Below are 288,358 nucleotides of genomic sequence, written 5' to 3'. Positions count from 1 at the left end.
ATTTTCTCTCTCCCTCTCTATTTTAGCCTGTTATGTGTGGGGAAAAAGTGGGAATATAGTGCAACAATAACGGTTTAATGTCGGCATATTAATTGCAGAGGAAACTTAATTTATTACCAAACTTTCAGTATTATATATGTAATTATCATTCATTCTAATGTGTAGGCTGATGTTTCTGGATTTTTGTTAAAATTTTATATTTAAGCAGCCGGTACTAGTCTGGCATTTCTAGTTTCTAGTGCATCAACAAAGTTGCTTTTTAATCCTTCAGGCGCTGAATAAAAGGGAAGATCAATATCAATTTATGCTTTTTGTTGGTGTACAGCATTTTGCAATCATCCCTAAATCATTTATTGCGCTGTAGAGAATAATGGGGTTTATACTTTCAAATATGTATAATTTAAGCGCTTAATTAAGAAAAAAGCGGGGGTGGCTTAAAGACAATGTAAAAAGGAAATATATTGTGGCGTGGGCGGGGCGGCGGCTGACGACCAGCATGCCTTGCGGGGATGTCGGTGTGTGTTCACCATGTTGGGGAAAGGTGTTTGGGTTGGTGGCTTCGGCCCTGTTTGTGTGAGGGGTGTGTGACGTGTGAAATGTGCTCCAGTTCAAGCTCGTGCTGAATTGGATGTAGGCTTCTGAGTGAAGGTGCTGCTCATGCCTTACATGCTGTGTGCTTAATAAAGTACTCCCAGCCATTGCATTGGGCAGCAAATAAGCTCACTCGTCTCTCCAGCATTCTTCCCGGCGTAAAAACGCTACATTGGTGTCAGAAGTGGGATGGAGAATAACGGGTTCGAGCGCACAAAGGAGGACCTTCTAAAAATCCAAGCGGGCCGCCGAGTAGCGGCGCGACTACTCGCGCAGAAGAAGCGCTTTCCTGGCGGAGCTAGCGCGAGCACACCACGTCAACCAACGCGGAGCGGGAAGCAGAAAATCCCGGCGCTGGATCTCGGGGCGGAGGCTGGCGCTGCGCAAGAGCCGGAGCAAGATACAGCTCCGTGCGCTGTTAGCCGGCAAAGCGAACTGCCGCTGCGCGAGGCCGAGCGCGCTGAGCCCATATCGGCGGCACATCGCGGCGGAAGAGCCGAGCGACCGCCCGCAGCTCAGTGGCGCTCGGTTCGTGAACCTAGCCGGGGACAGGGCTACCCGTCGCGGCTAGGCAACGAGCAGCTCTCCGACGTTTCGCGGCGAGGCGACGGCGCGGGTGACCGTAAGGAGGCGCTGCGCGAGGTCGAGCGCGCTGAGCCCATAATGGCGGCACATCACGGCGAAAGAGCCGAGCGACCGCCCGCAGCTCAGTGGCGCTTGGTAGGTGAACCTAGCCGGGGACTGGGCTACCCGTCGCGGCTAGGCCTCGACACCGCTTCCGAGATTCCGCGACGCCGCCGAGGCCAGGGACCGCCGGACTACTGCTGCAACGTTCTTAGGCCTGAGGGACAGCCGGACTACCGCTTTAACGTTCTCAGGCCTAAGGGACAGCGTACACCAGCAGCCGCTAACCTAGCGCCAGGTGGACGGTTGGGGAGCCCCGCGGGGTTTTACATCGACTGTGTGCCGGACGGCGTCTTACTGCGGGCGCTCGTGGACACCGGCTCCACTGTTTCCCACGGGTTGTGGAACTGTGAACCGCTCATCGCCAGGCAGAAGGGGCGAATGGGCGTGGACACTCACGGCCAGCTCGGCTCTCCGATGTCATCTACCGGGTGCGGTTGGCAGGGCGGGCACGAGTTTTGCCCCACCGGGACCGTCTTGCGCCTCCACAGCCGCACGCCGGGGAACCATCGAACTCTGGAGGCCGGACCGCCTCAGGACTACATTCGCGTTCACCCCTCACCTGCCAAAGGACGCCGGCGTTCCCACCGCCAGCGCCGACCGCCTCCACGCCTCCGAAACGGAGTTCGTCATGGTGACCAGGGACGGTCACAGCTCGGGTGGGGGCAGTGTGGCGTGGGCGGGGCGGCGGCTGACGACCAGCATGCCTTGCGGGGATGTCGGTGTGTGTTCACCATGTTGGGGAAAGGTGTTTGGGTTGGTGGCTTCGGCCCTGTTTGTGTGAGGGGTGTGTGACGTGTGAAATGTGCTCCAGTTCAAGCTAGTGCTGAATTGGATGTAGGCTCCTGAGTGAAGGTGCTGCTCATGCCTTACATGCTGTGTGCTTAATAAAGTACTCCCAGCCATTGCATTGGGCAGCAAATAAGCTCACTCGTCTCTCCAGCATTCTTCCCGGCGTAAAAACGCTACAATATGTATATGTGGGTATCTTATTTGTGTGTTTATTTATGCAGCTATTGAAGCAGGAGATGCGAATATGCGAATATAAACCTAACTTTACCATGGTCACAAACCGGTCAGTAGTGTACGAAGTGGGCATAATAACGTCAATGGATTATTCATTATTTGATTATTTAGGGACAGTTTGTTACATGGACCATAAAAAAGGAGGCAATTTAGCATTATCAGCCTAATCAACCAAAAAGCCAGCCTAAAAGAAAATATGATGAAACCTATTTTGCACTTGGATTCATGGTGGGAATGGTGGGGACAGAGGAGAGACCCATGTGTTTTGTGTCTTAAACCGCTGGCAGCAGACGGCATGAGACTCAACAAATTAGGATGACACTTAGAGACAACAGTCGCATTAATTAGCCACTTCTTTGAAAGAAACCTGGCAGAATACAGAAAGCAGGAGAATCACATGGTAATATCTGAATCAGTGGACAGCAAAGCACAAATGGCTTCATTTAAAGTTGCATACAGAATTGGCCAGTGCAAATAAACTACACACGATTGCTGAGCAGTTAATTCCCAAGACCCACCTCTTTTTTTAAAAAAAGCATAAAACATTTTAAAGTAACTTTTAATAATAACTAGGAATAGCAATGTATTACTATTAGCAGAGACTGCGAGCCAGGCCTACCGTCTACCACTGTCACCCTCGGCTTGCTCACCAGGGACTATCTGACCATTTTGATCATACTCATTCACATTCCATACAAACTTAAATAATTATTTTGATTGTGTAAAGCTGCTTGGCGACAATGACAATTGTTAAAAGTGCTATACAAATAAAATTGAATTGAATTAAATTACTCATCCAATTTACTCTAAGTGTCTGACCTCACAAATGCGCTTCTAGAAGATTAAACACACTTCTAAACCTTGTAGAAAGCCTTTCCAATAGAGTTGAAGCTGTTATAGCTGCAAAGGGAGGGCCAACATCATGTTAAATCCTGTGGATTATGAATTGAATGTAACGTCAAGTTCATATGAATTTGAAGGCAATACAAGCAAATACATGTTGGCAATACAGTTTGTATATTATATATAATACAGTACAAACTATATTGCCAACATGTACTTTTCCCCATGTACTTTGTACACTAAGTATCACTTACTGCTATGTTTTACGACCTGTCGTATAGTCGTCTGCTTTTCTTGGCTCACCTCTGAATGAACCAGTATGTTCATGTTTTACTTCTATATTATTTCACTAAGATTAACATTATGTTGATTAATATATATATATATATATATATATATATATATATATATATATATATAAATATATATACTGAACAAAAATATAAATGCAACACTTTTGTTTTTGCTCCCATTTTTTATGAGATGAACTCAAAGATCTGAAACGTTTTCTACATACACAAAATAACCATATCTTTCAAATATTGTTCACAAATCTGTCAAAATCTGTGATAGTGAGCACTTCTCCTTTGCCGAGATAATCCATCCCACCTCACAGGTGTGCCATATCAAGATGCTGATTAGACAGCATGATTATTGCACAGGTGTGCCTTAGACTGGCCACCTGTAAAAGGCCACTTTGAAAGGTTCAGTTGTATCACACAGCACAATGCCACAGATGTCGCAAGTTTTGAGGGAGCGTGCAATTGGCATGCTGACAGCAGGACTGTCCACCAGAGCTGTTGCTCGTGAATTGAATGTTCATTTCTCTACCATAAGCCGTCTCCAAAGGTGTTTCAGAGGATTTGGCAGTACATCCAACCAGCCTCACAACCGCAGACCACGTGTAACTACACCAGCCCAGGACCTCCACATCCAGCAGGTTCACCTCCAAGATCGTCTGAGACCAGCCACTCGGACAGCTGCTGAAACAATTGGTTTGCATAACCAAAGAATTTCTGCACAAACTGTCAAAAACAGTCTCAGGGAAGCTCATCTGCATGCTCGTTGTCCTCATTGGGGTCTCGACTTGACTCCAGTTCTTCATCGTAACGGATTTTGACAGATTTGTGAACAATATTTGAGAGATATGGTTATTTTGTTTATGTAGAAAACGTTTCAGATCTTTGAGTTCATCTCATTAAAAATGGGAGCAAAAACAAAAGTGTTGCGTTTATATTTTTATTCAGTACCTGGCATATTCTTTACCAGGTATGCTCGGGTATATATATATATATATATATATAAAACCATCACAGTCTATAATACTGTATATACCAACTCCCTTGTGTGTTTTATGAAACAATTCATTTGAAGGTGCCAGAAACTCATATGCGAGTCCCCAAGGAGAGATTACGACAGATGACGAAGCTTATGAGGATATCGCAGAGACCTTTTTCCACCAGAGGGGGGATTTTGAAGACTCAGATATAGTTTATGATGTTGTTTGTGGTAGTAAACAAGGACATGACATGGACTATGACTATGAAAACGAGGAAACGTATGCAAACTGTGTAGAGTAGTGCAGCGAACTTAACAAATATCAAGGGCCCAGAACAGATAACATGGATAGTTGGATAGTAGTAAAATTGGATAGTTTTTTCTCTTTTTTTTTTTTTTTAAATATCATCATTGTTAATTAGATTGCACAGATCTCCGAAAATTTTGTTCTTTACTCATTAGTCTTTTCAGCTGTAACTATAGTAAAAGTTTATACACACACACACACACACACACACACACACACCCCGACCCTTAATACTGGATAAAGCGGTATAGAAGATGAGTGAGAGAGAGAGAAATAAACACAAACTTATCATACTACTGATTGTAGTATAATAATTACAATAGATTTGAGAATGAAAATGCATCAAGATGAAAAATAATCAGACAATGTTTTATGTGAAATGGTGACAAGTAATTTTATATATATATATATATATATATATATATATATATATATATATATATATATATTTTTTTTTTTTTTTTTCATGGAAACATTTTAACTGTATGTTTTTATGCATTTCTTGTAGATTAGATAGTTTTTAAATTTATTTTTTTAATTATCATTATTTAGTTTTTATTGGAAAATATTATTTGCAGTGCTTTCTTTGATTGTTAGATGTTTATTTGAAATGTTGTTAATTAAGTCTTTTTAATCTATTAACTTATATAAGCTCCTATCTTACTGAAATATTTAATACATTTTAGGAATCACACTGGGAATAAATTGATTTTTGTTAAAAAAAAAAAAAATAAGTAACATAAATACTCATATGAAACATTTTTTTGCTTTTAAATTGTAATGTGTATTATGTATTATTACCAATAAAAATAAAAAATAAAATGTATGTTAATTTTTTTTCTTTTTTTTATCATTTGCACCTTTTGTGGGTGCTTCCATAGTGAATCAGACGAGGGAAGAAAGGAAGGAAGGAAAATGAGTTGTGTGTATATTGTTAAATTATAAGAAGGTATAAATTATGCAATAATCAAGGTTTATCAAATGTGCATTAAATACATTATACAATACAATATACAATACAACTTGCCAAAAATGTATGCAAATGTTCTGGATGGAAACAAATGTCATGATCCTATGACAAACCCTAGCACATTAATACTTTTTTGATTAGTCTCACTAAGAAGTGGTTATCTTATGGCCACACAGCTGTTTACTCGCAATCCTGTAAGTTCTGTAAGTTTGGAATAATGCGTTGAAGAGTTTTTAAATACATTTTAGTTACTCCAAATTAGCTTAGTTGTTTTCTTGCTTAATGCAGAATATATAGCCCCAACTTCCGAACATATGAGTGACGAATTTTCAGAGATGAACAGACTGCGGTTTGTGGGAGATTTTTCATTTTCCACTTGTTAATGGTACCTTAATTAAAAATATTGAACAAACGCTGTATCTCTAGTCCAAAAAAACAAAGAATGACTCAGGACTCTGTGCAGGTCTGGATAAATTAAGCAGGATTTATTGCTGCAGTAAAACACAAGTGAGCCACACTTGTAATGCTTAGGTCGTAAATCCAAGCATCATCAAGAGCAGACTGAAAAGCAATACAATGCATACACGTTTTATACCGTTTGGTTGAAGGGGGATCTCAACAGTCTCCTCCCTGGGTTTTTCCCTTTTTTCTTACTTCCGGGGACCAACTTTGATCCCTGTTCCAGTTACTTGGTTACTATTTTTTCTCACTTCCTTTGACCAAATTTGGTCTGCCTGGTCTTTTTATTTTTTCTTACTTCCGACTGTCAAGGTCGCCCATTATGTCTATCTTACTCCGGAAAATTTTCCAAATTATAATCTAACTCTTTTGCCATCCAGTTATTACATTATTGTCCCTGTCATAAATTTCCCATTATAATTCATTTTCCCTTAAAATTACTTTCAATTATCTTTACTCTTCTTTTGCTTAGTGTATAAAAAAAATAAAATATTTGGGTGGCTCTTAATTTTACTATACAGTCCTGTTTTTTCCTGGTTTATTCTACAGTACTTAAGAGACAGACCATGGGTAAGCATCTCTTTGTTTGGCATTTTGTAGATGCATGTACTAGTTTATTTTTGTGTCTACTCTTATTAAACTTAGTATTCGTAAAACTGATCGTGTTTCTTTTGGTTATTTGTCTATATTTTGACTTAGACATGTGTGCACGACTGCAGGTGCACGTGTTGCACATGTATCCAACACTTTGTTCAATTTAATTCAGTTTTATTTGTATAGCGCTTTGAACAGTTGTCGTTGTCGCAAAGCAGCTTTACACAATCAAAAGAATTATTTATGTTTGTATGGAATGTGTATGAGTCAAAATGGTCAGTCCCTGGTGAACAAGCTGAGGATGACAGTGGCAAGGAAAAACTCCCTGAGATGGTAGAAGGAAGAAACCTTGAGAGGAACCAGACTCAACAGGGAACCCGTCCTCATTTGGGTGAAACAAGGAGCAGGAATTGATCTACATTCATACTGTGTGTTATGTGGCAAACAGTTTAGCATAACAGTTGATGTTAATATGGAGTCCAGTTAGTTATTGAAAACTCAGGTAGACTTGTAGGAAGTTCTTACCTTAAAACTTTCAATCCTTTACCAGGTATGCTCATGGCAAGTCTGGCACCTGGTGCCTTATCTTATCTATTTATTATACACATGACAGCTAATTAAAAATTACAATTCATGTCTAGGTCACTCTAGGGTTTTTCTCCCATGTTCATTGGGTACACACTGTACACTGAGTATCACTTACTGCTATGTTTTACGACCTGTCGTATAGTCGTCTGCTTTTCTTGGCTCACCTCTGAGTGAACCCATTATGTTTTATGATCTGTCATACTTTGTCTGCTTTTCTCACCGCACCCCTGAATGAACCCAGTATGTTTTATGACATGTCATACTCTCTACCTACTTCTATATTATTTCACTAAGATTAACAGTATGTTGATTAATATTATCATATTGTTACATTACTGAATACACAAGTATATTTTACTAAAATATGCTTACAGGTTCAACAAATATTTGTAGATGCAAATAAATGACAGTAATCAAAAGTAGCTCACATCTATTGTACAAATAATAGACACTGCTGTGCACCAGATACCAATACAGTGAAACCTTGGATTGTGAGTACCTTGGTTTGTGAGTGTTTTGCTCACTCACTCAATTTTTTAAATAAACTTAATAAATATATACAATTGTTATGTCCTAGATCCAGGGTTGAGGAGTAACATAAATAATAAATCCTTACACCAAAACTTTTTTTGCTCTTTTGTTCTCCTTTTTTCAAAAATGGGAAGCTTTTAAACTTCAGGGTTGGGCCAAGGCCAAAATAATAAACAAAAGTATCGACCCTAATTCCACCCAAAAAAACGTAATATTCTTAAAGAAAAGCCAAACAAAAAAACACAGGGACTAAACTATCTTCCTGACTATTTAGAAAAACATGAACAAAGGGATCTTATAAAGTAAATGGCACCCAACCCCTACAGCTTCCCTAGCATACAGATACATAGAAACAAAAGGGTGTATTTACACTATTTACAATATATACAAGAGCGGGCGAAAACCTCCAGCCACGCTAAAAAAAAGAAAAGTCAAAAGAGAACTATCAACGTACAGACAATAGTTACCACCCGGCGCGACACAACAATTTATCATTTACACCATAACCAAATTTACATCTTTTATATGTAGTTCCTCACCACCAGATGCTGTGTGAACTGATACTCAGTGAACTACAACCTGAACTTACCAAGCTTTCCACACATCACTGCATGCAACAAAAAGTGTAAACTGTTATGGCAGTTAATGGGAAGCTAGCAGAATAACACAATCGAGCAGGACATCAAGCTAGAAAAATGTCCAGTGTTATCTCCTCTGCCTTTGTGTCACCCCAATCCTTAATAATTATGCTTAGGTTGCTTGTTTTAAATGCAACCACGGGGGGGCGCAATCCAGTGTCTTCTTGTGCCAGTCCCAAGTCTGGATAAATGCAGAGGGTTGTGTCAGGAAGGGCATCCGACGTAAAACATTTGCCAAATCAATGATGCGAATCAAGAATATAATTCCCATACCGGATCGGTCGTGGCCTTGGTTAACAACGACCGCCACTGGTGCTGTTGACCTACAGGGTGCTGGTGGAAATTGGGCTACTGTTGGTCGAAGAAGAAGAGGAGGAAGGCGTGTTCGTAAGCAGAGAGAGAAGAGGAAAGGCAAGAGTTTAGGAGTGATAGTAGGGACTTTGAATGTTGGGACCATGACAGGGAAGGGAAGAGAGTTAGTTGATATGATGCAGAGAAGAAAGGTGGATATCCTGTGTGTCCAGGAGACCAGGTGGAAAGGTAGCAAGGCTAGAAGCATAGGATCAGGTTTCAAATTGTTTTACCATGGTGTGGATAGGAAAAGAAATGGAGTAGGAGTTATCCTAAAAGAGAAGTTTGTAAGGAATGTTCTAGAGGTGAAGAGAGTATCAGATAGGGTGATGAGTCTGAAGCTGGAAATTGAAGGGATAATGTTCAATGTTGTTAGTGGTTATGCCCCACAGGTAGGATGTGAGTTAAAAGAGAAGGAGAAATTCTGGAGTGAGTTAGATGAAGTAATGCAGAGCATCCCCAGAGGTGAGAGAGTGGTGATTGGTGCAGACTTCAATGGACATGTTGGGGAAGGGAACAGAGGTGATGAAAATGTGATGGGAAGGTTTGGTCTTCAGGACAGGAATGTAGAAGGACAGATGGTGGTGGACTTTGCAAAGAGGATGGAAATGGCAGTAGTAAATACTTTCTTCCAGAAGAGGCAGGAACATAGGGTGACATATAAAAGTGGAGGCAGAAGCACTCAGGTCGACTACATCTTGTGTCGACGTTGTAACCTGAAAGAGATTAGTGACTGCAAAGTGTTGGTAGGGGAGAGTGTAGCCAGACAACACAGAATGGTGGTGTGTAAAATAACCCTGGTGGTGAGGAAGGCGAAGAGGACAAAGGCAGAGCAGAGGACAAAGTGGTGGAAGCTGAGAAAGGAAGAATGTTGTGAAGTCTTTAGGAAGGAGTTGAGACAGGCTATAGGTGGTCAGGAGGTGCTTTCAGTTGACTGGACAACTACAGCCAATGTGATCAGGGAGACAGGTAGGAGGGTACTTGGTGTATCATCAGGTAAGGGGAAAGTGGACAAGGAGACTTGGTGGTGGAATGAGGAAGTCCAGGAGTGTATACAGGGAAAGAGGCTAGCTAAGAAGAAGTGGGACACTGAGAGGACTGAAGAGAGTAGACAGGAGTACAGGGAGATGCAGAGTAAGGTGAAGGTAGAGGTGGCAAAGGTCAAACAAAGAGCATATGAGGACTTGTATGCTAGGCTAGACAGTAAGGAGGGAGAGGGGGATCTGTACAGGTTGGCAAGGCAGAGAGATAGAGATGGGAAGGATGTGCAGCAGGTTAGAGTGATTAAAGATAGAGATGGAAATGTACTGACAGATGCCAGGAGGGTGATGGGAAGATGGAAGGAGTACTTTAAGGAGTTGATGAATGAGGAAAACAAAAGAGAACAAAGAGTAGAAGAGGTGACTGTTGTGGAACAGGAAGTAGCAAATATTGGTAGAAGTGAGGTGAGAAGGGCGTTGAAGAGGATGAAGAGTGGAAAGGCTGTTGGTCCTGATGACATACCTGTGGAGGTATGGAAGTGCTTAGGAGAGGTGGCAGTAGAGTTTTTGACAAGTTTGTTTAACAAGATCTTGGAGAGTGAGAGGATTCCAGAGGGATGGAGGAGAAGTGTATTGGTGCCAATTTTTAAGAACAAGGGAGATGTGCAAAGCTGTGGCAATTATAGAGGTATAAAGCTAATGAGCCAGACAATGAAGCTGTGGGAAAGAGTAGTGGAAGCTAGGTTAAGGGCAGAGGTGAGCATTTGTGAGCAGCAATATGGTTTTATGCCTAGAAAGAGTACATCAGATGCAGTATTTGCTTTGAGGGTGCTGGCGGAGAAGTACAGAGAAGGTAACAGGGAGTTGCATTGTGTCTTTTTAGATTTAGAGAAAGTGTATGACAGGGTGCCAAGAGAGGAGCTGTGGTATTGTATGAGGAAGTCTGGAGTGGCAGAGAAGTATGTTAGAGTGGTGCAGGACATGTATGAGAGCTGTAAGACAGTGGTAAGATGTGCTGTAGGTGTGACAGAAGAGTTCAAGGTGGAGGTGGGTCTGCATCAAGGATCGGCTCTAAGCCCCTTTTTGTTTGCTCTGGTGATGGACAGGTTGACAGATGAGGTAAGACAGGAGTCCCCATGGACTATGATGTTTGCAGATGACATTGTGCTTTGTAGCGAGAGCAGGGAACAGGTGGAGGAAAATTTGGAGAGGTGGAGGTATGCTCTGGAAAGCAGAGGAATGAAGGTTAGCCGCAGCAAGACGGAATACATGTGTGTAAATGAGAGGGACCCAGGAGGATCGGTGAGGCTACAGGGAGCAGAGGTAAAGAAGGTGCAGGATTTTAAGTACTTGGGGTCAACGGTCCAGAGCAACGGAGAGTGTGGAAAGGAGGTAAAAAGGCGGGTACAGGCAGGTTGAAATTGGTGGAGAAAAGTGTCAGGTGTGTTGTGCGATAAAAGAGTATCAGCGAGAATGAAAGGAAAGGTGTACAGGACAGTGGTGAGACCAGCGATGCTCTACGGCTTAGAGACAGTGGCGCTAAAGAAAAGACAGGAGGCAGAGTTGGAGGTAGCAGAGCTGAAGATGTTGAGGTTCTCTTTGGGAGTGACAAGGATGGATAGGATTAAGAATGAGTTTATCAGAGGGACAACCCACATTAGATGCTTTGGAGATAAAGTCAGGAGGCCAGATTGAGGTGGTTTGGACATGTTCAGAGGAGAGATTGTGAATATATCGGTAGAAGGATGCTGAGGTTGTAACTGCCAGGCAGGAGGTCTAGAGGAAGACCAAAGAGGAGATTTATGGATACAGTGAGAGAGGACATGAAGTTAGTTGGTGTGAGAGAAGAGGATGCAGAGGATAGGGTTAGATGGAGGCAGATGATTCGCTGTGGCGACCCCTGAAAGGGAACAGCCGAAAGACAAAGAAGAAGGTTGCTTGTTTTACATAGCAGATGAAAAACATTGCTGGATTTGACCCTGGACTTCTGCAAACTAGTAGCTAAAAGGGGATAAAAATGACTGGACTTTTTTTAGGGTCTTTATAAGGAAGTGTTTATGGAGCTGGCCTGACAAGATGATTGAGTGTTTCTTGTCTTGATATCAACAACCTCCTGGAGCATCTCCTCTGTAACCACAAGGGCATCATGATTAAAGCAAACCTGCTGAGCCTATTAAGATGTCCTGTATATTCTACCAAATACCTATGTCTTTTTCTCACCCAACCTTCAAGATTCAAGCACCAGTCCAGTTTTTAATGTGGCACATTTTGCAGAAAGCCCTCTTGTGGTTGTTACTGAGAAGACGCATGCCACTCATTGTAATCATCTACAAGTCTTTTGTAAGCGTTGGCATTTACAGTGGGTATGGAAAATATTTAGACCCCCTTAAATGATTTACTCTTTGTTATATTGCAGCCATTTCCTAAAATCATTTACGTTCATTTTTCCCTCATTAATGTACACACAGCATCCCATATTGAAAGAAAAACACAGAATTGTTGACATTTTTGCTGATTTATTAAAAAAGAAAAACTGAAATATCACATGGTCCTAAGTATTTAGACTCTTTGCTCAGTAGTTGAAGCACCCTTTTGATCTGATTCAGCCATAAGTCTTTTTGGGAAAAATGCAACAAGTTCTTCACACCTGGATTTGGGGATCGTCTGCCATTCCTCCCTGCATTTCCTCTCCAGTTCTGTCAGGTTGGATGGTAAACGTTGGTGGACAGCCATTTTTAGGTCTCTACAGAGATGCTCAATTGGTTTAATTTGTTTAAGTCAGGGCTCTGGCTGGGCCATTCAAGAACAGTCACAGAGTTGTTGTAATGCCACTCCTTCGTTATTTTACCTGTGTGCTTAGGGTCATTGTCTTGTTGGAAGGTAAACCTTTGGCCCAATCGTCCTGAGGTCCTGAGCACTCTGGAGAAGGTTTTTTTGTCCAGGATACCCATGTAATTGGCCACATTCATCTTTCCCTCAATTGCAACCAGTCATCCTGTCCCTGCAACTGAAAAACACCTCCACAGCATGATGCTGCCACCACCCTGCTTCATGTTAGGACTGTATTGGACAGGTGATGAGCAGTGCCTGGTTTTCTCCACACAGGCTCTTAGAATTAAGGCCAAAAAGTTCTATCTTGGTCTCATCAGACCAGAGTCCTTCAGGTGTTTTTTATTGTGTCTTGCACTGAGCAGAGGCTTCTGTCGGGCCACTCTGCCATTAAACCCTGACTGGTTGAGGCCTGCAGTAAGGGGTTGACTTTCTACAACTTTCTCCCATATCTGACTGTATGTCTGGAGCTTAGCCACACTGGTTCTTCTTTACCTCTCTTACCAAGGCTCTTCGCCCCTGATAGCTCAGTTTGGCCGGACGGCCAGCTCTAGGAAGGGTTCTGGTCGTCCCAAATGTGTTCTATTTAGGGATTATGGAGGCCACTGTGCTCTTAGGAACCTTTAGTGCAGCAGAATTTTTTTTTGTAACCTAGGCCAGATCTGCGCATTGCCACAATTCTGTTTCTCTTTAGGCAGTTCCTTTGTCTTCATGATTCTCATTTGCTCTGACATGTATTGTGAGCTGTAAGGTCTTATATATAGCTGCTGTGGTGGAAAAATCACATTTTAATCGTGTATTAATTCTGATCTTTGCAGTAAATGTGCCACATAGACTATAGAAGCTTTAAACCTGTCTGAAACATAGAAACACAAGGCAGAGAACAGAACAGAAACAACCTGATTGTAGTTGTCCCTCAATAAATGATAAGGTATGGAAATCTTGTCTGGGCCAGATAAAGAGTCATGAATTTGAATGTAGGAACTTTATGTACAGGGCTTTGATTATGTTAACAAAGATGTTTGTGATAACAGAGATGTATAAAATGGGACAGCAGAGAGAAAGAGATCACCTTTCTCCATGCTGGAGCTGTTTGCTGTATGAGAATGGTCCTTCTGCAGAAGTTTAAAATAAAACCTTTGTTACTTTGCTCTAACCCAGTGTATGAATTACTTGTCTTTATATTGTTTTAGGAATTCCCATCACACTGCATTGTAATATTTTCATGAATGGAACTATAGCCAAAATTTTGTATTGATGGTCTGTTTATTGAAAATGTAACATTTTATTCTGATCAAAAGAACGAAATTAACTAAATGACTAAAAAAAAAGTTTATTAATTTTGCTGAAAGATATTCAAATAACTGAGTCACTAAAATGATTCAAACTTCCCATCACTACTGTGCACATGTTCAGCCATTACAGACTGGGATTTCTTTTTGTTCAAACTGTCATTAAAAAAAATAATAGTGTGAAGAGGTTCAATGCAGTCAAGACAGTGCTTGTGGTACTGTATCTGAAATGGTGGATGCCCATATCCAGCTCAATGGCGAAGATTGCGGACACAGTGACACTCAAGATGGACACCGCTGATGTCTTGACGGACAAGAACTTCGTGGCTGAGTTTTCAAGTTTCAAGTTGATTTTTGAGGTTCACAAGTAAGACCTTCCTAGTATTTTGTTGAAATACATTTTAAGGAAACATTTAATTTTACTGAGGTGAACGTCTCGGGTTACTTTGCTGTAACCCTGTTCCCTGAAAAGGCGGGAACAAGATGCTGCGTGAAAACGCTATGGGAACATCTTGTCATGTTGCCGGTTGTAAAGCATGTGTGTATCAAACACGCCATCTGATAAGATGCACCTGCAGGTTATAAATAGGAGTGAGCCGGAAACATTCCTCAGATTGATTTGTCTGAACGGACATCCGGTCACGTAGGCAGTGCGGCATTGGGACGCAGCATCTTGTTTCCGCCTTTTTAGGGAACAGGGTTACAGCAAAGTAACCCGAGACGTTCCCTTTCAAAGGCTACACTCAATGCTGCGTTAAAACGCTATGGGAACAAGAGTACCAACGCCGCCACACTGCAAGTGTCTGGACCCCCAAGGTTGTGTAGCATGTGCCCACAAGGCCGAAAAGGTCTCAGAACCATGCCTGGGCAGCTAACTCGGAAACCCATGAGCCCAAAGTAGCATGAACATCCAGACTATAAACGTAACAAATGTGTGCGGAGAGGACCAACCCTCCATGTCACACACTTGCTGCAGGGGAATACCTCTTGCCAGTGCAATAGATGAGGCGATCCCCCTAGCTGAATGAGCTCTGATTCCTAGAGGCGAAATGAGGCCGCGCGCCTCATAGAAGAGGGCAATAGCATCTCTCACCCAGTGTAGTGGCGGCCGCCCCCCGCGGCCCCAAAATATGTAGAGGACTGACTTATGCCACTGGCTGATGCGGTGGATGTAAATATAAAGAGCACGTACTGGACACAGTAAGTGAAGTCTCTCCTGCCCCGAAGCTATAAAGGCGGAGGACAGAAGGCTTCAAAAATAATAGGGTCCATGTTGAGAATGGAACTTTCAGAAGATAGTTCAGTAAGTATGAAGTTATGTACGTCCTGAGAGTACAAGGGCACAAGTCCGAGGACAACTTTTCCTGCAGAAACTCCAGCACTGAAACAATTCGGCAGTGGACTGGGTCTATCTGCTTCGTCATGCACCAACTTTCAAATACATTCCTTTTAAGGGCATAAACTTTGCTAGGGGAGGGAGCCCTAGCACTTAGAATAGTCTTAATTATGCTGGCTGGAAGATCAGCTTGACTTAATTGGTCCCATTCAGGGACCGAACGTGAAGGTTCCAAAGCTCAGGCCGGAGATGAAATATCGTCCCCTGCGCCTGAGCGCCATGACTCCCGGGAGCAGAGCTATCAGGAAAAATTCAATTCAATTCAATTTTATTTATATAGCGCTTTTAACAATGGTCATTGTCCCAAAGCAGCTTCACAAAAAAAAATTAAAGATTTTTTTTTTTTTTTTTAAGAAAAGAAAAGAAAAGAAAATATTTGGAAGTGTGTATGTGTGAGAAAAATGTGTCTAGATAATAATTAAATGAATGAATGATGAATGAAATGTCTCTGATGAGCAAGCCAAGGGTGACGGCGTCAGTGGCAAGGAAAAACTCCCTGAGATGGCAATAGGAAGAAACCTTGAGAGGAACCAGACTCAACAGGGAACCCATACTTATCTGGGTGATAACAGATAGAAATAACATCAAGTGTGTTGTGCAGGTGAAAGTTCAATATATCAGAAGTTGTGTAGATTCAGTTCAGCAGTAGGTGCAGAGGGCAGATGGGGTCAGATCACTGGAAGCACAGGAGCAGGATGTGTAGCTCCAGCCATCATAAAGCAGAATCTAGCTGGAGCAGGTCCTTCTCAAGATGCCTTAGAAACCTCGCAGGGTTGGCCTTTGTCTACTGAAGCTGGCACAATCTCCAGATGTCTCAGGATGGGTAGAAAAATACAGAAAAGATGGAGAGAATTAGCGTAGTTGCCATTCAGGATAGGTGTACTGGAGTATGAGGTTATGGGATGAGTTACGCGTATGCCAGATTAAAGTGATGCGTCTTGAGCCTACTTTTGAATTGGGAAACCGTGTCTGCTCCCCGAACAGTGTCTGGAAGGCTATTCCAAAGCTTTGGAGCCAAATATGAAAATGCCCTGCCCCCTTTTGTAGATTTTAAAATTCTGGGAATTACCAGAAGTCCGGAGTTTTGTGATCTTAAGGGACGTGGTGGATTATAGCGTATCAAAAGACTGGTTAGGTATGAGGGAGCTAAACCATTTAAAGCCTTGTATGTAAGTAGTACTATTTTGTAATTAATTCTAAATTGAACAGGTAGCCAGTGCAGGGATGATAATATAGGTGTTATATGATCATATTTTCTGGATCTAGTGAGAACCCTGGCGGCTGCATTTTGGACTAACTGTAGCTTGTTTATTAAGGATGCAGGACAACCACCTAGTAATGCATTACAATAGTCCAGTCTGGAGGTCATGAATGCATGAACTAGTTTTTCTGCATCAGATACGGATAGGATACTCCTAAGTTTGGCAATATTTCTAAGATGGAAAAAGGCTGTTTTTGTGATATTGGAAATATGATTTTCAAAAGACAAGTTACTGTCTAATATCACGCCCAGGTCTTTTACTGTTGAGCTAGTAGTAACAGTACATCCTTCTAAACGCAGGCTGAATTTTGAAAGCTGTTGTGTGCTGGTTTTTGGGCATAAAGGCGTAACCTGGGCCACATACGGGCCAAGGTGTCCAGACCCAGGGGAGCTGGAAGAGTCAGAGAGTAGCAAAGGGGACATTTGCTGATCTTATGAGGCAAAGAGGTTCACCTCTGCTACATGAAATCTTTCCAGATTGACTAACTACTTCGGGGTGGGGTTTCCATTCCCCGTGTGTCAGAGATTGACTGGACATACAACTGGTCCCACATTCATATGCCCTGGGATGTAAATCGCCCTGAGGGAGAGGAACCTGGTGCGCTAGCCAACTAGCAGCGCGAGCACAGTCCACCCTGGCGATTAATATATGAGACTGTCATAGTGTTGTCCACCCGCACTAGGACATGGTAGCCTCTCAACTGCTGGAGAAAGTGCTTTGGGGCCAGACATAGAGTCCTCGTTTCGAGGCAATTGATTTGCCGCGCAAGAAGTCGGCCTTTTCATCTCCCTTTGGCTGGACGGTCATCTAAGACCGCACCCCAGCCCATGAAGGAAGTGTCTGTCGTTAGCATCTGTGATGACAGGACGAACTTAAAGTGGGACCCAGAGTCAGAAACCTTTCTATGGGGTCTGAACCACATAGAAAGGGGACGAAGCACCTGGCGCGTAACCCTTATTGGGGATTGGCCCTAGAGTGAAATCCCTTGTCTTAGCCACAACTGAAATGGTCTCATGTGCAGAAGGCCCAAAGGTGTCACCGTGGATACAGCTGCCATGAGAGCTAAGATCTCTGAAAGTGATGTTCACTTCCTGGTCTAGCTTGATTTCCTTAAGGGTGTTGAGGATGGATTCGACTTTTGTGTTTCAATCCTAGAAGAAAAGATGAGCTAGGCCAACATGCTAATGTCAAAGCGCTAGCTACTGAGACTGGACCAGCCAGTCGTGGGAGAGTTAGACCAAATGGAAGGACCCGATACTGGTAAGCTTCACCCCCGAAAGCGAACCTCAGGAACCTCCTGTGTTGTGGCAATATTTCTATATGAAAGTAAGCGTCCTTCAATCGATTTGTCACAAATCAATTACTTGTTAGGATCTGAGAGCAATTACTTTGACAGTCAACATTTTAAATCTGTACACCCCGCGAAATTTAAAAATTGGACACAGCCCCCCGTTCCTCTTGGAACCAAGGAATACCAACTGTAGTAGCATGACTCATTGTCTGGTAGGGGAACATATTCCATGGCCCCATTCCCCAGCAACTTCTGCAGCAGATGCGCACTTTCACGGTTTCATGGAAGTGGAGACCACGCTGTTGAAACGCGGAGGGCGATGTGGAAATTGAATCCTGTAGCCTTTATCTACAGTCCTTAACACCCAGGGAGATATGCCTGGCAGTAGCTTCCACGGGGGGGATCTGTTAGTGGTTCGGCATCCTGGAATATAGCAGGATATGACCAAAGGACTAACTCCTCATTGGAAACCGGTGTTGTCCAAAACACCAAAGGCGGCGGAAACTAAACACCGATCCCCTGGGGGTGCCCGGGAGGGCATGCTCTAATGGAAAAGAATGTTACATGCCCCTCCCCGGGTCACCCCCACGGTCCTGGGTGCATAAGCCTTCAGGACTTCTTTGAAAAGAAGGCGGCGCGGCGATCTGATCTTTCAGAGGAGGCCTGTGAAGGGTGGCGAGCTGTACCCTAGTCCGGAATTAACAGGGTCGCCAAATAGGCCGGAGGGTGAGACAGGGGCATCAAGGAGGAACGTTCGATCCTTATACTTGATGCCTGTCAGGTTTAGCCATAGGTGTCTCTCAGCGGACACCAATGAGGCCATAGAACGGCCGATAGCACGGGCTGTTTGTTTAGTCGCGCGTAGGGACAAATCAGTAGCCCAGCGTAATTCTGTGAATGCTTCCTGATTCACAGTGCCGCTCATGCTCAAATCATTGAGCAGATCAGCCTGGTACGCCTGCAAAACCGCCATGGTGTGCAAGGAAGCACCAGCGTGACCTGCTGCTTGGAACGCCTTCCCTACCAGGGTAGAAGAAGTTCTACACAGCTTGGAGGGTTGGCTTCTTTAATGAGGATGATGTTCCAGGAGAGAGATAGATCGAATAGAACGAAGTCGATGGTACAAAAACACGGGCTGAGAAAGGTTTATTACAAGAATGAGAATTCGTTATGAAGGTCATCAAAAAAGGGGAAAGAGCGGCGTTGTGGCGCCCTCTCCTGGCCACCCGACAGAAATCTGTCGTCTAATTTTGATTGTTTTGGGTGAGCTTGCTCCTGTGGCCAATCAATGTTTAGTCATTCGACTGCATGTGTTATAACATCAAGCAACTCCTTATACTCTCTATCATCTTTAGAGGAGCGTTCTGAGGTAGCTACTTCCATTTCTACAGAAGCAGGAGAACGAATCTCTTCCGTACACCCACGAGAAGCACCAAAGTGCGCTCGTGAAGTGGAAGGAGAGACTTTGTGATCGGGAGAGAGGGCGAGAGAAAGGAGGGGCTCTGTCTCTCGTGCCTCGGCCAGATCAACTTGTGATCCCCAAGAGTGCAGCGCGGCTCGTGGTTCCTTAAAGAACACAAGGCGCGTGCGAAGCACCTTCATCGGAAGATTATCACAGTGCTCACACTCTCCTTTAAGTCCTTCGAAAGCGTGGCTCTCACCCAAACATTCAAAGCAGAGAATATGTGAATCGCGCTCCGAAAGAAAATTTTTAGAAGGAGGGGGACATCTTGCTATAAACTCCGCCATTATTTCTGGTGAGTTTTATGCTTTTATCTGCTTTTAAATGTATTTTAAATGTATTTTATGCTGACACGCACACGAGCACAATGTCAGTGAAGACAAGAATCTGAGGAATGTTTCCGGCTCACTCCTATTTATAACCTGCAGGTGCATCTCATCAGATGACGTCATCTGACCGAGGTTATATAAGCCAAAATTTGGTGTGTTTGATACACACATGCTTCACAACCGGCAACATGACAAGATGTTCCCATGGCGTTTTCACGCAGCATTCAGTTTAGCCTTTAAAAGGGAACCTTACTGTTTTCTACATTAAAACTAGCGGATGATACCATGGAAAAAAAGACTATTAGAACGTTTTCCAACCAGAAGCCTTGGGTGGATAAAACCATCCGCGACGCTCAGAGATCTTGCACTGCTGCCTATAACGCGGGACTCGCGTCGGGGGACATGGAACCATACAAGGCTGCGTCATACAGCGTCCGGAAGGCGGTAGAAGAGGCGAAGCAGCGCTACGGGAGAAAGCTAGAGTCACAACTCCAACAGAGTGACTCTAGGAGCCTGTGGCAGGGATTAAGGACAATAACAGATTATAAAGCACCAACATCCGGTATGATGAACGCAGACGTGTCTCTGGCAGACGAGCTGAACACTTTCTATGCTCGCTTTGAGGCTGCAGCTAAAGACGCTAGCGATGCTAATGCTAGCGGTGCTAGCGGCTGCAGACAGGAAGTCACTGCCAGCACCGTTAAGCGCGTTCATCATCACCGAGCACAACGTGAGGAGAGCCTTCAAGAGAGTGAACACCAGGAAAGCAGCAGGACCAGACGGCATCTCAGGCCGTATCCTCAGAGCCTGCGCAGACCAGCTAGCACCCGTGTTCACTGAGATATTCACATCTCTTTATCTCAGTCAGTGATCCCACATGCTTCAAAAAGTCCATCATTGTTCCTGTCCCAAAGAAACCTCATCCTGCTTCCCTCAATGACTATCGCCCTGTAGCCCTCACCTCAGTAGTGATGAAGTGCTTTGAACGCCTGGTCAGAGACTTCATCATTTCTTCACTACCCGACACACTGGACCCACTACAGTTCGCTTATCGTCCAAACCGTTCCACGGACGATGCAATCTCTCATCTCCTCCATACATCTCTCACTCACCTGGACACTCGGAGGGGGAATTATGTGAAAATGCTCTTCATCGACTACAGCTCTGCGTTTAATACCATAATTCCCTCCACACTTACCACCAAGCTGGAGCACCTGGGACTCAGCTCATCAATGTGTCAGTGGATCTCCAATTTTCTGACTGACAGACCACAGGCAGGAAGGATGGGCGGACATGTCTCAGCCTCCCTCACTCTCAGCACTGGAGCCCCCCAGGGTTGTGTTCTGAGCCCCCTCCTGTACTCTCTGTACACCTATGACTTCGTGGCCCCCATCATCAACAGGAGCCCAGGGGAGAGAGTGGACAGCTTCCGATACCTTGGTGTTCACATCACGCAGGACCTGTCATGGTCCTGTCACATCAACACCGTGGTGAAAAAGGCCCGGCAGCGTCTCTACTACCTCAGATGCTTGAGAGACTTTAGACTGCCCTCCAAGGTGCTCAGGAATTTCTACTTTTGCACCATAGAGAGCATCCTGACGGGAAACATCACCATGCAGGACAGACGAGCTCTACAGAGGGTGGTGCGATCAGTTGAGCGCATCATCCGCACCGAGCTCCCTGACCTGCCCTCAATCTACACCAAGCAGTGCTGGACCAAGGCCAGGAAGATCGTGTAGGACCTCAGCCACCCCAACAACGGACTGTTTACTCTGTTGCGGTCTTGGAAGCGTTTCCGCTCCCTGAAGGCCAACACAGAGAGACTGAGGAGGAGCTTCTTCCCGCAGGCGATAAGGTCTCTCAACCACACCACTATGCAGAACTAACACAATCTTTTCACAATTGATCAATCAATCAATCTTTTTACATCCATGGACACTATGGACAATTCCACGCACACCTACCTTCATATCTACACTACATGTTTACGTTTACATCCTGGACCGTTGCACAAAGACACTTTAATAACTTTGCACATCTACCTTCACATCTACACTACATGTTTACGTTTACATCATGGACCAGTGCACAAAGACACTATAATAACCTTTGCACAAAGACACTTTGTTCTATGCATATTTGCACACCATCTTTCTTACAAAATATCAAAATTTCTCAATTTCTTAAATGCTCTTGTACAGTACTGTATATTTCAATTTGTACAGTATATTTCTATTTTTATGTACAGCATATTTCTATTTTTATTTTTGGTTCTATTTTTCCTAGTTTAATTTAATTTTTCTATTTAATTTTTCTATCGTATTTCTTTCATTCATTTATTTCTTATTATAAGCTTTAATTCTCTTTTAGGGTCACTGGCAGTCGTTTAAGCATTTCACTACATTTTGTACTGTGTATGACTGTGTATGTGACAAATAAAATTTGAATTTGAACAATTTTTAACTTTGCTGGATGAGTTATTCTTTATATTTTTTGATTAATTACTCTAAAAAAAGGTTAAGCAGCATGTATTTACCTTTTCAAGGTAACCATACAAACAGATCCAACTTTGTAATCAGAGAGAGGATAATGATCTGTCAATTCACCCAGCTCTATAAACAAAACATCCCTTGGATGTTGTTCCAATTTAAAGGATCAATAGTGTTCATTGTACCAGGAGCATAACTTTTTAGCCATAAAAGCAACTCAATCTTTCCCAAAAAAATCTGCACAATTTCTGCAACATCAGGCAGTGCACTAATTGTTCCATGCACAATGATCATGCCCTTTGTGTATTTTATGCCATCATAGGTAGCTAATTAGTTTATTTGTAAATAGTCTGCCTAAGTTTAGTGTTTTGTATTGCATCTATTTGTTTAGTTTAATGGTTGTTGTGGTTTCCCTGTGTCTGCGTCATGCCGGTTACCATTATTCTTGTACCTGTTTTAGTTTAGCTCGTTTAGCTCTTGTTTAGCTTAGTCCTTGATTTGCTTCGCCCTTGTTTAGTTCAGCTGTCGTTTTGCTTAACTCCTGTTCTGTTTGGTTCCTGTTCCATTAGTCTGTTGTGTTACTGCTATTGTCCTTTTGTCTTTTTTCTTTATTTAAAGACTCAGTTATTCACCTCTGCTAATATGCCTCATCTAGTGCCTAAGTACAGCAACTGACACCTTCGAATCTCATTGTCGAGAACAAAACAGGTGGCCCAAAAAGATAAATGATTGCTGGATAATGCTCCAGAAAGTGGTACTTTGGCAAAAGCTTTCTTTCTGGGAAAAAGCAATTGGAACCCATTGCTGTGCTCAGAAATTTTGCTATCCAAGTATGCACAAGACATAAAAGAAGCTCAACAATGTATTTTAAGAGAAGAATGAGCTCCCAAGCAGGTTCATCCTGAGGTATAAGTTTTCCAAAGATTATTGGTATTAGCCGCAGATAACACAAATTCTCATATGCGTCTCCCCCATTATATTTTTTTTCTCACAAAAGTGAGTGGAAGCACATGAGGGCGATTGGTCTTATCTAATTTTTTCATAGCCAAAGGCCTTCACATCATCACTTTTACATAACAGAGCGAGATTAATAGTGGACAATGATGAACTAGAGCCTGATGGTAAGTTACCTAACATACTGTACAATAAACTGAACAGATTTACTAACTTATTGTAGCGTTCTTCACTGCTACGAAGGAACTTGGAGAGACGAGTGAGCTTCCTTACTGCCCAATTCAAATGTCTGGGAGTATTTTATTCAGCTCAGCACGGCATGAAAGTGTGTGTGTCTCTCACACACACACAACCTGGCCGAAGCCACTAACCCAAACACCTTTCCCCAACAGGGTGAACACGTAACAACCCCTCCCGCAAAGCATGATGGTTGCTAATGGAAACCCCACCCACGCCCCACATTATTTTATTACATGATGGCTTGGTTGAATTCTGTTCGCTTAAAATTATGTTTTTAAAAAAGCAAAACACTAAAACATAAAATTAACTAACAAAGTAAATTAATTACATTCTGTGTATACCTACATCACTTTTTCCTGACAGTATTTATCTGAATAGGGCTAGAATTAAAATGAAATATTTACACAGTACCTGACAGAATCAGCATATTCACAAGGTGTTTTACATTCCATTCCCCCGCTAATTTCAAAGGTGAGCTGCTACAGTACGGATAGTTTAGCGTTTTACTCAACAATATTAAGTTGACCAAACAAGCACTTAAGTAAAACCGACAGTACTACATTGTTTGTATAAATAATTGAGTACTTTTGTAACTTTCTCCAAATAAAGTCATCTGGCAAATGCTACTAATGTATATATAATATGCAACCCACTCAGAAACTTCATCACAGATGTAGTGTATACATACTGTACATCTATTTTTGTATGTAAATCATTTGCATTACTGCCCCACAGCTTTAGGGTTTCCAGGTATATCCTGAGCCTTGGTTAGTGTCTGGGCATAGTTTCTGTGCATGTTCTGTTGACATGCAGATGGAGCAACTTGTTCTGCTAAATAAGCTCAAAATAACTGCTTACTAAACTTGGAAACTTTGTTAGTTTGTCGCCTCTTTGTATAATGTCTTGATGCCATGGTAGATGAATGGAAGAGGAACCAAGAGGAATTGTTTTTTTTTTTTTTTTAACACTTACACACTTTTTGGGCTTTAAGTGTGGTTCCTCAAACTTAATGTATACAGCAGAACTTGGCTATGTACTTGACATTAATTTTTTATTTTTTTTTTGCTGAACAGAGAGCGTGAAAGTACTTTTCTCTGCCCAGTAATATAACTGATCTTATATCATTAAACTGGATATATTTCTATACTCGCGTACTCACAAATGTTGCTTTAATCATCAATAATTTTAAACAATACAGTCTAGACAACTGTTTGTGATAGAATATAAATTATATTAACTTCACATTTGACTGATCACAGAAACAGGAACTGCCCCCACCAACAAAAGATTTATTTATTTATTTTTTATAAAACTCTGCCTCCTTAAATGTATAGAAAAAGACCATCGCCCTCATGATTTGACAAGTTTCATTCTGAGTAGACAGCAGGAGTGGACTCAGTGAGTGACACCAAACTAAACCCCGCTTTAAGAACCAGGATGCTGAGCCTTCGTCTCTATTTAATGTTAGGTAAATTTAACATTTTTATCAACACATTTTTTTTAAACTTAATATTAAGACCAGAGTTGAAAAAACAATAATCAAATCAAAAATATTCTTTGCTAGCTAATTGCTAATATTGTTTGTTTTTGTGTTTTAATTAAATATGCATTTATTAACACAATATAGAAAACCAAAAGGAAGACATTTACAGTGCCTGCTTATTTACATAAAATATAACATAATTCCTATATTATAATTAGCTCTGAGGAGCCATATATAAGGAAGCAAATAGAGGGGAAAATTATATATATATATATATATATATATATATATATATACAGTGAGGTCAATAAGTATTTGATCACCCTGTGATTTTGCAAGTTATCTTACTTAGAAATCATGGAGGGTCTACAATTTTTAGCATAGGTGCATTTCCACTGTGAGAGACAGAATCTAAAAAGAAAAATCCGGAAAACACATTGTATGATTTTTTTAACCATTTATTTGTGAATTATTGTGTCAAATAAGTATTTGATCACTTGCTTATCAGCCAGATTTCTGACCCTTAAAGACCAGTTATTTTGCTTTTAAATAGTCCATATGCTTCTTACAGAGCCACTCCTTGGTTTTCCTGGCTGTGTGCTTTGGGTCATCGTCATGTTGGAAGACCGAGCCACAAGCCATCTTAATGCTCTGACTGAGGAAAGGAGGTTTTTACAAAATATGTCACAATACATGGCCCCAGTCATCCTCTCCTTAACACAGTGCAGTCGTCCTGTCCCCTATGCATCCACCCCCATAATGCTTTTAGCCCCATGCATCACTGTAGGTATGGTATTATTGGGATGATACTCATCATTCTACTTCGTCCAAACATTGTGAATGGAGTTAAGACCAAAAAGTTCTACTTTGGTCCCATCTGACCACAGGACTTTCTCCCATGACTCCTCTGGATCATCCAGATGGTCCCTGGCAAACTTCAGACGGGCCTGGACATTGACTGACTTAAGCAGGGGAACCTTTCGTGCGATGCAAGATTTTAAACTATGACGTCTTAGTGTATTACTGTAGCCTTGGAAACGATGGTCCCAGCTCTCTTCATGGCATTGACCAGCTCCTCCCGTGTAGTTCTGGGCTGATTTTTTTACCATTCCTAGCATCATTGATACCCCGGCATAGTGTGCGGCATGTATTTACTTAGACTTTGGCTGATTGTGGGGTGCACAGGTGTCTTTATGACGGCTAACTACCTCAAACAGGTGCTACTAATTTAGATTCATAAGCAGAGTGTAGCTGGACTATTTAAAAGCAAAATAACAGGTCTCTGAGAGTCAGAAATCTGGCTGATAAGCAAGTCATCAAATACTTATTTGACACAGTAATTCACAAATAATTTGTTTAAAAAAAAATCATGCAATGTGATTTCCGGATGTCTCTCACAGGTGAAATGCACCTATGCTGAAAATTTTAGCTCCCTCCATGATTTCTAAGTAAGAGAACTTGCAAAATCACAGGGTAATCCTCACACTATATATATATATATATATATATATATATATATATATATATATATATAGTGTGAGGGGCTGGACCCTTTGTGCATAGCTGGCATTACACACGGAGTGACTCGCGAAGATCAAAGGGCGGCATTCTGGTCTCGTCTTTAAAGTCTCTAGGGCTCACAAAGTTGCCCTGCTCACTAATAAACCATTGTGCGACTCTTTCTGTTGTTTCCGGTCCCCGGACTAATCTCCACGCTTCGCTTTTATATTGCGGAGAAAGCCCACGTCCATTAATGTTAATTATCGCCAGCTGGCCCTCACAGACGCACGCTGTGACAATTTCAAAAAGAACTGTGTAACCTGTTGTGGTTAGACATTAATTTGTTAGAATCAGGCATCTTAATTTTCTGGTCTTTCAGGGGAATGTCCTTTCACTGACAAGTACTGTTACAACAATTATATAGCTTTATTTTTATTTTTAGTGTCAGTCTTTAAAACAGGTTATACTTGTCAAATTTTATGCCTGCCATCAGCCCGCTATTGTGTTTCATTTGGCCCATACAAACCTAAAAAAATAATATTGCACTGGTCTGTAGGACTAACTTTTTCACACTGTCCACTCGTGTGGACACTTCCTGTGTTCGGTCCTCACTCCTCTTCAGTGATCTATGACATTATAAAGTGAAGTTACTGTGCTGATTCTTTTCCAGTAACAGTATGTTTGTAATTGTCTCTATTTAAATACCAGATTATACCTATTTTTTTTCAGGGAAGGACTGTGACAACATACAATACACAGTTAAGAGACTACTAACTCCTGTTACAATGCATAATTTTAAGCATAATTTACATTGATTGTATGGACACTGCAGCAGGATGCCATTGTGATTAGCACTGTGGCCCGCACCACCAGAGTCAAGGGTTCAAGTATTGTCTTTGTTCTGTGTGCATGGAGTACTGTAGGTATGTTTCCCTCTTGCCTCCGGGTAGTCCGGTTTTCTCCCACAAAAACATGTGGAACAGGCCAATTGGAATTTCCCATAGTGCGTGCATGCATGCTTATGCGATCGCTTATGTGCCCTGTCCCCTGAAATCTGCTCAAGGCCTCCAGAGGATAAATGGTATAGAGAATGAGTGAGAGAAATTGAAGGGATTGTGTTTCTATTGTTCTTTTTTAGATGGACTGCCAATTGGGTTGGATTAGCAGAACGAAAGCAGAACGAAAATGTTTAAAAAGGAGTAGGAAGAAGTATAAAATACATTTCCCTTTTGACTACTTGACAATTTTATTTAATCTACAGTATACCGCACATAGTATATATATATACACACACACACACACACACAATATATATATATATATAAGAATCTCACAAAAGTGAGTACACCCCTCATGAAAATGTTCCAACTGTGGAACAGTTGCTCAGTGTCAATATTTTGTGTGGCCCCCATTATTTTCCAGCACTGCTGTAACTCTCTCGGGCATGGAGTTCACTAGAGCTTCACAGGTTGCCACGGAAATCCTCTTCCACTCCTCCTTGATCACGTCACGAAGCTGGTGGATGTTAGACACCTTGCGCTTCTCCACCTTCCGTTTGAGGATGCCCCACAGATGCTCAATACGGTTTAGGTCTGGAGACATGCTTGGCCAGTCCAGCACCTTTACCCTCAGTTTCTTTAGCAAGGCAGTGGTTGTCCTGGAAGTGTGTTTGGGGTCATTATAATATTGGAATACTGCTCTATGACCCAGTTTTCGAAGGCAGGGGATCATGCTCTTCTTCAGTATGGCACAGTACATGTTGGCATTCATGGTTCCCTCAATGAACTGTAGTTCCCCAGTTCCGGCAGCACTCATGCAGCCCCAAACCATGACACTCCCACCACCATGCTTGACTGTAGGCAAGACACATCTGTCTTTGTACTCCTCACCTGGTCGCCGCCGCACACGCTTGACACAATCTGAACCAAATAAGTTTATCTTGGTCTCATCAGACCACAGGATGCGATTCCAGTATTCCATGTCCTTAGTCTGCTTGTCTTTAGCAAACTGTTTGCGGGCTTTTTTTCTGCACCATCTTTAGAAGAGGCTTTCTTCTGGGACGACAGCCATGCAGACCAATTTGATGCAGTGTGCGGCATATGGTTTGAGCAGTGACAGGCTGGCTCCCCATCTCTTCAATCTCTGCAGCAATGCTGGCAGCACTCACATGTCTATTTTCAAAACCCAACCTCTGGACATGACGCTAAGACGGTGCACTCAACTTCTTTGGTCTACTATGGCCTGTTCTGAGTGGAACCTGTCCTTTTAAACCGCTGTATGGTCTTAGCCACCGTGTTGCAGCTCAGTTTCAGGGTGTTAGCAATCTTCTTATAGCCTAGGCCATCTTTGTGTAGAGCAATAATTCTTTCTTCCAGATCCTCAGAGAATTCTTTGCCATGAGGTGCTATGTTAAACATTTAGTGACCAGTATGAGAGTGTGAGAGCGATAACACCATATTTAACACACCTGCTCCCCAAGGACACCTGAGACCTTGTAACACTAATGAGTGACATGACAACGGGAAGGGAAAAGACCTAATTGGGCACAATTTGGGCATTTTCATTTAGGTGTGTACTTACTTTTGTTGCCAGTAGTTCAGACGTTAATGGCTATGTGTTGAGTTATTTTGAGGGGACATCAACTTTACACCATTATACAAGCTGTACACTGATTACTTTACATCCCATTAGAGTTTCATATATTTAGCGTTGTCCCTTGAAAAGATATAATAAAATATTTACAAAAATGTGAGGGGTGTACTCACTTTTGTGAGATACTGTGTGTGTATATATATACACACACATGTGTGTGTACACATTTACTGTATACCCACAAATACACATATATACACATACCCATATACACACAAGTATACATACATATACCCATATTCTACACTCACAAAAAAATACTGTACAGTACACTTATCCATACAAATACATATGCTGTATATATGCATACATACCCACCCATAGTATATTTACACATACACATGTACCATACACATACTCATACAGTACTGTGCAAAACTCTTAGACACCATATTATATGCTGTAAAAAAATAACATGAATAACATTACATAAATAAATAAATAACATTACATAGGAATATATCCATGGCTACATAATTATGCAGACATGATAAACATATATAACAAAATTGGTACAGCATATAATATGATGCCTAAGACTTTTGCACAGTACTGTATAGACACACTTACATATACATACTGTCCTTACACACATACATACATACACATACATCCATACCCATCCATAAACACATATATTTATACCCATACAACAAATATGTATACAAATGTAAATATTGTTCATTATACTGTACATATAGCTCCCACATACCCTTATTGATACAGTTACACTCCACCTTTGCTATTTATTTAAACTTGTTTTCATCATATAATATACACAAAACACTCCTGTACAGTAAGATTAACCTAACCTCTCCTCATTTCAATACTTTGTAAGGATCACTTCTTTATATTTTCTTGTAAACTGTTTTATATTTAATATTTGTTTTAAAATTCCAACCTAATCTGTTCCACAGGCTCACTCCACAGACAGATATACAAAAGCTTTTAACTATTGTATGCATGCTATGCACCTTTCATTTTAACTTGCCTCTTAAATTATAACTTTCTTTTTACTCTAAAAAACATTTTCTGTCTGTTTCAGGTAACAGATTATTCCTAGCTTTGTATATAGCTAATGCAGTTCTGAATCCCACAAGGTTGAAGAATGAGTGAGTTAATGTGGTCATGAAATCCTAACTTATAAACAATTCTCATGGCTCTTTTTTAGAGTATAAACAAAGGTTGAAGTGAGCTTTCGTATGTGTTCCCTCAGTTCTCAACACAGTAATTTAAGTAAGACAAATCAGTGAGCAATACAGTGTGTTGAGTGACTTCAAAAAGTGATTTACTTTGACCAGAATAAAAATACTTTTATTCTGGGCATGAGATTTCCAGCAGATTCTGTCATCTATTATCACACCCAAGAACTTTGTTTCATAGACTCGGTTTATATCGACACCCTCTATTTGTACATGTATTTAACTATGATTTCTGCATTTTTCAAAAACCATACATTTTGCCTTATCTAGATTTAAGTTTACTTGGTTTTGTCTAACCATTTTTTTTTTATTATTTCTAAAATGATTAAGTCCAAAAGCTCCTGTAGATATTTACGAGTAGCCCAAATGTTTGTGTCGTCAGCAAATAACACAAATTTCACTGTATCAGATACTTTGCATAAATCATTTATGTATAAAATAAATAATTTTGGCTCCAATACTGACCCCTCGGGGACGCCACACAGAATTTCCAAACAAATAGATTGGTGCTCTCCCATCTTCACAAACTGTTGCCTGTTAGTTAAATAATCTCTAACCCAGTCCAATACAACCCATCCCATATATTTCTTGTTTATTTATTATTATTTCATGATTTATTGTGTCAAAAGTTTGTTTTAGGTGCATAAATATCCCTACTTTTTTTTAATCACTGTTCTTAAAAGCATGAAAAGATCAAGTCTAGGCTATCAAACCTAGACACAGCTAATTTTAAAGAAACACTATAGTTTCAGATTGTGACTGTGCTGCTAGAAGGTCTCGGGTTACTTTGCTGTAACCCTGTTCCCTGAAAAGGGGGAAACAAGATACTGCGTAAAAACGCTATGGGAACATCTTTTTGGCATGTGGTGACGTCATCTGATGAAGCGCATCTGCAGGTTATAAATAGGAGTGAACCGGAACATTCCTCAGATCAATTTTGTCTGAAAAGGACGTCCAGTCACGTAGGCAGTGCGGAATTGGAGCGCAGCATCTCGTTTCAGCCTTTTTAGGGAACAGGGTTACAGCAAAGCAACCCGAGACATCCCCTTTCAAAGGCTACAATCGATGCTGCATGAAAACGCTATGGGTATGAGAATACCAACGCCGCCGCACTGCAAGTGTCTGGACCCCAAGGTTGTGAAGCGTGTGCGTACAAAGGCCGAGAAGGTCTCATAACAATCTCTGGGAGGCTGAGTCGAGGACGTGTGAGCCCGGAGTAGCATGAACATCCAGACTATAGAATCTCACAAATGTGTGCGGAAAGGACCAACCTGCCGCATGACACATTTGCTGCAGGGGGAACCCTCTTGCCAGCGCAATAGATAAGGCGATCCCCCTGGTTGGATGAGCCCTGATTCCTCGAGGGAAAGTGAGACCACGCGCCTCGTAGGCTAGGGCAATAGCATCTTTCCCTGATGTGATGAAAAAGGCTGCTCTGACGTATGCCACTAGCTAGTGCGGTGGACGTAAATCTGAAGAGTGCGTACTGAAGATAGTAGGTGAAACCTATTCTGCTCTGGAGCTGTAAAAGGCGAAGGACAAAAGGCTTTGAGGAAACTGGGTGCATGGTCAAGAATGAAAATAGTTTTGGGTGAGGATGCTGAATAGCTCTGACTAGCCCAGGGGCAAAGTCTAGGCAGGAAGGGAAGCCTGCAGATCTCCAAAAGTGATTATGAGAAAAACTATCTTAATGGTCAGAAGCCAGACAGGCGCTGACTCTAGTGGTTAGGGAGGGGTGTCAGCCAGTCCCCATCCGTCAGAACATGACAAGCCAAAATAGCGGCTACGTACATTCCGAGGGTACTAGGGCATAAGCCCGAGTAACTTCTTGCCGAACTCCAGCCAAAATGGGCCAAAATGTACATCGCCCTGAGGGACAGGGACTCGCCCTGTGCCCAAAGCAGAACTAGTGCGCTAGCTCATTCAAGCGGCGCGAGCACAGTTTGCCCCGGCGATTATGTACGAGACTACCCTAGTGTCATCGACTTGCACTTTGGCATGGTAGCCTCTCAACTGCTGGAGGAGGTGTTTTAGGGCCAAAATAAAGCCATCAGTTCGGGGCAATTGATGTGCCACGCGAGAAGATGGCCTCTCCAGCTCCCTTGGGCTGGACGGCCATCTAAGAACGCACTCCAGCCCGTGAGGGAAGCGTCTGTCCGTAGCATTTGCGACGACAAAAGGACGGCCGTATAGTGAGACAGTGAGAAAGTCAGAAACTGGGGTCTGAACCACGTAGAAAGGGTATGAAGCCACCTGGCGCTTAACCCATATTTGCCTCCGGGGATTGGCCCTTGAGTAATCCCCTGGCTTTTAGCTATAATGTACATTGCCCTGCAGGACAGAAACTTGTCCTGTGCCCCCAAGGGGAACCTGGTGCGCTAGCTATTCAAGCGGCGCAACACAATCTGCCCTGGCGATTATGTACGAGACTACTGTAGTGTTGTCCACCCGCACTAGGACATGGTAGCCTCAACTGCTGGAGGAGGTGTTTCAGGGCAAAATAAATCCATCATTCGGGGCAATTGATGTGCCACGCAAGAAGATGGCCTTTCCACCTCCCTTTGGGCTGGACGGTCATTCAAGACCGCAACCTAGCCCGTGAGGGAAAACGTCTGTCGTTAGTGTGGAAAAAAAAAACGTTAAAAAGATGCATGTAGAGTGGGACCCAAAGTTAAGAACCGGGATCTGAACCACATAGAAAGGGTACGAAACCCTTGGCGCGTAACCCTTATTTGCCTCTGGGGATTGCCCCTGAGTACAACTCCCTTACTTTTAGCCACAACTGAAACAATCTCATGTGCAGAGGCCCAAAGGTTTTACCGTGGACAAGTCTCAATCCAGGAACAGAGATGAGCTAGGACGACATCCCGATGTCGAAGCGCTAGCTCCTGAGACTGAGCCAGCATAGCTAGTCGTCTAATGTACGGGTTAGCTAGACCAAATGGAAGGACCTGATACTGGAAAGCGTACATCAGGAACTTCCTGTGTTGTGGCAATTTTTCCGTGTAAAATATATGCGTCCTTCAGATCGATTGTCACAACCAATCCCTTGGTTGGATTAAGAGGAATCACTTTGACAGTCAACATTTTGAACCTGTCTTATTTTGAAAAGCGGTTCAGCCCGCGAAAATACAAAATCGGACGCAGCCCCCCCCCGGTTCCTTTTGGGAGTCAGCAGATGCGCCCTTTCTGGTTTGACAGAAGTGGAGACCACGCCGTTGAAACGCGAAAGGTGCTGTGAGAACTGGATCCTGTAGCTCTCACTTCAGCTCGAGGCTGATTGCAAAGCGTGTCGCGCCGCACCCGAGTCTTACGAGGGGGTGTCCGGCTCATAACGCTCTATTCCTGCGCTTAGCGACTCGCAAGAGTCAGACCCAGTCGGGGCTGGGTGGCCGACAGTCCCGACCCTTGAGCATGGTGGGGAAGGACTTTCCCGAAGGCTTGTTCATATGAGTTCGCCTCCCGAACCTAGTGGCGACGTTACCAGCATTGCCAAACAGGCCAGAGGGCGAGATGGGGCATCAAGGAGGAATGCACTATCCTTATCCATGATTCTCTCGTGAGATTTAGCCACAGGTAACTCTGCGGAACACCATCGCAGCCATAAACAGCCGATAGCATGGACCGTCTGCTTTGTTGCACGAAGAGACAGGTCTGTGGCTCAGCGTAATTCCAGGAACGACGTTGTAGAGCCTCGCCAGTGCTTAAGTCTTCGAGCAGGTCAGCCTGGTAAGCCTGCAAAACCGCCATGGTGTGCAGTAGAGCACCAGCCTGATCAGCTGCCTGAAGCTCTTCCCCACCAGGGAAGATGTCAGTCTACACGGCTTGGTGGGGAGTGTATGCTTCTTTTAAGGGAGGATGATGTCCCAGGAGAAATAGCCCAAGCATCTCTTCTAACTGGGACATCATCATATAACCCCGCCTTTGCATCAACAACATTCGAATAATTCGAAGATGATGGCGCAAAAACACAGGATGAATAAGGCTATTCCATGAAAGACTTAACTCGTCATGAAGGTTGCCAAGAAAGAAGGGAGAGAGAGAGAGTGCTGTTTATCCGAGGCTCCTCCCCCCGCCACCCGACAGCAATCTGTCGTCTTTTTTTTTTTTTTCGAGCGCTTGGGGAAATCCTGCTTCCGCGGCCAAATACGAAACGCAATCGCTCGATCGCATAGGTTACTTAATACCTGCAGAAGTGAGAGTAAGTCTTTCCTATCCATTCACAAGAAGTGCCTGATCCGGCAAGAGAAAGGGGGATTCCCGTCTCGTGCACGTCTGCCAGATTGCACTGTTTAACCCAGGAATGCACCGAAACAACGGTGTGAAAATCGCGCTCCGAAAGAGCGGAAGCATGGATCTCCTAACGAACTTTACCATATCGGTGAGTCAATACTTTTAAATTCGCTTGCACGCATCACATGCAAACACAATATTCGGTCCTTTGAAGACAAAAAGATCTGAGGAATGTTCTGGTTCACTCCTATTTATAACCTGCAGGTGCGTTTCATTAGATGACGTCACCTGACCGAGGTTATATATGCCAAAATTTGGCGTGTTTGACACACACATGCTTCACAACCGGCAACACAAAAAGAGATGTTCCCATAGCGTTTTCATGCAGCATCGAGTGTAGCCTTTGAAAGGGAACAATATGGTATATTTTTAATATAAGATTGGTACAAAACAAAACCAGTTTGAGCTTTTAAGTCGTTCGTTTAATGAAGTCCCATCTCTATTTTCTCTCCATAGTCAGTGTTCTTGGAACATCTCTGTTTGCAGGTAAGTGATTTTTCCATTTGAATAAATTTTATTCACTCTACCAAATCCAGGGCTCAAACACTGCCCAGACCTCAATAGCACTTCTTTTTACTTAAACCTAATGAGCACTTAAACCCCTGAGGTGCCACAAACTACAGCTATTAAAGGTATATTAGGAAGAATTAGGCACAATTGGTCAATATTAACAATAAAGTAGGTACGATTATCAACATTTGAATAAACTTCCATGTACCAAAAGCACCACTCCTATCATTTTAAAGCATTTGACTGGTGTAATCATTAGCAATTGTTGTTATCACAGCACTTTCAAGGACACTTGGACAATGGTTGAAAGCCAATGAACAATACCATTAGCATGAGATTTTTTATTTTTTAATAATGGTTCTGCATGTACAGTAGGGCAAAAAGAGAGATCTAGTCCCTTGACACATATATTGTATGCAGTTTTGTGATGTACCACTTCAGGGTATTTTACTGTATCTTGCATTATATTAATGAGTATGAAAACTGTTGTCCAAAATGTTACAAACATCACTGCTGTAGAATTGTGCTATGTCTCCAGATTAGTTTTGCACTTTATAATTAAAATTTCTGTTTAATCTTTGGTTGATTACTGTGTCGGCAACATCGGCAATCTTGCCACTCGACCTAAATGCGGCCTTTTAAGAGGCTGCCACACAACATCCCTATGAGATAGTTGTAAAACCATGAAATCAGAGCTTGCATCAAAGGCATGTTTGTTAAGAATGGACACCTTATTCGCATACTTCAGTGCTCCCAGTCTGACTAGAGGGCCACCTCTTTTTATCAGACAGTTCTTAAACATGTGTCCTGAAGCCCACAGTAAAAGCAAGCCTTCTCTAGGCAGCACCACCGTTCCTCCTTGGAGATGTGAGTCCTGTCCAATTACTTTGTTTCAGAGAAAGGGACACGTTTGTTAGCTTTGGAAGGGGGTGATCTCCTAGCAGGAGGCGATCTCCTTGATGGTCGTCTCGAACAGGGTGTAAATTGATTCAACCTACGAGATCCATAGTTGGTGGGCAGCTCTTGAGAAACAAACTTATCTCTAGCCATCTCTGACAAACCCTCCTGGAAGACGTCCACTAGAGATCTGTTGTTTTAACCACTTGAGGTGTCTAGAGTCCGAAACTCAATGGCATATTCATAGGCCGAGTGTGACCCTTAGCGAAGGCTTACTAATCTGGTATCTGCTACATCACTTCCTGAAGATGATGCTCAGATGAACTTTTTTCTTCACCAGTGTCCAACAGTTTTCTACTGCGTTAGGTCTGGAGATGACTCTGGACATGGCTACAGAAGATGAATACTATTGTCACATAGTCAGTTTTTTATTAAATTTCAGTTATTTAGCAAATTTCTTTAACCAGATATAAAAAAAAACTGTAATACATCTGTAATTTTAGCCACTTCTGTAATATGATGCATTTTAAGATGCTTTTGTGCTTAGTTTATAAGGAGAGAGGAGAAATAGGATCAATAAAGAAGTTAAGTGATACAAACTGAAAACACCAAGGCAATGATGTGTTAAAAATAGTAAGAATTTGCATACAATATGATATTAATTATGAAATGCAAACCATATTAATTATTAATTATGTCAGGTTACAAATCCTGTCATCTTCTTTAAGAAAGTTTTAGGAAAGACAGAGATGGATTAATGTTAGTTAAGCTGTTTTAATATTGCAACATTGTAATGAGATTCATTATTATAAGTAATATAAACATGGATTGTGTGTGTTTATTTCTTTTCTAGATGGCGCTAATCTACAACTCGTTGGTGGCAGTAACTTCTGCTCTGGTAGAGTGGAAGTCTATTATAATAACCAGTGGGGAACAGTGTGTGATGATGACTGGGACATGAAGGATGCGCATGTGGTGTGTAGACAGCTTGGATGTGGTAATGCTGGCAGTGCTCATAAAAATGCTACCTTTGGTCAGGGAAGTGGCCCAATATGGCTAGATGATGTTCAGTGTTCTGGAAATGAAACCACCATCACACAATGCTTACATAGAGGGTTTGGAAAACACAACTGTGTCCATGGTGAAGATGCTGGTGTTACTTGCTCAGGTACAGAAATGCCATTTACCATGTCATTGTTATAAATGTGATTATATTTACATTGCATTGCACAGTGAAACCTCGAATTGCTAATATTGCAGTTTGCGAGTGTTCCGCAAGACGAGCAAACTTACGAGTTTCAGGAATTAATTATGTTTGTAATCCAAGGTTCCATTGTATCTTTTATTATAAAAAAAAAAAAAAAAATATATATATATATATATATATATATATATATATATATATATATATATATATAAAATATATCTTAAATAACCAATCCCAAAACCAAAATTATAAGGGACTGCCCCTAGGGGGCACTGTGGAAGTGGTTGTTTGTAGTTTTGTTAGAAGACCCAGTTTCCCAGAAGGCACCTCGGTCAGGTAATGACGAAGCTTCACCTGAGCCGAGGTGGCTCATTAGAGATCTTATAAAAAGCTGTTAGCTCTGGGAAACTAGGTCGAGCATTAATATTGTCTAGTGGGCTTTTGTTTTGTTTATTTATGTTAAACTGGTTCTGTAGTCTTATTTTTTTGAGTTGAATGTATTTAAGTACATTGTTGGGTTTACCTGTGTTTGTGCGTATTGGGAAGTGTGATTAGTGTCTTATTGTTTTCAGTTACTCCTGTTTCTTTCTCCGTTAAGAGAAACGTTAGTTAAAGGCTGTCGTTAGTTGAAAGCTCTAAGCCTGTGTGCCTTCTACGAGTGTGTGTGTTGTTAATAGAAGCGTGTGTGTTGAGTGCGTGTGTGTCGCTCAAAGGTGAGTATGTGTGTATCGCTCATAGGAGCGTGTGTTGTGAGTACAACATAGAGCTTGTGTAACAATGTCCTGTATGTGTTAATGTCGATGGGCATTAGAGCCTGTGTGTGTTCAAGCCTGTGTTAGGACCTAGAGTTACCCTGGTGTGAGTTCGGTTTCTGGAGCTACCCCTGTGTGTGTTATGTTTCCAAAGCCAGTGTTTTGTTTGTTTCGTTTCTGTCTGATTAGTTTATGTTGAATAAAAGACTCTTTATTTTGACAACCCTCTGCGTATATGCCTGCCCTTTTTAGGTCCACGCCGATAACATCAGCCCGATACACCCGCACTCGTGACAAAAATAATACAACACGTTTTTTTTTCCGTGGATGCAAGTGGCATGACCAGGGAATTTTTTTACTTCCTCTGAATAGCTTTCACTGTTATTTTTTTCTTTTATTTTTCCCCCTATTTAAGAAAGCACATTGTGCAACCCGATGATGAAGCATGCTTAATCGGCTGCACAAGGCTTAAAGCAGTGTAGCTTTTAGACATTTCGCTTTAACAGAGCGGAAAGTGAAAAATGAGGTACTCATGAGGAACTCCACATAAGCATTATTTTACTTAAAAAAAGTTATCATCCTAAATAAATAAACAATATTAGAAAACATACGCACTCACATTGTATTTAAACAAGCTAAACTTTAAAATATTAATTTGTGGTGTTGTCTTAACTTTTGGCCACCACTGTAATATAATGTATTTCTTTGTACAAAGGAGAGAGAGAAGAAATAGAATAAATAAAGAAGCTAAGTAATACAAACTCAAAACAAAGGCTGTGGTGTGGGAAATACTAAAATTGCATGTGATATAAAATTTATTTTATAATGCAAATAATGTTGTATATTGATTATGTACAAATCCTGGTATTATGGATGATAGAAATGGATTCATACTTGTTGAATGTTTTAAATTTTTCAGCATTGTAATGAGATTACTGAGAAATCATTAATATTAACATGTATCATTTTTTTTCCCCCTTAGATGCTGCTATACAGTTAAGTGGTGGAACTCACTCCTGCTCTGGTAGAGTGGAATTCTATTATAAAAACCAGTGGGGAACAGTGTGTGATGATGTCTGGGACATAAATGATACGCAGGTGGTGTGTAGACAGCTTGGATGTGGTAATGCTGTCAGCGCTCATCAAGAAGCCCACTTTGGTCAGGGAAGTGGCCCAATATGGATGGATGATATTCAGTGTGGTGGAAGTGAACGGACCATCACACAGTGCTCTCATAATGAATTCGGAAAACACAACTGCAATCATGGTGAAGATGCTGGTGTAACTTGCTCTGGTACAGACATCTCCTGACCTTGTAATGAATGTGATTACACTGCATTGCATATTATGATTTACTTTTATTACAGTGGAACCTTGGACTGCACACACACACATTTTTTTATCTGAAAACTTCTTTAACAAGAAACATCTCTAATGATATTTAAGAGTGCACACACTGACAGAATCACTGCTATAAAAGACAAAAGTAGTAAACAGTACACGCGCGTTGACTGTATGAGTGGCGCACGTGCACTGAAACCGAGCATGGGAGACGATTAACCACAATTCTGCAGCACGAGAGAGAGAGAAGAACCATTGGCTCAGTTGTGATCATGTGACACTCTGCGTCAAAACAAGAAGAGCATGCATGCCACATGATATTACGAGATGATACTTGGTACTCGTAAATCAAGACTCAAGCTCGAGAGGAACCAGAAATTTTATAATGACACCATGTGTGTTAGGCTGCTGGAAGTTCAGTATAACAGAAGTTGTCCAAGTTATCATGAAGTCCAGTTTAGCACAGGGATGAGTCAGCAGGTGCAGAGGACGGAGGGGAGGTCTGGATAACTGGGAGCAGCATGTGTAGATCCAAACCATCATGAAGCAGAATCCAGCCGGAGCTGGTCCTTCTCTGGATGCCTCAAGATCGACGCAGGATGGCCCCTGCCTAATGGAGCTGGCACAATCTCCAGATGCCTCGAGATGGGTAGGGAAAGAAAGAACAGGTGGAAAAGAATTACCGTAGCACTAAATAGGAGTGTGCATTTAGATATACTGGAGTGCGAGGTTTTGGAATTAATTATGCGTATGCCAGGTTGAAAAGATGTGTCTTGAGTCTACTTTTAAACTAGTAGACTGTGTCTGAGCTCCGAACATTGTCTGAAAGGCTATTCCAAAGGTTACCAAGGGTTACTCGCAATTCAAGATTCCACTGTACTCTATGAACTACATAAAATGTATTAATTTTTTTTTTTTGAAACCTTTAATATTAGAAGTTTAGAACATCATTAAATTGAATTGGACTGAGATGTTTAACTTACTACATAGTGCTTATTTTGTATTGAAAGGTCATTACACCAATATATCTTGTTTAAATATTGATTGCATTGGCCATTACCCCCTTTGTGGCAGTAAAAAATAGATAATTCCAAACAATACACAGCTCAGCCCATTTGACAGAAAACACAGTGAATGGGGTTCCAACCAGTCACATGACATGGACGCACACAAACACTGTGTGTACACTGTGTATTTTGCAATTTTCCTGATGTTTATTGGCTGTAAGGATTTCTTGAATTTTGGTAGACCCCCTTTTGTCTACTCAGTGCTCCGCCTGTATTCTGCTGTCCCGCCTGAGCTCAGGGAGTCCCTCAATGAAGCACACAAGTCAATGTTCAGTGAGACGTTCAAAGTTTATTGTGGGAGACAGAAGTATATATATGCACACACACAAAGAACCAAAGAAAAGGTGGATGCAGGAGTGTTTACATCCAGTCTGGAATGCTTTTAAAAGATAAGGTAAAGAAGAATATAAATTTAGGAGTAGCTCTGCATTTACGAGCGTTTCACAGTTTTACGACCTTTAACATAAACTACTATAGAATGTGTTTATTGAAAGTGCAGCTTGTGTCGTGGTAAAGAAAGACACTCTGTTCTCACGCACACAGAATATCATGAAACACACTAAAAATTAAATATTTCCTACATCGTCTATGTTCATAAATATTGTGAACTGTGTTACTTAGTTATTTAAGATTATTATTCTGTAGAAAGTGACATTTGTATGATTGTGTGGAGCTCACAGAAACTGTTTTTCTGCTTTCTGCTATGTTGTAACTAAATGCCACACCCCTAAAATCCCTGTGCAGCTGATTAACCCAGCTTTAGAAAGTGCTGCTGTTTAACCATACAGTAGTTCATTAAAAGGTTAACACATATGCCTTCTTTAAATATTATTTATGCTGTTCAGGGAAAATAAAATTATAGTTTGTCTGCACAAGTAAAAACTTCCAAGTTACACTACTTGTGTCTAATGAACCAAAATGAAAAGTGAGCGCTTATTTTTGTTTTTAATATTTTTAATTTGTTTCCAAATTTGGAAATCAGAAAACTAGCTAAAATTTCTTTCTTTATTCATTTTTAAACAACTATTGAAAAAATCTGGTTTTCTTATTTTGTCATAACTCTGGTAAGAGACAGGACATACTACACTTCTCAGCATGCTCTTTCCATGTCACCTGAGTACGTATTACACAAGACACTTGTCCGACCCTCCACATATGCTCATTGAGCCAGCTTCCAAGAAAGGGGTGGGCTATGCCCAAGTTCTGTATTGATTACAGGGAACTGAAAAAGGTCACAAGAAAATATAAGTATCTCTCTTGTTCCTTTTGCCCTGTTACAGTTAAGAGAGGCCACAATCTCCACCAAATTAAACCTACCCAGTGCATACGACCTAGTCAGAATCAAAGATACAGATGAGTGGAAAATGGGATTTAGCAATGCCTCAGGTCACTATGAATATTGTGCCATGCCTTATAGATTGTCCAACGGCCCAGCAGTTTACCAAACCCTAATCAATTGTCATGCACACTCGGAACCAGGAAGTATAAAAGGAGTAAACAAACCATAGCATCTTGCTCAGTCATTGAGTTTGGGCTATGTCTCGTCGGAATCGTTAGTCGAATCGTGAGTACTCACTTTATTGGTCTTGCTTTCTGATTGAGTGTGCATTTATAGGACGCGGGTTAGATTGTGTCTTTTCCTTGCTCCCCATTTGTAAGAGTCCTTAGATTAAATAGCGTGTTTATCCTGCCTACTCGTGTTCTTCCACATTTGGGTTTACCATTCACGCTACAAAGGGCTAACCGCTAAAGCTAAGTCTTCTGGTCACCTCAGGTTAGTTCTTGACATCAATGATGTCCTCAGAGACATGGGAAGATGTATCATTATGTACATTGACGACATTTTGATTTATTCCTCTCATAATCACTCTCACATCAACCTTGTAACACAAGTTCAGAAACTACAAGAGAACCAACTGTCAAAGGTGAAAGGGTGAATTCCACATAAAGAAAGTTTCCTTTCTGGGATACATCATAGATTAGTGGAGGACTGGGCAACCTCCAAATCGATCAAAGAACTACATCACCTTCTTGGATTTAAAAATTTGTATCAAAGATGCCTTAGAACTATCAGCTTTGTTGTTGCTCTTCTGACAAGCCTTCTATAAGGCAAAAATAAAAGACTAAGCATGCTCCAGCAGCTGATATGGCATTTCAAAGCCTAAAGATATTATTCATCATAGTACCGATTCTAAAGCATCCAACCCCCTTGAAACCCTTTAAAACCCTTTAAGTCAAGCAGGCCTCTCACAAAGATTCTGTAAAAAACTGAAAATGTAATTTCAGCAGAAAGCAATTATGACATATGAAATAAAAAACTTTTAGCAATTAAAGTTATATCAAAAGTATGGAGACACTGCCTAGAAAGGGCTGACACCCAACCACTGTTTAGAAAGATCACAAAAAACATGAAATCTCCAGAAGAATGAATGCACGTTAAGTGCCGTGGTCACTATTTTACACACAATTTAATTTCACCTTGTCCTACAGACAAGGATAAAAAAAAAATAGAAAAGCTGATGCGCTCTCTTGCATTTATAAAGCCCCAATTCCTGAAAAGGAATCAAAGCACACCATCCTTAACCGAAGAATTGTGCGCATAAAAAGGTGAGACATCAAAAAAGATATTGATAATCTTCCCCTTCACAAATTTTAATAGAATGCCTGAGGAACAAGCAATTTCTATCCAGCTTTAGTTAGTAGAAGTGTTTGGCCTTTTTCATGCCCCTCTTCAGATTAGCCCTGGAAGTGCTGTAGGCCAGTGCATCGCCTGATCTGAAGGCAGTGTTGCGTGCCTTCAGTAGGAGACGCACCTCCTTGTTCATCCATGGCTTCTGATTTGAGTATATAGTAATCTGCTTCTGGGTTCTGACACTGTCTGTGGTAGTGTTGATGTCATTCAGAACAGAGGAAGTGTAGCTGTTTATTCATGTTGTGCTGTAATGTTCGTGTGAGAGCCACAGGTGGCCTGAGTAGCAAACATTCTTCAGTCCGTGTGTAGAAACCTGTCCTGGAGTGTAAGGTCTACCCCGCTGGCCACACTTTGATGCTCTTCACTGACGGCTGCACACGGTTGATAAGGGGTGAGTATTTAGGGGTGAGGAACAAAGAAAGGTGGTCTGATTGTCCCAAGTGGGGGAGGGGGTCCACATTATAGGCTTCAGCCATGTTTGTGTATACATGGTCTAAAGTTTTGTTTTCTCTGGTGTGAGAGAAAATGTTCTGGTTAAATTTAGGGAGTACTGTCTTTAAGTTGGCATGATTAAAGTCCCCCGCAATAATAAAAGCAGCCTCCGGGTGAACAAAAGTATTTAACAAAAGTACTTAAAAAAAGTATTCAGATATTTTGTCATCCATGAAAAAATACTTAGTGACTGTGGTCCCCAATTTATGTCAGACGTTTGGGAAGACTTCAACCTAACGTCCGGACATCACCCACAAGTCAATAAATGAATAGAATGGTGTTTCTTTTTTGTTTGTGTGTTTGTTTTATATTGTTGTTTCTACTTGATTTAAAAAAGAGAAAAATAACAACAACCAGTTGTTAACAACAATAAATGAATAGAATGGGCTGATTCCTAAGAAGCTACTGTACAGAAAACCAAAGAAGTTGATTCTTTCTATGGACCAAATATGCACAGAACTCACTAATACAATCCAGCACCGAAGTGTGTCTTGATCACAGTTATCGATTACCTCTATTTCCATGGAATGCAAGCACATCCAATTCACCAGCAGTAGATGTATGCCAAAAGCTATATCACAAATTCATTGGCCCCTTCGAAGTTTTAAGAAGAATAGACAACGCAACATCCAAGCTGGCACTACCACCTCTAGCCACCTAGGAAAGACCATCAGGGAAGGACAACTAGACAAAACAGCAACAATTGAAAGACCAGCAGAACCACTGAAAATCGAAGAACAACCATCTTATAAAATTAAAGCAATCCTACAGTCTAGACAACATCAAGGTATAATCCAATACCTTACTGAGTGGGAAGAATTTAGGCAAATGTAGATATCCTGGGTGTTAGCAAACTTCATAGATGAGGGAGGCAGGGGGGATCTGTCACAACTCTGGTAAGGCACAGAATGAACTATACTTTCCAGCAAGCTCTTTCCAAGTCACCTGAGTGATAATTACACAAGACACCTGTCTCCAATCTTCCTGGATGTATAGTTTAAAGGATGTTCAGAAACTACAAGTCTTTGTGAAGTACAGAATATGCTTTCGTAAGTTCACCCCTTAATTATATCAAGCCTTTGACTCTGGAATTTAAGTCTTTGAATTTGGATTGCATGTGTATGAACTTTATTTTGACTTCTTGACTAACCTGTATACTGCTCGCCTGACCATAGCTTGTGACCTGACTTTACATTATTACTCATGTTTGATTCACCATATTTGATTGAATACTTTTTTTTACCTGCACTTGCTTCCTTCCATTCATGTGCACCGAACACATTTTTTTAAAATATTTGGTTTTATATAATACTTATTTTGCAGTCCCCAAAAGCATTTCAGTTGTCCTATTCCATAAAGAATCTTTATTGTTTATATTATATTTTTTCTTTTTTATTAGCAAGCATATAAAAACAGTCAATAGTAACCAGGTCTTTCTTTTTACATAATAAATCAGGCCATTATGCGATCAGGCTTATTAATGGTCGCAGTAACTGTTGTGGTCGAGTAGAGATCCAGCACAAAGCCCAGTGGGGAACAGTGTGTGATCATTCATGGGACTTAAAGGATGCAGAGGTGGTGTGTAGACAGCTTGGATGTGGTAAAGCAGTCAGCGCTCCTCATAATGCCCGCTTCGGTCAGGGAAGTGAACCAACCTGGCTGGATGATGTTCAGTGTACAGGAACTGAGAGCTACATAGATCAGTGCTCACACAGAGGATTTGGAGTAGAGGACTGTCCACATCATGAAGATGCTGGAGTCGTGTGCTCAGGTAAGTTATTATTTCATAATATATCATTTTTCACGTGTAAAATTTTTTTATATAACTATAAATGTATAAATGTATAAAATCCTTGGGAGAAAAACATTTAAACTAAATTATATCAAATTACTAGCTGTTTATTTCATGAACATAAATGTCTTTCTGTGCATAAACAAAAAAAAATAAAAATAATTTTCTAAAATTGTATGATTTTATCAATTCAGCTCATATTTTACCCCAAAGAGTTACAATTAATTTAGGTAGTCCCTGACTTACGAACATCCGAGTTACGAATTACCACAGTTAAAAAACCTTCATAGATATGAACAAATCGCGGAAATTGTGTGTGTATTGTATTGTACAAAAAATAGACACTGCGCTGCACCGGATACCTATATTTACAATTATATATATTAATTTAATTTGTAAGTGAATGTATAAAATATATAAAGTCTGGTATATTGTGTTTGCACGTGTGGAGGTGTGGGAGAAATGAACCTTACCGGTTCCAATGAATCAGTCCAGGAGAACTATGTACAGAGTTCACAATCCAATGAACATTGGAAAACAGCTTTAAGACAAACTGGAATAATCTGAGTTTCCATTATTTCTTATTAGGAAAATTTGCTCTAAGATAAAATGGCATCTGTAATTTGCCTTGCAATTAAGAGGTGGAGAAACAACACTGTATAAGATTAATTTTTTAGGCCTGGTTAAAAATTTGGCGATTTGGACATGGTGGCAGTGCGGGGACAGAGATATAGTCAATTGGATTGGTATACTTTACATTGTATATTCGCGTCATGGATGAATAAGACCCACTGTGTTGGACTTAAGAACAAATAAGACTTATAAATGTGCTCCCAGAACAGAATTGTATAAAATAAATTTCATGGCTGAATGCAACAGATTACACAAAGAAGACTTTTAAAAATGTTCTTGATTGTAACAAAATGCTGGTTAAAGTAAATGCATAAAAATATTAAATATATATAGTTTTATTATAAGATTTGCAGAGTCCTACAATGACTTGGATCTCATCAAACTCTGTGGTCTCACCTGGAGAAGTCCTTCAGTTCAGATGTACCACACCCAGCCCAACATGCATCTCTGTAGACTTCAGTTTGTATAAAACTGGGACATTAATAAAGAAGCAAACTGCAGAGACTACAACAACATTTACTCTGACTGTAGATGAATCACATCAGGGCCAGTACACCTGTGACTACACATACAGGGAAAGTAACTCCATATCATCCAGGAGCAGCTCCATTACCATCACTGTGGGTAAGAGCAGAGAAAATGTTAACCTGACCAGTGTTTTTAGACAATATTTGCACCTTTGTTTGTAGTGTATTTCTGTCATTTATTTTTGGTAAGATTTATACTGGCTGGATTTTATATTGACGTTCCTGACAAACTCTGTGTTTTGTTTTCTAGTGAACCTGCAGCAGCCCAGCATTTTCTTACATGTTGCTGATGGACCAAAAGTAACAAGGGGCTACAGCTTCTCCATCATCTGCTCCACTGAACCTCAGCATCCAGGAGGCTTCTTCCACTTGGTGCTCAGTAGATCCAACATCACCAGGACTCAGTCAGCTGTTAATCATTCAGCTCTATTCTTCTTTCCTGAGGCAGATTTTGTTCATCAGGGAAACTACAGCTGTACTTATGAAGTTAACGTGTCTTCACGCTCCTTTACCTCCCCTCCCACTGAACCGCTGTTCATTACGGTGAAAGGTATAGTAAAATACATTTCTTTTGCTTTTTGTGTGTGGGTTATGCAGTTGAAAGTTTAAAAAGGTTAATGATGATGATTTCTCTTTCAGCATCTCTGACTCCTTACATTGCTGTTGGAGCGACAGCAGGACTGCTTCTCATCTTAGTACCAGTCATCATATGCTTGGTGAAAACACAGAAAAGGAAAAATTGTCAAGAGGATAAGATCTATGATATACGTTGTTGAAAAATAATTCAAATAAATGCATTGTTGTTGTTGTTTTTTTTTTTTAAAGCATTCCTGTGAAGATTGAACTAATATAATAATTTTGTTTTATACCACAGCACTGTTGCATTCTTACAGCTAATTTATTTTCTTTAACAGTGTTCTGACAGCAATGCAGCTAAAAATGTCATTTTTTTTAAAAACAACCTTAACAGAGACTCTTTCCTATATATTTTTAAAATGTGCTTCCTGGTGATGTGGTGAAGTCTCTAGTGTCAATACTTTCAAAAGTCAGAAGTACAGCTATCACTTTTTCAACACTGAAAAGTCTTTAGTTTAGGTTTGAAGTTTAATGAAGTTTAGGTTTTCTTCGCTTAACTTTAAGACAGAGATGGTGATGGAATGACTATTTCTAGTTGCTGTACAATTAAACAATATCACACTTGATGTCATTGAGGCTGTTGTGCTGAATATTACCGATGTGGCTGTAATTAGATAGCTTTGTAGCTCACATTAGGCATGAACAGTTTATTTAAAGTTACCAGCCTCAAAAATCACCAAATAACAGCACCTTGGATGAGAGCTTTGTGCACAATGTGTGTGCAACGTCCATGACTAATGTGAAGTGCCGTTCTTCTAGATAATAACAGAGCTCCTCTACTGCCCACTAAAAAGCAAGAGACCCCGTTCAATTGTGGCATCGGTTGTCTCTCCCTGTGTAAGCTCCCTACCTTCGCCCTTAAACTTCTGAGAAAGAACTGTGTCCAATGCGTCAGTTTGGACAGGGAAGGGACAGACGAAATCGGGAATTGCAATGATTATGCTCTTAATTCAAGGTTTTACTATATATATAGTACTACTTCAGATATGCGAAGAAGCGGGGCTATCCTTGCTTATGATCCCGGGCTTGCACCCCGCGCTATAAAATCCTCGGGGTTTGTTGGGTTACAGTGGATTTTACTACACGGTGCAAATGCAACGCGCGCGCAATAACGCGGAAGTGCGGCATGCAAGCAGCGCAAATGGAACGCGCCCCAGGGACTTCAAATGTAGCGAGAGATGGGAGGGGCCGGTGTGGCCATCCGCGGAGAGCAGAGTCAGCGCGAATGGACGGAGGCAGGAGCTGCTGGAGCTGCTGTCCTCGTGGGCCCACGTGGCTGCCCACCGCTCACCAGGCCGTGCCCGCATGCCAATTAATCCTGCACGTGCACATTTCTTCCTTTCCATCCTCACTCCTTTAACCCTTTTCTTCCCATTTTTTCCCGTAAGACCTTGCCGCGAGTCCGTGCTTCATGGTGCCGCCCGTGCACCTAGAGTCAAACCCGTTACATGGCCCAAAAGTAGTCAACAATATATATTAAACGTTTTATTCTTGTTTTAATGTTATTTGGAAGTAAACGAAATAGTAATAGCTAAAATAGTAAAATTAATAGTTAAAATATTAACAAGGGGAGAGTCATGCATTATAAGATTTGTATTAAAAACTTATAACTAAAAAGGTGCAGCTGGCACGCCTAAAAATAGACAAAGGTTAATTTTTTTAATAGTCAAAATAAAAATTCTTCTTTTTAATTTCCTACATTATAATTTCCTACATTTCCTACAGTCTAATCAGCGCTCAACCGCACCAAAACGTTTTCCAGAGCGCGGAGGAATGTTGTCGTACTAAATAATATTTATGCAGTAAGGGCCTCTTATTCCTATTAATCCTGGGTTGTCGCACCCTCCCCAGGTGTGAATCAGCTGTTCTCACCTATACATTCAGAGAAACTGAAATGGACCTCTCCACACTTTAAAAACCTCTTAAATCTGAGGCTCTTCTGTTCAGGGAGCCTACGGAGTGAGCGAGTAGCCAAAGGGACGAAGTCACCTATTCGTGCCAGCTGGCAATAATTAACCTTAATAAGATTGCGGGCTTATAGAGTTACTGCATTATGTTTCAAGACATTCTTAATTGAGATTTTTTTTTTTGAGATAATTACATGTCCACAAATACTTTGACATACACTTATCAACAGAAACTCTCTGTGTTATCATGAATTGCATTTTATCTGAATGTTACATATGAGACGCGCGCACAAACACATACTGTATACACATAAAAACATAGTATAATCAGTAAATTTGTGAATTACACTCAAAGTAATTATGAAGTCTGATTTAATTGGTACCATTAAACATGTTTTTTCTATTTATTCTATGTTTTGCTGGCGAAATACATTTAGGCAGAGACGTCTGCTTGGTCTTGTTAATTAGTTTTAAACCTCAATTCTGCCAATTCCCCCATCCCGCTGTCTCGTTGTATATACTGCACACACACACACACACACACACATTATAGTTCATTCATGTCTTCTGATGATGGCGACACATTTTAACATTTTAAATAACACATGTTGGCATATTCACGAATCAGGCCATTCGCATAGTTAACACTATCAGATTATAAGGTAGCCTACTATCAGGTAATTAAATTCATTTAAGACCATTTAAACCGAGGCATTGCCGCGTCTTTTATTAATTTGTCCCTGTTAAGACATTACAAAAACTATATAAGAAACTTACTATAAATTTCAAACCACGAATTTGGGCATCTCATTTTATCCTTATGAAAATAATATAAAGCACATACATTGTATATGAGACGCGCGCGGACACACACACACACACACACACACCTTAAAATCTAAAAATAAAAATAACCAGAGCTCCGCCGTCTACGCGAGAACGGATGGGATCCTGGAACCTAAACTAAAGATGTTCTCAGGGCTAACTGTATGCCCTTACCAAGGATTTATAGGAAGAGAGAGTTTGTGCTCTGTGCGCTTTAACCCGAGAGCGCGCTAACTGTTTATGCGCGTCACCGCGTCGATACTGTACATACATATCCACAAATACTTTAACAACATACACTTATCATGAATTGCATTTAATATGAATGTTACATATGAGACACGCGCACAAACACATACTTATATAATATATTTACATACAAACACATACTGTATACACATAAAAACAAAATATAATCAGTAAATTTGTGAATTACACTTAAAGTAATTATGAATAATAATCCGGACATTTGCATAGTTAACACTATCAGATAGCCTACTATCAGGAAATTTAATTAATTTCAATACTATTTAAACCGAGGCATTGCGATGTCTTTCATTATTTTGTCCCTGTTAAGACATCACAAAAACTATATAAAAAACTTTTAAAGCATGAATTTGGGCATCTCATTTTATCATTATGAAAATAACACGAAGCACATATGAACACGTTCATTATGAAATATCTGTTTTAAAACAAAATAAAATTCATGTTTGCTTCAGCATTCATAAAGTCCTTCCATGCGCCATCTGGCGGATGTTTAGTGAAGCACCAAACATTTATTTTAAATTCCCGAATGTTGCCTTCAGCAAGTCGCGGCACGCCGCGCGCTACATTGCGCATCTCGCGGGAAATAACGCACAGTCTTAATGGCGACATCTGGAGTTATACATCTCAACAAAACCAGACGAAATACCCAAGTTGTCTAGATTACGGTGTCCAAGATATAAAGATTGGATGACCTAAAATTCTCTTTTACTAAATTCAGATAAGACAGAGATATTACTTATTGGCCCAAAAAAACAGTACACAACAGCTCTCACAATTCAGCCTGCATTTAGAAGGATTTACTATTACTACCAGCTCGACAGTGAAAGACCTGGGCGTAATATTACAGTAAGTTATTCTTTGAAAATCATATTTCCCATATTACAAAAACAGCCTTTTTCACCTTAGAAATATTGCCAAACTTAGGAACATTCTATCCATATCTGATGTAGAAAAGTTGCACGCTGGACCTCCAGACTTGAATATTGTAATGCATTACTAGGTGGTTGTCATGCATCCTCAATAAACAATCTACAGTTAGTCCAAAATGCAGCTGCCAGGGTTCTCAGTAGATCAATATGATCATATGGCCCCAATATTATCATCCCTGCACTGGCCATCTGTTCAGTTTAAAATTAATTAAAAACTAGCATTACTTACATACAAAACTCTAAATGGATTAGCTCCCACATATCTAGACAGTCTTCAGACAATATACAATCCTCCACGTTTCTTTAAGAAAAACTACCAGAATTTTTTTTTTTAATCTACAAAATCTACAAAAGGGGGCATTCTCATATTTAGCTCCTAAGCTTTGGAATAGCCTTCCAGACAGTGTTCGGGGCTCAGACACAGTCTAGCAGTTTAAATGTTCAATTCAGGGCATCCATCCGTGAGAGAGAAAGGAGAAGAGAGAGCAGAAGAGAAGGAGAGATGGCAGTTACAGTCAAACAATGTATAAATCGAATGCATATTTAGTGCAGAGAGCAAGCAGGGACTCTTGCAGGACTAACTATAACAGCATGACTAAAAGGGAGAGTCAGAAGGAAACACAGACATGAGGGATCCCTGAGATGTAAAGTGACCAATCACTTCATCGTCAACAAACCTGAGTGATCAATGAGAGTGGGGAAGACAGCATCTAAACATACCAGTTCACCGTAATACTCTACGTCCATGAGTCCCCCAGATCTGCTCCTGTACCTTAGGCTAATCTATTTACAAAAATGCTTGGCTAAATAAATAGGTTTTTAGCCTAGACTTAAACACTGTGTCTGAGTCCTGAACATTTATTGGAAGACTTCCATAACTTTGGGGCTTTGTAGTTTTCATAATACATGATACCGACAAGCAGCCTGCATTCTTTGATCGAAGTAGGCGTGGCGGATCGTAAGGCACTAGCAGTTCACTCAGATACTGAAGCACAAGACCATTTAATGCTTTATATGTCAAAAGTAGTATTTTAAAATCGATGCGAAATTTCACAGGTAGCCAATGCAGTGTGGATAAGATAGGAGTGATGTATGTTCTGGTTCTAGTGAGGACTCTCGTTGCTGCATTTTGGACTAACTGAAGCTTGTTTATACACCTAGTTGAACAACCAGACAGTAAGGCGTTACAATAGTCCAATCTAGAGGTGATAAAAGCATAAACTAGTTTTTCTGCATCGTTTAGTGACAATATATTCCTTATCTTGGCAACATTTCTAAGGTGAAAGAATGCTATTCTGGTAATATTATCTACATGTGCTTCAAATGAAAGGCTGGGATCTAGGGCTGCAACAACTAATTGATAAAATCGATAATTATCGATAACGAAATTCGTTGTCAACGAATGCTGTTATCGATTAGTTGGGCTGCTCACGTCACTGAGGAGCGCGACCACAAGATGCACAAATACACACAGATACACAGCCGCTCACTTACAGAAGCGTCTGCAGGAATAAGCGCGCGCCCAGAGTCCTCCAAGGTTTGATAGCAATTTACATTAAACGCCTCTAAGAAGACGGTAACCTGCACGCTATGCAAGACCGAGCTTTCACAGCATTTCATGCACGAACACTTAAACAGAAAACGTGATGGTATTACGGATGGCGAAACGTCAGCAGGGTCACTAAATACTGTACCTCTCCATCGTGTAAAAGTTGTATAGTATTAAGTGCTTATGTTTACACTGTTTGCTAACTTCGGGACAGTCGCGCTAGATCTGTTCATGTGCTACTCGCTAGCATCACATTGCGCAATCACCTCATAAGCAATAGTGATTAGTTAAATGGCGCTACTTTAGATTAGCTTAAATTACACGGTGCGAATAACAGGAGAATATTACATTTAGTGATTGTTGTGGTTTTCAGCGAATGCAAATAACAGTATATTTGTGACTATTAGCTTTTTGCATTTCTACAGTTTTTTTTATAGTCCACTACAAAGTTAACTTGCAATTTACTGTGGTTTTACTTATGCATACATCATTTTATTATACAAAATTACATTATTTTAGCTGTTTATATCTTAACAACTGAATATATCAGGGTATTTTTTTAAACTATATATATATATATATATATATATATATATATATATATATATACTACATTTCATTTAAGGTTTAAAATGTCAAAATTTTCAAAAATTATTAAACTCTATATGTGGCTTTTGCATTTTTAAAAGTTTAATTTTAGACATTAATAATACCCTGATTTAGGTTTTTTTATATAGTTATAAGCAAAATATCAAATTAAAGAAGCGGTTAGGTTTCATCCGATTAATCGATTAATCGAAAAACATAATCGCCCAACTAATCGATTATCAAAATAATCGTTAGTTGCAGCCCTACTGGGATCTATAATCACACCGAGGTCTTTCACTGTTGCACTTGTTGGAACAGAAAGGCTATTTAAAGTTACAGTGTGAAACTGTAAAAAGTGTGAAAAGTAGACTCAAGTCATGTCTCTGTCATACTCATAATTTATTTCACGCTAAATAAATAAATAAAATTTAATTTAATTGACATTTCCCAAACTGTTGCTACAAAGTTAGGAAACATAGCATTGTCCAATATGTCTTGGTATACCAAATAAGATATACCAAATAGGATATGAAGGACATAGGATTGAAGCCTGTTTGAAACACCTCATTTAAAAAATTAACAGGTTTGGCCAAATACTTTTGTCCATATAGTGTACGATTTAAAGGGGCATATTACAATAAGCAGGTTAATGGTTTGACTGTAGCTTGTAAGCCTCTAAAATATACTAAAAGTATAATTAGTTTATGTATATGAAGTACACTAGCAATGCTCTGATTTATTTTGCTCTGGTCACTAATATAAATTGGGCACTTTTTACGAAAATATGCCCGCACAGAGAGCTGTTCAAGACCAGCTGAGCCCTGCTTGTCATTTGCTTCTTCAGGGTTTGGGCACACGGGGCACACACTGATAGTAGTCGCTTCTACATGTGCCAAAACAGTGAATCTAATTAATAGGCCCTACTGTAGATTTTAACACTAGAGAAAGCACTAGAGAAAAATGAATAAAAGCTATACTCTGAACAAACTAAAAACAAAGACAAAAAATGTTTTTTTTGTCCTCTAATTATTTTCTTGTCGCACTTCCCTCTGTCACAGACCTGACTGAGAGGCTCATTATGCAGGACTTTGTGGTGTGAATTACAGCATTATTCATCATCATTCACGCCTCCATGCATATGGTGTTTCTAAACAAAAAGGGTCTTTGAAAATGTAAATAAAGATATTGTTTTCAGTGAATGAGTGAGCAGGATGATTGTCGCATCATTTTGAAGCAAAAACTCAAGGCTACAAAATCCACAAATGTCTTGTACGCAAACGTGTATGAATGTGGTTTGTGGCTTTATTTTTCAAGTCAAGTCAAGTAGGCTTTTATTGTCATTCTGACCATATATAGTTCAGTACACAGTGAAACGAAACAACATTCCTCCAGGACCAAGGTGCTACATACATGCAACAACATGTTTTCTCATGTCTTTCTCATCACTGCATGGGCATGAATTAACGGGCTGTTACGCTGCCACGAGCAACAACAACAAAAGCGGAAAAGCTTACTGAGAGAGATACGGACGCGATGTGTTTACTGATGTGTTTACATGACTTCTTAATCTTCGACAAACATCGTTATAAACCATCTAACGTTACAAAGGTAAGCATAATATAGTTTTTCGACTACGTAAACAGTTTGCAACTAGACAATCACCTTAATGCATTGTTTATTATAAACGGGCAATTAGGGATTATATAGAGACGGATGTACACAGAGAAAAAGCCATAACTATGTTCTATGAGAGTATAAGTTAACTTACACTCCGCATTCATCGTGATTATTAGAAAAGGCGATCTGCAAAGAGTCATAGAAAAAGAAATTACTCACTGAGGCTGGCGAAGATGAAGCAGGAACACGAAGCGTTAGTACAGATCCATTTTTCAGGAGCTGCTTTCTAGTAAAACCTGCTTTATATTGACCCGCGTTTATAAAGCAGTCTGGTGAAAAATGATTAGTGCAAACATGAACGCATTTAGGTAGATCGAGAGGGACGTTAGCTTTAAAAACTAAATTCAGCCACTACGTCCTCAGCGGCTCAGAAGTCGGTAGTGAATGACGACTGCTGTGTTCGCTATTACAGTACACCCAACAACTGTACACAACACTCGCTTAGGCGACATTTTGCTCCAGCAGTGAAAAACAATGGCCGACAGCTTCTTCTCACTCGGGGCGGGTCTTTGCTTAAACACCAGTGTCAATCAACTAGTGTAGGAGCGGCCTCTTGTGGTGTGGCATCACAGTGACAGGCATTTGCAATTGGCCTGATTTCAGAAGGGGCATGTTATCGTAATAAATGAAAAGAAAACCACTGGGTGGCTCTTTATCATCGTAGAGTGGTTGTGTACGCACTCTCCTAACACACAGTTCAGTCCAAATAGCTTAAAAAAGTGCATGTAGGCCTGTATGACCCCTTTAAGTTAACCTAAAACTATTTTTATACAAAAAGAGACAACAATAGACAACAAAGTGCACGTGCAAATGTGCAAACAAAGATGAGTAAATGAGTGTGTAGTGTAAGATGTCATAATGTTGTCAGGTGTGTGTACTTGCTGAAAGTGCTTTTTTGACTGGTTGTGGAATGTGGGTTTTGGCAGGCAGCTACTCTCCGCAGTGCTGCAGACCATACAGACCTACTTTCACCCATGCTGCGACTGACAGTTAGTGTAATTAATGATTGTAGAACACCTGGAATGCCAAGGGACACATATTGTTAGAGCAAATGTCTCACCTTTATTATGCTATTTTGCCTTATGTTATCACTCATGGAATGTCTCCCACCCAAACAGATTACTCAATACAAACTAACTGTTGTATAATTAAATATTGTAAAGTAAGTAAAATTATGTCAGTGATGTACAAGTAATTATAAGTAACAAAAAACATCTAATTGTAAACATCAATTAGATGTAATGTTTTTGTTTTGTTTTAATTGAACAATGCAGAATCCATTGATATTTCTTATTGTAGATTTAAAAGTATCCTTTTAAAATGTAATTTAATTTTTTTGCATGTTTTCTCTGTGCTTGGTGATTTTCTTCCGGGTACTCCGTTTTTTTTCCACAGTCCAAAGACCCGCAGATTAGGCTAATTGGCATTTCCAAATTGCCCATAGTTTGTGTGAGTAAGTTCACATGTGTGTGCCCTGCGTTAGACTGGCACTTTGTCCAGGGATAGGCTCTAGGCCCCCTGTAACCCTGGATAATATAGATGGTGAGTAAGTAAGAGTTTATGGTAAAAAGATTTTTTTTAATCCTTTGCACCATTTTGGGTCTTCTTTAGAGAGAAGCAGTTAAGATGCACGAGTTGCCTGTACATCCTCTCCTTAATACAGTGCCGTTATCCTGTCACCTGTGCAGAAAAACACCTCAGAGAGCATGATGCTTCCAGCCCCATGCTTCACTGTAGGTATGGTATTATACCTATATATTATACCTTATATTATATATGGGATGATACTCATCGTTCTTCTTCCTCCAAACACGGCGAATGGAGTTAAGACCAAAAAGTTCTACTTTGGTCTCATCTGACCACAGGACGTTCTCCCATGACTCCTCTGGATCATCCAGATGATCCCTGGAAAACTTCACATGGGCCTGGACATGGGCTGACTTAAGCAGGGGAACCTTCCGTGCGATATAAGATTTTAAACCATGATGTCTTAGTACTGATAATACCCTTGGAAACGATGGTCCCAGCTCTCTTCATGGCATTGACCAGCTCCTCCCGTGTAGTCCTGGGCTGATTCTTTACCATTCTTAGCATTATTGATACCCCATGTATCTACTTAGACTTTGGCTGATTGTGAGGTGCACAGGTGTTTTTTTAATGACAGCTAACGATCTCAAATAGGTGCTACTCAGTGGTGGCTGCTCTAAGACTACAAGGGAAGCTCCGCTTCCTCTACTATGTCAGAAAATAAATGCTCATATATGCACTGTCGTATTTATATTGGTTTTATAAGTGCGCTAAAACGCGTTCAACTTCATGACCAGCTCGATTAGAATCAGGTATTTATTGTAGATTGTTTGACGCAATTTTCTTGTTTCAACAGTGTAAAGTTAGTTTATTCATATAATTGAGGTAGCTCGTGGAAGGGGAAACTAGCCAGCTAGCAAGCTGTGCATAATGGCAAACGCAGACAGTGCTAATATTGTTGACCTGCTTTTGGCAAAACTATTTAGTAGTCATCCTTACAAGGAGAGAGAAATATGAGCTAACCTGTTTCAAAAGCTAGCAGCCGCCACTGGTGCTGCTAATTTAGAATCATGAGCAGAGTGTAGCTGGACTATTTAAAAGCAAAATAACAGTTCTTTGAGGGTCAGAAATCTGGCTGCTAAACAAGTGATCAAATACTTATTTGACACAGTAATTCACAAATAAATTGTTTTAAAAAATCGGATTTTTCTTTTTAGATTCTGTCTCTCACAGAACTTGCAAAATCACAGGGTGATCAAATACTTATTGACCTCACTGTATGTATATACAGAAGAGCCATCTATATATATGCAAAAATGCAACTTTTGAACTCCTCCTGGAACAGAGACCAGTTAAAGTGGATCAGGTCTAAGTGGAGTAACCACATTGTTTTGGATTATTCATTTCAGGGTGGGGATTCCTAATAAAATTCTTTCCCCAGTGTCTCTCCTCTAGATCATAGTTTTCTTAGTTGATCAGGTACTGGAGCTTACACCCTCTGTACCATGAGTCTAGGATGGACAGCATTTGGGCTTTAAAGTGAAAGTGTAAGCGTTGTTGATTGACCACTGGTGCTGACTTGATAGTTTTAAATTGGGAAAAGTTGCATGATGATGCCTAGCTTGCTTGTTTCACATCCTGCTTAGTACTAAGCAGAGAGGTAATCTGAGGCCAAAGTATTCAAAAAGCAGCTCCTCACAGTCACATAGTGGAGGAAAAACATAGCTGGATTTGACCCTGGACTGTTGCACACTAGCAGCTAAAAGGGATGAAAAAAGCATGCACTTTTGTTCAGGCCTTGAAAACTGTGGAACTAGCCTGCCATGATGATCAAGTGTCCCTTGACTCAATATCAGGAACATCTCCTCTGTAACCACCAAGCCCACAGCTTGGGTTCAGCTAGCTCCATGATTGAAGTAAACGATTCTGAACCTATAAAGAATTCCTGTATATTCCAACACTTTTTTCTTTATCTCTCCCATAATGACCTCCACGATTCTAGCACCAGTACAGTTTTTGAAATGGCATATACAGCTGAAAGCTCTCTTGTGGTTGTTACTGAGAAGACTCCGCTGTAATCATTTACAAGCTAGAGCCTTGCCATGTATTTTGGAATTCATGACACAGTAGAAAAGGGTTGGCTTCCTAAGATAGGTGATCTTAACATTAATTGGCAGAGAGGGTTAGTTTTTGTTCAATAGAGAATCTTTTTTGATGTACCACAAGATTCAGTGATGGGTCATCTTCTGTCCTCACTCTATACCAACTGTTTTGGTAAGGTTGTATATTCAAATTTATTTTTTAATTCTCTTCTTCTTTGTCTTTCGGCTGTTCCCTTTCAGGGGTCGCCACAGCGAATCATTTGCCTCCATCTAACCCTATCCTCTGCATCCTCTTCTCTCACCCCAACTAACTTTATGTTCTCTCTCACTGCATCCATAAATCTCCTCTTTGGTCTTCCTCTAGACCTCCTGCCTGGCAGTTCCAACCTCAGCATCCTTCTACCGATATATTCACCATCTCTCCTCTGAACATGTCCAAACCACCTCAATCTGGCCTCTCTGACTTTATCTCCAAAACATCTAACGTGGGTTGTCCCTCTGATAAACTCATTCTTGATCCTATCCATCCTTGTCACTCCCAAAGAGAACCTCAACATCTTCAGCTCTGCTACCTCCAACTCTGCCTCCTGTCTTTTCTTCAGCGCCACTGTCTCTAGGCCGTAGAGCATTGCTGGTCTCACCACTGTCCTGTACACCTTTCCTTTCATTCTCGCTGATACTCTTTTATCGCACAACACACCTGACACTTTTCTCCACCCATTCCAACCTGCCTGTACCCGCCTCTTCCCCTCCTTTGAACACTCTCCATTGCTCTGGAGCGTTGACCCTAAGTACTTAAAATCCTGCACCTTCTTTACCTCTGCTCCCTGTAGCCTCACCGATCCTCCTGGGTCCCTCTCATTTATACACATGTATTCTGTCTTGCTGCGGCTAACCTTCATTCCTCTGCTTTCCAGAGCATACCTCCACCTCTCCAAATTTTCCTCCACCTGTTCCCTGCTCTCGCTACAGAGCACAATGTCATCTGCAAACATCATAGTCCATGGGGACTCCTGTCTTACCTCATCTGTCATCCTGTCCATCACCAGAGCAAACAAAAAGGGGCTTAGAGCCGATCCTTGATGCAGACCCACCTCCACCTTGAACTCTTCTGTCACACCTACAGCACATCTTACCACTGTCTTACAGCTCTCATACATGTCCTGCACCACTCTAACATACTTCTCTGCCACTCCAGACTTCCTCATACAATACCACAGCTCCTCTCTTGGAACCCTGTCATATGCTTTCTCTAAATCTAAAAAGACACAATGCAACTCCCTGTTACCTTCTCTGTACTTCTCCGCCAGCATCCTCAAAGCAAATACTGCATCTGATGTACTCTTTCTAGGCATAAAACCATATTGCTGCTCACAAATGCTCACCTCTGCCCTTAACCTAGCTTCCACTACTCTTTCCCACAGCTTCATTGTCTGGCTCATTAGCTTTATACCTCTATAATTGCCACAGCTTTGCACATCTCCCTTGTTCTTAAAAATTGGCACCAATACACTTCTCCTCCATTCCTCTGGAATCCTCTCACTCTCCAAGATCTTGTTAAACAAACTTGTCAGAAACTCTACTGCCACCTCTCCTAAGCACTTCCATACCTCCACAGGTATGTCATCTGGACCAACAGCCTTTCCACTCTTCATCCTTTTTAACGCCCTTCTCACCTCACTTTTACTAATATTTGCTACTTCCTGTTCCACAACAGTCACCTCTTCTACTCTTTGTTCTCTTTCGTTTTCCTCATTCATCAACTCCTTAAAGTACTCCTTCCATCTTCCCATCACCCTCCTGGCATCTGTCAGTACATTTCCATCTCTATCTTTAATCACTCTAACCTGCTGCACATCCTTCCCATCTCTATCTCTCTGCCTTGCCAACCTGTACAGATCCACCTCTCCCTCCTTACTGTCTAGCCTAGCATACAAGTCCTCATATGCTCTTTGTTTGGCCTTTGCCACCTCTACCTTCACCTTACTTTGCATCTCCCTGTACTCCTGTCTACTCTCTTCAGTCCTCTCAATGTCCCACTTCTTCTTAGCTAGCCTCTTTCCCTGTATACACTCCTGGACTTCCTCATTCCACCACCAAGTCTCCTTGTCCACTTTCCCCTTACCTGATGATACACCAAGTACCCTCCTACCTGTCTCCCTGATCACATTGGCTGTAGTTGTCCAGTCAACTGAAAGCCCCTCCTGACCACCCATAGCCTGTCTCAACTCCTCCCTGAAGACTACACAACATTCTTCCTTTCTCAGCTTCCACCACTTTGTCCTCTGCTCTGCCTTTGTCCTCTTCGCCTTCCTCACCACCAGGGTTATTTTACACACCACCATTCTGTGTTGTCTGGCTACACTCTCCCCTACCAACACTTTGCAGTCACTGATCTCTTTCAGGTTACAACGCCGTCGACACAAGATGTAGTCGACCTGAGTGCTTCTGCCTCCACTCTTATATGTCACCCTATGTTCCTGCCTCTTCTGGAAGAAAGTATTTACTACTGCCATTTCCATCCTCTTTGCAAAGTCCACCACCATCTGTCCTTCTACATTCCTGTCCTGAAGACCAAACCTGCCCATCACATTTTCATCACCTCTGTTCCCTTCCCCAACATGTCCATTGAAGTCTGCACCAATTCAATTCAATTCAATTTTATTTGTATAGCGCTTTTAGCAATTTTCATTGCCGCAAAGCAGCTTTACATAGTCAAAAGAATTATTTAGGTTTGTATGAAATGTGAATTTGTATGAATCAAAATGGTCAGTTTGTCCCTGGTGAGCAAGCCGAGGGCGACAGTGGCAAGGAAAAACTCCCTGAGATGGTAAGAGGAAGAAACCTTGAGAGGAACCAGACTCAACAGGGAACCCATCCTCATTTGGGTGAAACAAAAAGCAGTAAATGATCTGCATTTATACAGTGTGTAGGGTGGGAGGCAGTTCAGCTATAATAGCTGATGTTAATTGATGTTAATATGGAGTCCAGGTAGTTATTGAAGACCCAGGTAGACTTGTAAGAAGTTCCAGTCATGAACTATCGAACTGTCAAGTCCCCAGAGAAACAGTTGCCAACACCAGTCAAGGCCAGAACCATTTTCTAGGTAGAGAGAATCATTCCCAGACACCAGACGCATCCCAGAGAGACACACGGGGCATCCATGTGACGAGATCTTCAGCCAGAAGTGGGGCACCAGGATGGGTCAGACAGGTCCGGAGGGCAGAGGGAGTCTGGATCACTGGCAGCTAAGGAACGACATTTGTAGCTCGACAGAGAGAGAGAGAAAGAGTGAAAGGGGGGGACAGGAGGAGAGAGGAAAAAGAAAGAGGGGGGGAAAGAGAAGAAGAGGAGAGATGGCAGTTAGGTATGGTCACAGTCACACAATGTATAATGTGAATGTATATTAACTGTAGCGTGCAAGCAGAGACTCCGGCAGGACTAACTATGACAGCATAACTAAAAGAGAGAGCCAGAAGGAAACACAAACATGAGGGCTTCCTGACATGTAAAGCAAACAATCACCTCACCGTCAGCAAACCTGAGTGATCAATGAGAGTGAGGAAGACAGCATCCAAACATACCAGTTCACCATAATACTCTACGTCCATGAGTCCCCCAGATCTGCTCCTTTACCTATGGCAAATCTATTTATAAAAATGCTCGGCTAAATAAATAGGTTTTTAGCCTGGACTTAAACACTGAGACTGTGTCTGAGTCCCGAACACTATTTGGAAGACTATTCCATAACTTTGGGGCTTTGTAAGAAAAAGCTCTGCCCCCAGCTGTATTTTTCATAATACGCGGTACTGACAAGCAGCCTGCATCCTTTGATCGAAGTAGGCGTGGCGGATCGTAAGACACTAGCAGTTCGCTCAGGTACTGCGGCGCGAGACCATTTAATGCTTTATATGTCAAGAGTAGTATTTTAAAATCAATGCGAAATTTCACAGGGAGCCAATGGAGTGAAGATAAGATAGGGGTGATGTGCTCATATCTTCTGGTTCTGGTGAGGACTCTCGCTGCTGCATTCTGGACTAGCTGAAGCTTATTTATGCATCTAGCTGAACAACCAGACAGTAAGGCATTACAATAGTCCAACCTAGAGGTGATAAAAGCATGAACTAGTTTTTCTGCGTCGTTTAGCGACAATAAATTTCTTATTCTGGCAATATTTCTGAGGTGAAAGAATGCTATCCTGGTAATATTATCTACATGTGCTTCAAATGAAAGGCTGGAATCAATAATCACACCAAGGTCTTTCACTGTTGCATTTGATGGAACAGAAAGGCCATCTAAAGTTACGGTATGATCTAAAATTTTACTCCTAGCTGTATGCGGTCCTATGACTAGAACTTCTGTCTTATCCGGATTTAGCAGAAGGAAGTTAGTTAGCATCCAATTTCTTATGTCCTGCACACATTGCTCAATTTTAGTAAGCTGTTTTTTCTCATCAGGTTTTGCTGAGACATATAACTGTGTATCATCAGCATAACAATGAAAACTAATACCATGCTTACGGATTATGTTGCCCAGAGGAAGCATGTAAAGGGAAAAAAGCAGTGGACCTAAAACTGAACCCTGCGGAACGCCAAACTCCACTAGAGAACATGCAGAATAATCACCATTTAAGTCTACATACTGATAACGATGGGTCAGATAGGATCTGAGCCAGGAGAGGGCTGTACCCTTAATTCCCACTACATTTTCTAATCTGTGAAGAAGAATAGCGTGATCAACAGTGTCAAAAGCTGGACTGAGGTCAAGTAATACAAGCATAGTTACACAATCCTGATCAGAGGCCAATAGAATGTCATTTACTACTTTAACGAGCGCCGTCTCTGTACTGTGATGAGGCCTAAATCCTGACTGATACAGTTCATGTATGCCATTCCTATGTATATATGAGCATAGCTGCTCCGCTACTATCTTTTCCAGGATCTTAGAGATAAAGGGGAGGTTTGATATTGGTCTGTAACTGGACAGCTGACAGGGGTCGAGGTCAGGTTTCTTAATTATTGGTTTGATAACTGCTAATTTAAAAGATTTTGGAACATATCCAATGCTGAGTGAAGAATTAATTATTCTCAACAGGGGTTCTATTATTGCTGGTACTATCTGTTTAAGAAAATGTGTCGGTACAGGATCTAATATACAGGTTGATGAATTTGAAGAAGAGATGAGTGAAATTAGTTCATTCTCTTCAAGGGGAGTAAAGTATTCTAGGTTCTGGTCTGACATGGCTAGATTAACATCTGCATCAATTACATTGTTCGGTTTCAAAACCTCAATTTTATGCCTAATATTTACAATTTTATTATTAAAAAAGTTCATGAAGTCCTCACTATTGCATGATGTTGTTGTGGAGATTTCTGCAGTGGTCTTATTTCTGGTTAATTTGGCTACAGCATTAAATAAGAATCTAGGATTATTTTTATTTTCTTCTATAAGAGTGGAGAGATATGTTGATCTAGCTACACTAAGAGCTTTTCTATAGTTCAGGATGCTCTCCTTCCATGCTATTTGAAATACTAGTAATTTAGTTTGACGCCATTTACGTTCTAATTTCCGAGCGGTCTGTTTTAAAGTGCGCGTGTGATCGTTATACCAGGGAGCAAGTTTTTTATCTCTAATAATTTTTCTTTTGACTGGAGCTACATTATCTAGGGTATAGCGAAATGTCGACTCTAAATATTCAGTCGCCTGATCGAGTTCTGTGGGGTCAGACGGTGATCTAATCGAAGTTGGGAACTCTGGGAGATTACTGATAAAACTCTGTTTGGTAGTTGATGTGAATGTACGTTTCATACGGTAGCGCGGCGCTGTGTGTACATTATTATTGTGACACACTTGCAATGAGACAAGATAGTGATCTGAGATAACTTCAGATAGTGGTATTGTGAATAAATTTCTTATACTTAATCCAAATAATATTATTAAATCTAAAGTGTGACCTGCTTTATGAGTGGGTCCTACTACACACTGATTTACTCCTACCGAGTCCAGTATAGACATAAATGCAGTTCTCAGAGGGTCTTCTGGGTTTTCAAAATGAATATTAAAATCTCCAGCAATTAACACTTTGTCTACAGAAATGACTAGGTTTGAGAGGAAATCTGCAAATTCACTAAGAAATTCCGAGTACGGCCCTGGAGGTCTGTAAATGACAATTAGCGGGATCGACTGAGCTGACTTAATATAGTTAAATACACTTATGTTACTATAAAGAATTTCAAATGAATTCAATTTGTGTCCGTGTTTTTGTACAATAGTCAAATTATCATTGTGAATAACTGCGACGCCTCCTCCTCTACCAGTTAACCGAGGCTGGTGTATGTAGCCGTATCCAATCACCACTCTTTCACCTCTGGGGATGCTCTGCATCACTTCATCTAACTCACTCCAGAATTTCTCCTTCTCTTTTAACTCACATCCTACCTGTGGGGCATAACCACTAACAACATTGAACATTATCCCTTCAATTTCCAGCTTCAGACTCATCACCCTATCTGATACTCTCTTCACCTCTAGAACATTCCTTACAAACTCCTCTTTTAGAATAACTCCTACTCCATTTCTTTTCCTATCCACACCATGGTAAAACAATTTGAACCCTGATCCTAAGCTTCTAGCCTTGCTACCTTTCCACCTGGTCTCCTGGACACACAGTATATCCACCTTCCTTCTCTGCATCATATCAACTAACTCTCTTCCCCTGTCCTGTCATGGTCCCAACATTCAAAGTCCCTACTATCACTCCTAAACTCTTGCCTTTCCTCTTCTCTCTCTGCTTTCGAACACGCCTTTCTCCTCTCCTTCTTCGACCAACAGTAGCCCAATTTCCACCAGCACCCTGTAGGTCAACAACACCAGTGGCGGTCGTTGTTAACCCGGGCCACGACCGATCCGGTATGGGATTTATATTCGTGATTCGCATCATTGATTTGGCAAATGTTTTACGTCGGATGCCCTTCCTGACACAACCCTCTGCATTTATCCAGACTTGGGACTGGCACAAGAAGACACTGGATTGCGCCTCCCCGTGGTTGCATTTTTTTTTGTTATTGCAATTTTAATTATTGCAATGCTAATTACACCCACCGTATCACATTCTTTTACCCACAGACACTTGTGCTTCTACAGTAATCTTGAAATTTCTTGTAATGTAATGTCACATAATGGTAAAGTAATCTTGTATGTCTGGCACAGTTGAATCCTAAGTATTGGTTAGTGTCTGACCAGATTTACTGCACTCTAAAAAACGCTGGGTTGTTTTTTCTACCCAAGCGCTGGGTTGCCTCTGTTGGGTCATTTTTCTGGGTTGTTTACAGAGAGTTGGGTAGTTTTTGTGTAACCCAGCTGCTGGGTTGAAGTTTGCTTGGCCCCTCCCCCAAAGTTCACCGGTGGATTCAGCGGCTGTCAGTCAGAGCTTCGTGTCTCTCTTCAGCTTCCACACCGCTGATGACGGTTCATTTAAGGGAAAATGACGTTAAATACAAGGTCTGTATACACATGTTCACTCACCTAAGTCACATATGACTGAAAAATTATTACTATATATAACATTTATTACAGTTACCGTGTTAAGGTTACACTTAAACTTTCAGGCTGGTCTGAGGTAAGATAATTTAGCTGACAATAGCTGCTATAGTTAGCCAAAGAACCCCACCTGTGTGTGAAAGAAACGGATAAGATGTCTGAGCTTTTTAGCTTTCTCTGTAGAATGTTTGCAAGGTGACGAAACTGTAACTGTAGTATTAGCATGACGCTAGCATTTAGTTAACATTAGAATTTTATTAATCTCACTGTTTGAGACAATAAAATGCTGAGGTGTTACAAAACGCTGACCCTCTCACAAATATACACACCTGCTAACCCTCCCGTTTTTCACTAGCTAGTAATTTACTCCGCGGTCAAAAGTCACCCGCGTTTCTCCCGAGTTATAACAATATTTTACACCTTTACCCCTTTGGCAAGTAGTATGAAAATATGACTGCTGCATGTAAGCTAACCAGGTAGCCCTCTTAAACCAAAGTTGCTTGTGACTCAGGCTAAATTAACTATTAGTCAGCTGTACAGATAACTACTAGATGGAAGTATTTATATTTGGGTGATTGTAATGTGCCAGTATGACCACAGATATGACAATGCATTTCCTTTGTAATTAGCTTAAAATCAACACAGACCACAAGATCAACTAGTCTGACTAAAGTATATATATAATTTTAGTTTTGGTAGTAGCTGTCTCCATGTTTTTGTTTCATGTTACCTCTACCCTAGCTTTGTCATTTTTTTTATTTAGTATAAATCCTATTACACATTAAATTGATAGTCTTATTCAGTTTAATCTTTGTTATTCAACCAATTTTTAACTTTTTTTCATTTCTTTCTAAGGTTGGCACCAACATGGTGGAATACCTCCAGCAGGCTGAAGTTTCAAGGCCGTACCCCTACTGTACATCCTGACGTTGGGAGATAATGACCAGCGCTGCTCTCAGGCATTCGTCATTCTGGTGGGAGGCTCTGGAGCAATGTACACTACTTGGGGCGGTTGATGTGTGCTTCAAGGCATTTTATATTTTTGACATTAACTATTTAAAGTAGTGTGCACCTGTATAGGACTTTTTGTAATGTTGCTATGAAATAGCAAGGCCTACTTGAAAAGTCATAGACAGTGTTTGTATGTTAAAACGGAACCAGGGCTGGATAGTTTTGTTCTGCAGAAAAGATATCTAATGTCACTGAGAGATCCTGCTCTGTAGAAGCTGCCTCAGCCTATTTGTGTTATTACTCCATTCTGCCCTTGTGAGTAATAGTATAGTAATGATGTCGCTGTTGATTATCTGTTCTTGTGCTTTTGAAAAATGAACGTTTTTTCTATGAACATTTAATAGGATGTTGTTTATTGCATATATGTATGGTTTGCAAAACTTTTAAGTTTTTTTTTGTAATAAACCAGTATATCAAAGTAATTTAACTGTTCAATAGACATGGGTAGTTTTTTTTTTTTTTTTTTACAGATTCACTGTAAAACATGAAAATAATAATAACCTATTTGTGAGGTAGAATTAACTCAACATTCCAGTTAAAATGAACCAACATCTGGGTAGAACATTTAACCAATTTATGTGGTAGAATTAACCCAGCATTATAGTTAAATATGACCCAGCATTTGGGTTGAATATTTAACCCATTTTGCTGGGTTAAAAAAATAACCCATTTTGCTGGGTTAAATTAACCCAGCATTTAGTTAGTCCAATAGTTACCCAGCAGCTGGGTTAAAAACAACCCAGATTGGGTTGTTTTTAACCCAGCATTTTTTAGGGTGTGTAAATGTTTTTTTTTGACTGATAAAAAAAATGCAGATGGAGCAACTCGTTATGCTAAATCAGCACATAATAACTGCTCACTAACCCTTTTTAATTGTCATTTGTTTGTGTATAATGTCTAAAGTTCATAATAGATGGTTCCTCAAACTTAACTTTTAAAGCCTATTGTGTCAGGCATATATGATGAATTTTTTGCAAAATTTCCTCTTTAAAAAGTGCAGTAAATTTCATTTATTTTTCATGAGGTTTAATGAGTTTGTTCAAACATGACATTTGAACAAAAAAATTTTTTTTTTAACAATTTGAGTGGTTCATTGAACTTGTACTTATACACTCATGGTGTTCCTAGTCAAAAATGACCGGTCATTAAAAATGAATAGGTAAGACTACAGTTAATGTATCAAACAGAGTTCAAGCACATTTCTACATTCCTGTCCCATGCCTCAACATGCAGGTGTCTTTAAGCAAACACACACACACAAACACTTCTTATGCCTCTTTTTAGCTTCCACTGCAACCCACACAGGAACCTATCCACAACATAATTTTTACCAGACCTGTTGCAAAACAAAACTCCAATATTGCTTCATACACCTTTCTTTTAGCTCTGGTATATAAAGCTTTTTTGAGGCCTTACTCGCTGTTCATTCTTTGGCAGCATGAAGGCCAAGAGATATACTTCACATGAGATATGGAATTACATTTGACAATGACAGTGATCAGGCAAAGAGAAACCAGGTTGTTAGTAAAAAGTGAGAGATGACATCAAATCTGTTTTTCATCATTTCCTCGCATACTCCATTGTAACCATTGTCATGAACATGACAAACCTGAAGGGGACGAATCTGGAACGAATCTGCATCCAGCTTATAGAATGCGGACACCAGTTGGGCAATTTTTCACACTACAATCTCTTTGGAGACCTTCCATTTCCAGTCATGTGTGCTATGCTTTGATGACCACCACATAAAAGCAGCCCGAAGTCAACGATACAAACTTGGAAGTTTGGTAGAAGTGGGTGAAGTGCCTGCCACTCATTAATAAACCAGGTCATGACATCACTGTTGATGAGCATCTTGTCAGTTTTAGGGGACGGTGCCCATTTAAGTAGCATATGCCAAACAAAGCATTTACAGTAAGTATGATATAAAGACATTGGCAGTGTGTGATGCAAAGACTTGTTATGCCTGGAACATGCAAGGGTACGCAGAAAACTGGCTGATGGTGTCCTGGGAAAAAATCAGGTGAAGTGGGGGTCTCAGAAATGGCAGCAGGGCTACTGTAAAATTGTAAATATGTTTATACAGTGTGTGCATCAAGCATTATATATGTAATATAGTTAAGTTTTCCCTGTGGATGTTTGGGCTCTTGTCTTTTTTACTAAATAAATGACCTGTTTTGACTAGGAACACAAATGTTGTTATTTTGTGGCTAAGTTTAAAAACATTAGCTTGTTTCAAAAAGTGACTTTTGTAAACATTTCAGTGAAGTACTCTGTGATAAATAGTACAATAGGTTTTATCTTAATAGTATTTGTTTTAGTCAAAATAATATCTATGTAATGTAATGTTTGCCCTCTAAAAAATCGAGGTGGTATGAGTTGGATTGTTTACTTAAAAGCTGAAGTTGATAAATGAATGTTAAATGAGAGTTCAATAATGACATGAAAGAGCAGATTTTTAGGCACATTATATTTGTCAATAACCTTGAAAAATATTGCTTAAATTATTACAAAATTTACTAAATATAATCTGGACAAGTGCTTTACATTTTGACCTTTCACAGAAGCAGGAACTGGCCACAAAAAAAATTAACTCCACCTCTTTAATTGTATAGAAAAAGATGATCATCCTCATGATCTCATGAGTTTTATTCTGAGTAGACAGCAGGAGTGGAAACAGTAAGTGACAGCAAACTGAACAGCAATTTAAGGACCAGGATGCTGAGAATTCATCTCAGTTTAATGCTTGGTAAATTCTAAATTTTTATTAATACATTTTTCCTTAACTTAACATTAAGAACAGAGTTTAAAAAACAATAATCACAGGTCATCTTTGCTGGCTAGTTGCAAATGCTTTTATTTGTTTCAGTTAAATATGCATAATTTAACACACTAGCAAAAAACAAAAGAAAGTTCTACTTATTTTTTATGTAAATATTTAAATTGTAATATTTATTTTACTGTGTTGACATTTATGTTTAGTGTTTATTTACATAAAATGTATTTAATTCCAATATGATAATCATCTACAATTTTGGAAATTCTTAAAGTAATCTAAGAAGCCAAATACAGAATATATCTGTTAACACATAGGAAAAAGTGGTTTACTTTTTTTTTATGATTCCACCCTAGACTGTTATATATAATTGTTATATGCCCTTACTGTATGTCTACTACTGTATTTTTATTTGTTCACAAATATCTACATTTGAACATTGACCGATTATATTTGAATACTAAACTCACAATAACTTAGGTTTGTGACATAATTATCTTAAGATGTGTAAGCCAAAGAAAAAATTTGTACTTTTTGTTTTAAGATTTTCCACCGACAAGTACAGCTACCACAATTTAGATAATCCTTTATTCTTCATATTAGTGTCAGTGACAGTGTCTTATTAGTGTCAATCTTTACCAAAGGTCATTTGGCCCACACAAACTTAAAAAAAAATGTTGCAGTTGCCTGTATTACTTAATTTTTCACACTGTCCACTCAGCCACTTCTTGTGTTCTGTCCTCACTCCTGTTCAGTGAACTATGACCTTATAAAGAGGAGTTACTGTTACCACCCTAATGCTAATTCTTTTCCAATAACAATATGTGCCTAATTGTCTTTTTTATAAAAAGTATATTAAAGAAACACATCTCTCTGTATATATTATGGCATAATATAGATTTGTAAAACTTTATTAGCCCTGTTTTCTGTGGTATATCAGCCATACAAGTTTATGTGAATGAGCGGTTACTATAGAAAGAATGACATACTGTATTAAAACTAATGTATTAACATCTTACCAATATCTTCTTACCAATTAAAAATCCAGAATTCATGAACTCTGTGGTCAGGGATGGACTGGGGACAACATGTGACTCACACTATACATACTATTAATTCTTGTTACAATGTATGATTTAACATAAATGGTATGGACAATGCAGCAGGATGCCATTGTGGTTAGCACTGTAGCCCTGTGCCTCCAGGGCAAGGGTTCAAGTCTTATCTTGGGTCTGTGTTCTTAGTAATTTTTTATGTTCTCCTCATGCTTGGGGGGTTTCCTCCGGGTTTCTCCCACAGTTCAAAGCCATTCAGAGTAAGCTAATTAGCATTTCCAAATTGCCTGTAGTGCGTACGTTTGTGCATGTGCTGGTGTTCGCTTTTGTGCCCTGTCCACTTAGTGACCCGAGCCTCCTTGGATAGGCTTTAGGCCTTCCGTGACCCTGTTCAGGATAAATGCTATAGAGAATAAGTTAAATAATGAGGGAACATATGGATAATAAAACATCTGATTGTGCTGCTATTGTTCTTTTTAGGCAACTTTCCAACTGGTGGCAATAGGCTATATAAAGCATGAAAACATCATGTATAGGCTATCAAACCTGTGCACAGACTATGTTTTATATAAACTACATAGTAAAAAGTAAGACCGTAATATTGATGGCTACAGTTATTGTCATTACTTGCATTTAAATAGCAAATTTTTCAACAGATTCATTATAAACATGTTTTAACAGCATTTTGTAGACAGAAGCACAAAGCTGTTGTTTCAGTTGCGACTGTGTTTCTAGCACAATATATTATATAATATAACTGTGCCTTAAGTCACTGGTTTAATTAAGTTCTTCCTCTTTCTTTTCTCTCCTTAGTCAGCGTTCTTGGAGCCCCTCTGTTGGCTGGTAAGTGAATTTTCCATTTGAATAGATTTAATTTACTCTCTTGATCAGGTGCATCAAGCTAAAATTTGGTCCAGGCTACAAAAGCACTTTTTTTGAAACCTCAGATGTCTCATAACCTTCAGTTATTAAGGTATATTAGGAAAGATTAATCACAATTCGTCAATATTAACAGTAAAGTAGGTTGGTTCAACAACTTTTGAATTAAGTCCATGTACAGAATGCACCACCCTAGAATTTTAAAGCATTTGATTGGAGTTATCATTTAATTACTGTTATCATGACACTTTCAAGGACACTTGACCATTTAACTGTTAAAATAGAGTGTAAAATGGGGCTTAGTCCCTTGACATGGTCTGAAGTTTTGTGATGAACCACTCCATGGAACGTTAAAATTTTACATTTGCTGCAAGCTATTTAAGGAACATCTTTCGCTGATGTAGCTCGTTTGATCTGTGTTGATGAGATGAGTCATAACAGATTGAATTTTGAAAGCTAAAATGTAGTTTATGGTTTTAGTACCAGTGGTCATTAGTAAAATAGGATAGAAATTGGAACCAAATTACATCTTGTTCTCACTTATGGAACAATGAAATGATTTTTTTATTTTATTTACAATACAAAAAATATGATTGCTTTACATATTCAGTACTTAGTCAGGGCTCCTTTAGCACAGATTACTGCATCAATGTGGCATGGCATGGAGGTAATCAGCCTGTGAAACTGCTGAGATATTATTAACGACCAGGTTGTTTTGATAGCAGCCTTACAACCCATGTGTATTGTTGGGTCAGGTGGTGTTTATCCTTCTTTTGACTGTAGCCCAAAGATTTTTCTATAGGGTTTAGATTAGGTGTTGGGTGGGCAATCAAGGACATTAATATTATGGTGGGCAAACAGGTAAGTGGACCAACATAAGCAGATGACACTTCAATCAAGTTGAATTCTGTAACTCTCCACACTTTCTCCAGACTCTGATCCAGACCTTGATTTCCAAATGCAGAAATGAAGAACTTATTTTCATCTAAAAAGGGACTTTGGACCACTGACCAATGGTCCAATTATTTTTCTCCCAGGATTATGGATAATTTTTTTATCCAAGGTTTTAAGATTCTTCTCCTTGATTTAGGAGTGGCTATTTACTGACTCCAGCCTCTTTATCTCATGCTAAAATGTTTTTACGCCTTGTTTACCTGTGGTAAATTAAAAATGATGTTTTGAAAAGGCACACATGGCGCCATAGCAGGCCTCACAGCTGAAAAAGTCTATTGTATCAGACCAAAAGCCATAAATCCAAGAACTGCCTGCAGAGCTTAGAAACAGGATATTGCAAGGCACAGATCTGGAGAAGACTACAAAAGAAATTCTGCTGCACTGAAAGTTCTAAAGAGAACAGTCAGCCATCCACAGTTCTCAGATGGAAGAAATTTGGCACAACCAAGACTCTTCCAACAGCTGGTTGTTTAGCCAAACTGACCAATCAGGGAAGAAGGGCCAGCTCTCCACCGATCTGGGTTTTATGTCAGAATGGCTAGATGCAAGCCTCTTCTCTTTTTTGCACCGGTGTTGAGGGAAAGCTGAAGGGATTAAAGTACAAAGATATCCTTAATGAAACCTGTTCCACAGCACTCAGGACATCAGATTGGGCTAAAGGTTCACCTTGTAACATGACAAAGATACTGAGCACAAAGCTAAAACAACATTATGGGCTCTGAGAAGAGTTCCTCTCTCATGTGGTCACACTCTGCTGGATTCATTTTGCTGGCTGGATTATTCTGGCACGTGGCGGAGCAGAAGGAGAGGATTCTAAGTGCAGATGAGTGGCTGCAGAGTTAGATGAGAGCAATGTCAAAAGGGGATCAAAAGCCAAGGCGTCAATCAGTGAGGTGTCTGAGCCAAATCGCGAAATAAGAGTTGTGGTCAAAAGGGCAAGCATACAGTACGTTTGGTAACTGGGAGATCAAAGAGCGAGGCAATAGATCCAAAAATGTGAAACAAAAAACATAATCAAAAAGTGAAGCTTGAGATCAAAATCAAAAAATGAAGGAGCGAAGGCAAAGGGCTAGGGAAAAGTGACAGCATGGGAAAAATAAGTCAGCCAGGTCTTAAATCATGACAAACAGAGGTGAATGAACAACAAAGTCAATAAACAAAAACATTTTTTAAACACAAAACAATCATTAGAATATTTCCATATAAAAAAGACATAACAGGCCCCCTATGCAAATTCCCAAAAATACAAATAAAAAAAGGAAAAAAAAAACTCAGACAAACAGACAAACGTGTTCTCCATGCAATCCAGCTCACAGCAAATCACATTGCAGACCTACAAAGAAGAGAATTAAAGTGACCAAGCCACCACACCATGGCCATCCACCAGTGAGGTCAATCCCGCAGCGATCATGGGGTCAGAAGAAATCTACAACAAACAAAAAAATAACATTATTATCAGTAGGTAATGCAAATAAATAAAGGTCAGCACCCTGAAATGAATATGATTTGACTCAGTTCCCTTTGTTGATGTACCATTATTGGCCAGGAAAAAACTGAGGCCATATCCAAACGAAGAAATACAAAGTTTAACAAATTTTTAAGAAATACTAATTAAAAACAAAATAAATGCAAAATAAACAACAAATAAATGGTTATCATGCATTCTTCTACCGTCCGTTATTTAGGTTTGTGACACTCAGGCAACGTTTCAGCCATAAAACTTTCATCTCGGGCCAGGGGTAGCTCAGTGGTTAAGGCATTGGATTATGGTTCGGAAGATCCCAGGTTCAAACCCCACAACCACCAAGTTGCCACTGTTGAGCCCTTAACCCTCAACTGCTCAGATGTATAATGAGATAAAAATGTAAGTCGCTCTGGATAAGAGCGTCTGGTAAATGTAAATCATACAGTATGTTCAACACTCAAGAATACACCATCAATATTTGACAAGTGGGTGCATTTAAGCAACCCGGAAATCTGCTGATATATTGCTGCAACCTCCATTCATAAACCTACAACAAAAAAACTAAAGGGAGAAGGTGGAAGAACAAATCCGATTTCTTTTATAACACTGAGGCTGATGGGATTTGTAGTTCCCTAAATCGCATCTTATTACGAACTCATGCTAAGGCTGATGGAATTGAAAGTTCCCCAAAATTCATTAGATTACACTCTGAAAACAGATACTGTATATTTTTACTTTTTAAGGAGAGAGAAGTTTTAAAATATGAACAAATCAGCCATGGTGTAGGGAAATTGCATACAATATAAGATTAATTACATAATGCAAATAATGTTTATTAATAATTGTGTAAAATTTGGAGATTGTCTTTAAGAACAAATTAAGAATGACAGAAATGGATTCACATTAAATTTAAACTTGTTTTAATATTGCTACATTGTAATGACCTTCATTATCATTTATTAATAATAACATACATGTTTGTCTTAGATGGCTCTAACATACGACTCGTTGGTGGCAGTAACTCCTGCTCTGGTAGAGTGGAAGTCTATTATAATAACCAGTGGGGAACAGTGTGTGATGATGACTGGGACATGAATGATGCACAGGTGGTGTGTAGAGAGCTTGGATGTCGTAATGCTGTCAGCGCTAATCAAAGTGCTGCATTTGGTCGGGGAAGTGGCCCAATATGGATGGATAATGTTCGCTGTTCCGGAAGTGAAAGCAACATCACACAGTGCACTCATAATGGATTTGGAAAACACAACTGTGGGCATGGTGAAGATGCTGGTGTAATTTGCTCAGGTACTGAAAACTTTTATATCATGATATTGTAATCAATGTGATTATGTTTATATAGAATATGATGATTACCTTTTATTCAGTGGTCGAATTGTAAAAACATTTTAAGGGGGATGGTGTGGTCAAGTGTACTGATGTGTGTCTGTGGGGGAGGCAGGGTGTTCTTCTGTTTTAAGAACAGTTTTATTAACTAAATCTAAGCTTAATTAAATTAACTTGGAGCCATCAAAACAAAACACATGCATTTAAATATACAATTGTCAAAACTATCATTTGATCCTTTTCATGGCTTTTATCTGGGGAGGATTATAAGAGCAGAATAAAAATCTACATAAACATTAGTAATTAAATAATTTGATAGTTCTGTAGTTCTCTCTCTCTCTCTCTCTGTCTCTCTTACACACACACACACACACACACACACACACACACACACACACAAATCATCAAATTACTATGGCAGTTAAAAGTTTATTTTTGACCCTCTTGTACCCAGGCATGTAGGTGAAGCCACAAAGTCTAATGAAAAAACAAAACCTCTTCTTTGAAATTGAGAATGAAATAAAAGATGCATTAATTACCCAATTTGTGTAAATAATGCATATTTTATAATAATTAAAGCTGTCACTCATTTAGAAAACTCCTGTATTAAACTTAATCCTTCATTTTAATTGTGTCTCCGCTGAAAGGATTTGTCATCATTATTATTATTATTATGCATCATATGATTATGAATCATACCTTCAGTTCTCTTCTTTTTGAAACATCTCAAAAACTGTGCTTGAACTCTTCTCTTGGCCATTGCGAAAATGCAAACAGTGCGAAAAATGATACAATCTTGCGTGAGCTTGTGAGCAGCACATTACAATATTGAATTCTGATTGGCTAATCATCATTATTTATAGTTCATAGATGGTTTAATATTGATGTTTTTATTGATGTTTTATACATATATTTTAATATTAAATTTTCATGACAAATTTTACATAATACGCAGCATTATTAATCTAAATGGGGTGGTAAGGGTGGTTTTACAGAGGGGATGGTTTTTGTAATTTTTTTCAACAGGGGGGATGCCATCCCCCTCAAATGTTATACATTTCTTTTATAACACTGAGGCTGATGGGATTTGTAGTTCCCTAAATCGCATCTTATTACGAACTAATGCTAAGGCTGATAGAATTGAAAGTTCCGCAAAATTCATTTCATTACACTGTGAAAACAGATACTGTATATTATTACTTTTTAAGGAGTGAGAAGAAATGGAAGTTTAAAAAAAAGTTATTTTATACAAAGTTTGAACAAATGGGCCATGGTGTAGGGAAATTGCATACAATATGAGATTAATTACATAATGCAAATAATGTTTATTAATAATTGTGTAAAATCTGAGCTTGTCTTTAAGAACGAATTAAGAATGACAGAAATGGATTCATATTAAATTTAAACTTGTTTTAATATTGCCTCATTGTAATGACTTTCATTATCATTTATTAATAATAACATGCATTTTGCTGTTTGTCTTAGATGGCGCTAACATACGACTCGTTGGTGGCAGTAACTCCTGCTCTGGTAGAGTGGAAGTCTATTATAATAACCAGTGGGGAACAGTGTGTGATGATTACTGGGACATGAATGATGCACAGGTGGTGTGTAGACAGCTTGGATGTCGTAATGCTGTCAGCGCTAATCAAAGTGCTGCATTTGGTCGGGGAAGTGGCTCAATATGGATGGATGATGTTCGCTGTTCTGGAAGTGAAAGTACCCTCACACAGTGCACTCATAGGGGATTTGAAAAACACAACTGTGGGCATGGTGAAGATGCTGGTGTAATTTGCTCAGGTACTGAAAACTTTTAAATCATGATATTGTAATGAATGTTATTATGTTTATATTAAATATGATGATTACCTTTTATTCCTGAGTTTTCAATAACTACCTGGACTCCATATTAACATCAATTAACATCAACTGTTATGCTGAACTGCCTGCCAACTAACACACAGTATGAATGCAGATCAATTCCTGCTCTGTTTCACCCAAATAAGGATGGGTTCCCTGTTGAGTCTGGTTCCTCTCAAGGTTTCTTCCTATTACCATCTCAGGGAGTTTTTCCTTGCCACTGTCGCCCTCGGCTTGCTCACCAGGGACGATCTGTCCGTTTTGATTCATACACATTCACATTCTATACAAACTTAAATAATTATTTTGATTGTGTAAAGCTGCTTTGGGACAATGCCAATTGTTAAAAGCGCTATACAAATAAAATTGAATTGAATTGAATTCAGTGGTCAAATTGTAAAAACATTTTAAGGGGGATGGTGTGGTCAAGTGTGAATGTGGTCTGTAGGGGAGGCAGGGTTTTTCTGTTTTAAGAACAGTTTTATTAACAAAATATAAGCTTAATTAAATCAACTTGGAGCCATCAAAACAAAACACATGCATTTAAATATACAATTGTCAAAACTATCATTTGATCCTTTTCATGGCTTTTATCTGGGGAGGATTATAAGAGTAGAATAAAAATCTACATAAACATTAGTAATTAAAGTATTTGATAGTTCTGTAGTTCTCTCTCTCTCTCTCCCTCTCTCTCTTACACACACACACACACACACACACACACAAACACACACACAAATCATCAAATTACTATGGCAGTTAAAAGTTTATTTTTGACCCTTTTGCACCCAGGCATGTAGATGAAGCCACAAAGTTTAATGAAAAAACAAAAACTCTTCTCTAAATTGAGAATAAAATAAAAGATGCATTATTTACCCAATTTGTGTAAATAATGCATCTTTTATAATCATTAAAGCTGTCAGTCATTTAGAAGACTCCTATATTAAACTGAATCCTTCGTTTTCATCACGTCTCTGCTGAAAGGATTTGACCTTTTATTGATGTTTTATATATATCTTTTAATATTTAATTTTCATGACAAATTTTACATAATTCGCAGCATTATTAATGTACAGGGGATGGTAGGGGTGCTTTTACTACTTAAAAAAAAGAAAAACAGTTTGTCCTCTGATGTTCCACAGGTTTCCATTTTGGGCTCTGTTCTATTTTCTTCGTACATGCTGCCATCAGTGTCAATTATTTTAAACCAAAATGTTTCATTTTATCTGTATGCAGATCATGTACAAATCTATCTGCCAGTTGTGCAACTTGTGCTGAATGTTTTGGCTTGTATGCTGTTTAATACTTGTAAATATACTGGTATTACCTCCACTGGCTTCCAAAACCGTATACAGTTTAAAATTTTAATGTTCGTTTTTAGTGCAATTAATGGCCTGGCACTTTTTACTCACAAAAGAATTTTATGTTCTGCAGATCAAAACCTATTAGTGGTCCCTCTGTCGAGGTGCAAACAATGGGGTGATTTATGTGTTTTGTTATGAATCTTTAATTGCTACACTATGGACATTTTATTTATATTTATGTGCGTGCTGTGCAGCACTTAAGTTTAACTTGGGTTGCTGTGAGGTGTTATGTGAATTAATGTTGATGCAAATCAATTTTATTGATATAGTGCTTTTAACAATTGTCATTGTTGCAAAGCAACTTTACACAATCAAAGGAACTTATGGAACTTTGTATAAAATGCAAATGTGTATAAACCAAAATGATGAGATCAAAATGATTGACTGATTATGAAGGGTCTGAATAACTGCTGTGCTCAAGTTGAGATCCAGCACAAAGCTCAGTGGTTAACAGTGTGTGGTAATGATGAAGATGGCCTAAATGAAGCAGGGATGGTGTTTAGACAGGTTGGATGTGGTAAAGCAGTCAGCAGTCAGGTTGCTTTCCTGGTCAGGGAAGTGAACCAACCTGGCAAAACAGTGGACATCATAAAGACACTGGAGTCTGCACTCAAGAAAGGGTCGTACTGTTTGCAGTAGCAAAATCTTGTTTAAAATATATATTTTTTTATTATTATTAACTATATTGTTGAGAGCAAATAGGATTTAAATATAAACATTGTTATAAGTCATTAATTTATTTAGTTGAAATAGTTACCATGTATTACCAATAATGTAGATATGTGTATGAATTGCATAAGTGAGTAGACTACAGCATTAATACTGTTAGTCAGCAATGGCTGAATAGGAGGGCTAAAACTACTAACTATCAGCTTTTTACTGTTAAAACAGTCTGGTAGTCTATTTTTAGCTTTATCTCCAGTGTTAGTCTACTTTACAACCGATGAGCAAATCTGCAAAAAAAATGTCTACCCTTAAAAAAAAAAATAATCTTTTTCCATAATGAAGTTCATGACCAGATCAGGCTGGTGAATGGTGCAAGTAACTGCTGTGGTCGAGTGGAGATCAAGCACAATGCCCAGTGGGGAACAGTGTGTGATGATGACTGGGACTTAAAGGATGCAGAGGTGGTGTGTCGACAGCTTGGATGTGGTAAAGCAGTCAGCGCTCCTCATAGTGCCCGCTTTGGTCAGGGAAGTGAACCAACCTGGCTGGATGATGTTCGGTGTAATGGGACTGAGAGCTACATAGATCAGTGCTCACACAGAGGATTTGGAGTAGAGAACTGTGGACATGGTGAAGATGCTGGAGTTGTTTGCCTAAGTAAGTTGTTATTATTCATTGTAGCAAAACTTACTTGAACATATTTACAAAATTAATAAATATATGTCTTTATTATAAGATTTGCAGAGTCCCACACTGACTCGGATCTCCCCAAACTCTGTGGTCTCACCTGGAGAAGTCCTTCAGTTCAGATGTTCCACACGCAGCACAACATGCATCTCTGTGGACTTCAGTTTATATAAAACTGGGACATTAATAAAGAAGCAAACTGCAGTAACTACAACAACATTTAATCTGACTGTAGATGAATCACATCAGGGCCAGTACACCTGTGACTACACATACAGGGAAAGTAACTCTATATCATCCAGAAGCAGCTCCATTACCATCACTGTGGGTAAGAGCAGAGAGGATGTTAATCTGAACAATGCCATAAGTCATTTATTTATTAAGGTCTGATCAAATAGTTGTCATTTATGACCCATACTATAGATATATGTATTATATAAATAGCATAATAAAGTATACTAAAGCAGTAATAATGTTATTCAGTGATGGCTGAAAAGGTGGGCTAAAACTGCTACCTATAGGTAACTCAGTGTTTTAGTGATAAAAATTGATTAAAACTATACAAGTACACAATGAATAAGAAGAATATTCATAAAGTGGAGAGTAATACCGTTATTGTCTTGGCAATGCACATCTATCTATAAACAAATAAAGAAAAATAAAGAAAATAGTTTTGTGCACCCTGTACTTTCCTTATGCTAATTAGGCCCAACCTCCCTTCGATGACTTTGAGATGTTGTGACCTGAGACGTCATTTAAATTTTCTTTAAAATAACGATCATGGCGGACACAAACCAACTTTGTGCCAAAACAAACCAAATTACAGAATCCGCCAAGAAAAATGTTCAATTGTTCGTGTTTCCGATATCTTGTTTTTGACGTCTTGTCATGTGAGCATTGTGTTTGCATACTCTTTAATATTCATTAGTAACTGCCCAAGATGCATATGTAAACAGGATGAGCATTGTCTGTGTTCAATTATTTCAATGTTTATACAATACACTGAATTTTTATAGTGACTTTATTTTATTTTATAACTTAATTTTAACATACATTTTTATATACGTAACATAAATTTTAAGAATTATGATTGGTCTTTGTCAATCTTTAAAATTGTCTGCAGCCTATTTTCAACCTTTAGTTTTACTTCTAGTGTTACTTTACTTCACAACTCATAAGCAAAACTGCTAAATAAAAGTCTAAGCTTAGATTTTTTTTTTCATATAATAAATCAAGTTCATGACCAGATCAGGCTGGTGAATGGTACGAGTAACTGCTGTGGTCGAGTGGAGATCCAGCACAACGCCCAGTGGGGAACAGTGTGTGATGATTACTGGGACTTAAAGGATGCACAGGTGGTGTGTAGACAGCTTGGATGTGGTAAAGCAGTCAGCGCTCCTCATAATGCCCGCTTTGGACAGGGAAGTGAACCAACCTGGCTGGATGATGTTCGGTGTAATGGGACTGAGAGCTACCTATATCAGTGCTCACACAGAGGATTTGGAGTAGAGAACTGTGGACATGGTGAAGATGCTGGAGTTGTGTGCTTAAGTAAGTTGTTATTATTTGTTGTAGCAAAGCAGTTTAAAGTAAAAACATATATAAAATGATAAAATATAATTCTTTCCTTTAAGATTTTCAGAGTCCCACATTGACTCGGATCTCCTCAAACTCTGTGGTCACACCTGGAGAAGTCCTTCAGTTCAGATGTTCCACACCCAGCCCAACATGCATCTCTGTAGATTTCAGTTTGTATAATACTGGGAAATTAATAAAGAAGCAAACTGCAGAGACTACAACAACATTTACTCTGACTGTGGATAAATCACATCAGGGCCAGTACACCTGTGACTACTCATACAGGGAAAGTAACTCCACATCATCGAGGAGCAGCTCCATTACCATTACTGTGGGTAAGAGCAAAGAGAATTTTTTAGGGGGTGGGGCGAACTTGCTGGCCCATCAGGCACAAGTATACGATAGTTCTTAAACCAGTTCTTAGTACTTTTTGCAATGTTGGCAGGTGCCATGTTCCCTTTCAAAGGCTACACTCGATGCTGCGTGAAAACGCTATGGGAACATCTTTTCATGTTGCCAGTTGTACAGCATGTGTGTATCAAACACGCCAAATTTTGGCTTATATAACCTTGGTCAGATGACGTCATCTGATGGGACGCACCTGCAGGTTATAAATAGGAGTAAACTGGAAACATTCCTCAGATCTTTTTGTCCTTAGAACTGCATTGTGCCGCGTGTGTGTACAAGCAAGTTAAAAGCAAAGAAAAGTGTTAACCCACCGATAAAATGGCAGAGTTTAAGACGAGATGTGTCCCTCCCTTGCGAAAATTTTTTTTTGGAGAGCGATCTCCACACTTTTTGGTTTGGGTGTTTGGGCGAAAAGCACGCTCTCCTTAGACTTCAAGGAGACTGCGAACACTGTGATTTTCTTCCCATAAAAGTGCTTCGCGCTTGCCTCTCGTTCTTTAGAGAACCACGAGCCGCGCTGCATTCCTGGGGTTCACAAGCCGATCTGGCCGAAGTGCGCGAGACGGATTCTCCCCTTCTTTCTCTCGCCCTCTCATCCGAGCGGGAAGTGTCTCCTTCCACTTCACAGGCGCGCTCCGGTGCTTCTTGTGAGTGTGTAGAAGAGACTCGTTTTCTTGCTTCTGTGGAAATGGAAGTAGCTACCTCAGAACGCTCCTCTAAGGAGGATAGAGAGTATAAGGAGTTGCTTGAAGTGATAACGCGTGCAGTCGAGCGGCTGCACATTGATTGGCCGTAGGAGCAAGCCTTCCCCAAACATTCTAAATTAGATTACAGATTTCTGTCGGGTGGCTAGGAGATGGAGCCACAACTCTGCTCTCTCCTCTATTTTGACGACCTCCACAACGAATTAACTTGTTCTTGGAGCAAGCCTTACTCATCCAGTATTTTTGTACCATCGACTTTGTTTTATGCGAATATCGTTGATGCGAAAGCACGGGGTTATATCATGATGACCCAGATAGAAGAGACGCTCGTGGGCTATCTCTCTCCTGGGACATCATCCTCACTAAAGAAGCCAACACTTCCCTCCAAGCCGTGTAGACTTTCTTCTACCCTGGTAGGAAAGGCTTTTCAACCAGCAGGCAGGCAGCGCTTCATTGCACACCATGGCGGTCCTGCAGGCGTACCAGGCTGATCTGCTAAAAGATTTGAGCACGAGCGGCACCGTGAATGAGAATCACAGAATTACGCCGGGCTACTGACTTGTCTCTTCGCGTGACCAAGCAGACGGCCCGTGCTATCGGCCGTTCTATGGCTTCCCTGGTGTCCGCAGAGTGGCACCTGTGGTTAAACTTGACAGGCATCAAGGATAAGGATCGAACATTTCTCCATGATGCCCTGTCTCACCTTCCGACCTGTTCGGCGACGCTGTTAATTCCGTCGCCACCAGGTTTCGGGAAGCCAGGCTATATGAACAGGCCTTCGGGAAATTTCTCCCACGCCGTGCTCAAGAGTCAGGACTGTTGGCCACCCAGTCTCGACCAGATCTGATTCTCGCCAGGTGGGAGGCGCAGAAGGAAAGCGTCAGCAGTAAGGACTGGGGTACGGCTTGCCGCCCTTCACAAGCCGCCTCAAAGAGATCGCAGAAGTCCTGAAGCTTTTGCGCCCAGGACCGTGGGGGTGCCCCCCCCCCCCCCCCCGGGGAGGGGCGTGTAACATTCTTTTTAATAAGAAGGTGCCATCCCTGGCACCCCAAGGGGTTCGGTGTTCAGTTTCCGCCGCCATTGGTGTTTCAGACAACACCGGTCTCCAACAGCACGTTAGTCCTTCGGTTATATCCTGCTGTATTTCAGGATGCCGAACTGCTAACACCCTACCGTACAGCTGAAGTGCTAAAACTGGCAGCGTGAAAGCTACAGTACTGCCAGGCATATCTCCCTGGGTATTAAAGACTGTAGAAAAAGGCTACAGGATTCAGTTTGCACATCCCCCTTTGCGTTTCAACGGCGTGGTCTCCACTTTCATGATACAGGAAAGGGCGCATCTGCTGACTCGCGAACTGCAGGCGTTGCTGGAGAAAGGGGCCATAGAACATGTTCCCCTTCCAGACATAGAGTCAGGCTACTACAGTCATTATTTCTTGGTTTCCAAGAAAAACGGGGGGCTGCATCCAATCCTAGATCTTCGCGGGCTGAACCGCTATCGCAAGAAGTACAGATTCAAAATGTTGACTGTCAAAATCATTGTCTCACAAATCCAACCAGGGGATTGGTTTGTGACAATAGATCTGAAGGACGCATATTTTCACATAGAAATTTTGCCACAACACAGGAAGTTTCTGAGGTTCGCTTTCGAGGGCAAAGAGGCCATCTTCTTGCATGGCACATCAATTGCCTCGAAATGATGGCTCTATTTTTAGCCCTACAGCACTTCCTCCAGCAGTTGAAAGGCTACCATGTTCTAGTGCGGGTGGACAACACATCGGTAGTCTCGTACATAAATCGCCAGGGCGGACTGCGCTCGCACCGCTTGAACAAGCTAGCGCACCAGGTTCTGCTTTGGGCACAGGACAAGTTCCTGTCCCTCAGGGAATGGGATCAGATCTGGGAAAGATTCTTTACAGCAGAGGTGGACCTCTTTGCCTCCCAAGAGACAGCACAATGTCCCCTCTACTACTCTCTGACTCTTCCAGCTCCCCTGGGTCTGGACGCGATGGCCCATACGTGGGCCCAAATTACACCTTTATGCGTTTCCTCCGATAGCTCTGCTCCCGGGAGTCCTGGCGAGGGCCCTTGACGGCTTACCATGGGTAATTCCAGTGAGGAGGGATCTTCTGTCTCAGGCGCAGGGGACAATATTTCATCCCCGGCTCAAGCTTTGGAACCTTCACGTTTGGCCCCTGAACGGGACTAACCAAGTCAAGCTGGTCTTCCAGCCAGCGTAAGTAAGACTATTCTAAGTGCTAGGGCTCCCTCCACTAAAAGAGCTTATGCCCTCAAATGGAATTTATTTGAAAGTTGGTGCATGACGAAGCATGTAGACCCAGTCCACTGCCAAATTGTTTCAGTGCTGGAGTTTCTGCTGGAAACATTGTCCTCGGGCTTGTGCCCTAGTACTCTCAGGACGGACGTAGCCGCTATTTCAGCCTGCCATGTTCTGATTGATGGGGTTACTGTGGGAAAGCACCCTTTAGTTGCCTGTTTTATTCATGGAGCTAAACGGTTGAGGCCACCCACTAAAGCCACTGTCCCTTCGTGGGATTTATCTATCGTGCACAAAGGTCTAATTGACACCCCTTTCAAATCACTAGAGTCAGTGCCTGTCAGGTTCCTGACCCTTAAGATGGTTTTTCTATGGCCATTACCTCTCTAAAGAGAAATTGGAGATCTGCATGCCTTGTCAGTCTCCCCATCCTGCCGAGACTTTGCCCCTGGGCTAGTCAAGGCCATTTTGCATCCTCACCCGAACTATCTTCCGAAAGTTACATTCTCAACCATGCACCCTGTTGTTCTTGAAGCATTCTGTCCTCCGCCTTTTACAGCTCCGGAGCAGGAGAGACTTCACTTACTGTGTCCAGTACATGCTCTTCAGATTTACGTCCACCGCACCAGCCAGTGGCGTAAGTCAGAGCAGCTTTTTATATACTATGGGGGCCACAACCGGGGGGCGGCCGCCACTACACAGACCTTGTCACACTGGGTGAGAGATGCTATTGCCCTCTCCTATGAGGCGCGTGGGCTCACTTCGCCTCTAGGAATTAGGGCTCATTCAACCAGGGGGATCGCCTCATCTATTGCGCTGGCAAGAGGTATTCCCCTGCAGCAAGTGTGTGACGCGGCAGGTTGGTCCTCTCCGCACACATTTGTTAGATTTTATAGTCTGGATGTTCATGCTACTCCGGGCTCACGGGTCCTCGAGTCAGCCTCCCAGAGATAGTTCTGAGACCTCCTCGGCCTTGTGCGCACACGCTACACAACCTTGGGGTCCAGACACTTGCAGTGTGGCGGCATTCTCGTTCCTATAGTGTTTTCACGCAGCATCGAGTGTAGCCTTTGAAAGGAAATGTCTCAGGTTACTTTGCTATAACCCTGTTCCCTAAAAAGGCGGGAACGAGATGCTGCGCTCCAATGCCGCACTGCCTGCGTGACCGGACGTCCCTTCAGACAAAATCGATCTGAGGAATGTTTCCGGTTTACTCCTATTTATAACCTGCAGGTGCGTCTCATCATATGACGTCACCTGACCGAGGTTATATAGGACAAAATTTGTTGTGTTTGATACACACATGCTTTACACCCGGCAACACAAAAAGATGTTCCCATAGCGTTTTCACGCAGCATCTCGTTCCCGCCATTTCAGGAAACAGGGTTACAGCATATGGAACTCCAAAGTGTTCAAAATTAAATAAATAAATAGGACATGATGAAATAAATAACTCTACAGTATGAATAAATAAGACACATACATGTAATATGAGAATGATATTGTGAAATAATGGAACATATTTTGAAAAAAAGCTTATTATTGTGAAATATATTGCACTCTGCAAATTATTTTTCCCAATAACAGAGATTATTGCAGAGGCATTTTATCTAATTCATGCTGCTGTTTTTATTTCAAAACGTCATTTTTTCAAAGTCAGTTTTTATTTCAAAATCCCGTTTTTCACGATGGCCTATTTATTTCATAATGCGACTTTTCAGCAGAATGAGTCGTTCTGTCAATCAAGAGCGATAGGGCGGAGCCAGCTGTGTGATTGGTTGGTCCTTTATTCATAAGTAATAGTGCATGAAGTATCGAGTTAGGTCTAATGGTGCAATACGTATTCTATGCAGTAGGTGGCAGTACAGTGTCTACTGGTAAATTATCCCTCTCCATCTGATCTGCTAAAATGAGCTTTTTTAAAAATGCTTTTTAAGTATCTTATTTAAAGTATCACTGAACATACACTACTGTTCAAAAGTTTGGGGTCACTTTCTAACTCCATGATGGTTCCTGATTTTTATTTATTTCTACATTGTAAAGGAATGCTAAAGTTGTCCAAAAAATGCATTAATCTCCTTTGAACAGTTAATGGTGAGATGTGTCTGCTACTTATGCTCTGTATAGACTTCATAATGCCTCTAATCTGAGGTGCTGGTTGTTAATTGGTCATTTTTCAGGCTGATAACTCTAAATGAACTTCTCGTCTGCGGCAGAGGTAGGTTTTGGTCTCGCCCTCCTGGGACGGCCTTCATGAGAGCCAGTTTCATTATGGTGCTTGACGGATTTTGCAAATGCACTCGACAATACTGTTCTTGCAAGAACTATTACAGAAAGGCTGACCTCTGTGTCTTAAAATAACAACTAACTGTTGTTTTTGTTGTTGTTACATAATTACCTAATTCCATATGTTTTATTTTATAGTTTTGAAATCCCCAGTATTGTTGTAGAATGTAGAAAATGAATCACTAAACAAAAACAAAGAAATTTGACCCCAAACTTTTGAACGGTAGTGTATATTGGGTCATATTTGTAAAACAAAGGAAAGAACATTAAGACAAACAACATATAAAACTATAAAGACAATATTTTAGCAGGTCAGGGAGGATCATCTTGATGCAGTCAGTGTAAGATACACCACTCAGTGTATCAGCAAGCAAGTATACACCAATCAGTGTAAGCTGCAAGTGCAGCAGGTCAGTGATGATGAACCAGTGCCTGCTGATGAGGACCAACACCTCTCCCCTTCTCTACCAGAGTGAAAATGATGCCAATCAAACTGAACAGGTAAGCTGGAATAAAATCAGTAGCAGCATCAGCTCAGGCTAGTAATTATTATTGTAGTCAATATTATTTTAAATAATAGCCTTATTTTGAATTAATATTGTCTACAACATTAATTAAAATGAGTCAGTTTACTAGCCCGAGCTAATGCTGCCACTGATTTTATTTTATTTTGTCTGTTCAGTTGATTTTTACTTGGCTCGGGTACAGAAGGGGAGAGGTGTTCACATGCACACAAACTGTGCCGCTTTGGGCCGGATAGCCGGAGAAAAAAGAGCTCAGAGCCAACAATAGCGTTCAGCACAAAACCTTTATCAGCCTTTTTCAGCGTTGATATTTGTATCAAAATTATGATACAAAACATACAGTAAAAGTAAAGAAAAGGGTAAAACAATAGAGCGTTTCGGGGGGGGGGGTGGTGTCAGCACGGCTGAGCTCCTGCTCTGTTCTCTCCTCCTCACACGCACACACACCTCCTCATGCGCAGCAACTCATAAAGGGCAACATACTGTACATACATAATGTGATATACAACATAGTGGTGGCCGTTACAAAACACTCGCACTTTATCGGCGGCGCCCGTACGATTAACGCACTCATCTATCTGCGTAAAAAAGAGATGCAATATTATAGTTTCCGTCATTTTTAAAATAAATTTACGTACTGACTGGGCCGGCCACATTGACCAGCGGCCCACTGGGAGAACGCCTGGTGCTCCAGACGGCCAGTCCGTCACTGCCTAGCACGTTATTGCTAACTGTAGCAGCGGTCCGCGGACAGGTATCCAGGGAAACTAATCGATGTTAAAGGATCAGCCAATAGGCATGCAGGTCCCACCCACTGGCGCTGACTGACAGAACGACTCATTCTGCTGAAAAGTCGCATTATGAAATAAATAGGCCATCGTGAAAAACGAGATTTTGAAATAAAAACTGACTTTGAAAAAATTATATTTTGAAATAAAAACAGCATGAATTAGATAAAATGCCTCTGCAATAATCTCTGTTATTGGGAAAAATAATTTGCAAAGTGCAATATATTTCACAATAATAAGCTTTTTTTCAAAATATGTTCCATTATTTCACAATATCATTCTCATATTACATGTATGTGTCTTATTTATTCATAGAGTTATTTATTTCATCATGTCCTATTTATTTATTTAATTTTGAACACTTTGGAGTTCCATAACAGCAAAGTAACCCGAGACGTCTGCTAGAAAATGAAATTAGCACCTTTATAAAGCTGGTCAGCAGAGGGAAGCATGACATGCACTAAAACCTCCTGATAGACAGCTGCGCTGACCTTGGACCTGATAAAACATATTGGACCAACACAAATAATTAACATGGCTCCACAAAGGACCACTGACTGTTGCAAACTTTACACTGGACCTCAAGCAACTTGAATTCTGTGCCTCTTCTCTGTTCTTCCAGACTCTGGAACCTTGATTTCTAAAGAAAATGCACATTTACTTTCATCTGAAAAAAGGCCTTTGCCCCACTGTGCAACAGTCTCGAACCGAAGACAAAGTCAGAGTGACTTACATGGGCTAAAGGCAAAAAGTCCTTTTTATCCTTAGCCCAGAGAACACGCCTCCAACATTGTCTTTTGTTCAAGAGTGGATCGACACAAGTAATGCAAAAGATGGAGCCCATGTCCTGGTTAAGTCTGTACATTGTGAATCTTGAAGCACTGAATCAAGCTACAGTCCACTCCTTGTAAATCTCCTCCAGATTCATGAATGGGCTTTGTTTTACAATCCTTTCAAGCTTGTGGTTATCCCTGTTGCTTGTGCACATTTTTCTACCACATTTTTATCATCCATTAAAAATTCCAGTAATGTGCTTGAGTACAGCATTATGTGAACAGCCAGTCACATTGCTGCAGTAATTCATGCAAAGGAAGCCCTGACCAAATATTGAGTCATGTACATGTTCATACTTTTTACCAGGTCAACATATCTATACTAAACATCTTTTTTTTTTCTAAGATACTAAATTTGGGGTTTTCATTAACCTTTGTGTAATGAATCCATATAATATATGAGTGTAAATTTTAAACAGAATTAATAAATGAATCAAATTTTCGATGATATTCCAATTGACTGAGATGCACCTGCATGTATAAGTGTTATAAATAGCGTAATTAAGTAGACTAAAGCATTAATACTGTTAGCCAGTGATGGCTCAATAGATGCTGTACAACTACTCCCTATTAGTAACCCAGGGTTTTACTTTAAAAAAATGCAGCCTGTTTTTACCTCTAGTGTTACTCTGCTATACTCTACTATAAGCAAATCTACTTAAAAAAAAATCTAAGCTTTCAAAAAAATACATTTTTCATGTAATAAATCAAGTTCATAACTAGATTAGGCTGGTGAATGGTCGCAGTAACTGTTGTGGTCGAGTGGAGATCCAGCACAAAGCCCACATTATTATGATACAATATTGATGTTTTTATTGATATATATATATATATATATATATATATAATTTTCATGACAAATTTTACATAATACGCAGCATTATTAATTTAAAGGGGGTGGTAAGGGTGGTTTTACAGAGGGGATGGTTTCTGTAATTTTTTTCAACAGGGGGGATGCCATCCCCCTCAAATGTTATACATTTCTTTTATAACACTGAGGCTGATGGGATTTATAGTTCCCTAAATCGCATCTTATTACGAACTAATGCTAAGGCTAATGGAATTGAAAGTTCCCCAAAATTCATTTCATTACACTGTGAAAACAGATACTGTATATTTTTTACTTTTTAAGGAGAGAGAAGAGATAGAAGTTTAAAAAAAATATATTTTATTCAAAGTTTGAACAAATGGAAATTGCATACAATATAAGATTAATTACATAAGGCAAATAATGTTTATGTTAATGAGCTTGTCTTTAAGAACGAATTAAGAATGACAAAAATAGATTCATATTAAATTTAATCTTGTTTTAATATTGCAACATTGTAATGACTTCCATTATCATTTATTAATAATAACATGCATTTTGCTGTTTGTCTTAGATGGCACTAACATACGACTCGTTGGTGGCAGTAACTTCTGCTCTGGTAGAGTGGAAGTCTATTATAATAACCAGTGGGGAACAGTGTGTGATGATTACTGGGACATGAATGATGCACAGGTGGTGTGTAGACAGCTTGGATGTGGTACTGCTGTCAGCGCTAATCAAAGTGCTTCCTTTGGTCAGGGAAGTGGCCCAATATGGATGGATAATGTTCGCTGTTCCGGAAGTGAAAGCAACATCACACAGTGCTCTCATAATGGATTTGGAAAACACAACTGTGGGCATGGTGAAGATGCTGGTGTTACTTGCTCAAGTACAGAAAATTTTTATATCATGATATTGTAATCAATGTGATTATGTTTATATTGAATATGATAATTACCGTTTATTCAGTCGTCGAATTGTAAAAACATTTCAAGGGGGTTGAAGTGTATTGATGTGTGTCTGTGGGGGGGAAAGGGTGTTCTTCTGTTTTAAGAACAGTTTTATTAACAAAATATAAGCTTAATTAAATCAACTTGTGGCCATCAAAACAAAACACATGCATTTAAATATATAATTGTCAAAAAAATCATTTGATCCTTTCCATGGCTTTTATCTGGGGAGGATTATAAGAGTAGAATAAAAATCTACATAAACATTAGTAATTAAATAATTTGATAGTTCTGTAGTTCCCTTTCAAAAGCTACACTCAATGCTGTGTGGAAACACTATGGGGAACATCTTTCTGTGTTGCCGGTTGTAAAGCATGTGTGTATCAAACAAGCCAAATTTTTGGCTTATATGACCTCGGTCAGGTGACGTCATCTGATGAAGTACACCTACTGGTTATAAATAGGAGTGAACCGGAAACATTCCTTAGATCTTTTTGTCTTCAGGACTGCTTTGTGTTTTTAACTCACCGATATGGCGGAGTTTCAAGCGAGACGTGTGCCTCCGTGTGATAAAGCTCTTTAATAGCCACCTCAGAGCACTCCTCTAGTGATGACAGAACGTATGAGGAGTTACTCGAAGTAGTCACGCGTGCGGTCGAGTGGCTGCATATTGACTGGCCGCAAGAGCGAGCTTCCCCCAAGCGCTTGAAATTAGACAACAGGTTTCTGTCAGATGGCCAGGGGGCGGAGCCTTAACGACACTCTCACCTTCTTTAGCGACCTCCACAACGAGTTAACTAATTCATGAAGTAAGCCATATTTATCTCTTGTTTTCGTGCCATCGACTTCGATTTATTCGAATAGATAGAAGATGCCCCAGATAGAAGAGGCGCCTTTGGGCTATCTCTCTCCTGGGACGTTATCCTCCCTGAAAAAGCCAACACTTCCTTCCAAGCCAGGTAGACTTTCATCTTTCCTGATGGGAAAAGCTTTTCAGGCAGCAGGTCAAGCTGGTGCTGCACTGCAAACCATGGCAGTTTTGCAGGCTAATCAGGCTGACCTGCTGAAAGACTCGAGCACTGGCGGGGCTCTTGATAATAGGGTGTTCCTGGAACTACACCGAGCCACAGACTGGTCTCTTCGTGCAACAAAGCCCAAAGAAGAAGTCCTGAGGTAGGACCATGCCCGCCCCCCGGGGAGGAGCATGTAGAATTCCTTTCAAGAATTAAGTGTTCTCCCTGGCACCCCCAGGAGGTCAGTGTTCATGCTCTGCCACCACTGGTGTTTTGGGCAACACCGGTCTCCAAAGAAATGTTAGTTCTTCGGTTATTTCTTGCCATGTTTCAGGATGCCGAACATCTGCGTTTTAACGGCGTGGTCTCCACTTCCGTGAAACCAGAAAGGGCGCACCTGCTGCCTCTAGAATTACAGATGTTGCTGGAAAAAGGGTCCATAGAAAATGTTTCCCTACCAGACAGAGAGTCAGGCTACTACAGTCGGTATTTCTTGGTTCAGCATTAATACTGTTAGTCAGCGATGGCTGAATAGGAGGGCTTAAATTACTAAGTATTAGTGTTTTACTGTTAAAACAGTCTGGTAGTCTATTTTTAGCTTTATCTCCAGTGTTAGTCTACTTTACAACTGATGAGCAAATCTGCTAAAAAATGTCTACCCTTAGAAAAATTTATCTTTTTCCATAATGAAGTTCATGACCAGATCAGGCTGGTGAATGGTGCGAGTAACTGCTGTGGCCGAGTGGAGATCCAGCACAAAGCCCAGTGGGGAACAGTTTGTGATGATTACTGGGACTTAAAGGATGCAGAGGTGGTGTGTCGACAGCTTGGATGTGGTAAAGCAGTAAGCGCTCCTCGTAATGCCCACTTTGGTCAGGGAAGTGAACCAACCTGGCTGGATGATGTTCGGTGTAATGGGACTGAGAGCTACATAAATCAGTGTTTACACAGAGGATTTGGAGTAGAGAACTGTGGACATGGTGAAGATGCTGGAGTTGTTTGCTTAAGTAAGTTATTATTATTCATTGTAGCAAAACTCACTTGAACATATTTACAAAATTATTAAATATATGTCTATATTATAAGATTTGCAGAGTCCCACACTGACTCGGATCTCCTCAAACTCTGTGGTCTTACCTGGAGAAGTCCTTCAGTTCAGATGTACCACACGCAGCCCAACATGCATCTCTGTAGATTTCAGTTTATATAAAACTGGGACATTAATAAAGAAGCAAACAGGAGAGACTACAACAACATTTACTCTGACTGTAGATGACTCACATCAGGGCCAGTACACCTGTGACTACTCATACAGGGAAAGTCACTCCACATCTTCGAGGAGCAGCTTCATTACCATCACTGTGGGTAAGAGCAAAGAATTTTTTTTTTTGGTTTTGGGTTGGGCGAACTTGCTGGTCCATCAGGCACAAGTATACGATAGTTCTTAAATCAGTTATTAGTACTTTTGGCAGTGTGGGCAGGTGCCATGTCCTGCTGGAAAATGAAATCAGCATCTCCATAAAGCTGGTCAGCAAACGGAAGCATGAAATGCACTAAAACTTCCTGATTAACAGCTGCGCTGACCTTGGACCTGATAAAACATATTGGACCAACACAAATAATGAACATGGCTGCACAAACGACCACTGACTGTTGCAAACTTTACACTGGACCTCAAGCACTTTGGATTCTGTGCCTCTCCTCTGTTCTTTCAGACACTGGGACCATGATTTTTAAAGGAAATGCAAATTTACTTTCATCTGAAAAGAGGCCTTTGCCCCACTGTGCAACAGTCTCGAACCGAAGACAAAGTCAGAGTGACTTACATGGGCTAAAGGCAAAAAGTCCTTTTTATCCTTAGCCCAGAGAACACGCCTCTAACATTGTCTTTTGTTCAAGAGTGGATCAACACAAGTAATGCAAAAGATGGAGCCCATGTCCTGGTTAAGTCTGTACATCGTGAATCTTGAAGCACTGAATCAAGCTACAGTCCACTCCTTGTAAATCTCCTCCAGATTCATGAATGGGCTTTGTTTTACAATCCTCTCAAGCTTGTGGTTATCCCTGTTGCTTGTGCACATTTTTCTACCACATTTTTATCATCCATTTAAAATTCCAGTAATGTGCTTGAGTACAGCATTCTGTGAACAGCCAGTCACATTGCTGCAGTAATTCATGCAAAGGAAGCCCTGACCAAATATTGAGTCATGTTCATACTTTTCACCAGGTCAACATATCTATACTAAAAATATTTTTTTTCTAAGATTCTAAATTTTGGGTTTTCATTAACTTTAAGCCATAATCATAAGAATAATTTAAAAAAATAAACACTTGAAATATATCAGTCTTTGTGTAATGAATCCATATAATATATGAGTGTAAATTTTAAATAGAATTATTAAATAAATAAAATCTTCGATGATATTCTAATTTACTGAGATGCACCTACATGTATAAGTGTTATAAATAGGGTAATTAAGTAAACTAAAGCATTAATACCGTTAGCCAGGGATGGCTCAATAGATGTGGTACAACTACTACCTATTACTGTAGTAACCCAGGGTTTTACAAAATGCAGCCTCTCTCACAGCCGGAGGTCTAGAGAGAGCTGATTGGCCGAGCTCTGTCAGAGGGGAGGGATGAGAGGTACTCGTGCTACCACATTAATACGGCTTTACTAACCATTCAGGGGCATCTGTGAGCTCACGTAAGCAGAGGGGGCGGATAGCGCTGTCCTCCGATTGTGTTGCTCTGCCCCCAACATTGCGTGAGCGAGCAGTTCAAAAATATGGTCGGTGACATCACGTGGGTCGGAGGAATAACGTGATAGTCTGCGGCCCTCCCGACTAAATAGTGGTAGAAACTTAATGTGGGAGCCCCCTAGTGACTGGGAGGAATTGGACACTACTAAAGTAGGGGGAAAATCGGGAAAAAATTCACAAAAAATAGCAAAAAAATAAATAAAATGCAGCCTGTTTTTAGTTTTACTTCTAGTAAAACTAGAAGCAAACCTACTTAAGAAAAAGTCTAAGCTTTCAAAAAAAATGTTTTTCATGTAATAGATCAAGTTCATAACCAGATCAGGCTGGTAAATGGTCCGGGTAACTGCTGTGGTCGAGTCGAGATCCAGCACAAAGCCCAGTGGGGAACAGTGTGTGATGATGACTGGGACTTAAAGGATGCAGAGGTGGTGTGTAGACAGCTTGGATGTGGTAAAGCAGTCAGCGCTCCTCATAATGCCCGCTTTGGTCAGGGAAGTGAACCAACCTGGCTGGATAATGTTCGGTGTAATGGAACTGAGAGCTACATAGATCAGTGCTCACATAGAGGATTTGGAGTAGAGAACTGTGGACATGGTGAAGATGCTGGAGTTGTGTGCTCAAGTAAGTTATTATTATTTGTTGTAGCAAAACAGTTTAAAGTGAATACATTTACAAAGTAATAAAATATACTACTTTACTCTAAGATTTGCAGAGTCCCACACTAACTAGGATCTCCCCAAACTCTGTGGTCTCACCTGGAGAAGTCCTTCAGTTCAGATGTTCCACACCCAGCACAACATGCATCTCTGTAGACTTCAGTTTGTATAAAACTGGTATATTAATAAAGAAGCAAACTGCAGAGACTACAACAACATTTACTCTGACTGTAGATGAATCACATCAGGGCCAGTACACCTGTGACTACTCATACAGGGAAAGTAACTCCACATCATCCAGGAGCAGCTCCATTACCATTACTGTGGGTAAGAGCAGAGAAAATGTTCATCTAAACAGTGTTAAAAGTCATTCATTTATTTAGGCTGTTTAAATATTTGTCATTTATAACCCATACTATAAATAAATGTTTTATATAAATAGCATAATTTCAGTAGACTAAGGCATTTATGCTGTTAATCAGTGATGGTTGAATAGGTGGGCCAAAACTACTACCTATCAGTAACTTAGTGTTGTACTGTTAAAATTGTCCACAGTCTGTTTTTTGTTTTACTTCTAGTGTTATTCTACTCTACAACTCATGAGCAAACCTGTAAGAAAAAAACAGTCTAAACTTAGATTTTTTTCTTTTTAATATAATAAATCAAGTTCATAAGCAGATCAGGCTGGTGAATGGTACGGGTAACTGCTGTGGTCGAGTGGAGATCCTGCACAACACCCAGTGGGGAACAGTGTGTGATGATGACTGGGACTTAAAGGATGCAGAGGTCGTGTGCAGACAGCTTGGATGTGGTAAAGCAGTCAGCGCTCCTCATAATGCCCACTTTGGTCAGGGAAGTGAACCAACCTGGCTGGATGATGTTCGGTGTAATGGAACTGAGAGCTACCTATATCAGTGCTCACACAGAGAATTTGGGGTAGAGAACTGTGGACATGATAGAGATGCTGGAGTCGTGTGCTTAAGTAAGTTGTTATTATTTGTCGTAGCAAAATACAGACAAAAGTGAATACATTTAAATTTTTTATATGTCTTTATTATAAGATTTGCAGAGTCCCACACTGACTCAGATCTCCCCGAACTCTGTGGTCTCACCTGGAGAAGTCCTTCAGTTCAGATGTTCCACACCCAGTACAACATGCATCTCTGTAGACTTCAGTTTGTATAAAACTGGGTCATTAATAAAGAAGCAAACTGCAGAGACTACAACAACATTTACTCTGACTGTAGATGAATCACATCAGGGACAGTACACCTGTGACTACTCATACAGGGAAAGTAACTCCACATCATCCAGGAGCAGCTCTATTACCATCACTGTGGGTAAGAGCAAAGAGGATATTAATCTAAACAGTGTTATCGGTCATTAATTTATTTAGGTTGTTTAAATTTTTGTCATTTATTAAACATAATATACAGGTGCCTCTCAGTAATATTTAATGTAATTGAAATGTTGATTTATTTCAGTAATTCAATTTAAAAAGTGCAACTCTTTCATTATATACGCTTACCTAAAGGATTATCAGGAACACCTGTTCATTTCTCATTAATGCAATTATCTAATCAACCAATCACATGGCAGTTCCTTCAATGCATTTAGGGGTGTGGTCCTGGTCAAGACAATCTCCTGAACTCCAAACTGAATGTCAGAATCGGAAGAAAGGTGATTTAAGCAATTTTGAGCATGGCATGGTTGTTGGGGCCAGTCTGAGTATTTTACAATCTGCTCAGTTACTGGGATTTTTACGCACAACCATTTCTAGGATTTACAAAAAATGGTGTTAAAAGGGAAAAACATCCAGTATGCGGCAGTCCTGTGGGCGAAAATGCCTTGTTGATGCTAGAGGTCAGAGGAGAATGGGCCGACTGATTCAAGCTTATAGAAGAGCAACTTTGACAAAAAAAACACTCGTCAAACACCGTATTAGTATGGTGTTCCTAATAATCCTTTAGGTGAGTATAGATTCATCACACACTGACTGATATATTTCAAGGGTTTATCTCTTTTAATGTAGATGATTATGGCTTAAAGCTAATGAAAACCCAAAATTCAATTGTCACGGCGTGCGCCTGGGATGGGTGTGTTCCCAAATCAACATCGCTTCTCGCTCCCTTCGAAGCTCACTAGTTAGGCGGCCTCCCCTTTACGTATGCGAAGTAGCGGGGCCGCGGAATTAGGCACGGCTGGTGAGCTATCGCCGCTAATTATTCTGGGCCTCTCCCATAAAATACAGCGGGGAGTGTAGCTTGGGGTCTGTTGGGAGATTAGACTTTACTACGCGGTGTGAGTGTGACACGCACGCTGAACGCGGAGGAGCGGTATGCAAGCGGGGAGATGGAACACGCCTCAGGGACTTCAAAGAGTCAAGTATGCCTTGATCGGCGCAGTAAGGACTGCCGGAGCTCCCGCGGCTCTTTCGCTTTAACAATGGAGCCGGATTATGGTGACCCTGCTGCCGAAGAGGAAAAGGTCGCAAAGAGGTTCACGTCACGGCCCCTGTTCCCAGCCGGAAAAAGCCGCTCAGCCGCCGGATGTCAGAGAGGACTCCCGTCTGAGGCCGCGCCCACAGAGAGAGCTGGGAGGGGCCGGTCCGGCGAGAGCAGAGTCAGCGCACGCGGGCGGAAACAGAAGCTGCTGTCCACACGGGCCCACACTGCCACTCTGCCCGCTGTCCACCGCTTACCAGTCTGTGCCTGCACTGCCCACCAGACCTGCACGTGCACCTTCTCTCTTACCCTTTCTTTCCATCCTCCCTCCTTTAACCCTTTTCTACCTGTAGGGTTTACATAATGATAACAACAAATGACGGTCGCATTGTTCATTAATAAATGTAGAAATTTTAATGTGGAAACAATGCCCAACGCATTCTTCACCATTAATATGTAGTGTTTAGCTCTGGGTCAGAGGTGTATGGAATCTTTAACGATTCGTGTTAATTTGATTAACTGAATCAAAATTTATAATGTACACTTTATCGCCTGTCCAGCGTTTAGCACAATTTAATGTCTCTTACCAGTTCTGCTTATCACGTGGCCTACGATGATAACACAAAATCTAGTATTTAGCAATTATGAGCAAGATAACGTAAGATCTGGGCAAATGTTTAGACTTTAAAATACATGATTAAGACAACAGTTCTTTATAAAGAAACAAGAATTTATTTGACTAATCTACGACACAGGAAACTATGCCACTTAAATGCATGCACACACACACAAACACACACACACACACATACAAACAGTTTGGAATGTGAAAATTAATTAAGTTATTTTAGTATGGTTTACTAGATCAACGAAAGTCACAAAAGCAGAGTCTTGGGTTTAATCTTACGGTTTAGTTATTGAATGAGCACCAACTTTAGCAAGGTATACAGCTTTGTTTGTTTACTTGCGTTACGTTTCGTTCTCATCCGGTGGTTCGCCTCCAGCGAAGGGAATCACGGCATTGCTGATTGGTTGGTGCGCTGTTGTAGAGATGACATCTTTCGGGAAAGTCCTTTGCTGAGGCGTGGGTTGCCTGGTTACCGATGGCTGCGCTCTGGAACTTCTCCTGCGGTGAATGATATCAAACATAACATAACGTACCCACTCATTTCTTCCTTTATCTAATAAAAGGGGTTTGTAAATGCTGATTACACCTTTTAAGTTATGCAGAATAATCAAACATACATACAGGAATAAACATCCTGAGTAAATATATGTATATATACGTTTTGCCCTACTGGCACACTTTAAAGATGGTTTAAAATAGTGTCCATGCCGTATGCCTCTTTGTTCATTGAAAGGCATTTGCTCTGGAGAGTGTCAAAGTGTGACTTGGTGGTTCCCCCCAACTCAGGGTGAAGCTGTAAAATAGTTCGCTTTGTTTACCAGATCGCCGATTTACACCCTTGGTTTTGGGGTTTACTTCGAGGCATCTGGTCATATGCCTTGTGAAAGTTTTTGCAGCTTCGTATTATAGACCCTCCTTTATAATCGTGGATAGATTAGATTATCGGGATGGCGACATGCAGGCTGGGAGAGGGGCTTTGGAATGTGATCAATTGATTGCTTCCTTTGGGGGCCCTGTTCATCTCTACATACCCCATTTTTTCCTAAATAAATTACCCTTTTTCCTGTAAGACCTCGCCTTGTGTTCTTGCTTTATGGTGCCGCCCATGCAAAAAGTGTCAAAACCCTTACATAAATATATCAGAAAAATAGACTATTGCTTGAGAGAAAAAATAATAATAAAAATTTAAAAATCTGATTTATCTCTAGAAATATTGAACGACTGAAACAGTAGGAACATGTACTGCACTCACTACTTGTTCAGGGCTCCCTTTGGATGAATTACTGGAGCAATGCTGCGTGGTATGGGGGTGATCAGTCTGTTAAACTGCTGATTTGTTAAGGAAGCCCAGAGTGTTCTAATAGCGGTCTTCAGCTCTTATGTGTTGTTCGGTCTGGTGTCTCTCTATCTTCCTCTTCACAATACCTCACTGATTTTCTATGGGATTTATATTGGGTGTAGGAATACAAAAGTTATAGCCCATGTCCTGGTTAAGTCTGAATGTAGTGGTTCTTGAAGCACTGAATCCAGCTGCAGTCCACACCTTGCGAATCTCCTCCAAATTGTTAAATGGGCTTAATTTTACAGCTTTTTCAAGATTTTGGTTATCCCTATTGATTATGCACGTTTTTCAACCACATTTATATCTTCCATTCAAATTCCATTAATGGAATACAGCATTCTGTTAATCAGCAATATATATATATATATATATATATATATATATCACTTCACAGTGAGGTATTGTGAAGAGGAAGATACGAGACACCAGACCGAACAACACATAAGAGCTGAAGACCGCTATATATATATGGGTCATTCTAGAATTGCGGGTACATTTTGCGTCTCCGAGATAAACCTTTTATTATTTTTCAAAAACAAAAAATTTATTGAAAGAGTTTTGAAAATTTACACATTACTGTATATCAAGCTATCACTAAAAATAATGTTTCTATGTGTATTTAGGAACATTTTGTCATGAAAATATTAAATTAAAGACTCCCTCTATACCTATTTTTGACTGTCTATGCCTCCTGAATCATACATTCAGCTTCAATTATCATGAAATAATTACGTCTAATTTTAATCTTTTTTGTGTGTTTACTCTACTAATTTATGTAAACAGTTGCATAAAACATATTTTCTGTATTATTTGTAATTTTAGTAATTAAAAAATACATTTTGTGTCTGTCCCTACGTTCTGGTCAACTCTGTTAACTCTGTTATAAAAAGGCACAACAATCTTTAAAGCACTAATAAAAAAAAGCATGTGACTTGCTCCAAGTGATGTCACTTCCTCTGGCGGGAAAATCTGGAAGGCACTGAGGAATGTCATTATTCCTCTCTCATTAATTTGTACAACATTTGTAGGATACACCAATAGTAAATTAATTATTTGTCAAATCTGTTATTGTGATATTTCAGTGAATTTCTCAATTACTTTTTTAAAAACAATAATATGATGAAAATACATACATTTCTGTTTTAGACATGCCATGTGGTATCTGGTTTGAGGTTAGCATCTTGAGCTAAAGCACAAAATGTTGGAAAATGTCAACTCTGTTATTGTCAACTCTGTAACTTTTTGGAAGGTGCGTGTCCCGTTACATCTGGCGTAAAAGTAACACAGCATTTCAGAAAAAGAACATCATACCAACAGTAAAATATGGTGGTGGTAGTGTGATGGTCTGAGGTTGTTTTGCTGCTTCAGGACCTGGAAGGCTTGCTGTGATAGATGGAACCATGAATTCTACTGTCTACCAAAAAATCCTGAAGGAGAAAGTCTGGCCATCTGTTCGTCAACTCAAGCTGAAGCGATCTTGGGTGCTGCAGCAGGACAATGACCCAAAACACACCAGCAAATCCACCTCTGAATGGCTGAAGAAAAACAAAATAAAGACTTTGGAATGGCCTAGTCAAAGTCCTGACCTGAATCCTATTGAGATGTTGTGGCATGACCTTAAAAAGGCGTTTCATGCTAGAAAACCCTCAAATAAAGCTGAATTACAAAAATTCTGCAAAGATGAGTGGGCCAAAATTCCTCCAGAGCGCTGTAAAAGACTCGTTGCAAGTTATCGCAAACGCTTGATTGCAGTTATTGCTGCTAAGGGTGGCCCAACCAGTTATTAGGTTCAGGGGGCAATTACTTTTTCACACAGGGCCATTCAATTCAATTCAATTCAATTTTATTTGTATAGCGCTTTTAGCAATTTTCATTGCCGCAAAGCAGCTTTACATAGTCAAAAGAATTATTTAGGTTTGTATGAAATGTGAATTTGTATGAATCAAAATGGTCAGTTTGTCCCTGGTGAGCAAGCCGAGGGCGACAGTGGCAAGGAAAAACTCCCTGAGATGGTAAGAGGAAGAAACCTTGAGAGGAACCAGACTCAACAGGGAACCCATCCTCATTTGGGTGAAACAAAAAGCAGTAAATGATCTGCATATATATAGTGTGTAGGGTGGGAGGCAGTTCAGCTAAAATAGCTGATGTTAATTGATGTTAATATGGAGTCCAGGTAGTTATTGAAGACCCAGGTAGACTTGTAAGAAGTTCCAGTCAAGAACTATCGAACTGTCAAGTCCCCAGAGAAACAGTTGCCAACACCAGTCAAGGCCAGAACCATTTTCTAGGTAGAGAGAATCATTCCCAGACACCAGACGCATCCCAGAGAGACACACGGGGCATCCATGTGACGAGATCTTCAGCCAGAAGCGGGGCACCAGGATGGGTCAGACAGGTCCGGAGGGCAGAGGGAGTCTGGATCACTGGCAGCTCAGGAACGACATGTGTAGCTCGACAGAGAGAGAGAGAAAGAGTGAAAGGGGGGGACAGGAGGAGAGAGGAAAAAGAAAGAGGGGGGGAAAGAGAAGAAGAGGAGAGATGGCATTTAGGTATGGTCACAGTCACACAATGTATAATGTGAATGTATATTAACTGTAGCGTGCAAGCAGAGACTCCGGCAGGACTAACTATAACAGCATAACTAAAAGGGAGAGCCAGAAGGAAACACAAACATGAGGGCTTCCTGACATGTAAAGCAAACAATCACCTCACCGTCGGCAAACCTGAGTGATCAATTAGAGTGAGGAAGACAGCATCCAAACATACCAGTTCACCATAATACTCTACGTCCATGAGTCCCCCAGATCTGCTCCTTTACCTATGGCAAATCTATTTATAAAAATGCTCGGCTAAATAAATAGGTTTTTAGCCTGGACTTAAACACTGAGACTGTGTCTGAGTCCCGAACACTATTTGGAAGACTATTCCATAACTTTGGGGCTTTGTAAGAAAAAGCTCTGCCCCCAGCTGTATTTTTCATAATACGCGGTACTGACAAGCAGCCAGCATCCTTTGATCGAAGTAGGCGTGGCGGATCGTAAGACACTAGCAGTTCGCTCAGGTACTGCGGCGCGAGACCATTTAATGCTTTATATGTCAAAAGTAGTATTTTAAAATCAATGCGAAATTTCACAGGGAGCCAATGGAGTGAAGATAAGATAGGGGTGATGTGCTCATATCTTCTGGTTCTGGTGAGGACTCTCGCTGCTGCATTCTGGACTAGCTGAAGCTTATTTATGCATCTAGCTGAACAACCAGACAGTAAGGCATTACAATAGTCCAACCTAGAGGTGATAAAAGCATGAACTAGTTTTTCTGCGTCGTTTAGCGACAATAAATTTCTTATTCTGGCAATATTTCTGAGGTGAAAGAATGCTATCCTGGTAATATTATCTACATGTGCTTCAAATGAAAGGCTGGAATCAATAATCACACCAAGGTCTTTCACTGTTGCATTTGATGGAACAGAAAGGCCATCTAAAGTTACGGTATGATCTAAAATTTTACTCCTAGCTGTATGCGGTCCTATGACTAGAACTTCTGTCTTATCCGGATTTAGCAGAAGGAAGTTAGTTAGCATCCAATTTCTTATGTCCTGCACACATTGCTCAATTTTAGTAAGCTGTTTTTTCTCATCAGGTTTTGCTGAGACATATAACTGTGTATCATCAGCATAACAATGAAAACTAATACCATGCTTACGGATTATGTTGCCCAGAGGAAGCATGTAAAGGGAAAAAAGCAGTGGACCTAAAACTGAACCCTGCGGAACGCCAAACTTCACTAGAGAACATGCAGAATAATCACCATTTAAGTCTACATACTGATAACGATGGGTCAGATAGGATCTGAGCCAGGAGAGGGCTGTACCCTTAATTCCCACTACATTTTCTAATCTGTGAAGAAGAATAGCGTGATCAACAGTGTCAAAAGCTGCACTGAGGTCAAGTAATACAAGCATAGTTACACAACCCTGATCAGAGGCTAATAGAATGTCGTTTACTACTTTAACGAGCGCCGTCTCTGTACTGTGATGAGGCCTAAATCCTGACTGATACAGTTCATGTATGCCATTCCTATGTATATATGAGCATAGCTGCTCCGCTACTATCTTTTCCAGGATCTTAGAGATAAAGGGGAGGTTTGATATTGGTCTGTAACTGGACAGCTGACAGGGGTCGAGGTCAGGTTTCTTAATTATTGGTTTGATAACTGCTAATTTAAAAGATTTTGGAACATATCCAATGCTGAGTGAAGAATTAATTATTCTCAACAGGGGTTCTATTATTGCTGGTACTATCTGTTTAAGAAAATGTGTCGGTACAGGATCTAATATACAGGTTGATGAATTTGAAGAAGAGATGAGTGAAATTAGTTCATTCTCTTCAAGGGGAGTAAAGTATTCTAGGTTCTGGTCTGACATGGCTAGATTAACATCTGCATCAATTACATTGTTCGGTTTCAAAACCTCAATTTTATGCCTAATATTTACAATTTTATTATTAAAAAAGTTCATGAAGTCCTCACTATTGCATGATGTTGTTGTGGAGATTTCTGCAGTGGTCTTATTTCTGGTTAATTTGGCTACAGCATTAAATAAGAATCTAGGATTATTTTTATTTTCTTCTATAAGAGTGGAGAGATATGTTGATCTAGCTACACTAAGAGCTTTTCTATAGTTCAGGATGCTCTCCTTCCATGCTATTTGAAATACTAGTAATTTAGTTTGACGCCATTTACGTTCTAATTTCCGAGCGGTCTGTTTTAAAGTGCGCGTGTGATCGTTATACCAGGGAGCAAGTTTTTTATCTCTAATAATTTTTCTTTTGACTGGAGCTACATTATCTAGGGTATAGCGAAATGTCGACTCTAAATATTCAGTCGCCTGATCGAGTTCTGTGGGGTCAGACGGTGATCTAATCGAAGTTGGGAACTCTGGGAGATTACTGATAAAACTCTGTTTGGTAGTTGATGTGAATGTACGTTTCATACGGTAGCGCGGCGCTGTGTGTACATTATTATTGTGACACACTTGCAATGAGACAAGATAGTGATCTGAGATAACTTCAGATAGTGGTATTGTGAATAAATTTCTTATACTTAATCCAAATAATATTATTAAATCTAAAGTGTGACCTGCTTTATGAGTGGGTCCTACTACACACTGATTTACTCCTACCGAGTCCAGTATAGACATAAATGCAGTTCTCAGAGGGTCTTCTGGGTTTTCAAAATGAATATTAAAATCCCCAGCAATTAACACTTTGTCTACAGAAATGACTAGGTTTGAGAGAAATTCTGCAAATTCACTAAGAAATTCCGAGTACGGCCCTGGAGGTCTGTAAATGACAATTAGCGGGATCGACTGAGCTGACTTAATATAGTTAAATACACTTATGTTACTATAAAGAATTTCAAATGAATTAAATTTGTGTCCGTGTTTTTGTACAATAGTCAAATTATCATTGTGAATAACTGCGACGCCTCCTCCTCTACCAGTTAACCGAGGCTGGTGTATGTAGCTGTATCCAGGAGGACTAGCTTCATTTAGAGCTACATACTCGTCCAGTTTAATCCAGGTTTCTGTTAAACAGAGTATATCAAACTCCTGATCTGTGATAATTTCATTAACTATAACTGCTTTAGATGCGAGAGATCTAATATTTAACAGTCCTAGCTTCAGATCAGAGGTGCCGGCTGCGCATTCAGTCTGATCCAAGTTTGTGGTCTTTATGCTAATTAAATTACTAAAACAGACTTTCTGAGTCTTTCTAAATTTGTTTTTAGCTCGGGGAACAGACACAGTCTCAATAGAGTGAACCCTGAGTGACGACTCTATGCAGCTAGCAGATGGTTGGTTTAGCGTAAGGGATCTAATGTTGAGAAGTCCAAACTTTAGAGGTAGACTTCGATTACTTATTTGGGCTTTTTCTGGTTTAATGGTTACCAGATTGTTTCGGCTGGATTTAACGAATTTATTCTTTTTTCTCACTAATCGGGGAATAGACACAGTTTCTATAGTACAAGCTATGTGTGTGCGTCTATTAGTATGGTGGGTTGTATTGTGGCAGATATCTAAAGAATCTGAGGTATGACTTACCGCAAGTCAGATGGTTCGTAATGTCCTGGAGATGTTGTCAGAGAGGACCGCTGCTCCAGCTCTGCTAGGGTGCAGGCCATCTGTGCGGTAGAGCCTAGGACGCTCCCAGAAAACATTCCAGTTATCAACAAAGGGTAATCTCTGTTGTTGACACCAAGATTGTAACCATTCATTGAAGGCAAATAATCTACTGAACCTCTCGATTCCTCTCTGAAATGTCGGAAGTGGTCCAGATACGACGATCTTTGTCGTGGGTGATGTGCTGCGGACCTTCTCAACCAGGCTCCTGAAGTCCTTCTTTAGGATCTCCGTCTGCCTCAGCCTGATGTCGTTGGTGCCAGCATGGAGAACCACAGCTCGAATGTTCTTCCTCAGGGCCGCAGGTACCTGTGCAGCAACATCAAGAACACGTGCACCAGGTAAACAGCGCATGTACTCCTTCCCTTTAGCGGTGGTAGCACGCACGTGCCGGACAATGGAGTCTCCGATGACCAGCGTGTCGTGTGCCGTCTCACGGAGAGGAGCGAAGCGGTTTCGGGTTGAGATCTCGAAGACGGGTGGTGGCGGAGGAGGAGAGGTCCTCGCCCGGGGCTTGGCGCGCGTCTTCCGCTGCTGAAGTTTCCAGGCCTCGTGGTATCCCGGCGCCGGGGTGAAGGAAAGCTGGGCAGGCTGCGTTCTCGGTGCGTTGGACCTGGGCAGAGAAGCACGCGGAGTAGAGGTTGTCGGAGAATTCTCATGCCGAGAATTTACCTGGGACAGGTGAGCGTCGGTCCGCGACGATTCCAGCGTGGCTTTCCGCTGCTGTAGCCGGGCCAGCTTCACCTGTAGGTCGCGGATCAGCTTTTCCACGGCCTCCATCTCCAAGTCCACCGAGTGCAGCTCCAATGTCTCCTCACCTGCACACAGGGGCAGAGACCCAACCGACATGGTGTCTAAAAATAGAAATAACCGGTGCGAAAGAGCGTAAACAAACTTGTGATAGCCGGGCTAACGGGCTAGCGATGCTAATGAAAAGCCGGCTAGAAGCGGTGTGCTGCAAAACTATTAAAACTTATACGATATAAACTTATACGAAAACGATATAACACGCGTTTCGAGTGAATATATTATAAGGTAGTATGAAATACTTATCTGTTATATGTTTACTCTTCGTAAGGGGACGAAAAAGTAGAAAAATTGGTCAGTCTGGCGGAGCTCGGGAAAAAACAACACTCACACACTCTCTCTCACCATGAAGTTAGTGAGCCATGTAGGTTTGGATTTTTTTTCTCCCTAAATAATAAAAACCATCATTTAAAAACTGCATTTTGTGTTTACTTGTGTTATCTTTGACTAATAGTTAAATGTGTTTGATGATCAGAAACATTTTGTGTGACAAACATGCAAAAGAATAAGAAATCAGGAAGGGGGCAAATAGTTTTTCACACCACTGTATATATATATATATATATATATATATATATATATATATATATATATATATATAAATATATATTCAACCAAGAAAACCTACTACAGAGTCTCTAAGGGGACAAAGGAAGAGAAAAAAAACGGTCATGTTTTGCATTATAACCCAAAGTTTTTGGCATAACTTTGTTCTGCCGTTTTTTTCTCCTCCTTTGTCTATCTAGGGGCTTCGTAGTATAACAAAAAGGAAAGCTCTACTTAATTTTATATCGCTTTGAGAAAATTCATTAGTTTGTTCATTCTATTTAAAGCTTCTGAACGTCTCGGATGGAGCAGGAGCAGCGATTTAGTTCTGAACCCGCTTCCGTGAAATTATCGCTAAAACAATATTTGAATAAATCAAATCTACCACAGCAAATAATAAACTATGCTATGTCATAATGAAGCAAACACCAGGATTATGCCTCGTTTCGTTCAGTGTTGCTAGGCAACTGGCTACGCGCCTAAAAGGTGGGAACGTGGTTCACTTGGGCGCGGTGTATTATAAACCTGCGGAATGTTTCACTGTTTATGCTCACATAAGAATCATGTAATAAAAGCGAGGGAAATGTGGAAATGATGTGTGGCCACTCAATGAGAACTAAATTCAGAGATTTCGGTAACTACACTGAGTGTAACATCTGCATAGTGACACTAAACAGCTGAGCAACTTCACTTTTCCGTTTACCTCTGAGAAAAAAAGCTGTATTTTGTTTGTTTACATAAAAAATTTTTATAACAGTACAAGTAGTACGCGCGCACACACACACACACACACACACACACACACCTTCCCTGAGCCCTCGGTAAACATCCAATCACCGTCTGTATGCAAATGAGTCAAGACGTAGCCTAACGTGGTGTTGTGTCAGATTTCAGCGGTCACAGAGTGGAAAGACTTTGAAGAAATTGCAGCGTTTTTTCAGTTACAACAAGCACAGCGATGAGTCCACGTCCGCTGAATTCGACAGACTGAAGACAAATTACCGTTGTCTGACAGACCCCTACGTAAAGCCTATAGTAAATGAATATAGTCAGATTTACCTCGTGTTTTCTACTATAAGATTATCATAAACCAAATCTAAGCTAAGCGTAACATTTTTACGTTCTTGTCCTGTTGGCAGGAATCCACTATAGTAAAAGCCTATAGTAAATTTGACTATTCATCTACTTTGAGCTGTTCATTTACTATAAAAAAAAATTACAAAAAAACAAAATATAAAAAAAAACATAACATGATCTGTTCTATAGCCCATCTGCTTTAACTTGGGTTTTTTTTTTATTCATAAGACAACATTTCAGTTCTTTAAATATTCTATAATTTAGAATTCTATATTTATATACTGTAGATATCTATATTTCTGTAAATACTCTATAATTTAGAATTCTATATTTAGAATTTTTATATCAGTTCAAGAAGATAAAAGTTTGGTCTGTGCAGTTAGTATCCTTGTAGAGAATAAATAAATGAGTAACACGTTCCATAGTCCATTGTTATTTTTTGTGATTTGGCTGAAACTAATTATCACTAAGAACCCTAACACCATTGATCATGAGTTTCAGCTGAAACTAATTCTATACATGCAACAGAAAATGTAGACGCAGATTCCAAATGTATAAATATGCAGGGCCCCCTCAAATAAATGTCTGCACATGTTAATATACTCACAAACTGAATATATATATATTGTGGCGTGGGCGGGGCGGCGGCTGACGACCAGCATGCTTTGCGGGAATGTCGGTGTGTTCACCATGATGGGGAAAGGTGTTTGGGTTAGTGACTTCGGCCCTGTTGTGTGTGTGTTGAGGTGTGTGACGTGTGAAATGTGCTCTAGTTCAGGCTGACGCTGAATTAGAGGTAGGCTCCTGAGTGAAGGTGCTGCTCATGCCATTACCGGCTGTGTGCTAAATAAAGTACTCCCAGCCATTGCATTGGGTAGCAAATAAGCTCACTCGTCTCTCCAGTATTCTTCTCGGCGTAAAAACGCTACATTGGTGTCAGAAGTGGGATGGAGAGTAACGGGTGCGAGCGCACAACGGAAGACCTACTGAAAATCCAAGCGGGCCGCCGAGTAGCGGAGCGACTTCTCGCGAAGAAGAAGCGCTTTCCCGACGGCGCTAAAGCGAGCACACCACGGCAACCAACGCGGAGCGGTGAAGTGAAAATCCCGGCGCTGGATCTCGGGGCGGAGGCTGGCGCAACGCAAGCGCCGGAGCAAGCTACAGCTCCGTGCGCCGTTAGCCGGCAAAGCGTCCTGCCGCTGCGCGAGGCCGAGCGCGCTGAGCCCATATCGGCGGTACATCACGGCGGAAGAGCCGAGCGACCGCCCGCAGCTCAGTGGCGCTCTGTTCGTGAACCTAGCCGGAGACAGGGCTACCCGTCGCCGCTAGGCAACGAGCAGCGCTCCGACGTTTCGCGGCGAGGCCGAGGCACGGGACAGCGTACACCAGCAGCCGCTAAACTAGCGCCGGGAGGACACTTGGGAAGCCGCGCTGGGCTTCACATTGACTGTGTGCTGGATGGCGTCTTACTGCGGGCGCTCGTGGACACCGGCTCCACTGTTTCGCTGCTGCGCTCTGGAGTACTGGGGCAAAGCAAGTGTGTTCGCCGACGGCCTGATCCTGCTTTCAGCATCTGCACCGTTGCTGGGGGCTGCGTCAAGGTACGGGCGTGTCACACAGCGCGAGTCCAGGTGGGTGGTCGAACTTTTACACACCAGTTCTTAGTGGGGAATGTCGAGGAGGAGTGTTTTGGGGTTGGACATTTTGGAGAGATGGGGTGCGGTGCTGAACTTGTCCAGCAGAACTCTGCGTGGTAACTTCGGGGTAGCCAGGTTGCTCGGACCCAAACCACAGCTGGACAGGTTAGCAGCACACACCCGGGGGGCGGAACTTCCGGTAGCAGACCGAGCGGGAAATTTGCGCGCTAACACCGGCGCTTTACCTCGCCGGCCGGGCAGCAAAGCGCGTGGCCGGTACTGCGAGCAAGTGGAGCGCCGTCTCGATGTAGAACCCTCGACGCAGGACGTTCCCCCCGTGCAGTCCTCCAGGCTCTCCGGTGGTGATCAGCCGTCCGAGCCAGCGTGCAGCCGTCTTACTGCGTCTCCCAGAGCGTCACCCGCAGTCGCTCCGCCGGTCTCACAGCTGAACTGTGAACCGCTCATCGCCAGATGCGATGTCTGCACGGCAAAGAAGGGCCCTACCCAGCGCTCACGAGCACCCTTGCAAGACTTTCGGGTGGGGGCGCCCATGGAACGTATGGGCGTGGACATTCTGGGGCCGTTTCCCGTCTCTGATCGCGGAAATCGTTATGTGCTGGTGGCCATGGATTATTTTACGAAGTGGCCAGAGGCGTTCGCTGTTCCAGATCAGAGCGCTTCCACCACGGCTCGAGTGCTGGTGGACGAGGTGTTCAGTCGATTCGGCGTCCCGGAGCAGTTGCACAGCGATCAGGGGCGTAACTTCGAGGCGGAGGTGTTTGCGGCGGTGTGCGAGCGCCTCGGAGTAAAAAAGACCCGCACCACGCCCCTGCATCCCCAAAGTGACGGCCTCGTGGAACGGTTCAACCGAACACTCACCACCCAACTCGCCGTGCTTACCAGCGACCGGCAAAAAGATTGGGACGAGCATTTGCCTCTCGTGCTTTGGGCGTATCGTACAGCGGTGCAGGAGTCCTCGCAGCTGACGCCAGCTGCGTTGATGTTCGGTCGCGAGTTGCGCACGCCTGTGGATCTAGTGTTCGGGTCCCCTCCACAAGTGGATTTACCCACGAAACCAGGTGTGGAGTATTTTTGTTTATTAAAAGACAAACTGTTCCGTGTCCACGAATTGGCGCGTAGACACTTGGCGCACGCCGGGGAAACATTGAACTCTGTGGAGGCCGGACCGCCTCAGGACTGCGTTCGCGTTCATCCCTCACCTGCCAAGGGACGCCGGCGTTCCCACCGCCAGCGCCGACCGCCTCCACGCCTCCAAAACAAACTTGGTCATGGTGACCAGGGACAGTCACAGCTCGGGTGGGGGCAGTGTGGCGTGGGTGGGGCGGCGGCTGACGACCAGCATGCTTTGCGGGAATGTCGGTGTGTTCACCATGATGGGGAAAGGTGTTTGGGTTAGTGACTTCGGCCCTGTTGTGTGTGTGTTGAGGTGTGTGACGTGTGAAATGTGCTCTAGTTCAGGCTGACGCTGAATTAGAGGTAGGCTCCTGAGTGAAGGTGCTGCTCATGCCATTACCGGCTGTGTGCTAAATAAAGTACTCCCAGCCATTGCATTGGGTAGCAAATAAGCTCACTCGTCTCTCCAGTATTCTTCTCGGCGTAAAAACGCTACAATATATAATTTTATTTTATTTTATTTAATTTTCTTGGAATCCACTATAAGCCTATAGTACCTTCCAGTTTTGTAAATATTCTAGTTACAGTGTGACAAGTCTTACAGGTTAAACGTATGTTGATTGATAAAATCTGGATTAAGGATATTTTATTTTGTTTTATTTATTTACAGTTCGCTACTCTGTGCAGTTGTGTGTGCACGGAGAGGTGGGTGTGTATGTGCCCGCAGACCCCCCCAGTTACTGTAATGCCTCTTCTCACCTTTCATTCACGATAGGTGTGAAGTTATCAAACCGGTTTCGCTGATGGGGAATCGGCTGTATTGGGGGTTTTACAACAAAATAACAAGACCGAGCAGACGTCTCTGCCTATAATGTATTTCGCCAGCAAAACATAAAATAAATAGAAAATAAAATGTTAGATGGTACCAATTAAATCAAGCTTCATAGTTGGATTTGATGCTTTGAATATAATTCATAGATTTACTAAATATATTCCGATTTTGTAAAATAACGAAAACTGATGTCACCGTTTTCTTCCTCCTTCCATTTGTCCACATCACCTTTCTTTCCTCGTTTTAATCTGTGTATTTAAGTGAAATATAGTTTGCATAAAGGTCTAAATATTCCTTTTTATTTATGGACAAGTGTATTATGTTTGATCTGCATTATTGCATTATGTTTTAAGACATGCTTCATTTACCTTAGTTAAATTTACACATTTACACCTTACAGCGTAAACACACTGAAATCTAATGCCACAAAAAGAAAAAAAATCATTTGATCAATAAAATATAAAAGCTTAGACGTGACCATTTTGTCATATTTTTGTGTTCATTGGATTAAATTAAAACATAAGTATTTTATTTCTGATATGTACATATATGTTACAATCATGGTCGTTAAGGAAGTTTGTTTCTCCATTCAAGCTATTTATTTATTTATTTATTTATTTATTAACATACAGTAAAAGCATTTAAAAATAACCAAGTTCAATAAGCTTCATTCTCTAGACAACAGGACAATGAGGTCTGTTGGAAGTGCCAGTTGTTGACCTACACCTTGCATGTGAACAGAGTGCTAAGCGTGGGGGTGGGGTGGTGGTTCCCTACTAAAGCACACTGCCGTTTCATGCAGTACATGGCCAATAAACCAAATAAGTTTGGTATCAAGTTCTGGGTGGCCGCTGATGTTAAAACAAAATACATGTTGAACGCAATTCCCTATCTAGGGAAAGACGACAGTAGGGCGGCTGGTAAAGCGTATTGTGGATCCCTTCCTGGGGAAAGGAAGAAATATAACGCTCACGATTTATCAGACAAAACGAAAGAAAAATTTATGTGTTCTGAGCACAATGCATCAGGCAGTTTCAACTGATAATGGTGAAAAGAAACTGCCTGAAACAATTTTCTACTACAACAGCACTAAAGTTGGCGTTGATGTTATGGATGAATGGCGCGGCTGTATTCAGTAAAGAGAGTAAAGAGAGACACCCGGCGCTGGCCTGTGGCTGTGTTTTACAACCTCCTAGACCTGGCGGCAATTAATGCACATATTCTATATAAACAGTGCATAAATGTAACCATAAGCAGGAGGTAAAGGAGCTATGTGCGCACCAGAAAACGGAAAAGGAAGCAGGGGCACAGTATACTAAGCTGTTTATAAAGTAGACACTGTTTTTTTTTTAATGAATTACTGTAAATTAACTGCATACCTATGAGACGCGCACGCATACATACACAAACTCTCCGTACACACACATTTAAAAGATGCGCGCACATACATACACAAACTCTCCGTACACACACAACTGCACAGAGTAGCGAACTGTAGCGCTGTAAGCAACTAGAACGGATCTTCACTTTAGTGGAAAAGAGAATGAAAAATTATCAGTCATATCGCTGGAGCGTGAAAACATTGAACTTGAAAAATATTTATATATTTATTATAATCATATGCAATTTTAAAAATGTAAGCATACAGGGTGATTAAGCTCACAGATCTAGGAAAAGTCATGAAAAGAGGGTTCTGGATTTTGATCGAGTGTGAAGTATAATTTTTTTTCCCCCATAGCGGTCAAAATGACCGGTGCTCGGAGCTTCTAGTGTTAATTCATGCAAAGAGAGCCTTGGCCATGTATTAAGTCCTGTACATGTTCATACTTTTCGTAGTCTATCATTTCTGTGTTAAAAATCTTTTTTTTTTTCCATTGTTCATTAGTCATGTTTTAATTTTCTGAGATACTAAATTTTAGGTTTTCATTAGCTTTAGGGCATGATCATCAAAAAGAAAATAAATAAACAATTGAAATATATAAGTCTGTGTTGAATACATTTATACAATACATGTGGTTTAATTTTGAATGGAATTATTTAATAGGACAAATTTTCAATGATATTCAAATTAATTATTATGCACCTATATAAATTATTATATGAATTGAGTAGACTAAAGTATTAATAATGTTAGTCGATGATGGTAAAAATTGTCTACAGCCAGTTTTTCGGTTTACTTCTAGTGTAACTCTACTTTACAACTTAAACCAAGCAAACCTGCTAAAAAAAAAGTTTAACTTTAACTTTACAAAAAAATCTTTTTCATGTAATAAATCAAGTTCATAACCAGATCAGGCTGGTGAATGGTACAAGTAACTGCTGTGGTCGAGTGGAGATCCAGCACAAAGCCCAGTGGGGAACAGTCTGACTTATTACAAACAGACTGATATTTTCGAATTGTTAATTTTTATTTTTATTTCGAAGATTATGGCTTGCAGCTAATGAAAACCCAAAATTTCTTATCTTAGAAAATTAAAATAATATTTAAGATGATAAATAAATAAATAAATTAAAAAATTTACATGTACAGCTCTCGATACTTGGTTGGGGTTCCCTTTGCATGAATCACTCCTGCAGTGCAGTGTGGAGTGGAGACAATAAGTCTTTGGCACTGTTGAGGTGAAAATCCAGGTTACTCTGGCAGCGGTCTTCAGCTCTTCTGCATTGTTGGTTCTGGTGTCTCGCATCTTCCTCTTCAGAATACCACACAGATTCTCGATAGGGTTTAGGGTGAACAAATTGGCTGGTCAATCAATCACAGGGATACCATAGTCCTAAACTAGTTATTAGTACTTTTGACAGCGTGAGCAGGTGCCAAATCCTGCTGGAAAATAAAATCATCATCTCCATTAAGCTAGTAAGCAGAGCAAAGCATGAAGTGCACTAAAACTTCCTAGTGGACAGCTTCGACCTGATAAAACCAAGTGGACCAGGAATGCAAAATATGTGGCCCATGTCCTGGTTAAGTCTGTACGTCGTGGTTCTTAAAGCACTGAATCCAGCTGCAGTCCACTCCTTGTAAATCTCCTCCAAATTCATAAATGGGCTTCATTTTACAATCCTCTCAAGATTATGGTTATCCCTGTATCTTGTCCACATTTTTCAACAACATTTTTATCATTCATTCAAAATTCCATTAATGTGATTGGTTACAGCATTTTGTAAACAGCCAGCCACATTGCTGCAGTAATTCATGCAAAGGAAGCCCTGACCAAATATTGAGTCATGTACATGTTCATACTTGATGCATGTCCACATATTTTTGTCATGTAGGGGTTGTATGTGTCGGCGAGGCATAAATGCAGAGGTTGTTTTTTTTAATTAAACTTAAAACAAAACTTAAACAAAACACTTGACTTGGAGCACACCAAAAACTGCCAGGTCCAGGGCTTCCTCCCCAATATCCTGCGTCTGGCCTCCTGACACAGAGGCTGTAGATTTTGTCCCCTGGCCCGGGCTGCAGGGCCAGCAAGACAGTATTCCCAAAGCCTAACGGTGGCAGAACGGGCACTGGGTTGATGTCCTTTAAGCAGGGTGACGGAGCAGGCATTTGAGCTTCAGAGCCAGGCAGCGTTGCTGGCACGACGTCCTTGGAGCCAGGTTGAGGCACTGGTACGACGTCCTTGAAGCTTGGCAATGGAGGAAGAAGGGCAACGTCCTCAGAGCCTGGCGGAGGAACTGGCATGGCGTCCTCAAAGCTGGGGGGCAGAGGAAAGGCGCGACATCCTCGGAGCTGGGTGGAGGACCTGGCACAATGTCCTCGCAGTCGAGCGGTGGAGAAGGAAGCGAAACGTCCTCGACTTCGAACAAAGGAGCTGGCACGACGTCCTTGAAGCCAGGCAGAGGAGGAAGCACAATGTTCTTGAAGTCGAGCAGAGAAGGAGGTGGCGCGCCGCCCTCGTGGTTAAGCAGAGGAGGAGAAAGCGAGACGTTGTCGACGTCGAGCAGAGAAGCTGGCACGACGTCCTCAAAGCCAGGCAGAGGAGGAAGCACAATGTTCTCAAAGTCGCACAGAGGAGGAGGTGGCGCGCCGCCCTCGTAGTTGAGTGCGTGGTGTGGCAGTCTGAAAGGTTAAGCTGGACAAGCAGTCTTTAAAGCTGTTCCAACTGCTCCTGCAGGCCTTGTATGCGCTTTAGATTTTCTTGGGCACAGAACATATTAACATTCTTTGTCTGTTCACCTTCCCAGCTCTGCTGCATCTCTCGCTCATTTATTCCAGTCTGTCTCCTGCACGTTCTGCAGGATTCTGCTCCTCTTGCTTCTGCCCGCTCCTTGAAGTGATGCCGAGTGGCCAGCCGACCGTTCCCAAAGTCGACTCGCCCCGGCGTTATCGTCACAGCTCCCCCACAAAAAACACCCAGGGGAGAAACCTCTGCTATGTCGCTGAAAAGGTCTGGCCTTTTGTCACGTAGGGATTGTATGTGTTGGTGAGGCATAAATTTAGAGGCAATGATGACGGTTTAGTTGTTCTTTTGATGAAATTTAAAACTAAACTGAAACAAAACACTTGACTTAAGCACAACAAAAACTTCAATATAACCACAACAACAGCAGCAATAACAAATGCCAGACAACCAAACTGAACTTAAACAGGGTATTTATAATCTAACTAATCAAACTAATGAGTCACCTAGGTTCAGGTGAGCCGAGGTGGAAGCCATCACCTGACCGAGGTGCATTATTTACCTAAAACATAAAAGAGTCTTTGGGCGCTAGGCGCCCTTTAGGGGGTAACCCTGACAATTCATACGAAAAATCTTTTTTTTTTCTAAGTGTAAGGGTTAACCCCTAGAGGGCGCCCAAAGACTCTGCTTGTTTGTTGTGTTTTTATGTTATAGGTTGTGTGAAGGGAACTTCATCTCCCATAGGGCACCTGGGTCAGGTGATGGATGCATGCACCTGATCCAGGTCAGTCATTAGTTGAGTTATAAATAGCCTGACTGAAGCTCAGTCAGGCGTGTAGCATTTGTTATGGTTATTTTGTGTTGGTTGTTTTCAGTAAGACGTTCTATTAAAGATTTCTAAGTGCTCTTTGAAGAGAGCTTTTGTTTTTGCTTGATTATATCAATAAAAAGAGTTTATCTGGAAGTTCTCGTCTCAGCCTCTGCATCTATGCCACAACGCCGACACAGACAACCAGAACGTGACAGAATGCTACACCTTAAAAGTGGCATAGCAGAGGTGTCTCCCCTAAATGTTTTTTTGGGGGGAGCAATGACGATGGAGGAGCACAGAAAGGACCGAGAGCAAAGTGAGCAAAGGGCGCTGCAGAGCTGGAAAGGCTGCAGGCTTGCCATCCGGTGAACACCGTTTAAGAGCGACGCAGCTCGGGGTGACAGACTTCCCCGCACCGACCAGGAGGTACGGACCAAGAAGGTCAGGTACGGCGGTGGCGAGAGGGAGGAGGAACCTCAAACGGTGCGCTTCTTCCTCCGCCGCCAGGCTTTGAGGACGTCGTGCCCAAGCTTCAGTCCAGTGCCGCGGACGTCACCTCAGCTCCGCAATCCCTAAGCGACACGGAAGTCGCTTCAGACCTGCAGCCGCCGAACGCAGCGGACGTCGCTCCAGCTCCTCAGCCGGCGAGCGCGCCGAGCGTCGCTCCAGCTCCTCAGCAGGCGAGCGCGCCGAGCGTCGCTCCAGCTCCTCAACCGCCGGACGCAGCGAGCGTCGCTCCAGCTCCTCAGCCGCCGGACGCAGCGAGCGTCGCTCCAGCTCCACAGCCGCCGGACGCAGTGAGCGTCGCTCCCGCTCCACAGCCGCCGGACGCAGCGAGCGTCGCTCCAGCTCCTCAGCTGCGAACGTCACGTCCGCCCTTCAGCCGGCAAGCTCCGAGAACATTGTGCCCGAGCCTCAGTCCAGTGCCACGGACGTCGCCTCAGCTCCGCAGTCCCTAAGCGACACGGACGTCACTTCAGCCCCGGGGCCACCAAGCTCCACGAACGTCGCGTCAGCTCCGCAGCTGTCAAGCATCGCGGATGTCGTTTCAGCTCCACTGCCTCCAAGCGCCTCCGAGATCAGCATGCCCGCTTCGCAGCCCGGCTCTGGGAAACCTGTCCTGCTGGCCATGCAGCCCGGCTTAGGGGACAAGGGCTACAGCCTCCGGGTCGGAAGGCCAGACTTTGAACATTGGGGAGGGAGTCCCGGGCCTCCGTTAGCGCTCCGGAGGAGCGTTTTTGAGGGGGGGGGTACTGTAAGGGTTAACCCCTAGAGGGCGCCCAAAGACTCTGCTTGTTTGTTGTGTTTTTATGTTATAGGTTGTGTGCACAACAACCAGTGCACAAAGACACTTTAATAACCTCTGCACTAAGACACTTTGCTCTATGCATATTTGCACACACCGTACAGTATATTTCAATTTGCACAGTATATTTCTATTTTGTACATCATATTTCTATTTTTATTTCTAGTTCTATTTTTTTCCTAGCACATTTCTATTTTTATTTTTAGTTCTATTTTTCCTAGTTTAATTTAATTTTTTAATTTAATTTCTATCGTATTTCTTTTATTCATATTTATTTCTTATTTGTAAAATTTAACTCTCTTTTAGGGTCAATGGCAGTCGTATAATGCATTTCACTACATTTCGTACTGTGTATGTTTGTGTATGTGACAAATAAAATTTGAATTTGAAGGGAACTTCATCTCCCATAGGGCACCTGGGTCAGGTGATGGAAGCATGCACCTGATCCAGGTCAGTCATTAGTTGAGTTATAAATAGCCTGACTGAAGCTCAGTCAGGCGTGTAGCATTTGTTATGGTTATTTTGTGTTGGTTGTTTTCAGTAAGACGTTCTATTAAAGATTTCTAAGTGCTCTTTGAAGAGAGCTTTTGTTTTTGCTTGATTATATCAATAAAAAGAGTTTATCTGGAAGTTCTCGTCTCAGCCTCTGCATCTATGCCACAACGCCGACACAGACAACCAGAACGTGACACTAAGATACTAAATGTTGGGTTTTTATTAACTTTAAGCCATAATCATGAAAATAATTTAAAAAATAAACACTTAAAATATATCAGTCTTTGTGTAATAAATCCATATAATATGAGTTTTAATTTTAGATAAAATTAAGAAATGAATCAATTTTTCGATAATATTCTAATTTACTGAGATGGACCTGTATATACAGTGGCGCAAAAAAGTTTTTAGTCAGCCATCAATTGTGCAAGTTCTCACACTTAAAAAGATGAGAGAGGCCTGTAATTTCCATCATAGGTGTACGTCAACTATGAGAGACAATTTAAGGAACAAAAATCACATTGTAGGATTTTTAATAAATTCATTGATAAATTAAGCACGAAAATTATTTAATTGATTGTTAAATAAGTATCTGGTCACCTACAAACAAGCAAGATTTCTGGCTCTCACAGACCTGTAACTTCTTCTTTAATATGCTCCTTTTTCCTCTACTCGTTACCTGTATTAATGACATCTGTTTAAACTTAATATCAGTATAAAAGAGACCTGTCCTCAACCTCAAACAGTCACACTCCAATCTCCACTATGGCCAAGACCAAAGAGCTGACCTAGTAAATGACTTGCAGAGAGCTGGGACCAAAATAACAAAGGGTACAATCAGTGACACACTGCGCAACCAGGGACTCAAATCCTGCAGCGTCAGACGTGTTGCCCAGCGACAGCCCCAAAACATCACTGCACTAGAGGAGAACTGCATGGAGGAATGGGCCAAAATACCAGCAAGTGTGTGAAAACGTTGTAAAGACTTACAGAAAAAGTTAGACCTCTGTCATTCCCAACAAAGGGTATATAGCAAAGTATTAAAATGAAATTCTGTTATTGACCAAATGCTTATTTTCCACCATAATTTGCAACTTTTGCAAATTTCTTATTTTGTCTCTTATAGAGACTCTATGATGAAAATTACAGGCCTCTCTCATAATTTTAAGTGGAAAAACTTGCACAATTGGTGACTGACTAAATAATTTTTTGCTGTATAAGTGTTATAAATAGCGTAATTAAGTAGACTAAAGCATTAATTCTGTTAGTCAGTGATGTCTCAATAGATGCGATGCAAGTACTACCTATTAGTCTACAGTGTTTTTTTTTAGTTTTATCTCTAGTGTTACTCTACTTTACAACTCATGAGCAAACCTACTAAAAAAGGACTAAGCTTAAAAAAAAAATCTTTTTCATATAATTAATCAAGCTCATAACCAGATCAGGCTGGTGAATGGTCACAGTAACTGTTGTGGTCGAGTGGAGATCCAGCACAAAGCCCAGTGGGGAACAGTGTGTGATGATGACTGGGACTTAAAGGATGCAGAGGTGGTGTGTAGACAGCTTGGATGTGGTAAAGCAGTCAGCGCTCCTCATAGTGCCCGTTTTGGTCAGGGAAGTGAACCAACCTGGCTGGATAATGTTCGGTGTAATGGGACTGAGAGCTACATAGATCAGTGCTCACACAGAGGATTTGGAGTAGAGAACTGTGGACATGGGGAAGATGCTGGAGTTGTTTGCCTAAGTAAGTTATTATTTGTTGTAGCAAAACAGTTTAAAGCGAATACATGTACAAAATAATAAAATATACTTCTTTACTCTAAGATTTACAGAGTCCCACACTGACTCGGATCTCCCCAAACTCTGTGGTCTCACCTGGAGAAGTCCTTCAGTTCAGATGTTCCACACCCAGCCCAACATGCATCCCTGTAGACTTCAGTTTGTATAAAACTGGGTCATTAATAAAGAAGCAAACTGCAGAGACTACAACAACATTTACTCTGACTGTAGATGAATCACATCAGGGCCAGTACACCTGTGACTACACATACAGGGAAAGTGACTCCATATCATCCAGAAGCAGCTCCATTACCATCACTGTGGGTAAGAACAAAGAGGATGTTAATCTAAACAGTGTTAGAAGTCATTTATTTGTTTAGGCTGTTTAAATGTCATTTATTACCCATACTATGAATATATTTTTTATATATACTACTTACAATTAGTTAGGCAGATTGTGAGAGACTTAGTGGATGTCAAACATATTGTGTTTGTTTTACTTTAGACATTTTTGGGATAGGGAGGCAATTGTATTGGGGTGATAGACACACCTCATTTTGTGTTTTCCATGGTCTCATTGTGTACAGGTGTGCCTTATATTGGGGCCGATCCCAAAAGACAACCTTTTTCAATGTGGCATCAATTTCAACATTCTGTGGGTATAAAAAGCTGGTATTGTCAGTAAGTCATTCTAAGTTCATCAGTCAAACAGCCATTAGCACACAATGTCACTTAATGGATAAGCGGCACCACCTGGCCATGGCGCGCCTTCGGGTTGGTAGCAGGCAGTCAGATGTTGCTCGTGAACCTGGTGTGTCTCAAAGTGTCATTAGCAGGCTTGCATCAAGACACAGAACTACTGGCAGAGTTCAAGACAGACCCAGGAGTGGAGCCCCATGAGTGACAGACCGCAACGATGACCAGTACCTAAGGACCTATGCACTCAGACATCGTTATGCAACTGCCACACAGCTGCAGGGCCGTTTACGAGATGCGAGGTTACTAGGGTTTACAAATAAACCATTCGCAACCGACCCACAGCTTTGGCTTGAATGCCAGATGACCATTGCAAGGTGACTCCACTGACACCAAGACACCACCGTGAACATTTGCAGTGGGCACAAGACCATGTGACCTGGACAATGCAGCAGTGGTCTACCATTCTGTACACTGATGAGTGTTGGGTCACCTTGCACAGAAAAACGCTAGGTGAGCGATACACTGTTGTCAACATGGTCCCCATGGTTTGCTTTGGTGGAGAAGGTGAAACAGTCTGGAAAGGCATCACCAATCGGGGCAAAACAGATTTGGTTACTGTACATGGCTCAGTCACTGCATGTTCTTACCTCAGAGACGTCATAGGCCCCATCAACATCCCCAAATTGCGCCAACACCCGCTCAACTTTCTGTTCATGGATGATAATGCTCCACCACATCGTGAAAGAATTGTCACAGCTCGACTTCAGGAAGTTGGAGTGCCTCATATGGTATGGCCATCAATGTCCCCTGACCTGAACCCCAAAGAGCACGTCTGGGACCAGTTGAAGCAGAGACTGGATGATCGTACCCCACACGCAGTTCTGCCAGGTGATGTGGGGGTAGCACTTGTGGAAGAGTGGAACGCATTGCCTCAGAACAACATCATGAGGCTAGTGAGGAGCATGGGACGTCGCTGTCAAGCTGACATTGCAGCAAATGGTGGAAACATCCCTTTTATTTTCCAAATTTTGGGGGTAATAAATAATAAACTAATGAAAATGGTGTTTCTTCTAATACATTATGAGTAATATCAAAGGGAACTTTTTACTTATTTCTTTCAAATTCAGAGCAAATAGGAAAAGCACTCATGAAAATAACAATATCCCTAACTTATTGTGAGTAATGTAAATAGCATAATTTAATGAATAGGTGGGCAAAAACTACTACCTATCAGAAATTTAGTGCTGTACTGTTAAAATTGTCTACAGCCTGGTTTTTGTTTTACTTCTTGTGTTATGCTACTCTACAACTCATGAGCAAACCTGTGAAAAAAAACAGTCTAAACTAAGATTTTTTTTTCTTTTTTAATGTAATCAATCAAGTCCATAAGCAGATCAGGCTGGTGAATGGTACAGGTAACTGCTGTGGTCGAGTGGAGATCCTGCACAACACCCAGTGGGGAACAGTGTGTGATGATGACTGGGACTTAAAGGATGCAGAGGTGGTGTGTAGACAGCTTGGATGTGGTAAAGCAGTCAGCGCTCCTCATAATGCCCGCTTTGGTCAGGGAAGTGAACCAACCTGGCTGGATGATGTTCGGTGTAATGGAACTGAGAGCTACCTATATCAGTGCTCACACAGAGGATTTGGGGTAGAGAACTGTGGACATAATAGAGATGCTGGAGTCGTGTGCTTAAGTAAGTTGTTATTATTTGTCGTAGCAAAATACAGACAAAAGTAAATACATTTATTTATTTTTGTATTTGTCCTTATTCTAAGATTTGCAGAGTCCTACACTGACTCGGATCTCCTCAAATTCTGTGGTCTCACCTGGAGAAGTCCTTCAGTTCAGATGTTCCACACCCAGCCCAACATGCATCTCTGTAGACTTCAGTTTGTATAAAACTGGGACATTAATAAAAAAGCAAACGGCAGAGACTACAACAACATTTACTCTGACTGTAGATGAATCACATCAGGGCCAATATACCTGTGACTACTCATACAGGGAAAGTAACTCTACATCTTCCAGGAGCAGCTCCATTACCATCACTGTGGGTAAGAGCAGAGAGGATGTTAATCTTAACAGTGTTATCGGTCATTAATTTTTTTTTAGGCTGTTCAAATATTTGTGATTTATTACCCCTAACATACAGGTGCCTCTCAGTAATATAGAATATCATCAAAAAGGTTTTTCATTTTAGTAATTTAATTAAAAAAGTGAAGCTCATTCCTTATATGGATTTATTACAGACAGACTGATATATTCTGATTTTTTTATTTTTATTTTAAAGATTATGGCTTGCAGCTAATGAAAACCCAAAATTTCTTATCTTAGAAAATCAAAATAATATTTAAGATGATTAAAAAAAAAAACAAATAAAATTTTTTACATGTACAGCTCTCGATACTTGGTTGGGGTTCCCTTTGCATGAATCACTCCTGCAGTGCAGTGTAGAATGGAGACAATAAGTCTTTGGCACTGTTGAGGTGAAAATCCAGGTTACTCTGGCAGCGGTCTTCAGCTCTTCTGCGTTGTTGGTTCTGGTGTCTCGCATCTTCCTCTTCAGAATACCACACAGATTCTCAATAGAGTTTAGGGTGGACAAATTTGCTGGCTAATCAATCACAGGGATTCCATTGACCTAAACCAGTTATTAGTACTTTTGACAGCGTGAGCAGGTGCCAAGTCCTGCTGGAAAATACAATCATCATCTCCATGAAGCTAGTCAGCAGAGCAAAGCATGAAGTGCACCAAAACTTTCTGGTGGACAGCTTCGACCTGATAAAACCAAGTGGACCAGGAATGCAAAATATGTAGCCCATGTCCTGGTTACGTCTGTACGTCATGGCTCTTAAAGCACTGAATCCAGCTGCAGTCCACTCCTTGTTAATCTTCTCCAAATTCATAAATGGGCTTAGTTTTACAATCCTCCCCAGATTATGGTTATCCCTGTTGCTTGTCCACATTTTTCCACCACATTTTTATCATCCATTCAAGAAATTGTTCATTCAAATTTGACAAGGCAGGGTATTGCAGTACAAAACCCTGAAAAGTGTCAAATATACACATGCCTATACAAGACACATACAAACAATCAGTTACTTAATTTAAAATAAAGTAAAATAAAATAAATAACACATATACACAGAAAAGGCATCCTAATCGAGCACATGTAAATTATCTATGAAACAGTGTTATACAATTTTAAACCACGGTGAATAAAGGAGAGTTCATGACGTTTGGTTTCTCTTGGTATAGAGAATATCCGGTGCCGCCGAAAAGAATATGTAGGTGTTGGAGTGTAAAAAAAAAGGTGTTGATAAATAAAAAGATATATAATAAACACTTAAAATATATCAGTCTTTGTGCAATAAATCCATATAATATGAGTTCTAATTTTAGATAGAATTATTAAATGAATCAATTTTTCGATAATATTCTAATTTACTGAGATGCACCTGTATATACAGTGGCACAAAAAAGTTTTTAGTCAGCCATCAATTGTACAAGTTCTCACCCTTAAAAAGATGAGAGAGACCTGTTATTTTCATTATAGGTATACCTCATCTATAAGAGACAAAATAAGAAATTTGAAAAAGTTGCAAATTATGGTGGAAAATAAGCATTTGGTCAATAACAGAATTTCATCTTAATACTTTGCTATATACCCTTTGTTGGCAATGACAGAGGTCTAACGTTTCCTGTAAGTGTTTAGTAAATATATTAGTAGTAACCCAGTGTTTTACTTAAAAAAAAATCTACAGTCTTTTTTTAAGTTTTACCTCTAGTGTTACTTTTCAACTCATAAGCAAACCTACAAAAAAAGAACTAAGCTTTAAAAAAAAATCTTTTTCATGTAATAAATCAAGCTCATAACCAGATTAGACTGGTGAATGGTCACAGTAACTGCTGTGGTCGAGTGGAGATCCAGCACAAAGCCCAGTGGGGAACAGTGTGTGATGATGACTGGGACTTAAAGGATGCAGAGGTGGTGTGTAGACAGCTTGGATGTGGTAAAGCAGTCAGCGCTCCTCATAATGCCCGTTTTGGTCAGGGAAGTGAACCAACCTGGCTGGATAATGTTCGGTGTAATGGGACTGAGAGCTACATAGATCAGTGCTCACATGGAGGATTTGGAGTGGAGAACTGTGGACATGGGGAAGATGCTGGAGTTGTTTGCCTAAGTAAGTTATTATTTGTTGTAGCAAAACAGTTTAAATCGAATAGATGTACAAAATAATAAAATATACTTCTTTACTCTAAGATTTACAGAGTCCCACACTGACTCGGATCTCCCCAAACTCTGTGGTCTCACCTGGAGAAGTCCTTCAGTTCAGATGTTCCACACCCAGCCCAACATGCATCCCTGTAGACTTCAGTTTGTATAAAACTGGGTCATTAATAAAGGAGCAAACTGCAGAGACTACAACAACATTTACTCTGACTGTAGATGAATCACATCAGGGCCAGTACACCTGTGACTACACATACAGGGAAAGTAACTCTATATCATCCAGAAGCAGCTCTATTACCATCACTGTGGGTAAGAACAAAGAGGATGTTAATCTAAACAGTCTTGGAAGTCTTTTATTTATTTAGGCTGTTTAAATGTCATTTATTACCCATACTATAAATATATTTTTATATACACTACTCACAATTAGTTAGGCATATTGTGAGAGACTTAGTGGATGTCATACATACTGTGTTTGTTTTACTTCAGACATTTTTGGGATAGGGAGGCAATTGTATTGGGGTGATAGACACACTTTATTTTGTGTTTTCCATGGTCTCATTGTGTACAGGTGTGCCTTATATTGGGACCAATCCCAAAAGACAACCTTTTTCAATGTGGCATCAATTTCAACATTCTGTGTGTATAAAAAGCTGGTATTGTCAGTAATTCATTCTAAGTTCATGACTTAAACAGCCATTAGCACACGATGTCACTTAATGGATAAGCGGCGCCACCTGGCCATGGCGCACCTTTGGGTCAGTGGCAGGCAGTCAGATGTTGCTTGTGAACCTGGTGTGTCTCAAAGTGTCATTAGCAGACTTGCATCAAGACACAGAACTACTGGCAGAGTTCAAGACAGACCCAGGAGTGGAGCCCCACGAGTGACAGGCCGCAAGGATGACCAGTCCCTAAGGACCTATGCACTCAGACATCGTTATGCAACTGCCACACAGCTGCAGGGCCGTTTACGAGATGCTAGTTTACTAGGGTTTACAAACAAACCATTCGCAACTGACCCACAGCTTTGGCTTGAATGCCAGACGACCATTGCAAGGTGACTCCACTGACACCAAGACACCACCGTGAACATTTGCAGTGGGCACAAGACCATGTGACCTGGACAATGCAGCAGTGGTCTACCGTTCTGTACACTGATGAGTGTTGGGTCACCTTGCACAGGAAAACGTTAGGTGAGCGATACACTGTTGTCAACATGGTCCCCATGGTTTGCTTTGGTGGAGGAGGTGAAACAGTCTGGAAAGGCATCACCAATCGGGGCAAAACAGATTTGGTTACTGTACATGGCTCAGTCACTGCATGTTCTTACCTCAGAGACGTCATAGGCCCCATCAACATCCCCCAATTGCGCCAACACCCGCTCAACTTTCTGTTCATGGATGATAATGCTCCACCACATCGTGAAAGAATTGTCACAGCTCGACTTCAGGAAGTTGGAGTGCCTCATATGGTATGGCCATCAATGTCCCCTGACCTGAACCCCAAAGAGCACGTCTGGGACCAGTTGAAGCAGAGACTGGATGATCGTACCCCACACGCAGTTCTGCCAGGTGATGTGGGGGTAGCACTTGTGGAAGAGTGGAACACATTGCCTCAATACAACATCATGAGGCTAGTGAGGAGCATGGGACGTCGCTGTCAAGCTGACATTGCAGCAAATGGTGGAAACATCCCTTTTATTGTCCAAATTTTGGGGGTAATAAATAATAAACTAATGAAAATGGTGTTTCTTCTAATACATTATGAGTAATATCAAAGGGAACTTTTTACTTATTTCTTTCAAATTCAGAGCAAATAGGAAAAGCACTTATGAAAATAACAATATCCCTAACTTATTGTGAGTAATGTAAATAGCATAATTTAATGAATAGGTGTGTCATGAGCGGGGTGTTGTGGCAGGTGTTGAACGCCGTGGGCGGAAGGAGCAGGCATAGAGGCAGAGGGGTGGTGTTAACCAAAAAAGAGTCTTTTAATAAAGGTTAAACAAAGTGTAAATAAAGAGACAAACAAAGGAACAAACAAACTCAAACCATACTTAACTTTGGGCTAACAGGGGCTCTCTGGCAAGACACAGACAGGGGAACAAACACACGCCCTGTGGCGAGACACAGGCAACGGGAGACACGTAACACGCCCTGTGGCGAGACACAGGCAAAGGGAGACACGTAACACGCCCTGTGGCGAGACACAGGCAAAGGGAGACACGTAACACGCCCTGTGGCGAGACACAGGCAAAGGGAGACACGTAACACGCCCTGTGGCGAGACACAGGCAAAGGGAGACACGTAACACGCCCTGGGACGAGACACAGGCAGGGGGACAAACATAACAGGACATAAACGAGGCGTGGAGCTGAAACTAGACACTAGGGAGAACGGGAGACACTAGAGAGAACGGGAGACACTAGAGACACGGGAGACCAAGAGAGGGACAGGACGAGGGCTAAAGACATGGCAATCAGCTAGGCATGGCTTTTAGCTAAACATGGTTAAGCTAAGCTTAACCATGGCAGTCAGCTACACATCCACCTAGCTAAGCATGTCTTTAGCCCCAACATGCACTAAGCTATACTTACCTAATAGCTTAAACACACTAGGGAATAGGGGCCCAGAAACACAGACACAGGATACCCAGTGGCTAGGCGAGGCAGCCCTCCAAGACTAAGCGAGGCGGCACTCACAAGCTAGTCGTTACTCCCCAGTCAGGAGGGACAGCACTCTAAAACTAGGCGCACTGGGACAATAGGGGGAGAGGAAACACAGGACAAGGGATACCCAGTGGCTAGGCCAGGCGACACGCAAAGGCTAGGCCAGGCGACACGCAAAGGCTAGGCCAGGGGACACTCAAAGACTAGGCCAGGGGACACTCAAAGGCTAGGCTAGGGGACACTCAAAGGCTAGGCTAGGGGACACTCAAAGGCTAGGCTCACTGGGCAACTAGGGAGGTGCGAAACCCAGGACAGCTAGAGACACAGAGGGGCTATGGCTAGAAGCATGCTAGTACTGTAACTGTACTATAACTTAACATAGAATTTAGCTAATCATGCTCCTAGCCACACACACACCTAACTGCTTACCTGCTCTAGCTAACCACAAGAACACAGAAGGACAGGACTGAATCAGCTCCACCAACACGGACACACAAAACATACACAGAGACATTGCCAATAAGAGAGCCCAAGTCAACACAACTAAAATCAAAGTACAAATTAAACAGATAATAAAACAAACCAAAATGCCCACATAACTGACAGTGGTTTTACCAAAAATGCTCGACCCAGTTTCCCAGTCTAAACAGCTATTTATAGATTGATAGATGGCTACCTCGGTTCAGGTGTGCACTGCATCACCTGACCGAGGTGCCTGCTGGGAAACTGAGTCGGCCAACAAAAACTACAAAATAAAAACAGTGACCTCTAGTGGAAGACCCTTACAGTACCCCCCCCCCTTAAACCGCTCCTCCGGAGCGCTATTGGTGGTCCCAAGGCACTTCCCTGGTGTCCCTTCACCCGACCCCGACGGGCTAGCTCCCATAGTCAACTGTGTGGCGGAGGCAGCACCGGATCGCTGTTGTAGGCCGGGCGGAGGGGGCAGCACTGTATTGCTCTGAGAAGTAGAGCCCCTGAAGACAGTGCTGTGTTGTCCCCCAATCCGGGCGGCCGATGCAGTACTGGCTTTTCCTCCGCCGTGCAGCGGTGGGTGCCCGACATCGAAGCCGGGTGCTGGACGCTGTGCTGGGGTGTCGCTCCGAAGGCGGTGAGCCTTGAATAAGGGCTACTGGACGAAGGTGGGGGCCTCCACATGAGGCCTGCTGGTGTTGCTGGGACCTCCTCGAGGCGCTCGGCGGGTGCTGCAGCGGTGGCCTCCACGTGAGGCGCGAAGGGTGCTGCAGCGGTGGCCTCCACGTGAGGCGCGAAGGGTGCTGCCGCTTTAAAGTCCCAGCCCCCTCTGCTATGCCTTGGTGGGTCGAGCATTCTGTCATGAGCGGGGTGTTGTGGCAGGTGTTGAACGCCGTGGGCGGAAGGAGCAGGCATAGAGGCAGAGGGGTGGTGTTAACCAAAAAAGAGTCTTTTAATAAAGGTTAAACAAAGTGTAAATAAAGAGACAAACAAAGGAACAAACAAACTCAAACCATACTTAACTTTGGGCTAACAGGGGCTCTCTGGCAAGACACAGACAGGGGAACAAACACACGCCCTGTGGCGAGACACAGGCAAAGGGAGACACGTAACACGCCCTGTGGCGAGACACAGGCAAAGGGAGACACGTAACACGCCCTGTGGCGAGACACAGGCAAAGGGAGACACGTAACACGCCCTGTGGCGAGACACAGGCAAAGGGAGACACGTAACACGCCCTGTGGCGAGACACAGGCAGGAGAAAACACAAAACAGGTCCTGGGACGAGACACAGGCAGGGGGACAAACATAACAGGACATAAACGAGGCATGGAGCTGAAACTAGACACTAGGGAGAACGGGAGACACTAGAGAGAACGGGAGACACTAGAGAGAACGGGAGACACTAGAGAGAACGGGAGACACTAGAGAGAACGGGAGACACTAGAGACACGGGAGACCAAGAGAGGGACAGGACGAGGGCTAAAGACATGGCAATCAGCTAGGCATGGCTTTTAGCTAAACATGGTTAAGCTAAGCTTAACCATGGCAGTCAGCTACACATCCACCTAGCTAAGCATGTCTTTAGCCCCAACATGCACTAAGCTATACTTACCTAATAGCTTAAACACACTAGGGAATAGGGGCCCAGAAACACAGACACAGGATACCCAGTGGCTAGGCGAGGCAGCCCTCCAAGACTAAGCGAGGCGGCACTCACAAGCTAGTCGTTACTCCCCAGTCAGGAGGGACAGCACTCTAAAACTAGGCGCACTGGGACAATAGGGGGAGAGGAAACACAGGACAAGGGATACCCAGTGGCTAGGCCAGGCGACACGCAAAGGCTAGGCCAGGCGACACTCACTGGCTAGGCCAGGGGACACTCAAAGGCTAGTCTAGGGGACACTCAAAGGCTAGGCTAGGGGACACTCAAAGGCTAGGCTAGGGGACACTCAAAGGCTAGGCTAGGGGACACTCAAAGGCTAGGCTCACTGGGCAACTAGGGAGGTGGGAAACCCAGGACAGCTAGAGACACAGAGGGGCTATGGCTAGAAGCATGCTAGTACTGTAACTGTACTATAACTTAACATAGAATTTAGCTAATCATGCTCCTAGCCACACACACACCTAACTGCTTACCTGCTCTAGCTAACCACAAGAACACAGAAGGACAGGACTGAATCAGCTCCACCAACACGGACACACAAAACATACACAGAGACATTGCCAATAAGAGAGCCCAAGTCAACACAACTAAAATCAAAGTACAAATTAAACAGATAATAAAACAAACCAAAATGCCCACATAACTGACAGTGGTTTTACCAAAAATGCTCGACCCAGTTTCCCAGTCTAAACAGCTATTTATAGATTGATAGATGGCTACCTCGGTTCAGGTGTGCACTGCATCACCTGACCGAGGTGCCTGCTGGGAAACTGAGTCGGCCAACAAAAACTACAAAATAAAAACAGTGACCTCTAGTGGAAGACCCTTACAGTACCCCCCCCCCTTAAACCGCTCCTCCGGAGCGCTATTGGTGGTCCCAAGGCACTTCCCTGGTGTCCCTTCACCCGACCCCGACGGGCTAGCTCCCATAGTCAACTGTGTGGCGGAGGCAGCACCGGATCGCTGTTGTAGGCCGGGCGGAGGGGGCAGCACTGTATTGCTCTGAGAAGTAGAGCCCCTGAAGACAGTGCTGTGTTGTCCCCCAATCCGGGCGGCCGATGCAGTACTGGCTTTTCCTCCGCCGTGCAGCGGTGGGTGCCCGACATCGAAGCCGGGTGCTGGACGCTGTGCTGGGGTGTCGCTCCGAAGGCGGTGAGCCTTGAATAAGGGCTACTGGACGAAGGTGGGGGCCTCCACATGAGGCCTGCTGGTGTTGCTGGGACCTCCTCGAGGCGCTCGGCGGGTGCTGCAGCGGTGGCCTCCACGTGAGGCGCGAAGGGTGCTGCAGCGGTGGCCTCCACGTGAGGCGCGAAGGGTGCTGCCGCTTTAAAGTCCCAGCCCCCTCTGCTATGCCTTGGTGGGTCGAGCATTCTGTCATGAGCGGGGTGTTGTGGCAGGTGTTGAACGCCGTGGGCGGAAGGAGCAGGCATAGAGGCAGAGGGGTGGTGTTAACCAAAAAAGAGTTTTTTAATAAAGGTTAAACAAAGTGTAAATAAAGAGACAAACAAAGGAACAAACAAACTCAAACCATACTTAACTTTGGGCTAACAGGGGCTCTCTGGCAAGACACAGACAGGGGAACAAACACACGCCCTGTGGCGAGACACAGGCAAAGGGAGACACGTAACACGCCCTGTGGCGAGACACAGGCAAAGGGAGACACGTAACACGCCCTGTGGCGAGACACAGGCAAAGGGAGACACGTAACACGCCCTGTGGCGAGACACAGGCAAAGGGAGACACGTAACACGCCCTGTGGCGAGACACAGGCAGGAGAAAACACAAAACAGGTCCTGGGACGAGACACAGGCAGGGGGACAAACATAACAGGACATAAACGAGGCATGGAGCTGAAACTAGACACTAGGGAGAACGGGAGACACTAGAGAGAACGGGAGACACTAGAGAGAACGGGAGACACTAGAGAGAACGGGAGACACTAGAGACACGGGAGACCAAGAGAGGGACAGGACGAGGGCTAAAGACATGGCAATCAGCTAGGCATGGCTTTTAGCTAAACATGGTTAAGCTAAGCTTAACCATGGCAGTCAGCTACACATCCACCTAGCTAAGCATGTCTTTAGCCCCAACATGCACTAAGCTATACTTACCTAATAGCTTAAACACACTAGGGAATAGGGGCCCAGAAACACAGACACAGGATACCCAGTGGCTAGGCGAGGCAGCCCTCCAAGACTAAGCGAGGCGGCACTCACAAGCTAGTCGTTACTCCCCAGTCAGGAGGGACAGCACTCTAAAACTAGGCGCACTGGGACAATAGGGGGAGAGGAAACACAGGACAAGGGATACCCAGTGGCTAGGCCAGGCGACACGCAAAGGCTAGGCCAGGCGACACTCACTGGCTAGGCCAGGGGACACTCAAAGGCTAGTCTAGGGGACACTCAAAGGCTAGGCTAGGGGACACTCAAAGGCTAGGCTAGGGGACACTCAAAGGCTAGGCTAGGGGACACTCAAAGGCTAGGCTCACTGGGCAACTAGGGAGGTGGGAAACCCAGGACAGCTAGAGACACAGAGGGGCTATGGCTAGAAGCATGCTAGTACTGTAACTGTACTATAACTTAACATAGAATTTAGCTAATCATGCTCCTAGCCACACACACACCTAACTGCTTACCTGCTCTAGCTAACCACAAGAACACAGAAGGACAGGACTGAATCAGCTCCACCAACACGGACACACAAAACATACACAGAGACATTGCCAATAAGAGAGCCCAAGTCAACACAACTAAAATCAAAGTACAAATTAAACAGATAATAAAACAAACCAAAATGCCCACATAACTGACAGTGGTTTTACCAAAAATGCTCGACCCAGTTTCCCAGTCTAAACAGCTATTTATAGATTGATAGATGGCTACCTCGGTTCAGGTGTGCACTGCATCACCTGACCGAGGTGCCTGCTGGAAAACTGAGTCGGCCAACAAAAACTACAAAATAAAAACAGTGACCTCTAGTGGAGGACCCTTACAAGGTGGGCAAAAACTACTACCTATCAGAAATTTAGTGCTGTACTGTTAAAGTTGTCTACAGCCTGGTTTTTGTTTTACTTCTTGTGTTATTCTACTTTACAACTCATGAGCAAACCTGTGAAAAAAAACAGTCTAAGATTTTTTTTTCTTTTTTAATGTAATCAATCAAGTTCATAAGCAGATCAGGCTGGTGAATGGTACGGGTAACTGCTGTGGTCGAGTGGAGATCCTGCACAACACCCAGTGGGGAACAGTGTGTGATGATGACTGGGACTTAAAGGATGCAGAGGTGGTGTGTAGACAGCTTGGATGTGGTAAAGCAGTCAGCGCTCCTCATAATGCCCGCTTTGGTCAGGGAAGTGAACCAACCTGGCTGGATGATGTTCGGTGTAATGGAACTGAGAGCTACCTATATCAGTGCTCACACAGAGGATTTGGGGTAGAGAACTGTGGACATAATAGAGATGCTGGAGTCGTGTGCTTAAGTAAGTTGTTATTATTTGTCGTAGCAAAATACAGACAAAAGTAAATACATTTATTTATTTTTGTATTTGTCCTTATTCTAAGATTTGCAGAGTCCTACACTGACTCGGATTTCCTCAAATTCTGTGGTCTCACCTGGAGAAGTCCTTCAGTTCAGATGTTCCACACCCAGCCCAACATGCATCTCTGTAGACTTCAGTTTGTATAAAACTGGGACATTAATAAAGAAGCAAACTGCAGAGACTACAACAACATTTACTCTGACTGTAGATGAATCACATCAGGGCCAGTACACCTGTGACTACACATACAGGGAAAGTAACTCTACATCTTCCAGGAGCAGCTCCATTACCATTACTGTGGGTAAGAGCAGAGAGGATGTTAATCTTAACAGTGTTATCGGTCATTAATTTTTTTTTAGGCTGTTCAAATATTTGTGATTTATTACCCATAACATACAGGTGCCTCTCAGTAATATAGAATATCATCAAAAAGGTTTTTCATTTTAGTAATTTAATTACAAAAAGTGAAGCTCATTCCTTATATGGATTTATTACAAACAGACTGATATATTCTGATATTTTTATTTTTATTTTAAAGATTATGGCTTGCAGCTAATGAAAACCCAAAATTTCTTATCTTAGAAAATCAAAATAATATTTAAGATGATTAAAAAAAAAAAAGAATAAAATTTTTACATGTACAGCTCTCGATACTTGGTTGGGGTTCCCTTTGCATGAATCACTCCTGCAGTGCAGTGTAGAATGGAGACAATAAGTCTTTGGCACTGTTGAGGTAAAAATCCAGGTTACTCTGGCAGCGGTCTTCAGCTCTACTGCGTTGTTGGTTCTGGTGTCTCGCATCTTCCTCTTCAGAATACCACACAGATTCTCGATAGGGTTTAGGGTGGACAAATTTGCTGGCTAATCAATCACAGGGATTCCATAGACCTAAACCAGTTATTAGTACTTTTGACAGTGTGAGCAGGTGCCAAGTCCTGCTGGAAAATACAATCATCATCTCCATGAAGCTAGTCAGCAGAGCAAAGCATGAAGTGCACCAAAACTTCCTGGTGGACAGCTTCGACCTGATTAAACCAAGTGGACCAGGAATGCAAAATATGTAGCCCATGTCCTGGTTACGTCTGTACGTCATGGCTCTTAAAGCACTGAATCCAGCTGCAGTCCACTCCTTGTTAATCTCCTCCAAATTCATGAATGGGCTTAGTTTTACAATCCTCCCCAGATTATGGTTATCCCTGTTGCTTGTCCACATTTTTCCACCACATTTTTATCATCCATTCAAGAAGTTGTTCATTCAAATTTGACAAGGCAGGGTATTGCAGTACAAAACCCTGAAAAGTGTCAAATATACACATACCTATACAAGACACATACAAACAATCAGTTACTTAATTTAAAATAAAGTAAAATAAAATAAATAACACATATACACAGAAAAGGCATCCTAATCGAGCACATGTAAATTATCTATGAAACAGTGTTATACAATTTTAAAGCACGGTGAATAAAGGAGAGTTCATGACGTTTGGTTTCTCTTGGTATAGAGAATATCCTGTGCCGCCGAAAAGAATATGTAGGTGTTGTATAAAAAAAGGTGTTGATAAATAAAAAAATATATAATAAACACTTAAAATATATCAGTCCTTGTGCAATAAATCCATATAATATGAGTTCTAATTTTAGATAGAATTATTAAATGAATCAATTTTTCGATAATATTCTAATTTACTGAGATGGACCTGTATATACAGTGGCACAAAAAAGTTTTTAGTCAGCCATCAATTGTACAAGTTCTCACCCTTAAAAAGATGAGAGAGACCTGTTATTTTCATCATAGGTGTACCTCATCTATAAGAGACAAAATAAGAAATTTGAAAAAGTTGCAAATTATGGTGGAAAATAAGCATTTGGTCAATAACAGAATTTCATCTTAATACTTTGCTATATACCCTTTGTTGGCAATGACAGAGGTCAAACGTTTCCTGTAAGTCTTTAGTAACTATATTATTAGTAACCCAGTGTCAGGATGAACTAACCTAGGCGACCAGATGACTTAGCTTTAGCGATTAGCCCAATGTAGCGTGGATGGTGAACCCAAACGCGGAAGAGAGCGAGTAGGTAGGATAACCACGCTTGTTAGTCTAAGGACTCTCACAAAAGGGGAGCAAGGGAAAAACACAAATTTAACCCGCGTCCTATAAACACACACTCAAGATCAGAAAGCGAAACCCAAATAAAGTGAGTACTCACGAACCGATGATGGACAACCAGAACCGACATGGGCTGAACTCAATGACTGAGCGCTGAATCGTGGTTTGTTTACTCCTCTTATACTTCCTGATTTGCGACCGCTTTACTTCCGGGTCCTAGTGCCGGTCGCCGATTGAGTGTGCATGACATTACCCCCCTGTCCAGGACCGGCTCCTGACGGTCCTGGGGTGGAGGATACCCGACGACGGTAGTCCCGGATTAATTCGGGGTCGAGAATGAACCGGGACGGAATCCAGGATTGTTCCTCGGGGCCGTAGCCTTCCCAATCGACCAGGTACTGGGTGCCCCTGCCCCGAGGGCGTGAGTCGAGGATCCGGCGCACAGTGTAAGCGGGACCACTGTCGATAATCCGGGGAGGAGGAGCAGGGGGGGTGGGTGGATTCATTGGAGAGGTGGTGAAGTGTTTTAGTTGGGAGGTGTGGAAAACTGGGTGGATCCGGAGCGCCGCAGGCAGCTGGAGCCGGTAGGTGACAGGGTTTATCCGGTGGGTGATGCGGTATGGGCCGATGAACCTGGGAGATAGTTTGCGGGATTCTGTGTGCAGGTGCAGATTCCTTGGGGAGAGCCATACCTTGTCACCTACGTGGTACAATCGTCCCGGAGGGTGTCGGCGGCGATGCTGGGCGACGTAGGTGGTATTGGCACGTTGGATGGCGAGGTTGGCTTGGTTCCATAACCGCCGACACCTACGGACCAACTGTTGGGCCGATGGTACATCAACCTCCGGTTCTTGATGGTCGAACATCGGAGGTTGGAAACCATAACATACCTCAAATGGACTTAGGTTGGTGGCTGAGGAGACGTGGAGGTTGTGGGATAGCTCGGCCCATTTGAGGTAGCGGGCCCAGGAGCGCTGGCGATCCGAAACAAAACACCTCAGGTAGCGCTCCAGTTGTTGGTTGGCCCGTTCCGTCTGACCGTTAGTCTGGGGGTGGTAACCGGAGGACAGACTGCAGGTGGAATTGATCAGACGGCAGAAGGCCTTCCAGAACCGGGCGGTGAACTGGGGCCCCCTGTCCGAGACGATGTCCTTGGGGAACCCATGCAGGCGGACTACGTGTTCCAAAATCAGCTCGGCAGTGTCTTTGGCTGATGGGAGTCCGGTGAGGGCCACCAGGTGTACGGCTTTGGAGAACCGGTCGATGATGGTTAGGATGGTGTCTTTTTCTTCGGAAACCGGCAGGCCCGTGATGAAGTCTAAGGCGATGTGCGTCCAGGGCCGTCGGGGAACGGGCAAAGGCTGGAGCTCTCCGGAAGTAGGCTGGTTGGAGTCCTTGGCCCTGGCGCACACCGGGCACGCCTGAACGAACTCTTCAACGTCCCTTCTCATGGTGGGCCACCAGAACGCCCGTCTCACAAACTGTAGTGTGTGCCGAGTCCCTGGGTGTCCTGCGACGGGCGAGGAGTGCCCCCACTGGAGAACTTCGGGGACCAGACGCTGAGGAACAAAGAGTCGTCCAGGCGGCGCACCTGTCGGCCCAGTCTCCGCAGCCTGAGCCTGGCGAACCCTTGTCTCTATGTCCCAGTGGATGGGTGAAATGATCCGTGAGGTGGGGATGACAGGCACGGGGTCCGCCCGGGGCATCTCCTCTTCTTGTTGACAAGAGAGGGCGTCGGCCTTGGTGTTCTTGGAGCCCGGGCGGTATGACAGATGGAAATTGAAGTGTTCAAAAAACAATGCCCACCGTGCCTGTCGTGGGTTGAGATGTTTTAGATTCCGGATGGTGATGAGGTTCTGATGATCCGTCCAGACCATGAACGGCTCACTGGCGCCCTGGAGCCAGTGACGCCATTCCTCCAAGGCCCACTTTATGGCCAACAGCTTGCGGTCCCCTACTCCGTATCGCTGCTGAGTGGGGTCGAATTTCTTGGAGAAGAAGCCACAGGGGTGTAGCTTCTGGTCTGGACCTCGCTGAGAGAGAACAGTGCCAGCGCCCACATCTGACGCGTCCACCTCTACAACGAACGGTTGGTTGGCATCTGGGTGAAGAAGAATGGGTGCCATGGTGAAACGATGACAGAGTTCTTGGAAGGCGGAGATGGCTTCAGGAGTGAGATGGAAGGGATGGGAGGAGGGCCTGGTCAGACTGGTTAGTGGTGCTGCAACTGTACTGTAGCCCCGGATAAAGCGACGATAGAAGTTCGCAAACCCGAGAAACCGTTGAAGTTGTTTGAGCGTCCTGGGTAGGGGCCAATGACGGACAGCTTCCAGTTTCTGCGGATCCATGGCCACACCCTGGGACGAGATGACAAAACCCAGGAACGTGGTGGAGTGCTGGTGAAAAGCACACTTTTCCAACTTACAGTACAGCTGGTGAGCGAGCAATCTCTTAAGAACTGCCCGTACATGTTGGATATGTTCTTCGGTGGTGCGAGAGTAGATGAGGATGTCGTCTAAATATACAAACACCCATCGGCCTAACATGTCTCTCAGGACATCGTTTATGAATTGTTGGAAGGCCGAGGGTGCATTGCATAGTCCAAAGGGGATGACCAGGCTCTCATAATGTCCTGTGGGAGTGATGTAGGCCGTTTTCCACTCATCACCCTCTCTGATGCGCACCAAGTTGTAGGCGCTCCGGAGGTCCAACTTTGTGAACACGGTGGCACCAGAGAGGGCGTCCAGGGCTGAGTTGGTGAGCGGCAACGGATCTCGGTTTTTGATAGTGATTTTATTCAACCCCCGATAGTCGACACATGGGCGAAGTTCTCCTCCTTTCTTCTTCACGAAGAAGAAGCCGGCGGCCGCTGGCGACGAAGAGGGCCGGATGGTTCCATGGCGAAGGGCACTGGCGACGTATTCCTCCATCGCCAGTGTCTTAGCCGTCGACAGTGAGTACAGGTGGCCACGGGGGGGAACAGAACCTGGCTGCAGCTCTATCGCCAGGTTGTAAGGGCGATGTGGTGGAAGGTGAGTAGCTTTTCGTTTACAAAAGACTGCAGCCAGGTCATGGTAGGCGGAAGGAATAGCGTTGGTGTCGACATCGGGGGCCTCGGACTCCGTGGAACACGTCCCAGCTGGGTCCCGTAGGCACAGCTCAGTGCAGGTCGGCCCCCACTGAAGGATTCTATTTTTTGTCCATGAGATGAGAGGGTCATGTTGTAGCAGCCAGGGGTATCCGAGAATGATGGGAGGTGAGGAAATGGAGGTGAGGTGGAATTGGATGGGTTCGTGGTGTTGGTTGATGATGAGGGTGATGGTCTGAGTCTGGTGGGTGATTGGGCCGGATGACAGAGGCCGACCGTCGACGGAGGTGATTTGCACTGGCTGGGATAACGCCTCAATTTTTACCCCCAGTTCTTTGGCATAAGTGGAGTCAATGAAGTTGCCGGCGGCACCGGAGTCGATGAACGCTGCACTTCTGACTCGTTTGTGGCCAAATTGGAGAATTACTTGAATAGTAAGACGAGAGGTGGTTGTGTTAATTGTGCTGGAGATTTGGAGGGAGCCCGGTGAGTTTCTCCTCCAGCTCACCGGGGCTGCGCGTTTCCCGGACAAAGAGGGCAGATCGCCCGGTGGTGTGCCGCGGACCCACAATAAGCACACAACCCCTCTCGATACCGGCGTGCGCGTTCTGCTGTAGTCAGGGAGGCGCGTCCTAATTGCATGGGATCCCCCGGCTCCGGTGTCAACCACGGCAGGAGGTGGAGATCTGACAGGTCCAGTGGTGGCAGCAGTGAAAATGGTCGGTGGTGGAGGTGTAGGATGGTGAGAGGTGAAAGCAGGCGGCAGGGTCCTCGGGGCTGGCTTCGGACGAGAGAGAAGGCGCTGGTCGATGCGGAGGGCTAGCTGGATTAGTCCCTCCAGCGTGGCTGGAAGCTCTCGTCCGGCAAGCTCGTCCTTTATGCGTGACGCCAGCCCCTCGTAGTAGGATGTCTGGAGCGCGGCGTCTCCCCAAGATGTCTGCACGGCGAGGGTTCTGAATTCCGCGGTGTAGCGGCTCACGGACAATCCACCCTGCCGCAGGTGATAGAGCTTGGTGTCTGTCTCCACCTCGCCCGCAGGGTGTTCGAAGGTGAGTCGAAGCTGGCGTGTAAATTCATTATAAGAATGGGCGGTGTCTGAGTCTGATTTAATCACTGCCGTGGCCCACTCTGCTGCCTGCCCAGTTAGCAACGAAACGAGAAGAGCAATGCGTAGCCGATCGGTGGAGTATTTGGTGGAATTAAACTCAAACACCAGATCGAGCGCTGTTAAGAACACACTACATTTCCCGTCCGTGCCATTCCATTTTTCTGGTAAAGCAAGAAAGACATCAGTAGAAGGGGGGGGGGGGGCGGGGTGATGCGCCGCGACGGGAGGCCGGCTCGCCGCGCTGTCAACAGCCGTCTGGCGATCCGCGTTCTCCCGCCTGAGCTCCGCGATCTCGCGGCGCAAGGCCGCGACATCTTGGACGCTCTGGCGCAGAGTAGCGACCTCCCCGGTTAGTTTATTGATTAGCTCGGCATGCTGGTCAACCACGTCGCAGAGATGCGCGAAATCCGCTGGGTTCACCGCTTTGGGCTCAGTCATTCTGTCAGGATGAACTAACCTAGGGGACCAGATGACTTAGCTTTAGCGATTAGCCCAATGTAGCGTGGATGGTGAACCCAAACGCGGAAGAGAGCGAGTAGGTAGGATAACCACGCTTGTTAGTCTAAGGACTCTCACAAAAGGGGAGCAAGGGAAAAACACAAATTTAACCCGCGTCCTATAAACACACACTCAAGATCAGAAAGCGAAACCCAAATAAAGTGAGTACTCACGAACCGATGATGGACAACCAGAACCGACATGGGCTGAACTCAATGACTGAGCGCTGAATCGTGGTTTGTTTACTCCTCTTATACTTCCTGATTTGCGACCGCTTTACTTCCAAGTCCTAGTGCCGGTCGCCGATTGAGTGTGCATGACACCCAGTGTTTTACTTTTAAAAAAAAATCTACAGTCTTTTTTTTAAGTTTTACCTCTAGTGTTACTTTTCAACTCATAAGCAAGCCTACAAAAAAAAGGACTAAGCTTTAAAAAAAAATCTTTTTCATGTAATAAATCAAGCTCATAACCGGATCAGACTGGCGAATGGTCACAGTAACTGCTGTGGTCGAGTGGAGATCCAGCACAAAGCCCAGTGGGGAACAGTGTGTGATGATGACTGGGACTTAAAGGATGCACAGGTGGTGTGTAGACAGCTTGGATGTGGTAAAGCAGTCAGCGCTCCTCATAGTGCCCGCTTTGGTCAGGGAAGTGAACCAACCTGGCTGGATAATGTTCGATGTAATGGAACTGAGAGCTACATAGATCAGTGCTTACATGGAGGATTTGGAGTAGAGAACTGTGGACATGGGGAAGATGCTGGAGTTGTTTGCCTAAGTAAGTTATTATTTGTTGTAACAAAACAGTTTAAAGCGAATAGATGTACAAAATAATAAAATATACTTCTTTACTCTAAGATTTACAGAGTCCCACACTGACTCGGATCTCCCCAAACTCTGTGGTCTCACCTGGAGAAGTCCTTCAGTTCAGATGTTCCACACCCAGCCCAACATGCATTCCTGTAGACTTCAGTTTGTATAAAACTGGGACATTAATAAAGAAGCAAACTGCAGAGACTACAACAACATTTACTCTGACTGTAGATGAATCACATCAGGGCCAGTACACCTGTGACTACACATACAGGGAAAGTGACTCTATATCATCCAGAAGCAGCTCTATTACCATCACTGTGGGTAAGAGCAAAAAGAATGTTCATCTAAACAGTGTTAGAAGTCATTTATTTATTTAGGCTGTTTAAATGTCATTTATTACCCATACTATAAATATATTTTTATATACACTACTCACAATAAGTTAGGCATATTGTGAGAGACTTAGTGGATGTCATACATACTGTGTTTGTTTCACTTCAGACCTTTTTGGGATAGGGAGGCAATTGTATTGGGGTGATAGACACACTTTATTTTGTGTTTTCCATGGTCTCATTGTGTACAGGTGTGCCTTATATTGGGACCAATCCCAAAAGAAAACCTTTTTTAATGTGGCATCAATTTCAACATTCTGTGGGTATAAAAAGCTGGTATTGTCAGTAAGTCATTCTAAATTCATCACTTAAACAGCCATTAGCACACGATGTCACTTAATGGATAAGCGGCGCCACCTGGCCATGGCGCGCCTTTGGGTCAGTGGCAGGCAGTCAGATGTTGCTTGTGAACATGGTGTGTCTCAAAGTGTCATTAGCAGACTTGCATCAAGACACAGAACTACTGGCAGAGTTCAAGACAGACCCAGGAGTGGAGCCCCACGAGTGACAGGCCGTAAGGATGACCAGTACCTAAGGACCTATGCACTAAGACATCGTTATGCAACTGCCACACAGCTGCAGGGCCGTTTACGAGATGCGAGGTTACTAGGGTTTACAAACAAACCATTCGCAACTGACCCACAGCTTTGGCTTGAATGCCAGACGACCATTGCAAGGTGACTCCACTGACACCAAGACACCGCCGTGAACATTTGCAGTGGGCACAAGACCATGTGACCTGGACAATGCAGCAGTGGTCTACCGTTCTGTACACTGATGAGTGTTGGGTCACCTTGCACAGGAAAACGCTAGGTGAGCGATACACTGTTGTCAACATGGTCCCCATGGTTTGCTTTGGTGGAGAAGGTGAAACAGTCTGGAAAGGCATCACCAATCGGGGGAAAACAGATTTGGTTACTGTACATGGCTCAGTCACTGCATGTTCTTACCTCAGAGACATCATAGGCCCCATCAACATCCCCCAATTGCGCCAACACCCGCTCAACTTTCTGTTCATGGATGATAATGCTCCACCACATCGTGAAAGAATTATCACAGCTCGACCTTAGGAAGTTGGAGTGCCTCATATGGTATGGCCATCAATGTCCCCTGACCTGAACCCCAAAGAGCACGTCTGGGACCAGTTGAAGCAGAGACTGGATGATCGTCCCCCACACGCAGTTCTGCCAGGTGATGTGGGGGTAGCACTTGTGGAAGAGTGGAACACATTGCCTCAAAACAACATCATGAGGCTAGTGAGGAGCATGGGACGTCGCTGTCAAGCTGACATTGCAGCAAATGGTGGAAACATCCCTTTTATTGTCCAAATTTTGGGGGTAATAAATAATAAACTAATGAAAATGGTGTTTCTTCTAATACATTATGAGTAATATCAAAGGGAACTTTTTACTTATTTCTTTCAAATTCAGAGCAAATAGGAAAAGCACTTATGAAAATAACAATATCCCTAACTTATTGTGAGTAATGTAAATAGCATAATTTAATGAATAGGTGGGCAAAAACTTCTACGTATCAGAAATTTAGTGCTGTACTGTTAAAATTGTCTACAGCCTGGTTTTTGTTTTACTTCTTGTGTTATGCTACTTTACAACTCATGAGCAAACCTGTGAAAAAAAACAGTCTAAACTAAGATTTTTTTTTCTTTTTTAATGTAATCAATCAAGTTCATAAGCAGATCAGGCTGGTGAATGGTACGGGTAACTGCTGTGGTCGAGTGGAGATCCTGCACAACACCCAGTGGGGAACAGTGTGTAATGATGACTGGGACTTAAAGGATGCACAGGTGGTGTGTAGACAGCTTGGATGTGGTAAAGCAGTCAGCGCTCCTCATAATGCCCGCTTTGGTCAGGGAAGTGAACCAACCTGGCTGGATGATGTTCGGTGTAATGGAACTGAGAGCTACCTATATCAGTGCTCACACAGAGGATTTGGGGTAGAGAACTGTGGACATAATAGAGATGCTGGAGTCGTGTGCTTAAGTAAGTTGTTATTATTTGTCGTAGCAAAATACAGACAAAAGTAAAGACATTTATTTATTTTTGTATTTGTCCTTATTCTAAGATTTGCAGAGTCCTACACTGACTCGGATTTCCTCAAATTCTGTGGTCTCACCTGGAGAAGTCCTTCAGTTCAGATGTTCCACACCCAGCCCAACATGCATCTCTGTAGACTTCAGTTTGTATAAAACTGGGACATTAATAAAGAAGCAAACTGCAGAGACTACAACAACATTTACTCTGACTGTAGATGAATCACATCAGGGCCAGTACACCTGTGACTACACATACAGGGAAAGTAACTCTACATCTTCCAGGAGCAGCTCCATTACCATCACTGTGGGTAAGAGCAGAGAGGATGTTAATCTTAACAGTGTTATCGGTCATTAATTTTTTTTTAGGCTGTTCAAATATTTGTGATTTATTACCCATAACATACAGGTGCCTCTCAGTAATATAGAATATCATCAAAAAGGTTTTTCATTTTAGTAATTTAATTAAAAAAGTGAAGCTCATTCCTTATATGGATTTATTACAAACAGACTGATATATTCTGATATTTTTATTTTTATTTTAAAGATTATTCAATTCAATTTTATTTATATAGCGCTTTTAACAATGGTCATTGTCCCAAAGCAGCTTCACAAAAAAAAAAAAAAATTAAAGATTTTTTTTTTTTTTTTTTAGAAAAGAAAAGAAAATATTTGGAAGTGTGCATGTGTGAGAAAAATGTGTCTAGATAATAATTAAATGAATGAATGATGAATGAAATGTCTCTGATGAGCAAGCCAAGGGTGACGGCGACAGTGGCAAGGAAAAACTCCCTGAGATGGCAATAGGAAGAAACCTTGAGAGGAACCAGACTCAACAGGGAACCCATCCTCATCTGGGTGATAACCGATAGAAATAACATCAAGTGTGTTGTGCAGGTGAAAGTTCAATATATCAGAAGTTGTGTAGATTCAGTTCAGCAGTAGGTGCAGAGGGCAGATGGGGTCAGATCACTGGAAGCACAGGAGCAGGATGTGTAGCTCCAGCCATCATAAAGCAGAATCTAGCTGGAGCAGGTCCTTCTCAAGATGCCTTAGAAACCTCGCAGGGTTGGCCTTTGTCTACTGAAGCTGGCACAATCTCCAGATGCCTCGGGATGGGTAGAAAAGTACAGAACAGATGGAGAGAATTAGCGTAGTTGCCATTCAGGATAGATGTACTGGAGTATGAGGTTATGGGATGAGTTACGCGTATGCCAGATTAAAGAGATGTGCCAGATTAAAGAGATGAAAATGGAGAAAACTAAATTAGAAGTTTTTCGAATTGCGTTTAAGATTATGGCTTGCAGCTAATGAAAACCCAAAATTTCTTATCTTAGAAAATCAAAATAATATTTAAAATGATTAAAAAAAAAAAGAATAAAATTTTTTACATGTACAGCTCTCGATACTTGGTTGGGGTTCCCTTTGCATGAATCACTCCTGCAGTGCAGTGTGGAATGGAGACAATAAGTCTTTGGCACTGTTGAGGTAAAAATCCAGGTTACTCTGGCAGCGGTCTTCAGCTCTACTGCGTTGTTGGTTCTAGTGTCTCGCATCTTCCTCTTCAGAATACCACACAGATTCTCGATAGGGTTTAGGGTGGACAAATTTGCTGGCTAATCAATCACAGGGATTAGCCGAGGTGGGACAAAGTCATTGTTTGGCAAGTCACAAGTAAGTCTCAATTCATTGCCCTCAAGTCCCGAGTCAAGTCCCGAGTCAAGTCCCGAGTCAAGACAGGCAAGTCCCGAGTCAAGTCCCAAGTCAAAGCCAACAAGTCTCAAGTCAAGTCCAAAGTCCTACGGTTTGACTTTCGAGTCTTTTCAAGTCTTTTTAGCAGAAAAATAAAATGTATACAGATTATGTATGGTTGTAAGATCTGTATTTATTAAACAAACCTTTTTTTATGAAAGAACATTACTCAGATACATAAAAATACAAATGTTAGTAAATGCTAGTAGCAATGTAAAATGGTAGCACATATTCTCAATGAAGTAGGCTACTTCATACAAACAATAACGTTGTTTTCTTCACATAACATTAAAGAACTTTGCTCCCTACCTTGTGTGATACACTCACGTAGGCTACCTCATACAAACAATCCGGTGCTGTGTCGAAGTTGGTTCCCCCATCAGGATGCGTTTTTTTAGCCCCACCCCAGTGAAAAGGGCACAGGGAACGTGCATTTAGGAGAAGGCTCACCCGCGAAGGGTTATGCGCGGACCACTGAGATTCTACGGAGCGCGGTAAAGAATAAAAAGGACAGTTAGTGTTTTTTAATCCCTGACGAACTCTAGCCAACAGGATGTGTTTCCCTTGTTATCTTGGACATATTTAGAATGATGAACCTCGGCTGAGTCACTTGTAGGCTGTAAACATGTCAGTGTTTTGTCTGATATTTCATATCAAAAATGCCTTTTCAGCAAAACCATAATGCCAAAATAGAGACCTGTCAGATACAGTCTTAAGACATTAATAATAATAATAATAATAGTAATAATAATAATTATTATATATAAATTAATAATAATAAATATTATTATTATTATATTATTATAATTAAATATCATATATTATAACATTAATAATAATAAGTATTATTATAATTAAATATTATATAATAATAATAATAATAATAATAATAATAATAATTATTATTATTATTATTATTATTATGCAAGATAATTAGCATTTTTTCCGTCTGATGTCAATTCACTAGGTCACATTATTTGAATAAACCCAAACTGCATATGAAAGAAATCAGCAAATCATGGGTAGTGTATACCAGTGATTAAATATAAACAATACAACGCATGTGCTGACATGTTTACAGCCTACAAGTGACTCAGCCGAGGTTCATCATTCTAAATATGTCCAAGATAACAAGGGAAACATATCCTGATGGCTAGAGTTTGTCAGAGGATTAAAAAACGCTAACAATTTCCTTTTTGGCCTTTACTGCGTTCTGTAGAAGCTCAGTGGTCCGCGCATATAGCCAATTTTTTAAAGCCAAACGAAGCTACCTTCGGTATCATTTCGCGAACTGGCGCGTGCACGTTGTTGTCACGTGTTGGACGCTGTCGAATCAAAAGAATCTACGGTACTTTGATTGGATGTCGTGCCGAATGCGCGCATGCGCTCTGTCACACACACTCGCACAGACACATAAACAGAGATAAAGCGGACCGTGTTAACATACTTTTTATCTTTGGGCTTTTTATGGGAAGTAGCAAGTCTTTACAAGTCAATAGGCGCAAGTCCAAGTGAAAGTCCGAGTTATTTATGTTAAAGTCCAAGTCGAGTTGCAAGTATTTTTATATTTTGTCAGGTCGAGTCTAAAGTCATCAAATTCATGACTCGAGTCTGACTCGAGTCCAAGTCACATGACTCGAGTCCACACCTCTGTAAAGCAGGCTTTGCTAGGAAGCTGCTCCTAAAAAATGGATCTGTACTAACGCTTCGTGTTCCTGCTTCATCTTCACCAGGCTCAGTGAGTAATTTCTTTTTCTATGACTATTTGCAGATCGCCTTTTCTAATAATCACGATGAATGCGGAGTGTAAGTTAACTTATACTCTCATAGAACATGGTTATGGCTTCTTCTCTATGTACATCCGTCTCTATATAATCCCTAATCGCCCGTTTATAATAAACAATGCATTAAGGTGACTGTCTACTTGCAAACTGTGTACGTAGTCGGAAAACAATATTATGCTTACCTTTGTAACGTTAGATGGTTTATAACGATGTCTGTCGAAGATTAAGAAGTCATGTAAACACATCAGTAAACACATCGCGTTTGTATCTTTCTCAGTAAGCTTCTCCGCTTATGTTGTTGTTGCTCGCGACAGCGTAACAGCCCGTTAATTCATGCCCATGCAGTGATGAGAAAGACAAATCGAGTCGATGCATGTCCATTCTTTTAATTTCTGCGTTGTCAGGCGATATTACAAACTTCCGCGTAGGTTCCATACTTAAATCAAACCAAAAACTACTTAAGAAAACAGGCTCAGGCTCTATATTCCAGCGTTTTCCAGTTTGGACTGCATTACCCACAAAGCACTGCGTTGTGGACAATGATTTGTGGGTAATGCAGTCCAAAGCATTGCCCGCACTGGACTACACTCCCGTGGCTATACCCCACGTGTGTTGTGAAGACACGCCCCAGAGAACTGGGGGGGGCGCGCTCAGCAGAGATCATAAGCATTTAAAGGAACATGTACTGAAATAGGTTGCTGAGAACAGAGCTAGTTTTTACCAGTTAAAAGTAGTGGTTTTTTTACACAACCATTGAGAATTTTTAATTAAATATATTACAAACTTTTCATTAGGACCCTAAAGAATCATATTAACATTTAATGAAAAATGTTTCTGGATGATCCCTTTAAATTATATCAGTCTTTGTGTAATAAATCCATATAATATGAGTTCTAATTTTAGATAGGATTATTAAATGAATCAACTTTTCGATAATATTCTAATTTACTGAGATGCACCTGTATATACAGTGGCACAAAAAAGTTTTTAGTCAGCCATCAATTGTACAAGTTCTCACCCTTAAAAAGATGAGAGAGGCCTGTTATTTTCATCATAGGTATATTTCATCTATGAGAGACAAAATAAGAAATTTGCAAATTATGGTGAAAAATAAGCATTTGGTCAATAACAGAATTTCATCTTAATACTTTGCTATATACCCTTTGTTGGCAATGACAGAGGTCAAACGTTTCCTGTAGGTCTTTAGTAACTATACTGAACAAAAATATAAACGCAACACTTTTGTTTTTGCTCCCATTTTTTATGAGATGAACTCAAAGATCTGAAACATTTTCTACATACACAAAATAACCATATCTTTCAAATATTGTTCACAAATCTGTCAAAATCTGTGATAGTGAGCACTTCTCCTTTGCCGAGATAATCCATCCCACCTCACAGGTGTGCCATATCAAGATGCTGATTAGACAGCATGATTATTGCACAGGTGTGCCTTAGACTGGCCACCTGTAAAAGGCCACTTTGAAAGGTTCAGTTGAATCACACAGCACAATGCCACAGATGTCGCAAGTTTTGAGGGAGCGTGCAATTGGCATGCTGACAGCAGGAATGTCCACCAGAGCTGTTGCTCGTGAATTGAAGGTTGATTTCTCTACCATAAGCCGTCTCCAAAGGTGTTTCAGAGAATTTGGCAGTACATCCAACCAGCCTCACAACCGCAGACTACGTGTAACCACACCAGCCTAGGACCTCCACATTCAGCATGTTCACCTCCATGATGGTCTGAGACCAGCCACTCGGACAGCTGCTGAAACAATCGGATTGCATAACCAAAGAATTTCTGCACAAACTGTCAGAAACAGTCTCAGGGAAGCTCATTTGCATGCTCGTCGTCCTAATTGGGGTCTCGACTTGACTCCAGTTCTTTATCGTAACGGATTTTGACAGATTTGTGAACAATATTTGAAAGATATGGTTATTTTGTTTATGTAGAAAATGTTTCAGATCTTTGAGTTCCTGTCATTAAAAATGGGAGCAAAAACAAAAGTGTTGCGTTTATATTTTTGTTCAGTATATATTATTAGTAACCCAGTGTTACTTAAAAAAAAATCTAGTCTTTTTTTTAAGTTTTACCTCTAGTGTTACTTTTCAACTCATAAGCAAACCTACAAAAAAAAAGGACTAAGCTTTAAAAAAAAATCTTTTTCATGTAATAAATCAAGCTCATAACCAGATCAGGCTGGTGAATGGTCACAGTAACTGCTGTGGTCGAGTGGAGATCCAGCACAAAGCCCAGTGGGGAACAGTGTGTGATGATGACTGGGACTTAAAGGATGCAGAGGTGGTGTGTAGACAGCTTGGATGTGGTAAAGCAGTCAGCGCTCCTCATAATGCCCGCTTTGGTCAGGGAAGTGAACCAACCTGGCTGGATAATGTTCGATGTAATGGAACTGAGAGCTACATAGATCAGTGCTTACACAGAGGATTTGGAGTAGAGAACTGTGGACATGGGGAAGATGCTGGAGTTGTTTGCCTGAGTAAGTTAATATTTGTTGTAGCAAAACAGTTTAAAGCGAATAGATGTACAAAATAATAAAATATACTTCTTTACTCTAAGATTTACAGAGTCCCACACTGACTCGGATCTCCCCAAACTCTGTGGTCTCACATGGAGAAGTCCTTCAGTTCAGATGTTCCACACCCAGCCCAACATGCATCTCTGTAGACTTCAGTTTGTATAAAACTGGGACATTAATAAAGAAGCAAACTGCAGAGACTACAACAACATTTACTCTGACTGTAGATGAATCACATCAGGGCCAGTACACCTGTGACTATTCATACAGGGAAAGTAACTCTACATCTTCCAGGAGCAGCTCCATTACCATCACTGTGGGTAAGAGCAAAGAGGATGTTAATCTTAACAGTGTTATCGGTCATTAATTTATTTAGGCTGTTTACATGTCATTTATTACCCATACTATAAATATATTTTTATATACACTACTCACAATTAGTTAGGCATATTGTGAGAGACTTAGTGGATGTCATACATACTGTGTTTGTTTCACTTCAGACATTTTTGGGATAGGGAGGCAATTGTATTGGGGTGATAGACACACTTTATTTTGTGTTTTCCATGGTCTCATTGTGTACAGGTGTGCCTTATATTGGGGCCGATCCCAAAAGACAACCTTTTTCAATGTGGCATCAATTTCAACATTCTGTGGGTATAAAAAGCTGGTATTGTCAGTAATTCATTCTAAGTTCATCAGTCAAACAGCCATTAGCACACGATGTCACTTAATGGATAAGCGGCGCCACCTGGCCATGGCGCGCCTTTGGGTCAGTGGCAGGCAGTCAGATGTTGCTCGTGAACCTGGTGTGTCTCAAAGTGTCATTTGCAGACTTGCATCAAGACACAGAACTACTGGCAGAGTTCAAGACAGACCCAGGAGTGGAGCCCCACGAGTGACAGGCCGCAAGGATGACCAGTACCTAAGGACCTATCCACTCATACAGCGTTATGCAACTGCCACACAGCTGCAGGGCCGTTTACGAGATGCGAGGTTACTAGGGTTTACAAACAAACCATTCGCAACTGACCCACAGCTTTGGCTTGAATGCCAGACGACCATTGCAAGGTGATTCCACTGACACCAAGACACCGCCGTGAACATTTGCAGTGGGCACAAGACCATATGACTTGGACAATGCAGCTGTGGTCTATCGTTCTGTACACTGATGAGTGTTGGGTCACCTTGCACAGGAAAACGCTAGGTGAGCGATACGCTGTTGTCAACATGGTCCCCATGGTTTGCTTTGGTGGAGAAGGTGAAACAGTCTGGAAAGGCATCACCAATCGGGGCAAAACAGATTTGGTTACTGTCCATGGCTCAGTCACTGCATGTTCTTACCTCAGAGACATCATAGGCCCCATCAACATCCCCCAATTGCGCCAACACCCGCTCAACTTTCTGTTCATGGATGATAATGCTCCACCACATCGTGAAAGAATTGTCACAGCTCGACTTCAGGAAGTTGGAGTGCCTCATATGGTATGGCCATCAATGTCCCCTGACCTGAACCCAAAGAGCACGTCTGGGACCAGTTGAAGCAGAGACTGGATGATCGTACCCCACACGCAGTTCTGCCAGGTGATGTGGGGGTAGCACTTGTGGAAGAGTGGAACGCATTGCCTCAGAACAACATCATGAGGCTAGTGAGGAGCATGGGACGTCGCTGTCAAGCTGACATTGCAGCAAATGGTGGAAACATCCCTTTTATTGTCCAATTTTTGGTGGTAATAAATAATAAACTAATGAAAATGGTGTTTCTTCTAATACATTATGAGTAATATCAAAGGGAACTTTTTACTTATTTCTTTCAAATTCAGAGCAAATAGGAAAAGCACTCATGAAAATAACAATATCCCTAACTTATTGTGAGTAATGTAAATAGCATAATTTAATGAATAGGTGGGCAAAAACTACTACCTATCAGAAATTTAGTGCTGTACTGTTACAATTGTCTACAGCCTGGTTTTTGTTTTACTTCTTGTGTTATGCTACTTTACAACTCATGAGCAAACCTGTGAAAAAAAAACAGTCTAAGATTTTTTTTTCTTTTTTAATGTAATCAATCAAGTTCATAAGCAGATCAGGCTGGTGAATGGTACGGGTAACTGCTGTGGTCGAGTGGAGATCCTGCACAACACCCAGTGGGGAACAGTGTGTGATGATGACTGGGACTTAAAGGATGCAGAGGTGGTGTGTAGACAGCTTGGATGTGGTAAAGCAGTCAGCGCTCCTCATAATGCCCGCTTTGGTCAGGGAAGTGAACCAACCTGGCTGGATGATGTTCGGTGTAATGGAACTGAGAGCTACCTATATCAGTGCTCACACAGAGGATTTGGGGTAGAGAACTGTGGACATGATAGAGATGCTGGAGTCGTGTGCTTAAGTAAGTTGTTATTATTTGTCGTAGCAAAATACAGACAAAAGTAAATACATTTATTTATTTTTGTATTTGTCCTTATTCTAAGATTTGCAGAGTCCTACACTGACTTGGATCTCCTCAAATTCTGTGGTCTCACCTGGAGAAGTCCTTCAGTTCAGATGTTCCACACCCAGCCCAACATGCATTTCTGTAGACTTCAGTTTGTATAAAACTGGGACATTAATAAAGAAGCAAACAGCAGAGACTACAACAACATTTACTCTGACTGTAGATGAATCACATCAGGGCCAGTACGCCTGTGACTACTCATACAGGGAAAGTAACTCTACATCTTCCAGGAGCAGCTCCATTAGCATCACTGTGGGTAAGAGCAGAGAGGATGTTAATCTTAACAGTGTTATCGGTCATTAATTTTTTTAGGCTGTTCAAATATTTGTGATTTATTACCCATAACATACAGGTGCCTCTCAGTAATATAAAATATCATCAAAAAGTTTTTTGATTTTAGTAATTTGATTAAAAAAGTGAAGCTCATTCCTCATATGGATTTATTACAAACAGACTGATATATTCTGATATATTTATTTTTATTTTAAAGATTATGGCTTGCAGCTAATGAAAACCCAAAATTTCTTATCTTAGAAAATCAAAATAATATTTAAGATGATTAAAAAAAAATAATAATAAAATTTTTTACATGTACAGCTCTCGATACTTGGTTGGGGTTCCCTTTGCATGAATCACTCCTGCAGTGCAGTGTGGAATGGAGACAATAAGTCTTTGGCACTGTTGAGGCGAAAATCCAGGTTACTCTGGCAGCGGTCTTCAGCTCTTCTGCGTTGTTGGTTCTGGTGTCCACACAGATTCTCAATAGGGTTTAGGGTGGACAAATTTGCTGGCTAATCAATCACAGGGATACCATTGACCTAAACCAGTTATTAGTACTTTTGACAGTGTGAGCAGGTGCCAAGTCCTGCTGGAAAATAAAATTGTCATCTCCATGAAGCTAGTCAGCAGAGCAAAGCATGAAGTGGACTAAAACTTTCTGGTGGACAGCTTCGACCTGATAAAACCAAGTGGACCAGGAATGCAAAATATGTGGCCCATGTCCTGGTTAAGTCTGTACGTCGTGGTTCTTAAAGCACTGAATCCAGCTGCAGTCCACTCCTTGTTAATCTCCTCCAAATTCATTCCTTAAAGGGGTCATACAGGCCTACAGTACATGCACTTTTTTAAGCTGTTTGGACTGAACTGTGTGTTAGGAGAGTGCGTACACAACCACTCTACGATGATAAAGAGCCGCCAAGTGGTTTTCTTTTCATTTATTACAATAACATGCCCCTTCTGAAATCAGGCCAATCGCAAATGCCTGTCGATGTGACGCCACACCGCAAGAGGCCGCTCCTACACTAGTTGATTGACACTAGTGTTTTAGTAAAGACCCGCCCCGAGTGAGAAGAAGCTGTCGGCCATTGTTTTTCACCGCTGGAGCAAAATGTCGCCTAAGCGAGTGTGTTGTACAGTTGTTGGGTGTAATAGTGAACACAGCAGTCGTCATTCACTACCGACATCTGAGCCGCTGAGGACGCAGTGGCTGAATTTAGTTTTTAAAGCTAACGTCCCCGCCGATTTACCTAAATGCGTTCATGTTTGCGATAATCATTTTTCACCAGACTGCTTTATAAACGCGGGTCAATATAAAGCAGCAGAGTGGGACAAAGTCATTGTTTGGCAAGTCACAAGTAAGTCTCAATTCATTGCCCTCAAGTCCCGAGTCAAGTCCCGAGTCAAAACAGGCAAGTCCCGAGTCAAGACAGGCAAGTCCCGAGTCAAGTCCCAAGTCAAAGCCAACAAGTCTCAAGTCAAGTCCAAAGTCCTATGGTTTGACTTTCGAGTCTTTTCAAGTCTTTTTAGCAGAAAAATAAAATGTATACAGATTATGTATGGTTGTAAGATCTGTATTTATTAAACAAACCTTTTTTATGAAAGAACATTGCTCAGATACATAAAAATGTTAGTAAATGCTAGTAGCAATGTAAAATGGTAGCACATATTCTCAATGAAGTAGGCTACTTCATACAAACAATAACGTTGTTTTCTTCACATAACATTAAAGAACTTTGCTCCCTACCTTGTGTGATACACTCACGTAGGCTACCTCATACAAACAATCCGGTGCTGTGTCGAAGTTGGTTCCCCCATCAGGATGCGTTTTTTTAGCCCCACCCCCGTGAAAAGGGCACAGGGAACGCGTATTTAGGAGAAGGCTCACCCGCGAAGGGTTATGCGCGGACCACTGAGATTCTACGGAGCGCGGTAAAGAATAAAAAGGACAGTTAGTGTTTTTTAATCCCTGACAAACTCTAGCCAACAGGATGTGTTTCCCTTGTTATCTTGGACATATTTAGAATGATGAACCTCGGCTGAGTCACTTGTAGGCTGTAAACATGTCAGTGTTTTGTCTGATATTTCATATCAAAAATGCCTTTTCAGCAAAACCATAATGCCAAAATAGAGACCTGTCAGATACAGTCTTAAGACATTAATAATAATAATTATTATTATTATTATATTATTATAATTAAATATCATATATTATAACATTAATAATAATAAGTATTATAATAATTAAATATTATATAATAATAATAATAATAATTATTATTATTATTATTATTATGCAAGATAATTAGCATTTTTTCCGTCTGATGTCAATTCACTAGGTCACATTATTTGAATAAACCCAAACTGCATATGAAAGAAATCAGCAAATCATGGGTAGTGTATACCAGTGTATTCTGATGGCTAGAGTTCGTCAGAGGATTAAAAAACGCTAACAATTTCCTTTTTGGCCTTTACCGCGTTCCGTAGAAGCTCAGTGGTCCGCGCATATAGGCAATTTTTTATAGCAAAACGAAGCTACCTTCGGTATCATTTCGCGACCTGGCGCGTTCACGTTGTTGTCACGTGTTGGACGCTGTCGAATCAAAAGAATCTACGGTACTTTGATTGGATGTCGTGCCGAATGCGCGCATGCGCTCTGTCACACACACTCGCACAGACACATAAACAGAGATAAAGCGGACCGTGTTAACATACTTTTTATCTTTGGGCTTTTTATGGGAAGTAGCGAGTCTTTACAAGTCAATAGGCGCAAGTCCAAGTGAAAGTCCGAGTTATTTATGTTAAAGTCCAAGTCGAGTTGCAAGTATTTTTATATTTTGTCAAGTCGAGTCTAAAGTCATCAAATTCATGACTCGAGTCCAAGTCACATGACTCGAGTCCACACCTCTGTAAAGCAGGTTTTGCTAGGAAGCTGCTCCTAAGAAATGGATCTGTACTAACGCTTCGTGTTCCTGCTTCATCTTCACCAGGCTCAGTGAGTAATTTCTTTTTCTATGAATCTTTGCAGATCGCCTTTTCTAATAATCACGATGAATGCGGAGTGTAAGTTAACTTATACTCTCATAGAACATGGTTATGGCTTCTTCTCTATGTACATCCGTCTCTATATAATCCCTAATCGCCCGTTTATAATAAACAATGCATTAAGGTGACTGTCTATTTGCAAACTGTGTACGTAGTCGGAAAACTATATTATGCTTACCTTTGTAACGTTAGATGGTTTATAACGATGTCTGTCGAAGATTAAGAAGTCATGTAAACACATCGCGTTTGTATCTTTCTCAGTAAGCTTCTCCGCTTATGTTGTTGTTGCTCGCGGCAGCGTAACAGCCCGTTAATTCATGCCCATGCAGTGATGAGAAAGACAAATCGAGTCGATGCATGTCCATTCTTTTAATTTCTGCGTTGTCAGGCGATATTACAAACTTCCGCGTAGGTTCCGTACTTAAATCAAACCAAAAACGACTAAAGAAAACAGGCTCAGGCTCTATATTCCAGCGTTTTCCAGTTTGGACTGCATTACCCACAAAGCACTGCGTTGTGGACAATGATTTGTGGGTAATGCAGTCCAAAGCATTGCCCGCACTGGACTACACTGCCGTGGCTATACCCCACGTGTGTTGTGAAGACACGCCCCAGAGAACTGGGGGGGCGGGCTCAGCAGAGATCATAAGCATTTAAAGGAACATGTACTGAAATAGGTTGCTGAGAACAGAGCTAGTTTTTACCAGTTAAAAGTAGTGGTTTTTTTACACAACCATTGAGAATTTTTAATTAAATATATTACAAACTTTTCATTAGGACCCTAAAGAATCATATTAACATTTAATGAAAAATGTTTCTGGATGATCCCTTTAAATTATATCAGTCTTTGTGTAATAAATCCATATAATATGAGTTCTAATTTTAGATAGGATTATTAAATGAATCAACTTTTCGATAATATTCTAATTTACTGAGATGCACCTGTATATACAGTGGCACAAAAAAGTTTTTAGTCAGCCATCAATTGTACAAGTTCTCACCCATAAAAAGATGAGAGAGGCCTGTTATTTTCATCATAGGTATATTTCATCTATGAGAGACAAAATAAGAAATTTGCAAATTATGGTGAAAAATAAGCATTTGGTCAATAACAGAATTTCATCTTAATACTTTGCTATATACCCTTTGTTGGCAATGACAGAGGTCAAACGTTTCCTGTAAGTCTTTAGTAACTATACTGAACAAAAATATAAACGCAACACTTTTGTTTTTGCTCCCATTTTTTATGAGATGAACTCAAAGATCTAAAACATTTTCTACATACACAAAATAACCATATCTTTCAAATATTGTTCACAAATCTGTCAAAATCTGTGATAGTGAGCACTTCTCCTTTGCCGAGATAATCCATCCCACCTCACAGGTGTGCCATATCAAGATGCTGATTAGACAGCATGATTATTGCACAGGTGTGCCTTAGACTGGCCACCTGTAAAAGGCCACTTTGAAAGGTTCAGTTGAATCACACAGCACAATGCCACAGATGTCGCAAGTTTTGAGGGAGCGTGCAATTGGCATGCTGACAGCAGGAATGTCCACCAGAGCTGTTGCTCGTGAATTGAAGGTTGATTTCTCTACCATAAGCCGTCTCCAAAGGTGTTTCAGAGAATTTGGCAGTACATCCAACCAGCCTCACAACCGCAGACCACGTGTAACCACACCAGCCTAGGACCTCCACATTCAGCATGTTCACCTCCATGATGGTCTGAGACCAGCCACTCGGACAGCTGCTGAAACAATCGGATTGCATAACCAAAGAATTTCTGCACAAACTGTCAGAAACAGTCTCAGGGAAGCTCATTTGCATGCTCGTCGTCCTAATTGGTGTCTCGACTTGACTCCAGTTCTTCATCGTAACGGATTTTGACAGATTTGTGAACAATATTTGAAAGATATGGTTATTTTGTTTATGTAGAAAATGTTTCAGATCTTTGAGTTCCTGTCATTAAAAATGGGAGCAAAAACAAAAGTGTTGCGTTTATATTTTTGTTCAGTATATATTATTAGTAACCCAGTGTTACTTAAAAAAAAATATAGTCTTTTTTTTAAGTTTTACCTCTAGTGTTACTTTTCAACTCATAAGCAAACCTACAAAAAAAAAGGACTAAGCTTTAAAAAAAAATCTTTTTCATGTAATAAATCAAGCTCATAACCAGATCAGGCTGGTGAATGGTCACAGTAACTGCTGTGGTCGAGTGGAGATCCAGCACAAAGCCCAGTGGGGAACAGTGTGTGATGATGACTGGGACTTAAAGGATGCAGAGGTGGTGTGTAGACAGCTTGGATGTGGTAAAGCAGTCAGCGCTCCTCATAGTGCCCGCTTTGGTCAGGGAAGTGAACCAACCTGGCTGGATAATGTTCGATGTAATGGAACTGAGAGCTACATAGATCAGTGCTTACATGGAGGATTTGGAGTAGAGAACTGTGGACATGGGGAAGATGCTGGAGTTGTTTGCCTAAGTAAGTTATTATTTGTTGTAGCAAAACAGTTTAAAGCGAATAGATGTACAAAATAATAAAATATACTTCTTTACTCTAAGATTTACAGAGTCCCACACTGACTCGGATCTCCCCAAACTCTGTGGTCTCACCTGGAGAAGTCCTTCAGTTCAGATGTTCCACACCCAGCCCAACATGCATCTCTGTAGACTTCAGTTTGTATAAAACTGGGACATTAATAAAGAAGCAAACTGCAGAGACTACAACAACATTTACTCTGACTGTAGATGAATCACATCAGGGCCAGTACACCTGTGACTACTCATACAGGGAAAGTAACTCTACATCTTCCAGGAGCAGCTCCATTACCATCACTGTGGGTAAGAGCAAAGAGGATGTTAATCTTAACAGTGTTATCGGTCATTAATTTATTTAGGCTGTTTACATGTCATTTATTACCCATACTATAAATATATTTTTATATACACTACTCACAATAAGTTAGGCATATTGTGAGAGACTTAGTGGATGTCATACATACTGTGTTTGTTTCACTTCAGACATTTTTGGGATAGGGAGGCAATTGTATTGGGGTGATAGCTACACCTCATTTTGTGTTTTCCGTGGTCTCATTGTGTACAGGTGTGCCTTATATTGGGACAGATCCCAAAAGACAACCTTTTTCAATGTGGCATCAATTTCAACATTCTGTGGGTATAAAAAGCTGGTATTGTCAGTAAGTCATTCTAAGTTCATCAGTCAAACAGCCATTAGCACACGATGTCACTTAATGGATAAGCGGCGCCACCTGGCCATGGCGCGCCTTTGGGTCAGTGGCAGGCAGTCAGATGTTGCTCGTGAACCTGGTGTGTCTCAAAGTGTCATTTGCAGACTTGCATCAAGACACAGAACTACTGGCAGAGTTCAAGACAGACCCAGGAGTGGAGCCCCACGAGTGACAGGCCGCAAGGATGACCAGTACCTAAGGACCTATCCACTCATACAGCGTTATGCAACTGCCACACAGCTGCAGGGCCGTTTACGAGATGCGAGGTTACTAGGGTTTACAAACAAACCATTCGCAACCGACCCACAGCTTTGGCTTCAATGCCAGACGACCATTGCAAGGTGACTCCACTGACACCAAGACACCGCCGTGAACATTTGCAGTGGGCACAAGACCATGTGACCTGGACAATGCAGCAGTGGTCTACCGTTCTGTACACTGATGAGTGTTGGGTCACCTTGCACAGGAAAACGTTAGGTGAGCGATACACTGTTGTCAACATGGTCCCCATGGTTTGCTTTGGTCGAGGAGGTGCAACAGTCTGGGAAGGCATCACCAGTCGGCGCAAAACAGATTTGGTTATTGTACATGGCTCAGTCACTGCATGTTCTTACCTCAGAGACATCATAGCCCCCATCAACATCCCCCAATTCCGCCAACACACCCCCAACTTTCTGTTCATGGATGATAATGCTCCACCACATCGTGAAAGAATTGTCACAGCTCGACTTCAGGAAGTTGGAGTGCCTCATATGGTATGGCCATCATTGTCTCCTGACATGAACCCCAAAGAGCACGTCTGGGACCAGTTGAAGCAGAGACTAGATGATCGTACCCCACCCCCACGTGATCTGGCAGAACTGTGTGTAGCACTTGTGGAAGAGTGAAACGCATTGCCTAAGAATGACATCATGAGGCTAGTGAGGAGCATGAGACATCGCTGTCAAGCTGTCATTGCGGCAAATGGTGGAAACACCCGCTACCGACATTATTTGGGGCTATCCCTTTTATTGTCTAAATTTTTGGGGTAATAAATAAAAAAAAGAAAATGGTGTTTCTTCTGAAACATTATTAGTAATATCAAAGAGAACATTTTACTTATTTCTTTTAAATTCAGAGCAAATAGGAAAAGCACTTATGTAATTAACAATATCTCTAACTTATTGTGAATAGTGTAAATAGCATAATTTCAGTAGACAAAGGCATTTATGCCATTAATCAGTGATGGTTGAATAGGTGGGCCAAAACTACTACCTATCAGTAATTTAGTGCTGTTTTTGTTTTACTTCTAGTGTTATTCTACTTTACAACTCATGAGCAAACCTGTGAAAAAAACAGTTTAAACTAAGACTTTTTTCCTTTTTTAATGTAATGAATCAAGTTCATAAGCAGATCAGGCTGGTGAATGGTACGGGTAACTGCTGTGGTCGAGTGGAGATCCTGCACAACACCCAGTGGGGAACAGTGTGTGATGATGACTGGGACTTAAAGGATGCACAGGTGGTGTGTAGACAGCTTGGATGTGGTAAAGCAGTCAGCGCTCCTCATAATGCCCGCTTTGGTCAGGGAAGTGAACCAACCTGGCTGGATGATGTTCGGTGTAATGGAACTGAGAGCTACCTATATCAGTGCTCACACAGAGGATTTGGGGTAGAGAACTGTGGACATAATAGAGATGCTGGAGTCATGTGCTTAAGTAAGTTGTTATTATTTGTCGTAGCAAAATACAGACAAAAGTAAATACATTTATTTATTTTTTTATTTGTCCTTATTCTAAGATTTGCAGAGTCCTACACTAACTCGGATCTCCTCAAACTCTGTGGTCTCACCTGGAGAAGTCCTTCAGTTCAGATGTTCCACACCCAGCCCAACATGCATTTCTGTAGACTTCAGTTTGTATAAAACTGGGACATTAATAAAGAAGCAAACTGCAGAGACTACAACAACATTTACTCTGACTGTAGATGAATCACATCAGGGCCAGTACACCTGTGACTACTCATACAGGGAAAGTAACTCCACATCTTCCAGGAGCAGCTCCATTACCATCACTGTGGGTAAGAGCAGAGAGGATGTTAATCTTAACAGTGTTATCGGTCATTAATTTTTTTAGGCTGTTCAAATATTTGTGATTTATTAAACATAACATACAGGTGCCTCTCAGTAATATAAAATATCATCAAAAAGTTTTTTGATTTTAGTAATTTGATTAAAAAAGTGAAGCTCATTCCTTATATGGATTTATTACAAACAGACTGATATATTTGAGTTGTTGTATTTTAAAGATTATGGCTTGCAGCTAATGAAAACCCAAAATTTCTTATCTTAGAAAACTAAAATAATATTTAAGATGATTAAAAAAACAAATAAAAAATTTTACATGTACAGCTCTCGATACTTGGTTGGGGTTCCCTTTGCATGAATCACTCCTGCAGTGCAGTGTGGAATGGAGACAATAAGTCTTTGGCACTGTTCAGGTGAAAATCCCGGTTACTCTGGCAGCGGTCTTCAGCTCTTCTGCGTTGTTGGTTCTGGTGTCTCGCATCTTCCTCTTCAGAATACCACACAGATTTTCGATATGGTTTAGGGTGGACAAATTTGCTAGCCAATCAATCACAGGGATACCATAGACCTAAACCAGTTATAAGTACTATTGACAGTGTGAGCAGGTGCCAAGTCCTGCTGGAAAATACAATCATCATCTCCATGAAGCTAGTCAGCAGAGCAAAGCATGAAGTGCACCAAAACTTCCTGGTGGACAGCTTCGACCTGATAAAACCAAGTGGACCAGAAATGCAAAATATGTAGCCCATGTCCTGGTTACGTCTGTACGTCATGGCTCTTAAAGCACTGAATCCAGCTGCAGTCCACTCCTTGTTAATCTCCTCCAAATTCATGAATGGGCTTTGTTTTACAATTCTCTCAAGATTATGGTTATCCCTGTTGCTTGTCCACATTTTTCCACCACATTTTTATCATCCATTCAAGAAGTTATTCATTCAAATTTGACAAGGCAGGGTATTGCAGTACAAAACCTTGAAATGTGTCAAATATACACATGCCTATACAATCCACATACAAACAATCAGTTACTTAATTTAAAATAAAGTAAAATAAAATAAATAACACATATACACAGAAAAGGCATCCTAATCGAGCACATGTAAATTATCTATGAAACAGTGTTATACAATTTTAAACCACGGTGAATAAAGGAGAGTTCATGACGTTTGGTTTCTCTTGGTATAGAGAATATACTGTGCCACCGAAAAGAATATGTAGGTGTTGGAGCCATAGGTAGGAAACAATGCAGCGACGATGAACTGTCCCTGAGTATTTTAGTAAAAGTATGTATGGTGGCTTCATCAAGCCTTTCACTCAATGTTGGGAGAGTAGAAGTTGGAATACCTACAGTATTATCCGACAGCATCGTTTTTGGATCCTCTCTAACTCCTCAGAGAGACCCTTAGGTATTCCATCACAAACTGGTCTAGCATACTCAAGAACTGGCCATATAAAAGTTAACTATATTTGCACCAAAACATCACAAGGAAGACATGCCCTCTTTGCAGCACAAAGATAGTAGATTCCCCCCCCCCCCAGCCCCCCCCCCCCCCCCCCCCCGAAGGCACACCAGCTGGAACTGAAAGGGAATTAGACACACATGAGCCCCACTTCACCTTCCGCTCTCTGTTATTCAGATAGCTCCTTACTATAAGCCAAAGGGGTCGTCTGACATGCAAGTCAGCTAAGGAATGTAGTATGATCAATTGTGTCACAAGCTCGAGCGAAATCGACAAAAACAGCATGTATATCCATTTTGGGGGAGCTGTTAAGTGCTTTATGCCAGTCCTGCAGGATTTGAATCAAAGCAGTGTCAGTTGATCTATCTCTCATAAAGCCATGTTGCGATGGTACAATCTTAGTAACTCTCCAGAATTCCTTCAAACACTTTTCCAACACAGCTGAGTAGTGAGATCTGGCGATAATCTGCTGGAAAACTAGGCTTTGCTTTTTTGGTAACAGCTTTAACTATGGCCTCCTTCCATAGCTTTGGAAAAATGTTATGTTGGATACATGTGTTGAAAGTATCACATAAAACCGGTGCCAACTCTTCAAGGCCGGAATATCACACTCATATTGCATTATGTTTCGATCCTGAGAGACACCACGTCACTCCTACCTCCTTTTATTCCTATTAGAGTCTTCACTGACTTAAACCATTGTTTAGGCTTGGAGTATCGCAGTTCCTTCACCTCATGCTGGTAATATTGTTTCTTCACATTCTTGATTTTATTGGCAATGATTGATTTTAACTTCCTATAAAAGATTTTGTTGCCAGAACAAAAAGCACACTGTCTATCTTTTATCAGATCTTTAATAAGTTCAAGTTCAAGTAGGCTTTATTGTCATTACCACCATATACAATCAGTACACAGTGAAACGAAACAACGTTCCTCCAGGACCAAGGTGCTACATGCAACATAAATTTACAACATAAATTAACATAGACACTAAACTAGCTAACCAAGAGGCCTAGTTAGCTGGCTAGCAGAGACAAGACAGAGAGACCTAACATAAATTACAACATAAATTAACAAAAACTAACTAGCTAAGTATAACATTTTTATAGACAACATAAAGTGCACGTGCAAATGTGCAAACAAGAGCAACAACAAAGTGACAGTGCGCAACCACGACATAACAGAACATAAAATATGGTGTAGAGGTAGTGGGTAAACATAAACATTCCTTAAAACAGGAGCAAGAATTGAGGAATTAGTGCAAAAAGTAGTCCAGTAAGGATCATTGTGCAAAAGAGGTAAACAGTGAAGCATTTACAGGTTGGTGTGTACGATAATTTGGTGGTGTAGGTCAGTGTGTCTGCACTTGTGTTGATTAGTCAGTCCAGTCCCAATATTTTGAGGTAGTTGAGTTAAGCTGTGTGATAATGTTTGTGTGTGTGTGTGTGTGTTTGTGTTTATCAGTCCAGTCCCTTTTTGTTGAGGAGACGGATGGCTTGTGGAAAAAAGCTGTTGCACAGTCTGGATGTGTGTGCCCGAATGCTTCGGTACCTTTTTCCAGATGGCAGAAGTGTGAAGTGTGTGTGAGAGGGGTGTGTCCGATCAGCCACAATGCTGGTGGCTTTGCGGATGCAGCGTGTGGTGGAGATGTCTTCAATAGAGGGGAGAGAGACCCCGATGATCTTCTCCGCTGTCCTCACTATCCGCTGTAGGGTTTTGCGGTCCGATATGGCCCAATTCCCAAACCAGACAGGGATGCAGCCACTCAGGATGCTCTCGATAGTTCCTCTATAGAAGGTGGTCAGGATCGGTGGTTTAAGCTGGGCCTTCTCAGAAAGAAGAGACGCTGTGTTTTAAGCTCAGTCTTCTCAGAAAGAAGAGACGCTGTTGGGCTTTCTTGTGTAGGGAGCTGGTGTTGAGGGACCTTCTCTAGGTGGACACCCAGGAATTTGGTGCTTTCAACGATCTACACAGAGGAGCCGTTGATGCTCAGCGAAGAATGGTCGCCTCTTGTCCTTCTGAAGTCAAAAACCATCTCCTTTGTCTTGTCAACATTCAGAGACAGGTTGTTGTCTTTACACCAGTCCGTTAGCCTCTGCACTTCCTCTCTGTACGCTGGCTCGTCGTTATTGCTAATGAGACCCACCATGGTCGTGTCATCAGCGAACTTAATGATGTGGTTCGAACTGTGTGTTGCTACACAGTTGTGAGTCAGCAGTGTGAACAGCAGGGGACTGAGCACACAGACTTGTGGGGCCCCAGTGCTCAGTGTGGTGGTGCTGCAGTTCCCAATCCGTACTGACTGAGGCCTTCCAGTCAGAAAGTCCAGGATCCAGTTGCAGAGGGAGGTGTTCAGGCCCAACAGGCTAAACTTCCCGATCAGTTGTTGGGGGAAGATAGGGTTAAATGCTGAGCTGAAATCTATGTACAGCATTCGAACGTATGTATCCTTCTTGTCCAAGTGTGTGAGGGCAAGATGGAGTGTAGTGGAAATGCCGTCGTACGTTGAGCGGTTAGGACGGTACGCAAATTGCAGTGGGTCCAGTGAGGGAGGCAGCAGGGTCTTGATGTGTCTCATGACGAGCCGCTCGATGCACTTCATGATGGTGGGTGTAAGTGCACATATTTTTGTCACGTAGGGGTTGTATGTGTCGGTGAGGCATAAATGCAGAGGCAACAATGACGGTTTAGTTGTTTTTTGTGTAAGTGCAACGGGGCGGTAGTCATTGAGACAGGACACAGAAAACTTCTTGGGCACGGGTACAATGGTGGTGGCCTTAAAGCACGTAAGAACGACGCGCTGCTCAGAGAGATGTTAAAGATGTCGGTGAGAACATCTGCCAGCTGGTCTGCACATTCTCTGAGCACCCTGCCTGGGATGTTGTCTGGTCCAGCAGTCTGTAGTTTTTTTTTGTTTGTTTTTTTATATAACACAAAGACACAGCAGTCTCTAACCTCACGCTGTGTAGCCTGCTGGAGTCAGATGTAGTCCAATTTATTGTACAGGGAGCAGACATTGGATAAGATGATGGACGGGAGAGCTGGCCGGCTAGAGTTTGTTTTTAGCCTAGCACAGACTCCCGCCCGCTTGCCACACTTCCGCTTCCTCTCGCACCGCTTCCGATGTCCCCTTCTCTGGCTGCCAGCATCAGGCAATGCTGAGGCTTCGAGGCCTGGTTCGTGCAGCAAGCCAAGGTTGCGTAGCTTTTCCCGCAGCTCATTGTGGATGTCATTAACTGGGTTATTTATGTACAAAAGTGTCTGGTGATTGTATGTACAGACACCAGTAGCGACGATATCCATACACAGAGTAAAATAAACGTGCTACACACAAAACGTAAACAACGTAGCACCATTTTGGCTCCGGAGTGGCCGCTGCGTGCTACTGCCATGCCGCCATCTTGAATGGAGATGCGCGTGGTGTGGCTTGGATCAGAGCGCGTGGTGTGGCTGTCTGAAAGGTTAAGCTGGTCGAGCAGTCTTTGGAGCTGTTCCACCTGCTCCCGCAGGCCTTGTATGCACTTTGGATTTTCTTCAGCACAGAACATATTAACATTCTTTGTCTGTTCACCTACCCAGCTCTGCTGCATCTCTCGCTCATTTATTCCAGTCTGTCTCCTGCACGTTTTGCAGGATTCCGCTCCTCTTGCTTATGCCCGCTCCTCGAAGTTACGCCGAGTGGCCAGCCGACCGCTCCCAAAGTTAGCTCGCTCCGGGATAATCGTCACAGCTTCCCCACAAAAACACCCAGGGGAGAAACCTCTGCTAGGTCTGGCATTTTGATGAAACTTAAAACTAAACTGAAACAAAACACTTGACTTTGAGCACAACAAAAACTTGAGCACAACAGCAGCAATAACAAATGCCAGACAACCAAACTGAACTTAAACAGGTTATTTATAATCTAATTAATTAAACTTATAAATTACCTCGGTTCAGGTGAGCCGAGGTGGAAGCCATCACCTGACCGAGGTGCATTTTGGGACATGTAGTTCCCTCTTTAACTAAAACATAAAAGAGTCTTTGGGTGCTAGGCGCCCTCTAGGGGGTAACCCTGGCAATTTATATAAAAAATCTAAATACCAAATTTTGGATTTTCATTAAATTTAAGCCATAATCATGAAAATAATAAAAAAAAGAAACCCTTAAAATATATCAGTCCAAATATATCAGTATAATAAATCCATATAATATGAGTTTTAATTTTAGATAGAATTATTAAATGAATCAACTATTCGATAATATTCTAATTTACTGGGATGCACCTGTATATATAGTTGCGCAAAAAAGTTTTTAGTCAGCCACCAATTGTGCAAGTTCTCACACTTAAAAAGATAAGAGAGGCCTGTAATTTAAATCATAGGTGTACCTCAACTATGAGAGACAAAATAAAAATTAAAAAACAGAAAATCTTTTAAATGAATTAATTGATAAATTCCTCTGTAAAATAAGTATATGGTCACCTACAAACAAGCAAGATTTCTGGCTCTCACAGACCTGTAACTTCTTTAAGAGGCTCCCCTGTCCTCCACTCGTTACCTCTATTAATGGCATCTGTTCAGTTATCTGAACTTATCAGTATAAAAGACACCTGTCCACAACCTCAAAACTCTACTATGGCCAAGACCAAAGAGCTGTCAAAGGACACCAGAAACAAAATTGTAGACCCGCACCAGGCTGGGAAGAATTAATCTGCAATAGGTAAGCAGCTTGGTGTGAAGAAATCAACTGTGGGAAAAATTATTAGAAAATAGAAATCATTATAATCATCTAAAATCATTTATAATAGAAATCTATTATAGGGGGACCAAGTGAATGACCTGCAGTGAGCTGGGACCAAAGTAACAAAGTGTACAATTAGTAACACACTGCGCCACCAGGGACTTAAATCCTGCAGTGCCAGACGTGTCCCCCTGCTTAAGCCACTACATGAACAGGCCTATCTGAAGTTTGCTAGAGAGCATTTGGATGATCCAGAAGAGGATTGGAGCAATGTCATATGGTCAGATGAAACCGAAATAGGACTTTTTGGCAAAAACTCTGCTTCTCATGTTTGGAGGAGAAAGAATGCTGAGTTGCATCCAAAGAACACCATACTTACTGTGAAGCATGGGTGTGGAAACATCATGCTTTGGGGCTGTTTTTCTGCAAGGGGACCAGGATGACTGATTCATGTAAAGGAAAGGATGAATGGGGCCATGTATCGTGAGAGTTTGAGTGTAAACCTCCTTCCATCAGCAAGGTCACTAAAGATAAAACATGGCTGGGTCTTTCAGCATAAAGAGTGGCTTCGTAAGAAGCATTTCAAGGTCCCAGAGTGGCCTCCAGATCTCAACCCCATAGAAAACCTTTGGAGGGAGTTGAAAGTCTGTGTTTCCCAGCGACAGCCCCAAAAAATCACTGCACTAGAGGAGATCTGCTTGGAGGAATGGGACAAAATACCAGCAACAGTGTGTGAAAACGTTGTGAAGACTAACAGAAAACGTTAGACCTCTGTCATTGCCAACAAAGGGTATCTAGCAAAGTATTAAGATGAAATTCTGTTATTGACCAAATGCTTATTTTCCACCATGATTTGCAACTTTTGCAAATTACTTATTTTGTCTCATATAGATGAGGTATACCTATGATGAAAATTACGGACCTCTCTCATCCTTTTATGTGGAAAAAATTGCAAAATTGGTGACTGACTAAATAATTTTTGCCCCACTGTATAAGTTTTATAAATAGCATACTTAAGTAGTGTAAGTGATGTTTCAATAGATGCGGCACAAGTATTACCTATTAGTAACCCAGTATTTTACTTAAAAAAAGTCTGTTTTTAGTTTTACCTCTAGTGTTACTCTACTTTACAACTCAGAAGCAAACCTACTAAAAAAATTGACTAAGTTTTAAAAAAAAATCTTTTTCATGTAATAAATTAAGCTCATAACCAGATCAGACTGGTGAATGGTCACAGTAACTGTTGTGGTCGAGTGGAGATCCAGCACAAAGCCCAGTGGGGAACAGTGTGTGATGATGACTGGGACTTAAAGGATGCAGAGGTGGTGTGTCGACAGCTTGGATGTGGTAAAGCAGTCAGCGCTCCTCATAATGCCCGCTTTGGTCAGGGAAGTGAACCAACCTGGTTGGACGATGTTCGGTGTAATGGGACTGAGAGCTACATAGATCAGTGCTCACACAGAGGATTTGGAGTAGAGAACTGTGGACATGATAAAGATGCTGGAGCCGTGTGCTTAAGTAAGTTATTATTTGTTGTAGCAAAATACAGTCAAACGTGAAAACGTGATTTAAAAAAAAAAAATGTCTTTATTTTAAGATTTGCAGAGTCCCACACTGACTCAGATCTCCCCAAACTCTGTGGTCTCACCTGGAGAAGTCCTTCAGTTCAGATGTTCCACACCCAGCCCAACATGCATCTCTGTAGACTTCAGTTTGTATAAAACTGGGACATTAATAAAGAAGCAAACTGCAGAGACTACAACAACATTTACTTTGACTGTAGATGAATCGCATCACAGCCAGTACACCTGTGACTACACATACAGGGAAAGTAACTCTACATCATCCAGCAGCAGCTCCATTATTATCACTGTGGGTAAGAGCAAAGAGAATGTTAATCTAAACAGTTTTAGAAGTCATTGATTTATTTAGGCTGTTTAAATATTTGTCATTTATTACCCATACAATACTGTAAATATGGTTTATATAAATTGCATATTTTCAGTAGACTAAGGCATTTATGCTATTATTCAGTGATGGTTGTATAGGTGGCCTAAAACTACTACCTATTAGTAATTCAGCTTTGTTCTTTTAAAATTCTCTACAGCCTGTTTGACTGTATTATCTAAAAAATAAATAAATACATTTGCCTTTACATTATTCATAAGTATCCACATTACCATCACTGTGCGTAAGAGCAGAGAGGATGCTATACTGTGAACAGTAGTACTACACAATATTCGGAACTCTATTTGTAGTGTAGCTCTATAATTTCTTCTTCTTTTTTTTTACACGGACTGGATTTTATATTGATGTTCCTAACAAATCCTACCTGTTGTTTTCTAGTGAACTTGCAGCAGCCCAATATATCTTTCAGCGCTGCCGATGGACCAGAAGTGACCAGGGGCTACAGCTTCTCCATTATCTGCTCCATTGAACCTCAGTATCCAGGAGGTTCCTTCCACTTGGAGCTCAGTGGATCCATCATCACCAGGACTCAGTCAGCTGTTAACCACTCAGCTGTCTTTCTTTTTCCTGAGGCAGATTTTGTCCATCAAGGAAACTACAGCTGTACTTATGAAGTCAACGTGTCTTCACGCACCTTTACCTCTACTGCTACTGAACCCCTGTTCATCACTGTGATGGGTACAGTAAAATATATTTTTTTCAGTTTTTTTTCTGTGTGGGATTTGCAGTTAAAAGTTTAAAAAGGTTAATCATGATGATTTATCTCTCAGCAACTTTTCTCAGCAACAATGTGGTTCGCTACATTGGTGCTGGTGGAATAGCAGGACTGCTTCTCATCCTAGTTCCAGTTATCATTTGCTTTGTCAAGACACAGAAAAGAGAAAACTACCATGTGAATAAGATGAAGGATACGCAGTGTGAGTAAAGAAAAAAAAAAATCATAGTTTCATAGATAATCATTGTTTTAAAAAACTGCTCAATTTTCTTTAACAGCATTCTGACAGGAGTGCAGATACAAATATCATGTTTATTTTGCACAAGATAATTGTTGCATAATTGTTGTAACAATAATCTTAACAGAGACATGTACAGGGGACACTTGACAGATGCACCATATCATTTTAAAAAGCAGTACTTACTGGGGCACTTACTTTTATTTTTTTTAGTATTTCTGACAGGAGTCGCCGGTGTCAGCACTTTTAATAGTCTGAGGTATAGAGGTACCCTTTTTAGAAATGGGAAGTCTTCAGGACAGAGGAGAGAGTTTGAGCTTTTTTTTGTCTTAATGTCTAGACAATTGTGATGGAATGACTATTTATAGTGGCTGTTCAATTAATTCATATCCAACATTAAGGTCGGGCTATTGTGCAAAATTTTACTGCGGTGCAGGTATAATTATAAAATACTTTTATAGATATAAAATACTGGTATAGTTAACTTCCATGCACGTGTGTACAGTTTACTATAACACTGTGACCACATATGCACCTATAAAGCACGTTTTGTTTTGTGTTTGTATGCGTGTGTGCACAGCACTTGTGTAAAGCAAAAGAAAGTCTCATTACAGAGGTTAAAGATCCAATTTATTCACACAAACACCCCCTCCTCCTCTCGCGTTCTCTCTCTCACACACTCTCTCTCTCTCTCTCTCTCTCTCTCTCTCTCTCTCTCACTCTAATGAAAACACTACTCTGTCACGCTTCTTTTCAAAGGTAAAGTGCAGGTTAATTTGTTTTATGTTTACTTTACAGCAGTGATTCCGTTAGTGTGTCGCTCACACAAGTGTCATAAGTTGTTTTTTTTTTAAAGTAAAGTGCGGGTCCATTATTTATTATGGGGTATTTCGCTTTGATTTACGAGTGTTTTGGAACAAGAGTCTGTAAATGTATATGTTTGTCTAGAGAAAAAGTAACCAACACGCTTGTGTGCATTTTTACAATTAATTTGTAGGTCCCAGAAACATTTATGAGAGTCCCCAAGGAGAGTCTGAGACAGAGATATGAAAATGCTGATACAATTCACCAAAAGAGGAAAGATTCAGAAGACTCAGATAACAACATCAATATTAATGCCAATATAAAAGGATGTGCAGTGTACAATGACTATGAGGATGATGGAATTTATGCAAGTGTAGTGTTTCATACATTATTTGGTTTAACTATTACTAACTGTTACCTACCTTAGTATAGAAATCAGTGTTTTACATAAAATGATAAGGTAAACATTTTAGAAAACATCTTAAACGTAATGTTTTGTAGAATGCAGAATCTGTTATATTTTATGTAAATTATTCACAAAACAAATCGAATTGATTTTTTCATTCATTCATGAAACTTTTGTTTTTATAAAAAAAAGGGTTTTGTTTATTTATGTTGGTATATATATATATATTCATGTAAAAGCATACAAGACTTACTTTGTCTGACTTACGAACATTCGCCTAGAACGGAACAACCTGTATCAAATTGTGATTTTGTGTTTTTTTTTACCAAAAATATTTAAGGCTTAAAAAGGTCCCACAACTTTCCGCACCTTTGTGGCTAAAACTGAATGAATGAATAACCATGAGTTGATGCACTATATTAATTTCAATTACACATTTTTTTATATTATTCTCTCATCATATTTAATGGAAAAAACATGTCTTTTGATAATGTGAATGTGCTCAGAATTAACCAAATCACTTTAAACCTCATGTTCAATTAAACAATATTATACTCTGGGTTTGGCCTTTGTACTGAATATTAACACAACATTATAGACACGAGGGCACAGCCAGAGTACTGAAGATATCACAGCCACGCACACATTCCCAGAGGTTCTGCGGAGGCGCTAGAGCTGCTCCGGTGGTAGAAACACGCCGGAGCAGCTCTTTGTGGCTCTTTGTGTTTTTAAAGTGAATAGTTTTAATCTTATTTTTTGCAAATTTGTGGCACAAGGGTTGCAAACCAGTTATTAGGTCAAGTTTCATCATTTAAAAACAGCATTTTTTTATTTACCCGAGTTACATTTGTGTGATATGAAAATTTGTCTGATGATCTAAATATTTAAGTGTGACAAATACGTGGAGTGGGAGGGATCCAGAAAGGGTCAAATACTTTACAGCACTGTATACATACACATACAGTACAAACACACATGGAGTACTATGCAAATGTCTTAGCCACCATAATATCTTTAGTACACATGTGTATGTATATACAGTATATCATGTTTGGCCCAGGGGTAGCTCAGTGGTTAAGGCATTGGACTATGGTTCGAAAGATCCCAGGTACAAAAACCCCACAACCACCAAGTTGCCACTGTTGGGCCCTTGAGCAAGGCCCTTAACCCTCAACTGCTCGGATGTGTAATGAGATAAAAATGTAAGTCGCTCTGGATAAGAGCATATCGTAAATGTTTGCATTTTTATGTACAAAATTTAGAATATCTGCATGCCTGTAAAGAAAGCAATATATAAACTAATGTTGCACACCTGAAAACCGGGAGAAATAATTTACAAGAGTGATGTATGATGTTTCCTTAACAGTAGTTAAATGTAATGAGTAAAATAGTACAATTTCCCTAGGTATGTGAGAGAAGACCGATCCAATCAATCTCAGACTAGCAGATTCAGACAACCCTGTAGAGACCAGATAAAACTCATCACAGCTTGAAATAAACAATACAGACATATAATAAATAGAATGGAAATTAAGAATTAAAGAACATTTTGAACACTATCGATTTCTGATACTTATACATTTTTATTATTCTAATTCTATCCCAGATTTCTAAACCTATAATGAAATGTAAATTTACAATGTCTTTATAACTTGTAACAGAATACGAGCACCTTTCAACCTTGATGGAAACAAAAATAAATAAATAAAAATCCATGTGTGGATTTTGCAAGAAAGTAGAAAATGATATCTTAGCGTCCCCTTATGGTAAGGAAAGGGTAAAATTCTAATTGTATCAAAACAGTTACAATGCATGCAAATAATTTGACCCTCTTATAATTTTTTTTGTGGCTAAGCAGTGCATAAATGAAATTTTACTATCTATATTTCAGTATCAATATCACAGTCGTCCAGGATATATTTTTTGTGATGCCAAGCTTTTGGGGTTCACTTTTTTATTAGTTTTGATTAATTTATGTGAAGTAATGCAACAACAATATTTAAGTAATCTTTCAGAATGTGGCTTATAAATGAATCACTGTGAAAGGAACTCCAGAATATTTTCACAGTCCCTAGTGCAATCACCAGTACATTCACACTCACCAGAATACTGATTATGTACAGCTCTTTCCAATCTCACTCACACCTTATACTGTACATGTGGATATTCACCAGCAGATGCTTAGTGAAGTAATGCCCTCACACCTATGAATGGTAGGAGAACACAATTGAACAGAACATCAAGCTGAGACCCCTCACCAACGCAATATCTTCTCCCCATGTCTCACCCAAATCCTCAATAATAATGTCCAGCTTTTCCTTATACTTTGCCAGGCAGAAGAGTCTTTTAAAACAGCAAATAATGCAGTTTTTTAGCCTTGTCACATGTAAAACTTTCCACTGGGCTACAGCCGACTTTCTCTAGAGTGGAGACCAAGTGTTCAACCACACGCCTGAGATGAAATAATTCAAGGAGCAGCTGCTCACATTTATAGGGGAAGGAGGAAAAAAATAGCTGAATATAACCCTGGACTGTCACACACTAACAGCTAGAACTGGATGAAATGAATCCTGACTTTTGCCAGGGCCTTAAAAAGGAAGTGTTTATGTAGCTTGCCTGCCAAGATCAACAATTGTTCTATGCTGAACTGGACTTAATGTTGATTTAAAGAACTTCTGTTATATTGAACTTTCGCCTTCATAACACACATGATGTTATATAATTTCTATCTGTTATCACCCAGATGAGGATGGGTTCCCTGTTGAGTCTGGTTCCTCTCAAGGTTTCTTCCTTTTGCCATCTCAGGGAGTTTTTCCTTGCCACTGTCGCCGTCACCTTTGGCTTGCTCATTAGAGACGTTTTATTCATCATTCATTCATTCATCTCATTATTATTCAGACACATTTTTGTGAAGCTGCTTTGAGACAATACCATTGGTAAAAGCGCTTTATAAATAAAATTGAATTGAATTGAATTGGAAAAAGTGTTCCTTGACTCAATATCAACAGCATCTCTGAAAGACCTTCTCTGTAACCCCTGTTCTTATGGTTGTCACGGAGAAGACTCGTGCCACTAGATAAAAAAATGGTCATCAGTCCTCAACCTTTTAGCACCTTTTTAGTCTGATGGTCAACTACAGTCATCTGTAATCTCCCCCATGAGTTTTCAAATTTGTCACACAGTATGGAATAGGACTTCATAAGAGATGATGGCATTGATATAAATGTCGTATACAGAGGCTTCTTTTTTTAACTCAGCCATTAAAGCTTCACAAGCCAGTGGAGTCTTAGTTTTGGACCCAAGCCAGAATAAATGAGGAGGGTTGTATCAGGAAGGGCATCCAGCATAAACCATGCTAAATCACGTGGATCATAAAGATCTCCCATACTGACCCTCAATGTAAAGGGAGTATTTTGGGTAGCTGATGAATAATAAAAAAAATGAGAGAAAAAAAAAGTTGGATGAACTATAGGTACAGATAATTTGAGAATGCTGATGTAGAAGTATAAAAGTCAGAAACAGTTGCATTGGTACTGATTAAATTTGTTTTAAATACTTTATTTTGGACATGAAACAACAAAACAAACTAAAATAAAGAAGCAAAAACGAATATGTTCGAAAAGTAGGAAGAGGAGTAAACCTAAGTAGTTAAAAAGGGGATTAAATTTCACAGCCAATTCATACCATACATAATACACACAAATACATACTGTACATACACACACACACACTATACACATGCATATAATATACACACATATAAATACACACATGCAAACATGTATACATAGACAAATACTGTACACTTGTACATAAACCCCCACATACTCCCATCCATATATTTACACTCCACCTTTGCTATTTATTTTCACTTGTACTTGTTTTATGCACAACTACACTCCTATAGAGTAAGATTAACCTAACTCCTCCTCCTCACTCTGTAAGGATCACCTCTTTTATTATTTAATGCTTGTTTTATATTTAATTCCTCGCCTAATCTGTTCCACTGTTTCACTCCACAGACAGATATACAAAAGCTTTTAACTGTTGTAGGGATACTATGCACTTTTAAATTGAACTTGCTTTATAAATGTCCCTTTTAATCCTACATTATAAACAATTCTTATGGCTCTTTTTTGGAGTATTAAGAGAGGATGTAGTGAACGTTTGTTTATGTTCTCAACACAGTAATTTTAGTATAGCAAAATAAATGAGCAATACATTGTGTGGAGTGATTTTCAATTGTGTTTTACTTTGGCCAGAATAGAAATAATTTCAGACATTTTATATTGGACATGTTTAATGTTTTAATGAGGTTTCTTGCAGATTTTGTCATTTATTATCACACTCAAGAACTTTGTTTCATAGACTCTTTCTATATTGTACTATCTGTACTTGACTATGATATCGGTACTCTGCAGTTGCCAGATACCGAAATTTTTGTCTTATTTACATTTAAAAGATTACTTGGTTTTGTCTAACAATTTTTTTTATTTTAATAATTTTTTAATGTGATCAGGTCCAAAAGCTGCTGTAAATTCTCACCAGAAGCCCAAATGTTTGCGTCATCAACAAATAAATTTTTACTAAATCAGATACTTTACATAAGTCAATTAATATGGAGTTGGTCATTTATTTAATGAATTCAGTTAATGCTAATGAAGTTGTCTGGTTACTTCTTAACCCCATACTGACTGTCAGAAAGAAGTTTGTATTTATCCAGTCTATTAATAAAAAGTTTTTCTAGAATTTTTAAGAATTTTGGCAAAAGAGTAACAGGCCCATAATTTGAGAAGTGGTGTTTGACACTTGTTTGACACTTGTTTTGTACAATTTGTATACCTTTTACCATTTTTATTTTATGTAAAAATTGTCTATTTTGGAATAAGTAAAAAAAATTGCGTTGGCGTAAAAATTTGGTTTACAATTACAATTAGTGGATTTTTGTTGGTTCGTTTTTGCATTGATTTTCTATAATCTCTCTTTCTTCTATTTTTTTTACAAATATTGAACAGGAATTCCCTTATATTAGACTATCGCTATTGTTTATGGATGACTTAGTGTCAGGAATGTTTTAAAAAATTTTTTTTTAGCTAGGTTAGTCCCCACCTTACCAAAAAGCTATTGGTCTTATTTACAGCATCCTCTATTTAAGTGGCATTACTGTTATCCCCCAAAAACTTTTTTTTTTGTTTGTTTGTTTGTTTTTTTTTTTTTCCTAGTAACAGCATGTTTTTAATTCCCATTTTAACGTTGTGGGCAATCTGTAAAATGAGCTGTTACTTTAGCAACAATGACAATTGTAGCCCACAAGGTGGCACTATTGTGTTTAATTAAGTATCCTGATACCCTTATCCTGAAGAATAATGAGTAGGGGTCAGATTCAGAATGTATTAGGCTTTGCAGGAGTTATTATTATTATTATTATTATTTTCTATATTTCTAATTTGTTAAAAAAATGAGTACTTTATACTCTCAATGAAAAGTCTTACTTATTTTTTTAATTTTAGGTCATCGGCCATTGTATAAGCATTTCACTTCATATTATTCATCACCTGAAAATAAAATAAATAAAATAAAATACACATGAAAAAGGGGTAAAGTCTCAGTGCTCCGATTTGGACCACCATTCTGTGGGTGTGGAAAATCTTAATGTGGTCCGATACTGCATGTAGATACGATTAGTCGTACCGCACTTGATTAATTAACTTGTTCAATAATGGACTAGGCTTACCATCTATTTCCAGAAAAATCCTCTGGAATTAATCCATAGAAATTTTCCTTATCATATTTGCAGAGGTATCCTCTGATCTGCTCCAAGTTCTTGGTTACAGTATCAACAGAAAAAGCCTGACCTATAGATACGGCAGGATACATTTACCGTTAGGCTTAATCAGTGAAACTATGATAGATTACATGCTGGAGCAACCTTCAAGACATTTAAATCCTTTAAATCAAATTAGAACCTAAATTCAACTAACAAAAATCTATTTACCAACTCAATTGTTACATTAATTATTGCAAACAACATTGACTCCATTTAGTACTTAAGTAACACTGGAAGTATATACAAATAGGCTGGGTGCTTTTCCTTTTCCATGTCACCTGCGATGTTATAATGCCACACGCGCTTCCAGCAGGGAATAACATTACGTCATTAAACCGCGAAGAAGTCGCAGTTTTAATGACGTACAGAAAACAATGACTCAGGAAATCCGACCTGTCCGTTTACACGACAATCACATTAGCACATATCTGATTTATATCTGATTTATTTCCACATATGAAGGAGGCCTAAAACCGATCTCGAAATATCGATTCCAAATGTATAAAGATGCATGCTATATATTTTTTTTCTCAGAGGTAAACGAAAAAGTGAAGTTGTTCAGCTGTTTAGTGTCACTATGCAGATGTTACACTCAGTGTAGTTACCGAAATCTTTTTAGTTGATTAATCTTTGGTTTAGTTCTCATTCAGTGGCCACACATCACTTCCACATTTCCCTCGCTTTTATTACATGAGCATAAGCAGTGAAATAATTTGCAGGTTTATAATACACCGCGGCCAAGTCAACCGCGTTCCCGCCGATTAGGCGCGTGCTCAGTTGCCTAGCAACACTGAACGAAGCGAGGCATAATCGTGGTGTTTGCTTCGGTTATTACATAGCATAGTTCATTATCTGCTGTGGTAGATCTGATTTATTCAAATTTAATATTGTTTTAGCGATAATTTCACGGAAGCGAGTTCAGAACTAAATCGCTGCTCCGAGACGTTCAGAAGCTTCAAATAGAATGAACAAACTTATAAATTTTCTCCATATGACATAAAATTAAGTAGAGCTTTCCTTTTTGTTATAGTACGAAGCCCCTAGATGGACAAAGGAGGAGAAAAAACGGCAGAAAAAAGTCATGCCAAAAACTTTATAATGTATATAATGTATAACTTTGTAATTGGATTATAATGCAAAACATGACTTGTTTTTTTCTGCGTTTTTTTCCCTCTTCCTTTGTCCCCTTAGAGACTCTGTAGTAGGTTTTCCCAGTTGAATATGAAAAAAGATACCGCTGATTATCAACGCGGGAAAGAATGGCGCATTGTCCAAGTGCAAGTTGATCTTGGAGCTAAATTATTTGCTTTGGGTGAAAGCGCCATCTAGCGATCATTGTGCGTCAGCAACAGCTTCCCATTCAAAACAATAGGCGGTCAAATGACCGCTGAACTGCGTTATAAGTAGGTGACACTGGCGCGGCGCTTCTAGTGTTAACGACATCGCCAAGTAGGCTGGAAGGCGAGATGGGGGCATCAAGGAGTAATGCACTATCCTTCTCCTTGATGCCCCTGAGATTTAACCATAAGTGCCTCTCCGTGGAAACCATCGCAGCCATAAAGAACTCTGTGGTCTGGGAGGGACTGGGACAACATCTGACTCAATCCTGTTGCAATGCATAGTTAAATAATTTCGCTGATTTTTTTTTTTTTTTTTTACTGAATACTAGTTGATGGTTTGAGTCCTGTCATGAGTCTGTTTGCATGTTCTTTCCGTCCTTGGTGGGTTTCCTCTGGGAACTACAGTTTTCTCCCACAGTCCAAAGACATGTAGGGTAGGCTTATTGACATTTCAAGTTATCAAGTTCAAGGAAGTTATCAAGATGGCGCCGGTCACGACTGCTCCGACCAGATTTTCTTTGTTTTTGTTCTTTAGGTTAGTTTTTACCGTTTTAAAACCAGTCAAATTACCACCATGGAGTACATTAGTTATGATAGAGACACTCTTGTTTCTATTGGTATACAATGTACTCACAATTCGACGTTTTTAACTCCGGATCCCAGCTGGCCGAGTGAGATCCTGAGGGAAAACAAAGGACGCGACGCGAAGCGGCGGCCCCGAGGGAAACGAGACGGCGTCAGGAACAGGCTGAGAGCCCGTGCACACCGCACACCTCTGCCTAGCATCCTGCTCGCCAACGTCCAGTCACTGGAGAACAAGCTTGATGACCTCAGGGCCAGGATAAAGTTCCAGAGAGACATTCGGGACTGCAACCTCCTCTGCTTCACCGAGACATGGCTGAACCCAGCGGTGGCGGACTACGCCATCCAGCCGGCCGAGTTCTTCTCGGTTCACCGCATGGACAGGACGCGGGACTCGGGAAAGTCAAGGGGAGGCGGCGTGTGTTTAATGGTGAACAGCAGCTGGTGCAACAGCGCGAGTGTTGTTCCTCTCACACGCTCCTGCACACCAAATCTGGAGCTACTGTCCATCATGTGTCGTCCTTTTTACCTTCCTCGGGAGTTCACATCGGTCATAATCAGTGCCGTTTATATTCCACCACAAGCGGACACGGACACTGCCTTATGCGAGCTGCATGAGGCACTCACACAGCAACAAACACAACACCGGGACGCTGCGCTTATTGTGGCGGGGGACTTTAACAGTGCCAACCTCAAACGTGCAGCGCCAAACTTTTAGCAGCATATCACCTGCCCCACCAGGGGCGAAAGGACACTGGATCATTGCTACACCACAGTCAAGGACGGTTACAAGGCACACGCCGCCACGCCGCCATCTTCCTCATGCCAAAATAGAAACAAAGGCTGAAACAGGAAGTTCCGGTCCAGAGGGAGGTCGCGCGCTGGACGGACCAATCGGTGGCCGCGTTACAGGACGCACTCGATGACGCAGACTGGGACATGTTCAGAAGCAGCTCCGATGGTGACGTCAGCGTGTTTACGGAAGCGGTTGTGGGATTCATCGGGAAACTAGCGGATGATATCGTGGAGAAAAAGACTATTAAAACGTTTCCCAACCAGAAGCCGTGGGTGGATAAAACCATCCGCGACGCTCTGAAATCTCGCACCGCTGCCTACAACACGGGACTCGCGTCGGGGGACATGGAACCGTACAAGGCTGCGTCATACAGCGTCCGGAAGGCGGTGAAAGAGGCGAAGCAGCGCTACGGGAGGAAACTAGAGTCACAACTCCAACAGAGTGACTCTAGGAGCCTGTGGCAGGGATTAAGGACAATAACGGATTATAAAGCACCAACATCCGGTATGATAAACGCAGACGTGTCTCTGGCAGATGAGCTGAACACTTTCTATGCTCGCTTCGAGGCTGCAGCTAAAGACGCTAGCGATGCTAATGCTAGCGGCGCTAATGGCTGCAGACAGGAAGTCACTGCCAGCACCGGAAGTGCGTTCATCATCACTGAGCACGACGTGAGGAGAGCCTTCAAGAGAGTGAACACCAGGAAAGCAGCAGGACCAGACAGCATCTCAGGCCGTATTCTCAAAGCCTGCGCAGACCAGCTAGCACCTGTGTTCACTGAGATATTCAACATCTCTTTATCTCAGTCGGTGATCCCCACATGCTTCAAAGAGTCCATTATTGTTCCTGTCCCAAAGAAACCTCATCCTGCTTCCCTCAATGATTATCGCCCTGTAGCCCTCACTTCAGTAGTGATGAAGTGCTTTGAACGCCTGGTCAGAGACTTCATCATTTCTTCACTACCAGACACACTGGACCCACTACAGTTTGCATACCGTCCAAACCGTTCCACGGACGATGCAATCTCACATCTCCTCCATACATCTCTCACTCACCTGGACACTCGGAGGGGGAATTATGTTAAAATGCTCTTTATCGACTATAGCTCTGCATTTAATACCATAATTCCCTCCACACTCACCACCAAGCTGGAGCACCTGGTACTCAGCTCATTCATGTGTCAGTGGATCTCCAATTTTCTGACTGGCAGACCACAGGCAGTAAGGATGGGCGGCCATGTCTCAGCCTCCATCACTCTCAGTACTGGAGCCCCCCAGGGTTGTGTTCTGAGCCCCCTGCTGTACTCTCTGTACACCTCTGACTGCGTGGCCACTACCAACTCCACCACCGTCATCAAGTTTGCTGACGACACTGTCGTGGTGGGCCTGATCACCAACAACGATGAGACGGCCTACCTGGAGGAGGTTGGAAATCTGGAGAACTGGTGCCAGAGAAACAATCTCCTCCTGAACGTCAGCAAGACAAAGGAGCTGATAGTGGTCTTCAGTACAAAGCAGGAGAGGAACTACCAGACCCCCATCATCAACAGGAGCCCAGTGGAGAGAGTGGACAGCTTCAGATACCTCGGTGTTCACATCACGCAGGACCTGACATGGTCCTGTCACATCAACACCGTGGTAAAAAAGGCCCGGCAGCGTCTCTACCACCTCAGACGCTTGAGAGACTTTAGACTGCCCTCCAAGGTGCTCAGGAATTTCTACTCCTGCACCATAGGGAGCATCCTGACGGGAAACATCACGACCTGGTTCGGGAACAGCACCATGCAGGACAGACGAGCTCTACAGAGGGTGGTGCGATCAGCTGAGCGCATCATCCGCATCGAGCTCCCTGACCTGCACTCAATCTACACCAAGCGGTGCTGGACCAAGGCCAGGAAGGTCGTGAAGGACCTTAGCCATCCCAACAATGGACTGTTTACTCTGTTGCGGTCTGGGAGGCGATTCCGCTCCCTGAGGGCCAACACAGAGAGACTGAGGAGGAGCTTCTTCCCGCAGGCGATAAGGTCTCTCAACCACACCACTAGGCAAAACTAACACAATATTTTCACAATTCTCACAATCAATCAATCAATCTTTATACATCCATGGACACTATGGACAACTCCACGCACATCACATCTACACTACATGTTCACGTTTACATTCTGGACCATTACACAAAGTCACTTTAATAACCATTGCACAAAGTCACTTTTTCTATGCATACTTGCACAAAATTATAGTTCTATGTGTACAATATATTTCTATTTTCAGGTTCTATTTTTTCTAGTTAAATTTTTATTTAAATTTTCTATCATATTTCTTCTATTGATATTTATTACTTATAAGTTTTAATTCTCTTTTTAAGGTCACTGGCGGTCGTGTAAGCATTTCACTACATTTCGTACTGTGTATGACTGTGTATGTGACAAATAAAATTTGAATTTGAATTTGATTTCATGTGTTATTAGAGCATGTTAAGACCTACAAAAAGCCATTGCGGCTCGGGTGCACTGCAAAACTTGTGCACGTCACACACTATATAGGGCTGATGTCAGCTTGGGCTCTAAATATTTGTTGTGTGTGAAACATGTGAGGGTTAGTGTGTGTGTGTGTGTGTGTGAGAGAGAGAGAGAGAGAGAGAGAGAGCATGTGTGTGAGAAGCGTGGGTGTGTCAGTCTGTGTGTGACAAATAAATGTGTTTGTGCATTGTGCAAACTCTGGACTTCTTGTACTTCCCAGAATTTTAAAATCTACAAAAGGGGGTAGGGCTTTTTCATATTTAGCACCAAAGCTTTGAATAGCCTTCCAGACAGTATTCGGGCTCAGATACAGTTTTCCAGTTTAAAAGTAGACTCAAGACGCATCTCTTTAATCTGGCATACGCGTAACTCATCCCATAACTTCATACTTCAGTACATCTATCCTGAATGGCAACTACGCTAATTCTCTCCATCTGTTCTGTACTTTTTTACCCATCCCGAGGCATCTTGAAATTGTACCAGCTTCAGTAGACAAAGGTCAACCCTGCGAGGATCCTGAGGCATCCAGAGAAGGACCAGCTCCAGCTGGATTCTGCCTTATTATGGTTGGAGCTACACATCCTGCTCCTGTGCTTCCAGTGATCCAGACCCCATCTGCCCTCTGCACCTACTGACTCCCTGTGCTGAACTGGACTTCATGTTAATTTAAAGAATTTCTGTTATATTGTACTTTCAGCTGCATAACACACATGGTGTTATATCATCTCTATCTGTTATCACCCAAATGAGGATGGGTTCCCTGTTGAGTCTGGTTCCTCTCAAGGTTTCTTCCTATTGCCATCTCAGGGAGTTTTTCCTTGCCACTGTCGCCGTCACCCTTGGCTTGCTCATCAGAGACATTTCATTCATTCATCTCATTATTATCTAAACACATTTTTCTCACACATACACAATTTATTATTATTATTATTATTATTTATTTTTATTATTATTATTTTTTAAAGAATTTCTTTAGTTTTTGTGAAGCTGCTTTGAGACAATGACCATTGTTAAAAGCGCTATATAAATAAAATTGAATTGAATTGAATTGAATGTGTGTGGTGTGTGTTAGTATATGTGTTATGTGTGTGTGTGTGCGTGTGAGATGTGATTTGTTAGTTTGTGTGTGTTTCTGCATGTGTATGAGAGAGTGAGTGTTAACATTTGTTATGCATGGGATATGGGTGTATATGTGTGTATGTGTCTGTGTGAGTGTGTTACATTTGTAATGTGTGTGTGTGTGTGTGTGTGTGTGCGTGATGTGTGTGGGTGTGAGTCTTAACATTTGTGATGTGTACGTGAGTAGAATAGGCTGCAGATGCTGGAAGATAAGCATCACACTATGATGTTCCTCAATGTGATGTCACTGATCGTGTCATTGACTATAATGTAATACTCAATATAAGGCCACACAGAAAGTTATTAACCACCTTTCAGCGTAAGTTTAATTATCCCGGCTGACCTGTTTGAGTTATTAAAAATCCATCTACATTTTCCATGCTCAGTGTCTTTAGATCAAATCTGCCCGGTTTGGTGACGATATCCGTATAAATCCCCTAGGGCGAGTATATCAAAATCCATTTGGTGTGTGCTTAAGAACGACCCAAAATAAATCCATCTGGTATGTTCTTAAGAACTACCCGAAATACCTGGCCTTCTTGTTGAGCTGTGCCCAGGACATCAGTGAGCTCTAAATGTGATGTCTAAATGTGTTTCGTGTGCATGAGCTATGCAGCAAAATCTCATGTGGGTGCCCCTGAGGGCCAATGGCCCATGCGACTCTCAGGCACCCTAATGGCAGCAGATTCTAAACTGTGTGCCACTTAAGATAAGTTAAGACCCCCCAAAAGTGGGGGGAAAAATCCTTGGAAAACAAGAGGGTCCTGCACATCCTATAGTACTTGGGCCCTAAATAATATTAGGTGATTTGTCATATAATTATTTTTTTTGTTGCATATCCCAGTTAGGAGGCCGGGGTCAGCAAGGTTACCATGCCCCTTGAGCAGATAGGGTTAAGGGCCTTGTTCAAGGGCTTAGCAGTGGAATCTTGGCAGTGCTGGGGCTTGAACCCCAGACCAATCAGTAACCCGATTAATCACAGCCTTAACTGTTTGAGCCACCACTGCCAGGTTCAAGGTCAATCAAACAGGCCACATTTTACAGCTCAGCAAACCATAACAGGACTGTGACAGATTCAAAAACTTGGACAAACACACGATCAATATCAGATTTAGCATTTTCAGAAATTAGGAAATCGGAAATGATTGTCAAGGTAAGCTCATAGCATTACTTTGCATTTGAGTGACTGATGTGAGATTAATAATCAGTAATTGGGAGATCTGGGGCAGATTAGTTTGGATGTCTAGTTCTTAGTGTGTATGCTTGGTGGTGCCTGTTCACCAACAAGCATCTGTAAAAGATTTTTTTTTTTTTTTAGAATGTTTATTTATTTATTTTACAGTGGTCTGGTTTCAAAGCCTAATCTTTTTGCCTAATGTTTACAATTTTGTTATTGAAAAAGTGTATGAAGTCCTCACTACTGCATATTATTGATGTGGAGTTTTCTGTAGTAAAATTCGGTATTAAATAAAAATGTAGGTTTATTTTTCATTAGTTTCCATAAGAGTGGAGAGATACATTGATCTAGAAAACACTAAGAGCTTTTTTTATAGTTCAGGATGCTCTTCTTCCATGTTATTTGGAGTACTAACAATTTGGTTTGACGGCATTTATAGTTTATATGTTCTAGTTTTTGAGTGGTCTGTTTTAAAGTGTGTGTGGTCATTATACCAGGGAGCAAGTTTCTTATCTCTAATCATTTTCCTTTTAACTGGAGCTACATTATCTAAGGTGTAACGAAATGTTGACTCTAAATATTCAGTCTCATGATCGAGTTCAGGCGCTGCTTCAGTCAAATCTGATAATTTTGGGAAATTACTGAAAAAACTGTGTGGTATTTGATGTGAATATAAATTTAATGTGGTAATGCAGTACTGTGTGGACATTATAACTATAACACACTGTTACGGTTTCCTATTTGGTTGTTATTTTGCTCTTGTCTAAGGGAGATTGGAAGCCGACATAAGAAAAATAAATAAAAAAGAAAGAAAGGATAATATCTTGTAGACCGTCACTGATTACTATTTGAGAAGTCACTCATGAACAAGAATGAGACCAACTCGAGAGTAGCGCTGAGTTTTAGCAAACTTTAGTAATTTTAAAGCACCAAAACACACAGTGGAAACCAAAAGTACAAGTAGAGAAAGAAATAATATTTACAGAAAATATATACAGAATATCAAATACGCATTCAACGGTGGGAGCCACGAGCAGAGCTTAAATCAAAGAAATAAATAAAACAAAACACCTTCTAACTTATGCGCGGCAGTCAATCTAAACTAATAAACAAAGTGAAAACAAAAACAGGGCGTAGGATGCCCGCTAACTACACTAACTAGCCAAACATAAGTACAACAATTAGCTCTCACTCCTATCTAGTGTGTCTAAACAAAGTCTAACTCTACGTGCTTGTTTATGTACGCCCTAGGGCATACTAACCTGGACTCGACACCGCGAATGGAGAAACGTCCAAGAACTCGTACTGGGCGTAGTCAGGACAAAACAACACACGTAGAAAGCTTAGCGTAACGCACACACACCATTCACAAATCACAACGACAACGTTCAAAAATACCGGAAGTATAGCGTCACCATAACAACAATCAATATGAATGAACCAAAAAGCCGCGCCTCTGGCTGCGTCACTTCCGGGTTCTTATACTCGGCTGGGGCAGCCTCATTGGTTCCCACGGGAATCGCGGTCGCGCTGGAAACCATGATTGGCAGGTGAGATGTCCAATCCCAAGACCTGAAAGACATAGGCACTAAAATACGTGCGAAATGCCCGAAAATACTACGGGACGTAACACCCACACCCTCAAGAACAAACATACATGTTTGCAAAAGAAATACCACCACATTCTAGTGTTTAAACTCGGGACAGCGCATCTGCCACTACGTTATCGGTACCTCTTTTATACCTAATGTTGAGATTGTAGTTTTGGATGATGAGAGACCATCTCATCAACCTCTGGTTCTGATTCCGCATACGAGAAATAAAAGTTAGCGGATTATGATCTGTGTAAACCACAACAGGATGGGTAGAAGAACCGACATAGACCTCGAAGTGCTGTAGCGCTAGCAGCAAAGCCAGAGCCTCCTTCTCTATCGTTGAATAATTGCGCTGACATTTACTGAACTTCTTTGAGAAGTAACAAACAGGGTGGTTGATTCCATCCTTATCTTCCTGTAAAAGAACAGCACCAGCTCCTACCTCACTTGCGTCAACCTCTAGCTTAAATCCAACTGTAAAATCTGGGGCGGACAACACAGGCTCGCTGCACAACAGAGCTTTAATATTATCAAAAGCAATCTGACATTCGGGTGACCACGCAAAAGGTTCTAATGGACTAAGTAGCGAAGTTAGCGGAACCGCAACAGAAGAAAAGTTCCGACAAAAGCACTGGTAGTAACCAGCCATACCCAAAAATCGGCGTAATTCTCGTCTGGTTTTTGGCCTAGGGAACTCATTAATTGCTAAAATTTTTGCTGTTAAGGGTCGCACTTCGCCTTGTCCTACTTGTTTACCTAAATAGGTCACTGTCGCTTTGCCAATTTCGCATTTTGCAAGATTTAAAGTCAAGGATGCTTTCTCTAGCCGCTTAAGTACAGTCTCCAACAACGATAAGTGTTCCGGCCAAGTCTGAGAATAAACAACCAGATCGTCAAGATAAGCATTGCAATTAGGGACATCAGCAAGCACCAAGTTAACTAGTCTTTGAAATGTCGCAGCAGCATTTCGCAACCCAAAAGGCATAACATTATACTGTAAGAAACAGTCCGGAGTTACAAAAGCCGAAATTTCGGATGCCCTGGCGGTCAACGGAACTTGCCAGTATCCTTTAAGAAGGTCCAACTTACTGACGAATTTAGCAGACCCCACACTGTCAACACAATCTTCCATTCTTGGCATTGGGAAGCAATCGGGTATCGTCACGGCATTCACGCGTCTATAGTCAGTGCAAAAACGCTTAGTGCCGTCGGATTTTTCTACCAACAAACATGGGGAGCTCCAAGGACTAATGCTCGGCTTTGCTAACCCCTTTTCCAACAAGTACTGAGTTTCCTGCTTCATTAAACCTCTTTTAGCTGCATTAAGTCTAAATGGATGCTGTTTAATGGGCTGAGGGTTGTTAATTATGATATCATGCTGTAGTACGTTTGTTATTGTGGGAACATCGCCTAAGATAGAAGGAAACTTGCTAAGAAGATCAACTATGTCTTGCCTTTGATCAGCGTTAAGGTGGTGTAAAAGACTTGCCAAGTTTGCCAGGGTTTCGGAGTTTGGTAACCTGGCCGACGACGAGGCTCCATCAACCTTCAAGAAACTATCCAAATCACCGTCCTCTTTTTCCACTGTTAAGCCCTGATCACAAGCAATACTTACTGGGAAAACTACATCCTTTCCCTTGTCAGTAGTAAGAGGCTCTATGGCATCTCTAGCATGATAAGCCTTTAACATGTTTATATGACAAATTCGTTTTTGTCGCTTTCTATCGGGAGTCTTGATCACGTAATCAGTTTCACTTTTCTTCTCTAAAATTTCGTACGGCCCAGAAAATCGTGCAGACAACGCAGACCCTGGGATAGGAAGTAGGACCAATACCTGGTCACCAACTGCAAAAGCTCTGGTCACAGCCCCTTTATCATAGCGCGCTTTCATTTTCCCTTGAACATTGGACAAAGACTCACGAGCCGAAGTACAAGATTTCTGTAGCCTTTCACGAAATTTGCTTACGTAGTCCAACACGTTGGCCCTCTCACTCGTCTCAATACCCAACATCCTCTCTTTTAAAGCTTTTAGCGGTCCCCTCACGGCATGCCCAAAAACCAATTCTGATGGACTAAACCTTAGGGATTCTTGCACTGTTTCTCGAATTGAAAATAGGAGCAGAGGAACGCCTTCATCCCATTCGTTGCCCGTCTCGATACAATACTTTCTCAACATTGCTTTTAATGTCTGGTGGAATCTTTCCAACATTCCCTGACTTTCAGGGTGATAAGCACTAGATGTACGGTGGGTAATGTTTAATGTGTCGAAGACTTGTGAACACAACCTTGACAGAAAATTGGTACCTCGATCTGTTTGTACGACCCTAGGTAAACCGAACGTGGTAAAAAACTTTATCAAAGTTTTGATTACTGCTTTAGCTGTAACTTTGCGAAGTGGGATAGCCTCTGGGTATCTGGTAGCGGTGCACATAATTGTAAGCAAAAATTGATTACCAGATTTAGACTTTGGCAAAGGCCCTACACAGTCTACTATCACATGCTCAAAGGGTTCGCCCAGAACGGGTATCGGGATCAACGGAGCGGGTGGGATCACCTGATTAGGTTTACCCACGTACTGACAAATGTGACAAGTCTTACAATACTGTATTACATCTCGCTTCAGGCCGTGCCAAAAAAAATGTTGAAGGATGCGATTGTAGGTCTTGGTTATTCCTAGATGTCCTGATAGCACGTGGTCGTGCCCTAATGACAAAACTTGCTGACGAAAGACCGTGGGAACTACCACCTGGTAAACTACGTTCCACTCATCCTCTACCGAAGTACTTTTATGCCATTTTCGCATAAGTAACCCATCTTTAATGAAGAATGAAACATTATCTAGTTTGCCGTTTTCCACGGATTTGAAGCACTTTGCCAACGAAGGATCATCGTTTTGCGCTTCGATAAGTTTTTCCCGAGTGACTGCCAAGGACAAAATGTCGCCCATTACCACTTCCCTCGTCTGGTCGCTGGCACGGAACTCGGTTCCTGACAGTTCTCCAGACTCAGCGTCTGTACCTAAGAAGGTGTCAGATAAAGATATGTCATTATCTTTTTTTGCTTGTGCTCGTGTAACTGCGCATGCGGGAAATGCACTTGGGTATCTTTGAAACAAATCATCTGTCTTAGGTTGGGTCGGTAAATCGTCTACTACCTCTAGTGAAGGTATCACTTTCCCACCGGCCAGGTCATTACCTAAGATGAAAGATACACCTTTTACTGGTAGTGCAGGGCATACCCCTACCTCTACAAAATCAGTAACCACATCAGACTGAAGGTGAATGCGATGTATAGGTACTTTCGTAACTTCCATACTGAAGCTCTGTACTAGCCTGCAGGATCCGACTGACGATTGGCTTGAAAAGGGGAGAACGTCAGTACGTATAAAGGACTGTGCGGCTCCTGTATCGCGCAATATCTGGACTTCTACCTGGTCATCCTTCTTACCAGTCAATGAAACAAACCCTTTAAATAAGAAAGGCAAATAAGTGGGGTCTGGCAATTCCTTTTCAGATAACAAACATGAGCTAGCAGAGTTAACCAATGCTACCTCCTTTCTTTGAGACTGCTGTTTACGCTTCAGGGTTAGACAGTTAGCTATCACGTGTCCTTTCTTATGGCAATAAAAACATTCTCGAATCTCTTTAGGCTGATCACCATTTTGTTTGGGTGGCTGAACGTTCACTACAGCCCTGGGGACTGAACTCATTTCAACTCCAACTGTCTGAAAAACATTTTTGTGTGTAAGCACGAACTCGTCTGCCAAGACTGCGGCTTGCGACAACGTTGTCACTTTTTGCTCATTTAGATACCTTACCATCCTCTCCGGAAGACATTGCTTGAAGTCCTCGAGTAGCATTAGCTCCCTAAGTGAAGTGAAGTCGTCGACCTTACTAGCGGTGCACCATTTGTCAAAAAGAATTGACTTCTCCCGTGCAAATTCTACAAAGGTTTGGGTGGCATTTTTCTTACGATTCCGAAACCGTTGCCTGTAGGCCTCTGGAACTAACTCATATGCCCTGAGTATGGCCGACTTAACCACATCATATTTTAAGCCATCTTCCAACGACAAAGTAGAGTAGACTTCTAAAGCCTTGCCGACTAATTTGCATTGCAGTAGCAATGACCACACATCTTTAGGCCAACCCAAAGAAGTCGCTATTCGTTCAAAAGCGTTAAAATAGCTGTCCACTTCTGATTCTCTAAAATTGGGTACCAAAGCAATATGTTTTCCCACATCAAATGTGGTGGAGCCAGAATGAGTCGAATTATCACTCACCGATGAGAAGGTTGGCTGCACAGGAGGAATTGCAGCGCTCATAGCTGCTTCAATATCCAATTTACGCAGCCTCACTTCCTTATCAGCCTGAATTTCGAGCTTGCGGACTTCGAGACGCAGATCCAACTCTGCTTGGCGGGCTTGTGCTCGCTCCTCTGCCTCCAGACGGAGCCGTGCCAGTCTCACCTTTGTATGCAACTCCTCCCTTGAACTAGGAGTACCTGGTGAAAAGGGCTCAAAGGGTGGCAAAACAGGTCCGACGCCCACATTAGTGTCCGATTCGGCCGTCTCTACCTCCTCTTTACCTGCCTCAAGCACATCCTGCCTCTCGCCATGAGGATCAGTCTCTTTCTCCGCATCAGCTAGTGTTAAAACTCCCAATTCGCATAGCCGATCTATCACTTCGGCCCTAATTTGCTTCTTTAAAGATTGCTTTGAAACAGGAATCTGATAGTGGGTAGCTATTATAAGCAAGTCATCTTTCCTGCATTTCTCAATTACATCCCATGAGGGATTGTCAATAAAACTTTGCAGGTTAAATGCCATGGTCAAGCTTATTATTATAATTTGCGTTAATGCTTCTCAAGGTACGTTATTCACCTAAGAGTTATCTAAGCACCAACTCACAAGTTACAAAAACACCTAAGCCACTTAGTTTCAAGTTCAATTTCAAAGAATGCCTCCTCAATGTTAGTACAAAGTAAAGAGTGAACTTTTTAGGACGAGCCCCCAATTATGTTACGGTTTCCTATTTGGTTGTTATTTTGCTCTTGTCTAAGGGAGATTGGAAGCCGACATAAGAAAAATAAATAAAAAAGAAAGAAAGGATAATATCTTGTAGACCGTCACTGATTACTATTTGAGAAGTCACTCATGAACAAGAATGAGACCAACTCGAGAGTAGCGCTGAGTTTTAGCAAACTTTAGTAATTTTAAAGCACCAAAACACACAGTGGAAACCAAAAGTACAAGTAGAGAAAGAAATAATATTTACAGAAAATATATACAGAATATCAAATACGCATTCAACGGTGGGAGCCACGAGCAGAGCTTAAATCAAAGAAATAAATAAAACAAAACACCTTCTAACTTATGCGCGGCAGTCAATCTAAACTAATAAACAAAGTGAAAACAAAAACAGGGCGTGGGATGCCCGCTAACTACACTAACTAGCCAAACATAAGTACAACAATTAGCTCTCACTCCTATCTAGTGTGTCTAAACAAAGTCTAACTCTACGTGCTTGTTTATGTACGCCCTAGGGCATACTAACCTGGACTCGACACCGCGAATGGAGAAACGTCCAAGAACTCGTACTGGGCGTAGTCAGGACAAAACAACACACGTAGAAAGCTTAGCGTAACGCACACACACCATTCACAAATCACAACGACAACGTTCAAAAATACCGGAAGTATAGCGTCACCATAACAACAATCAATATGAATGAACCAAAAAGCCGCGCCTCTGGCTGCGTCACTTCCGGGTTCTTATACTCGGCTGGGGCAGCCTCATTGGTTCCCACGGGAATCGCGGTCGCGCTGGAAACCATGATTGGCAGGTGAGATGTCCAATCCCAAGACCTGAAAGACATAGGCACTAAAATACGTGCGAAATGCCCGAAAATACTACGGGACGTAACACACACTTTAATAGAGACAAGATCTGAGATAAGTTCAGACTGTGAAATTGGTATTACATTTCTTATACTTAATGACGATTGGAAGTTTGGATCATTTTAGTGTTTAAATGTTTTTTTTTTTAGTCATTTAGTTCATTTCGTTCTTTTAATCATAAATAAAATAAAATGTTACATTTTCACTAAACAGACCCCCAGCACATCTACATACACAAATTTTGGCTATAGTTCCAGTAATGAAAATATTTCAATGCAGCGAAGAACATATAATGATGAACAGAATGAGCAGCTCATCTCAGAATGAGAGTCATTTGGTCTTTTATGCTATTAGCATCTATGAGAGTCCCATGACAAAAAAAATATATAATTCGGACCAGAAGAATCATGAGAAAAAGAACCGCTCAATTCTGTTTTTTATGTAAAGCACTGCATAGCGGCTATGGGAGTCACGTGACAAAAGAATAAACAACTCGGACTAAAAGACTCATGAGATGAACTGCTCAATTCTGTTTCCTGTACATACTGTACAGAGGTTTTGCGATGCTTTGCGCATGCGCGCCCATTAGAAAATGAACAAATCACTCTCTTGGACTACAGTACTCGTTCTTCTGAGTCTCGTTAAAGACTCGTTCAAAAAGAACAAATTGTTCATGAACGACCCATCACTAAATAATACTATACTATTAAATCTAATGTGTGACCTGCTTGTACATACTCGTCCTGTTTAATTCAGGTTTCTGTTAAACAGAGTTTATCACACTCCTGATCTGTGATAATTTCATTAAGCACTTTAGATGTAAGAAATAATATTAACAGCTAATATTTAACAGTCCTAACTTCCGATCAGAGATGCCGGGTGTTTATTTAGTGTGCTCTGAATTTGTGTTCTCTACATTAATTAAAATGACTAAAACAGACTTTCTGGGTCTTTTAAAATTGTTTAGCTTGGTAAACAGACACAGCCTTAATATGGTAAACCTTGAGTGATGACCCTGTGCAGCTAGGAGACAATTGGATCAGCCTGCTTGTCTTGCTTAGACTCATGACAAAAAAAACATTTTTTGATTTTTTTAACTAATAATTTACACTTTTTTTGAAAACAAGATTTTGAGAATTTGAGAACAAAATCAATAAAAGTATAATAATACATATAATATGCATTATGTTACCAATTGTTAATATACAAAATATAAAGAATATATTTTAAAAAATTATCATTGCAAATTTGCATGGTTTTCTGATGTAAAATTCTTAAAATTATATATTTCACTATTAATTCTTTAAAATGAATACTACAATACTTTTTTTTTTTCTCAGGGGCAGTGGGTGTCAGTCACCTGATTCCAGAAGTGTGTACAACCATTGTACACATGTACCATTGAAATGGGGTCATGTGACTCTAATCAAAATTAAACACTCACATTCAAATGAGTGTTTAAAACTAATTATAACACTTCTGTGTTTTGTACTTTAACCCTGTAGAAAATTTTTAAATAGTGGCAGTAAGACATTGCTATATGATCATTAATCTAATACAATGTTTAACTAACATATTCTTTGGGCATTTTTAATATGACCTGAATATTTTTTATGGTAAAAAAATATTTAAATGACATTATAAATATCATAGAAGTTATAGTTATAAAAATACTTACAGCCTAAGGCTTTATATTCTGCAGTGTAAGCATGTCCATCACACACCCAATATACATTACAGAGTTCTTGGTCTAGGAAAGAACCTTTGTATTTTGCCCACTTTCACAGGAGGATAATGAACATACCCATAGGTTAGTGGCAGGAGGTCCATCCTATCATAAGAATGTGTTTACCTCATCATCGGTTACTGAAGTAACAGTTCTATCTTGATTAGCGTGGTCTCTTTCTGGTTTTCATAGGCTCTGCCCTTTACATTTGCTACATCTTAACTCAATTAAATATCTATGAAAACATTTGGATTTATTTGTTAGACTGTATTCTCCACTATCCTTTTTCACGACTTAAAATGGTAGTGGCATCTCAACATGGCCTGACAATTTATTAGTAGACATTTTTGAAATGTGGCTAGAGACCACGGTAGAGAAACGAAAGTAATAAGAGAAACTTTTTGACACTTTTGACACCTTCGTGAGCTCTAACATGTTTTTCTAACCAATGTGGTTTCTCACATTTAAAGCACTGAAAAACAGGGAACTTCAAGTACAGCAAAACATGGGTGTTATAGACTTCCCTGAAAAGAGTGTTATGGGTATTTTCTGGTTCCAACAATATAGTACAGCTCATTAACAAACTACTCTTGGCAAGAAGGATGTATATAAATTCCCTAGTTATACTTTATGCTCACAAATATTGCTTTATCTCACTTTTACCTCTTCCCTTTGTAATTCACTTTAATAAACATAGACTAGACACTCAAGTGTTTGTCAGAAAACTTCACCTTCTCAGAGCCATGAATAAAGACCAGTTTCATGTACTCATGAGTTTCATTATGTGATACAGTAGTTTAATAGATACACATTGTAGATAAACAATAATTTAATAGATACACACTCAAAAAAATGAAAAAGGCAGGTTGTGCACTTTACATAATATAATTACTTTCAGTATACTCAAATTATCGTATTTGTTGATTTCAAATGTTTTTTTCGTTTAAGGTTAACGTAATTTTGCCTCAACTTGACCGTAACAAATTCCTAATACAGTACGTTGTGTAAACAAAAAAACATTCATGTTAAGTTTCATACAGTACAGCAGGGGGCAGTAGCGAGACTCCAGCTGTCATGAACCGCTAATGAAACAGAAGAGCAAGACGAATCAAACTACACCCAAGTAGGGATAACCACAGGCTGGAGCAATAGGTGTGCCGAAAGGTTTGGGGGCGTGTCGATAGGTTTCTCATTGGTGAAAGGAGCTTCTGCGTTGGCCAATCAGCGGTAATCCTATTTATATGTAAGTACCTTTAGTTTAGCGTGGTAGAACATGGCGGTGGTAAGGCCTGGTGTGCTTAGTCAATATAAATAATTTGTTTTTTTTATTTTCGTCATCTAATTCTTCGTTTCATTGTTGTCGACAGCATGAATGAATGAGCAGATTGGGTGTACAGGTTATTATTTTTTTTTAACCTATGAAGACAAGCTCTTAAACGGAGCAGCTCTGCCTCTAAATAAAATGTTTTATTGTTTTATAATTATGTTTTATAATAATCATACTCATATATGGGAATGATGCTTTGCCTATGATAATGGACATGACATGGAGTGTGTGTCAAGTTTTCATGATCCCTTTGCGAGCCCCTGCAATCCCTTTTTCCCCCCACACTATCATGTCTATCTACACGTGGTCATGGTTTCCCAGACTGCCATGCTTTTCCCCACGCCCCCGGACTGCCCCTCCCGCACACCTGTCTCCAATTCACAATTAATTTCTCCCGGGATTTAAGGAAGTGCAGCGCGCCCTCTCGCTGCCGGGTTATTGCGCGCTCTACAGTCCAGGTCTATCGCGGTTTCCTCTGCCTATGATTGATGTGTGTATCGACCTTGTGCTCTCGCTCACAGATTTCATCTATTGTCTTTAGCTTTGGATTTGTTTGATGTTGCTCTGACTGCTGCACAGATTTTGACCCATGCTTCGTCTTAGCGATTCCGTCACATGCGCTGCTCTTGCATTGATCGTCTCCTCTCCCCGCCAGCTCTGCGTGTTACAGAAGTCGCTTCGGGCTTTTGCAATGACAAGACACACGCAAGGAAACTGACTCTGATCTATGCGGATCTATTTACCATCACAGACCAGTTCGCGGTAAATCCCATATCAGAATTACACCTGTCTCCTTCTGGGGTACTCCAACAGTTCCCTGATTCACAGTACAGGTACCCCGCGCAAAGTAATACTGGAACTGTCTGCTCTTGTGTCCTGCACTGTTTCACCTCCCCTGACACTGGCTATGAAAATGAATCAATTGATGCAAACTGTGTGGTGTAGTGCTGAGATCTAGACAAATATCAATATCCAAAACCAATAAAATATATAAAATTCAATTATCAATGTTATTTTTTTTATTTACACAGACTTCAGAAACATTTTGTCTTTACTCATTAGTCCTTTAGAACTATATTTTCATTCACATTTCAATCATATTAGTGATTGACATTAGAATAGTTGAGAGAGAATATAAAATATTATTTTCTATTAAATGTCCAAGTAAAAATCTATTACCTTTAATCTATTTACTTGTATAAGCTCCTATCTTGCTAAAATATTTTATCAATTTACCTAAAATGTCCCTAAGTTACCTAACTATTATCGCTCCTTCTCTTCAGCTCTCTCTTCTCTTCTCTTCTCTTCTCTTCTATTCTATTCTATTCTCTTCTCTCCGTCCATTTGTTGAGCTATACATCACTCCTGAGCTACCAGTGATCCAGACCCCATCTGGACCTGTCTGACTCATCCTGGTGTCCTTCTTCTGGTTGGAGATCTTCTCGCATGGATGCCCCGTGTGGTCCATCTGGGATGCACGTGGTGACTGGGGACGGTTCCATTTTCCACGAAGGCAGTCCTGGCCTTGGCTGGATGCGGGCAGCTGTTCTCGGAGGACTTGTAATATTAAACACATCTCCTTTTATACTGAACTTCCAGCCTCCTAAAACACATTATGACTGCAGATCAATCCCTGCTCTCTGTTATCACACAAATGAGGATGGGGTTCCTGATGAGTCTGATTCCTCTCAAGGTTTCTTCCTATTGCCATCTCGGGGAGTTTTTCCTTCCCACTGTCATCCTTGGCTTGTTCATCAGGGACTATCTAATCAATTTTGGTTCATTCACATTTTATACAAATTTAAATAATTCTTATGATTGTGTAAATCTGTTTTGCGACAATAACAATTGTTAAAAGCGCTATACAATTAAAATTGAATTAATTTTAGTAATCACACTGGGATAGTATGGATTTCTTTTTTTTATAAAAAAAAATAGTAATGTAATCGAATGAAATGTATTTTTCTATATAAATATTTACTTTTCATTTATATTTATATCTTAATAAAATGTATGTTAAAGGTTGGGTGAAATATTTATCATTTGCACTAATGATACATAATACTGTATAATAATTTAAATGACACTTTGATATTATTCTTTCATCATATGTGCATTATAAATTAACTTGTAATTTTGCAAATATTTTGAAACATTATTGATGTAAAGCAATTTACCAATATTTAATAATCTGCCAAAACATGGCTTACAAATGAATAGCTCCCACATTGCAATCACCAGTGCAATGATTCACAGAATAGTGATTATGTACATCTGCCTCCAATCACATTTACATCTTTTATATGTAGACTTCAACCACCAGATACTGTGTGAAATGATAATCAGTAAACTAAAACCTGAACTTAACCACCACCCACCACTGTATGCAACAGGAATAGCAACTGTTATGGCAGCTGAGAGGAAGCTGGTAGGAGAACACAATCAGGCAGGACATCAAGCTAGAACTACAGCCCAGTGTCATCTCCTCAGTAATGAGGTCTAGCTTGCTTGTTTCACATAATAGAGGAAATTAATTACTGGATTTGACCCTGGACTTTTGGACAGTAGCAGCTTGAAGGGGATGAAAAAAGTCTGTCCAGATGAACAAGTGTTCTGTGACTTGATATTACCAATCTCCTGGTGCACCTTCTCTGTAACCACCAAGCCCATGATAAAGAAGACCATTCTGAGCCTACAGAAGATCCTTTCCCATTCAAAATGCTGTGATTGCTCTGGGTAACTCTTAAATCCGTCACAGCATCCAATATTTTGGTAACCATTGACAACCAATTTTCTATTTTGTTTTACATTAATTAAATGGCTTTCTCATGATGGTTTCTTATTGGAAGATAGAAATACAATATTAGGAATCCAGGCCTTTACTATTCACGGAGGCACCTGTGTTTGTTTGCCCAGTCCCTAGTTGTTTTGATACTGGACACCTGCAACCCAAGTTCTCCCACATCACTCAATTGCTAAACTCCTTCCACTAGCGACTCATGTAAGGGTTAAAAACTCTGATGCTTGCCTAAAAAGCTAAAAAAAGATACTAGCCAATCTTAAAGCATTTATTACTCTGATATTCTAGAACTGCTGTCTTGGACACATCCTCTCTCAGGGCAAAAGAAAGACATGGGTCTTCTCAGCTTATATAAGTGCTTAAATTGGCACTTTATTAAAATAATTTCTAATGGTACTCTTAATTCCTGGCCTATTGTGCCAGTCTAAGGATAAAGGACACAAGCTTTAAAGTACTTCTGCACATTTCTCCGAAAAAAGTCCTCTGGCAAATGCTGCAAATGTATATGAAAAGTGCAACCCACTCTGAAACTTTGTCACAAATGTACTGTATACATACATATGTGCCAGGATTACTAAAGCTCCTCCTGCTTATGTTTGATTGGCTAGTAGGTTAGTTTGTTGGAAAAGGTAGTATTGCATCATTCGTATGTCATCCAGGTATGTAGAGGATGTTGGCTGGGTTATACTGTAGCTTATGATAGCGTGTCTTCTTTTAGAATGGCCCATTTAACAAAGTCGTGTTGTTGGCATGTGTTTGAGATTGCCTTTCTACAGGTAAGAGTTACTGCTAGGTGTAGCTGTCTGAATTGGTCTGTATGTTTGGCTGTATTTCTGTATTTATTTAGAATCAGAGGTACAGGTAGTCATTGGAAGTTATAGGTGCATTTTTGCCTCCGCATGGTGTATAATGCTTCCCAGATAGACTGCACAAGCTCTCAGCTTTCCAACGTGTTGTTCGCCTGCCTGATTGATTGGGTTCCATGAGATCCTATTCTTACGGTAAGTGCTTTTAAAGTTATTTTATCTGTTACGTATGCGTGGAGAGTTAGCTGATTTTTCTTAATTGTATCTTCATTACAGGCAGATCAACCGCATTTTATGTGCAATTATCGTTTGTGCTGACAGGGCTGCGCAGGAAGATGCTGCTGCTTGGTGGGAGCTAGCTATCGGCTAACTGCTGCTTTGCCTGAACGGGCTTTGTGGAGTAGTTCTGAGCTAGATTTGGCTGCCCTGAAGCAGTTTCGGGTGTTTGTATTTTATTTTTTTTGTGGTATTGTAGTATGAAGTGTTAATGTATTTTATTTTGGTTCTAAGTGTATTGATGTTTGTTTTTCTTAGTTTTTTATTTATTTATTTATTGAGTTTTCCATTTGTTGTGCGTGTGAAGTGTGTTTTTATATATATATATATATATATATATATATATATATATATATATATTTATATATATTTTATGATTAAGTCGTATGTGTTAGGGTGTGATTGTTGTTTTTGTTTCTTTCTGTTTGTGGGATTTCTTTTATGTATGTTGTAATGTATTTATATCTGCGTCTCCTATCTCGCCACCTCACTGAGAACGAACTAGTGTTACTCATGAGGACAACCTTATTATACATATATACATTATTACGGTGTGCAGATCAGTTCCTCTGTTATAATGTATAATTCTATACTCACAAATGTTGCTTTAATTATCAATAATTTTAAGAAATATTGTCTAGACAACTGTTTGTTATAGAATAGGAGTTATATTAACATTACATTTTCACAGGTCACAGAAACAGGAACTGGCCCCCAAAACAACTCTGCCTCTTTTAATGTATAAAAAAAAAAAAGAGCATCACGCACATGTTCTCATGAGTTTTATTCTGAGTAGACAGCAGGAGTAGACTCCGTGAGTGACACCAGACTAAATACTGCTTTAAGGACCAGGATGCTGAGTCTCTATTTAATGCTAGGTAAATTTAACATTTTATCAATACATTTTTCTTTAACTTAAAATTGTTTATAATAATATAATGTGTGTAATTGTTATTTGTCCTTGCTGTATGCCTTTTTAATTATTTGTAAAAAATTTCTCCTATTCAACATTGATCTATATATTTAAATACTGGACTCATAATAACTTGGGTTTTATTTAAAATAATATTGCATTGCCTGTAGTACTTTTTCCACACTGTCCTCAGCCACTTCCTGTGTTCTGTCACTGCTGTTCAGTGATCTATGATATTATAAAGTCAGTTACTCTTACTGTTACAACCCAATGTATTACACAGTACATAAAGAAAGTGGGGCTTTAAAATAGATTCCTGTAATTTTCATTATTTATATTCATATAGCAAATGTGTAAAGCACTGGAACAATAAATACAGTGAATAGTAAATATTATCCAGGCTGCACATTTCCAACTGATTCATTACAAACACATTATAGTTTTAACAGCATTGTGTAGCAGAAGCACAAAGCTTTTGCCCAAAACTGCAAAGGTTAAAGAAACACTATTGTTTAAGTCACTGGTTTAATGAATTCCCTCCTCTTTATTTTCTCTCCATAGTCAGTGTTTTTGGAGCTTCTCTGTTTGCTGGTAAGTGAATTTTCCATTTGAAAAAAATAATAATTTACTCTACAGATCAGGGGCATCTTGCTCAAACTTTATCCAAACCTTAAAAACACTTCTTTTCTAATCCTCTGAGGTGCCACAAACTACAGTTATTAAAGGAATATTAGGAAGGATTAATCACCATTGGCCAATATTGAGAGTAAAGTAGGTAGGATTAACAATCTTTGAATGAACTCCCTTTTACAGAAAGCACCACCCCTAGAGCTGTAAAGCATTTGATTGGTGTTATCATTATCAATTACTGTTATAACAGTGTTTTCAAGGACACACAAGAGATGGCAAAAGTGAACATCTTTATTTCCAAAGTGCCCATAGTGTTTTAGTGACTGTGTATGCTTGTGCCCTGTAATGGACCACCACCGTGTCCAGGGTGTATCATACTTAGTCCCCCTGGATAGTCTCCAGGCCTCCTGTAACCCTATAAAGAACAAACACTATAGAGAATGAGTGATAGTGGGTTATAGTGGGATAGTGTATTGCCTGAGCTTATCGAAAAAGTTATATTCTATTTATATGTTGTTGTTTTAACTTATGCTAATGTCTTTGCATTCTTGATGACATTTTTGTGGATTAACATTTCTGTTAAAGTTGTGTGATACACACTGTAATAGATAGAATTAAAGTAGTTTTTAAGCTACTTATGTTTATGGATAGTTTAGTTGAGGCTTTTTTATGAGTAATGCCATTTAAATTCTATTTACAATAATTTAGTTTACTGCCAAACTTTTGAGGTAAATGTTTCAATTAATTTATTACCAATATTCATGTCTGCTAGTGCTCCTGTGTGGTTTAAATGGTTGTACAATACAGTGATGGCTATTTTTTTTTTTTACATAATGACAATCCAGATCATAGGAAAAATCAGTTTTTTTATGCATTAAAATTGTTATACAACAATTAGGTATGAAGTCCTTTATTCTTCAAAAACTGTAGTATCTGGTTCTGCATAGAGTCAAAAAGACTGCAGTACTCTCGTGTCACTCAATCATTTGATGCCTGTTTGATTGCTTCCTGAAGATCATGTACTGGAAGTAGGCTTTTTCCACACTGTCCCCAGCCACTTCCTGTGTTCTGTCCTCACTGCTGTTAGGTCTGAAGATGACTCAAGCCATGGCTTCAGAAGCTGAATATCATCATCACATACAGTAGACAGATTTCCACTAGTTTTCAGTTAACTAGCAAAACGCCTCAACCAGATAGGCTGGATCTAATGAATTAGAGCTACAATGCAAAAGAACTATAATGTAAAGAATATGATGTCTGTTTTTTTCCACCAGTTTAATATGATGGCATTTTAAGAGGATTTTTTTAACTTTACCCTTCTAGGAAAGATGAGAAATAGAATAAAGAAAGAAGTTGTGATACAAGCGATACAAACTCTTAACAGATGATATATGGTGTTTAAACAGTAATAAATTGGATACAATATGAGATCAGTTTTATAATGTTGATTATTTAGGTACAAATCCTGACATCTTCGAGAAGGTATTGGGAATTACAGAAATAGTTTTATATTAAACTGTTAGTTTAAAAATTGTAGAATTATATCAAGAATCATTATTATTGATTAATATAAACAGGCATTGTGTTTTCTCTTAGATGGCGCTAACATACGGCTCATTAATGGCAGTAACTCCTGCTCTGGTAGAGTGGAAGTCTATTATAATAACCAGTGGGGAACAGTGTGTGATGATGACTGGGACATGAGTGATGCACAGGTGGTGTGTAGACAGCTTGGATGTGGTAATGCTGACAGCGCTCATCAAAGTGCTGCCTTTGGTCAGGGAAGTGGCCCAATATGGATGGATGATGTTCAGTGTTCTGGAAGTGAAAGCAGCATCACACAGTGCTCTGATAGGGGATTTGGAAAACATGACTGTACCCATAGTGAAGATGCTGGTGTTACCTGTTCAGGTACAGTAAACCTATTTATCATGTCATTATCAATGTGATTATATTTATATTGCATTGCTTATTGTTGGATATTACTAACTTTTATTATTAAAAATAAATCTAATTAAAAAATTGAATTTTTTATTACATGCAAATTTTATGTTAAGAACAGTGTTGGGTAAGTTGCTCAAATAAACGTAATCTGCTACAAATTACTAATTACTACTTTAAAATTGTAATTTGATTACTGATTATTACATGTAAACATCAGATTACTAATAACTTAAAAAACATCTGTCACAGATGAGCCTTAATCTGTTGTCGCTTCTCGCTCACTCTGTAGACTCCCTACGTAGACATCCCTTCCTATTGGGGTTAAAGGGCTAGACCGCCAGGGCGGGCCAGCAGGCAAAAACACTACATTTGTAACGCTAGTTGTTGGTGGTTTTTCGGCTGCCTTCAGCAAGGGGGCGCCACAGCGGATACTTGGTCCGCACATACAAGCTTGGCACAGGTGCCCTTCCTGACACAACCCACCCCCCATTTTACCCAAGCTTGGGACCGGCACTGCATCCAGTGGCTGGGGATTGGGCACAGCTGGGAATTAAACCCGGGCTTTCCGCATGGCAGGTGAAACACCTACTGTACCATTGAGCCACCTGTGCCCACACATTTATAATGGTAGTATTGTAATTTTATTGACATTGGTAACTGTAATTAAATTACATGCATTTAAAATGTAATGAATTACATTACTGTGTATCAGGAAAATTAATTAGATTACAGTAACAATAACCTGTTATACCCAACTCTGATTAAGAGTATGGACAGAGGCGATTTTTTATGATGTATTTTTTTAGGCAAACAAAAATAAGATTCAGTTTTTTGTCACATGTACACTACATCACAGCACTGTGGAAAAAAAAAATCTAATGCTTTACATTTTTTATTAAAGATATATTCATCTTATATTTCACCCTAAAGAATCACAATAAATGTAAATTAATTTTATTGGCAGAATTACAGTACCATGAAAAGTATTTGCCTCCCTTTTTTTAACATATTTGTCATTGAAATCATTCAAATAATTGAATTGATATTACATAACCAGAGTAAATACAACCTGCAGTTTTTAAATGATTTTTTATATTTATTAAGGGAAATCCCCTGGCTAAATTATAAATGATTAAGTTAAGGGATGCTGTAAAGTTACATTTTACTTACCAAACCAAGGTCTGATTACCAGTAGACCTGTTGAATCAAGAAACCATCTGACATCTGACATCATAGAACCCGTCTGACAAATTGATGCATGCTAAAAGATCTCACAGAGCAGCCTTCTAAAGAAATTCCAGAAAAGATAAGAAACTAAGTAATTTAAATGTATCAGTCTGGGACTCAATTGAACCATGATAAGAGCCATCATCTACAAATAGAGAAAACTTAAAACAGCAGTGAACCTTTCCAGGCCGGCCTACCAAATCTACTCCAAGAGCACAACGATGACTCATCCAGGAGCTCATAAAAAGAATCAAGAATGACATCTAAAGAACTGCAGGCCACACTCGCCTCAGTTATGGTCAGTGTTCATGATTCAACAAGAAGAAAGAAACTGGAGGCAAAAAATGGCATCCAAGATGAAAACCACTGCTAACCAAAAAGAACACAAATGCTTGCTTCACATTTGCGAATAAATATATTGTTTATCCCCAAGACATTTGGGAAAATATTCTGTGGACTGTGCATCTTGTTACATCGGGTGTAAAACTTACACAGTGCTTCATAAAAAGAACATCAAACTAACAGTCACAAATGGTGGTTTGTGCTTTGCAGTTCAGCACCTGGACGAATTGCCATATTAGTGGCACCATAAATTTTGCATTCTAACCAAAATTCCTAAAGAAGTGTGTCTGGCCATCTGTTCGTGACCCAAGGGCACTTGGGTTATGCAGGAGGACAATGATCCAAAACACACCAACAAGTCCACACTTAAATCTGATTACCTTAAAATAAACACACCTTAGAGTGTGTTTTGGGGCCCCTGAGCTAACATCTCATTACACATCCTTCAGCACAACCTGCTACAACATGTGAGCAACATATATTTACTAGTTTGTGTTTTAGAGAAAATAATTCAGTTATGTGTAACTTTTAAAATATATATATTTTTAACATTCAAAATCACACATTCACAGAAAATAATATCTTCATTTAAATTTTCTGAGACACATTTGTTTAGAATGGCCATATGTGAAGAGGTATGAATGATCTTGAATAATGCACACAACATTATGGGTGACATATCAGTGTTCAACAGTTGCCCAACTCTTTGCAAAATTAAATGTGCACATCAACTTTTCTTTTTCCACCAAAACTGTTTGTTGGGAGCTCCACAGGGTCAATGTATATGACCGGTCTGCTATAGCCAAACCCTTGGTCACTCGTGCCAATGCCAAACATTGGTTTCAATGGTTCCAGCAGCAAAAATCTTGGGAAACATGTATTGTTCTCTGATGAGTCCACCTTCACTGTCTTTCCCACATCCGGGAGAGTTATGGTGTGGAAAAGCCCCGAAGAAGCGTACCACCCAGAGTGAAGCATGGGGGTGGATTAGTGATGGTTTGGGCTGCAATATCATTACCTGGGCCCAATACCTGTGCTAGATGGGCGCTTCACTGCCAAGGACTACCGAACCATTCTGGAGGACCATGTGCACCCATTGGTTCAAACATTGTATCCTGAAGGTGGTGCCATGTATCTGGATGATAATACACCAATACACACAGCAAGACTTGTGACAGAGTGGTTTGATGAACATGAAAGTGAGGTTGAACATCTCCCATGGCCTGGACAGTCACCAGATCTAAGGTGTTTTGAAGGAGCGAGTTGGTCAACGTTTTTCTCCACCAGCATCACGTAGTGACCTGGACACTATTCTGCAAGATAAATGGCTCAAAATCCCTCTGGCTACTGTGCAGGACTTGTATCTGTCATTCCCTAGATGAATTGATGCTGTATTGGCTGCAAAAGGAGGTGCTACACCATACTAATGAATTATTGTGGTCTAAAACCAGACTTTTCAGTTTCATTGTCCAACCCTTATATATATAAGAAATAATGTTTTGAACGTTTCACCTTACAAACATTTACACTCGGGCAGATATTCACGAACATTTGTATGTGATATTGAATATTTTACGTAAGCTATCAAAAGCTAACTATAACAAGGCAAAATATAGTGTGTAAAATATGCATTAATAATTTGCCCATCATCAAAGCTTGCTTAAATATCCTCTGCTAAATCAATTCACCTTTAAAAATGTATGAGTTTGTCAGAGTTGCAATCTTCTTTTAAGGAAAAGGTAAATTCTTTCTCATTGTCTTGAACCACCTAAAGTACTTCCTTATCTGTATTGCATGCCATCTTCCAAACACCTACAGTAGGAAAGTCAATGAATCTATGCAAACTTTATGTTTTCTATGGCATTGTCCTGGGGCATGTAAATTGTACATGCATTACCCTAAATATTTACCCTGTGAATTTTTTTTAAGTTGACTTGTTTTATTTTACTTTATCTTTTTATAGATATATTTCTCATGTTAATGTATGACGTATTTGCTGAGTTTCAGTGCATTTTAGGGACGAGTTTTAGAAAGACATTTGTGAAGACTAAGATGGTGGAAAGCTATTAAAAGCTAGCCAAGCTAGAAGGCACCTTGTTTATTTTATTTTATTTTATTTTACAAAAATGCAATGTTTTGTTGATATTGTGCATGTATGCACATAAAAGTAGATTCTTTACACTTATGTGTGCAATCAAAAATTACAGCATTTTTAAATTTCTTTTTGCTGTTATCAGGAAAAAATGCAAGTTATCCTGCCAGTATATTTGTTGATTCCAGGGGGTTATAAACAGGCTTTTCATTCTTGAAAATCCTCCAATTAAAGCAATTTTGCATAGAAGAGTAAAAAGGTGAAAGACTCATTGCCACTTATCGCAATCACTTGGTTGCAGTTATTGGGTTTCCTTTTTTTACATAAGGCCAGGTAGGTTTTTAGACAGCTTTTTCCCTTTAATAAATGCCATCATCATTTAAAAACTGCACTTTGTATTATCTCGGGTTATCTTGTGTAATATACAAATTAGTGCAACAATAAATCGATCAGGAACTTTTTTCATGGCACTAAAGTTAATACAATTTATTAACATGACCAATAGACCAAAATAAATGTGATAAATAAAAAAGAACTAAGTTGTATATATATATATATATATATATATATTAATGAAACTTTCTGAAAGGTGTACTTAGTCGAGTGACTGGGCTTTCACAAGCCTTCTTTATTGAAGGGGTGCAAAAGGATTCTGCAAAGAAAAGATGTAAAGTGTCACTGAAGACTTTTAATTAAAGTTCTAATAGCACAACAGTTTAAAAGACTTATCCGCAATTATGGGATTTGAATCTGTGTAGCAAGAACAGTCTGACATCTTGCATTAAATGCTAGTTGCATAGTCTGGGTTCTCTCAAGGTTTCTTCATCTTGCCATCTCAGAGAGTTTTCTCTTGCCACTGTCGCCGACACCCTTGGCTCGCTCCACAGGGACAATTTCATTATCATCTAAACACATTTTTTTTCGCTCATATAGACTTCCATAATTTTATTTTTCATTTTGTGAAGCTGCTGTTTTTTAAAAGTAATATTTTTATGTTGTGCGGTATGGAGAGCCGCACCACGAGATGTTTTGATGTTTATAAGAGCTCTAACACAGGGCTTTAGAGGGGGTCAATGAACTAGTAGTTGTGAGAGTGCTTGTGACACACACGGGAAGACCTTCCTGTTTAGAGATGACGTGGGATTATTAATTAGAAACTTAAAAAGAAACCCAAATAAAAATTGAAAACCCAAAATAAACTAAGCTCTACGCGAGAACAGACGGGGTTCTGGAAACTAAACATAAAAACTTAAAATCCTCTTGGGGCCTTTGCACTTTTTTTTTATACGAGAGAGAGAGTTTTGTGTTGTACACTTAACTCAACACAGAGAGTAAACGTTTAACTATCTCTCTCTCTCTCTCTCTCTCTCTCTCTCTCTCGTTCATCGGCGTCTTAGGAGAACAGAAGCAGGGTCTTTGCTTCTGTCTTGTACTCTTTCTGTGCACTTATCTGTCTTTGCTTTTCTTTCTATTTCTTTCTTTCTTTATTTTCTTTGTCATTACAATTAAAGTCTTATTCTTAATAAAGTTAATTAATGAAAAATATTAAACCAAAATACCTTGGTTAAATATTGATTGCATTGCCTATAACCAATTGTGGCAATGAAAAGTACATTAAAGTGGAACCTCGGATTACGAGTACAAGAAAAGATTTTTAATAAATTTTGACTTGAAAAAGAACACTTGGTCGTCTTGGTTTCCGAGTACCGAGTATTATGTATCACGCATGCGCTTCTTGTTTTGACGCCGAGCGTCACATGATCACAACTAAGCCAACGGTTTTTCCTTCTCTTGCGCTGCAGAATTGTGGGTAATTGTCTCCACTTCTGGGTCTTAATGCTCGTCTCTTGCTGGTATAACAAACATCCGTGCACGTGTGTACTGTTTACTGTACCACTGTGACCATGTGTGTGCACGTAAAACATCTTTTATTTTGTGTTTGTCTGTGGGTGTGTACAGCGCGCGTGATGAATAAATCAAAAGCAAGTCTTATCAGAGAGATTAAAAATCCATTAAGACATTAGACAGAGGACACAGTTTAATTTATTTTTTTTAGATCCACATAATAATAATAATAATAATAATAATAATAAATATCATTTAGCCTACATAATCATGAATATTAGGAAATAATGCTTTTTTATGTTATTTATTTAAGATGATTATTTTGTTTTATTGCTATAATTGTGTGGAGCTCATTAGTGGTTTAAACATTTGTCTTCTTTAAATATCCTTCAAGCTCATCCAGAAAAAATAAAATAAAAATGACAGTTCTTCAGCAAAAGTAAAAATGTGTGTCATAAGTAAGTCATGCTTGTTGTGTTTAATGGAAAAAAAAAATTAATGGAAAGTGTTTGGTATTTTTGATTTGTGCACAAAATCGGAAATCAGAAAACAAGCCTTTATACTTTTTTTCCATTTTGGTTTAGGCAACTGGTGTCTAATTGTTTTATATTTCGATTTAAATTGAAAAAAAAAGTGAACAAATAATACACAAATTAAGTTGTATCATTGTATTTTATGGACATATTTGCATATAATTGCTCAAGGGTGCAACATATAATCTTTGGCAAAATTTCCGGTTCTGTGCTATGACCCAAAAAGGATTTTGTTTTATTTCATGTGCTGTATATCTGCGGAAAAAAAAAAAACAATTTTAATGTCAATAAGTCTTACATAATAACATGTAAACATCTCTGTCATTTGAGCTCTAATTCTTCCTATCAGCAATTACCATGACCTGCATTAATTAAGAGGTTTTACTGACTGCAAATTTTTAAGGTAAAGAAATGTGCAACACTTGCAGAAATGAGGTGCATTCCTTTTTTTTTTATTTATGGATACACTGCACGTATTTTAATTGTTCAGTTAAAATTCTAGTTGGAATATAGCTTTGATATTTAAATTTGTTATTTCCCAGACTGTTTTTTCAACTGTTTTGATATTTAAATTCTTATAAAGAGATCAGGCTGGTGAACGGTGCGAGTAACTGCTGTGGTCGAGTGGAGATTCGGCACAAAGCCCAGTGGGGAACAGTGTGTGATCATTACTGGGACTTAAAGGATGCAGAGGTGGTGTGTAAACAGCTTGGATGTGGTAAAGCAGTCAGCGCTCCTCATAATGCCCGCTTTGGTCAGGGAAGTGAACCAACCTGGCTGGATGATGTTCAGTGTACTGGAACTGAGAGCTACATAGATCAGTGCTCACACAGAGGATTTGGAGTAAAGGACTGTGGACATGGTGATGATGCTGGAGTCGTGTGCTCGAGTAAGTACCAATGTTTATAGCAAAATGCTATTTAAGTTAAATTCATGTACAAAATTAATAAATATATTTATTTATTATAAGATTTGCAGACTCCAACACTGACTCGGATCTCCCCAAACTCTGTGGTCTCACCTGGAGAAGTTCTTCAGTTCAGATGTTCCACACCCAGCCCAACATGCATCTCTGTAGACTTTAGTTTGTATAAAACTGGGTCATTAATAAAGAAGCAAACTGCAGAGACTACAACAACATTTACTTTGACTGTAGATGAATCACATCAGGGCCAGTACACCTGTGACTACACATACAGGGAAAGTAACTCTATATCATCCAGGAGCAGCTCCATTACCATCACTGTGGGTAAGAGGAGAGAAGATGTTAATCAGAACAGTGTTATAGGTCATTTATTTATTTATTATTCATGCTGTCCAAAGAACTGTCAATAAGTATCTATAATTACATATCATTTCCAGTATATGACCCTTTTATCTCAAACTATTGTGGGTTACTAATGGAAATCTAATATATATCCATAATATGCTATTATTATTATTATTATTATTATTATTATTGAAAGAATAAAACGCTCATTGCAATGCTGTTACAATAATCCACAACAGGGTGATGAGAGATAGCAGAATTACTCTCCCCTCCCAAAGTTGTTTATTCTATAACACTACATAATTAGGTGTTTCATTCCCCCTACACCATAGTAGTCTATGAACATCTTTGTTAAAAAAGAGAAATTTTCCTAGGGACCAAGTTAATTTTGTCTATTTGTTTATTTCAGCAGCTACATATAAGTAGATTTGTCTTCTCTTTCATTTCTTTTAAGAGAACAAACAAACTGTAAAATGCATACACAGCCCTGTATGATGTATCACCTTGAATTTTTTTTATATATATTTTCCAGTACTAGTTGCAGTTCTAATTTTAGCTATAAAATAGAATTCTTCTCTTCACTTTTTTATTTGATGAGAGACCCCGCTTGTTGGTTTGTAGGAAACTTGCAGAAGCCCAATATATCCTTCAGTGCTGCTGGTAAAGCAAAAATAACAAGGGGCTACAGCTTCTCCATCATCTGCTCCATTGAACCTCAGTATCCAGGAGGTTCTTTCCATTTGAAGCTCAGTGGATCCAACATCACCAGGACTCAGTCAGCTGTTAACCACTCAGCTGTCTTTCTTTTTCCTAAGGCAGATTTTGTCCATCAAGGAAACTACAGCTGTACTTATGAAGTTAAAGTGTCTTCCCGCACCTTTACCTCCACTGCTACTAAACCCCTGTTCATCACTGTGAAAGGTATAGTCAAATAAACTAGTTCTGTTTTTTGTTTGTGTTTAGAACAAACTAAATTGTATTTGCTTTTAAGACATACTGTGTTCAGCAGTGTCATCAGACAGTATCTTGTTCTGCTTTGTTAGTTGAACAGATGTGGTTGAGATCCTCTATTCATTTTCTTTTCTGCTCTTCAACTCAAGTGTACAATTTAGGTTATATGATGCCTCTGTTTATATAGGTATAACTGTCATGGAAATAGTGGGATTGCAAGCGAGGCATAAGCGCAGGAGGTTGAGATTTCAAAGATGTTTTTAATAAAGAAAACAAACATAAATAAACACAAGCAATAAAAGGAGACTCTGATAAACAAATCCATAAACAGGCGAAAACAACACCAAAACAAGGCGAAACCATTTCCAAAACAAGTTTTCCGACAGTATAACAGTTTATCAACACAGATGCAAAACTGATGTAAGATTGAATTTAAAATCCTGACTTCTGATAGCCAGCTAATTAGTCAGTCACCTCGGTTCAGGTGAGTGAACCTATCACCTGACCGAAGTGCATACTGGGAAACGAAGTTCAAAACAAACAAACAAAAAAAAAAAAAACAGTTTGGTAGGGTTGATGTGTAATAGCCTAATAAAGCATAATTATTGTGGGAATCCCAAATCACCTGTTCTGGTATACGCTGAATGCATTAATGAGGTACTCAGATATAACTTGTGTTTTTCAGTTACAGTTTGAAAATCTAAATCTGATGATGACAGTGATGGTGGTGGTGATTTCTCTCTTAGCATCTCTGACTCCCTACATTGGTGTTGGAATCACAGCAGGACTGCTTGTCATCTTAGTTCCATTCATTTGCTTTGTGAAGATTCAGAAGAAATGGAAACTCCAGATGGGTAAGAAAAAGTAAACTGTGTAAGTTTGGAGGTAGCATTTTGTATTCCATTAATAGGACTTTTTTTTTTCTTTCTTCTAAACATTAAAAAACATGATAAGGGAATAAATAGCTGGTCCACAATACTCAATACAACTATAAATCCATAAAGATTATTGTGGTGTTCTTTAATAAACAAGAAAATGCATTTAATGAAAAATTTTTCTTTTATATAAAAATTTTTCTTTAAAAATTTTTTACTTTTTTTGTAAGTCGCTCTGGATAAGAGTGCTGCCAAATGCCTAAATGTAAATGTAAAAAATACTGTGATATAAGAGCCATAAATACATCAGGGCATGGTGGTAGAAAAATAATTTTTAATTATAGATATGTGCTTTATTTATTCATTTTCAACTTTGGTACTGAATGTTTGTTTTATTCAATCCTTTTTATTATTCTTGCTGAGTCAAACACACAGTTCCTTGTTATACAAATAACATTAAAAATGTCGAAAAATTATTTTTTTATAGGCGTCACAAAGCGATATGATCTTATCCAATCAAAAGAGGAAACAGACAGCAATCATGATTGTGACAACACTGTAGCAATTTTCCTCCTGAAGGATGATTCAGGTGACTGTGATAATGAATATTTTAATTATGAGCTTTGGGAACAAATAAATTACATGGACAATGACTATGAATTTACAGAAGCTGTGTACAGTAGTCTGAAAAATTAAATACTTTATAATAAGTAACACATTTAGCCATACAAATATGGGAAAAAAACTAAAATATTAGCTTTGTATATGATTCCCCCAAGTTAACAAATGTGGTTCTTGACCTAATTAATAATTAATGTACTATAATTCATATCATAGGTGTTTTCATTTACATACTGTATATTTTAGCAATTTTAGATTGTGTTTTTCACACTTTCACTTTGGTCTTTACAATTGTAATTAAATTACAAATAAACAGTTTAACAGTGAAACACCACAAAACACAAGTTTTGGATTTTTGCTAATTTTGGAAAGTTATTATTCCCTAACAGCCTACGACCCACTTCATGGAGTATGTATTTGATTATTATTGATATTCGTTGTTGTTAAAGAAATGTTCTAAATTTAAGTTTCAAGAAAACAACGAATTTTACTTTGAACAAAGGCCTTATGTCTATATAATATTTTATTACGGTGTATACACTGTACATACTGTACAGAAAAAGTGAAAAGCACATAATTATTGATAACAATATTTAAAAACACTTATTAAATTCTATTTATTATTAAATATCAAATTTGCCTGAAGGCAGAAAGAAAAGTTGAGAACAATTACAGAATCGTAAAATAATTCACTGCCCATTCATTTCCAATAAAATGAATTATTGACTCAATAAATTTGTATTAATGCAGATTTATTTTAAAACCTTACAGCAGCTTTAGATTGTGTTCTTTACAGTTTCTCTTTAGTCTTTACAATTGTAATTGAATGGCATATTAACAGGTTATTTATTTACAGTATTTAACTTTTTGCTTTGTCTTTCTCATACTGGTCTGTCTTTACAGCCCTATTATACATATTTACCTTCTTATATTATTTTGTATTAATATTTGAAACAAGTCTACTTGCTTCAAGCCTATATAAATTTAAGTTTACCTTAGATGTACATACCACCTAAAGTCTTCCTACTGCTTTATATTATGTTGTTTAGACATATTCCCAAATACTGGGTCACCATGTACAAGGTGGGTCTCAGACGATTTACAACTGTCGTGGTGTTTGTCATTCCCTCGCTGCAGTTAGAGTGAGAGTAGGGGTAATAAAGGCAAAACAGACTGCATACTGTATGATTAAAGCACTTCTACTTGGTACAGTATACTGTATGTAGGCTATCTCAGGAATCACTTACCATTAATTTACCATTCAAGATAAATGATACAAAAAAGTAGGGTCACAGTTGTGCTTTATTTTTTATTTGCTTCTGAACCCTGGACTGTGTTGCACTGGACATTCTGGTGCCTTTTTATCATGGCCAGCATTGACATTTTTTGTGATTTGTGTAGCATCACAAGCAGGTTACTAGTTTACTGGTTCATAAATGGTGATCAATGTTGTTCAGTTCACCTGGTGTTGGTGTTAATGTTGGCTGATGGCTAATTAGTGTGTATTAAAAGTCTTGATTTTATTTCTTACTGGTTTATTGATCATTTATCCTACTGTCATTGAAATTACAGTAGTTTAGAGTACATACAATTATTTTAATATAAAATATTAAAATGCATCAAGTGTAAAATGATCAGTGTTTTATATAAACTTATACCAAGTGCAAAAAATAGGTTTTCAATGTTGTTGGTTTGATTTATTTTTCAATAATTAATATTACTCATTAAAATGTAGCTCGTTATTTGTGTTAAAGAACTCTGATTCACTTCTAACTCACAATAAAAAATTTTTTAGATTTTTTTAACTTATAATTTGCACCATTTTGGCAACAGAATTTCATAATTAATTATAACATTTTTTTTCTTAAGTGCCTCCAGCACAGTTGCAGAAAAGTTGTTTTAGACAGCTCATCATGGCCCAACAACTTATTAATAGACTATTTTCTCACATTTCTATAAAGTGTTTAGAGACCACGGTAGAGAAACTGAAGTGATGAGGGGAACTTTTTGACACTTTTGACACCTCTGTAAGATCTAACGTTTTTCTAATCAGTGTGGTTTCTTAAACTGAAAGCACAGCAAAACAGTGAACCTCAAGCACAGCAAAACATGTTTTTTATGCTTCCCTTATTAATGCTGAAAAGAGTGTTATACAGTAGGTATTTTCTGGTTCCAATAATATAGTCCAGCTCATTAACAAACCTTTCTTGGCATGAAGGATGTAATTTCATAGTCATATTTTATACTGTAATTTTATACTCACAGATATTGCTTTATCTCACGTTTTCTTCTTCCTAATATAATTCATTATTGTAAACTTAGACTAGACACTCAAGTGTTGTCAAAAAACTTAACCTGCTCAGAGCCATGAGAAAAGACCAGTTTCATTCTGCAATTAACACCAAATAGAAAAAGTTCAAGGAGGGTGAGATTTTCTTTTATGTTACTGCTTTTTAAATTCAATCTTTTATGAATTCATTTGGATTAAGATAAATATTAAGAATAAGAATTAAAAAAAAAACACATAACATTTTTTTACAGTATTTTTTTATTCCCTTATTTTCGCAAATACGTTGTGTTTAATTACATTTGAAAGCATTGGCCTAAAATAAAACTAAAAGTCCTAGTGTGAAAATATTTATTTTACTGTGAAGACATTCTGAAAAGACATAAACAGTCATAAATGTTTTTATAATTGTATGTATAATGTAATGTATTTTATAAAAAGTTATAAATCATCTTTCCATAAACATTTTCTAATATTTGTAATAAAAACTATAGATATGCATGTATAAAGAAAATAGGTCTGTGTTTTTTATTGTTAGCAAATTTGTTGTTAATAAAACATCAAATTATGTTTTATTATTGATATCAAAAAAACAAAAAGTTTGTAAAACTGTTATCTTATTTTGAAATGTGCATTGCCCGCACTGGACTACACTTCCGTGGCTATACCCCACGTGTGTTGTGAAGACACGCCCCACAGAACTGGGGGGGGCGGGCTCAGCAGAGGTCATGAGCATTTAAATTAGCATGTACTGAAACAGGTTGCTGAGAACAGAGCTAGTTTTTACCAGGTAAAAGTAGTGTTTTTTTTACACAATAATTTTTAATTTTTAATTAACGTATAATACAAACTTTTCATTAGGACCCCAAAGATCATATTAACATTTAATGAAAAATGGGATGTGTAGCAGCAAAACAACCCCAGACCATCACACTACCACCACCATATTTTACTGTTGGTATGATGTTCTTTTTCTGAAATGCTGTGTTACTTTTACGCCAGATGTAACAGGACACGCACCTTCCAAAAAGTTCAACTTTGTCTCGTCGGTCCACAAGGTATTTTCCCAAAAGTCTTGGCAATCATTGAGATGTTTTTTAGCAAAATTGAGACGAGCCTTAATGTTCTTTTTGCTTAAAAGTGGTTTGCGCCTTGGAAATCTGCCATGCAGGCCGTTTTTGCCCAGTCTCTTTCTAATGGTGAAGTCGTGAACACTGACCTTAATTGAGGCAAGTGAGGCCTGCAGTTCTTTAGATGTTGTCCTGGGGTCTTTTGTGGCCTCTCGGATAAGTTGTCTCTGCGCTCTTGGGGTAATTTTGGTCGGCCGGCCACTCCTGGGAAGGTTCACCACTGTTCCATGTTTTTGCCATTTGTGGATAATGGTTCTCACTGTGGTTCGCTGGAGTCCCAAAGCTTTAGAAATGGCTTTATAATCTTTACCAGACTGATAGATCTCAATTACTTTTGTTGTCATTTGTTCCTGAATTTCTTTGGATTTTGGCATGATGTCTAGCTTTTGAGGTGCGTTTGGTCTACTTCTCTGTGTCAGGTAGCTCCTATTTAAGTGATTTCTTGATTGAAACAGGTGTGGCAGTAATCAGGCCTGGGGGTGACTACAGAAATTGAACTCAGGTGTGATAAACCACAGTTAAGTTATTTTTTAACAAGGGGGGCAATCACTTTTTCACACAGGGCCATGTAGATTTGGAGTTTTTTTTCTCCCTTAATAACGCAAACCTTCATTTAAAAACTGCATTTTGTGTTCAATTATGTTATCTTTGACTAATAGTTAACGGTTTTTGATGAGCAGAAACATTTAAGTGTGACAAACATGCAAAAGAATAAGAAATCAGGAAGGGGGCAAATAGTTTTTCACACCACTGTATATATGAGAAAGATGGATGTATACATGCTTGCGTTTTTTAGAAACAAAAAACCGTACGCGTGGATGGTAAGTTTTGCAGAAAAAATTTAGCTAAAATAAGATCCAAAAAAACAAACAAAAAAAAACACATTGAATAGGAAGTGTGAGGCAGCCTAAAGAAACAATGTGAGAAGACTCAAAGACTCAAAAACGGTGTGAACAGGGACAATGCAATGAAAACCAATTGCATTTAGTATACACAAGGAGAGATGAGAGTATTGGTTTGTAAAAGCCCACTCACCCACCCATGCACAACCTACTGGCTCACATGGTGTACATAAATACATGTGTTGTGTGCAAGCTTTATGTAGTGGTCCAGAAGAGACATTTAGGGCATCAAGGAGGAGAGAGGGACACTGATTATCTTTGCAGCCTAGTGGTCAGTGGAAGGTGGTCAACAGACCACACACACACCTAAACACAGTCATACATCTTTGTGCCACTTTTGAATCAGAAATGTAATCCATTTTAGAAAAGTTTGAGACATTCCACAAAATGTGGAAAAAGTGATGCGCTGAAAATACTTTCCGGATGCACTGTAATATATATATATAGGCTACATACACTTACCTAAAGGATTATTAGGAACACCATACTAATACAGTGTTTGACCCCCTTTCGCCTTCAGAACTGCCTTAATTCTACGTGGCATTGATTCAACAAGGTGCTAAAAGCATTCTTTGGAAATGTTGGCCCATATTAATAGGATAGCATCTTGCAGTTGATGGAGATTTGTGGGATGCACATCCAGGGCACGAAGCTCCCGTTCCACCACATCACAAAGATGTTTTATTGGGTTGAGATCTGGTGACTGTCGGGGCCATTTTAGTACAGTGAACTCATTGTCATGTTCAAGAAACCAATTTAAAATAATTTGAGCTTTGTGACATGGTGCATTATCCTGCTGGAAGTAGCCATCAGAGGATGGGTACATGGTGGTCATAAAGGGATGGACATGGTCAGAAACAATGCTCAGGTAGCCCGTGGCATTTAAATGATGCCCAATTGGCACTAAGGGGCCTAAAGTGTGCCAAATAAAAACATCCCCCAAACCATTACACCACCAGCAGCAGCCTGCACAGTGGCATGATGGATCCATGATCTCATTCTGTTTACGCCAAATTCTGACTCTACCATTTGAATGTCTCAACAGAAATCAAGACTTACCAGACCAGGCAACATTTTTCCAGTCTTTAACTGTCCAATTTTTGTGAGCTTCTGCAAATTGTACCCTCTTTTTCCTATTTGTAGTGGAGATAAGTGGTACCCGGTGGGGTCTTCTGCTGTTGTAGCCCATCCGCCTCAAGGTTGTGCATGGTGTGGCTTCACAAATGCTTTGCTGCATACCTCGGTTGTAATGAGTGGTTATTTTAGTCAAAGTTGCTCTTCTATCAGCTTGAATCAGTCGGCCCATTCTCCTCTGACCTCTAGCATCAACAAGGCATTTTTGCCCACAGGACTGCAACATACTGGATGTTTTTCCCTTTTCACACCATTCTTTGTAAACCCTAGAAATTGTAGTGCGTGAAAATCCCAGTAACTGAGCAGATTGTGAAATACTCAGACCGGCCCGTTCTGAACAGTTCGTTACAGGTTGGGTAATGTTATACCACTCTTTGTGACCATCCATCTTCCTCTTGATGACATTCCAGAAGTTTTCTGGAGTAAATTGCAGTGCTGCCTTTTTTTTTTCTAAAGCTGTTTGTTAAAAGAAACATCTTTGTGAAGGTGTTTGTTTTATAGCACGGCATTGCCACAAAAAAAAAGACAGGAGGCAGAGTTGGAGGTAGCAGAGATGAAGATGTTGAGGTTCTTTTTGGGGGTGACAAGGATGGATAGGATCTAGCATAAGTCTATCAGAGGGACAACCCATATTAGATGTTTGGGAGATCAATACACACATATATATATATATATATATATATTATGGTAAGCCGTTGAGGAAAATATTCATGAGAGAATTGAATAAAAACTCTTTATATATATTGAATGGAAAGTCTGAATATATTAAATGAAACTCGATATATATTGAATGGATTCTAAATATATTAAATGAAACTCTATATATATTGAATGGATCCTAAATATATTGAATAAAAAGTCTGAATATATTGAATGGTTTCTGAATATATTGAATAAAACTCGATATACATTGAATGGATTCTGAATATATTGAATGAAACTCGTTATATATTGAATGGATTCTGAATATATTGAATGAAACTTGATATATATTGAATTAAACATGACGTCATCAAAACACAGCGCCATCTTTAGGAGGAATGAGCGAGTCCGCGAGAAACTTGGTTGCTGCGATTATGAGAAATGCAGAGATGGTCAACATGTTAGTGAGTGCGTGTACGGCCCAAAGTCAATTTCCTTCTCTTTTCCCCATCCGAGTACTTACACTAGTGTTGTATAAGTGATGTTTGGTAGCGGGAGTGAAGACGGTTACACTCACTAATTCGTATCCAAGCCAAAAACAAAGGCATCAAGCCGAAGCAGTTAAGAGTGCAGTACATGTGGAAACAACAGAATTAGGCATAAGGCGAGCTCGTAGCCAAAAACATTCACAGAGGGCGAAATTAATTAGAGCAAGCCACAAAGAAACTGACCGTAACAGCCTACTTCACGACAAAACTCTGGGCTTAAATACAACGCAAATTAACTGGAAAAACCAAACGCAGCTGTGACACATTAGGGAGGAAAAAGTAATAACTCGTGGCGGGTTTAAACGTATTCGAATATGGAAATCTTATATTGAGTGCGGCTTACAGCACTACTTTGGGCCGTACACACACTCACTAACGTGTTGACCATCTCTTCATTTTTTAGAATCGCAGCAACTAAGTTTCTCGCAGACTTACTCATCCTTCCTGAAGATGGCGCTGTGTTTCGATGATGTCATGTTTCATTCATTATATTCGGATTTTTTACTCAATATATTTAGAAACGATTCAATATATATCGAGTTTCATTCAATATATTCAGAATCCATAGAGTTTCATTTAATATATTTAGAATCCATTCAATATATATCGAGTTTCATTGAATATATTCAGAATCCATTCAATATATATCGAGTTTCATTGAATATATTCAGAATCCATTCAATACATATCAAGTTTCATTCAATATATTCAGAATCCATTCAATAAATATTGAGTTTCATTCAATATATTCAGATTCCATATATTCAGACTTTTCATTCAATATATTCAGAATCCATTTACAGATGGAGCCACGGCAAATAGCCGCGGCCGTGTGAATGGCGTACGAATGGCGTATGGCTGCCTTATGCACGCCGTAATCCCCCCTCCTTTTCCTTCGAGAAAGGCGTGTCAAGATTTCACAGTAAACACGCCCATTCAAGCCCTATTTATGCATTTACCTGGTTCCACCACTAGATGGCGCTTCGTTTTCAAGGACACGTTAACAACAAGCCAGCAATTTAGCTGCGCTGAGTTGCAATCACGTGATTTTAACAACCCACCCCCGCCGAACTGACGCTGCCAAACTGCACTAGAGATGAAGATGGCAGATTAATGGACTATTCGCGGTAAGTGTTTTAATTTATAAAATTTGTTTGGGATTAGTTTACAGTTTATTTCCCAGTTTAGTTTTTTTATCGGCCGTTTTGAAAATCACTAGCAGCACCAGCAGCGGTCAGATGTAACTTTAGATAACTTAATGTTCTCTTTACCAGGTCTGGAGTTAACATCACAGCTTACTGTCTCACCCTTAACTAAAAAAGACACTGAAGCTTAGAAAATACTATTAATGTCCCTATTACAAAAGCTGCACTACCCGATGAAGTGTTTGTGCTTTATAAAAATGCCTTTAGAGTCTGACCGCGTGTCTGGATAAATTCAGCATTTATTTATTCTTTGGGTAAGAGTTAATCTGCAGGTTATATCTGTAAATATAATGTGATGCAGTTCATGAAGGACACAAGCTGAGGATAGATGTACAGGAGCTCGCGAGCTAAACGCTCATAACCGGGTTTATATTTTTCTCAATTTGGCCGTGACTTTGCGCGGTAGCGCGAGCGCTTAGTTACCAAGCTGGATAAAAACTCTGAAGTGTTTATCAGTTCAAGAGTGGGGGGAGGGGGAGGTGTGCGTGTGTGGGGGGCTTCAGTACTCTGGAAGTTATAGTTTGGCTTCAGAGATGAACTAATGTATACGAGTGTTATATCGCCTAACTTATTTGTATGAAAAGCGCATTAAGTAAATTCTCGGTTAATTTAATGCAGACTATACTACAGACAGACCGGGGTTAACACTAACAAAGTTCAATGGTTAAAGTTATCCCAGTTTATTTACATTCCAGAATTCCCCAAAACAGTATTTTACACACTCTGTGGTGTAGGTTTACTAATATCTTTTATATTTATTACAACTAGATATTCTGTAAAGTTTATTTATCTTTGTCTTCACTAAACTCTCCTGTTGTCTTTAATCAGAGCTTCGCTGTGGAGGATTGGGGGGTCAGACGAATGACGGTTGGCCTTTTGGAGCTACTGGAGGAGCCTGAACAAGCTGTTAAGGGAGCTGTAGGAGGGATGACATCACAGTGCAACAGCTTTAGAATAATGTTTGGTCAGGTCTACTGTATATTCTGAACATAGAATTGCAAAATGTCTGATACTTTAGGGGGGAAACAAAGAATTAAACAGTTCCATCTTTAATATTTTTAAAAAATGATATTTTAATATAAAATAACCAGATAGAGACTGATAAGCAGCTGGTGTTATCCGGGTATTTTAATGACCTTTAAGCAAAAATTAAACATGTTTTCACCTGTTTTATACAAATGATTGTTTTACCTTTGACTAGTTTTGGAAGAATAAATTTTATTTTTAAATTCATGTGTGCATGTTTTAATTGTTGGGGGATTGTTTGTGTATTTAAAAATACATTTACTTAAATCAACAACTTCAATGTGCAAAAAATGGGACCCGACGTTGTTTTAAATAGTCAAAGAGTTGGGCTAATAATAATGATGATAATAATAATAATAATAATTATTATTATTATTATAATTATTATTATTACTGGTTATAGAAACAAATTAAAACAACAGTTAAACACTTGATCATATGTATCTGTGCTAGTTTGTGTTTGTGATTATGTGACCCATAATCATTTTTTCCTCAGTATAAAATTTTTGGGGGTTTTAAGAACTCCATCAAAAGAGCAAAGACAAACTTAGAAGCAGTGGAAGGTAAGAAATCTCAGTGGAGAATACTGACTGTGACATGGTGCTAATTGCTCTCTGTGTGTGTGTGTTTGGCGGGGGGAGGGGTACTTCAGACTTACTTGTCTGTGCGCAATGTTTGTGTTAAACCAACGGAGAAACGCATGAGCGCGTGCACACACACACACACACACACCTCTCATCCACAAACGCTTTAACTGTTGTCTTGTAAATCGTTGATTAAACCTATTAACACAAGTGTTCAGCATCAGTCCTAAACACAAGCGCAGGGTCTGTTTTTGTCCTTAATTAAAAGACACCAATATGTTAATAATTTACACAATGATAACATGTTGTTTATGTTTAATGTTTATTTTGTGGGAAAAGGTAATAAGCAATATTTAAAATAAAACAAACCAGGAAGTAAGTGTTTCATACATTAAGGTGCTGTGTATAACCAAGTGCCCCAACAGACATAGCAACAGTGTGTGCGCTGTGGGGGATTGGAAGGTGAACGAAGATAATCATTTATCATCAGCAACCGTCATCGGGCGTCATAGAGCCAGCGTCCGGACCGTGGTCTTCACCAGTTGTATTGGTGCGTAAAAAGGACGAATCGTGGCGGTTTTGTGTCGACTACTGGCGGTTGAACGAGGTAACGCGCAAAGATTCTTATCCGTTGCCGCGAATAGATGATGCGCTGGAACACGTTGCGGGCTCGGCGTGGTTTAGCTCGTTAGATCTGCGTAGCGGGTACTGGCAAGTAGAGCTCGCCTCGGAAGCGCGACCTAAAACCGCGTTCTCGATCGGGCAAGGGCTATGGCAATTCCGGCGCATGCCGTTCGGCCTATGTAACGCTCCAGCTACGTTCGAACAGTTGATGGAGAAAGTGTTGGCCGAGATTCCTCGCAATCGTTGTGTCATCTACCTGGACGATTTACTGGTGCACGGCAAGGAGTTTGAGGTCGCACTAGCTAACCTACGGGAGGTATTTTTGGCTATACGGCGGGCGAATTTGCGGCTCAACCCGAAAAAGTGCCAGCTGTTGCGGCAAGAGACCGTGTTTCTGGGACACGTGATTAGCGCTCAAGGGATTCCCACCGATCCAGCCAAAATTGCTGCGGTACAGAATTGGCCTGAATCGTTAAACGTGTCGCAGCTATGCACCTTCCTCGGGCTAGCATCGTACCATCGTCGGTTCGTGAAGGATTTTGCCACAATCGCTAGTCCGCTGCACGGGCTCACGAAAAAGAATCAGCCGTTTCGCTGGGACGGCGTGCACGCGCGCGCTTTCACTCGGTTACGGGAAGCTCTGGTCACGTCGCCCGTTCTCGTATATCCTGACGCGTCTCGTACATTTATCCTCGACATGGACGCAAGCGATGTAGGGCTAGGGGCTGTACTGTCTCAGGTTTCCGAGGGTAAAGAGCGTGCTATCGCCTACTTCAGCCGCGCGTTGTCTGGACCGGAGAGAAAAATTACTGCATCACGCGGCGCGAGCTGTTAGCGGTCGTCGCGGCCCTTAAACATTTTAGGCCGTATTTATATGGGCAATCCTTCTCGCTGCGGACCGATCACGCTTCGTTGGTGTGGCTGCTTAGCTTTAAAGAGCCCGAGGGGCAGTTAGCGCGCTGGCTCGAGCGGTTGCAGGATTATAATTTTACCATTCAGCACCCAGCAGGAAAACTGCATGCTAACGCCGATGCTTTATCCCGCCGGCCGTGTAGCAAAGAGCGTTGTCGGCACTGCGAGCGGGTTGAAGAGCGCGTGGGTGGTCGCGACATCGAACACTCTCCGACCCCCGCGAATGAGAACATCCTCCCTGCGCAGTCCTCCGGAGCCCCCGTCGGTAATCAGCCAACCGAGCCGGCGTGCAGCCGAGTGACTGCGTCGCCTAAATCATCACCTGTAGTCGTTCCGCCTGTGCCGCAGATGGACTGTGATCAGCTTATTGCCGAGCAGGAGAAGGATCCGGCGCTGCAGCGGGTACTAGGTTGGGTTAACGCGGGCCAGAGACCGGATTATGCCACGGATGCTTACCTGGGACAAGAGGAAAAAGCCCTCCATTCGCAGTTTAATTGACTCGCATTGCGGGGGGGCTTACTCTACCGCCACTGGGAACGGCCGTGCGGCGCTGGCGAATCTTTTCAGCTGCTGGTGTCGCGGACTCTGCGGGCACGTGTGTTAGGGATAGTCCATGGGCACGCAGGCGTGGGACACTTTGGAGTCACTAAAACGCTGCGGCGGTTGCGCGCTCGTTTCTACTGGCCGGGCTGCCACACGGATAGTGAACTCTTTGTTCACAGATGCGATGTCTGCACGGCAAAGAAAGGCCCTACCCAGCGCTCGCGAGCACCCCTGCAAGACTTTCGGGTGGGGGCACCTATGGAGCGTATGGGCGTGGACATTCTCGGGCCGTTTCCCATTTCCGATCGCGGGAACCGGTATGTGCTAGTGGCCATGGACTACTTCACCAAGTGGCCGGAGGCGTTTGCTGTGCCGGATCAGAGCGCTTCCAGCACCGCCCGAGTGCTGGTGGATGAGGTGTTCAGCCGATTTGGCGCCCCGGAGCAGTTACACAGCGATCAGGGGCGTAACTTCGAGGCGGAGGTGTTTGCGGCGGTGTGTGAGCGCCTCGGGGTGAAAAAGACCCGAACCACGCCTCTTCATCCACAAAGTGACGGCCTCGTGGAGCGGTTCAATCGGACGCTCACCACCCAACTCGCCATGCTAACCAGCGACCGGCAGAAGGATTGGGACGAACATTTGCCTCTCGTGCTGTGGGCATATCGCACAGCAGTGCAGGAGTCCTCTCAGCTGACGCCAGCTGCGCTAATGTTCGGGCGCGAGTTGCGCACGCCTGTGGACCTTGTGTTCGGGCCACCTCCCCAGTCTAATTTACCCATGAAGCCTGGGTTGGATTATTTTTGTTCCTTAAAAGACAAACTGTTCCGTGTCCATGAGTTGGCGCGTAGACACTTGGCGGACGCCGGTGTTAAACAGCGCCGCGTGTATGACACTCACAGCCGAGGGCGAGACTTTGCCACTGGGGAGCAGGTTTGGGTGTATTCCCCCGGAAGGAAAAGGGGGCTCTCGCCTAAGCTCATGTATCACTGGGTGGGCCCCTGTACGGTAATCGCCCAGCTCTCTGATGTAGTCTACCAAGTGAGGTTGACGGGGCGGTCGCGAGTGGTCGTGCTCCACCGGGATCGCTTCGCGCCCTACCAGCCCAACGCCAGCGGGACCTCGAACTTTGTGGAGGCCGGTCCGCCTCAGGGAGAGGGTAGCGGCCCTCCTTCCCCCGCAAAAAGACCCCGGCGTTCACAACGCCAGCGCCGACCACCGTCACGCTTTCAGGACTCAGTTCGCCATCGTGACCGGGGACGGTCACAGCTCGGGTGGGGGCAGTGTGGCGTGGGCGGGATTTTGGGACTAGTAACCATCATGCTTTGCGGGAGGGGTTGTTAGGTGTTCACCCTGTCGAGGAAAGGTGTTTGGGTTAGTGGCTTCAGCCAGGGTGTGTGTGTGTGAGTCAGAAGTGTGTCTTGTTGATCTGTGTTGAATGTGTGGTTGTGTGACTTTTCGTGCCATGTTAAATAAAATACTCCCAGCCATTTGCATTGGGCAGCAAGGAAGCTCACTCGTCTCTCCTAGTCCCTTCGTGGCAGTGAAAAACGCCACAATATATTTATATATATTATATATAGTTCACTTCTGTTCTCTTCATCCTAGCTTAATTTCATCTCATGAAATAATAGTAAGTTTTGGAAAGTCTGAGTTCATCTCCAGCCAGTGTTGTGTATGGACAGGGTAGTATCATGGCAGGATTCGTGTTATTTTTATTATCTTTTTAGCCGTGCTGCCTAAGAGAAGAGTAGTGACAAATTCATTACTTTCGTTACTAGACTATTTTGTCTGCAAGTGAAATACATCGATACGTTAATAATTTACACCACGATAACATTACTGCAGAAGGATCTAGAGACGTGACTTTGAGACGTTCACAGTATATTCGTTCTGTTAGTATTGTGTTCAAGTGTGAATGTTTATGGGGATTTAATCTGTCACTGCTGCCGCATCTATTGACCGTAGTGATAAGTGATTAATGTCCAATCAGATCTTTGATGGGGGACGTTATGCTGGTTAAATGACCAAAGACATACTGATCCGTATGAACAGATATTTGTTCCAGATATTATGCGTTATTAATCGATTTGTTATGCCAATTTTTGACTATCAGCGAAAAAAATATTAGCGAAAACATCAAAAATATAACGAAAACAAACTCAAGCAGAAGTTAAATTTTAAGCTTTACTTTGCAGCAAAATATTATCTACCAGTGTCTTCTTCTTCTTTGTCTTTCGGCTGTTCCCTTTCAGGGGTCGCCACAGCGACAACTTCATGTCCTCTCTCACTGCATCCATAAATCTCCTCTTTGGTCTTTCTCTAGACCTCCTGCCTGGCAGTTCCAACCTCAGCATCCTTCTACCGATATATTCACAATCTCTCCTCTGAACATGTCCAAACCACCTCAATCTGGCCTCTCTGACTTTATCTCCAAAACATCTAATGTGGGTTGTCCCTCTGATAAACTCATTCTTAATTCTATCCATTCTTGTCACTCCCAAAGAGAACCTCAACATCTTCAGCGCTGCTACCTCCAACTCTGCCTCTCCACCCATTCCAACCTGCCTGTACCCGCCTCTTTACCTCCTTTCCACACTCTCCGTTGCTCTGGACCGTTGACCCTAAGTACTTAAAATCCTGCACCTTCTTTACCTCTGCTCCCTGTAGCCCCACCGATCCTCCTGGGTCCCTCTCATTTACACACATGTATTCCGTCTTGCTGTGGCTAACCTTCATTCCTCTGCTTTCCAGAGCATACCTCCACCTCTCTAAATTTTCCTCCACCTGTTCCCTGCTCTCGCTACAGAGCACAATGTCATCTGCAAACATCATAGTCCATGGGGACTCCTGTCTTACCTCATCTGTCATCCTGTCCATCACCAGAGCAAACAAAAAGGGGCTTAGAGCCGAGCCTTGATGCAGACCAACCTCCACCTTGAACTCTTCTGTCACACCTACAGCACATCTTACCACTGTCTTACAGCTCTCATACATGTCCCGCACCACTCTAACATACTTCTCTGCCACTCCAGACTTCCTCATACAATACAACAGCTCCTCTCTTGGCACCCTGTCATACGCTTTCTCTAAATCTAAAAAGACACAATGCAACTCCCTGTTACCTTCTCTGTACTTCTCCGCCAGCATCCTCAAAGCAAATACTGCATCTGATGTACTCTTTCTAGGCATAAAACCATATTGCTGCTCACAAATGCTCACCTCTGCCCTTAACCTAGCTTCCACTACTCTTTCCCACAGCTTCATTGTCTGGCTCATTAGCTTTATACCTCTATAATTGCCACAGCTTTGCACATCTCCCTTGTTCTTAAAAATTGGCACCAATACACTTCTCCTCCATTCCTCTGGAATCCTCTCACTCTCCAAGATCTTGTTAAACAAACTTGTCAAAAACTCTACTGCCACCTCTCCTAAGCACTTCCATACCTCCACAGGTATGTCATCAGGACCAACAGCCTTTCCACTCTTCATCCTCTTCAATGCCCTTCTCACCTCACTTCTACCAATATTTGCTACTTCCTGTTCCACAACAGTCACCTCTTCTACTCTTTGTTCTTTTTCGTTTTCCTCATTCATCAACTCCTTAAAGCACTCCTTCCATCTTCCCATCACCCTCCTGGCATCTGTCAGTACATTTCCATCTCTATCTTTAATCACTCTAACCTGCTGCACATCCTTCCCATCTCTATCTCTCTGCCTTGCCAACCTGTACAGATTCCCCTCTCCATCCTTACTGTCTAGCCTAGCATACAAGTCCACATATGCTCTTTGTTTGGCCTTTGCCACCTCTACCTTCACCTTACTCTGCATCTCCCTGTACTCCTGTCTACTCTCTTCAGTCCTCTCAGTGTCCCACTTCTTCTTAGCTAGCCTCTTTCCCTGTATACACTCCTGGACTTCCTCATTCCACCACCAAGTCTCCTTGTCCACTTTCCCCTTACCTGATGATACACCAAGTACCTTCCTACCTGTCTCCCTGATCACATTGGCTGTAGTTGTCCAGTCAACTGATAGCACCTCCTGACCATCCATAGCCTGTCTCAACTCCTCCCTAAAGACTTCACAACATTCTTCCTTTCTCAGCTTCCACCACTTTGTCCTCTGCTCTGCCTTTGTCCTTTTCGCCTTCCTCACCACCAGGGTTATTTTACACACTACCATTCTGTGTTGTCTGGCTACACTCTCCCCTACCAACACTTTGCAGTCACTGATCTCTTTCAGGTTACAACGTCGACACAAGATGTAGTCGACCTGAGTGCTTCTGCCTCCACTCTTATATGTCACCCTATGTTCCTGCCTCTTCTGGAAGAAAGTATTTACCACTGCCATTTCCCACCTCTTTGCAAAGTCCACCACCATCTGTCCTTCTACATTCCTGTCCTGAAGACCAAACCTGCCCATCACATTTTCATCACCTTTGTTCCCTTCCCTAACATGTCCATTGAAGTCTGCACCAATCACCACTCTTTCACCTCTGGGGATGCTCTGCATCACTTCATCTAACTCACTCCAGAATTTCTCCTTCTCTTCTAACTCACATCTTACCTGTGGGGCATAACCACTAACAACATTGAACATTATCCCTTCAATTTCCAGCTTCAGACTCATCACCCTATCTGATACTCTCTTCACCTCTAGAACATTCCTTACAAACTCCTCTTTCAGAATAACTCCTACTCAATTTCTTTTCCTATCCACACCATGGTAAAACAATTTGAACCCTGATCCTAAGCTTCTGGCCTTGCTACCTTTCCACCTGGTCTCCTGGACACACAGTATATCCACCTTCCTTCCCTGCATCATATCAACTAACTCTCTTCCCTTCCCTGTCATGGTCCCAACATTCAAAGTCCCTACTATTACTCCTAAACTCTTGCCTTCCTCTTCTCTCTCTGCTTTCGAACACGCCTTCCTCCTCTCCTTCTTCGACCAACAGTAGCCCAATTTCCACCAGCACCCTGTAGGTCAACAGCACCAGTGGCGGTCGTTGTTAACCCGGGCCACGACCGATCCGGTATGGAAATTATATTCTTGATTCGCATCATTGATTTGGCAAATGTTTTACGTCGGATGCCCTTCCTGACACAACCCTCTGCATTTATCCAGACTTGGGACTGGCACAAGAAGACACTGGATTGCGCCCCCCCGTGGTTGCATTAAAATATTATCTACCAGTGTATTAAACGGAAATAGATAAAATACACCGTAATGTAAAATACTGTACATAGCCTGCACTTGTATTCCGTACCTACAACGACTGGTATAGATAAATTACAGATGTTAACGTGTCTTTAAGTATTATTAAGGATGTCGTGAAAAATATTGCAATAAGTAGTTTTATTAATTAATTAATTATTAATTTAAAATAGCATAAGCATCAGGGGGTTGTGTATTGAGTGATTTAAATCTGTTTTATGAATAGTTTTTCATCCCTATATTTTACCACATCATCTATTTATTAAACTATGTTGACGTAAGTTATGTTATATATATTAAATATAGTATACGGATGCTTGGACACTGCAGAAGCAGTCAATGCTCCATCTGGCGGAATTATACAGCATTGCAACCATCTTTTTAGAAAGCGCATGGGGGCGTTTATGGGGCGGGGCATCGTTAACTACGTCATCACGGGGGATCACATTCCGTGCACGGATCGATCATGGTCCTGTCACGGTCCTGTCATGGACCTATCATGCTCCAAGCGGCTGTTTGACGTGGCTCCCACTGTAATATATATCGAGTTTCATTCAATACATTTAGAATTCATAGGGGTTTATTCAATATATTCAGAATCATATATATTAACTGAACAATATATATCGAGTTTCATTCAATATATTCAGAATCCATTCAATATATTCAGACTTTTCATTCAATATATATAGAGTTTTTATTCAATTCTCTCATGAATATTTTGCTAAACGGCTTGCCATAATATAAGGGAAGTTTCTTTTTTCGCTAAGTATATATATAGTGTGTGTGTGTATGTGTATACTGTATGTATATGTGTGTATATATACAGTGTATATGTATTAGTTAGTTACGGTATTATAAATAAGCTATGGCTTATATAGGGACTGATCATATATTTTGACTTTTTTGCTGCTTCACCAGTGGTGAGATCATACAAGTAGGTGAGTTCCACCTGGCCGTGCCCTTTCTTATATTGTACTTCCGCTTGGAGTGAGAGACCTTCACGGGCATTAACTTGTCTTGCTCACAAATTAAAATCATGGCACAATCTAAGTTAACTGACACACATGGCAGGGGTGGCCTATAAAACAATGGGAATACATTTTGTCCTCCAAGTTCTTAGCCAAACTTAGGACAAGGTTCTGTGGTTAAATGTTTGGTAGCCTCCCAAAGCCATCCGTGCAACATAAGTGCATCTGCCTTGGTGTGTCACTGCTGTCATCCTAAGTTGCTTAAAAAATATGCAGATTTCCTTTTCTTTATGAAAAAACATAGAAAATGTGTGCAGTTTCATAAGAAACCAGCTGTTAGGTTTTACTGAGCTTGCTGGAGAATAAGGTCTTCTGGTAACTAGCCTATTTTTATGCAAATCCCAGGAGCGTACATCAGGTTTTCTGTTTCCATCTGAATATATATATATATTTTTTTTATTTAAAGTTATATAAAAAAACAATGATTTTTTTACATAATTATGCAGACATGATAAACATATACTGTATAACAAAATTGGTACAGGATATAATATGGTGCCTAAGACTTTTGCACAATACTGTATATTGTGTGTATCATAAAACAAATTAATTTGTAGGTGCCAGAAACTCATATGAGAGTCCCCAATATGAGATTGAGACAAAAGACGAAGCCAAATATGAAATCACAGAGATCATTTTCCACCAGAGAGAGGATTCAAAGGACTCTGCAGTGGCCCAGAAGGGCAAAACATCTTTCCCGCATATGTATAAGATTTTATTCCTTATGTGTGTAAAATTCATACACAAATACAGTAAGAGAATAATTATACACATATATGGGAAAGAGCCTTGCCCCTCTGGGCCACCATAGGACTCAGAATGACTATGATAATGGACAAGACATGGTCCATGTGTCATGTTTCCATGATCCCTTCACGAACCCTGCCATCCTTTTCCCCCACACTGTCATGTCTATCAACACGTGGTTATGTTTTCCCAGAATACCATGCTTTTACCCCCCTACCCCCCCCCCACCCCCCCCGGCCACCCCTCCCTGCACACTCTACAGTCCAGGTCTATCGCAGTTTCCTCTGCCTAAGATTTACAAAACATAAAACACTACAAATAAGTATTAATCATAAAAAAATGTAAACACCAACAGTAACTTTTTGTACCTTATAACTGTACGTTATGATTTTTAAATATGATCGTTAGATAGGGTTGGTCAGGAAACTACGGTAGCCCTGAAGTGCAAAACAAATTAACAAAACTGAAAACAAAAAAACAAAACCCAAAACAAAATAATTTTTTTATAAAAAAAAAAAACACATTGTAATATGTTTTGAAAACACATTGTAATATGTTCCACCCACTGTTTATTCCATGTTTGTTAAATTTTGTTTCAACCATGCGACTTCTACCTAGCCATCAGTATGATGTCAATTTGTTGCTATTTTGTCAAACACATATTTTTAGGGTATCTAAAACATAAAATAAACATGGTAAAAAATTGTATTTTTCCTATGTATGGAAAGATATGGCCCACACTATATTTACAATAATTGGCAATAGTGTGTATATATATATTTTTTTTTTTTCAGGACTGTGTATTTCAACAATAATGTTGTTAAAATCCAAATAACTTTACAGATCTTTATTGTAAAGGGTTTAAACAATGTTTTCCATGCATGTTCAATTAACCATAATCAAGTAATTAACATGCACCTGTGAAATGGTCGTTAAGACCTTAACAGCTTACAGAAAGTAGGCATTTAAGGTCACAGTTCTAAAAACACAGGACACTAAAGAGACTTGTCTACCGACTGTGAAAAACACCCAAAGAAAGATGCCCAGGGTCCCTGCTCATCTGCGTGAACGTGCATTAGGCATGCTGCAGGGAGGCATGAGGACCGCTGATGTGGCTAGGGCGATAAATCGCCATGTCCGCACCGTGAGACGCCTAAGACGGCGCTACAGGGAGACAGGAAGGACAGCTGATCATCCTCGCAGTGGAAGACCACGTGTAACAACACCTGCACAGGATCGGTACATCCAAATATCACACCTGCGTGACAGGTACAGGATGGCCACAACAACTGCCCGAGTCACACCAGGAACACACACTCATCTGCGCCCACTTTAAATCAGTTTTTGGAATACCAAAAACTAAAATCTATAGAAGGAACAAATTTTTCATTGGGCAAGAAAACAGGAAGCAAACAAGAGCAGCAGAAAGTACAGGTACAGTATATATAATAAATATATAAGGATATTTACACAATTGTGTATAGCACATTTACTAAATTGTGTCACGGGAGAAAGGGCAGAACGATATGAATCCAAGCGCGGATAATGACTGTATCGAGATGTGTGTGTGGGTGGGGTGGGGTGGGGTGGGGTGGGGTGGGGTTGGGGGGTGGTCGGAGGCGTGGGCGAGGGTCGAATGCCGTGAGTCCGTCAGCGAAGCATCAAAAACAAAACACAAAGCGAGAGCCGTAGTCAAAAGAAAAGCGCGAGGTCAAAACCGGGAAGACAAGCAGCGAGGCAAAGCGAAACCAAAAGGACGAGAGACAGGAGCCGTAAATCAAAGGGGGAAGCGTGAGTCGAAACCGGGAGATCAATAGGCAGGCGAACAATCAATAACGAGAGAAAACAAAGCGAGGTCGTAATGTGAAAGACAATGAAAGAAAACGCGAGAGAATCGAGGTATAAATACACACAATAATCCAGCGATCTGAGCAGCGCGCTGCGCGTGCTTAAATCACTGGGATAATCAGCGGAGGAGATGAGAAACAGGTGTGTGGACGGGGCGGAAACGGGGATGTGGGAAAGAATGCATGACAGGCTGGGGGAAAACATGGGCACGTGGGTAAAGTGACAGCGTGGAGAAAAAAAAGGAATACGAGGCAGACAGGGCATAAATCATGACAAAATTGTTGATACTTTTTTTTTCTTTTACAGATTAATGTTGGTATAATGCAGTGGTTCTCAAAGTGTGGGTCGCCCCACTAGTGGGGAATACCGACATGACACGTGGGGCGCAATGAACGGAAGGAAATTAGTGGAAAATATTAGGGAAGTATCTATTCTAATTCATGCTTTTATTTATTGACAATAAAGATCGGACGCTCAAAACTAAACAATCACATGTGAAGAAATGGATCATTAATACAAGTAAATTAAAATAACATCAGAGAAAAATTGGAACCATAGTGCAACAATAATGGATCTTGTTCCAAGATTCTTGGATTCTTGTTCTTGGATCTTCTTCCAAGATGGCGCCGGTGAGGTCGGCTGCCGTCACGACTGCTCCGACCACCTTTTCTTTGTTTTTGTTCTTTAAGTTAATTTACAGCGTTTTAAAACCGGCAAAATTACCACCATGGGGTACATTAGTTATGATAGAGACACTCTTGTTTCTATTGGTATACAATGTACTCACAATTCGACGTTTTTAACTCCGGATCCGAGCTGGCCGAGTGAGATCCTGAGGGACAACAAAGGACGCGACGCGAAGCGGCGGCCCCGAGGGAAACGAGCCGGCGTCAGGAACAGGCTGAGAGCCCATGCACACCGCACACCTTTGCCTAGCATCCTGCTCACCAACGTCCAGTCACTGGAGAACAAGCTCGATGACCTCAGGGCCAGGATAAAGTTCCAGAGAGACATTCGGGACTGCAATCTCCTCTGCTTCACCGAGACATGGCTGAACCCAGCGGTGCCGAACCACGCCATTCAGCCAGCCGAGTTCTTCTCGGTTCACCGCATGGACAGGACACGAGACTCGGGGAAGTCAAGGGGAGGCGGCGTGTGTTTAATGGTGAACAGCAGCTGGTGCAACAGCGCGAGCGTTGTTCCTCTCACACGCTTCTGCACACCAAACCTGGAACTACTGTCCATCATGTGTCGTCCTTTTTACCTTCCTCGGGAGTTTACATCGGTCATAATCAGCGCCGTTTATATTCCACCACAAGCGGACACGGACACTGCCTTATGCGAGCTGCATGAGGCACTCACACAACAACAAACACAACACCGGGACGCTGCGCTTATTGTGGCGGGGGACTTTAACAGTGCCAACCTCAAACGCGCAGTGCAGAACTTTTATCAGCACATCACCTGCCCCACCAGGGGCGAAAGGACACTGGACCACTGTTACACTACAGTCAAGGACGGCTACAAGGCAAAATCTTGTCCACCGTTTGGTAAATCCGACTACGCCGCCATCTTCCTCATGCCAAAATAGAAACAAAGGCTGAAACAGGAAGTTCCGGTTCAGAGGGAGGTCGCGCGCTGGACGGACCAATCGGTGGCTGCGTTACAGGACGCACTCGATGACGCAGACTGGGACATGTTCAGAAACAGCTCCGACGATGACGTCAGCGTGTTTATGGAAGCGGTTGTGGGATTCATCGGGAAACTAGCAGACGATACCATAGAAAAAAAGACTATTAAAACGTTTCCCAACCAGAAGCCGTGGGTGGATAAAACCATCCGCGACGCTCTGAAATCTCGCACCGCTGCCTACAACACGGGACTCGCGTCGGGGGACATGGAACCGTACAAGGCTGTGTCATACAGCGTCCGGAAGGCGGTGAAAGAGGCGAAGCAGCGCTACGGGAGGAAACTAGAGTCACAACTCCAACAGAGTGACTCTAGGAGCCTGTGGCAGGGATTAAGGACAATAACGGATTATAAAGCACCAATATCCGGTATGACGAACGCGGATACGACTCTGGCAGACGAGCTGAACACTTTCTATGCTCGCTTCGAGGCTGCAGCTAAAGACGCTAGCGATGCTAATGCTAGCGGCGCTAACGGCTGCAGACAGGAAGTCACTGCCAGCACCGGAAGCGCGTTCATCATCACCGAGCATGACGTGAGGAGAGCCTTCAAGAGAGTGAACACCAGAAAAGCAGCAGGACCAGACGTCATCTCAGAGCCTGCGCAGACCAGCTAGCACCTGTGTTCACTGAGATATTCAACATCTCTTTATCTCAGTCGGTGATCCCCACATGCTTCAAAGAGTCCATCATTGTTCCTGTCCCAAAGAAACCTCATCCTGCTTCCCTCAATGACTATCGCCCAGTAGCCCTCACCTCAGTAGTGATGAAGTGCTTTGAACGCCTGGTCAGAGACTTCATCATCTCTTCACTACCAGACACACTCGACCCACTACAGTTCGCTTATCGTCCAAACCGTTCCACGGACGATGCAATCTCTCATCTCCTCCATACATCTCTGACTCACCTGGACACTCGAAGGGGGAATTATGTGAAAATGCTCTTCATCGACTACAGTTCTGCATTTAATACCATAATTCCCTCCACACTTACCACCAAGCTGGAGCACCTGGGACTCAGCTCATCCATGTGTCAGTGGATCTCCAATTTTCTGACTGGCAGACCACAGGCAGTAAGGATGGGCGGACATGTCTCAGCCTCCCTCACTCTCAGCACTGGAGCCCCCCAGGGTTGTGTTCTGAGCCCCCTGCTGTACTCTCTGTACATCCACGACTGCGTGGCCACTACCAGCTCCACCACCATCATCAAGTTTGCTGACGACACTGTTGTGGTGGGCCTGATCACGAACAACGATGAGACGGCCTACCTGGAGGAGGTTGGAAATCTGGAGAACTGGTGCCAGAGAAACAATCTCCTCCTGAACGTCAGTAAGACAAAGGAGCTGATAGTGGACTTCAGTACAAAGCAGGTGAGGAACTACCAGACCCCCGTCATCAACAGGAGCCCAGTGGAGAGAGTGGACAGCTTCCGATACCTCGGTGTTCACATCACGCAGGACCTGGCATGGTCCTGTCACATCAACACCGTGGTAAAAAAGGCCCGGCAGCGTCTCTACCACCTCAGACGCTTGAGAGACTTTAGTCTGCCCTCCAAGGTGCTCAGGAATTTCTACTCCTGCACCACAGAGAGCATCCTGACGGGAAATATCACGACCTGGTTCGGGAACAGCACCATGCAGGACAGACGAGCTCTACAGCGGGTGGTGCGATCAGCTGAGCGCATCATCCGCATCGAGCTCCCTGACCTGCACTCGATCTACAGCAAGCGGTCCTTGACCAAGGCCAGGAAGATCGTGAAGGACCTCAACCACCCCAATAACGGACTGTTTTCTCTGTTGCGGTCTGGGAAGCGATTCCGCTCCTTGAAGGCCAACACAGAGAGACTAAGGAGGAGCTTCTTCCCGCAGGCGATAAGGTCTCTCAACCACAACCACACCACTATGCAGAACTACACAATATTTTCATGACTGATCCAATCTATCAATTTTTTTACATCCATGAACACTATGGACAATTACACGCTCACCTTCCTTCATATCTACACTACATGTTGTACGTTTACATCCTGGACCATTGCACAAAGACACTTTAATAACTTTGCACACCTACCCTCACAACTACACTACATGTTTACGTTTACATCCTGGACCAGTGCACAAAGTCACTTTAATAACCTCTGCACAAAGACACTTTGTTCTACGCATATTTGCACACCCAGTACAGTATATTTCAATTTGTACAGTATATTCTATTTTTATGCACATCATATTTCTATGTACAGTATATTTCTATTTTTATGCACATATTTCTATTTTTATTTTTAGTTCTATTTTTCCTAGCACATTTCTACTTTTATTTTTAGTTCTATTTTTTCCTAGTTTAATTTAATTTTTTTATTTAATTTCTATCGTATTCTTTTATTTATATTTATCTCTTATTTGTAAACTTTAATTCTCTTTTAGGGTCAATGGCAGTCGTATAATGCATTTCACTACATTTCGTACTGTGTATGTTTGTGTATGTGACAAATAAAATTTTAATTTGAATTTGATTTGATTTGATAATGGTTTAACGTCGGCATGTTAATTGCAGAGGAACAATATATGAGGAAACATTCGGTATTATATATGTCATTTCATTTATTCCAATGTGTATGCTGATGTTTCCTTTTTTTTTCTTAAAAAATTCATATTTTATTAGGCAGTACTAGTCTGGCATTTCTAGTTTCCAGTGTGGCAACAAAGTTGCTTTTTGATCCTTCAGGCGCTGAACAGAAGGGAAGATCAATATCGTTCTACGCTTTTTGTTGCTGTGCGGCATTTTGCGATGATCCCTAAATCATTCGTTGCGCCGTAGAGAATAATGGTGTTTATGCTTTTAAACATGTATAATTTAAGGCGGATGTAGCTGAAGGACAATGTGGAGAGGAAATATATCTGGGTATCTTATTTGCGAGTTTATTTACGCAGCTATTGAATTCGGAGATGTGAATATAAAACTAACTTTACCGCGGACACAAACAGGTGTTATGCGCTAAAATGCCCCCCTGCCACGGATTGCCCCCCTACATAATCTCTATCAAATATTATATTAGCACATACATTTCAAGGTTTATATATTATCGAATATATTATTAATATTATAATTAACACTAGGCACGTGACAGCCGTCGATTAATACAAATCCCCCAAAATGATTATTTTATGGCACATTTATTTTGCAGGGGTTTGGTAATGTACAAATAACATTATAAGTAAAATTATTTATCACAAGTTACACTAAATAAATATTAATTGTTGTGAAAAATTACAGGAAACGATTTTTATTATAATACAAGCAATATAAAAATATACATGTTGCATATGAAAAATATATATATATAATTTATATATTTTTCCCCCATACAACATTTTTTATATTGCTTATTTAGCAAATACATAGCGTACTGTATGTAGTGAGCATAATAACGTCAATGGATACATTTGTTACATGGACCACAAAAAAGCAGGTGATTCAGCACTATCAGCCTAATCAACCAAAAAGCCAGCTGAAAGGAAAATGATAACGCTTATGTTGCGCTTGGATTCATGGTGGGGATGGTGGGGCAGAGGAGAGACCCGTGTGTGTTTTGTGTCTTAAACCGCTGACAGCAGACAGCATTAGACCCAACAAAGTAGGAAGACACTTAGAGACAACACACCCCAGTCACGTTAATAAGCCACTCGACTTCTTTGAAAGAAAACTCTAGATAAGTGACAAAGTAAGCCTGTTATAACAATAGCACATGTATTTTATCTGTTTTGAACTTGGTGTTATTTGATCTTATTGGTTTAGAAATTTATATTTAAATAAATAGTACACTTGGCCATTTTTATTATCATTTTGTTGACAAGTGGGGCTTGAAAATTCGCCCACCCCCTTAAGTGGGGAATGACAGAAAATGTTTGAGAACCACTGGTATAATGTGTCTACAGAGTGGTTGCTTAAAACCACAATGAGGAAAAACACTCCCATTACTCATTGATCCACAAGTAAATGCAAATGGTATTCTTATGATGGCTAAAAAAAAAATAAAAGACTTTAACAAAGACATGGAGGAAGGACCCTACGTACTTCTCTACCCAGATAGCTCCAATGTCATTAACATCCCAGGGACAGCAAGGCCCTTTACACTGAAAGACTACAGAACAGAAATTGGAAAGCCATATTCAAGAATAAACTTGTTTATTTGCAGAAAGAAGGACTTTGAAGGTTAGTTTTTATAGAATTTATGTACTTTTTCTCTTAAGTTTTTTATGTTAAGTGTAGTAACATGGTTTGTTTTTGTGTCTAGGAGAAGAGGTTCTCAGTTCAGAAACAGAAGTTGTCATAAGAACTCGAAATACTGAGGTATCTGACCTGGCAGATACACTGGTAAAATAAGATTAATAAATGAAATTGATTTTTAATTGTTAAAAAAATATATACGGTATATTTGTATAAACTTATTATTATAAGTCTTCTTTCAGCCAATAAGACCCAGGCATACAGTGGTTACTCACGCGGAATGTCTATGACTGCCATGTACTCTGTCGCAGCAACAGCAACAGCCAAAATAAATCAGTCGCAATTCAGTGGTCCGAGCACAACGTAATGATCTTTGTATGATAAAATGACTCGTGGAATGAATCTACAAGAGACGCTTCAGTTTCAAATAATTATTTAACGCTGAACCCAAACAGCAAAAGAACATGATAATAACAATTTAAAGAATCACATTTATCTTGATTTTAGCTGTTTATGTCCGGCATTGAATATTTATTTAATTATTAATAATTAAAGCTGCTCACATCGCGCGCTTTCACATTAAAAAAAATGCAGTGTTTAATCAGCAAGTATATGTCGCCTCTCTTTATGTTATGAATAATTTGATTTTTCGAAGCTGTTTGTGTCGGCTCATATCGGGAGCCTTTTCATCAAAGTGGAGATGAAAAGTGAAAGTGTGTAACAACAACACAGCACAATGCATGTGTGTATAAGCCTTTTATATAATATAATTATATAAATATAACAAATTTTTATTATATAAATATAACAAACACACATTTATACGTGTTAAATAAGCGCTGTCTTTGCGGCACTGTGCGAAACGCACGCCGATGTGAGCCGCCTTATCTCAGTCATAATATACAAATATGTTTTAGCTGTGTAGTAGACCGCGCGCGCACAACCTCTCGCGGGCGAGCCTCTGAATACGCCGTTTTAACGGGGGTGGGGATAAGAAACACCGCACCGGCAGAACTAGACTAATGATTATGAATGCGTCGGGGAAAACAGCAAGAAAACTGACTGGCCAAACAAGCACTAACAACAGCTCAAGGGCTTGTAAAAAAATATTATTTAGACTAGCTAATTAAGTTCACTAGCTAACGATTTTATTTGTACAAAGAATGAACTGTTATATAGCTTCTGTTTGTATCGGTTTATTGTTATTATAAAAAAAATACATTTAAAGACATAAAAATTTTAATATAAAAAACTGGGAAAATAGACCTACAGAATAGAACATTAAAATAACTTAAATGTACACTTCTATCATTTGTATAATAGCAGGACCCCTTATTTCTATTTACTTTAGGTTGTTCTTGCAGTGTACGCTTTGCAATGTCAGACACATTCAAATGCAAATAATACAACCTCCCCAGGTGTGAATCAGCTGTTCTCACCTTTAAACTCGGAGAAACTAAAATGCACCCCTCCTCCTAAAATGCACCCCTCCCATGGCTGCATGGTTTCAGCAAAGTGGAGGATCTTGGATCTTGCTTCAGGCCTCTTCCTAAATTTGTGTAAATTTAAAATCTTCTGGATTCAACATTCTAAAATTGACAATGTTACCGTTTTTAATCCCTGGAATGAGATTTTTCTTATCATAACATGTTATTAATCACTCTATACTGTTTTAAATTACTCTACAATGTTTTAATTTTAGATTTTATTTAAAAATAAATAAATAAACCAAATTCCATAAAAATGATGGGTTGTGTATCGAGCGATTAAAAACAATACAAGGCGTGTTATAATAAGGAAATTTTTTATCTCTTCCATTCCAATGATTAAAAAACGGTAAAAATGTCAATTTTGGAATCCACAGACGCTTAGTGGTCCGAACACAACGTAATAATCTTTGTATGATAAAATGACTCGTGGCATGAATCTAGACGAAGGGCTTCAGGTTCAAACAATTACTTAATAACATGATAATAATCAAACGTAAAATATTGTTCTTTTTGCTGTTTATGTCCACCATTTAATAATTATTTAATTATCAATAATTAAAGCTGCTCATATCGCGCGTGCTTTCACTTTAAAAAAAATGCAGTGTTTAAATAAGTATATGTCGCCTCTCTTTATAAAATGATATGAGCTCGTGTCGGCTCATATCGGAAGCATTTTGATCAAAGGCTAGATTAGAAGGGCAAAAGTAAAAGTGTCTACAAACAACATAGCACAATGCATGCGTGTGAATGGCCGAAATGTGGTTGTGAACTAATCATTTAGTAAAAGTAAAATGTTCGCGTGAACCCGCGGCGCGTGCGTGCGCTCATTCACTTTGCCGAGTTTTGATGTTAGATGAACATGCGCGCCGATATGAGACATTTATAAGAGATTTTTCTTTCCCAGAAATATAACAAACACACATTTATACATGTTAAATAAGCGCTGTCTTTGCAGCGCTGTGCGAAACGCATGCCGAATTAAGCCGCCTTATCCACAACCTCACGCGGGCGAGGCTTTCTCTGAATACGCCATTTTAACGGGGGTGGGGATAAGAAACACCGCACCAGCAGAACTAGACTTATGATAATGAATGCATCGGAGAAAACAGAAAGGAAACTGACTGGCCATTTTAATAATTGATTGATAAGTTGATGTCTTTTCGTTTCGGCTGTAAGTGGATGCTCTGTAGTAATCCATGTTTCATACAAATTACATAAGCTGATTTTTTTCCCCATTAGTTTATATAAAAGCAGACATTTTGCTTTCTGTAAGTATATATTTTTCACGTCTGTGAGGCGAGTATACACAGAGTTTCGGTTTATTTTCTGACGCGCTCAAGTTTACAGAAACCGATACAGAATAGCGCTGTATCCCTGTTTGCTTTCTTTATTTTACAACATCATAACGTTTTGTCGTCATTGTGCGTGCACTTAAATAAAAGTAAAGTCTTATAAAGGCTATGTAGCTTATATAGGTTTATTATATAGTTTTTGCCCATTAATCTGACAACACCTGTGACTCACCCACGTTTTCTGATGACAAAATATAAAGGCTCACTGTGTTAACATTTACTTTGCTTAAATTCGATAGAACTAAGAAACCCCTATATTTAAGTTCTAAATTTGTACTGTAATTTTAGTACTGTGATGATAAATTCGTTTAATGTTTAACTTGTATTTTATAAGGTTTTCGCCGGCGATGGTACAGCGCAACAGGGGTGCTGGAAAGTGAAAATGTAATTTGTTAAAATGTTTTAATTATTTATTGAAGAACATTATAATGATCATAACACCCTACTGCATTTAATTCTTATAATAACGCAAAAACACATTGTAAGGGTCCTCCACTGGAGGTCACTGTTTTTATTTTGTAGTTTTTGTTGGCCGACTCAGTTTCCCAGCAGGCACCTCGGTCAGGTGATGCAGTGCACACCTGAACCGAGGTAGCCATTAATCCATCTATAAATAGCTGTTTAGACTGGGAAACTGGGTCGAGCATTTTTGGTACCACCACTGTCATTTGTGTGGGCATTTTTGTTCTGTTTTGTTATTTGTTTAGTTTATACTTTGATTTTAGTTGTGTTGACTTGGGCTCTCTTATTGGCAATGTTTCTGTGTATCTTGTGTGTCTGTGTTAGTGGAGCGGATTCAGTCCTGTCCTCCTGTGTTCTTGTGTTTAGCTAGAGCAGGTAAGTAGTTAGGTGTGTGTTTGGCTAGGAGCGTGTTTAGCTAAGATCTATATTGAGTTACAGTAACTAGCATGCTTCTAGCCATAGCCCCTTTGTCTCTCTAGCTGTCCTGTGTTTCCTCTCCCCCCAGTGTCCCAGTGCGCCTAGCTTTAGAGTGCTGCCCCTCCTAGCTTTGGAGTACCGACTAGCTTGTTAGTGCCGCCTCGCTTAGTCTTGGAGGGCGGCCTCGCCTAGCCACTGGGTATCCTTTGTCTATGTTTCTGTGCCCCATTCCCTAGTGTGTGTTAAGCTATTAGGTAAGTGTAGCTTAGTGCATGTTGGGGCTAAAGACATGCTTAGCTAGGTGTATGTGTAGCTAACTGCCATGGTTAAGCACTGCGTAACCATGTTTAGCTAAAAGCCATGCCTAGCTGATTGCCATGTCTTTAGCCCTCGTCCCGTCCCTCTCTTGGTCTCTCGTCTCTGGTCTCTACGTGTCCCCCTTCTCTCTTTACGTGTCCCCCTTCTCTCTCTACGTGTCCCCCTTCTCTCTACGTGTCCCCCTTCTCTCTACGTGTCCAGTTTCAGCTCCACACATCGTTTGTGTCCTGTTATGTGTTTGTCCCTCTGAAAAACTGGAGTCACTACAAGAACTGATTTTAAAAAACAGCACCCTGCTTCAGACTGCTGGGTGTTTTCGACGTGTGAACAGTATTGAGGAGAAACATGGGATTGTGAAAGAATATGTTAAGCGGTATGTGATTGACAGAAACCACAGTGTAATTAAAAGGTACAATTTACTACAAAAATACACATACACATTATATTCTTGGTAAATGTTGAATATTTATAACAAATATAAAGTTATAACTGCATTGGTCTTAATAGTATTTCACTAAACAATTTACTTTTAAATGCATGAATAGAAAATATTTACAAGCATGTTAATATAATTTAAAAAAAGAATAAAAACGAAACTCTGATTGCTTTAACAGATTTAAAGATAGACTTGCCACCCTAAAGTTTCTGACAGCACTCCAGAAGCATCCCCAGGTTTTGACTCCTTTCGTTTACCACACTGAGAAGAAGCTGACAGCATCTAATTTGGAAGACCTATTTAAACCAAAACTCAGCCCAGCAGGTAGCAACCAGAGGCAAAAAGAATCAAAGACACTTTGCTTTTGATCAGACTATCTCCTCGACTGTGAAGGTTTGCCATTAGTAGTTTAACAAAAAGATGTTCTGTTTTTGGTGAACTTGAGAAATCTTTAAACCAATAGATGAAAGTAAGCCGTTTTACTTTTATAAAAATTCAGATTCATCTTTCAAATTTAAATTTTTGTTGATCTAGAACACCAGACTGAAGTGTCACTGAAGGATGTGCTGATGTTTGCTACTGGCCTGACTTCACTTCCGCCTGCTGGACTCACACCACTTCCATCCAATGTGTTTCTTGCCAGTTCACCCTTTCCAATGGCAAATAATTGCACAAACACCCTCAAGTTACCATTTTTAGACACATACAGTCTTTTTTAGAAACGGATGGATTTTGGAATCCAAAATTCTTTAGGATTTGGATGTATTTAAATAGCCTTGCTTTGTTGCACACTTATCACATCAGTTTCACATCAAGAGGATTATGGTCATAAGACAAAAAAAAAAAAAAAAAAAACTTTCCTCTTGGTTAGCTTTCTTTGACACTTGATCTCACTTTTTTTTTTTTTTTTTTTTACAAAATTCTTTGCTAAGGTTTACAAGCATTGCAAAGAGTTTTATGCAGTCCATGGATGAGGTTAGTTATTTTTACTCCACTTGTTTTAACCTGACAGCTACTCTTTTCGACAGTGAGAGTTTTTAATAACGCATTAATCCTGTCCATACAGTAGGCAGAATGAAACTCTTTATAAATCTTCTAATCGGAAGCAAAGAACTGAGGGCAACAGAAATGACAATATTGATTTTTTTTTTTAATTGTGTATTCAATTGTATGATTGACTTTTATTTTTGACTACAATACTTATGATGTGAAATTGACTCCATACGTTCTGTGTTCTGCATTATTTCCTTTTTGATTAAGTTTCTCAGGTTGCACTCAGTGGTTTCTACAATCATCTTTAAGAATGTGTATGTTCAGAGACCTGCTGTTTCCTTCATTGTGAAGTAAAGTTGTAATGCTTCCTCCCATTTCTCTGGCCACTGTAATTGATTGTGTTCCCTTACAAATTCTAGATTACCATGAATGTTTTCATCACCACATAACCAATTTGTCAACCTTGATTCAGGAAAAGCACCTAACACGACTTCATCAACAGCAAAGCCACAGTCTCTTGATCCTGACCTGTAAGAAGATCCATTTAGCAGACATTTATACTGTACACAATTGACTTTTGTAGGTGTAGTGTATTTTAAACAAGCTTATTAATAATATTAAATTAAGATATTTGCTGACCTTTGTGGTAGATAATACAGTTCATTTGGTATCCCCCCAGGGCACATCTAGACAGGGCAAGTCTAGAGGGCCTAATCCTGTGCTTATTCCAAAATGATACACATTCATCAAAGTCTGCAATATTTACACTTTGTTTTTCTTGCTTCACAACTCATGAGAACAGACCGAAACCAGGTGATTAAGTGTGATTAAAAAGGGGCACTGGTGGCTGCCATGCGGAAGGCCCGGGTTCAATTCCCAGCCAGTACCGAAACCTGGATACTTCTTCTTCTTGCATCTGTAAGTGTTGCTCTACCGCCACCTTCTGGTTGATTCTCCTTTGGTGTTTCTCCACTCTATTTCCAGATTATTTCCTCCACATCTTATATGTTGTTGTTCTTCTTTCGGCTGCTCCCGGCAAGGGGTCGCCACAGCGGAATACATTTTTATATTTACTTCAATTTTTATCTTTTTTTTGTTGCTTGCTTGGCTGTGTTATCCGCCCTCTTGTTTCAAAAAATACCTATGTGAGCTGAAGTCCAAATAAGTTGAATCTCGTTACCTTTTTATTTTATTTTCATATATGTTATCAATATTGCATACACCAGATCCTTACGGCTATTGGACCCCTCTGATCTGAGACTTTACAGTGCAGACAATGAATCGCTTCTGATTAAAAATTTACTCGTTTCCAATCCATTCTAATGCCATCATTCTGATATTTCTGGTTTTATAGTGACAAGATCTCTTTGGTTTATCTCAACATGATTGAATCTAATACATGTTAAGTTGTTGAATTTCATGCAAATACAACATGATTTATTCATGTTTATCTTGGAAACATGAAATTATTATGTACAAAACACATATTACATTTTAGTACATGTAACAGGTAGCCAACTTCCTTTTTTTAAGTGTATAAGAAAGAAAATGGGGAAAGAAACATGAACCTGCATTTACATCTACAAAGTAATGTAGTGTTCGTCTTTAAACGTGCTATACGTTCTAGTAAAATATCTGGATTAAAAAAAAAATTTCATGTATTATCCCTTAAATCATTTAAGTCATTTCGGATGATAAAGATACGTCGTATAGACGTCGTATAGATGTAAAGACGATGTATCATTTAACAGCTCAAACAGGCGATCTACAGACGATCAAAATACGACTATAAAAAACTATAAATATATACGACTATAAATCGTCGAATCTGAGCAGGTGATGGTGCTCGACGAAAATGATTCTTCAGACAAGCTTCACGAACTAAAGAACGCCAGAGAAGGCAAGTGGAGTCAGTTGACTGTATTATACCACAAACTAGAGGCGCTTATGGACAATGCTTGTAATTTGCATGACATTAAAGCCAAGCGCCACCAATACAAAGCGCTGCTAAATGACTTTATGTAAAAGTGCGCTCGTGCGCAAAGAATGAAGAGCGTGAAACCGATCAGCACCACTGGTTTCACCCTAGATTGACGCGCTGCTCAGAATTCATGGTAAGAGTAAAGTCGTGGATCGCGGAAACTAGTAATCGCTTTAAGTTGCCCCAAACAGTTGACGATGGAGTTTCGCCAAATGGCAGTGTGTCAATGCTGGAGCGCAAGACGCCCACCCCCCCCCCAAAAGGGCACGGAAGCGTAACGTCAGCGGCATCCAAGAGGTCCTTAACGTCAACAGCATCAGAAGCTAGACTAAAAAGGGCAGAAGCCAACAGAGCAACTTTGAGAGATCGGCAGGTGCTGAAACTGGAGGAAGCACAACTAAAGGCTGAGAAAGAGCAATTGAAAGCACGATTAAAGGCTGAGGAAGAGCAAATGAAAGCACGATTAAAGGCTGAGGAAGAGCAAATGAAAGCACGATTAAAGGTTGAGGAAGAGCAATTGAAAGCACAATTAAAGCAATTGCAAGCACAATTAAAGGCACAAAAGGAAAGGCTGGAAATGGAAACGGCGCTTGCAATAGCCGATGCTGAACTAAATTCTTACCAGAATCGTAAAAAACAACATCCTGCGAGACGGAGCATGGTCGTCGAAACGAGTGGTGCATGCCCCCTCGAACCGGAGCACAACGAGCACTACGACCACAGTTTGGCAATGGAATACCTCGAACTGCCATCACGCCTCCGAGCAACCCACTTAAGCATGCCCGCGAGTGCCAAACCCATAATGTCAAGCACCCTAATGGAACGGCCTACCCAAGGTAACAAACACTCACTTTACAACACTGACATAGTGGAGCCTCAGGGTAGGATGCCACTTCAGGCAGATCTTACAGAAATGTTTGCGAAGAGTCAGAGGCAACTTTCCTTACCTTCGTGCGACATTCTTTCATTCGATGGTGACCCTCTTGAGTTCACGTCCTTTGTAAGAGCCTTTAAACATGTCATCAAAACCAAAACTGATAGCAATCTGGATAGGCTGTTCTTTCTTGAGCAGTATACTAAAGGACAGCCTAGGGACCTTGTGACAAGCTGCCAGCTCATGCCAGAACATCGCGGTTATGCAGAAGCTATGAGACTGTTCCATGACAAGTTTGGAAATAGACAAATAATCGCTAAAACGGTAATGCAAAAGGCACTCAACTGGCCGGAAATAAAGTCAGAGGACGGAAAGTCGCTGACAGCTTTCTCCCTGTTTTTAGTAAAATGTTAAATACCATGTCAAGCATTGATTACATGGATGAGCTAGACAATGCTACCAATTTGAGGACTATAGTATCAAAACTGCCCTACAAACTGCATGAAAGATGGAGGAACCATGCATACATGCACGAAAGGCGCACCCAGAAAAGAGCCAAGTTTGTGCAGCTGATGGAATTTGTAGAGCAAGAAGCAACTGTAATGTCCAACCCACTTTTCGGCAACCTGAACGTTTCAACTAGTGATAAAAAACACCACAACAAACCTCCTCCAGGGCCCAAGTAGAAAGTTACGTGCTTACTGACCTAGAGGTTAGTAGTCTGGAAGAAAACACCTTTGTTGAACTCCCCAAAGTGTTCACACAAAAGAGTATCCCAGTCTCAGTGGAAAACATTCCACAACAGCACAACATTGATAAGTGGCCATACCTCAGCAAAGTAAAATTGCCTCAGATTAATGCTAGAGTTGAAATTCTCATAGGTAACAAAGAGCATAGGCTTCTAGAACCACGGCGAGTAATTAACAGCAGGCACAATGGGCCATATGCAGTGAAGACCGCTCATGGATGGACCATAAATGGACCTCTTTGAGAGTCGGTCGAGGAAGGCACGTGTGACAATGAGCAAGTGAGCGTTGCAGTCAACAGAGTTTCCATCGAAAGTGTAGAACAAATACTGATACAACAGTACAACCATGACTTTCCTGAACGGAACTGTGATGACAAAGCTAAGTTGTCACAAGAAGACTATCAGTTTTTAGACTCTGTAACTAAGTCCCTGCAGTTCACTGACAATCACTTCTACATTGGCCTACCATTTAAGAAAGCAGCTATTCAAATGCCCAACAACCAAAGCGCAGCCATGCAGCGCGCACTAAACCTCAAACGGAAGTTTAAGCATAACCGCTCCTTTCACGAAGAGTATTTAAACTTTATGAACGACATGTTTGAAAAGGGTCATGCAGTCAAGGTCCCCACACCTCACCTAAGTCGACAAGACGGGCAAGTGTGGTATATACCTCACCATGGTGTATACCATCCTCAAAAGAAAAAGCTAAGGGTAGTCTTTGACTGTGCTGCCAGCTATCAGGGAATATCGTTAAATAGCGAGCTTCTGCAGGGACCCGACCTGACAAACTCACTCATTGGGGTGCTCACACGCTTTAGACAAGAGGAAGTTGCCATGATGGCAGATGTGGAAGCCATGTACTATCAGGTTAGAGTTCCGGAAAAGGACACAGACTTGTTGCGTTTCCTATGATAGCCGAATGGAGACGTGAGTCAGGACTTGGTCGAGTATAAAATGGTTGTTCATTTGTTTGGTGCAAAATAATCTCCAAGTGTAGCTAACTTCGCCCTTAGGAAAACAGCAGAAGAAAACCGCAGCAATGCATCTGCCGAGGCAGTCAACACAGTACTTAAAAACTTTTATGTAGACGACTGCTTGAAGTCTGTTTCTAGTCATAGTCAAGCAGTTGCGCTATATAGTAATCTCACCAAACTGTGCGCAAGCGGAGGGTTTCACCTCACCAAGTGGGCAAGTAATAGTCGTACATTACTAACTTCCATCCCTGAGAGTGAAAGAATCAAAGACATGAGGGACTTAGATTTAAGTGAAGACGCACTCCCCGTTGAGAGAGCTCTAGGGGTGCTGTGGTGTATTAATTCAGACACGCTCAAGTTTAAGATTAGTTTAAAAGAGTGGCCTGTGACTAGAAGAGGAATCTTGTCAGTCACTAGTTCAATTTATGACCCCTTAGGCTTCCTTGCACCAGTCATACTGCCAGCTAAGATCTTAATGCAGCAGTTGTGTAAAGACTCAACTGTAAAGACTCTTTCGGGACGATGACATTCCCGAACAATTTATAAAAAGATGGAGGGCCTGGCTACAAGAGTTGCATCAATTGTCTGAGTTTAGTGTAGCAAGATGCGTAAAACCAGTTGACTTTGGAGTTACAACTACAGCACAACTTCACCACTTCTCAGATGCAAGTGAAATGGGATATGGAGTTGTCTCATATATTAGGTTAGTAAATGCTGATGGACTCACACACTGTGCATTCATGATGGGGAATTCTCGCTTAGCGCCCCTGAAACAAACTACTATCCCCCAAATGGAATTGACAGCGGCAGTGGTTGCTGTAAACAACGACAAAATGTTGAAAGGTCAATTGGAAATAGAACTGCTGGACTCTGTGTTTTGGACCGACAGCACAACTGTCTTGAGATACATTGTTAATGAAAAACTTCGCTTTAAAACCTTTGTTGCTAACAGAATCTCCATCATACGAGAGTCAACCAAGCCACAGCAGTGGAGGTATGTTAACACTTCAAAAAACCCAGCTGACGCTGCTTCCAGAGGAGTTTTCTGTGAAAAATTCATGAAAAACAACAATTAGATCCATGGTCCCCCCCTTTCTTAAAAAAACAGAGAGTAAATGGCCTGAGAACATTTACGATCTGTCGACAAAAGAGAATGACATTGAGATTAAACACTCAGCCTCAGTGAATCTCGTAAAAACTACAGAGAGCACAGATGCCATGAGTAAATTGATTAACTATCACTCTAACTGGTACAAGCTGAAAAGATCCGTTGCCTGGATTCTTTGCGTTAAAGACATGCTTAAACAAAGAACAAAAAGGATTAAGGGACAGGAAAACAATTCAATAACAGAAAACCATAGGTCTCTAACAATTAAGGACTTAACAATGGCAGAAAATGAAGTCATTAAGTTCGTTCAAAACCAAAAATTCAAAGACGAAATTTCCATGTTACAAAAGGGTAATGCATCCGTAAAAAGGAAACAGTTGTCTCTCCAAACTAGATCCAGTACTGCAGGACGGAGTGCTAAGAGTTGGAGGACATTTCATATGTGAAATGGAATGCTAATTACCTTATAAAATAGTCATGTTCCTTTCATTTGGTACGCAACGATATGAATACCTTAAGTTAAACCGTTAACAAATGTTTAAAGAGTTAAGAAAGTTAATTAAAATTTTAATCTAATAGTAAATGTTGTGGCCCAATGGTAAAAAAAAAAAAAAAAAAAACAACAAAACAAAAAATGTGTGTAATTGTCAGGCCTCCTGCCTGTCAATTAGGGGCTGGAAATGTAAGGGCCATATTTCATTCTTGTGATTTGTTGTTGTGTTTATCTTATTTCAGTTTATTAGTTAAGCATTAAGCATTAAGTATCATACTCATAATTTGTATTGTGACATCATTTCATGAGTTGTTTTGTGACATCATCTCACAGTTATGTAGTTTTAAACATTTGTCTTTACTCATTAGTCTTTTAGAACTATATTTTCATTCACATTGCGAACATATTAGTGATTGACATTTAAATAGTGGAGAGACAACATAAAATACTATTTTTATTAAATGTCCAAGTAAAGTGAATAAAAAACATTTTGAATAAACACCTTAAATGTAACATTATTTTTTAAAATGCGGAATTCATTATTTTATATAGATTAGGCAACCTTCTTTTAAATTGTAATTTATCAAACATTTACAAATCATAAAAACATTTTGTTTTTCAATTTTAAAATACTTTTTTTAGACTTTAATCTGTTTAAGTGTAAGCTTATCTAAAGCCTATCAAAAGCCTATCTTGCTAAAATATTTTATTAATTTACCTTAAATGTGCCTTAATTACCTAACTGTTATCTCTCCTTCTCTTCAGCTCTCTCTTCTCTTCTCTCCGTCCATTTGTTAAGCTATACATCACTCCTGAGCTACCAGTGATCCAGACCCCCTCTGGACCTGTCTGACTTATCCTAGTGTCCTTCTTCTGGTTGAAAATCTTTTCCCTATGGATGCACCGTGTGGTCCACCTGGGATGCATGTGGTGACTGGGGACGGTTCCACTATTTTACAAAGGCGGTCCTGGCCTTGGCTGATGCCGGCAGCTATTCTCTGAGGACTTGTGATATTAAACACATCTCCTGTTATACTGAACTTCCAGCCTCCTAACACACAGTATGACTGCAGATCAATCCCTGCTATCTGTTATCACCCAAATGAGGATGGGGTTCCTGATGAGTCTGATTCCTCTCAAGGTTTCTTCCTATTGCCATCTCGGGGAGTTTTTCCTTGCCACTGTCATCCTTGGCTTGTTCATCAGGGACAATCTAATCATTTTTGTTTCATTCACATTTCATACAAATTTAAATAATTCTTATTATTGTGTAAAGCCGCTTTGTTACATTGTTGACAACAACAATTGTTAAAAGTGCTATACAAATAAAATTTAATTAATTTTAGTCATCACACTGAGATATTATGGATTTCTTTTTTTATAAAAAAAAATAATAGTAATGTAATCGTATGAAATTTATTTTTTTTAACCATGCAAATATTCTTAGAACTCTCTCATAAGGAGAGCAAGAGTTTACACAAATAAACTCGTGTTCTTACAACACACACCCGGTCAGGAATATAAACACAGAAATAGTGAGTACTCACGATTTGGCAGGAACACGTCGGAGCCAACATGGGCAACTTAATGACTGAGCGATGGGATGCGCTATTTAGCCTCCTTTTATGCTTTCTGTGCCGCGACCGTACTACTTCCGAATCCTAGTGCTGGTCGCGGAGCGAGTGTGTATGACACGTGCATTATATATTAATTTTGTAATTTTGCAAATATTTGAAAACATTATTGATGTGAAGCAATTTACCAATATTTAATAATCTGCCAAAACATGGTGTAAGGATTCGAATAGTTATCTTCACCGTGCGTTGAAAAACAAAGACAACTCAGTCGGACTTGGAGAAAAGGATGCTGTCTTTCGTGTATTTACTAAAGACACTAAAGTTCATGGTTAGTTACCAGGCTTAACACTTTCAGCAAGTATAAATTCACATATTTTTATGAATAGCCATTACATTTATAATGAGCAGCCATGCATTGTAAGGTGCATTCGAGAGAGAGAGAGAAAAAAAAAGAAAAAGGGGAGGGGAAGAGGGGATCAACAACCCAATCACCTATTGGCTGATTATTACACATTCTTACATATCCCCATTTTCCGCACTTTAACTCAGAAATTCAGAATATGATGTCATAAAGGAACAAACCAGGTCACTATAAAACTTAACCACTTTTAATAATATCCACCTCAAAAATTCAAACAACTTATGAAACCAATTCTAAAATTCAAAACAGACCTTTGGAATAGGAAGGCAATTATACCTCAAAAAATAACATTATAAAATAAAATAACGCTCTAGTATTGTAAGTTTATGAAAAAGGTAAGAATTTGCACACCTACTTACATCCCAGCAACAGGTAACCCTTGGCGTGTGTCTAGGGCGTAGGAAGTATGAGTGTTGTCCAGCGTTAACAGTCTGAATATGTTTTGGGTGTGAAACACTTGCGCGTTCAGGAGAGAGAGGATATGAGTGTGTTCAGACATAAGTGTGCTGCAAGTGTGTGACTTTTGCATCTTTCTCACGTCTTGGACGATGTGAGTATGAGTGCCTTTGCCTGGGCACTGGCTGAGGGCATGTAAACTCTCCGTGTGGGGCAAGGGATAATTCACAGAGGGCATGGCAGCAGGCCTATTAGTTAAGGTTTTCTGACTGGTGCTGTCCAAGTACTGGTCCTGGGACCATGTTTCTTTAAAAATAAGGTCAAATCCATTCTCCTCTTCTCTATTATCCTCTATGTGGTTCCCTGGGTCCTCTGTTCCAACAAACTCTTTGGCATACCTTCCTGATCCTCCCCCTCTCTATCCCAAGGTAAGAAGGGCAGCAGGTTACATACATGATGAACACCCCTTTCGGCACCATCGGCCACTCTGGTTAGCCTGTAATCTAGGCCCGACTTTACTTCAGCAATGCTATAAGGGCCCTTATAGACAGAAGCCAGTTTGGCAGAAAAGCAAGCCGAGGAATCTGACCGAGGATAAGCCCTCAGCTTGACTAAATCCCCCACCTTGAATGAAACTCCTCTACGTTTTTTTATCATAGTGTTTCTTCTGTGTTGATTGGCTGGTCGCTAAAGAGTCCTTTACGTGGTCATATGCCTCTCGTAAGGCTGAGGTGAGCTCTATCTTGTAGTTATAAACTGAGTCAGCCATGCACCCCGGGCTTGGTGACATCCATAAATCAAGGGGCGTGTTTAAGTCTCTGCCATACAAAAGAAATACTGGTGTGTCCCCTGTGCTCTGATGTGGTGCAGTCCTTAGCGCAAAAGAGATCCATGGTAAGTGCAGATCCCAGTCTCTGTGTTTCTGTCCCACATAAGCTCTGATTGCTATCTTGATTGTACGGTTCACCCTTTCTGTCTGGTTGGACTGTGGGTGATAGGCAGTGGTTAGTCTGTGGTCTACGCCAAGGCCTGAAACAACTGTTTTAAAAAAATCACTCACAAACTGGACACCCCTATCTGAGACCAGGTATGTAGGTGCCCCAAAAGACCTCTGAGATGAACTTTTGTGCTGCAACCACTGCTGTGGCCTCTTTAACAGGACATTTTTCCACCCACTTGGTGAAATAATCAATAAAGACTAAAATTCCCGACTCGACCTGGGAAGGGGGCCCATGAAATCGACACCTGCAAACTCCCATGGGTAGGCAGCTACTACTGGTTTTAGGTATCTCCAGGCTTCTGGTTGGATGGTTTGGACATCTAACAGGCTACACATTATAAAACATATTTTTTTTTACATCTCCCCGCATACCTGGCCAGAACACCAGCTTCTGTAAACGTCCCACAGTCTTTGATATGCCCAAGTAGCCAGCCATAGGGTAGTCATGGAAGTATTTCAGCAGCGTGCCCCATAGTGCCTCCGGTTCGTAATAACGTAAGTCTTTATCAGGATGTAGCCAGCAGGAAACTCTCTTGTCCAAGTAGTAGATTATTCCATCCTAAATGCAGAAGTCTAATGAATCCACCGTGAGTTATTCTCCAGATCAGTATACAGCGCTGAAATAACTTGATCTGCCTGCTGGAGCAGACGTAGCTGTTTCTTGTCTTCCACTATTAGTAATGGTTGATGCCTGAGGTTTAATGAAGCAACTGTAGCATAGGAGGGTAACAAGTCCACTGGTTCACTTTTGCGGAGCCTTGTCTGTTCACAATGTCAAGGTCAAAATCCTGCAAACGTAAGCACCATCTTGCTAGCCTACCTGACGGCGATGGTCTGGTCATCGACTACCTTAAACTATTGTGATCCGTCACTACTTTAACTCAAAAGCCTTCAGTGTATGGCCGGAAATGTTCCAGGGCCCAGATCACACCTAAACATTCCTTTTTTGAAGTGCAATATGGCTGTTCTGTTTTATGTAGGGTCCGGCTTGCAAAAGCAATGGCTTTTTCCAAACCATCCTCTCCAGTCTGCATCAGAGCTGCCCCAAGGCCCACATCACAGGCATCTGTGTGGACTGTAAAAGCCTTGTTAAAGTCAGATAGAACAATAACTGGTGCACTGACTAGTTGCTGTTTAGGCGATCAAATGACTCTTGGCACTCTAGAGACCAATAAAATGGGGTCTTCTCTCTCATGAGGGCAATTAATCGTTCTTCAGTGCGGGCATACCCTGAGATAAACCTACAGTAGTAACTCGTCAACCCAGAAACTGTCGTACATTTTTGACTGTCTTTGGTATGGGAAATTGTTCGATTGCAGTCACTTTACCTTTATCAGGGCCAATGCCTTCAGGAGTCACCATATAACTCAGATAACTGAGGCGTGCAAAAATGACATTTGGACAATTTTAGTGAAAGCCCCGCCTTTGCCAAGCGCCCTAACACATTGTTGAGGTCTGTTAAGTGTTGGTCAAATGTCGGAGAGGCTTTTACTATGTTGTCAAGGTAAACCATGCAGCAGTTATGGGTGAGCCCAGCTAGAACTATATTCATTAATCTTTGAAATGTTGCTGGGGCATTTGATAATCCAAAAGGCATCACTTTAAACTGATAAAGCCCTTTGTGTGACACGAAAGCAGTCTTTGGTCTCGGGTCTGGGGCCACAGAGACCTGCCAGTAACCACGTGCAAGGTCTAGAGTAGAAATAAATGTACTAAACGTGCTAAAAAATCTAAAGAGTCATCCACTCTCAGGAGTGGGTAGGAGTCTCTCACAGTAGACTTATTAACTTTCCTAAAATCTACGCAGAAACTCCGCCCCAGTTTTTCCTCAAATAGTTGCACAAAGTCTCCTAGCGAATTCGCCAGCTTCTCCTTGTCAGCCAGCGGTAATGCTGCCTAGTCTACGACTGTGCCAAGGTAAGCTTGGGTATCCTGAAAAGTCAAGCAAGCTACATGTGTCTCCAAATCTTTAAACCCTTTCTCAAAAAGGCACACCTCTGGGACTGAAGAGGCATTGTCTCCAAGCCTAACACCACCAGTTGCTGGGTGGATATGAACGTCTGCTTGAATCATGAAATCTGTTCCTAACAGAATGGGACAAGACAGGTCTGGAATCACAGCAAAATGATGTGTGAAAGGGTGTCCCAGCAACAGAACAGGTAGCCACACGACACCAGCTGGGGTGCACCGCTTTGAGTCATCCAGCTCAAGTGGGGAAAAACTCCATGGGAGAAGAGCCACCTCTTTTATCCCACACTGTTCAAGAGAAGATGGGTGGACTGCTGAAATGGATGCACCTGTGTCAAGAGTGGCCTTTAGTGAAACCAATTTAACAGTTTGACAATCCTTTGCCTGTTGTTTGCTCATACTTAGCTCTGCATCCTGCTTAGCCCCATGAAATCGTTGAAACGTACGTGGTCAAGCACCAGTCCCACCCCTAGAGCCGTCTAATGTCTTCAAGATATCCTGACAAGTCACGAGAGCCACTGCCGTTTTCACGCTAGATTCAATGTTGGTACAGATGGAGCCACGCCAAATAGCCGCGACCGTGTGAATGGCGTGAGAATGCCTTACGGCTGCCCTATGCGCGCCGTAGTCCCCCCTCCTTTTCCTTCGAGAAAGGCGTGTCAAGATTTCACAGTAAACACGCCCATTCAAGCCCTATTTATGCATTTGCCTGGTTTCACCACTAGATGACGCTTTGTTCTCAAGGACACGTTAACACAAGCCAGCAATTTAGCTGCGCTGAGTTGCAATCACGTGATTTTAACAACCCACCCCCACCGAACTGACGCTACCAAACTGCACTAGAGATGAAGATGGCGGCTTAATGGACTATTTGCGGTAAGTGGTGTTTTAATTTATAAAATTTGTTTAGGATTAGTTTACAGTTTAGTATTTTATCGGCCGTTTTGAAAATCACTGGCAGCACCAGCAGCGGTCAGATGTAACTTTAGATAACTTAATGGTCTGTTTACCGAGTCTGGAGTTAACATTACAGCTTACTGTCAGTGTCACAAACTCACAATGTCACTCATCTTTAACTAAAAAAGACACTAAAGCTTCGAAAAAACTATTAATGTCCCTATTACAAAAGCTGCACTACCTGATAAAGAGTGTTTGTGCTTTATAAAAATGCCTTTAGAATCTTTGGGAAAGAGTTAATCTGCAGGTTATATCTGTGAATATAATGTGATGCAGTTCATGAAGGACACAAGCTGAGGATAGATGGACAGGAGCTCGCGAGCTAAACACTTATAACCGGGTTCATATTTTTCTCAATTTGGCCGTGACTTTGCGTGGTAGCGTGAGCGCTTGGTTAATGAGCTGGATAAAAACTCTGAAGTGTTTATCAGTTAAGGAGTGGGGGGAGGGGGAGGTGTGTGTGTGTGGGGAGGTGTGTGTGTGTGTGTGTGTGTGTGTGTGGAGGGGGCTTCAGTACTCTGTAAGTTATAGTTTGGCTTCAGAGATAAACTAATATATTCGAGTGTTATATCGCCTTACTTATTTGAAGGGCATTAACTTTTATTTAAAAAGCGCATTAAGTAAATTCTCGGTTAATTTAATGCAGACAATAATACAGACAGACAGTGGTTAACGCTAACAAAGTTAAAGTTAGCACAGAGAGTTTATTTACATTCCAGAGTCCCCAAAACAGTATTTTACACACTCTGAGGTGTAGGTTTACTAATATCTTTTATATTTATTACAACTACATATTCTGTAAAGTTTATTTATCTTTGTCTTCACTAAATTCTCCTGTTTTCTTTAATCAGAGCTCCGCTACAGACTGTAGCCATTCTTCTGGGTCAAGAGTCTTATCCCCATCAAACTTAGGTGGAATGAAACCAGGAAAGTAAACTGAATTAGCAGCTTGTGTTGTGTGCATGTTTGAGATAGAGTATTGTGAACACTGGGAGGTCTGCCCATCCCGAATAATATAGCTTGGTCTAGGGTGGGTGTTTGCATCAGGAGTTGATGTAAGTATGTGATGGGACTTTGCACCTTGTCTATGTGAGCATTGAGAAGCCTGATCTTCCAACTGTTGTAGGGGGCTGCGCTGTAAATCAATAGACACACTAAATGCAGATGTCAGTGTGTCTACTTGTTGTTGCAACCTGTCTACCTGAGCTGTGAGGCGCCTAATTGTTAAAGTCTTACCCGTATTAGACAAAGGCAAATCACTATTACTGTCATCGGCCCCATGAGTAAATGTATCAATGCGCTTAGCCATCACAAGTGCTTTAGACTGACCATTTGGAAAATGGTCTACATTATATTAAAAAGTGTCAGTAAGAAAAACAAGAAATGAAAAGGAAAAAAAAAAACAAAGAAAATTTTTAAAAAAATTTAATTGACTGCGCCTACAATACAACATCACATTATACTTAAGCAGATGGTATTTCTTAGCACAATTAAAAACATAGTAATCAATACTAGATGACTGTAAACATAGCATCCATAAACCCAGTTATAACATGAAATACTTAAACTCAATGAATTAAAGTTTTTTTTTTTTTCCCATACACTCATTAATCACCAAGTGCCTTTCTCTCTTTTCAGGCTGTGTACTGATACTTATCTCTCGCAGATTACTATTGCCTCCACATTCTAGTCGTGTCCTCTTTTCTCCAATAGACTTTTGAGGCCGGTGACTTGCGATGGTGTGTCTACCATTTAAAAGCGTGCATTTCATTTCACTTCCAAAGTTCTATCCTTGCAGGTCTCTGGGGCTCTGCACGACCCACACACACAGTCCCGCTGCACACCATTTAACCTCAGCCACACAGAGACACTCGAGAAAATCCGAATAGGAAAAATAAGAAGTGGTAATAGTCTCCGTTGCATGTGAATGAGATGCCGACACGCTGCGCCTGGAAAACTTTTTCGCCACACGTGCTCCTGTCTTTAACTATCCTAAAAAGTCTGCAGTGAAAACAAGCATTTGATGCACATAAAGCCTCGAACGAAAACTCACGTTACACGTACAGATGTGGCCATTAAGACTGCGTGTGTTTTCCCGCGAGATGCCACAATTTAGCGCGCGGCGTGCCGCGATTTGCCGTAAGCAACATTTGGGAATTTAAATAAATGTGTTGTGTTTCACTAAATATCCACCAGATGGCGCATGGAAGGACTTTATCTAAAAGCCGGACCAAGTACTGTAAAACGAAGAATTGTATATAATTACTTAGCCTAAAACAATATTGTTTCCAATGCTGAAGCAAACATGAATTTTATTTTGTTTTACAACAGATCTATCATGATGAATGTGTGTATATGTGCTTCATATTATTTTCACAATGATGAAATGAGATGCCCAAATTCGTGCTTTAAAAGTTTCTTATATAGTTTTTGTAATGTCTTAACAGGGACAAAACAGTGAAAGACATGGCAATGCCTTGGTTTAAATTGTGTTAAAATTAATTTAATTTCCTGATAGTAGGCTATCTGATACTGTTCACTGCGAATGTCCTGATTCAAGAATATGCCAACATATCTTATTTAAAACGTAAAAATGTGTCGACATCATCAGAAAACATGAATGAACAATATATATATATATATATATATATATATATATATATATATATATATATATATATATTATCATAGTAAGTAAATATTAATTTATGAACACGACGTTCTTCTGGCTTTTTATAATAATCATCATACTTGCTGTTTGTGTCCAGCATTTAATAATTATTTCATCCATTATTTAACCACGGCTGGAAATAATAGCTGGAATGTGATGTGATTGTGAATTCATGACTGAAATAAAGCTGTTTGTCTTTTGTAAAATACTTTCACTCTACAAAAGGCAGCGTTTTTATCAAAAAGTTGATAAACGTGTGTTGTACAGTATATACAACACGACAGCGCGCTCAGTTACTCACTGCTCACCTTTCATGTAGGTCTGCTTGGACTTATTAATTCGTTTTAACCTCTTCAAAAATGCGTGTGTATACAGCTCAAAACCTCCATCAGTTATTAAAGATAGCATCTATTTAGAAAAAATGCCCCAGTGATTTCGGAGCTTCAGGAAATCTCCCGGCGCTCTGCGCATAACACCGGGCCAACTCATGTCGGAAAGAATTTATAAAGGGTTTCTAAACGTGGGCTATTGTTTTTTTACTTATAATATTTGTTAATTTAATTTAATTTAAATGAGGACTTCGATTCAGCATCATGATTCCCCTCTTTAATTTACTCCATAGTTTTAATCAGCGCTCAGCCGCATGCATAAAGTTTTCCACAGTGCACTGGCAGAAGTAGACTAATGATTATAAACGCGTCAGAAAAACAGCAAGCAGACTGACTCTGACCATTTAAAAAAACGTTTGCGTTCATTTTCTGACGCGCTCAAGTTTACCAAAAACAATACAGAACAGCGCACCTTATTTGCTTTCAAACATTTACAAAATTACGTTTTTGCGTTATTGTGAGTGCGCTTAAATAAAAGTTAAGTCTTATAAAGGCATGTAGTCTTATATAGTTTTATTATATAGTTTTTGCACATTAATCAGAGTCCTCATCTGTTACATTTTTGAGGACAATATTTTTTTTTCAGCCTGTCACGGCGTGCGCCCAAATCAATATCGCTCCTCGCTCACTAGTTAGGCGGCCTCTCCTTCAGATATGCGAAGCAGCTGGGCCGCGGAATTAGGCACGGATGGTAATAGTTAAAATATTAACAAGGGGAATGTTTGATGTCATTTGGGCATTATAAGATTTGTACTGAAAACTTCTAACGAAAAATGGCAGCTGGCACGCCTAAAAATAGACGCAGGTTATTGTTTTTTTAGAGTCTAAATAAAAATCCTGCTCTTTAGTGCCTCCTATTCCTATTAATCCTGGGTTGTTGTTCTTTTGGTGTGTGTGTGCTTTACAATGCCAGACAACATTCAAATGCAAATTATTCACTCTCCCCAAGTGTGACTCAGCTGTTCTCATCTATACATTCAGAGAAACTGTAATGCACCTCTCCACACTTTAAAAACCTCTTGAACTTCTGAAGACTTACAGTGATTAAGGCCTCTTTTTAAATTTGTGTAAATTTTATCTTCTGGATTATAGATTCTAAAGTTGACACTGTTACCGTTTTTAATCCTTGGAATGGAAGAAATTTATATTTTCCTTATGATAGCATAAATTGCATTGTTTTTAATCAAAAAGGCCAATTTGTCTTTTCCTCGTAAAGTGTTTAGGTGAAATTCCACCTATACAAGTGTGACAAATATGCAAAAGAAAAAATTAGGACTACTGCACATGTAGTCAGATTGTTCCACTGGGATCCGCGGTAACATAAACACCCGCTCTTCGTCGGCGGCACACTTGCGCATCCATACCATTAAAGAAACTTATGATGATCTGTCACGGCGCGACTGTGCGACTGTGATGGGTGTGCGCCCAGATCTACGCTACTCACTCACTCCGTAGGCTCCCTGAATAGGCGGCAAAGAGACGGAGCCGCCTATCCATTTCGGCTGGCGATAATTAACGTTAATATGATCTCGGGCTTGCTCCACATTATAAAAGCAAGGCGTGGAGTTTAGTCCGAGGTCCGGGAAGTACGTGATGTGGTGGAGAATAGGCAGTGGCGGTTCTACACTGAATTGCTCCCCGGGCGAGACTCCCTCTGTATTCAAAGAATAGACTAAAACAAAATCATGTTTGCTTTAGCATTGGAAACAATAGGCCTATTGTATTAGGCTAACTTTATTAAAGATTATACACTTTTGTATTCTTAGTTCACACACGTGGGCATTTTTAAATTTTTAGATATTGATCCTTTCTTGATGCAGCGAATTTTCTGAGCAAATTAATAATTCCCATGAATAAAAAGGAGGAAGAAGAAAAGGTTATGCGAAAATAAGAAAAAGCTTTAGAGGTAAATGCTGTGAAATGCTTCAAATGAACAGATTCTGCCTATAACAGGTCAGGGACAGTGAGGCTGGATCCAGCAGCGCACCACATCCCACATCATAATACATTGGCTCATTAAAGTGGGGATTAATTTTTAAAACTACTTAGTAGTATAAAAATATAACACAATACAAAAACATAAAACAAAGTTTCACTGAACATATATTGGGTCATATTTGTAAAACAAAAGGATAATAAAGAATAATAAGTCAAAAACATATAAAACTACAATATTTTCAGTGTCCAGTAGCACCAGTCATACAGAAAGCCAGGAGGCTTATAAACAGTTTGACAGCAAATTGAGACATTTTGTCAGTATTGTGATTTTTTTATTTATTTATGTATTTCAAAAGATGCAAGACAATACTGCCAAAATGTATCATTTACATGCTGTTAGAAAATATTATTTGCATTGTCTCTTATTGAGTCACAAGGGTGTTAAAAAGCATTCATCATTCAAAGTTATTCATATCAGTGTAGTTAGTATGACTCGGAAAGTGCTTTAACTCCACCTGGCACAGTTTAATCCCAGTGGAACAATCTGACTACATGTGCAGTGCCATAAAAAAAAAAGGATTTGCCCCTTCCTGATTTATTTTTTCTTTGCATATTTGTCACCCTTGTAGTGGAAGTCCAGGGCCACTTTTTGGTCCCAGTCTGCCCCTGGCAATAACGAATGGAGAAAGCGCAGTCAAAGCCTGGGCATTCTGCGTTCCGTGGTCGTGGGATCCCTTTTCCGAAAACGGTGCGTTTTTAAAGACCAGATCTGTAACTCACAATATGATCCTCGTCCAAGCTTTCTCATCTGAGGAAATGTTCAATCACAGTTTGGGCACCATTTGTAAGGATTCGAATAGTTATCCTCACCGTGCGTTGAAAAACAAAGACAACGCAGTCGGACTTGGAGAAAATTATGCTGTCTTTTGTTTATTTACTAAGGACACTATAATTTACATTTACATTTAGGCATTTGGCAGACGCTCTTATCCAGAGCGACTTATAGCAACTATAGTTCACGGTTAGTTACCAGGCTTAACACTTTCAGCAAGTATAAATCCACATATTTTCATGAATAGCCGTTACACCAATAATGAGCAGCCATGCATCATAAGGTGCATTCGAGAGAGAGAGAGAAAAAAAAAAAGGGAGGTGGAAGAGGGGATCAAAAACCCAATCACCTATTGGCTGATCATTACAATGGCTTACAAATGAATAGCTCCCACATTGCAATCTCCAGTGAAATGATTCACCAGCACATTCAATCACCAGAATAGTGATTATGTACATCTGCTTCTAATTACATTTACATATTTTATATGTAGACTCCAACCACCAGATACTGTGTAAAATGATAATCAGTGAACTAAAACCTGAACTTAACCACCACCCACCACTGCATGCAACAGGAATAGCAACTGTTATGGCAGCTGAGAGGAAGCTGGTAGGAGAACACAATCGGGCAGGACATCAAGCTAGAACTACAGCCCAGTGTCATCTCCTCAGTAATGAGGCCTAGCTTGCTTGTTTCACATAATGGATGAAAAAAATTACAGGATTTGACCCTGTACTTTTGGACACTAGCAGCTTGAAGGGGATAAAAAAGTCTGCCCTTTTGTCCAGGTATTTAAAAGGACATGTTTGTGCAGGTGGCCTGGATCAAGTGTTCCTTGACTTGATATTACCAACCTCCTGGTGCACCTTCTCTGTAACCACCAAGCCCATAATAAAGAAGACTATTCTGAGCCTTCAGAAGATCCTTTCCCATTCAAAATGCTGTAATTTCTCTGGGTAACTCTCAAATCTGTCACAGCATAGAATATGTTTTGGTAACCATTGACAACCAATTTTCTATTTTGTTTTACATTGATAAAATGGCTTGGTCATGATGGTTTCTTATTGGAAGATAGAAATACAATATTAAGAATCCTGGCCATTACTATTCACAGAGGCACCTGTGTTTGTTTGCACAGTCCCTAGTTGTTTTGATACTGGACTCCTGCAACCCAAGTTCTCCCACATCACCGAATTGCTAAACTCCTTCCACTCGCTTTATGTAGCGACTCATGTAAGGGTTAAGAACTCTGATGCTTTTTAAAAAAAGCTAAGAAAAAAAGAGACCAGCTGATCTTAAAGCATTTATTACTCTGATATTCTAGCACTGCTGTCTTGGATATGATAAAAATAATTTGGATATGTATTTTGTAACGTATTTATATTTCCGTCACCTGCCACCTCACTAAGAACGGCCACTAGAGTTGCTTATTTATATATATTTTATATATATATATATATATATATATATATATATATATATATATATATTCCCTGGTGAAACTCCAGGGTGGCTGTGAATGTTCTTTTGACTGTTTAAAAACATGCAGATGGAGAAACTCATGCTAAATCAGCTCATACTGACTGCTTAGTAAACTTTGTTAGTTTGATTTTGTCACCTTTCTGTGTACTGTTTACATTAGATACCATAGCAAATAGACAGAAGTACAAAGACGAAGTGTGCAGATCAGTTCCTCTGTTATAATGTATAATTCTATACTTACAAATGTTGCTTTAATTATTAATAATTTTAAAAAATATTGTCTAGACAACTGTTTGTTATAGAATAGGAGTTATATTAACATTACATTTTCACAGGTCACAGAAACAGGAACTGGCCTCGAAACAACTCTGCCTCTTTTAATGTATATAAAAAAAAGAGCATCACGCACATGATCTCATGAGTTTCATTCTGAGTAGACAGCAGGAGTAGACTCAGTGAGTGACACCAGACTGAATACTGCTTTAAGGACCAGGATGCTGAGACTTTGTCTCTATTTAATGCTAGGTAAATTCAACATTTTTTATCAATACATTTTTCTTTAGCTTAAAATTGTTTATAATAATATAATGTGTGTAATTGTTATTTGTCCTTGCTGTATGCCTTTTTAATTATTTGTAACAAATTTCTCCTATTCAACATTGATCTATATATTTAAATACTGGAATCGTAATAACCCTAGTACTTACTTTTTCCACACTGTTCTCAGCCACTTCCTGTGTTCTGTCACTGCTATTCAGTGATCTATGATATTATAAAGTCCGTTACTCTTACTGTTACCACCCAATATATTACACAGTACTTAAAGAAAGTGAGGCTTTAAAAAAGATTCCTGTAAATGTCATTATTTATATTCATATGGCAATTGTGTAAAGCACTGGAACAATAAATACAGTGAATAGTAAATATTATCCAGGCTGCACATTTCCAACAAATTCATTACAAATACATTATAGTTTTAACCACATTGTGTAGCAGAAGCACAAAGCTTTTGCAAAAACTGCAAAGGTTAAAGAAACACTATTGTTTCAGTTGTGACTGTGTTGCCAGAACAATACAATATATTTTAAATGTAAGATTAGTACAAAACAAAACAGGTTTAAAGTTTTAAGTCACTGGTGTAATGAATTCCCTCCTCTTAATTTTTTTTTCTCCATAGTCAGTATTTTTGGAGCTTCTCTGTTTGCTGGTAAGTGAATTTTCCATTTGAATAAATTCAATTTACTCTACAGATCAGGGGCTTCTTGCTCAAACTTTATCCAAACCTCAAGAGCACTTATTTTCTAACCCTCTGTGGTATCACAAACTACAGCTATTGAAGGAATATTAGGAAGAATTAATCACAATAGGCAAATATTGAGAGTAAAGTAGGTAGGATTAACAATCTTTGAATGAACTCCCATACTGTATACAAAAAGCACCACCCCTAGAATTGTAAAGCATTTGATTGGTGTTTTAATTATCAATTACTGTTAGAACAGTGTTTCAAGGACACACAAGAGATGGCAAAAGTGAACATCTTTATCTATTCTCTTGACACAGTCTGATAGTCATCTAATCATGAGTACTTACTTTATTGGCTTTATTTCATGATCGAGTGTGTATTTATAGAACGCGGGTTAGATTGTGTCTTTCCCTTGCTCCCCATTCGTAAGAGTCCTTAGATCAAATAGCGTGATTATCCTGCCAAATCGTGTTCTTCCGCGTTTGGGTTTACCATTGACACAACAAATGGCTAACCGCTAAAGCTACATCTTCTGCTCACCTCAGGTTAGTTCTTGACAGAATGACTGAGGCCGCCGCGGTAAACCCAGCGGATTACGCGCACCTCTGCAACGTGGTAGATCAGCACGCCGAGCTCATCAACAAGCTAACCGGGGAGATCGCTAATCTGCGCCGGGACCTCCAAGACGTCGCAGAGCTCTGGCGGAAGAACGCGGATCTCTGTGCGGCTGTGGATGGCGAGGATAGCCGGTTTTCCGTCGCAGCGGCCACCGCGTCGCACCAAACCCCTCCCCCCCCCGATGTATTTCTGGCACAGCCGGGTAAATGGGATGGCCGGACGGGAAGTGCAAAGTGTTTTTGACAGCGCTTGATCTGGTGTTTGAGTTTAATGCCACCAGGTACTCCACCGATCGGCTAAGCATCGCGCTCCTGGTTTCGTTGCTATCCGGGCAGGCAGCTAAGTGGGCCACGGCAGTTCTCCGGGCAGATACAGACACCGCACACTCATATAATGAGTTCACCCGCCAACTCAGACCTACTTTCGAACACCCAGCGGGCGAGGTGAAGACCGACACCAAACTCTACCATCTGCGGCAGGGAGGATTGTCCGTGAGCCAGTACGCCGCCGAGTTCCGGACCCTCGCCGTACAGATCGACTGGGAAGATGCCACGCTCCGGACATCCTTCTACGAGAGACTGGCTTCACGAATAAAGGATGAGCTCGCCGGGCGAGAGCTTCCCGCTAAACTGAAAGGAACTTATCCAGCTCGCCCTCCGTATTGACCAGCGCATTCGCTCTCACCCCAAGCCAGCCCCGAGGACACTGCCGCCTGCACCCACCTTCTCCTATGCTCCGCCATGACCACCTACAGCCTTCACCACCACCACCACCGGATCTGTCGGATCTCCACCTCCTGCCGTGGTTGACACCAGAGCAGGGGAACGCGAACGACGGTATCGAGGGGGTTTGTGTGCCTATTGTGGGTCGGCGGCACACCACCGGGCAATCTGCCCAATTCGCCAGGGAAACGCGCAGCCCCCTCCACCTCTCCACCACAACCGATGCCACCATCTCACATTTCACGGTGCAGGTAAACCTCCAAACTGGCCACAAACGAGTTCGAAGCACCGCGTTCATCGATTCCGGTGCCGCTGGTAACTTCATTGACTTTAATTATGCCAAAGATTTGGAGGTGAAGATTGAGGCGTTATCCCAGCCGGTAAAAATCATTCAGCCCTATCACCCATCAGACCCAACGCATCACGCTCGCCATAGACCAGCACCAGGAACAGATCCAATTCCACCTCACGTCCATCTCATCACCGCCCATCATCCTCGGCTATCCCTGGCTATTGCAGCACGACCCCATTATTTCATGGACCCAGAACCGGATTGTCCAGTGGGGGCCGACCTGCACCGAACTCTGCCTACAGGCATGGACTGGGACGTTTGAGGGATTGAGGGAGCCTGAGACCCCCGACGTCAACACCAACACCATTCCTGTCACCTATCGGGACTTGGCTGAAGTTTTTTGCAAGAGACGAGCTACCCACCTCCAACCTCATCAGCCATACGACCTGGCGATAGAACTTCAGCCGGGTTCCGTTCCTCCCCGCGGCCATCTCTACTTGCTATCTACCTCTGAGATGCAGGCGATGGAAGAATACGTCACCAACGCCCTTCGTCAGGGGACCATCCGGCCCTCCACCTCGCCTGCCGGCGCGGGGTTCTTCTTCGTCAAGAAGAAAGGGGGCAAACTTCGCCCATGTGTCGACTATCGGGGGTTAAACAACATCACAATTAAGAACAGACATCCACTACCACTCACCAACTCAGCCCTGGACGCCCTCTCTGGTGCCACTGTGTTTACCAAGTTGGACCTCCGGAGCGCCTACAACTTGCGCATCAGAAAGGGTGATGGGTGAAAGACTGCTTTCATCACACCCACCGAACATTATGAGAGCCTGGTCATACCATTCGGACTCTGTAATGCACCCTCAGCCTTCCAACAGTTCATAAATGACGTCCTCCGAGACATGCTAGGCCGATGGGTGTTCGTCTACCTGGATGACATCCTGAAAAATGTGCTTTTCACCAGCACTCCACCACGTTCCTGGGTTTTGTCATCTCGCCCCAGGGTGTGGCCATGGACCCGCAGAAGCTAAAAGCTGTACGTCACTGGCCCCTACCCAGGACACTCAAACAGCTTCAGCGGTTTCTCGCGTTTGCGAATTTCTATCGTCGCTTTAGCCGGGGCTACAGTACAGTTGCAGCACCATTAACCACATTGACCAAGCCCTCATCTTACCCATTTTGGCTCAACCCAGCTGCCATCTCAGCATTCAAGGAACTCTGACACCATTTTACCACCGCTCCTATTCTTCTTCATCCCGATGCCAGCAAACCCTTTGTTGTGGAGGTGGACGCATCGGATGTGGGCGCCGGAGCAGTTCTCTCCCAGCGAGGTCCAGACCAAAAACCCTTGCAGTTTCTTCTCCCAAACATTTGACCCCACTCAGCAGCGATACGGGGTAGGGGACCGCGAGCTGTTGAGCATAAAGTGGGCTTTGGAGGAATGGCATCACTGGCTCCAGGGTGCCAGTGAGCCATTCATCGTCTGGACTGATCATCAGAACCTGATCACCATTAAAAACTTAAAACAGCTCAACCCACAACAGGCACGGTGGGCATTATTTTTTTAACAATATAATTTCCATCTTTCTTACCGCCCGGGGTCTAAGAACACCAAAGCCGACGCCCTATCACGCCAATATGAAGACGATCTCCCCCGGGCGGAACCCGTGCCTGTCATCCCTCCATCTCGCATCATCGCACCCCTCTACTGGGACTTGGAGATTCTCTAGTGGGGGCATTCGTCCATCATCGCCAGACATTCTGGAGCCCGACGAACCCTATCATTCATCAGACGGGCGTTCTGGTGGCCCTCCTTGAGGAAAGACGTCATCAAGTTCGTTCAGGCGTGCCTGGTGTGTGCCAGGGCAAAAGACACAAACCAATCAACTCCGGGAGAACTCCAACCACTCCCAGTTCCTCGATGGCCCTGGACGCACATCGCCCTGGATTTCATTATGGGCCTGCCGGTTTCAGAGGGTAAGAACACCATATTAACCATTGTTGATCAGTTCTCCAAGGCCGTGCACCTGGTGGCCCTAACCGGACTCCCATCAGCAAAGGACACCGCTAAATTGATTTTAGAACACGTAGTACGACTGCATGGGTTCCCAAAGGACATCGTCTCAGACAGTGGGCCTCAGTTCACCGCCCGGTTCTGGAAGGCCTTCTGTCGTCTGATCAATTCCACCTGTAGTCTGTCATCTGGTTACCACCCCCAGATTATGGTCAGACGGAACAGACCAACCAACAACTGGAGCGCTACCTGAGGTGTTTTGTTTCCGATCACCAGCGCTCCTGGGCCCGCTACCTTAAATGGGCCGAACTGTCCCACAACCTCCACGTCTACTCAGCCACCAACCTAAGCCCATTTGAGGTGTGCTATGGTTTCCAACCTCCAATGTTCAACCATCGAGAACCATCAGTACTGTGGCCTCGTACATCCAGAGTCGAGGATTAAATTTCCGCTTCTTGTGTGTGTGCTTTAAGTTTGCATGTTCTCCCCGTGCTTGATGTTTTTTTTCTCTGGGTACTCCAGTTTTCTTCCAAAGACATGCATATAACAAAGACATGCATATTAGGCTAATTGCCATTTCCAAAGTGCCCATAGTGTGTCAGTGACTGTGTATGCTTGTGCCCTGTAATGGACTACCACCCTGTCCAGGGTGTATACTTAGTCCCCCCAGATAGTCCCCAGGAGCCTCATGTACAAAGACTTGCGTTAAATTCATACTAAAACATTGCTAACGGACAAAGCTGTAAATGTGCGTACAAAGTAAAAAAATCTGATGTATGAAACACTGCGTACGCAGAATCCCACGCATTTTCTCTTTGTACATCTAAATTAACGTGAAATTGCGCGCACGTGCACGAGCGCAAAACCCCTCCCTGCCTCCTCCTCCATATAAATATGTTAATGACTCCACTTTGGCAAAACCCAACGAAAAAGCAATGGCAAAAACGAGCAAGAATGTGATTTGGAGGTGCTTCTATCGGAGGTAGACCGGAAAAAAACTGTGTTATTTGCAAGTTTGTCCTCCGGAATTAATAACAAAATAAAAAAAAAAAACTTAGCTGGAATAATATCTTTAAATACATCACTCACTAAGAAGCCACCCATCGTGCACCCTGCCACCTTGGAGCTTATCCCAACCATGCTGTTTATGAGGATGAATGAATCATGGGTTGTCCCAGGCCACCTTGCCACAATATTTGTTAGGCGCATTTAAGCATCACATATTATTTGCACATTTATTAATTGGAAATGTTTCCGATTCACATATGCAAATTCGTCTTCAGATGGCGCCTTTATAGCAGTGTGCGTGTAGTCGATCGCTCCGAATACATTAGGAAAACCGGCGATCGCTGCAAATTGCGCTTTAATGTTTGGCTGGTCAACTGCATGGTATGGAAACCTTATATACCTGCTAGACATGCGGATGATCCCGTCACATACAGCTGGCATTGCACGGCTCAAAGACAACTAGCTTAACTTCGAGCGGTCTGCCAGTTCCCTTTGGAAAGAGCCAGTTGCCAGGAAACCAAGCGTTGTCAGCACCTGTAAGGGAACGGGTAATGCGTGGCTCCCTGCTATCTCTCTTTCCAAATTTGGACTTGGATCAACACAGAGCTCCAAGAGGATAGCTCTTGGAAATCTGAAACGGCTAATAAGCCAGTCATCATCGTGGGCCAGAAAATCACTGTGATGCCTAAAAACGCGTCCCTTGGGATTCGCCCATTGACAATGTCCTTTAATAAGGCCATTGCCATAGACTAAGGGTTGTATACATTTGCAAATGCTTTTATATGTTCTAAATCACATAATTGGTAGAAAAATATTGTGTCAATTAACCCATTTTATCAATTATAAATTAATAGCAATGTTTTTCACATGTGTTGGTGCGATACTTTGTAGTGTGCAATTTAACATAATTGCCTCTAGGAGTCGCCAACGGAAATAAAACAAACGCACACAAGAAATACACGTACACCAGACATGAAGTTGGCGTGGAAGAACGCACATTCTCACGTTAATTTCACTGTTAGTAAATCTGACCGTGAGCGTGAAAACTGGCGTAAGCAAAGTTTTTGTGCGTACGCAGCGTTGATACATAAAGCCCCAGGCTCAACATTTAACGGATTTACATTTCTGTTAAAGGTGTGATACACACTGTAATACATAGAATTAAAGTAGTTTTTAAGCTGTGTTTATGGATAGTTTAGTTAAGGTTTTTTTATGAGTAATGCCATTTACATTCTATTTACATTAATTTAGTTTACTGCCAAACTTTTGAGGCCAAATGTTTCAATAAATTTATTACCAATATTTATGTCTGCTAGTGCTCCTGTGTGGTTTAAATGATTGTACAATACAGTAATGGCTATTTTTTTTTTTTAATATATACAACAATCAACATGAAGGAGGTATGAAGTCCTTTATTCTTTAAAACCTGTAGTATCTGGTTCTACACAGAGTCAAAAAGACTGCAGTATTCTGGTGTCACACGATCAATCGATGCCTGCTTGATTGCTTCCTGAAGATCATGTACTGTACAGAAGACGGTTTATTGGCTGCTCCAGCATTCCTCATTATTGTCCAACAGTCTTCTATTGGGTTAGGTCTGGAGATGACTCAGGCCATGGCTTCAGAAGTTGAATATTATCATCACATAGTCAGATTTCCACTAGTTTTCAGTTAACTAGCAAAACGCCACAACCAGATAGGCTGGATCTAATGAGTTAAAGCCACAATGCAAAAGAACTATAATGCAAAGTACTGTATATGATGTCTGAAATGATGAAAATGATGGCATTTTAAGAGGATTTTTTTTTTTACTGTACCTTTCTAGTAAAGATGAGAAATAGAATAAAGAAAGAAGTTGTAATACAAGTGATACAAACTCTTATTAGATGAGATATGGTGTTTAAACTAATAAATTGCATACAATATGAGATCAGTTTTATAATGTTAATTATTTAGGTACAAATCCTGTCATCTTCGAGAACCTATTGGGAATTACAGAAATAGTTTTATATTAAACTGTCAGTTTAAAAATTGTAGAATTATAACAAAAATCATTATCATTGATTAATATAAACATGCATTGTGTTTTCTCTTAGATGGCGCTAACATACGGCTCATTAATGGCAGTAACTCCTGCTCTGGTAGAGTGGAAGTCTATTATAATAACCAGTGGGGAACAGTGTGTGATGATTACTGGGACATGAGTGATGCACAGGTGGTGTGTAGACAGCTTGGATGTGGTAATGCTGACAGCGCTCATAAAGAAGCTCACTTTGGTAAGGGTAGTGATCCAATATGGTTGGATGATGTTCAGTGTTCTGGAAGTGAAAGCAGCATCACACAGTGCACTCATAGGGAATTTGGATTACACAACTGTAACCATGGTGAAGATGCTGGTGTTACCTGTTCAGGTACAGTAAACCTATTTATCATGTCATTATCAATGTGATTATATTAATATTGCATTGCTTATTGTTGGAAATTACCAACTTTTATTATTAAAAATAAATCTAGTGAAATTATTTTGTTGCCATCTTAGTAATTTTAGTAAATGTTAATCAAATATAATGGATGCAGATCTTCAGAACTGGCAGCTACACTCCACAATGTAATGAAGTTAACTGGTTGTTATATTAACAGATAGATAGATTACACGCAAAAATATTTGACATATTAGGCCGAAATTAACTCTATAAGAGTTTGGCAATTATTTTTTCTTTTAACTAGTTAAAAAAAAAAACACATTATACATTTTATGTACTGTATATTCACATGTAATGTTGTGTGTTTGTAACACAAGTTACATTTGAAATGATAACATTACAACAGTGTACAACAATTCGTAAAAACAACAGTTTTGTGGGGAATTTTTTTTCTTCTTAAACAGGAGATGTTCTTTACTTGCAGATTACTAGTAGTTTATTCGAATTGTTAACTTTTTTATAAATATTGATGTCTTATTGGACATGCAAATTTTATGTTAAGAACAGTGTTGGGTAAGTTGCTCAAATAAACGTAATCTGCTACAAATTACTAATTACTACTTTAAAATTGTAATTTGATTACTGATTATTACATGTAAACATCAGATTACTAATTACTTTAAAAACATCTGTCACAGTGTGAGCCCTAATCTGTTGTCGCTTCTCGCTCACTCCGTAGACTCCCTACGTAGGCATCCCCTACTTTTGGGGTTAAGGGGCTAGAACGCCAGCGCGGGCCAGCAGGCAAAAACACCACATTTGTAACGCTAGTTGTTGTTGGTTTTTTGGCTGCCTTCAGCAAGGGGGCGCCACAGCGGATACTTGGTCCGCACATACAAGCTTGGCACAGTTGCCCTTCCTGACACAACCCACCCCCCATTTTACCCAGGCTTGGGACCGGCACAGTATCCAGTGGCTGGGGATTGGGCACAGCTGGGAATTAAACCCGGGCTTTCCGCATTGCAGGTGAAACACCTACTGTACCATTGAGCCACCTGTGCCCACACATTTATAATGGTAGTATTGTAATTTTATTGACATTGGTAACTGTAATTAAATTACATGCATTTAAAATGTAATGAATTACATTACTGTGTATCAGGAAAATTAATTAGTTTACAGTAACAATAACCTGTTATACCCAACTCTGATTAAGAGTATGGACAGAGGCGATTTTTTATGATGTATTTTTTTTAGGCAGACAAAAATAAGATTCAGTTTTTTGTCACATGTACAGTACATCACAGCACTGTGAAAAATTCTTTTTTTCTAATGCTTTACATTTTTTATTAAAGATATATTCATCTTATATTTCACTGTAAAGAATCACAATAAATGTAAATTAATTTTAATGGCAGAATTACAGTATCATGAAAAGTATTTGACTCCCTTTTTTAACATATTTGTCACACTTAAATGATTGAAATCATTCAAATAATTAAATTGATATTACATAACCAGAGTAAATACAACATGCAGTTTTTAAATGATTTTTATATTTATTAAGGGAAATCCCCTGGCTAAATTATAAATGAGTGAGTTAAGGGATGCTGTAAAGTTACATTTTACTTACCAAACCAAGGCCTGATTACTAGTAGACCTGTTGAATCAAGAAACCATCTGAAATCTGACATCATAGAACCCGTCTGACAAATTGACGCATGCTAAAAGATCTCACAGAGCGGCCTCTAAAGAAATTCCTGAAAACATAAGAAACTAAGAAATTCTTATAAGTCTGGGACTCAAGTGAACAATGTTAAGAGCCATCATCTACAAATGGAGAAAATTTGAAACAGCAGTGAACCTTTCCAGGCCGGCCTACCAAATCTACTCCAAGAGCACAACGATGACTCATCCAGGAGCTCATAAAAAGAATCAAGAATGACATCTAAAGAACTGCAGGCCACACTCGCCTCAGTTATGGTCAGTGTTCATGATTCAACAAGAAGAAAGAAACTGGAGGCAAAAATGGCATCCAAGGTGAAGCCACTGCTAACCAAAAAGAACACAATTGCTTGTTTCACTTTTGCGAATAAATATCTTGTTTATCCCCAAGACATTTGGGAAAATATTCTGTGGACTGTGCATCTTGTTACATCGTCTGTAAAACTTACACAGTGCTTCATAAAAAGAACATCAAACCAACAGTCACACATAGTGGTGGTTTGTGCTTTGCAGCTTCAGCACCTGGACGAATATTAGTGGAACCATAAATTTTGCATTCTAACCAAAATTCCTAAAGAAGTGTGTCTGGCCATTTGTTCGTGACCTCAAGGGCACTTGGGTTATGCAGAAGGACAGTGATCCAAAACACACCAACAAGTCCACATCTAAATGGCTCATAAAAGCAAAATTAAGGTTTTGGAGTGGCCAAGTCAAAATACACACTTAATTCCAATTACCTTTAAGTAAACACACCTTAGAGTGTGTTTTGGGGCCCCTGAGCTAACATCTCATTACACTGTATTCAGCACAACCTGCTACAACATGTGAGCAACATATATGTACTAGTTTGTGTTTTAGAGAAAATAATTAAGTTATGCGTAATATATATATATATATATATATATATATATATATATATATATATATATATATATATATATCTTCAATGATTACACTTACTGGCGGAATGTGCAGAGTGTGATGGTTTAATTAGCAGAGTAATAGCACAGTTGTGCTTAAAATATTGCAATGCACACAACATTATGTGTGACATATCAGTGTTCAACAGTTGCCCAACTCATTGCAGAATTAAATGTGCACATCAACTTTTCTTTTTTCACCAAAACTCCACAGGGTCAATGCAAATGACCGGTCTGCTATAGCCAAACCTTTGGTCACTCGTGCCAATGCCAAACATTGGTTTCAATGGTTCCAGCAGCAAAAATCTTGGGAAACATGTATTGTTCTCTGATGAGTCCACCTTCACTGTCTTTCCCACATCCGGGAGAGTTATGGTGTGGAGAAGCCCCAAAGAAGTGTACCACCCAAAGTGAAGCATGGGGGTGGATTAGTGATGGTTTGGGCTGCAATATCATTACTTGGGCCCAATACTTGTGCTAGATGGGCGCGTCACTGCCAAGGACTACCGAACCATTCTGGAGGACCATGTGCACCCATTGGTTCAAACATTGTATCCTGAAGGTGGTGCCGTGTATCTGGATGATAATACACCAATACACACAGTAAGACTGGTGACAGAGTGGTTTGATGAACATGAAAGTGAGGTTGAAGATCTCCCATGGCCTGCACAGTCACCAAATCTAAGGTGTTTTGGAGGAGCGAGTTAGTCAACGTTTTTCTCCACCAGCATCACGTAGTGACCTGGACACTATTCTGCAAGATAAATGGCTCAAAATCCCTCTGGCTACTGTGCAGGACTTGTATCTGTCATTCCCTAGATGAATTGATGCTGTATTGGCCGCAAAAGGAGGTGCTACACCATACTAATGAATTATTGTGGTCTAAAACCAGACGTTTCAGTTTCATTGTCTGTATATATAAGAAATAATGTTTTGAATGTTTCACCTTACAAACATTTACACTTGGGCAGATATTCACGAACATTTGTATGTGATATTAAATATTTTACGTAAGCTATTAAAAGCTAGCTATAACAAGGCAAAATATAGTGTGTAAAATGTGCATTAATAATTTGCCCATCATCAAAGCTTGCTTAAATATCCTCTGCTAAATCAATTCACCTTTAAAAATGTATCAGTTTGTCGGAGTTGCAATCTTCTTTTAAGGAAAAGGTAAATTCTTTCTCATTGTCTTGAACCACATAAAGTACTTCCTTATCTGTATTGCATGCCATCTTCCAAACACCTACAGTAGGAAAGTCAATGAATCTATGCAAACTTTATGTTTTCTATGGCATTGTCCTGGGGCATGTAAATTGTACATGCATTACCCTAAATATTTACCCTGTGAATTGCATGTGGGCGTGTCCATCTCCTTGGTTTTTATACAGATTACATAAACTAAGAATTTTTTTTTAAGTTGACTTGTTTCATTTTACTTTATCCTTCTATAGATATATTTCTCATGTCAATGTATGATGCATTCGCTGAGTTTCAGTGCATTTTAGGGACGATTTTTAGAAAGATATTTGTGGAGACTAAGATGGGGAAAGCTATTAAAAGCTAGCCAAGCTAGAAGGCACCTTGTTTATTTTATTTTATTTTATTTTACAAAAATGCAATGTTTTGTTGATATTGTGCATGTATGCACATAAAAGTAGATCCATTACACTTATGTGTGCAATCAAAAATGACAGCATTATAAATTATTTTTGGGGTTATAAACAGGCTATTCATGCTTAAAAATTCTCCAATTAAAGCAATTCTCCATACAAGAGTGGAAAGGTGAAAGACTCATTGCCACTTATCGCAATCACTTGGTTGCAGTTATTGGGTTTCCTTATAAATGCCATCATCTTTAAAAAACTGCATTTTGTATTTTCTCGGGTTATCTTGTGTAATATTCAAATTTGTTTAATCTCAACTCGATTTAAGTGAGACAAATATGCAACAATAAATCAATCAGGAACTGTTTCCATGGCACTGTAGTTAATACAATTTATTAACATGACCAATAAACCAAAAAAAAATTTGATAAAGAAAAAACAACTCAGTTATTTTTTTTTTCTTTTTTTTTTTTAGATGCAAAATGTATATGAATATTCCTGAGTTGTAATTAACTAGCCTTCTTTATTGAAAGTTCTAATAGCACAACAGTTTAAAAGACTTATCCGCAATTATGGGATTTGAATCTGTGTAGCAAAAACAGTCTAACATCTCGCATTAAATGCTAGTTGCATAGTCTGGTTCCTCTCAAGGTTTCTTCATCTTGCCATCTCAGAGAGTTGTCTCTTGCCACTGTCGCCGACACCCTTGGCTTGCTCATGAGGGACAATCTCATTATCATTTAAACACATTTTTTCTCGCTCATATAGACTTCCATAATTTTATTTTTCATTTTGTGAAGCTGCTGTTTTTTAATAGTAATATTATTTTTATGTTGTGCGGTATGGAGAGCCGCACCACGAGATGTTTTGATGTTTATAAGAGCTCTAACACAGGGCTTTAGAGGGGGTCAATGAATTAGGAGTTGTGAGAGTGCTTGTGACACACACGGGAAGACCTTCCTGTTTAGAGATGACGTGGGATTATTAATTAAAAACTTAAAAAGAAACCCAATGAAAATTGAAAACCCAAAATAAACTAAGCTCTACGCGAGAACAGACGGGGTTCTGGAAACTAAACAAAAACTAGGGGCCTTCGCCCTTACCGAGGATTTTTACAAGAGAGAGAGTTTTGTGTTGTACACTTAACTCAACACAGAGAGTGAACGTTTAACTAACTCTTTCTCTCTCTCTCTCTTTCTCTCTTTCTCTCTCTCTCCCTCTCGTTCATCGGCGTCTTAGGAGAAAAGAAGCAGGGTCTTTGCTTCTGTCTTGTACTCTTTCTGTGCACTTATCTGTCTTTGCTTTTCTTTTCTTTCTATTTCTTTCTTTCTTTCTTTTTCTTTTTTTCCTTTGTCATTACAATTAAAGTCTTATTCTTGATAAAGTTAATAAATGAAAAATATATCACCAAAATACCTTGTTTAAATATTGATTGCATTGCCTATAACCAATTGTGGCAATGGAAAGTACATTAAAGTGGAACCTCGGATTACGAGTAACACGGTTTTGCGAGTGTTCCGCAAGACGAGCAAAGATTTTTCATAAATTTTGACTTGGAAAAGAACAAGTCTTGGTTTATGAGTACTGACTATCATGTATCACGCATGCGCTTCTTGTTTTGACGCCGAGCGTCACATGATCACAACTGAGCCAACGGTTTTTCCTTCTCTTGCGCTGCAGAATGGGGGTAATTGTCTCCACTTCTGGGTCTTAGTGCTTGTCTCTTACTGGTATAATAAACATCCGTGTACTGTTTACTGTAACACTGTGACCATGTGTGTGCACGTAAAACATCTTTTTTTTGCGTTTGTCTGTGGGTGTGTACAGCGCGCGTGATGAATAAATCAAAAGCAAGTCTTATCAGAGAGATTAAAAATCCATTAAGACATTAGACAGAAGACACAGTTTAATTTATTTTTTTTAGATCCACATAATAATTATAATAATAATAATAATAATAATAAATATCATTTAGCCTACATAATCATGAATATTAGGAAATAATGCTTTTTTTATGTAATTTATTTAAGATGATTATTTTGTCTTATTGCTATGATTGTGTGGAGCTCATTAGTGGTTTAAACATTTGTCTTCTTTAAATATCCTTCAAGCTCATCCAGAAAAAATAAAATAAAAATGACAGTTCTTCAGCAAAAGTAAAAATGTGTGTCATAAGTAAGTCATGCTTGTTGTGTTTAATGGAAAAAATAAATAAATGGAAAGTGTTTGGTATTTTTGATTTGTGCACAAAATCGGAAATCAGAAAACAAGCCATTATACTTTTTTTCCATTTTGGTTTAGGCAACTGCTGTCTAATTTTTTTATATTTCGATTTATATTGAAAAAAACATGAAAAAAATAATACACAAATTAAGTTGTATCATTGTATTTTATGGACATATTTGCATATAATTGCTCAAGGGTGCAACATATAATTTTTGGCAAAATTTCTGGTTCTGTGCTATGACCCAAAAAGGACTTTGTTTTATTTCATGTGCTGTATATCTGCGGAAAAAAAGAAAATTTTTAAATGTCAATAAGTCTTACATAATAACATGTAAACATCTCTGTCTTTTGAGCTCTAATTCTTCCTATCAGCAATTACCATGACCTGCATTAATAAAGAGGTTTTACTGACCGCAATTTTTTAAGGTAAAGAAATGTGCAACAGTTGCAGAAATGAGGTGCATTCCTTTTTTTTTTAATGGATACACTGCACGTATTTTAATTGTTCAGCTAAAATTCTAGTTGGAATATAGCTTTGATATTTAAATTTGTTATTTCCCAGACTGTTTTTTCAACTGTTTTGATATTTAGATTCTTATAAAGAGATCAGGCTGGTGAACGGTGCGAGTAACTGCTGTGGTCGAGTGGAGATTCGGCACAAAGCCCAGTGGGGAACAGTGTGTGATCATTACTGGGACTTAAAGGATGCAGAGGTGGTGTGTAAACAGCTTGGATGTGGTAAAGCAGTCAGTGCTCCTCATAATGCCCGCTTTGGTCAGGGAAGTGAACCAACCTGGCTGGATGATGTTCAGTGTACTGGAACTGAGAGCTACCTATATAAGTGCTCACACAGAGGATTTGGAGTAAAGGACTGTGGACATGGTGATGATGCTGGAGTCGTGTGCTCGAGTAAGTACCAATGTTTATAGCAAAATGCTATTTAAGTTAAATTCATGTACAAAATTAATAAATATATTTATTTATTATAAGATTTGCAGAGTCCCACACTGACTCAGATCTCCCCAAACTCTGTGGTCTCACCTGGAGAAGTTCTTCAGTTCAGATGTTCCACACCCAGACCAACATGCATCTCTTTAGACTTTAGCTTGTATAAAACTGGGACATCAATGAAGAAGCAAACTGCAGAGACTACAACAACATTTACTCTGACTGTAGATAAATTACATCAGGGCCAGTACACCTGTGACTACTCATACAGGGAAAGTAACTCTATATCATCCAGGAGCAGCTCCATTACCATCACTGTGGGTAAGAGACATCTTCTGGATTTGTTTGTCAGAACAAGATAATATTTGCAGCTCTGTTTGTACCCTAGTTCTGTTTATCATTACCAATATGATTTAAATTGACCCCTTTTTAAGTTTTTAAGTTCAAACCATGTTTCTTGTTTTCCAGTAAACCTGCAGCAGCCCAGTATCTCCTTCAGTGATGCTGATAGACTTGAAGTAACAAGAGGCTACAGCTTCTCCATCATCTGCTCCACTGAACCTCAGTATTCAGGAGGTTCCTTCCACTTGGTACTCAGTGGATCCAACATCACCAGGACTCAGTCAGCTGTTAACCACTCAGCTGTCTTTCTTTTTCCTGAGGCAGATTTTGTCCATCAGGGAAACTACAGCTGTACTTATAAAGTTAACAAGTCTTCACGCACCTTTAATTCCACTGCTACTGATCCCCTGTTCATCACTGTGAAAGGTATAGTCAAATATGTTTCTTTTGTTTTGTGTGTGGGTCTTGCAGTTTACATTTTACAAAGCTTAATGATGATGATGACGATGATGATAATGATGATGATATTTCTCTCTCAGCATCTCTGGCTCCTTACATTGGTTTTGGAGTGACAGCAGGACTGCTTCTCATCTTAGTTCCAGTCATCATTTACTTTGTGAAGACACAGAAAAGACTAAACTATCAAGAGGATAAAATGAAGAATACACAGTGTGAGTAAAAAAAAAAAAACCTAACTAATGTAATTTTCTTTTAAACCACAGGGCTGTTGGATTCTTACAGCTGAGTAATTTTCTTTCTTTCAGCAGTGCAGATACAAATATCATATCATTTTATCATTGTTGCATTGATTCTGTAGTAACAACCTTAACAGAGACTTGTACAAGGGACACGCCACAGATATGGTAAAAGTCTCCAGTTCAACAAAAAGGCTACCACTTCAACAATAGAAACTCTTCAGGACAGAGGAGGCTTCTTGTCTTAACTTCAATTGGTGATGGAATGATCAGTAACAGTTTCTATACAATTAATCCATTACCCTTAAGGTCGGAGCTGATTGTGCTGAATATTACAGTGATGTAGCTGTAACCAGTTAGCTTTGTAGCTCACGTTAGCCATGAACAGAACAACACGGGGTTCAGAGGTAATTTAGAACAATTTAAAATCAATTACTATGTAGACAAAGTGTTGTTTAAGATAATGGTATTAGATGTGTTTTTTTTGCTGAAATTGGTGTGACTGGTATTATTTATAGATAAAAAAAATTATCTATTACATTTTTTTAAATAAAAAGCTAATTAATGACAAATTGACTAAAACATTTAGGATGATATATATGTACAATTTATTTCTCTACAGTAATACAATTTATTTATAGGTGGCAGAACCACACACGAGGATCCCCAAGGAGAATTTGAGACAGATGACGAAGCTGATTATGAAAATGCCGAAACCATTCACCAACAGAGGAAGGATTCAGACGACTCAGATAATGACTACATTAATCTTGATGCCAATATAAAAAGATGTGCAGTGGACAATGACTATGAGGGCGATGGAATTTATGCAAACTATGCAGTGTAGCAAGAGCTCAGAAACAATTACATGGTTAAAACATAATTATTCATTATAGTTGAATTAAATTACATGGACTTCAGAAGCATTTTATTCTTTATTCTTTAGTTCTTTCAGTAGTAACTATATTAAAGCCTTTATTTACTTATTTTTTTATCCTCCTTGGTTTCATACAAACTCATCATACTACTAATTGAATGTACAATAGTTTATAATTTACAGTTTACATAAAATGATGACACGTGAAAAACATGTTTGGAAAACATTTAAATTAGTCTGTTGATATCTTTTATTTAAAATCAAAAATCTTTGTTTATTTAAATTTTATTTTTATTTATGAAACTTTTTTGTTTATAATTTAGATATTTTATGTTATTAATTAGACATGTTAATCTATGTACTGTAACTGGTTCGACCCTTGTGAACGTGACACACCACAGACATACGGACATGAGTTGAGGTCTTTTTCCTGGACATCCATTGGCTGGGCGATTTCCCGCAGAGAGGACTGCGTTAAGGCCCCTGATCCCAGCCAGGAAAGCCGTCCAGCTGTCAGATGTCCAGGAGAGACTCCCGCCTGCGGCCCCACCCAGAGAAAGTTAGGAGGGACTGGTCTTCGCTCGCGTTCAGCGGGAAAAATCGCCGTCATGGGAGAGTCCAGGAGCGCTACCTCTGTGTCCTCCAGTCTGCCACTCTGCCCACTGCCGCCTTTTGCCAGCCGTGTGCCCCGCATGCCAGCTGGGCACTGCCAACGGATCTGCATGTGCACACCTTCACTCTTTCCTCCCCTTTTATTCTTCCTCTCTCGTTTTAAACACTTTGCTTCCCCTTTTTTTAAATAAAAAAATTCATCCTTTTCCCATAAGACCTCGCCTAGTGTCCGTGTGTCTGTGGTGCCACCCATGCACAAGGGTCGAAATCGTTACTGTACTTACAGTATATTCTTTCATATCTTTTCTGCTAAATTTCATATGTCAAAAATCACACTGGGATTTTTTTATTTTTTTTAATTAAAGTCTTATATTGTTTTTTCTTAAAATGTTTGTTAAAAATGTTTGTTGCATGTTTTTTTTGTAAATGATTTGCACCTTTGTGAGTGAAAATGAATACATAAATAAATAAATGAACATGAGTTGTATATATATTTTTATTATAAAAATGCACATTGTACCTTGTCTATATAAATTTTCGATTATACTTTTTAATTTTATTATTTCATTATTTGTTTTATAACTTACAAAAGAAGTGAAACAAGAGAAGTTATCTCAGATATTTTATTTACCTTTTTTATCAACAAAATGTAAGAGAAAAATAAATACTAATATTTTAGAAAATAAAAAGGCAATCTATGTGTGTGTGTATATATACAGATATACAGTCTGGAAAAAGATAAAAGACCATAAAACTCCCGAAATGTCATCAAGAGGAAGATCATGACAGTAACAAATCATCAAGTAAAGCTAAGCTGTTTGCTTTTTTGCAAAAAAAAAAAAAAGAGAGAGATAAAGTTACCAATGTGAGCATTACCAACAGCAATGTAAAAAAACTGGTGGAGAGCCAAAACACATGAAAGCTGTAATTGCATTAGGTTTATTTCACCAAATACTGATTTATTAATGTTATTTAGCCAAAGCATTAATATAATTTGTTTACAAATTATTTGCATTTTGTTTCATTTGAGTTATTAAAGCTCTACAAATGCTGCATGAACTTGGGTTATTTTGATGTGTTGTCATGTCATTTCCTTTAAACCTACATACACTCCAAATAATAATTTAGATTTTATGAGAATAAAATTCATAAGAGCCGTTCACAAAACCAACACATGCACCTGTAAGAAAAAAAAAACATAAAAAAACTGATCATTTTGGACTGCTCTCTTATTTTTTTCTGGAGCTGTACACTGTATATTAGGTTTAGAAGTTACTTTTTTTGTCTTTTTTTTTTTTTTTTCACCTACGGCCTGGTAGGTTGGGACAGCTTTTTTTCCTTACTAAATGAAATCATCATTTAAAAAGTAAATAAATAAATAAACTGTAAATAAATTTCACTTTGCACTGAAGTACTATTGCGGGTGGAGCCATCATTTTACCACCTTTTACAAATATTTACCACGTCTGTAAACGAGTGGTGGTTCTCGCTTTGCCACACCCATAATATTGCAGCCCCAACCATCACTGATCCACACCCATGCTTCACTCTGGGCATGCAACAGTCTGGGTGGTACACTTCTTTGGGGCTTCTCCACACCGTAACTCTCCCAGATGTGGGAAAGACAGTGAAGGTGGACTCATCAGAGAACAATACATGTTTCACATTGTCCACAGCCCAAGTTTTTCGCTGCTGGCACCATTAAAACTTATGTTTGGCATTGACACCAGTGACTAAAGGTTTGGCTATAGCAGCCTGGCATACCTATAGCAGCCTGTACATTGAACCTGTGGAGTTCCCGATGAACAGTTTTGGTGGAAGCAGGATTTGAGGTGCACATTTAATTCTGCAGTGAGTTGGGCAGCTGTGGCTGTGGCTGTTTGAATACCCATCCAGGTTAGCACCCGGACATTCCTTTCAGACAGCTTCCTCTTGCGTCCAGAATTACTCCTGTTGGATGTGGTTCGTCCTTCTTGGTGGTGTGCTGACGTTACCCTGGATACTGTGGCTCATGATACATCACAAAGACTTGCTGTCTTGGTCACAGATGCGCCAGCAAGACGCACACCAACAATTTGTCCTCTTTGAACTCTGATATGCCACCCATAATGTTGTGTGCATCGCAATATTTTAGACGAAACTGTGCTAATTAAACTTTTACACTCTGCTCGTACTGGTGGAATGTGCAATCAATGAACATTGGCCACCAGGCTGATCAAATTTAGCCCTGCAACCTCCAAAAATTGGCTAGTGTTTTCATTGTCCAAACCCTATAATATTTGTTTGATAATCTCAATCATTCAAATTGGCTAAATAAGAATTCTGGCAAATTCCTAACTGGGATGTTTCAGAGTGTGCTGAAGAAGTTCTCCCACATCACCCCATTGCTACACTTCTTCTACTTGCTTCTTCTAGCTGCTCATGTCATGTTTAAAATACTTCCTCTCACAGGAGGATGTGCATCATGGGTCTTCTCTGTGCTAACAGCAGTGGGGTTGAACAAACTTGCATTATGATTATACTGTATGTACAGTACCTTTCACCAATGCTTAAATTGCCACTTGAGTTAAGTTAAAAAGAAAACAATTTTTATACTTTCCTAATGGTACTTTTAGTCCCTGTCTAGGGAACTAGTTTGTGGATGTTTTTTTATTGATGAGGACTTTAAAGTTGCTCCAAAAATCTTCAGCAAATGTTGTAAATGAAATGTGCAACTTTATCACTCTGAAACTTCATCACACCTGTACTGTATGTATACATCTATTTTTATATGTAAATCATTGCATTGCTGCTCCAGAGTTTGCAGTTGGATTTTAAGTGTTGGTTAGAGTCTGGGCAGAGTTTCTGTGCATGTTCCTCTGCCTGTTCAACATGCAGATAGAGCAACTGGTGATGCTAAATTAGCTCATAAACAGCTCAACTGCTCAATACAAAAACAAAAAGTTGTTTTTACTTTGTCATCTCTCTATACAGTGCCTAAATATCATAGCAGATTAACAGAAGTACCAAGAAGAAGATTTTTTTTTTTTTTTTTTTTAACTTTTGACACTCTGTGGGCTCTAAGTGTGGTTCCTCAAACTTAATATAAGTTTGAGGAACCACACTAAGAGCCCACAGCACAGTGTCTAAAGTTTAAATATACATATTCTTGGTACTTCCGTTAATCTGCTATGATATTTAGGCACCGTATAGAGAGATGACAAAGTACAAATAATGCTTAATAAGCACCCAGATAGCAAGGTGATATTGATTTAATGTTGAAATCTTATCAGAATCATCATTTTGGTTGAGGTTGATTATTCAATGCTAAATAATGTTGAATCAATGTTGATAATTTATTGCTTTTCTGTGTTGAAAAGACAAACATTTAATCAATGTTGATTTTTGGTTTTGGAACCCATCCCAAATTAAATTAACCAAGTGCATTTTTATAAAATGTGTATGCATGTGTTTATGTGTTTAAAACAGGATTTGCCATGCTTCAAAAAAAAAAAATATATATATATATATTGTGGCGTGGGCGGGGCGGCGGCTGACGACCAGCATGCCTTGCGGGGATGTCGGTGTGTGTTCACCATGATGGGGAAAGGTGTTTGGGTTGGTGGCTTCGGCCCTGTTTGTGTGTGTAGGGTGTGATGTGTAAAATGTGCTCCAGTTCAAGCTAGTGCTGAATTGGATGTAGGCTCCTGAGTGAAGGTGCTGCTCATGCCTTACATGCTGTGTGCTTAATAAAGTACTCCCAGCCATTGCATTGGGTAGCAAATAAGCTCACTCGTCTCTCCAGCATTCCTTCCGGCGTAAAAACGCTACATTGGTGTCAGAAGTGGGATGGAGAATAACGGGTTCGAGCGCACAAAGGAGGACCTTCTAAAAATCCAAGCGGGCCGCCGAGTAGCGGAGCGACTACTCGCGCAGAAGAAGCGCTTTCCTGGCAGGGCGGCGGCTGACGACCAGCATGCCTTGCGGGGATGTCGGTGTGTGTTCACCATGATGGGGAAAGGTGTTTGGGTTGGTGGCTTCGGCCCTGTTTGTGTGTGTAGGGTGTGACGTGTGAAATGTGCTCCAGTTCAAGCTAGTGCTGAATTGGATGTAGGCTCCTGAGTGAAGGTGCTGCTCATGCCTTACATGCTGTGTGCTTAATAAAGTACTCCCAGCCATTGCATTGGGTAGCAAATAAGCTCACTCGTCTCTCCAGCATTCCTTCCGGCGTAAAAATGCTACAATATATATATATATATATATACACTTGTTATTGAGGAAAAAATTATAATTTGACGGTTAGTTTTGTGTATTTATCTTGCTGTCCAGTTTACTCACTTGAGAGCTTAATTCCTGTTTGCCGTTCAAAAGTACTTAAATTTTGGCTCGCATTTAACATCAGAGGGTGTCGGAGGGTGTTTTTACACTGTCGCCACGACAGGCATGAGAAATTAATATGTTGTAGTCTGGAAGTTCCTGCCACTCAAGGTGAAAGAATTTTGGCGATCGGCCCTACGGTTCTCTGTTGGGAAGCATTTGTTTAAGAGCTTAGTTCCTGTTTGCTGTTGTCTGTGTCTGACCCAGAGCAGTGTGCGTGCCCCCCCACCCCCCTCCGCCACTGACAGGCGTTACTATAGTAACAAGTCTTCACAGCTGTTTATTGATAAACAGTCTCTCTTTTTCTCACTTAAAGTTTAAAACTCAGCACTTTACTGTCTTTCGCGTTCATCATGATGCTAATAAGCCACACCCCTAGCAACCATTTAGAGCACCCTTCACAATTATCAACAAAAGAGAAAGGCTGCGTGACTATTGATTGTGTAACTGAAGATTGCACTGAGCAATATTGTGACACAGCCTGGAGATGGCCTGCACTTTCCAGAATTCTCCTGAGGTGAGTAACATTGGTTAATATTTTTACTTGCTACATGTAAAAACAAAATTTTTAAAATTAATTGTAATGTGCAAAACTCTGTAGACTACCCTTCCCATATATCAACAAAAGACAAAAAAAAAAAAAAAAATACGGCTGCATAACTATTGGTTGTGTACCTCAAGTTTTTGTGCTTCTGATTACCTCAGCAATATTGTGACACTGCACAGAAGTCTGCACTTTCCAGAATTTTCCTGAGGTGAGTGGCATTAGTTTATATTTTAAACTGCTACGTGAGGTGAGTAGCATATTAGTTAATATTTTTAACTGTTCCCTGAGGTGGGTAGCATTAATTCGTATTTTTAGCTGCTACCTGAGGTGAGTAGAATTAGTGTATATTTTTAATTTCTACCTGAGGTGAGTAGAATTAGTGTATATTTTTAACTGCTACATAAAGTGAGTAGAATTAGTGTATATTTTTAACTGCTACCTGAGGTGAATAGCATTGGTTCATATTTTGAGCTACTGCCTGAGGTGAATAGAATTAGTTACTATTTTTAGCTGCTCCTACACCGTTTCGTGTGGCTCGATCGGGACTGCTATGGAATAAATTTTGGTAGGGTTTCGTTGCACGGTTTTCACAAAATTCCCAAGGGAATTTTTTTCAAATTCATCTGTATTTCTTCTTCTTCTTCTGCTTTTTCTTCTTCTTCTTCTTCTTCTTCTTATTATTATTATTATTATTAAGTGTGCCTATATAATAATTATTCTTCGACGAAAAAGTTTAGACCGTTCCACGCCCCACAGCTTTGTGACAACCCCCACGTATGTTATACCGCTATGAATTTTGGTAGGGATTCGTCGCACGGTTAATTCATATTTCACAAATTTATATGAGTGTTGTTAAATAATTAATTTACCAGACTTGATGAATATGCTAATTTTTCATTGATACAAGATTGGTATAATTGTGAAGAAACCTGTTTTTTAAACCTCAAGGGAAAAATGTGTTTTATTTAA

General features: G+C 40.7%; 5 protein-coding genes across 5 annotated transcripts in view; all 5 read left to right on the top strand.

The window, feature by feature from the left end:
- The window catches only part of LOC128544924 (deleted in malignant brain tumors 1 protein-like), a 145,007-nt gene extending 97,807 nt beyond the window's left edge, over nt 1-47,200 (top strand). The window contains exons 20-24 of the mRNA XM_053515236.1: nt 36,775-37,089; nt 44,929-45,243; nt 46,243-46,521; nt 46,675-46,974; nt 47,064-47,200. Coding sequence (XP_053371211.1) covers nt 36,775-37,089; nt 44,929-45,243; nt 46,243-46,521; nt 46,675-46,974; nt 47,064-47,200 — 1,346 coding nt within the window. The remainder of the gene's footprint in view (nt 1-36,774; nt 37,090-44,928; nt 45,244-46,242; nt 46,522-46,674; nt 46,975-47,063) is intronic.
- A 22,455-nt stretch (nt 47,201-69,655) lies between these two features.
- Nucleotides 69,656-83,672, top strand: LOC128544923 (deleted in malignant brain tumors 1 protein-like). Its single transcript, XM_053515235.1, has 9 exons — nt 69,656-69,733; nt 71,629-71,658; nt 75,101-75,415; nt 76,940-77,254; nt 79,687-80,001; nt 80,081-80,359; nt 81,268-81,582; nt 81,666-81,944; nt 83,530-83,672. Exons 1-9 carry the CDS (start codon nt 69,703-69,705, stop codon nt 83,670-83,672), a joined length of 2,022 nt encoding a protein of 673 aa, XP_053371210.1. The 5' UTR covers nt 69,656-69,702.
- Nucleotides 83,673-91,257: 7,585 nt separating this feature from the next.
- On the top strand, nt 91,258-100,372 carry LOC128544921 (deleted in malignant brain tumors 1 protein-like). The gene is made up of 7 exons (XM_053515234.1): nt 91,258-93,208; nt 93,288-93,566; nt 95,264-95,584; nt 95,668-95,946; nt 96,287-96,601; nt 96,681-96,959; nt 99,068-100,372. The coding sequence occupies exons 1-7, from the start codon at nt 92,833-92,835 to the stop codon at nt 99,142-99,144; spliced, it is 1,926 nt and encodes a 641-aa protein (XP_053371209.1). The 5' UTR covers nt 91,258-92,832; the 3' UTR covers nt 99,145-100,372.
- Nucleotides 100,373-117,458: 17,086 nt separating this feature from the next.
- Nucleotides 117,459-137,808, top strand: LOC128544920 (putative DMBT1-like protein). The gene is made up of 8 exons (XM_053515233.1): nt 117,459-117,495; nt 117,687-117,855; nt 117,942-118,347; nt 125,343-125,646; nt 125,727-126,005; nt 133,665-133,979; nt 134,062-134,165; nt 137,638-137,808. The coding sequence occupies exons 1-8, from the start codon at nt 117,459-117,461 to the stop codon at nt 137,806-137,808; spliced, it is 1,785 nt and encodes a 594-aa protein (XP_053371208.1).
- A 1,231-nt stretch (nt 137,809-139,039) lies between these two features.
- Nucleotides 139,040-281,844, top strand: LOC128544919 (deleted in malignant brain tumors 1 protein-like). Its single transcript, XM_053515232.1, has 22 exons — nt 139,040-139,103; nt 141,271-141,621; nt 143,737-144,051; nt 144,134-144,412; nt 149,821-150,135; nt 150,216-150,494; nt 158,153-158,467; nt 158,548-158,826; nt 160,615-160,929; nt 168,683-168,997; nt 169,077-169,355; nt 169,826-170,125; nt 202,537-202,851; nt 209,507-209,812; nt 209,894-210,172; nt 210,815-211,114; nt 272,208-272,516; nt 279,604-279,921; nt 280,003-280,281; nt 280,429-280,728; nt 280,842-280,973; nt 281,639-281,844. The coding sequence occupies exons 1-22, from the start codon at nt 139,040-139,042 to the stop codon at nt 281,842-281,844; spliced, it is 6,150 nt and encodes a 2,049-aa protein (XP_053371207.1).
- Nucleotides 281,845-288,358: the final 6,514 nt, after the last annotated feature.

The sequence above is a fragment of the Clarias gariepinus genome, chromosome 16 (assembly GCF_024256425.1).
Source record: "Clarias gariepinus isolate MV-2021 ecotype Netherlands chromosome 16, CGAR_prim_01v2, whole genome shotgun sequence".
Classification (NCBI taxonomy): Eukaryota; Metazoa; Chordata; class Actinopteri; order Siluriformes; family Clariidae; genus Clarias; species Clarias gariepinus.
Note: the sequence above shows the minus strand (reverse complement) of the source record. Positions and strands in the feature narration are given on the sequence as shown.

Excerpts from the sequence above, each read along its gene's own strand:
- LOC128544923 (XM_053515235.1), top strand. The coding sequence starts at position 69,703 with ATGCTGAGAATTCATCTCAGTTTAATGCTTG. Across the intron at positions 71,659-75,100 it reads TGGAGCCCCTCTGTTGGCTG|ATGGCTCTAACATACGACTC; the intron begins GTAAGTGAATTT and ends TGTTTGTCTTAG. Across the intron at positions 80,360-81,267 it reads CTCCATTACCATCACTGTGG|TTCATGACCAGATCAGGCTG; the intron begins GTAAGAGCAGAG and ends TAATAAATCAAG.
- LOC128544921 (XM_053515234.1), top strand. The coding sequence starts at position 92,833 with ATGAGCAAATCTGCTAAAAAATGTCTACCCTTAGAAAAATTTATCTTT. Across the intron at positions 93,567-95,263 it reads CTTCATTACCATCACTGTGG|ATCAAGTTCATAACCAGATC; the intron begins GTAAGAGCAAAG and ends TTCATGTAATAG. Across the intron at positions 96,960-99,067 it reads CTCTATTACCATCACTGTGG|CGAAGGGAATCACGGCATTG; the intron begins GTAAGAGCAAAG and ends GTTCGCCTCCAG.
- LOC128544920 (XM_053515233.1), top strand. The coding sequence starts at position 117,459 with ATGACGATGGAGGAGCACAGAAAGGACCGAGAGCAAA. Across the intron at positions 117,856-117,941 it reads AGCGTCGCTCCAGCTCCTCA|CGAGCGTCGCTCCAGCTCCA; the intron begins GCAGGCGAGCGC and ends CGCCGGACGCAG. Across the intron at positions 126,006-133,664 it reads CTCTATTACCATCACTGTGG|TTCATAAGCAGATCAGGCTG; the intron begins GTAAGAACAAAG and ends TAATCAATCAAG.
- LOC128544919 (XM_053515232.1), top strand. The coding sequence starts at position 139,040 with ATGGTTCCATGGCGAAGGGCACTGGCGACGTATTCCTCCATCGCCAGT. Across the intron at positions 150,495-158,152 it reads CTCCATTACCATCACTGTGG|CTCATAACCAGATCAGGCTG; the intron begins GTAAGAGCAAAG and ends TAATAAATCAAG. Across the intron at positions 169,356-169,825 it reads CTCCATTATTATCACTGTGG|TGAACTTGCAGCAGCCCAAT; the intron begins GTAAGAGCAAAG and ends GTTGTTTTCTAG.